Source organism: Balaenoptera borealis (genome assembly GCF_965194805.1).
Source record: "Balaenoptera borealis genome assembly, chromosome: 2".
NCBI classification, from domain to species: Eukaryota; Metazoa; Chordata; class Mammalia; order Artiodactyla; family Balaenopteridae; genus Balaenoptera; species Balaenoptera borealis.
The window spans coordinates 105,804,052-106,092,409 of record NC_138867.1 but is presented as its reverse complement, the minus strand read 5'-3'; the positions used below and the strand labels follow the sequence as shown (position 1 = coordinate 106,092,409).

Here is a 288,358-nt window from a genome sequence, read left to right as displayed (position 1 = left end):
GCTGATTTGTAAGGATATCCACATTACGTTGTTAAGTGAAGGAAGTAAGTTGCAAGATATGTATATACTTATTCTTCTATTCTGGTAAAAGAAACAAATGAATAAATTACATACATATGTGTGTATGTTTATATGTGTATGAGCCAGGGGAAGGGGTGAATAATACCCACCAGATGTCAATGTTGGTTACCCCAGTGGGAGTGGGATTAGAGGTTTGGCGCCTGTGCAGGGGGTGATGTGCATTGCCTTTTTACATCTTTCATTGTATTATTTGACTTGTTACAATAAGCATGTATTAATTTTACAATTTCAAAAACATCAAGAAATGGAAATATTTTATAAAGAAAAAAAATAGATCCAGCAGAGGGAAATATTCCCACCTAGCAAAAATAAATGAAAATCTCAAGAGCTGTGAAGAAGAAATAGAAGTCAAAGGGGAAGCAAGAAAGTTGAGTCTAGGGTATGAAGAAGTTGACAGATTACATGTAGTTCAACATCATCGGTCGTGTCACAACGTACCCCAGTGTCATCAGTCTCACCAGCATAAAACCAAAAGCCACATTGACGTAAATAACTCTTGTTCTTGCCACTTATCATTAATGCAACTTTTATGTCCCTTGCAAATACACTCAACTATTTCTGGGGACCCCACTTTTGGGTCATAGGAGCTCACAAACCCGTTGGCACTCAGTCCCCACAAAACACTCTCGTAGGAAAAACTCCTTCAGCCCTGCCCCTGCCTTTTCTCTCCACCAAATACAACAACACAAGTGAAGGCCCACAGTGCCCTCCCTCTCTTTGTGTCCTCTCCATGGTCCTCATATCAGGCCTTATGCCTCAGGAATAGGACAAAGTAAACATAAAAGAATTTTTTTAAGAAAGTCCCCATATAGGGCAACACATGTAAATAAATGCCCCTAAGCGATAACCAGTCACACCTTATGTATCAGCTAAGCTCTGCATGCAGGCCTGGGCTGGGGCAGGTTGCACCTCTGCTGAGATGTGTACAGGTGCTGCCGGTGGGAACCCCAAAGCCACTGGATGAAGTTGCTAATCTTCATCCTTACAATTTAGCCTGTGCCTGGTTAAAGCTATTTGTAGATTCTTTTCACCTTTATATTTTTCTAGTAATCATGCTTGCAGGCCACAGTGGCAGGCTAATTTAGAGTTTCCCTACCTGTCTTACCACTACATCATGAAGTCTGTGCATCTTCCTGGCCTTCTTTTATAAGTCCTTTAGAAACTGTGTCCTCAGCCTAATCTCTAGGCAATGCTGCTTCTTAATTTTTCTTATTCCCAAGCTGTCACATTTTAATTTTTTTGTTTATTAATTTATTTGTTTATGAGGTAAAGCTGTTCAAATGTTCCATTAGTTCTTATATTTCTGCTTTCCCCATTTGGGCTAGTATCGTCATAACACAGAGCCAAATAAAAGGTTCTTTTTTAACCCACCTCAGTCATTGCATCCACTTACAATTAGCCCAGGAGAGGTAAGGAAGAAAGGACAACATGGGTGCCCCTGTACAACCCTTACTCTGTGTGAGAACCTTAGGAGTCAAGTTCCACAGTGATTTTGCAATTGCCCATCAGCTCAGATATGCCCTCTCTGGATTGTGAGCTCTCTGAAGGCAGGGTTTGTGTGGGTCTCAGCAGTTCTGAACCTACAGTACCAGAGCAATGTGTGAAACAGTGGGCACACTGGATATAGGATTAACTCATTAAGTACCACTATGTCTTAAACATTGTGCAGCATTTTGAGGAAGTAAAGATGAATAAAACAGAGTAAGTAATCATAAGATGCTCACAATCTAGTAAAGAAAAAAGACAAGTAAACAGTTATAACTGAATGGGAAAAGTGCTATAATACAGACATATATAATTGCTAGGGGAGCAAATATGAGGGAATGATTAGCCAGAGACACTTCTAAATGCTTATAATACTGAATATTCACTATGTAACACTGAATCTTGGCCTCTTGTCTCTAGGTTAACACTCCTGCAAAGCTCTCAGTCCCTCTTTGAAAGAGGGCTGTATTTTGCCACAAATCTATAGAACTGATTGCCTGCCACAAACCTTACTGTTAAATAAATCGGTGTCTGTATGTGCCTCTCTTCAGTCTCTAGTTTGGCATATAGGCTCTGAATTATTCACTTGGTTCATGCTACAGCTTGATTCATTTCATTCTGCATATGCTTTGCAGAGGAAGACAAATGACATGGGGATCAGTGTGCACTTAAGAGCGGTCCCATTTTCACATCTGATCTCATTCAAGCTCATTCTTTCTGCCCTTTGCTTCTACTAAAATTATCTGGAAGAACAGCTCTTTAAAATCTTGCCATCCCAACTACTGAGGTAAAAAAGAAGGGTAGAAACCAGAGCTTGAGCTTCACAGAATGTTCTATTAATGGATTACAAAGCTTTGTTACCTCTTAGAAGACTTTAGCTATCCCATAACATGTGAAAAGAGTAACCACTAAGCATACATCTATTAGAAAGTGATATTGCTTGAAAGGAGGGTAAATGTTCATAATCCTTTTACTCTCTAAGTAGGAAGAGACATCTTTTCCATTCCTGACTATGCCAGTTCCTAAAGTGTGAGGGAAAAAAAACCCCACAATAAATTGCCAACTTAATCAATTATTAAGGCAGATTAACCCTGCATCACACAATGTTGTCAAAAAACCCAGCTGTGTCATATTTGAGTTGCATTTTCATTATGTGTACATACTTGGCTTTGAGCAGAACTACATGAGTTGGATTAATTTTTTACATGGCCCTCCAGCTGCTTTAAACAGAACTTTCATTCTCTTTAACTATCTTCAGGTTTTATTCTGTTCAGAGAGAAGAGCCACAAAATATTATGACCTCTAAGTACTGGGCTGTGAGACAGGGTCTCTCTCCAAAGCCAGCCCAAGGCTGTGCATTGATCGCACGTGTCCGTGGCCTGGTGTAAGCTGTGTGCGGGGCTAGTCACGCTCTGTTCTCTTTCATCTCACTGGGAGGATACTTACAGCGTGGTTTGCTTTTCTCTTGTGGTCTATAAGGAAGTGGAAGGATTCAGTTTTCAGCCCTGTTATTATGGTGATTTTTGCTAAGCTTGAAATTCACTTTTCAAAGAGGGTGGATTTTTATACTGGAAATGGTTCTTAGGAGATTTTCTGAGATTTAACTTCAACGATAACCCTTTATAGTAATATCAAGGCTTCCCTGTAAAGATTTCAGACACATCGGTGTGATTATTTGCTAACCACTCTTCAGGGGAGGGAAGTGGCAAATATCAATGACTTTCTATTTATAATGAAGGAGCTCAAGACTGGCAAGGTGGTAGAGTGCCAGCCAGCATTTGAACTTATGTGTTCTTCCTACTCAGAATCTTTCTCCCTTCATTGTCTGGCCCATCTGGTTTCCTTCATTTCTCTGGGCAGAGAAAACACTGAAAGAAACAATACAAAAGTTATCCCTCTGTGTGCATTGTAAGTACGTGCACTGTGACAGAAACCTGCATTCAGAGCATCACTGAGGTCAATTATCAGTTAACACAAGACTTTGAAATAACTTGGCACTAGTGGCATTTTATACGAGATAGAAGCAGAATTTGTGTCAAGTGAATGGAATTTTAATTCCAGTCAACATTCAGTTGTTTGAAAAATGGTATTATGAGTAAATGCATCCTTAAAATATAGTTGCCACTTAAAGTGCCTTATGGAAGGTAGGTGAATTCCATCAAAAGACAGCTTCCCTCATAATGAAGTAAAAGTACTATATGACTTAGTATTTTTATTTCACATCCCTGTTCAGCATATTAAGTGGCAGCTACTTCATAAAATACATTTAATCCCTTGATGGAATTTGAGGACAGGCTAGAAAGTTCTTTTCAATTTTTTTGATAAGTCCATATCTTGCTCAGGTTTAACATTTACTCATGATGGCATCTCATCCCTTGCCTTCCTATTTAAATGCCAGAGGTTAACATTTCTTATGGAAATTCTACTTAACAGAAAGCTTTATTTGCATAATTACAATCTGCCTCAACCTCAATTCATCTAACATCTATTATAACATTTAAAGATCTCAGAAATACCTCTGAGATGTTTTTTCCTCTTTTTTAACAAATGGAACGATTTTCATAAGTAGTATGGCCAAGTTCGTTTTCTCTCTCTCTCTTTCCCTCTCTCATTTCCTTTCTCTCTTTCTTTCTGTCTCTGTTCATAATGGCGGTGGGCAACTCTCCTCTGATTAGCTAGGTTCTTACCTACGATTTCCCTTCAGCCCTGACATGACCTAAGCCTCTTTCAAACTTACTGCCACAGTCAGGCATTTTGCTCAGAGCCCTTGGGCTGAAACCTGCATGTATTTCACGATCTACAATGTAGTAATTTATTAGTAGTAATTCTACTTCTCATCCCTATCCATTAAACAGCATGATGTCTAGTCACACAAATCAGTTAAATGAAAATTTCAACATTTATATAGTTACAGTTTATAGCAAAGATAATGTAACTGACATGTTTTGAATTATGGTTCTGGATGGTTATGTATTTTTTGTAATGTAGTTGCTCACTACCAGAGTAATCTTAGAAACTGGAAATATGAGAATGTCAATTAAAATGGAAAATAATAGTCAAGCAATTCTTTTTTCTCATATCTAGGTATTCAGGATAAATAATTTGATTAAACATAAATAATGTTAAGTTGTCTGAACTTAAGAATTATCTTGAAAGTTGCCACATCACTGAGATATGTTTGACACAAATAATTAAGTTGTTAGGGATTGTGACTTCTTTTATTAAAACATTTTATTTCCATTCCAACTTCTCTAAGGAAAAAATACTGCTCTCAGGAATTAAAAAAAAATCATTGCTATCCCATCAGTAACACAATTGGTACCTAAGAACATCAAATGGTAAATCCAGGCATATTAATTACATCATTAAAGTAGCATTTGGTGCACTGCTGAGATACATTACAATAACAATAACCTTTCTGTTAATAGGATTCACTACCAGCATGTAATGCAGAAGCTGCATACAATGAAGATATCTCATTCCACTACCTCATGGCATAAATCAATATAGTCAGAGCAACATAGAGTATTTCCATAAAAATGACATTAAACTATTTGTGTGTGTGTGCATGCATATGTGCGTGTGTGTCTGTGTGGAATGGTGCAATTTGAAGCCAGATAAACTGCTCGAGAGAGAGAAAGCAGAGTTGCTTGGTTACATCTGCTGAAAACAATCTGTGCTGTGCGTGAGAGCTCATGTCAGCCCCGTAATTACCACAACTGAGATAAAGCTTTGGCTAAATGTCACCTGCTGCTGACACGCACAGGAAGCCAAGCACCGCTAAATGAGTCAGTTACTCTGAGAGTGCTTTGCTCTGCTTGTGGGCTAAATGCATTTGTTGTGCATATAAAAGGAAATATAGATATGTTAAAGGAAAAAAGTTGGAGATACAGATAATGAAAACCTCACCCCAAATCCTCACTGCCACTCAGAAGTACATTAAGTAAGAAGGTTAAGAGATGCAATCAGCTTGAAGGAGAAAGATTAAAGCATTAATGAGCATTTCTGTGAGATGGGCAGAGCCTTCCACCTTCTACCACAAATTGGTCATTAGTCAGTGCAATGCAATTTCCCACAGTCTACAATGAGTCCCCAGAGACAGCTGAAGTTCATAATGACAACAGCCAGCCAATAACACACTGGGACAGTTTGCCTGTGTCTGTGTATAAAGCCCATGGACAAAATGTGTATTTTTAAAAAACCTTAAGTAGCAGGGGGTTTACTGGTGTTTTAATAAATATTTCTGACAAAAGCAGAATTAATAATGTTGGTACGAAGAAAATGCCCTCTGTTTCCTCTGTTTATTTTCTTTTGTCACTTCTTTAAAATATCATCCTTTCCAGTTATAGTATTAATTTAGCTCCTTCGTAATGTGATGCGATTACTAAAAGACTGTCCTTCCTGATCACCTAACACTTAAATGGAAACCTCAGTACCCAGGCAGAGGAACAGGAATGTGGTAAGCACCAACACCCAGAGGGAAGAGTATAGCTAGAACAGCTATTCAGCACCCACATGGATCTGATGATATCAGGATGATGATATGAACTGTGGAGGGGACCTTCATGACTGTCTCTCATTACCCTGGTGAATTTACCAAGTTTCAGGGTATGACCCTTGGTTTTTAGCCTCAGAAATCTTATTTTTAGAATACCACAAGTGGATTTAACTTTTGGGATACACTCTCATGAACTCAGCTTACAATGAACTGCAAAAGTGAATAATACATTAGTACTATGGAGCCTGAGATGATCTGAAAATAGATTACATGAGCAGCCTAATTGTTGTTGAAAGTTGTTTCCTGATGAGTATAGAACCAGAATCAGGGGAGTTAGATGAATTGAATGTTTAATTGCATCCTTCTCACCATTGGGGTGGTCTTGCCAACAGGATGGAAATATTAGAAATCTGCTTACTGTAGCTACCAGCGTCTATTTTCACATTAAGGATGAGGTTGCCCATGGAACCAGAGACTTCGAGCCTATTATTATTATTATTATTTTTTTTTAAATTAATTAATTTATTTATTTTTGGCTGTGTTGGGTCTTCGTTTCCGTGCGAGGGCTTTCTCTAGTTGTGGCAAGTGGGGGCCACTCTTCATCACGGTGCGCAGGCCTCTCACTATCGCGGCCTCTCTTGTTGCGGAGCACAAGCTCCAGACGCGCAGGCTCAGTTATTGTGGCTCACGGGCCCAGTTGCTCCGCGGAATGTAGGATCTTCCCAGACCAGGGCTCGAACCCGTGTCCCCTGCATTGGCAGGCAGACTCTCAACCACTGCGGCACCAGGGAAGCCCCCGAGCCTATTATTAATATGTCATTTATTGAACTCTTATTCTGTACCAGGCACCTGTCCTAAATGATTTCGATGCTCTGTCTTATTTATTTATCAAAAAGTTCTGCAGGGGGAAATACTGTAATTATCCTAATTTTATAAATAAACTTACCCAAGGTCACACAGTTCAAGCAGCATTTATTTTCATGTTTTACTAACCACTTGTTAATTGACCCACCAATAACCGCTAATTTTAGACAAGTTGAAAAATTATTATCATAATGTAATAAATGGAATTAAATCATAGTTTAAATATTAGTAACCATTTTCTATAATTTAGAATAAGAGTGAGCAAACTGTGGCCCAAGGCCAAATATAACCTGTAGCCTGCTTTTGTAAGACCGGTGAGCGAAGAATGGCTTTTACATTTTTAAATAGTTGCAAAAAAAATAAAAAGAATATGACTTCATGATACATGAAATTTATTGGAAATTCACATTTCAGTGTCTATAAATAAAGTTTTATTGAAACACAGCCACATACATTAATTTAGTTGTTGTACACGCTGCTTTTGTGCTACTATGACAGAATTGGGTAGGTGCGATAGAAACCACAAAACCTCAGTCAGAAAATACTTTTTGACCCACAATTTAGAGGGACAAAATATTCTAAAACTTTGATCAGAGTTTGTCTATTGGACCTGATGACAGTGAGCTTAAACTCTAGGTCACATTCCATATTTAGGATAATTTGTTTATTTTTTATTTCTACTAAATCAAGAAAGCCTAATTTGTAGGAGGTTGTTGAGATGGTAGCAAGTGTTTGAAAGTTAGAACAGATGGTTATGGATATTTGCATCAAATATGGACACAGGAATGGTAGAGTGAGTTCTTCCTGAAAAGTACCTCCTGAACTTTTTCAGATGCTCCCAGAAGGAGCCATGGACAAGAGTTGGAAGGTTGAGTATTTCTCTCTGGGCATCCAATGGGTGGACACCTACCCTCAGGTTTGGTTGCATTCAGTTCTGCAATGTATTTCATTACATTCTGTGTTATTATTTGGTTCTGGTTTTAAAACTGGTCCAAAATTCATCATAATTTTTTTTCTCCAATGAATGAAAAAATAATCAAATGGGAAAAGTCAGGATCTTGGGGATGAAGCCATTTGCAGCCCTGTTTGGTCTTGATAAAAAAAAAAAAAAATCCTGGCATCTTATCAAAATTCAAAATTATGCATTTTTTTTAGTCCTGAAATGTAGGTTCAGCCCCCGCAAGATACTTAACAGATTGCTGAGATCTGCTACTTGAGTAAGCTGCGTAACATAATAGAAATGGTCTTTATTGACTTTATCAATTACATGAAGAAATGTTATCACGTCCATTATTTCAAAAATTCATGTGAGAATCTTTCCCTTGCCTTTCAGGGAAAGTCTGCTCAATTTCATTGGGAAAAACAGTCTTGTATACATGACTCATTTCTTTACACGTCTAAAAGCATATGTACTTGATGACTGTACTGTCATTGTATTAATAAATTTTGCTGTTTCCTTTAACAATTAACAGGCAAATTGTTTCAAAATTTAATATAATTTTTAATTATATAGGTAATAGATGAATATATTATCATTTCAAAAATATCAAAACACAAGAAATAAATTTAATGTACCCCTTAACTACTGTATACAGTTCCATTCTCCTCTCTAGAAACAATCATTTCATCAACTCAACGTATAGTTTTCTCAACTTCTTATATGAATTAACATATAGAATTTTTTGTGTTAGGTATGATTTTAGCACAAGTATTGTAATCTATGTATTCTTTTGTAGCTTGCCTTTTTCACTCAATAGCTTATCTCTTACTGTTTAATGCTGTCAAATAAGTCCTGTAATACAGTATTTAGTCATTCTCCTATTGAAAAAACATTGAGATTGCTTTCTTTTTTTGCTGTTACAAACATTGCTGTAATAAATATCCTTGTTTATATCCCTCTTGCATATGAAGCAGTGTTTAACTAGAGCTGATACCAAAAAGCAGAATTTCTGGAGGTTCGCACATTTTAAATTTTAATAAATACTATCAAATTGGCCTTCAAAATCTTGTACACATTTACATTATTGTAAGAATAATGTGAGAGTCCCCATTCCCCAAAATCTTTGACAACATTTTAATTTTTGCAAAGTAGTAGGTGAAAAATTGTATCCTGTTCCTGTCTTATTTTGTTTTTAAGGATATTAAGCATAAAATGCTTTAGTAATATTTGAATTTTTTCTCTTCTCTGAATTGCCTGCTCCTTTATTTTTCCCACTGTCTGTTGGGCTCATTGTTCTTTACTTATGCACTTTATATATTTTCAATATTTTAAATTGAAAACATTGGTTTTCCAGGCAGCACTTCCCTTAACATGAGTAGTGTGTCTCATGTCAAACAGCAGTTTAAATTTTGTTGTCAAATGTATCATTCTTTTCACATTTGTTTTCACTCCACTTCTTGTTTAAGAACTTCCTTCAACATGTAAAAATACATTTTATTTTCCTGTATGATTTTTACATATTAATCTAACTCGATTTTATTTTTGTAAATGATAGAGATCTAACAATTTTTTCCAAATTGTTAGCAGATTGCTCCAATAAAATTTATCTAGTATTTATCCTTTCCCACTGATTTGAAGCAATACTCTTATTAGACCTTAAATTTCCATATACACATAAGAATTTCAAAACCTGTACTCTGTTCCATTCATTTTCTTGCTATTAACTTGATATTTTTGGTTAATACATCACCATTTTTATTTCTATACCTTTATAGTTACTTTTAGAATTTGATAGTGTGAGTCCCTTGCCATTATTTTATTTTTCAAAATAGCCTAGACTAGCTGTTCTTGCACACTCCCTCAATATAATTATAAAATCAGCTAACTAAAGTCAATGGAAAGAACTGAAAGTTTTATTGTGATTTACTTGGATTTAATCATAAAATTTAATAAGAGTTTAAGTATTTTTATACCAGTGATTTTCCCTTCTAAGAACATGGTATATCTCTGAACATTTATTCAGATCTTATTTTGTGTCATTCAGTAAAATTTTGTAGTTTTCCTCATACAAAATCTGTCATTTTGTATTTATTCAAACATATTTTAGTTTTTAACGTATACAGAGTAAGATATTTTCTACTATATTTTTTTTCTGCTTATTGCTCGTGTAAGTACAAATTTGGCTTTGCATGTTAAGACAATGTCCATATACCTTTGTATCTAAGGGATGATCAGTTTCAGCCTTAGCAGGAGACATGGATATAGGCTTGTCTAATTGCTTGTTTTTACCCAGGACTTTGACTCTTAAGGCAATGATCCAGTCATTTAAGGAAAGTCCAGGAGTTTGTAAAGGAAGCACCAGGTTCAAGCAACTATGGTGCTGCGTGTCAAGTGGGGTTCTGCTGAAACCCTTGGTGCGATTACTCTGTATGTTATCTTGACTGTGTTCCCCCATCTAGCTGCCCTTAGACACTACACAGCCTGCCATTTAAGCCTGTAATTCTCAGGCATCTCACTGATCCCATGAGCCACCTGCTATCCTTAAAACAAATTCCTTTCCTATTTAAATTTACCATAGTTTATTCTCTTTCTTGCAATCAAGAACACTGGATAGATAGATTTTGGCACAAAGGAATGGGTTTTAGGTGAAAGTCCCTCCGGAAAATGAGGCGATAGAAGATCTGGGATTGGTCTTCTGTTCTGGGTTGGGTCAGGGTCATGAAAACCCCATTAACATCCTGTGATGATACTGTGGAAGCCCTTCTTAGTAGTGGCCAGGAAGTTAATTAAATTATCTAAAAGCAGCCACCTTGAGTGAAGTGCTTATTGAGGTTAAGGTTTGGAGTGACCATGTTGCTGTTGCTATATAACACTATGAAAAGTATTAGCTCCTTCTAATAATGCTGCACAGCTTAAAGGAGAATAACCAAACTCAAATCCATAAATTCTTGTCACAGGGATGCACTGAAAACAAGAGACTTCCCATGACTCTGTCAATAGGAACTTCCTATCTGTTAGTTACAGGGCTAAGGTGACTAAACTAAATCAAACTAAAAATAGGATGCAGCATATTGCTGAAACACATTGTTATTTGAATTACAGCCTTACCAGGTCATTTTTGCGAATGTTAGGGTATTGATTAGGTAAGAATAGTCTTCCACAGTTTAGATGGGGATCAATTAGAGTAATTGAAGGACTCTCATCTGCCACTGGGCCTTTATTGATCATTTAAGCATATTTTCCCTTATTTGATGAGGATATCCTCCCTTGCCTGAAGATATTATATCTCCCTCATCTATGAGAGTTACATTGCAAAATGAGTACAATTCCCCAGATGCCTATTTCCCTCCAAACAACCAATCCTATAGATGGAGTCAGATCCCAACAGGACCCAGGGGACCAGCTGTAAAATCAAATCTGGGAAGAAGTGAGAAACTAACAAAAGAAAAGAATTGCACAACTTTGGTAATTTATAGGAAAAACATCTAAGGACTATAATGTGGGAACGATTTTTAAAGTTTCACATCCAAGAAGAGAGAAACATTTTCCATCGGGCTGAATTTAACTAGTACATACACATACTAGAGTACTGATTCACAGAGCGCTCTGCTTTGCTGGCTGATAGAACACTGGGCACAATGGTGCCCCATACTAAAGGGAATTATCAGAAATTAATTTTTGTAAAAATAAATTAAAAACTATGGATCATTTTATTTAGGCATGGTGAAAATTCTAACTGAAGTCTTTGACTATACACTTCAAGAATACTGAATGAAAAACATTTAGTGAAGTTATTGGCATGAGTGCTTTTGAGAAAGGAAAAGCTATTAGTTTTAGAGAAATTTAGAGATAATTTACCAAACATTCATTAAAAATTTAAATTAAATCCACACATTATTTTTTAGTCATCATGAAGATAAATTTCTATACTTGTTTACTAAAAGGAGCAAAATAATTTTTCTATAATATTTGGAAGTTGGTTTAATGGTTACTTTCCAAGGACTGCTAACTTACTAATTTATAAATAACTTATATTTCTTATAAAAACTACATATCTTAAAATTTACATCATAAAGAATTATGTTTTTTCACTCCTCTATCAGAATAGATTAAATTTGCTCATTACCTTTGTAAAAATTAACCCACTAAATATGACCTCCCTGACCGTGGTAATTAATTGAACTAGTATATACTAATAATGCATTCTTTATTCTTGAAAATAAAGTTGATACAAGACTAATAGTTTATAACACCACACAGAATTTTGTTCTTCTATTTTGATGTATTACAGAAGAGAGAATTACTGGGGTGGGTTTATCATGTACCACCTGCTCACCGCTGAGTAGATCTTGCAGCATTTCCTCCACCCAAGCCTATCTTGATACGTACAGAGATGGTGACAGCAAAGAGCTGTGTTGGCTCCTCTCTCTACTGTGTTAATGCTGATGGGAAACACTGCAATTTAAACGGGCTCCATGACTTTCATGGAAAGGCAATACCCAGAGGATGGCAAAGGCCGAGAAGCAGTTTAGTTAATAGCTAAGTTAATTAAAAGCAAAGAGGACCAGTTACCATAATAGACAGCAAAACCAGTCTGGTAAACTGAATAATCTAAACCACATGAATCTTTAGTAGTACTTAATTGTTTATGGGAAACCTAGATGAAAACAAGCAAGCAATAAAATAGCCACCATGGCCTAATATCAGACTTTCAGATATTCTGAGGCAGATTTTTGGCCTGAGACTACCACTAGTAGATCCAGCTGGACCCCAAACCCATCTTGTGGGTATTTCTCTAGTTTCTGAAGTCGGAGCTGGAATCATCTCTGATGCTTTTTGTGCCTTATGTTACCTTCTCTTGGTCCATCTTCTACTTCTTAAAATGCTATTTTTTTTTTCTTCTTTCTGTCTTTTCTCTTCTTAAGAGAATGGGTGAGATCTATTGTGACTGGTCAGTGGATGAGATATAGTGGTAATTGAAGGAGCTGGCCTTTTCTACAGCTTGTACAGTTAGAAAGAGAGATAGGAGGGTATTTGGACACAAATGCAGGGGGCAGAATAATGTGATGGAGGTGTCTTGTGGAAATTTACTTCTGATTGCTTCTCTTCTTTCATTGAAACAGGAAGCAAGTTGATGAGCTGAGAGAGAGGATGAGGGAGGAGAATTTAAAAATTTGAGTATAGGGGAGACTACATGGAATTATCTAGGTGAGTGGGAGAGTGAATTATCTGGGGGAATAGAGTAAAACTGCCAGGCAGCATTATGAGCCCATTTAAAGTGATCAGAAGTTAAAGTAAGTAAAGTAAGTAAAGTCAGCATTAAAATAAGTAAAGTAAGTAAAGTCAGCATGGTTACAATAGTGATGTGTGAGTGTGTGTGCGTACTCTGCACGTACGTGTGTATCTGTTTGTTTTCAATCTCATTCAACTACCTGGGTGCAAGTGTGAAGTAGGCAGAAAATTTAAACTTTCCTAAGGTTTTGGTTTAGCCAAGGGAATAAGATGAGAGAAACTAAAGAAATGAAGGTTTATGCAATGGAAGGATTTTAATGACTGGTTAGGGTAAACTGCTTGTGTTGAGAAATGAGGACATGCAGGAGTGAGGGAAAAGGAAAAGGTCACAGAAGCAGTGAATGGTAAGTAAGGATGGGGAGAAAGAATTGTTGGGGTTAGGGTAATAATGTGTGTGACTTGAAAAGATAGGAAAGTTCAGAGAGTGGGAAGACTGAAATTAAGGTTTTGGAAGAGGGGATTTCATGTTTGATTTAGGGTAGGGTCATGGGAATGAATAATCAGGGTGGGCTGTATGGCAATATCTTCAGATGAGAGGAGATAAGAGATTAGGAGGTCAGAGACCTAAAGGATCATTTGTTTGCCTGATGCAGACACCAGTAATTATGACCAAGGTGACTATACAATTTATTGACCAAATGGGAAGGAACACTTTTGAGAGTAAAATGTGGATCTATTCAAAATTACCGCACGACAAAAAGTGACATAGAAACCACAGTTATATATGAAGTAGTGCCCGTGAGCCTGTAGATAAAATCTTCATGTGATAAGAAGAGTGACCTTGGGATTATCAGAAGAATGAAGGACAGTGGATAATCTGATGGATGGGTTTTAAACTGGTGGGTTTTAGTTACTGACATGAACAGTGATAAAGTGTTTGATGAATATAATGGTGGAAAGGATTTGGTATGAGGTATGGAAGGAGTTTGGTCGGAACCTGGTGAATTGTGAGGCTCCTACTTGACTTTTGATCATGAAAGTGTGGAATTTGAGAAGATGCGGGGCACAATCTCTACCCTCTTGCCCTGTTGAGGGTATCTCTGTCCACTAACCATTATCATCTTTTCCTAGACTAGATGCTTCAAAGACTCACTGGAAACATATGCCCAAACATAAGGAGAAAGAGACAGGAAGAGGAGTTATCTACATAGAGACCTCACAGAAAGGAAATGAGAGTAATCTTTCTTGGGTCAAGGACCTGTCCTGTGGTTCTAACTTGTTATGGCTTAAGGGTTTTTAAAAATTTCTTCATAGTTCAGAGGTATTTCAAAAAAGATTAAAAGATACTCATTTAACTGCCTGAGTGGATTTTCAGGCAAGAATTAGAGAAAATATTGGAAATTCTTTTTTTTTTTTTAAATTTTTGGCTGCATCCGGTCTTAGTTGTGGCATGTGGGCTCTTCATTGCAGCACATGGGCTTCTCTCTAGTTACGGCATGTGGGCTCCAGAGCGTGTGGGCTCTGTAGTTGCAGCACGCAGCCTATCTAGTTGAGGCATGCAGGCTCAGTAGTTGTGGCATGTGGGCTTAGTTGCCCCACGGCACGTAGGATCTTAGTTCCCCAACCAGGATCAAACCCACGTACCCTGCATTGGAAGGCGGATTCTTAACCACTGGACCACCAGGGAAGTCCCTGGAAAATTCACTGAAAATGTGGTTTGTTAATAGCTCATCTTCAAGACTCAAATGAAGACATGAAAATGGGCAAAAATAATAGACAAAAGACATAGCTCACCAAGTTGGTTTTATTTAACTTGTTATAATAACCAGCTTTCAGGAACACAAAATAGCACATAGGGGCTTCCTTTGTCTCCTCCATCATGAACCAAGTACTGGGCCAGGTAAAATTTCCAGTTGTACCGTGGGAAGTACCTTTCTGTCTTGAACACCAGCTTGGCTGATGTTATTGTCTGACGCAGAAGGAGACCTCATTTTTTTGGGAGAAAAAAAAAAAAAAAAAGAAATTAGTGCTGATAATGTACCAGAAATCCTGAAGCAAAACTCTTTTCACTATGTAAATAAGTGAAAATCATTTGCTCTTTGACACCCTATTTCTCTCCATCTTTCATTTCACCCCATGAGGCTCCAGACATACATTTAGCTACAGAAATAACCTGAGCTACAAATAAGTGTACTTGAAAAAAACCTCTACATCTGTGAAAAACAGCTACAAATAGAATATTAATACATTTATTTAAATTTAAAATCCATTTCAGGTTCTGAAAAGCCTCCAGTTTAGTCACTTTTTGTTCTTTGACAGTGTCTTCATGTTCCAGTCAAATGAAGGAATTGTTCGCTTTGGTCTGTTTGTTTTGAAGAGTAAAGCAAGTAAAGAAATGAGGTTTGAGAAATGATGTGTAAGACATTTTTTGGAAGATATTTAACTGCTTATTAAGTGGTGTGATAAATACACATCAAAGGTCATTTTGAAATAGCACTGTCCCCGCTTTGCCTGGATAACTCCTAATTATTCTTCAAATCTCAGGTAGTTGTCATTTCTTCCAGAAGTCCTCTGGAAGTCCCAGGAATAGATGCTTTTCCTGTCACAGCCCTTCTTTTTTTCCTCTCTCACCACACTCATCATCACATTATATTAAAGTTAAGGTTTTTTACATACTTGATGCCATCAATTATACGTGGCCTATGAGGAATGCTCGATAAATGTTGGTTTAATTAAAATGTAGGGAAGGGTCCTTTCACTACTTCTCCTATTGTCTGCACGTAAGTCCTCTTTGTCTTATAGAAGCAGGTATATATTGCAATGGCATTTTTGTGTCTGAAAATCTCAAGGCATCTTCCAGAAGTGTTCTGCTTATAATCAGAAGGCAATTTAAGTGTGAAGAAAACAAAAAGAGTCCACAATATGCTTGTGCTAACATCCAAAGGCAGAGAGTTTTAAAAACCTTTTCTTTCAGCCTCGGAATCCTCTCCAGCAGTGCTTCCTTCTCCATCCTAAAGAACCGTTACGTCCATGTTGCTACCTAGCTTCTTTAGGAAAGTTATACTTCCAGAATGCACTTCTCTTCCTCCTCCATCAAAACTTGTTTCTACTGACAGAACGTTTGGAAAAGATGTAATAGAAAATTCTGTGTAAATTTACTGGGAATTCCCTGGCGGTCCAGTGGTTAGGACTCTGCACTTTCACTGCTGAGGGCACGGGTTCAGTCCCTGCTCGGGGAACAAAGATCCCGCAAGCTGTGCAGCACAAAAAAAAAAAAAAAAAAAAAAAAAAAGTCACTCACTTTTAACAGGTATGAGGTATGGCTCATCTGTCTTTTCATTAAGACTCTTAATAAAACTCTAGCCTTGGATGAACCACGCAGTCGTCTTTTTCTGTGTCTATACTTGAACAAGAAGGTGCGACTTGGGAACCACCAAAATAAAGCAGGTAGTTTTCTATTCTACATTCATCACCCCCAGCCTCAAATGGGTCTTCAGAGTGCCTGGTGGGTTTATTCAGGTTCTCCACAGCACAGAGCTTGAGGCAAGGATCAGTATGCTGTTCTTGACGAGGACGAAGGTGAAGGTGTGGAAAATGGGAAGTGAGGCATGAACAAATGTGACCCACCACCATGTGATGCTGCCTCCCTACTTCCTGTGGGCTGTAAAATGACATAGCGGGTCACTTAGCAGGCATGTTCTCCCATCAGGCAGGGAGAATTTGTATAGGTGGTCTTTAAGGATGATGTGTATTTCAGAGTAGCCCATGGAAGGGTGAAAAGAGGGGAGTGTAACATCTACTTCCTTCTTGTCTCCCATTTCTCATGTTTTTAGGGTGCATTTTCTTGCCCTTTGGTGGATGTGCAGGAAGCTCTATGGTATAGCATTTTACTCAGGGCCAGAGTGGAAGGGTGGCTTGGTATGGATAGGCTCAGTATGTGGGATGGGGAGCCCTATGGGCGCAGCACTCCAACTCAGAATCCACCCTGGGAAGCTTGCCAAAGACAACAGTGGTGGCTTTGGCATGATACAGGAGGGAGGCAGTCTTTTCTAAAAAAAGTAACAATCAAGGGAATTTAAGGAAGGTACGGTGGCATTGTAATGTGTTAACTTGGCTAGGTTGAATACGTTTCCCAGATTTCTTCTTCCTGTACATTTCCTTGTAGGTGGGCCACCAAGGACATTTTTACATGAGATATAAAAGACAAAAGTGAAATACCAGCTGTTTGATTTTTGACCTTCAGAAGGTTGATGCAGGAGCTTTTATAGCTCACATGTATTGGTGCTCATCTGCTGGCTTAACTCATTGCATGAAAGTGTCCTACTTTCCTATGGATTTTCCTTCACTTTCATTTCTGGGCTAAGTGTGTGTTTAGTTCCATGATGAAAGGTGCCAGCTTCCCCTCAAGGATACTTACTTCATCAAGGTTGGATTTTAGTTTGTCCTCATGGGTTCTAGTTTCTTATTGCTCTTCTCATTTTGCATCTATCTTCCTTCCCTCCCGCCTGCCCTCAAGTTCCAACGTCAGACAAGAAGACACCAGTGACTGTTGCACCACTGTCCACAACTACATAAGATCAAATACTACCTAGAAGTTATTTCTTTGTGAAACCCTGACTGATGCAGAGGGGAACAAGGTTTTTGTACACTATGGTCTACCACTTATACCTTCACGAGCCTCTTATGTCCTCCATTATATCCAGGTCCCTTAAATTTTTTATGTATGGGACTGGAGATGCCCTTGCTCCTCTCTGAAGAGTCCAATCAGCCACAGAGACCCTTTCAAGGCAGTGTTTAGTCTTTACCTCCTGGAGGACTAAGCAAAGAGTGTTAGTGAAACAAAGCTGTAGTCCTCACAATTGGCAAGAAGGGATGGTGGGTCCATGCTTTGAAAGAACATGCCTCATCATGCAAGGCACCTGCTTCAGGTTAGTTCATCATTTAGTTTCCAGGAAAGGAGCTGCTCTTTTTAACAAAGATGGTTCAGTATTATTTGGGCTTTCAAGGCTATTGTGTTCACCCACCAAAATATTTCCATCCAGGTGTCATTGTCCCACCTTCTTTCTCACTGCCTTAACTATAACATAAGACATCTGAAAGCTGCACACTTAGCCTCCGCTGAGGTTCTGTCACCCAAATAACTAGATCCTGGGCTTGATTTCCAGTGTAGTCTACTGCAGGTACAGAAGATAAGGGGCTCCTTTAAACCTGTCTCAGATACTTTGGCTTTCAAAACATGCTCTTTTTTTTTTTGGTTGGGAGTGATTGTACTGCACCTGCCGTTTTCTTCTTGCATGGTCTCTAGAGTTGTCTTAAGAAACCATCCTAATGCACATTTTTATATTAACATACTTTTTTGTACTAAGTGCCACAGCCACTGATTTCCCAGTGCCTTGCTTTCTACATACACTTCATTCCTATTAATCATAGGGGGAAACTTAAGTAACACCCCAGTTGCCACTAATAGGGTCTCTGCTGGCTTTACACAAATGAGCAATTCAACACCAAGTTCCTATCCAGAGCATCTATTTTCTTGAACCACTTCCTGCACCAATTGTTTCAGTCCAGGTCTTATAAAAAGCTGAAGCTAAGTAAAGGTAAAGGTGCAAATTTTTTAGTTTTATGCTACTCAAGTCAAGGTGGGAATGGTGAGTAAAGGAAATACACACAGAGCCATAAACTGCGATGTATCATTGCACTGACTACTGCTTCATGGTAAGTTTTGAGGAGACACGTCAGGACAGTTGGCAGGTATGTTTGCCTGACTTGTGCTACATATAAGAACTACATGTTGAGAGGTAGATGAAAGAGGGAAAGAAAGGGGATTCATCTGTCTTGTCCCATCCCATCTCTTGTTTCCCAGTGGTCAAGTTTCACTCCACAGCAGATACTTGTCATGAAATTTTTGGCTTATCCACCTGGCTCTTTGGTGGATGCTTTGGGAGACAGATCCTACCCCTGCAGTACATTATTTCACCCAAATCCAGAGTAGGAGGGGCAGCTGTGTGGATGACAGTGTGTGATGTATACCAGCTATGGAGTTGATCTTGGGTTCCATTGTAGGCTACAGCTGGCTTGCACGTCTCAGAAATGGTGACAGTGCCAGTAGAGCAGTGGTCTTGGAGGTGAGTGGTAAGTTCTGAAAGAAGAAAACAGTTGATGTAACCTGAGGAGGTGCCTTTGTGTCTAGTACATTGGTCACACTAATATGCTTCTCTGGCCAACTCAGTCTTCTATCCTCTACAACCATTATTTCAAACTTTATCTAGTCAACCTGGCAGCCATTTTATTCCCTCATACCCAACAGAAAATGTTGGCTCCTTATTTATAGAGAATATAGGAGTAATGAGAAAGATACTTTCTCATGTTGTAAACATCAAAGGTGCAAGCTCACCTCTGTCTGTATCCTTTCTGTATTTGTTTCCTCTTGTTTACAATAGAAGAGCTATCTTTTTTTTTTTTAATGAAGATCAGTTCTTCAGTTTGTAGATGGTGTCCCATCCCCTCTTACCGTCTCAGGAACCTGAGAACACTGGGTGACTTTTCCTTTTCTTTCTCTTACATTCAGACTTTCCCTCTTAGCTGATTATGTAGCAGGTTTTATCTATAGACTCATGTGTGTGTGGTGTAATACACATATTATTTGTTGTTTATACACATGTCTATGACTTTAATAGAACTTTACTTATTAAAGTGGGACATGCTCCTTGTTACAGGTTAAATATTATATATAGAAATATGCATAATCTTTATCTTCCTACCTCTCTACTACCTCTGCTCAAGAGCAACTATGTTAACAATCTGATGTGTTCATGCTAAGCTATACATATTGTGGAAGAGATTGTTAGCACTTACTGAGTATCCCTTGCACTTCCCAGCCCTACTTCCTTGCTGATAGTTTGGGTTCATGTGATGAGTGCTGACCAATGACCAACGAAATTTGAGTTGAGGTGAAATGTGTCATTTTGGTACTGAGGCCCTGCTGTGGCAACCTTAGAGGTTCTAAGTTCCAGGTGGCATAACTTCCAGATGGAGGTCGCCTCCAGCTTTGTGTGAGGAAGATGTAGTCCTTTATTGTGTTAATATACAAGCAGCTTGTGATATATTTACATTTATATATATTTCATTTAGACAATGGAAACAAACTAGATGTATTATTCTGCTAATTTTTTTGTTCATTTAGCGATATTACTAGGACTTAAGCATCCTTTCTGAAAGGTTAATTGTATTCTATAGTATGACTATCCTATAACCTATTTCACCATCTTCCTATTGTTGAATTTTCAGATTGCTTATGACTTTTGCTTTGGTACAGTTTGCCTCTACAAGCCATGTTGCCATAAATACCTTTACAACACAGACAGCTTTGCACACTGACACTTTTATTTTCGTAGTGCAATTTTCCCAAAATGGTATGCGTGGGTCAAATGAGTTATGTGTGTTTATTTAAGTACAGATTTCCAGACTATTTTATAAAAATATTTTAAGGCTTTCATATAAACATCAGAAATATATGAGTGCCTGTGTTTCTTTAATCTTAACAACACTGGATATTGCTTTTTACAGCTTTTGCTAATGTAATATGATCTGATCTGATCTAATACAATATAATATAGCAACATATAATAAAATCTATTATATCTTAAATCTGTTACATCTTAACTATTTTAAACTTGAGCATGTTTATTTGTTTATACATGTTTATTGGTGATTTAAATTTCAACTTCTATAATATTTTCTATCATATTTTATTACTATTTTTGTTTTTGCTTTTCATGTCTTTTTCTTATGGATACATAGGAACTCTGTTTATTGTGTACAGAGATTCTGTCTTATATGTTGGTAATATTTTCTCTTAGCTTATCATTTGAAATTTTAAGATTTAAATTTAGATTTAAGAAAAATTGCTTATATATTCAATGATTCAAGATTTAAAAGGTAAAGAAATGCATTTAGTAAGCAATCACTCTCTCATTCCTGTCATTGGCCATTCAAAGTCTCCTACCAAAGGTAGTTCATGTTATTAGTTTCTTATGTATATATAAGATTTTGTATAACCATGGAAATATATTGTGTGTATTTCATGAATATACAAGCAATATGTGTATACATGTAAGTGTATATATGTCTATATATATATTCTTTACTTTCCCACTATTTTATATACTCTTGTGTTTTTTGTTTGGAGTATTTTGGAGATTATTCTATATCAGCAGATAAAATGCCTTCTCATCCTTTCTTATGATTATATAGTGTTCCACTCTATGGCTTACTATAATTTACCGTATTTAATTGGTATTCCTTTAGATGGAAATTTAGGTAGTTTCCAATCTTTTGCTTCATTAATTAAGCAACTGCAATTAATAACATTATTTATGTCATTTCACACATATGTGAGAGCATCTGTAGAATAAAATTCCTAGAAGTTGACCTTCTGACTTAAAGGGTCTGTGCATTTGTGATTTTCATAGATATTACTAGATTACCTTCCATGGAGGTTACTCCAAACTCCACCATCAAAGTATGAGAGTACCTGTTTCCTCAGACCCTCTCTCTACAAAGTTTGTCAAACTTGCCAATCTTTTCAGAATGTGTTATTCAAACTGGATTGATAAAAATGGTAATATGTATCTTTTATTACATCAATAAATGAGATTGTTAATTTTTAAAAGTCATTTACATTTCCTTTTCTGTTGATTGTGTTCACCTTTTTTGCTTGCCTTTTGCCTTTCTAAATTAGATTGTTGGTCTTGTTTTCATTGCTATTAAGAGACTGAATACACAGAGAGATAATGACCAGACTGTATATTGTAGCCAGACTCTCATTCACAACCTGCAGCAACCAGTCCAGGAAGCCAAACAATAACCCCTGTAACAATCAGCCACAAATGGCCAGGACTTGATTAATAAATAACTGACAGCTTCCCTAATTTTTGCCCCTGCTTCCAATATAGGACCAAATGGAGAAAGCCAAAACGTACCCCTAAACAACCACATAGGCTACCCCACATCTAGTTAGCCTGCTTACAGCTTCCCCTTGCAACAGCGTCTAGTCTAGGCATACCAGAAGACTTCCCTTTTTTTCCCCACTCTAATAAAGTTTTCCCACTCCTGCAGGTCTTGAGTCTCTGCCAGAACACAGATGATGGAGGCTGACTCCCTTACTGAAGCAGACTCTGAATAAGCCTTTGCTTGTTCTCATTTGGGTGGTCTTGGTTTGTTAATATAATATTTTGCAGTTCTTCTATATTGGGGACATTAGCCCTTATCTATGATTTGATGTACAAGCATATCAGAGTATTTTTAAACATACATTTTCATCTGATGTATAAACTGCAAACAGAGAAGTGTACAAATCATGATTGTATCCCTCAATGACTTTTCATAAAGTAAGCACTCACATTTAACATGACCTAGGAATACAGTATTACCAAAACCCCATAAGTTCCTTTGTGCCCCCTTGCGATTACTAGCCAGCCCCACAAACTTCACCTCTCTCCTCTCAAGTGTAACCACGATCTTAACCTCTAAAACTGTAGCATAATTTGCTGCTCTTGAGCTATGAACAAAATCACACAGTATGTACTCCTTTGTTTCTGGCTTCTTGTATTCAGCTTTCTGTGGATGAGATTTATTCATGTTGTGGTACGTAGCTGAAGTTAATTTCTTCCCATTGCCTTAGTATAATATGTGATTATACTACAATGTATTTACCCAGTTTACTCCTAAACTAGAACTTAAGTTACCAGAGGAGATTGTCTTTTTCCTGTTGATATTTCCCTCTTTCTTTTCTTCTTCAGTTCCACAAAATATTTAACACAGTTTTGAGCAAAGTAGTTGTTTAATAAATGTTGAATGAATTATCTGCATTAGCAGTGCTGAGTGGTCACATGAATGATTCAGAAATTACTCAGTGAATAGCTTTCTCACACTTAAACACATCCAAAAACATCAGAATGATATTGGTCCTGTTATTGTTCGTCCTGGTTCTTACTCATTTCGAAACCTATTTGAATAGCAGAGCAAATTCTCCTGAAACTGGAAGGAAATGAGGAGAGGGGTTGATATGGGTTCTTTGGATTTCTGTGGTGAGAGGTTGCTGGAGAGAGTGTTTTCCCAAAGACTGGTTGAGAATCAGCATGTAGCTGTAAACTGATCATGGGGCCATGGGCTTCTGCACATTATGTTTTATATACAGTGCACCTCAGAGATTGTCGAACGTTGGTGAGATATTTCAGTATTGTGCTATGGGGAACACATAAGTGACATAACTTCCTATAATACAGACAAAACAGTTAGGATGCAGTATTATTTTTTGCCTCTCTTGTTGAACATTTTAAAATAGTATAATTTAATATGTGGCTTAGGGCAGTGGTTTCAAACCAGCATGTTATCCCCATCACTTGGAGGGCTGGTGAAAACACAGATTACTGGGCCACACAAGAATTTGCATTTCTAATAAGTTGCAATTTCATGTTGATCGCTGTTCCCAGAACTTCCTTGGAGAACTGGCCTAGACAGTAAAACAAATAATATCAGTAAAGCAAAGCTTAATAATGAGATTAGGAAGCTTATCTCTGAACTTATCACCCTGTGTGGGGCGTTCATGAGTTCTTTCTTTTTTTTCCCCTAGGGGCCATTTTCTGGTACATAATAATTTTACATGTCCTTTAAGGTAATTTAGGAAACTCCTGTGCATTATTTGCAGGAAAAAGCTTAAGAGTCATAGGATAAGAGCTCTATTGAAGAAAATCATGGCTTTCAAGAAGTATCTTTTTAAAAAAAATTAATTAATTAATTAATTAATTAATTTATTTTTATTTTTGGCTGTGTTTGGTCTTCGTTTCTGTGCGAGGGCTTTTCTCTAGTTGCGGCAAGCGGGGGCCACTCTTCATCGCGGTGCGTGGGCCTCTCACTGTCGCGGCCTCTCTTGTTGCGGAGCACAGACTCCAGACGCGCAGGCTCAGTAGTTGTGGCTCACCGGCCTAGTTGCTCTGCGGCATGTGAGATCTTCCCAGACCAGGGCTCGAACCCGTGTCTCCTGCATTGGCAGGCAGATTCTCAACCACTGCGCCTCCAGGGAAGCCCTAAAGAAGTATCTTAATACATAAAATTGATAAAACATAGTAACAGACTCTTTTAGTAGACATGGAATGCAGAGACATTGGGGGAATTTAGAATGTGCCTCTATTTTATCTCTATGTGCCCAATTTAGCACACAAGTATTTTCAATCAACTTTCAATTATATTTTACAGACTGTATCAATATTTTATTAGGTCTACTCATTGATTCTTTTGCCCTTTAAAATAATTAAAATAATATCATAAGCTTCCTTTTGGGAACTAGTTCTTGCCTGTTTCCTTTTTTTTTTTTCTTTAATAAATTTACTTATTTTTGGCTGCATTGGGTCTTCGTTGCTCCGTGTGGGCTTTCTCTAGTTGCGGCAGGCAGGGGCTACTCTTCATTGCAGTGTGCGGGCTTCTCATTGCGGTAGCTTGTCTTTGTTGCGGAGCACAGGCTCTAGGTGCATGGGCTTCAGTAGTTGTGGCACACGGGCTCAGTAGCTGTGGCTCGCGGGCTCTACAGCACAGGATGAGTAGTTGTGGCACACAGGCTTAGTTGCTCTGGGGCATGTGAGATCTTCCTAGACCAGGGCTCGAACCCATGCCCCTGCATTGGCAGGCAGATTCTTAACCCACTGCACCACCAGGGAAGTCCCTTACCTGTTTCCTTGTCACAAAACATTTAATATATACATTAACATAAGTGAAGTATTCATGGTTTTCCCAAGATACTAATGAGAAAGGTTTTGGGAATACAAATTAAATAAAGTAACATTATTATAGGAGTAACTTTGATTATACTCTAATATATTTTAAAAAAGTAAGCCAGTTTCAAGTTCTAAATCTATAATATATAATTATTATTAAACTAATTTTTAATAGTTATATAACAATATAGTTTTATTATGATATATAATGCATATAATACAATGATTAACAATTAACCATAATTATTACTTTGCCAAAAAACTTGTGCCAAGAAACTTGTTATATTCCTCATATATTTATAATACAGCAAATTTTATACCCCAAAGTGAGAATTATTACTTTGGGAGATATTTTGTGTTTGAACAGTGAATAGCCCAACCTACAGGTATTCCCTGGGTCTGTTATTGATGTTAATTACATATGCCTCCCTCACAATACACATAGACATAATTTCAAATGTATGGTAGCTTGTTGGCATTCTTTTTCTTATATTGCTTCCTTTCTTTCCTTCATATTAGATTCAAGTTTATTTTTTAACCTATTAATCCATCTGAAATGTAATATGTTTGTTTGATGGAAAAGAAATGAATAGCTTTCCTACTAGGCCTTTATACAGTGATCAGATTGTACTTTATACACTGTACATTTCACCTTTCCTCATCTTTTTTACAGGCAGATTAATTTTATGGCCTAATGGTTCTTTAATAGGCCATAAATACCTTATACATTTTCAAGTTCCCTGATAACAAAGCAAAAAGAGTCTGTCAGTTCTAAAAACCTCAAAACCAGACCTTTGGTTAAAGTTTTCAATAAAACAAACCAGTAAGTCATTAAAAAAAGTAGGGTTAAATTTTGTTGCTGTCACATTGAAATGTTATTTTTGGCTAATGTTTAAATGAAGATATAAGGGGTTTCTTTGATAATCACTGTGTGAAAACAAGACTTACTGGAAATTTTACCCAAATGGACCAGTGGGACTTTGCACACATTTTTAGGACAAAATTTTGCGTAGAGTTCTCTTTTCCTTCCTCTGGCTGACCACTGACTATGTCTTAAGAAACATCATCCTTATGGGACATTTTATCACACAATTGATTTTACCTATAGTTACCAGATCACCTTTTATACTTGCAAGGGACCTCTGATTCTATTTATTTATTTTAAATGGTAAAACATGAGCCAGCTGCAAAGAATGCTGAGGTTGAATTTCTCATAGTCCATTTAGAACCTCAGTTAATTCCCTGCTGTGTGTGGCAATATTAACAGTAGGTGCTTTACAAATAGAGTAAGATATGGGAGATACTGCTTACAACATCTTATTATTTGCTAGTGAGTTTTGGCCTCATTCTATTAGGAATTTGTTGGTTTACAATGTGTGTGTGTGTGTGTGTGTGTGAAACAAATCTATGAACTTCTTGGTTGATGGGGGTAGATGAGAGGTTGGTGGTTTAAATATCTTTGTGAAATAAATGCCATGTTTTTCTTTCTCTCAAGGTGAAAATTGTAGGAATGTGTTGTGTTGACTGGCAGCAAAATTTTTGGATGAACTGGTTCCACATTAATCTTATTTTACTGGAACATGTAAAGCATTTGTAGAGGACTAGGAGCAACTACACCTGTTCTGAAGTCCCACAAACCTGAATTTCTCCTGGAAGAATTAGAGCAGAAGCTTAGCATGCAGGCAGATTCCATGTTGTGACGAGTGCCTCTTTCCTGGGCAGCCAGCAGCCTGCTCCATGGTTGTCTGCGGGGGCTCCAGCCAACTGGAGCACAGCAACATAGCTCTGCTTGCTCTTCTGGCCAGTAGACCCAAAGCACCCACTTAACCCTTTTAAAAACATCATCGTACAAAGCAATATAATACTTGCTCAGTGCTCTCTGTCTCTTTCTCTGTCTCTCTCTCTCACTCCGCCTCTTCCTGTAAATGGCAAGTACGTTCCAAAATGATGTTGCTTCATTGAATGCTCTGGAAACGTAGTTTCATGGATTAGAACTAATTCGACATTTTAATTTTGTCCTGTTCTGTTGTTTAGAATTCAGTCAGCTGCAGGGACCTTGCAGAACGCACATATGGAACATTCATATGTGCTGCTTGATTCTGTATGCCACCCTCATATTTTGAGATTTGTCCATACAAGTCAGCTTGAATTTGATAATATCCTGTCGATTAAACTAAACCTTGTTTTCAAAGCCAAATAGCCCAAGTACCCCGGGCACCTGCAAAAAAACCCAGGCACACAGGCTCAAGTGGATAGTTAGGTGTGCAATTACTTGATCTATACACATGTGTGCTTCTGAAATTACAGCTGCAGGGTTTTGTGGTCTCTGTGGGGATGTGAACAGTTTTGCTGGCAAGTCTGGTGTGCCTTACTTTGGCAATTTGGCTCCCCACGTGAATTCCCCTCCCATCACTTATGGAGAACAAAGTCTATTTGTCACTTTTCCATTTGCCTTCCACAGTGATTCAGAAAGAAAACAGTTTTATTTTGCTGCTCTAATTGGGAATTGCTGATTCATCTCACAAGTGCAATCATCTTTGCTATTCGTTATACAAACACCGGCTTATGGTACTGTGGATGTGGTAGAAGTTGGCATGGGGAGGGCTTTCCAACCCCATTACTGACCCAAATACTTGTAAATTTGCTTGAGGAAACAGTTCTTTACACAAAACTCTACTACGTCAACTTAAGGTTTTGAAACTAAGGCATTCATTCAAAAGAAGTTTCTGTTATTCTTTTGGTTTTGCAGCTATTTAAAAACAATGCTTGCCTTGAAGTTCTATGTATAATTTTAACCTGTTGGCTTTGCTGTAGAAAAGCTTATTACTGCAAGCAGACTCAATCACTCATGATAGTACAACACTGTGGAGACCTTATCCTTGCACCGTCTAGTTGAGTAATTAAATGTAGGGTAGATTTACAGTTCAGTGGACTCACTCATGGTAGGATGGCAGCTATGTTCTCTCTCCCTTTTGAATTTTTCAACTTCACACTGCAGCTTTGTATCAGGATGACTGAAATCAAACGTGAAATCAAATATTAAGTAGCAAATATATACTATAAAAGGGGTGGCACATTGGGAAAAGAGGGATAAGGACACTGAAAGATTTTGCCGTCCAAGCAAAGGAAAATTATTCTAACTTGTGTAACTTTGCAGCTTTGCTAATACTAGAAGATGTAGCTATTATTAGATTGCCTGTTTTATTAGGAAATTAAACAAGGTCATTTCAGTAGCAGAGAACTCACACTTTCTGCAAAACCCCTATTTCCTCAAGGGGCTAATAGGAACTCAACATGGATAGAAAAACCACTGCTTTCATCTCTTCTCAGCATAGTTACCTAGAATCATAATGGCTGGAGATTGAAAAGCCCTATTCAGCTCTGGGCTGCAGCCTCCAGGGATCTGGGCAGCATTTTTCCTCATACTATAGTACATTTTTCCACTGTTTCGTATGGTTTTATTTTAATCGCATCAAAGCCTTCTCCACTTCTATGGAAAACTTGTTCCAGAGGCTAGCCAATCTCATCATGAAAATTACTTTCTTACCAGAAATTAAAAGATATCTCAATTTTAGAGGGTAAAAACTTACATTAGGCAAATAATGTACATAGGGATATTTAACGTCTTGACTAATTTAAACATTTTAGAATTAGCGAAAACTTCTGTTTTTATTTTGAAGTGATAAGAGTAAAGATTTTAAAAGGACTTTTTTATAATATGGAAATTTCAATACTGTATTTGGTGTATGTGGAATTGTGTTTTGAGCCAGTAAAACTGGAAACAAGCATAGGTATATCAAAGAAGAGAGTAAAGGCTCATTTGATGTCTTCACTCTTGAAATCAAAAAATCCTCTCGGTTTCTATTAACTAAAATATCCCCCAACTTCAGCACTGCCCACTTGTATGTTTTTTAAATATATTAAAAAATCAAACAAATTACTGGTCAGTTATTGCTTGAAGAAAGCCTTATTAGTCTGTTCCTTCTCCCCTTTTTTGGAAGGTTTACTCATATTTTATGAAAGGAATTAGCATTTTTTTTTTCCTTCATAAGAGACAGACAGAATACTCTGCACTCAGTTTATAAATAGCAGTATTATAAACATGTCAGCTACCTCATATCACTTTTTGGAAACAGGCAAATTATAAATACTACAGATGAATAAATACATGTGTGGAATATTTGTCATGGCTTCTTAACATGTTTGATTTGTCATTGCTATATAAACAATTATTTTTATCTTCTGAAAAATTTCCTAAATTTAAATATTGATTTCACTCACTTATTTATTCATTCATTCAAATAAAACTTGTTGAATACCTCCTAAGTGTCAAACACTGTTGTAGGCACTGGGGATTTAATGATGAATAAAACAAAGTTGTGTCCTTGTGGAACTTATGTTCTAATCGTGGGATATGAAATGTAAACAAACAAGTAAATACATAGTCTGTCAAATGGTGATATATGCTATGGAAAAAAATCAAGTAGGATAAAGAAGATAGGATCTCACTTATGAGTCTGTGTATGCATGCATGTGTGGATTCATGTGCCTGTGTGTGTGTGTGTGCATTTATGTTGGAGGGAGATGGTTGTTTCATGCAGGTGGTCAGAATGACAAGGTGACCATAAGAGAAGAGGACCCAAACAAAGACTGAGTCCAAACTCCATGTTGGGGAGATTGCTAAATAGAAAAGTATAAAATGCTGCTGTTATGGTTAAGTAATATGACAGTGGGCTACTGGACTCAGCAAAAAAGTGATCACTGGTGAGCTGGATAAGAACATTTTAGCTGAAGTGGTAGGTGCAGAAGTCTAAGGATTCTGAGGAAAATAAGGAAGAGAGAAATTGGAGATATTATATCAAATACCAGTCCTGAGAGTTTTCTCACAGGAGAAAGAATGAAATAGAACATTAGCTGGAAGGATTATGGGGTTATAGGATTTTCCTTTTTTCTTTTAACAGTGGAAGAAATAATAGGATGTTTGTACACTGTTGGGAAAAATTGATGTGTGTATGTGTGTGAGAGAGAGAGGGAAAGAGAAAAAAGAAAGGAAGGAAGGAAAGAAAGAAAAAAACAAAGAAAGAAAGGAAACAGGGAAAGAAAGAGAAAGGAAGGAAGGAAGGAAAGAAGGAAGAAAGGGAGGGAGGAAGGGAGGGAGAAAATGAATGATGGGGAGAGAGAGGCAAATTCCCAGAACAATGTCCTCATGTAGGGGAGCAGAAAAACAGGATGGAATCTGGAGGATAATGTGCAATTGAGAGATTTTAGAATGCCTGTATGCTGACAGTAGTGATCTAGTAGAGTGGGGAAAATCATGACAGAGAAGGAGAAAGGGCAATGAAGGAGCAATGTGCAATGTCTTAGAGTAGCTAGCAGGATTGGGATCCAGTGCATGAACGGAGAGACCAGCTTTAATTTGGACAGAGAGTGTCTATCTGTAGCGACAAGAAGGAAGGTCAAAGGTATGGGTACAGATATGTGTTAATGGGAGGTGGGGTTGCAGAGTCTGTGAAAGTTATCTTCTTATTTTTTCCTTTCCTCAGTGAAATGGGCAGAAGCTGAGGATAAGGATGAAGGAGGAAGAGTTGGAATTTGGAGAGTAGAGGCTCCACCAGGAGACAATAGTCTAGAAGAATGGGAGGGGGAATAGACCAGGGGAAGTGGAATAGGCTGTAGTTGGTAGTCATGATTATAAAATGAGTCCAGTCAATGTGGTTTTGCTGTTCATATATTCAGCTCATGGGTGCAAGACAAGCGTACGTGGATAGTTCAATTTAATTAGGCTTGGGATTTTTCCAGGGCCATATGATGAAATGGGTGGGCAGGTGGTACATAGGAATGATTATGTTGATTGACCATGGAATTTAAGCTGCGTTAAAGAGGGATGTGAGGACATGAAGGTATTGAGGAAAAGCTAAAAAAATATTTGGATCCATGTCCCAGTCGGGTAAAAAACTGTAAGAATTAAAGTCATGAGGGAGTGAGTTGGATACATAGGAGCAGTTGGTCAGAGATGGGGAACCTTGAAACATCATTCCAGATGAAGGACATTCTTAGAAGAAAAACTTAGTTTGTAAGAACAGATATTAATCGCACAACTTCTTGCCTCGTGATATGACATTTCCATCTTTATGCCTCTCCTCTGGTGAAATAAACACCCTAGATGAGACCTTGAGATTTAGTTTCCCTTCCATGTCCCACATATAATTATGACAGGTAGAATATTTATATTGGGCTCTAAGGTTAAAATTTTTTTTTGCATACAGTTTTTTATTTAGTTCTCATGAAAATGATGTACAGCCACATTTTACAGAAAGAGGAAATTAAATCTTAGAGAAGCTTAGAAACTCTGCAAAGCTCAGAGCATTATTTACTCCGATTCCAAATGCAGAGTTGATCCCACAGATAATTTAGTCACGATACACACACCACACACACCCCACATTTTCAGAAAAGAAAATTAGAAAATTTAAGCCTTCCTTTGCAACTGATTTTGGCATTTAATAACATTTCACTTGTCTCTCTGTGTCTACTCATCCCCTTCCTTGATCAATCCATTCTCCTCACTGCAGTCAGAATAATCTTTAGGACAAGCAAAGGTTACCATTTAGCCTGCCCATTCCAAAACTTTTAATAGCTCCCCTGTATTTTTAGGATTAGTAAAATTCCATAATCCACCCTATCATACTCTGTATGATTTTGTCTTAAACTAACTTTCATTTACCCAATATTGTATCGCTAGCAGCTAGCCCTGGAACCTGGTAGTAACAGCTGACCCTTAGCACACAGGCCAGTCTTCGTTCTAGGCACTGTATATCTGTAGGTGCCTTGTAATCTATTGTTCTTGTTCTCTCTCTCTCACTCTATCATCATTTAATCCTCACATCAACCCAGGAAGTAGGTACGGTTATCATCCTTCACAAACCAAGGAACTTAGGTACAGGATAATCAAGCAACTTGCTTAGAGTTTCATACCTCTCCTGTGTCAGAGGTAGGAGTTGGACCCACATAGGCAAGCTCCAGTGCCATGCCTTTCACAATTATGTACAGAGTCATTCACATAGTACATGGATAAATAAGTTAACAGATGAATGAAAGTATTGTCTTTCTTATGTCCATTCTACATGGATTATGCTGCAATTTCTCTTCTATTTTTCAGTGAGGGATACCTCATCCCTTGCTGCTCAAACTCATATTATTGAAGACGTTTACTAAAAGACACCTCCCCTTGTCTTTGCAAACTGGAAACCTCTTCTCCTGACCATTTTCTAATAAGCAGTCAATGCTGATAATAGAAACAAGAATTCAGCCTTTCACTATTGTGAAAGAAAAACACACAAGTACTTAGCACCCTACTTGTAGTAGAGAGGGGTAAATCAGGGCTAAAAAATAAACAAAATTATGGGCAGAGTTACTTTATATTATTAAGGTTGTCAACTAAAAGAAAATTGACCAGAGCATGAAGTGTTAAATTCAGTAGAAATCACCACTTTCCTGCGTACACGATCACCAACAGACCATTAAAAGAGTGTCTTTTTTTTTTCAAAGCGTCAATATTTTTATTGTAAAAAGAGAACTTGAGACATTTTGAGTCCCCCGGGGCCATAGGTGTCCTGTTCTAAAATGACTCATTCTTTGTAGGAGTTCCTCCTTGCATCGTGAGGTCTCCTCTGCTTGAATATCCTTTGTCATATAAATTCTAACTATTTTGAGGAAAATAAGACTCTAAGACTTTCATAATTTTCCATGTTGAATCAAAGGGTTATTGAGAAGTATTTTCTTTTAGACATTAATATTTTAGCTATCTCTGTATCATTGATTTATAATTGTATTCTTTATAGATAAAGGCTGTACAATATTGATTCTTAGGAATTTATTGAGACACTGTGGCCTTCTACAAGGTTAATTTCCTAATTTTGCTTGAAGCAAATTCAGAGTCTCTGTTGATATAAAGTTTATTACTTAGAGCTTTTTTGTAATGTATAAGAAATATATTTGCTTTTTTTTTTTGGTCTGTTTGATTTATTGGCAGTTTTTAGTTAATAATCTCCAATTACAATTGTTGATTTTTCCATGTTCCCTTGTAGTTCTGTGAGAAGTTATTATGTAGTATTTTCAGCTATACTGTTGTATGGAGATAGATTCATGTTGATTATATATATCCAATATAGTATCTCTTTTTTTCTAATGGTAATTTTTATTTTAAATTATTTTGTTTGATTCTGGCTTTCTCTTGGTCCCCATATGCGTGCAGTTCCTTTTTTCTGTCCCTCAGCTTTCAGACTTCATGTGTTTTCCTGTTTAATATTTCTGACTCTTAAAAAAAAAAATCCATCAGAGAGTCTTTTGATTAGTGATAACAGACATTTACATTTCTTTTAATTATTATTATACTGGGATTTACTTCTGACAATGTATTCTGTTTTTTCAATTTATTCAAAGTTTTTTTTTCTATTTTCTTAATATCCAATGAGTATAATGAATTTTCTTCTACTGATTTGAAAAATGGTTATCCTTTACTAAAACTTATGCTCAAATCTTTTTTTAATCAGTTTTTTAAGCTTATAAATATTCATAAATTCAATTTCAGTAGGTTAAACACTAACAAGCCCTCCATATGTACATCACCTAGAATTTTAATTTTTTAGTGTTAGGAATATTTTCTTCCATTTTAGATTTTTTTCTTATGGTCATTGCTGTTTTAGATAATAAAATATTTCCCTAAGTTATTTACTCACCCTTAGTTCCCATGTATTTGCAGCATCCTCTTGGGGGTAGTTCTTTACTTGCTGGAGAACATGTCAAAGGGGTTTTTGTGTGATAAACTTTTTGAAGCCCTTTGTGCCAATAATATTTTCATTTCACACTCACATTTAGAGAAAATATTTAACTGGATGTAGAATTTTGGTATAATGTACTTTTCTTTCAACACTTTGAAGTTATAACTTCATTGTCTTCTTCACTATAATGTTGTCATTGAGAATTTCAATGTCAGTCTGATTCTAACTCATATATGAGTGATTAGATTTTCCTCTCCAGAACCTAAAGAACCTTTTATTTTTACTTGATGTTCTTAATTTTCACTATAACATGTCTCAGTGCGGGTTTGTTCTAATTTATCCAGTGTGCCATATGTGTTCTTTCAATCAGAGGTCTTACATTTTTCTTAATTCATTATTTAAGTCATTATTTTTTTCTAAAATGTCTTGCGCTGTCTTTATTTTTCCTTGTAAATTCATGTATTAACTTATGTTGACATTTCTATCTCTATTCTCAATATTTTTTATAACTTATCTTTCATTCTTCCCATTTCTGTCTCTTCTGGATATTTTGGAGGATGTTTTTACAACCAGATTATGATAGATACTGTTGGTGGCCTACGCAATAGCCATTTCCATTTCTTTCTTGTTCACTTTATTTGTATGACAGTGTACTCAGACCCAGGGAATGCGTAATTATTGCTTTAAGGCAATCAAGAAAGTCCAGTTGACAGTGAGCATCTAGGAGGGATCTGATGACTCCAGGAATGAGCACCATGCTTAAGGCTTAGGGTGCTTTGCCATTTTCCTGGGACCAAAGAAAGCAAGGGAGAAGGAACCAACCTGACTGATAGTGACTTTTGCCAACACTGGCAAATGGAGTCTTGGCGTTTAGATTAGATATTTTTAGGAAAATTAAGAAATATAGTATTTTAGTATTGTGTTTGTCATTGAGCACTTCATTCCCACTCTTAACATATTTGAGGGCATTATTTACTTTACCTAATTCTGGCTAATGAGCTATGAGGAAATTATGTTGGGTACATTGGGAAATTTTTTCTTTACTACTACTGCTGATGATAATACTAATAATTGCTACTATTCACTATTACTATTATTACTGATGATTAGTATTGCTATTTTAAAGGAATGCAAAGGAAAAACTCTTGGCCCTAGGGCTCAGCTTTTTCATTGTCTCCTCTCCTATTCTAGTCTCTCATTTACGTTGCTGGAACACTTCATGATTCATCAGCCCCAGCACTAGATGTCACCAGCTGATGTCTAGATTCAGTCCAGGAGAACCCCTTAAATCTAAATACTGCCATTAGCCTGATGCCAAGTTTCACCACTGCCCACTGATTGCTGTTGAGATAACCCACCCTACTGAACTGAATTACTTGATTAGTCAATATTTTGGGGTATTGGCCCAGCCACTCTCTTGATATTGGCTATTTTTTGTCTTAACATCCCTTCTTTGTCATCCTGTTATTGTCATCCTAGGTGTTCCAAAGTTGAGAGTGCATGAACTAGAAATTCATGAACTAGAATATGTGCATGTTATGAACTAGAAATAGTGCATGTCCTCCAGAATATAATAATCTGGGGTAGAGACAGACAACTAAACAGATAGTTACAGTATAATCTCAAATATACTATAGTATATACTATACTATACTATACTATACTATACTATACTATACTATAGTAATGGCATTATATACTATAGTAATGATATTACTATACTATAGTAATGACATTAAAATACTATAGGAATATTTTCTTCCGTTTTAGATTTTTTTCTTATGGTCATTGCTGTTTTAGATAATAAAATATTTCCCTAAGTTATTTACTCACCCTTAGTTCCCATGTATTTGCAGCATCCTCTTGGGGGTAGTTCTTTACTTGCTGGAGAACATGTCAAAGGGGTTTTTGTGTGATAAACTATATACTATAGTATATAGTATACTATATACTATAGTAATGACAAAATACTATAGAAGTGAGGAGAGTAAGAGATTTCTTTACTTAGAGAAGTTGGGAATTAATTAATAGAAATGTTGACATATGAGCTGAGCCTTGAAAATTCAGCATTTTCATTCCAGAAGAGAAAATGTTACTTACAGATATGGAAATTGGATCATGAAAGAGCATAGTGTAATCGAAGGACTTAGATAGCACTTCATCTGCATGCTTTTTGAGAACTTGTGTTACGGGTATAACAAGGTGAGATATTGAGAATTCAAAAGTGTGGATGTACCACATCAACCCTGTTATTTATTTTCTGCTGCCTATTAAAGAATGGGCTTCATCCTTGGGGGGAGAGGCGACTGGTAGGTTGAGGGTCTGGAGTCTGACTTCATGAATCATTCAGTGCCGCTATATACCATTACACTCAACTGTTAAAGGAAGCAACCAAGAGAGAAATATTGGATCTTTTATCCAGTAGAAAGAGAGAACAGCTAGGGCCAATAACAAAATAATTCTCAATACAGAAGAAAGGAGGGGAACAATCAAATAATGTTGCAGGTTTTTTTTGCGAGGTAGGGAATGAAAACTCACTTGGATGTAACACCTTAAAGTAAGACATTTTTGAGTGGTAGAAACTGGCAACCAAGTTGGTTGTTCCCTGGGTCTCAACAAAGATCAGAGGAAGGGTAATAAAGAGTGGGGACCCAGCTCTGAGGGGAAGGGCTTCATTGGCATAGTGCAACACAATGAACTATGACATCAAGAATGACCACCCTGCTCTAGGGCTCAAGGTAAAGTGCTGTTTTCCTGGGACCAAATAAAGAGAGGGAGAGAGGCGCCAATATGGCTGCTAATGTCCTTCTTGCCAACAGTAGCAAATAAAGGTTTGGAGTCCGGTTAGATTTGATTTCAGAAAATGAAGAAATATAATTTTTTTGCATCTTGTGTTTCACTGAGCACTTTGTCCCCATTATCAACATATATGAGTGCATTATTTAATTTCACTTTATTTTTCTTTACAAAGCTTTGCCACCTTGAGAATAGTCATTGAATCTTAACTGCCTTTATAACTTCAGCAGCTCACATCATGCTGCATATAGAGCATGTTACCAGCAAATAAGTGCTGATTGAACATATGAAATAAGTATTAGGAATTCAGACAGGTTGATATCACTGTCTACTGTAGATCTTACCAGAGTAATTAGGTAAGTGTAACTTTCAGACCCACTTTTCACAGGACTGAAGATCTTTGTGCCTCAGATTCATTATGATTTAGACCATCCGAAGTGATGAAATAATGCACACTTAATTGTAATAACAATTTTCTTTAGTTTCTCTGATGCCAGGGTTACTGTCAACACAGAGAAAATATCATGGCCTTATTAAGAACATTAACATCATATACAATACACAGGGGAGGACTGTATTCCTTTATTGAAGCACCATCGTCATAAGTATAAGGAATACTTGTTAATACACATCTGTCGCTGTGTAAGTTTAAAGACTATGATCCCTGACCCTTGAGAAAGGTATTTTTCCCCCCTTTAACATTTCATCTCCTAATATTACTTCTAGATATGGCAGGGTTTTTTAGTTCACATTTTTCATATGTGTAGGTCATCAACATTTTATTATTGAATGTCACATGAAAGGTGCACATCATCCATTAATCATGTAACCTCAAATTATCATCCCTGGGGAGCAATTACATATTAGTATTCTAAACGCTTTTTAAGAATTGAAGCAATGTCTTTGGCAAGGTGAAATTGTAAGTAGAAAACAAAACAAAACAACAGCAACTGTGCTGCTTTTAGAGGTGTGGAAATCAAAATCAGTTGAGCAGGATTTAAGAACTGGTGGTACTTCTCACTAACTGGTTGACTCTGGACAGATTATCTGTTTCTTCATTTTTGACATGGGCATGATAACTGTGCTTATTTTACTGGGTTATTATTGGGTTAAAATGAAATAATATATGTGAAAGCACTTATTATTACTATTTTAAAGGTCTATCTGCCCCTCTTTCATCTAATACTGGAAATATGTTGATTTAAGTAATTCAATTTGTATGTCTGTGAGGGGGTAAGTAAAGGTATGGTCCATTCTAAAATACATCTTTCTTATGGTTTTCAGAGATTGGTTAGGTATAATAGCAATTTTTTAACAGTTTCTAAGGTATATAGCAACTGTATTGCATTTACGTTTACGTGTTGCCTAAAGGACCTCATACCATGGCCAAACAAGCAAGTTGCTTTCAATTAAGGGTATCAGCTCAGCGCTTGTTGTTTACACATGACTATTTATGTGTGAGTTGGGGATTCATACTTTCAAAATGTGTATTAGAAATAAGCAGCTTGATATTACATCAGATTTAGCCCTCTAAACTAATAAAAATACTGTGACTATTATATGACAGTATTGTAGATTTTTTTTAGTTAATTTTCTATTACTCATAATGTATGGATATTCCTAATGACTCCATTAGAGTTTAAATAACAGAATTCAGCACAAATGTATTTTTACTGAGCGGAAGAAACATAATTTCTCTGGAACTGCAGCTGCTGTAGTTGAAGATGAGGCTCTTCCTATCCCTTAGGGAGATTACTGTCTCTGCCAGCTGACTTAGTTTTTATACAGCCAGCGATTTATTAGATTGCTTTGCTCTTAAGTGTGATAATAGGCCTTATGCTTAGCAAGGTTTAGAGACTTCCAGTGCATTAATATTTTATGGCAATGACAGGCAAGACACATTTTGTTTACCTAACAAGACAAGCCAAGCCAGAGCTGCTGTGTATTGGAGATTAGCACTTTCAACTCAGAGGAACCCTGCCAGTTATATATTTAGGGCTTTGCAATGGCTCTTATAATTGTAATCTAATCAGTAGCTTATTTGGTACATTGCTATTATGTGCAAAGAAATCATCATAGCTTTACAGTCTGGTCTTAATAGGAAGTAACCTCACTATTAAGTGACTAATGTTAACCGTGTAACGGCAGTGAATTTTCTAGTGACTTCTAGTAACAGATTTTATTTCATTTGGAAATCACTCAGCCATGAGCCAAAGCTTAGGTAAATAAACATATAACCAATTTTATTTAGAAGGGCCACTCAATTGATTTGATTCACCTACTAAGGAAAGGTATGTTGTGTAACCCTTGATTTCTGAAATTTTGTTGTCATTGTTGCCGTCTTATTTTACAGGCTATGTAAAATAATGTAATTCTTGAGCCTCCTGCAGAACAGAAGTACAAATAACAATCACAAGATGAAATAGACCAAGCAAGTTACTACAGTACCATTTAAATTTTGTTACTTTTCTTTATAAAGGAAAGTTAACAGTTGCATCAGTTTCCTTACTGGACAAACATCATTAGCCCCAATGAGTAGTAAATGTTGGAATACTGATTCTCTCTAGTTTCAGATTCTCTTAGTATACCTAGCTCATATGTATATTTTAAACATAAAATTATATGTACAACTTTTCTTCAGTGTTCTTTAAGACTGTGACTGTTCCAACCAAATTATTAGGTACTTATTATTTGTAACATTACGCTGCAATTTGTAGGTTAATTAATATACCTTTAGTTTAGATCCAAGATATTATAACTATAATTTAAATATACAGTGGAATTTGAAATTTCTCAGTTTGTTGACATCACCTCAGTGTAACCCTAACCCTAGGCATCATCTGCCCTGAGAAGACAGGGACGTTTAGAAAGGGACTGGAAATCTTCTATGAAATTGGCTAGAGTATACTTTGTGGGAGAGAGAAGAGGGGAAGAACAGACACAGGGTAGGAGTATGGGGATTGGACAATTGAAAGGGAAAGAAGGCTGAACATGTTGAAAAGTGAGTCAATGTGTGTTCAAAGCCAAAAAATGTCAAGTACATGTAGATTTAGAAGACTCACACATACCCGCAGTGTTCCAATGAGTCATAAACACAAACCACGTCGTGCCCTGCAGGGTCCCTCTGTGTGTTCATTACTCTTAATGCCATTCTGTGCAAGCCTCAGAGGAACACAGCCAACTCCCACATCTTGGAGTTAGTGTATTCTTGCTGCGGCTGGCACTTTGCCTGTGCTTGACTAAGTCTGCTGATGTTTATGAGAGAGTGCAAAAAATGGAAAACATTTGGTTTGAGTTGACAGATTGCTTTCTTGTTTAAAATGGGGGGTCGAGTGGTTGAGGGGGGTGGGAATGAGTGTTATCACCTGGGCTAAAGTCTTGATAATTACAAATACATGATAAGATGAAATCGATCCTTTGTGCAAATCATCAGGGTTTTTGTTGTTTTTTGGAGGTGGGGACTTCATGTGAAACCAGTGACAATTCTGAAGAATGCTTGACCACGAGGGTGTTGAAGTTGTGACTCCTCGTTCAGGGCCTTTCTTCTTTCCCTGCAATTGCCTGAAGAGTGTTTATTGAAATGCTAGTTAATCAAATTTCTGTAAGGACCAATGCAGTCAGATTTATCTCGGTCACTTCATCTTCTGTTTCTAATTTAGCTTTTAAGGAGTACTTTCTGATTGCAGACCCCACAGAAGAAAAATCAGAGAGCTATGAGAGGAAGGCATAGAGATTATGTTAAGCTTCATCAACTGGGAAATAAAGTGAAAGTAAATTTTTCAAGTCCTGGAAAGGAGTAGAGACACATAGGCGTGCATTCTGTATCAAGTATGATAGTTTAACTCTGTTCCCCACTTTATTCATGGGTTCAAGTCACATTTTTTTCTCTGCCTCCCTCCCCTTCTCAGGGCAATACGGTTCTCAAACTCGAGAGAAGCTCAAAATGCAACACTGTTGGGAAAGCACTGATTGTGGCTTTCTTCAGGGAATTTAGAGGTCCCATGACTTGGAGCAAATCACATGGCTGGTGACTGGCTTTGTCTCTGTTTTTACAAGTGATTAAAAAGAAAACCACTTCAATAACCCTCAGACCTCTGCTCTCTGCTGGGATCTCTTCCAACCAGGCCTGCTCAGCGGAACCCCTGGGAGGTGGAAAGCACACAAGCTCCAGGCCAAAAAATTAGGAAAAGCAACAAAGACACTGGAACAAAAAGTTCAATGTGAGCCAGAATTCAAGGGCATATTAACCTTTTTTTTTCCTGGTTTGAGTCTCACTCCCATTTGTTTTTCAGATCACCTTCTCTCAGCTTTCAGGGGCTTCGCAAAACCTTAGATGATTATTTTATATGTGTTTGCTTTGAACACGTAGACAGTTTGGCTCTGAGTTGCCACAGGATGACAACGAGATAATTTAAGTAGCCTGCGATTTTCAAGAGCCATAATCTTGAGTTCTTGGGGGAGTGGACGTGGCTCTTTCCTGGGTGAGCACTCTGAGATGAAGGAATTTCAAAACAGATTTCCCAAGTGGATGAGTTTCTCGGTCCTCAAACAAATAATAAATAAAACCTACATTCATTTAGTATTCTCTATGTTGACTTTATATTATTTTTTAATTAAAATACCCACATAAACTTTAAAAAACTAATCTAAATCAATTGCCTGACCAGTGGGGAAGGCAGTGTGTTCCAGGTTCTGAAGTCTGAATGTCGAGGTTGGAATCCTAGCTCCACCACCTATTTTTTCTAAGACCTTAGGTGAACCACTGGCCTTTCTGGCCCCTCTTTCCTCATTTGTAAAATAGACATAATGATAAGGAAGGTGTCCTCCGGGGTTGCTTGGAGCCGTAAGGAAATAATATATATCACATATTTTACACAGTGCTTAATAAAAATGACTATATTATCTTTGGGACAGGAAGCTTGCTTTATGCTTTTCTGTCTTCCCATATTATTGAACTTTTTAGAGAAGACTGAATAAAAGATGATAGCTGTGGAATCTAGTGATTTATAGTCACTATAGATTTTCTTGAACTCCTTTTTCACCTTACAGGTAGATGATAAAATTACTGAGTCTCTTGTTTTATAAGGTGGTATTGGGAGAATATTTCTTTTAGACAATTACAGTGTGTTTTCCCTTCTGTAAATCCCTAAAGTACCACACAATTGTCCATCCTGGAATCACAGTGGGTTTAATGTGCTTGAGAAGTTGAATATTTTCTTGTACTTATGGTCATATAAATGCAAACAAAGATGGACTAAGGCTATATAAAGTAACATCTGTACTTAGAATTGCATTCATTTAATAATAATGTGTTATATCACTTTAAAAATACATTGACTTGCCATTTTTGTTTCACTCAGAAATATCCTGATGAAAAGAAAATCCAGGAATAATTATATGAATTCTGCACATAAGACTTGCTATTTTGTTTTATGCTGTTAGCTATTTAATACTACAAGTATTTGTACAATGGTCAAAACATAAGAAATAATTAGCCTAAATGTGTTTAAACCTCAACAGAAAACACTTGTGCTCTAAAAGATCTAAATATTTAATGAGATTTTTAAAAACCACAATTACAGCTTTTTATAGAAAAGGAACTTTACCTCTGAGACCTGAAAAAGATTGTTTATTATATAAAGAAAGAGACTTTTATATTTTTAACATATAATTTAATAAGAATTGTACCATTCCAATGTTAAAATCTACAGCTTGAGAAGAAAAACAGAAAAGTCATGTCAGAAAAATATTTTAGAAGGGTAGCACCTATGTATTTTTTAGGAAAATGTCCAACGTATACAGAAGGCAGAAATCTTACTCAGACTGTTTTAGCTTATTGAATTTTCTGTGCCTTGAAAATCATAGCACAATTCTCTGGAGACACTTCTAAGGATGTATTACATCATAAAGTACACCAAGGATAGTAACCCGTGTTATTAAACTGTCAACATATATTATACTACAATTTGTCCTCAATCCAATTCAACTAAAAAGCCACATTGTTGGCAGGAAGTTTAAAACATAAGACTGTTCTCTAATCATCTAAAGCCTAAGGTACTTTGGGGGGAAAATGCCGTAATAACCACTCTACTACTCCATAGCAGCATGTGTGAATTTCATTGGTTTTGTACAGCAAATGTTCAGCTATAACAAGAAAGGATTCACAAGGATTACCACTTAAAGGCTTTGACTAGTGATGCTGTAGATGTCTCATTTCACAGCATATTAATAGTGGTTTTGTATAATAGTAGTAGGGAGAAATAAATCGTAGAAACTAGAATTTAAATCATGTTTAATTTTCACACAAATGTTTAACATAAGATCTGACAATGTAAGACTGCTGATACCATCTAACCTCACAATTATAGAAAGTCAGAGTATCCTTTTAAACTCTGAAATTTAGTAATCCACAGAAATGGGGACAGACTAGGTGCTGGTCAATATTTTTCACAAAACTTTATTTGTGAAATAGACAAGGTGTTCACAAAAAGGGGAATTTGCCAATGGAGATAAAATTTCCTGTTCACAGATGGTTGGTGGTTCACTTTCAGGTGACATCCTGTGTTATGTCATGACCTTTTTCAGATGCTTACTTGCTAGGAGGATTTCAAAGTTAAGGGGGAAAAAGACATAAACCAAGTGGCACAAAATAATTTTTATTAAGATTTCATCTTGGGAATAAGCAGAAAGGATGGGGAAGCAGTGGAATGGGGGACTTATTTTCTTTAACCTAAAAGCATACCCACCAAAGAGATTGTAGGCATATCCCTGTGTACATGTAGTGTTCAATATATATGGAAATATCAACATCATTTATTTTATTAGAAGCTATGTGTATAGTGTTGTGCTGTCTAATAGCATCAGGAAAATTTATGGCATGTGAAATTCAGTTCTTTTTTGTTTCTGTAAATAAGTTCTTTGTTTTCCCTTGCATAATTCAGTTGAGTTGGCTTGAAAACTGGGGAAACCTGTTAGGGTGAAGGCAATAGCTTCCCATGTGTCTTCCCTACATCCATTCAAGTCTTTGCCTCCTCCACCTGGGTGATTTTGGTAAAAAACAAATCCAGTGAAGTAAGTCTCTGCCCATTGTTTTCAGTGTAAAAACGGAAATACCTAAGTGGCTTATAAGGCTTTGCGTGATCAGCCTTCTGTCAGATAATATAATTTCATTCACTTTAACATCACTGTATGTCTTATTTGCTATGTTCCAGTCATAGTCCAGAATTTGTCACTCACTCTGACAAATTCTTCCATTTTCATGTTGAAACCAACCACCTCAAGAAGTTCTTCCCTGACTTCCAGAGTACTGTGTTCTCATAGTTCTGTGTATTTTCTTTTCCATGACTTCTATTGGTTTGCTTTCTATATTTATGGGAATATTTGTTCAACTGTCTCCTTATTTAGGATATCAGTTCCATGAAGGGAAAGGTATTATTTTGGAGCTTTTGTTTGTTTTTAAATGTTATCTCTCTAGGACCAAGCACTGTCTGACTCATAGTTGACACTGGATAAACAGTTTTTAAATAAATGAAATGGTGAATAATTGCAGTGAGTTTAACTAAACACATGAATCAATTTTTCTAGCAGTGACTGGAAAGCAATTGTCAACTCTAACATGTGCTAGCATTTCTTCTGTAAAATTTGTGATAACTTGGTGTCCTGGAAACGTATAATGAAGACAGATTGATATTATGGTGGAATCTGAAGATTTTTGATATTTGCAGCATCATGGGAGTCCTGTTATGGATGAATGCTCCCTTCCTCAGAGGAATACATTTTGATTGCTATTTCACCGTTACAGTAAGTCCCCTACATACGAACCTTCAAGGTGTGAGCTTTCAAAGATGCAAATGTGCGTTTGCGTGTCCAATCACATAAATTAGTTCACGTGCCTGGCGTACGTTGTCACGTGCATGCATCCTCTACAAGTGGTTGTGCTTTTGTGTACTTTACTGTACAGTACCGTATATTGTACAGTAGTACAGTATCTTTGTTTCAAGCCTAGGATATGTGGAAGCAAGCACAAAAGCAGTGGTGATGTAGCTGGTACTACTAAGAAGCACAAGGCGATAACGATGGAAACAAAAGCGAAAATAATTGAGAGAGTGGAGTGAAGCGAAAAGATAGTAGATGTCACTTGTTCTTATAACATGAATCGTTTAACCATTGGCACAATTCTAAAGAACAAGGACAAGATCATGGGATATGTGAAGTCTGCTGTGCCGATCATATCGACAATAATATCGAAGAAGTGTGGAAAAGTGATGGAGGAGATGGAGAAACTTCTCAGTGTGTGGATGCAGGATCAGCATCAGCGTCGAGTCCCACTCAGCTTAATGCTGATTCGAGAGAAAGCTAAAAGCCTTTATGAAGACTTGAAGAAGAAACACGGTGAAGAATCAGAGGGCGCATCTTTTAGTGGTAGCCATGGCTAGTTTCATCGGTTCAAGGCTAGAGCTAACCTTCATGATGTAAAAGTAAGTGGCGAGGCAGCGAGTGCAGATATGTAGCTGCCCAGGAATTTCCTGAAACACTTCGGGAAATTAATGATGAAGGCGCGTATTTACCCGAGCAGACTTTTTTTTTTTTTTTTTTAAATCTTGTGTTGCTTTTTCTTTCAAATCTTATGTGGCCAATTTACTAGTTTTTATTTATTTATTTTTGGCTGTGTTGGGTCTTCGTCTCTGCGCAAGGGCTTTCTCCAGTTGTGGCAAGCGGGGGCCACTCTTCATCGCGGTGCGCGGGCCTCTCACTATCGCGGCCTCTCTTGTTGCGGAGCACAGGCTCCAGACGCGCAGGCTCAGCAATTGTGGCTCACGGGCTCAGTTGCTCCGCGGCATGTGGGATCTTCCCAGACCAGGGCTCGAACCCGTGTCCCCTGCATTGGCAGGCAGATTCTCAACCACTGCGCCACCAGGGAAGCCCCCGAGCAGACTTTTAATGTGGATGAGACAGGTCTGTACTAGAAGAGGGTGCCAGGAAAAGTTGATGCCAGGCTATAAAGCAGCGAAGGATAGACTAAATGTTGTTTGGTGGCAATGCTTCTGGTGATATGAAGCTGAAGCCTCTCTTAGTTTATCATTCAGAGAACCCAAGAGCCCTTAAAAACATAGCCAAGTGCTCTCTTCCTGTTGTGTGGAAGAGTAACCCCAAAGCCTGGGTTACACAGGCCATTTTCCAGAACTGGTTTTTCCACCACTTTATCTTGGAGGTAGAGAAATATTGCTTGGAGAAGGACGTCCCATTCAACATTCTTTTGCTGCTCTACAGTTCTCCCGGGCACCCCACATTTGTGGACAACTTTCATCCTAACGTCAAAGTAGTACATCTGCCACTGAATACTAACTCACTCATCCAACCTATGGACCAGGGAGTAACAGCGACTTTTAAGAAATATTATTTACGTCACACTTTTTGTCAGGCAGTAAAGGCAAGTGACGAATCAGGAACAACCTTGCGACAACTTTGGAAAGACTGTAACATTTACAAGGCCATAAAAAACATTGACTTTGCTTGGCATGAGGTTATGGCCGTCACCATGAATGCGGTTTGGAAGAACCTTTGCCTGGAGTTTGTTCACAATTTTTGTGGATTTGAGAAGGTGGATAAGGAGTCCAAAGAGGTTTTCAGCAACTTAGTGACTCTCAGAGAGAAGCTGGAGCTAGATCTGCGAGAGGATGACTTCATTGAACTCCTTGCTATGCAACATGAGGAGCTTACTAATGAAGACCTGATGGAATTGGAGGCCCAGAGAAAGGACAAAGAGACAAGAGGAAGAAGTAACTAAAGAACTGAAGAGATGCACAACGCAGGGAATTGCAAGGGAATTTTCTTTGTTTGAGGAGGCACTGTTAGTTTTTGAGGCACAGGACCGGAACGTAGAACAGTGCATGAAGATTGTAGCAGCTGTTCAGAATGCAATCCAGTGCTAGCATGTCATCTATGATGAGAAAAAAAGCTACTACCCAGACATCACTGGATTGTTTTTTCAAGAGTGTAGATAGAAATGAATCCAGCAAGGAACAAGAACCTGTGCCATGAACGTCAGGCATGAGTGAAATTGCAGCTTACCCTCCGTCTCCTATTACTGACGATCCTTCAGCTCTACCATCTCCCATCTCCTCTCCCTCCTCCAGTCAGTAACTCTTCTTGCCTGTTCACTCGATGCCAGCCCCTGTATGCCAGCTGTTGTACTGTACCACTGTACTTTTGAAGGTACTGTACTGTAAGATTAAATATGTTTTCTTTATTTTTTGTTTGTTTTTTAATGTATTATCTGTGTGAAAAGTATCATAAACCTATTACAGTACAGTACTATGTAGCCGATTGTGTTATCTGGGTACCTAGGCTAACTTTGTTGGACTTACGAACAAATTGGACATATGAATGTGCTCTTGGAACAGAACTGGTTCGTATGTAGGGGACTTACTGTATTTCTCAACTTCAGGATCTATCTGTCACCATGACACCACTGGGGAAAGAGTCAGCCTACCACTGTGATCTTTGTTTCTAATTTAGAGATGTTCATCTTCAGAGCTCTCTAGTCCCTTGTGGAAAAAAATCTCCTGCCCCATCAACATTAAAGTATCATGGTTTAACTCTACACCTTTGACAATGACAGTACCAATTGGGTCTCAAAAATGTGCAGTCATATATCTGAATTACTCAGATTCTACAAAACAGTTAAGGTCATGGTGAAATGTTTTATGACAAAAGGATACATAATGACCAATAACCCAGTATATGTCTGAGGAATATAGGATGACAAATACAGACTACACAGTACATTGCCTAATCCTTGAGAACAAGCAAGGAGAAATAGTGATGACAGCAACTTCATCTTCAGACCTTTGCTGCCACGTTAGTAGAAAATCCAGAAAAATGTCCCTCTTTCTGTTACAGCCATCCTCCATTCGATTTAGTTGAGCTTTTAATTCTTATGGGTTAAAATGCAAACATCACCAGATAGAGTAGATGATTCCTTAAGGGTATTGTAGAATATCTTTCAGGTATATTGACATATTTATAGCATAATTTATCTAACATTTAAAAATCTATCAGAATTCCTTTTGATCTATAAGAATGGTGTTTAACATTTGTCCTTTTGTGTGTGCTATATGTAATTTTACCATTTTTTTCCTGGAATGTTCCATTGACTACAGAACTCTGATCTTCCCAAACTCTTCTATAAGTTATTGCGCATGGAGTTTCCCACACTAAAATTTTCTAGTGATTCCACTTTTAGACTATCTCAGGACCTAGATGAAGGAGTCTCCTGAAGTTAGGTGTTTAAGTACTCATGATTTGAATTTTCCTGATAAGTTGAAAGTTTCTGTGGAAGAGACAGCTAGCTGTCTGCCAGAGATTCATGTGCTTCTTCCATGGTGTAGAATTGTTGAGTCCCTGAATTACCTCTGGCAGAGAGATACCCTTGAACAAGAAAAGTGTTTGGAATTTACAGGAGCAAAAAATAAACTTGTGTTCAGCCACTGAGATTTGTGTTAAGCTACTGAGATTTTAGGGTTTATCTGTTATAGTAGCTATTGTAACTTCACTAATACAATTCCTAACAATAAAAGTAATTGAGCTCAGTTGTAATACACAAATTTTTAAAATCAGAATGATTTCCTTAGCTGAAAAGTCGTAACTAGACTGTTTCTGACCACCCCTGGCTAATAATCCACTTCACACAGAAAAACACTCACCTACACTTATTTTCCTCTTAAATCTATCTCCAACTTCATAAAATATGTTTTCAGGGTCAAATTTTTTAAATTGAATGTACAGTTTTCATACTTTTTTCCTATGAGTAATTTTTACTGAAAATAGGGGAAATTCATAATAAGCAAATGTGTATTTTTCTGATTCAGCCAGTGCCTTGCAACATCCCATAATCTCTCTGTGATTCTGTAATTAAAGATCTAAGACAGAGGAGTAAAAAAGATGAAAAGAATTCATGAGACAATCACATCTTAAAATATTCAAAGTGGTAACTGCATGATCCACAAACAACCTAAGTCTGTAACTCTTGCACAATGTTTTTTTTTTTTTTGTATGTTTGTTTTCCATCTGGTAGCTATGAATGTCGGACAGTCAAATTAACATAGGATTGTGGACTCATGGTCTAAAAGAAATTAGGTTACTTCCTAAATTTTAGCTGCTGCCACAGTTTGTCAATTCAAATGAATGTGTGTGTGTGTATGTGTATTAACACTCTTGTTTCCTTCAGACTTTTTTTTCAATGTAGGGTTAGAGAAGATTATTTATAGACTAAGGTTTTAAAACCTGTATTACCAACTCTTATATGTAACCCACTGTGTTTCATTGTTAGACTCAATATTAGATGCTATATCTTCATTCCTATATTTACAACCATTCAACATATTAATAAATTTTGTACATTGCTTGGTTTCACAGAACTTTTTAATATGTTTGCCCTTTTTTTTTTGCAGTAAGCATCCTCTCTTTTCCCTATACAGACACATGCATGTGTTTACAGTTTCATATTTGTGCACAGATTGGAGGATACTCAGCTTTCGTGCTCTGTGATCTGGGAATAAGAACCAGGACAAAATTTACAAATTTATTTACCAGGATCATGTGTGAAGTAACATTTCCAGATGTGAATTTGAAAAGCAAAGAAGTAAGATGTTGTGTAGGTAGAGTGACCAACAACAGCTGGCTTTCCTTTAGTGTAGGGTGAGGCTGCTTTGATTGAGTTAAGCAAGTCATAGTAGTCACTAGTAAGTTAGATTTCATTTTAATTTTCTCTCTTTCAAATAAGAGGGTTATACTGGGTATACATCTTTGTGGTAACTGGTATTAATAATTTTTTTAAAAAATTTTATTCAAGTATAGTTGATTTACAGTGTTGTGTTAATTTCTGCTATACAGCAAATTGATTCAGTTATACATACATATATACATTCATTTTCATTTTCTTTTCCATTATGATTTATCATGGGATATTGAATATAGTTCCCTGTGCTATACAGTAAGACCTTGTTGTCTATCTATTCTATGTATACTACTTTGCATCTGCTAATCCCAAACTCCCAATCCATTCCTCCCCCCATACCCCTCCCCCTTGATGACCACAAGTATGTTCTCTATGTCTGTGAGACTCTGTTTCTGTTTTGTAGATAAGTTCATTTGTGTCATATTTTAGATTCCATATGTAAGTGATATAGTATGGTATTTGTCTTTCTCTTACGGACTTACTTCATTTAGTATGATAATCTCTAGGTCCATCTATGTTGCTGCCAATGGCATTATTTCATTCTCCTTTATGGCTGAGTAGTATTCCATTGTATATATGTACCACATCTTCTTTATCCATTCATCTGTCGATGGATATTTAGGTTACTTCCATGTCTTGGCTATTGTGAATACACAATAATTCATTTTAAATTATACTATCTTTGTTAAGGCTTGATTTTTTTTTTTTTAGGAAATAGATACACTTTAGCATGAGTTCATTTTCATACCTGCCTGCAGGCCATTTACTAAGAATTAGTGAAACATATCAATTCATTATTTTGTTTACATGATTATCTTATCATGATGCCAAGAGACTTTCTTAACAAATGCTTCTGGCAGCTTGATTGACTGGCTGAAGTGTATTTTGGGATAGGGCAGAAATAGCCACAGAGTAGCTACAACTGAGGTTTTGTTGTTTACTTAGTTTGTAACATTTAAAAAATCTTTTAAAAGTTGTGAAATACAACCCACTTATATAAAAGTTTATAAAATATAAATACATAGCAAGGTGGATAATTATAAAATGCAAACCCTTGTAAGCACTACCCAATCAAAGAAACAGAATATTGCTTATAGCCTTTATATTGCAATACATTTATGTATTTTTTCATAGATTCATATTTGGTTTTAGCTATCCTATTTTATGGTCTATCACTGATATGTGCACTTTTGAAAATAAATTATAAACGTTTTACCAATTATAGAGCAGAATTGTCTCTCTTCTCAGATAAAACAGAAGAGTTTTTAGTTCACTTTTGTCATCAAAGATATGTCAGTGATAAGTTTGTTGATTTTCTTATCCTTTTTCATTTCTAAGTATCTCATCTAAGTATTTCTAAAGATAGGTAATACACAAATCAGAAAAATAACAAGACATTCTACTCCACTCTAATTCAGGATTTGGATCACTATAGGAGATTGATGCTGTCTGTTCTCCTCTTTCTTTTTTTTTTTTTTTAACATCTTTATTGGAGCATAATTGCTTTTCAATGGTGTGTTAGTTTCTGCTTTATAACAAAGCAAATCAGCTATACATACACATATATCCCCATATCCCCTCCCTTTTGTGTCTCCCTCCCACCCTCCCTGTCCCAACCCTCTAGGTGGTCACAAAGCACCGAGCTGATCTCCCTGTGCTTCCCATTAGCTATCTACGTTACACTTGACAGTGTATATATGTCCATGCCACTCTCTCACTTCGTTCCAGCTTACCCTTCCCCCTCCCCGAGGCCTCAAGTCCATTCTCTACATATGCGTCTTTATTCCTGTACTGCTTTTAGGTTCTTCAGAACCTTTTTATTTTATTTTTTTTAGATTCCATATGTATGTGTTATTATACAGTGTTTTTCTCTTTCTGACATACTTCACTTTGTATGACAGTCTCTAGGTCCATCCACCTCACTACAAATAACTCAATTTCATTTTTTTTATGGCTGAGTAATATTCTGTTGTATATATGTGCCACATCTTCTTTATCTGTCAGTGGATACTTAGGTTACTTCTGTGTCCTGGCTATTGTAAATAGAGCTGCAGTGAACATTGTAGTATATGACTCTTTTTGAATTATGGTTTTCTCAGGGTATATGCCCAGTAGTGGGATTGCTGGGTATTATGGTAGTTCTATTTTTAGTTTTTTAAGGAACCTCCATACTGTTTTCCATAGGGGCTGTATCAATTTACATTTCCACCAACAGTGCAAAAGGATTCCCGTTTCTCTACATCCTGTCCAGCATTTATTGTTTGTAGATGTTTTGATGATGGCCATTCTTACTGGAGTGAGGTGGTACCTCATTGTAGTTTTGATTTGCATTTCTCTAATGCTTAGTGATGTTGAGCATCCTTTCATGTGTCTGTTGGCAATCTGTATATCTTCTTTGGAGAAATGTCTATTTAGGTCTTCTCCCCATTTTTGGATTGAGTTTTTTGTTTTTTGATATTGAGCTGCATGAGCTGCTTGTATATTTTGGAGATTAATCGTTTGTCCATTGCTTCATTTGCAAATATTTTCTCCCATTCTGAGGTTTGTCTTTTGTCTTGTTTATGGTTTCCTTTGCCGTGCAAAAGCTTTTAAGTTTCATTAGGTCCCATTTGTTCATTTTTGTTTTATTTCCATTTCTCTAGGAAGTGGGTCAAAAAGGATCTTGCTGTGTTTTATGTCATAGAGTGTTCTGCCTATGTTTTCCTCTAAGAGTTTGATAGTGTCTGGCCTTACATTTAGGTCTTTAATCCATTTTGAGTATATTTTTGTGTATGGTGTTAGGGAGTGTTCTAATTTTATTCTTTTACATGTAGCTGTCCAGTTTTCCCAGCACCACTTATTGAAGAGGCTGTCTTTTCTCCATTGTATATTCTTGCCTCCTTTATCAAAAATAAGGTGACCATATGTGTGTGGGTTTATCTCTGGGCTTTCTATACTATTCCATTGATCTGTATTTCTGTTTTTGTGCCAGTACCATAGTGTCTTGATTACAGTAGCTTTGTAGTATAGTCTGAAGTCAGGGAGCCAGATTCCTCCAGCTCCGTTTTTCTTTCCCAAGATTGCTTTGTCTATTCGGGATCTTTTGTGTTTCCATACAAATTGTGAAATTTCTTGTTCTAGTTCTGTGAAAAATGCCGTTGGTATTTTGATAGGGATTGCATTGAATCTGTAGATTGCTTTCGGTAGTATAGTCATTTTTACAATGCTGATTCTTCCAATCCAAGAACATTGTATGTCACTCCATCTGTTTGTATCATCCTTAGTTTCTTTCATCAGTGTCTTATAGCTTTCTGCATACAAGTCTTTTGTCTCCTTAGGTAGATTTATTCCTAGGTATTTTATTCTTCTTCTTGCAGTGGTAAATGTGAGTGTTTCCTTAATTTCTCTTTCAGAATTTCATCATTAGAGTATAGGAATGCAAGAGATTTCTGTGCATTAATTTTGTATCCTGCTACTAGACCAAATTCATTGATTAACTTTAACATTTTTCTGGTAGCATCTTTAGGATTCTCTATGTATAGTATCATGTCATCTGCAAACAGTGACAGTTTTACTTCTTCCTTTCCAATTTGGATTCCTTTTATTTCTTTTTCTTCTCTGATTTCTGTGGCTAAAACTTCCAAAACTATGTTGAAGAATAGTGGTGAGAGTGAGCAACCTTGTCTTGTTCCTGATCTTAGTGGAAATGGTTTCAGTTTATCACCACTGAGAACGATTTTGGCTGTGGGTTTGTCATATATGGCCTTTATTATGTTGAGGTAAGTTCCCTCTATGCCCACTTTCTGGAGGGTTTTTATCATAAATGGGTGTTGAATTTTGTTGAAAGCTTTATCTGCATCTATTGAGATGATCATATGGTTTTTATCCTTCCATTTGTTTATATGGTTTATAACATTGATTGAGTTGTGTATATTGAAGAATCCTTGCATTTTTGGGATGAACCCCACTTGATCATGGTGTATGATCCTTTTAATGTGCTACTGGGTTCTGTTTGCTAGTATTTTGTTGAGGAATTTTGTATCTATGCTCATCAGTGATATTGGCTTGTAGTTTACTTTTTTTGTGACATCTTTGTTTGGTTTTGGTATCAGGGTGATGGTGGCCTTGTAGAATGACTTTGGGATTGTTCCAACCTCTGCTATAGTTTGGAAGAATTTGAGAAGGATAGATGTTAGCTCTTCTCTAAATGTTTGATAGAACTCACCTGTGAAGCCATCTGGTCCTGGGCTTTTGTTTGTTGGAAGATTTAAAATCACAGTTTCAATTTCAGTGCTTGGATTGGTCTGTTTATATTTTCTATTTCTTCCTGGTTCAGTCTCAGAAGGTTGTGCTTTTCTAAGAATGTGTCCATTTCTTCCAGGTTGTCCATTTTATTGGCATATAGTTGCTTGTAGTAATCTCTCATGAACCTTTGTATTTCTGTAGTGTCAGTTGTTACTTCTCCTTTTTCATTTCTAATTCTGTTGCTTTGAGTCTTCTCTGATTTTTTCTTGATGAGTCTGGCTAATCGTTTATCAATTTTGTTTATCTTCTCAAAGAACCAGCTTTTAGTTTTGTTGATCTTTGCTATAGTCTTTCATTTCTTTTTCATGTATTTCTGATCTGATCTTTATGATTTCTTTCCTTCTGCTAACTTTGGGGTTTTTTTGTTTTTCTTTCTCTAAGTGCTTTAGGTGTAAGGTTAGGTTTTTTATTTGAGTTCTTTCTTGTTTCTTGAGGTAGGATTGTATTGCTATAAACTTCCCTCTTAGAATGGCTTTTGCTGCATCCCATAGGTTTTGGGTCACTGTGTTTTCATTGTCATTTGTTTCTAGGTGATTTTTTATTTCCTCAGAGATCTCTTGGTTATTTAGTAGTGTATTGTTTAGCCTCCATGTGTTTGTATTTTTTTGCAGATTTTTTCCTGTAGTTGATATCTAGTCTCATAGTGTTGTAGTCGGAAAAGATACTTGATACGATTTCAATTTTCTTAAATTTACCAAGGCTTGATTTGTGACCTAAGATATGATCTATACAGGAGAATGTTCCATGAACACTTGAGAAGAAAGTGTATTCTGTTGTTTTTGGATGGAATGTCCTATAAATATCAATTAAGTCCATCTTGTTTAATGTGTCATTTAAAGCTTGTGTTTCCTTATTTATTTTCATTTTGGATGATCTGTCCATTGGTGAAAGTGGGGTGTTAAAGTCCCCTCCTATGATTGTGTTACTGTCGATTTCCCCTTTTATGGCTCCTAGCATTTGCCTTATGTATTGAGGTTCTCTATGTTGGGTGCATAAATATTTACAATAGTTATATCTTCTTGGATTGATCCCTTGATCACTATGTAGTGTCCTTCTTTGTCTCTTGTAATAGTCTTTATTTTAAAGTCTATTTTGTCTGGTATGAGAATTGTTACTCCAGCTTTCTTTTGATTACCATTTGCATGGAATATATTTTTCCATCCCCTCAATTTCAGTCTGTATGTTTCCCTAGGTCTGAAGTGGGTCTCTTGTAGACAGCATATATACGGGTCTTGTTTTTGTATCCATTCAGCCAGTCTATGTCTTTTGGTTGGAGCCTTTAATCCATTTACATTTAAGGTAATTATCGATATGTATGTTCCTATTACCATTTTCTTAATTGTTTTGGGTTTGTTATTGTAGGTCTTTTCCTTGTCTTGTGTTTCCTGCCTAGAGAAGTTCCTTTAGCATTTGTTGTAAAGCTGGTTTGGTGGTGCTGAATTCTCTTAGCTTTTGCTTGTCTGTAAAGGTTTTCATTTCTCCATCAAATCTGAACGAGATCCTTGCTGGGTAGAGTAATCTTGGTTGTAGGTTTCTCCCTCTCATCACTTTAAATATGTCCTGCCACACCCTTCTGGCCTGCAGAGTTTCTGCTGAGAGATCAGCTGTTAACCTTATGGGGATTCCCTTGTATATTATTTGCTGCTTTTCCCTTGATGCTTTTACTATTTTTTCTTTTTATTTAATTTTTGATAGTTTAATTAATATCTGTCTTGGCATGTTTCTCCTTGGATTTATTCTGTATGGGACTCTCTGCGCTTCCTGGACATGATTAACTATTTCCTTTCCCATATTAGGGACGTTTTCAACTATAATCTCTTCAAATATTTTCTCAATCCCTTTCTTTTTCTCTTCTTCTTCTGGGACCCCTATAATTTGAATGTTGGTGCGTTTAATGTTGTCCCAGAGGTTCTGAGACTGTCCTCAATTCTTTTCATTCTTTTTTCTTTATTCTGCTCTGTGGTAGTTATTTCCACTATTTTATTTTCCAGGTCACTTATCCATTCTTCTGCCTCAGTCATTCTGCTATTGATTGCTTTTGAAGAATTTTTAATTTCATTTATTTTGTTGTTCATCACTGTTTGTTTGCTCTTCAGTTCTTCCAAGTCCTTGTTAAACATTTCTTATATTTTCTCCATTCTGTTTCCAAAAGTTTGGATCATCTTTACTATGATTACTCTGAATTCTTTTTCAGGTAGACTGACTATTTCCTCTTCATTTGTTTCGTCTCGTGGGTTTTTAATTTGCTCCTTTCATCTGCTGTGTATTTCTCTGTCTTGTCATTTTGCTTAACTTACTGCATTTGAGGTCTCCTTTTCGCAGGCTGCAGGTTCGTAGTTCCCGTTGTTTTTGGTGTTGGTTCAGTGGGTTGTGTAGGCTTCCTGGTGGAGGGGACTGGTGCCTGTGTTCTGGTGGATGAGGCTGGATCTTGTTTTTCTGGTGGGCAGAACCGTATCCGGTGGTGTGTTTTGGGGTGTCTGTGAACTTATTATGATTTTAGGTAGCCTCTCTGCTAATGGGTGGGTTGTATTCCTGTTTTGCTAGTTGTTTGGCATGGGGTGTCCAGCTCTGTAGCTTGCTGGTCATAGAGTGGAGCTGGGTCTTAGCATTGAGATGGAGATCTCTGGGAGAGCTTTCGCCATTTGATATTACGTGGGGCCTGGAGGTCTCTGGTGGGCCAATGTCCTGAACTCGGCTCTCCCAACTCAAAGGCTCAGGCCTGACACCTGACTGGAGCACCAAGACCCTGTCAGCCACACAGTTCAGAAGAAAAGGGAGAAAGAAAAGAAAGAAAGAAAGAAAAAAAAAAAAGTTATTATAATAAAAAATAAAAAATATTATTAAAAATAAAAATATAAATAAGTAATAAAAAAAAAAAAGAAGAGAACAACCAAACCAATAAACAAATCCACCAGTGATAACAAGCGCTAAAAACTACTAAAAATAAAAAAACCAAAAACAAACAAAAAAGCCAGACAGACTGAACCCTAGGACAAATGGTAAAGGCAAAGCTATACAGGCAAAATTACACAAAGAAGCATACACATACACACTCACAAAAAGGGAAAAAGGAAAAAATATATATACATATATATAAAACAAAAAGGAAGAGAGCAACCAAATCAATAAACAAATCTACCACTGATAATAAGCTCTAAATACTAAACTAAGATAAACATAAAACCAGAAACAAATTAGATGCAGAAAGCAAACCCCAAGTCTACAGTTGCTCCCAAAGTCCACTGCCTCAATTTTGGGATGATATGTTGTCTATTCAGGTATTCCACAGATGCAGGGGACATCAAATTAATTGTGGGGATTTAATCCACTGCTCCTGAGGCTGCTGGGAGAAATTTCCCTTTCTCTTCTTTGTTCGCACAGCTCCTGGGGTTCAGCTTTGGATTTGGCCCCGCCTCTGCGTGTAGGTCACCTGAGGGTGTCTGTTCCTGCTCAGACAGGACAGGATTAAAGGAGAAGCTGATTAGGGGCCTCTGACTCACTCAGGCTGGGGGGAGGGAGGGGTACAGAATGCAGGGCGAGCCTGCAGCAGCAGCTGCCAGCGTGACATTGCAACAGCCTGAGGTGCGCCGTATGTTCTCCTGGAGAAGTTGTCCCTGGATCACGGGACCCTTGCAGTGGCAGACTGCACAGGCTCCCGGGAGGGGAGGTGTGGATAGTGACCTGTGCTTGCACACAGGCTTCTTGGTGGCTGCAGCAGCAGCCTTAGCGTTTCATGCCCGTCTCTGGTGTCTGTGTTGATAGCCGTGGCTCATGCCCATCTCTGTAACTCGTTTAGGCAGTGCTCTGAATCCCCACTCCTCGTGTACTCTGAAACAATGGTCTCTTGCCTCTTAGGCAGCTCCAGACTTTTTCCCGGACTCCCTCCCAGCTAGCTGTGGAGCACTAGCCCCCTTCAGGCTGCGTTCATGTAGCCAACACCAGTCATCTCCCTGGGATCTGACCTCTGAAGCCCAAGCCTCAGCTCCCAGCCTCCACCCGCCCTGGTGGGTGAGCAGACAAGCCTCTCAGGCTGGTGAGTGCTGGTCAGAAGTGATCCTCTGTGCGGGAATCTCTCCGCTTTGCCCTCTGCACCCCTGTTGCTGTGCTCTCCTCCATGATTCTGAAGCTTCCCCCCCTGCCCATCCCCCATCTCCGCCAGTGAAGGGGCTTCCTAGTGTGTGGAAACTTTTCCTCCTTCACAGCTCCCTCCCAGAGGTACAGCTCTCTATTCTTTTGCCTCTGTTTTTCCTTTTTTCTTTTGCCCTACACAGGTACATGGGAAGTTTCTTGCCCTTTGGGAAGTCTGAGGTCTTCTGCCAGCGATCAGTAGTTGTTCTGTAGGAGTTGTTCCACATGTAGGTGTATTTTTGATGTATTTCTGGGGAGGAGGGTGATCTCCATGTCTTACTCCTCTGCCATCTTGAAGGTCCCCCCTCCTCCCAGCTCTTTCTTAACAGTATTCACAGCTGCTTAGAAGATGTGCCAATCTAATTGTTTTTGCTGCTTATTATGAACACGTCGCTTCTTTTCTCAAGGAACTATACTTGTTACCTGTTAGCATGAGGATTTGATTTAAGCTGTTCATTTTTTATACTCAAAATGAACTACTCAGTTGTCATTATTTAATCTCTTGCTGCCCTTAGAAGGGAATAAGAAGTTTTCGTCTGTTAATTATTCACATCACACTTTACTACAGCATTTCCTAACCATTGTCTTTTTGTTGTGCTATTTGGACTTTGCAAATGTGCTGCACAACTGTTTCTCAGTGGGCTTTTTCTCAACAGAGGGTAGAGTTGATTTCAGTTAAGCACATTGCATCAGTCATTAGAAAGTAGATTTCATTGTATTTTCTCTGTTTCAAATACAAGGGTTATATTCGTTGTACAATTTGTGATAAACTGGTGTTTGTATGTACATTTTCAGTTATATTTTCCTTGTCAAATCTTGATTTTTAGTAGATAGGTAAAGTTTTAGATGAGTTCATCTTCGTATTTACATCCTGGACACTTACTAAGAGTTAGTGAAATATATAAATTCATTATTTTATTTCACCTTTGCCATTATGTGAGCTTTTATAGAAAATATGCACAAACTATTTAAGAAGTATACAGAAAAAGTAAACAAAAGCTCTACTGCATTTAAGTGCAAAGTGGATGTGTTTGGTTTTGATATACAGTTTGAGATTTATAGCACAGAGGAAAAAAATTAGTTTGGAGCTCAGGATAAGGTTGGGACTAGAAACCCATGTTTAGGATTTGCCTATAAAAAATGAAAAGATGCTCAACATTGCTAATTATTAGAGTAATGTAAATCAGAACAACAATGAGGTATCACCTCACACCGGTCAGAATGGCCATCATCAAAAAGTCTACAAATAATAAATGCTGGGGAAGGTGTAGAGAAAAGGGAACCCCCCTACACTGTTGGTAGGAATGTAAATTGATGCAGCCACTGTGGAAAACAGTATGGAGGTTCCTAAAAAAACTAAAAATAATTACCATATGATCCAGCAATCCCACTCCTGGGCATATATCTGAAAAGATGAAAGCTCTAATTTGAAAAGATACACGTACCCCAATGTTCATAGCAGCACTATTTATAATAGCCAGGATATGGAAGCAACCTAAGTGTCCATCAACAGATGAATGGATAAAGAAGATGTGATATATATATATATGTATACACACACACACACTGGAATATTACTCAGCCATAAAAAAGAATGAAATAATGCCATTTTGCAGCAACACGGATGGACCTAGAGATTATCATACTAAGTGAAGTAAGTAGGACAAAGACAAATGTCATATGATATCACTTATATGTGGCATTTAAAAAATTATACAAATGAATTTATTTATAAAATAGAAATATACTCACAGACATAGAAAACAAACTTATGATTACCAAAGTAGAAAGGGAGGTGGGAATGAGGGATTAATTAGGAGTTTGGGATTAACAGGTACACATTACTATATATAAGATAAATAAACAACAAGGACCTACTGTATAGCACAGGGAACTATATTCAATATCTTGCAATAACCTATAATGGAAAAGAATCTGAAAAAGAACATATATGTATATGTAAATACATATATATCTGAATCACTTTGCTGTATACATGAAATTAACACAACAGTGTAAATCAACTGTAATTCAATAAAAAAATAGAATAATAATCAAAGCCATGATTTTGACTAATGTTTGTATCATGTTCATAGGTACAGAGCTTACCTTAGCCTCCAACCCCCAACAAATTATTCTAGGCATTAAAAATAAGAGGTGAAGTTCTAACAAAATAATAGATTTAATGTTATATTCCTATTGTCATAGGTCCTTGCTTTGGCCATAGCTGAAGGAATGAAATTGAATTATTTGGGACTTACTACAGTCAGGTGGCCCATGAAGTTTATCCTTGTTTCAGTTTATGGTAGTCATATAGATGTGACTTTGCTTAGTTTACAACATTCCACTTAGGTTTATACTATGTTGATTATTTAGAAATACATCTGTTGGATTCAGAATTCCAGAGAGCCAAAAGCACATCATGATCTTTGAAATATATATATTTTTCCTTCTATTCATCATCTTATTATTGTGATTTGAAAATCATCTGAGTTTTCTTATTTTATGTTCACAAATGCCCTGGGAGTGAAGTATTGTAGAATATATATTATTAAGCACTTTTGATGTATGCAGAAATAGACACTCAGAAACATAAAATGACATGGCAAGATGACCCAGTTTATAAGTGACAGAGTCAGAGCTTGAATTCAGGGATTCTGCACTCAGGATATATATTTATGCAAACAAGAGTTTATTATGCATCATACTGAGAGATGTAGTCAGTCATATTAGTTGACAATTGAAGGTTTTCATTAATATATATTTTTAAAAACATGTATTTCAAGATATCAATCTGTTTTATAGCTGAGAAAGTTATGGCAGAAAAAGTGTCTGAGTAGCTCAGGGTCAATGTATTCAGAGGGAGTAGTTGTCGGCACACTAAAATTTTTACTTTTAGGCCACAGAGAATGATGAAGATTGTGTTTTTGAACCTAGAAATATGCTATACATTGTAGTTCATTATAAAACGGATGTTAGCCCAAGTTGAAAGGGAAATTTATGTATGGAAGCATTCTTTTTATTTTTAAAAATGCTTATCAATCTTTTAATAAAACATAATAAGTAAAATTGTAATAGTGCAATTAGCTGTATTTTTATATCTTAAATGTTGCAAAAATAAAAATATCAAGTTGGTTAGGTTATCAAACATAACATTTTAAAAACATGTAATGCGATCCAAAGTCCCAAAGAGACTTTAAATTGGGGTTCATAGTAAAGTGTGCCATTTGGTTATAGAGAAATTAAACAAAGAAATCAATTGTCATTATTAGTGCAGGGCTTACTCTAAATTAATAGTGTATGCTGTTAATGAACTATTGCTGCAAAACTAATAGAGCCGGAGAAGGAAGTGCTATTTCCAGCACTGTACATATTCTCCTAACATAATCAAGTAGTCCGGTACCCAACTATGAAAGTTGTATTGATTTGGGCAGTTTTTAAAAACAGTTAGTAAAAAAGACAGTGTCTTCCATAGGGGAAAATGATGTGATTAACAAAAGACATTTTATTTTCAATTTTCAAAATATATATCTCAGCCTGCAGAGAGCATGAAAAATACATCTTAACATAACTGGCTCAGGAAAGCAGCCAAGGAAAAACTTTATATGCAGGTAGCAAAATAAACATGATAATTATTTGTTCTGTAGAATACATTCTTCAAAACTTCACTGGGATTTTAAAACTCTCAATTACCTTTATCTAATTTTGGTAAATGGCACACATTTGTCACTGAAATTGTTTTCAATATTTAATTATAAATGAAGATCATTCATGTTTTTAAAAGAATACTCCCTTTTTAACCAATGGCATGCATTTCAAGGGATAATATTCAGGAGAATGTTCTAGTATAAGTAGAAGCTGTGGCTTCCCTCATTTAATTAATAGTGGTTTTATCTACATCTTTTCTCTTTATGTTGGTAGGTAAAGCAGAGAGACCTTGTCTTTTCTCAAGTATGTTTGTACTTGGTTGTGGTGTTGGCAGTGGTGGTGGAGAGGGTCCTGGGTTTTTGACCCACGTGAAGAAGCTTGACGCTGCCTAAAGTAGGTAACCAAGTATAGCTTTTATGACGTTTGAAGTTGATCCAAGGTATCATCCTCTCTTCTTCCCCTGAAAAAAACCCCAACATCAAACCTTCCAGTCAGGAACACGACAAGCTGTTTTCACGCTGTTTTTTTTTTTTTTTTCACGCTGTTTTAACACAGAGGGAGTAACCGTAAATAATTTTCTAGGAAGGATTGAATTTTTAGAAGTATCTATTCATACCGACTCTAAAACTAAATTTTTCAGAAAGGAAAAAAATTGGAATTTCTGAGGGAAATTAACCCAGTGGGTCTTGATCTTACCAGACACAACACTCTGTTAAAAAAAAAAAAAAATTGAGGAATGCCTCTTTACTATCCTGCAGTGTAAAGCATACATAATATAAGCTACCCACACACCCCATTAAAATATTGATAAAACATCTTGATTACAATAGAAAGGAGAAATTGTGGAAAGCAATTTATAGTCAAATATTTTAATATATATGTAAATGCATATGTATCTTTATACCTGAAGATCTGTTGAAGTAGTGGGATCCTCACACCCACGTGTAGAATCACTATGACTATGTCAGCTGTGCACGTGGACTGCTATGGCAACACCAGTACCACAACACAATTTTCTGAATTGGTGGGCCATTCCTGGTAAACTTGCAGACGAAACAAAGTACAATTGTCCTTTACTTTACACGGGAGCTGTATTTTTGGAAAAATCATTGCATACTAAAACTCTGCATAAATAATTTGCTTTTATAGGTAAAACACGGTTGGTATCCAGGTTCAGAAAATTATAAACAAGGTTTTTACCTATGTGACGTTTCAAACTTGTATGGGGACATGGGACAAGACTTGATTATGCAATATTCTCCATAATGTTGCAGGATGTCAAGCTTCCCCAGCCCCTGGCTTCCAAAAAATTCTGGTACCATCTGCCATCATGGAGCAAACAAAAAGTGCCCTTACATGTTTGCTCAATTTGAGAGAACATTTTCTTTTTTGTTAAATTGTAGATTCTGATATGCCTTTTTCTATTAGTTATTAAGACATTGTTGTTGCTGGAACATTCATGGTATTTTGATCCAGACTTTACATGTAAGGAAAATTAAGGCCAGAGGGAGTAATTATGCATTTTCAAAATATTAAAACAGAACATTTAGCAAAATGATATCAAAGCACCAACCACATATCTACCAAAATAGCTATCTGGCAGAGTAAGTGAAGAATTATAAAGAAACAGATCAGGCAACACAACACTCCAGCAATAATTTTCACTTTTCAACCATGTGTTTTGGCAACATATGTTGGCCTAGTAATACGCCCAAAGCAGCACAGGGCTGGATCCAGTCCCAGCTCTGTCATAGATTAGTTATGGTACTTGGATAAGTCACTTACCCCGTCTGTGTACTTTTCTCCTCTACAAAATGGAATAATGCTCACTGCATCTACCTCACTATTAGGACACAGTAGTACCTCATGTGAAAATATAATATTTAGTACTGACAGTCCAGAATGCATCTTGTTAAGTCTCCATTTAGTATGTGATCTATTTATCTTTATTGCCATTCTGGTTTGCAATATGTATTGCAGGCTTTATACAGCTGAAAGAAATGAAACACTGAAGGATGTTTGAACTTATGCTATAAAATGATCTACCTACAGGTTAGTAAGTAGTTAATCTGAGAAGTCTATATACAGTATGTGGATATATATGTAAATATCTGTAAATATATTGGACACACAAAGTTTTTCAGCTCCTTGGTTTTCAAAGTACAGTTCGGGCACTCCTCTGGGTCCCTGTCACTCTTTCAAGATGTCTGCAAGGTCTAACGTTTCTCATAATAGTACTAAGTCCTGGTTTGCCTTTTCGCTCCTTCTCTGGGAGTGGACAATAGCATTTTCCAGACGCCTAATGACATTGTAGGGGTTTGGATGTAGAAGCAGATGGGAGGATCTACCTGTCTTCTGTTCAGCGCCATGAGCTGCAAAATGTAATGTCACTCTTCTCACTAAATTTATACATATATCTGAAAAAATATCTTACTTTAAATTTCTAATGCAATAAACATCAGTAAGTACAACCCCACATTCTTGGAGTCTTTTATCCTCTTAATTTTTAAGAGGTGAGGTGTTCCTGAGACTCAGAATTTGAGAACCACTAATATAGATTATACTCAAATTCTCTCGTCATGAAAGAACTGGCAGAACTGGATTGTCTACGGGAAGTGTCTATTTCCTGGTCCTGTTTGAAGGTTCATCATCATAGTCCTCATTCTGCAATCTCTTTAGGTTCTTTGTGAATCATTTTGATCTGTGTGGGAACAGATGCTTTTTTATAACAGAATTGTTATAGCAAATGCAAAAATACTCCAGCCCTCTATCTGTAAATGCTATCTTCTCAGGTGGCAATCTGCATTCCTCTGGTCTACATAATCTGCAAAATGCCCAAACTTGCCTCCTCTTCATCCACACTGATGTAACACACAGCTCATGCTGCCTCCTTAAGAGTTACAGTGAAGCATGGATGGATTTTATCATCATTGACTTTTTGGCAGAAAAAAAAATCACATCTATGAACTGCAGTAATGGCACCGCTCTGCAGAAATAATTGAGTTTGTGGGCTTCTTGTATGTGGGTCCCTGCCATATTCCTGGTTGCTGCAAACCAGCGACTGAGCATTTCACTCTGTGACCACGTTGCACAGTCTATAAAGTCTAGTATGAAATGTGTAAAGCACCTGATGAATACAAAGATAGCTTATAAATCAGGTTTCTTTTATTTTTCCTTTTTATTCAAATATTTTTCTTTTCTTTAAACAGGGTTAGTCTTGAAAGGTAGATTGCTTTGTTATGTTTTAATCAAGTCCCTAGGTAGCTGCTATATATTTGCAGTAATATTAATATGTACCTACTGCACAGCTGATAGTATTCTCTGCAATGGATCTAATCCTACTTTTAAGCAAACAGAACTGTATTGGCCAGATTGTGTAATAGTTTTTTCCCACATAATTTTTTTGTTTTTGTTTTTTTGGTACCGTCACGTTAGGAGGTGCTGACATTTTTTATAAATTATTTTGCCCAATAAAGGAGGATCTTGTCAGTTCCCAATTTATGAATGGTTTACATACACAAAGAGATAGCAGAGACCCCAAATGGAAGACCCGACCCAGGTCTCTGTGGAGGGGGCTCCTCGTGCCCCCGCTACCGCCAGCTAAGGATGCTTAAACAAGGAATAACCAGAACATTTCCTACTTGCTGTTTCAGAGAGACCTAGGGCCCTGTAGAGCCCTGATCAGAGGTTCTGAAATCTCATAAGTCAAGGGAACCCTGCACACTATGGTCCGCACTTAGAGATTCACAGAGGATGTCCCACATTAAAAATCCTAAAAATCCCAGAGGACAGAACCCTGCTTCACTATGTTTAATCCAACACTTCTTCAACTTCATCAGCCACAAAAAGCTTTTATGAAAGAACGTGTTTAAACAAATCCTAGGATACTTCTGTATGGCAGGACATCATTTGGAAAATAAGGACTAAGACAAAATCCAGCTCTTAAGTAGTTATGGAGAATTACCATATTTTTGTTGCCCATAAGTGTCCACCTTGCCTTCTTCTTCCTACCGGACTTGTTCCAGGTACCACCAAGCAGAGATTGATCTTGTAGCCATAGCCAGAGGATAGGGTGGATTTTCTGACAGGAGCTATGATATCCACATGTGTATGCCTGGCTGAACTAGTTAGCACAGTACTATACGGCAAATATGTGATGCATTTTATGGACTGCTACAGAAGAGCTTGTTCTGAATTGTAAATATCTACTTAATATTAAATGCCTAAAAGATAACTAGTTAGCATATTGGAAACTGGTGGTATTAAACTTTTACCTTAATGTTTGGAGAGTCAATATAACTTCAATGTGTTATTTAAGAGCAAAGGAAATATTTTAGCAAAAGAAAGGGGCAATTTAGGATGAGAAGAAAAATGAAGCTTTTTAGTCCAATGCACTATTGAATTTGGGTCACAAATGGCAAGCTTCCTTATATATGTCCTGCAGAGGGGCCAATCATCATCCACAAATATTTCTTAAAAAAATATCTGGCTATGTAACACTAAATTCATTTTTCAGAGGCAAGACTGTATGATGGAATATATCCATGTGAACGTATTGTACATAGCTTGTAGGACCTAGGAAAATATACATTCATCCATTGTTAGTTTTCTCTTCCAAATCTCCCACTACCAGAATTGTAACTTTAGAGCAGTTAAATGCCAAGAGAATAGATCTGTGAAAATGCTGACTCATTATAAAACTGATGTTACATCTTAAATATATCTGAGCTGCGAAACCTCCCCTGGAATTCAGCTAACATGTTAACTGAAAGAAAGGGTACTCCAAAATTAACTTCAAAAATATACTTAAAAAATCTTTTGGAGGCTTGTCTATCCAAGCAGCTCCAGGGAATTAACTTATCCCAAATAATTCAGCTATCTTAGTGATCTCTTCTTGAGCAGTCTTATCAATTATGTGAAACTGTAGTGTAATTTTTATATAATTTTTATATAAAACCAACTTCACAATTTTTCAAAGTTTGTTATCATTGGGCAAAAGTTCTAAGGATCTAAGGTCCCTGGGAGAGGAAAAAGAAAAAACCAACAACCTCAGTATAGTGAATTAAAAATATGAACCACCTAATCCTCATATTAGGGCAGGAAATTTAGCAGTTTGGAGTAGTTGAGATTGGTTACTTCTCTCCCTGGATGGGATTGGTGCTTTCCCTCTGTGTGCTCAACTTTAAAAGGGACATCCTAATTTTATTTTAGCCAATTGGAAAAATAATTAAGAAAAAAATGAATCACTTAGCAAAAAACAAAAAAAGGTAGTGTTTTATACTTTTTAATCCTCTTTTTTTCTCTCTTTCTTTTTCCATTCTTTTCTTTCTTTTCCTTAGTGGTAGGTTTAAAGATATTTACTCTGGGAATTCTGATAGCATTAATTTTCAGCACTATATAACCAACTGATTTATAATAAATATTTGCTAATGATAACATTTTAAAGTACTTTCTTTATTGAGAAAATTAGTACTGCCAGTACTAGGGAACTACTTTCAGCATACATTTCACAGTTGTTCATTTGTTTAATTTCTTTCACAAGTTGTAGTTCCCTGTTAATTGGATATAAGCACTTAATGGACATATAACCAGATTACCTGAACCAAATTCTTATTATCCAGTATTATCCAGGGAGCATCATAGAAATGCTGTTCCTGGCTCTGCAGTCTCACCACCTCAGAAATTCCATACATAAATGGTCTCCTGCTCTAACTCTTGATATAAGATAGGTTTGCAGTGAGCCTGTCTAAATGCTTATTTCACTTATATTTTCATTTTCAGAGGTACTACAAGGCTTTAATTCATTTATAATGGCTTAATCAGCTTCTTTTCAGGGAAAAATCCCCTTTTAGCTATGGAGTACCTGCATGAGTCCCACTGTTTTTTTTTTTTTTTTTAGTAGGAACTCATTAGATATTTGTTTGGAAAGATGACTGCAAGAAAACAAGTAACTTTGCTTCATGGAAACATCTTGAAATACTTTACAATGCTTTTGGGTCATGAAAACTCCAACCATATTTTGTCAAACACTCGTTCTTCAACTTTGAAACCGATGTGGATAACCAGGGAAAAGCAATCTGTATGTTTCTAATTAATTTACACTTAACTCATCAAAATGTTTTTTTCTAAGAGCTATTTGATGTGTAAGACCTCTTATGAGCCTTTCAAATATGGCTTCTAAGCATTTTTCCTTTGAACCAGAAAGTCACTTTTTTTTTTTCCCCCTGAAGCAAATGGAATTCAATTCTCAAAAGGCTTAGTTTGGTTCAAAAAATTGTCAGACTCACACAATCTGACAAAACATGTTCTCTCCCTTAAATGGATTAACTTATGCAGTAGGCGCTAGGAATTAAAGGGCATTTCATATCATTAGGCAAAGATTCACTTAAAATGACCACAGTGTTAATGAAATTTTTGTTTATTTAGCATTCCCTCAGATAAAATAACGTTAAATACACTCATGTGAATGGGCTTAGGTACTGCTGCAGGAAAATGCGAAGGAATTAAACATTTTTATCTTAAAAGTTCACACTGGTCTTTGCAGCGTATGTGCAAAGGGTTTTAGGTATTATCTCCCTGTTTTCTCCCCTAAACTCAATGTTGTACACAGGAGGCTCATAGATTGGCATCATCCAATATTAGTTCTCTCACCTTTTATATCAGGATCCTAAAAGCAGTGATTACTACAGTAAAATACAATGACAGATCTGGAGCACAACCTTTGACAAATGTCCCAGGTGTGTCACGTTTCATTATGTTTGCATAGTCCAAGTGTGTATGAGTATTATATTTTCATCTAAATTCCTTCCTTGATATTAGTCTTTCAAGTACATTTTTGCTTTCTAATAGCCACTTAGTTTGAAATATCCACATTGATTTTCAAATTCATTGTGTCATAATTGCCTGACTTACTTTTCACCTATTCATTGTAACAAAATTTTGTTAAAAGACCTCCTGTCAACCTACATATTACAGAAAAAACTCTTGGAGTTTCCTTTAACTATTTTCTCTGTCTCCAACATTGAAAAATCCTTAGATATGCCCTTGTGATTTCTTCTACTGTTTATACCCAAATTTCTCCTTCAATTCAGGCACACACTAATTCATCATCCCTTTCTAACTTCTGGTTAGTGATTACTTATTCAGATTTTTTAGCTTCTTGAAGGACAATTTTAGTTTGCAGATAAGAATTCATAGAGGATTTTGCATTATCACCACTGAATTTCTTGGGTAGTTATATACTCTTATGATACTATAGCCAAACAGTTGATCCTATTGAGTGCCTATAAACCATCTAAATACTACATATTTGTATTGTCAGGCAGCTTTCTTTTAGCTTTCTTCCAGAACTATTTTGGTTGGAAATAACATGAAAACCAAGGCAGTCTGAACATAATATAAAGACAAATTCAAATCTCATAGAATTGAAAATGCTTTGGTATAGAAGCAGGTATTGTATAACTTCTGAAGGTTTTCAATATACTAGTTATAAGAGAACTTATTTCATAAGCTAAATTCCAAAATATTTTCTTAGAGGTAACATCTCTGATTTCAGTATACACACAGATATTTTAAAATGAAAAATCCACTGAGTTCATGATTGTCATTTTCACTGAAGCACTGGATGCTTGTTGCATCCATGTATTTCTCTGTGGGCAGATTCAGAGAGTTTGTGCAATACGTGTGCCCTGACTTCAGTGAGTTTATAACTGGGTTATAACCCATTCTCCAGAATTGCTATAAAGGGCTATCAGGACATATTTTTCAATTTTATCCTTTACTGTTCATTGCTTGGCCTCTGAAATGAAGTTTAAAAAGTCATTGCAAAACCCCTCAAAATAAGTCTACTTCTTTGAGTTAAGGGTAACCTTAACATATCTCTCAATGAAAGAGCTCATTCCAAGAGAGAGGACTTTTAAAGACATTATGACCAGCCCCGCCCTGACTCCTGCCCCCTAGACTTTCATCTTTTGTTTTTAGGCAGCATCAAGACGAAGTGGCTCTGGAAGTTTTTGTAACAAGTCAGAAGGACATTTAAAAAGAGTACTACATGTATGTTTTGTAGCCTTGTTCTCTGATAAGCCATAACAAACTTAAAGCATACTTTCCACTGGTGGCAAATTGCTATTGGGAACCACTCTAGTTCATTGTGGCTTAAAAACACAGCAGTTGAATCAATTCGCATATAGGCTAAAATTCAAATGATTGTCAAAGAATAAGGAGGTACTAAGTGATTACCTTCCAGTAGATCCAGTGTGATTGCAGTTAGAATTCAGATGAATAGGATCTTTGGGAGGGCGGGGAGAAAGATAGAGAGAGGAAGAGGGAGGGAGGGGAAGGGAGAAGAGAGGAGGGGAAGGAAGGGAAGGGAAGGGGGAAAAAGGCAACTTCACAGCACTTGATAGTGAAGAGAAAACAATTTTTTTTTTTTTTTTTTAGCTTTCAAAATGGTTTCATAGATGTCTACCTATTTATCTGAGTTGGAATTATGTTTAAATGGGGTGAGAAAACTACCAAAATAAGATTTAAATTATTCATCCCTGATACAAATATCAACAGTCTCTTGTCTCTTAGTAACTACATTTAAACATACCAGAAATTGAATTATTTACTATGATATTAGAATCTCTTTCAACTGGTTAATAATCTTGCTTGTTAATAGAAGTAATTAATTCAGACCAGAATTATATATTCTAATTTTGCTGTAGGGAGTATAAGTAAGATTTCACAAGAACAAAACAATCACAAAAACCGATCTGAATGGTCTGAGGTCTGTGTTTGCCATATATACATTTAGTGTAGCAGGTATCAGGCTTCTGCTATGTTGTCCTTTCTTTGAACTCACGGGTAGGCTAGGGGAATGTTATTGGAACCGCATGCTTTCATTCAGGTCAGCAGTGTTCTTCAGAAGACATAGTAGGGTCTATATGATTTTTCTCAGGTTGCAAGACAGCTGCCCTATTGTGAAGAATCATCCATATGTTTCAGTGAGTTTATGCTTAAAAACCCTCTCAAGATATTCGGTTGTCATTGTTTTAGGTGTAAAAGCGTGATATCCCTAAACACAATTATGCTAAAGTTGAGTTTACAATGGAAATGTTTTCAAATACAACTAGGTTGTTGAATTTTCAGAGCATAATGCTTTTCATTGTTTTCATGGAAAAGGACAAATATTGAAAATATTCTGGTGTTTGTTTTTACCAAGGGAAAACTACTCTAAAAGTGAGAGGGCAGTTTGATGTCTAAAATTGAAAGGGTAAATTGCTGCTGCATCACATAAGTGGCTTTTGTAGGTTGGAAGTGAAAAATATTTTTAATTTAAAAGTGAATTTGGAGATCCGAGCATGCTCACTGTATAGCACTTTAAAATTATTAAAGTAGGTTGATTTAATAGAGTGAATCTTCTCAGGCTGAGGAGTACTTCATTTTGCACTGCATAAGCTCAGATGTTAGAACCCGATCACTTCCCAGCTGAAGAGCTTATAAAAAATGTGAAGTACTCTAATAATTTTAAATTACTCTATATTGCACATTTTCAGATCTCTGATCACCTCCAAATTCAAGTGCTTATAAAACTGCTCCCATAATTTTAAATTGCTATGTGCACAGTGATTTAAAATTGTGAGAGTGCTTCAAAGTTTTTTAATAAGTGCTTTAATTTAGAAGTGAGTTGAGCAATACTCCAGTAAAAGTTCAAGAAATTATTAAACTGATATAAAAATTTATCCTCTGGAAAGAAAATTACATTATGTCTAAAAGGGTGAGGCTGCAAATGAATATATATGAGGATGAAGGTATCAAATGCTCAGGAACAATCAGGAAATGAAATGAGATAATCAGGTCCTGGGTAGGGGTTTGTTTGGATAATTTTGCTCATTGCTTGCCTGAAGCTGCAGTTCTTGAAAATCTAACAGGTATTTCAATTCCTTTAAGGTGAAAAACTGCATATAGAGGATTTCATTTTTGATTCTCAGCATTTTCAAAGATGTCAGGAAATTTCTCCTGGAACTATGGGAAAATGGTATTGTTAGATGAAAGGAGTATATTTTAGAAAAAAGGGGAGCAGAAGAGAGAGAAAAAACAAGGGAGAGAGAGGAAGGGAAGAGGGGAAGAGAGAAGCTGGTGGGAGAGAGTTTATTGTTGAAGAGGTCTTTCCCCACTTGCCAGTAAGGTAGCTTCTGGACATTCCTGACTCTTTAATTTCTCATTTTTCAAAGGTAAACATGACATGTTTTAAATTGGACTCATGGGTGAATGAAACTGTTTTCATGATGAACAGAATTCTTTTCATAAACCAATGGTTCTGTTCACCCTAGAGAAGCACATAGATTTTGTTTTCTGACCACCATACACCATTATGGTTACAATGCACCAGGTGATTTGACATTAAACAGGCTACCATCCTACACAGATCTAGCATTGTCCCACATATTTGGGGGATAAAATATCTTGATATGTGCCAGCTGCCAACGGCTTGTTTTGCATGTCTTCTCCAGATTATTTTTGATGCTGTTCAGGGCAACATGGTGGTAAGTTTTGACTGAGTCACTTGGTTTGTCTGACTGAACTACCCGATGTATCTGAACTATCAAACGGTTTCACGGGAACACAAGGCCTCGCGTGTATTTAACTAGAATTTTACAAAGTCTTTGATTAATAACACTGAACTGAAACACATAAAAGATGAGGATGTTCTTTTGTCAAATTGTTGAAGTTTTGTGATTTACATTATACATGTATTGTGATTTTTTGTACTTTTCCAAGTTTTATGAAACCCTCACAGCCTTACTTCTAAGGAAAAAGAATTTATATTTTACTAAGTTGAAGATGAAATAAAGGTAAACTGCATGTTTCAGCAGTTCATGTTTCAGTATGGGAAATTATATATATCACTGGGTTCTAAAGTATAATAAATGGGTGAATGTTAGTTATTTCTCACATTGCTATAAATATTACTGTGCATCAAAACATTTGAAATTGTTTTCCTCATCTTTTTTCACTTATGTAAATAGTCTTGAAAATAACTGTATCTTCCTATATTTTTTAAAGATAGAAGATTAATCTCTATAACTGCAGCGAAACAAGACTTTCTGAAATGTAATACTATATACACATACAAAGTAAAGGACAGTAAGACTGTATGTGAGATCTTACAAAGAGATTGACTTTTTTTAGGACAATTTATCATTTGTCGTGTATCACCATTTTCTAGAACTTTTCTAGCATTGTTAACACAAATTGCATTCTGCGTCCCCAGTAGAACCCTTATTAGTGGCCTGGAAATAAGGGTTACTCTGATCATCAGGCCTCAGAGAAAGGAGTTGTCTGGTTCCAAGAAAGTCATTGGTTTGCTTTCACTGCCAGAGTCTGATATTTCAGTGTAGAATTACCTCATTGTTTTCTGCCTGACATTCTTTGTTTCAACTTCTCAAATCTCCACAGACACTCATTTAAAAAACCCTCCACAATGGTTTGTTCTCAGAAGGATTTTCTTTCTTTTTCTGAGTCAATTCTGAGCAGTGAATAAGATGTGTTTTTCTTACAGTTGTCAATGAAAGACTATCCCTTTAACTGCCCAGCTTATTAGTCATATGCATTGCCTTAAGATATTGCCCCAAAGATCAATATCCTGATATCCTTTCCATCTGCCTAGACCAAGATAATTAGGCTCTTTACTTTGTTTTGTGTGTAATGAAAGAGGCAACTATTGCTCGTAGGGAAAAAAGGCTACATCCCTGTGATAAACGTATTGACATTTACAGACACTGGCAGAGCACAACATGGGGAGAGTAATGAGAAATTTGACTGCTTTCCCCTCTCTCTCTCTGCTTCCTGTTTTAGAGCTGCTACATCCCACAGTGAATTACTAGCTACAAAGAGAAGGGACTGCTTAGGGACTGACAATTGAGAGCATTTACAATTAGCTGAATTGATTAACCTTTACAAATGCTGTTACTTTATGAGGTGTGTTTCTCAGCCCTGGTTGAACAGTATGCGTTATTGATTCAACATACTCCTTTACGGAAGCCCTGATTGGTCTGTGACGCCACCCGTCATAATGCCTGCCTTGGTAATCGTTTCTACATGTTCTTGGGAAAACTTGACACGGAAGACTGACTGGCATTATGTAAATGGGATCCACGTCTCCCTCTCGGAAGGCTATACAGCCGGCGGAATCCAGGGCATTGAACTGCATCCCTATCGCCAGGCGCATACACAAAGGATGCCAGCCTCCGTGCCAGCCTCTCACTGCAGCCCAGTTCACAGCCTCACTCCCAAAAAGCAGCCTGCAGGAGGGAACGCGCCCCAGACACTCCTCCGATATTTCCAAGCCCTCTGTATTCCCTGATGTTTTACGTGTGTGTGTGTGTGTGTGTGTGTGTGTGTGTGTGTGTAAGGGAAAGGGGTGGTGGGAAATTATCCAAAAAATTGAATTGTATTTAGTTTAATTTTTTTTTTTAAGTTTGCGGACTGACTTTGAGTGCCACTTCGGCTGGTGATTCCAAAATCTATAGTGGAAGGCATTTTCCTTTAATCAGTTTCATTCAAAGAAGCTCGGTGCTTAGAAATAATAAATAATACCTAGGAATGGCTGCCTTCCCTCCCTCATGCCCCATAGAACTATATGAATACAAAAAAAAATACTATTTGCTTTTCCCTCCCTTCTTGCTTCCCTCTCTCCCCACTTTCTTCCTTTTATCCTTCCTTTCCTTTTCATTTAAAGGTGTACATTTTTGTGATCGTAAAGATAAAAGGACTAAAAGCTTCAAATACATACTACAGAGTAAATCTATCAGCTGTTCCATCAGCATTCCTAAAATGCATGCTGCATCTAAGACCAGTTATATGATTTGCGGGGTGTAGTGCAAAATGAAGATGCAGGGCCCCTTGTTCATAAATTATTAAAAATTTCTAAACAGCAACAGCAGAGTATTAAACCCAACTCAGCTTTTCTAAGTATGAGACTTAAGTGACTGCACAGGTCACATGCCCAGGAAGTAGGCTCTGCCTTCATCTTTGACACTGTTATTTGTGAAAAGATTGAGGGAGGCATGGGCCTGGGATGGTGGTATTTGTTTTCTTTCCCATCTCAAACTTCCCTATTGTGAGACTGGTGTATTCCAGATCATGCTGAATTGCATATGCTTGTTTACCACTTGAACTGCTGCTTCATTGAGTCTGAACTGAGAGCACCACCCTTATGCCCATCTTCTGCATAGCGGATCCCAGCGACTTGAAGCACTTTTATCCATGCCAGAATTCTGAGATTGGAGCGTTTGTCACTTTGTGCATCCAGTAACGGCTGAAAAAAGTTTGTTTTGCTTTATGTGATTAAACTGAATACTTGGCTTGATGCACATGCAAATACATGTGCATTTATTCTAATATAATACATATATATATTCAAATGCACGGGATTTTTTCATACATGAATGTGCATAACAGAATTGAGTTTATGGCATTCCAAGAAACAGATGAACAATGATGGAAGACAGCCATTTTTTTTTTTTAAATGAAGAATTGATGCATTTTTAAAGAAAAAAAATCAGGAAGCTACTCTAACAAAGTCTGCAGCATTCACGGCATGACAAACAAATTAGAAAACAGCAGATGCAGCACAAATTAAGATGTATTTAGCACAGCAGCCCATCAGATGTGTGAACGTCTTTTGTAACTCAGCTCTGCAAGGTTGATGTATCGCACTTTAGACAGCTGATAATGAACCCTCCTAGCAATTAGAAGTGGAAATACCAAGGAGTCAAAATTGTGCTGTTCCCAGTGGGCCAAAAAAGAAAAAAAAAAAACAACAAAAAAAAACCCTGTGTGAAATTTACTTCTTTATGCGCTTGCAAAACAAAGAGAATGTTTCAATTTATGTACTGGTGTGTTTGAATTCTCTTGCCTTTTAAAAATTCCTACTTCATTTTAATTACCATCTGATTCTAAAGTGTCATTAAATAAGTATGAATTCTGTTGCAGTCACACACATTTTATGGCCAACACAATGTCTCTCCTTTATGGGATGCATTATTTAGTAATCTTACATTAAGACAATAACTTCAATCATTGTGCCTTCAAATGGCAATAAGCATGGTAATAGCTTTGCTGAGCTGCTTCCTGACTTTTCTATCATTGTGTTTTCCCTATAATATTAGAGCATTGTTTTTATTTCTATGCAGAGAGTGTGTTTTCCCCAATTTCTGTTTTCTGAGAGTGGAGGCACTTTTGCAGTAGGGAACAAAGCATCAAAGTCCATTTAATAGGCCAAATTCTATCCCAATCCAGTGTCAGGCTAAACATGCACTGCTAATGTTTGCTTTTTTTCCCCATCAGTATTTGATTTAAGCAAGCATATCATTTCCTAGGAGGAAGAGGTGCCTGGTAGTCACTCCTTAGTGCTAGCAACCAATAGTCCAGCATTTTGTCAAGTACGGATTTTGACAACCCTAGCTTGAAAGAAATCACTGGGGAATAAACCAAACAACACAAAGGTAACAAATAAGAAAAGGAGACCTAATTGGTGTACTCTGCCTAGGAAAGAGAGGTCTGATAGGTGATTTAAAAAGTAACCCTCTTATGTGAATAACCTCAGATGATTCTGGTGTTCATGATCTTAGCTAAATTAGCATCACAGTTACAATTTCCTTTTGAGTCTGTTTGCTGCTATTATGTTGTTGAAATCTGTATTCTTAATCTCTGACCTCCAAAGAGCAACCTCCCAGGGTCAATTCTAAGTTAAATTTAGAGGAATGTAAGGCTCAACTGAAACATACACTCACATTTCTGTAAGGCTAATACAAATATCCTAGTGCCTATGTGCTGATCGGTCATATTGTGAACACAAAGGATGGAATTTAGTTCTCAAGGTGGCAGCCTTTGAGCTACCCAGAGACGGGTCCAAATGGCATTGCCCTGGGTTCTGTTCATAACAGGGAAACATTCACAACGTCCAGAGCCCTTAATGTCCCGCAGATAAAGAAGGCTGTCCTCACAGTCCCTGCAGCAGGAACCCACTTGGGTGGCGCCAATCTTGACTTCCAAATGGAACAGTTCATTTACAAAAGGAAAAGTGATAGCATCTACATCATAAAGCTTCAGAGGACCTGGGAGAAGCTTTTGCCGCAGGCTGCTGCCATTATTGCTATTGAAAACCTGGCTGGGGTCATGCCATATCCTCCAGGAATTCAGCTGTGCTGAAGTCTGTGCTGCCTCTGGAGCTGCTCCTATTGCTGGCGCTCCCCGCCCAGAACCTTCACTAACCAGCTCCAGGCAGCCTCCCAGGGGCCCCGACCAACTTCCGGTGGTTACTGATCCCAGGGCCGACCACCAGCCCTTTCACAGGTTATGTTAACCTGCCTACCATCGCTTTGGGTAAAGCAGACTCTCCTCTGCGCGGTGTGGACACTGCCATCCCGCGCATGGAAAGAGACCTCCCTCAGCGGGTGTGACGTGCTGGAGGCCAGCTAGGCAGTTCGACGCCTGCGCGGCAGTTCGACGCCTTCGCGGCAGTTCGACGCCTGCGCGGCAGTTCGACGCCTGCGTGACTCCATCTCTCGTGAGCACCTGCGGGAGGTCGCAGCTGCTCTACGTCTACAGAGACCCTGAAGAGATGGAAAAGGACGAGCAGGGCACGCCTGAAAAGGTGTTGGCGCTGGAGGAAATTCAGGGCATATGAACTGCTGCCACTCTCGAATTTACGGCTCCTCAACCCGCGGTGGCAGACCGGTCTGAAGGCACAGGTGCCCTCGCAGCCTTTTCACCAGTTCCTGCTGAACAGGAGCCCAGCCCGCCTCGGAGAGGACTTGGGCAGTGGCTCCCACCGCTCAGGCCACTGAATAGGTAGGAATGACCGCTGAGTGGTCATAAGCTGTTCTTCCTTAGGCTCTTAAACAGAAAATGAAGCCAAGACTATTAGAAATCATGTGACAGAGTCCAGAGGTCATGAACTAGCAGGGTGGAGAAGGGAATAGGCCTGCAGCTATTTGATTGATTTGTTTGTGGATTTATTTTCCGTGTTTAAAAGTTAATGCAACAATTTTTTTTTTTTTTTTAGAATTTTGGTAGGAACTTTATTAATTAATTAATTTATTTTTGCTGTGTTGGGTCTTCGTTTCTGTGCGAGGGCTTTCTCTAGTTGTGGCGAGCGGGGGCCACTCTTCATCGCGGTGCGCGGGCCTCTCACTATCGCGGCCTCTGTTGTTGCGGAGCACAGGCTCCAGACGCGCAGGCTCAGTAGTTGTGGCTCAGGGGCCCAGTTGCTCCGCGGCATGTGGGATCTTCCCAGACCAGGGCTCGAACCCGTGTCCCCTGCATTGGCAGGCAGATTCTCAACCACTGCGCCACCAGGGAAGCCCAATGCAACAATTTTAAAATCAACAAATTTTCATGCAAAAATTTGGATTTTAGGTTTTTGTTACTTCAGCTAGCAAAGGGCTTGTATTCCCCACATAGTCACAATTGGGGACCCTCTGCCTTCGGATGGGCTGGCACTCTCCAAGTTTCCACGGTCCCCCACCTCCACTGCCTCTTCCACGGAGCCTGTGTGTTAGCTACCATTCATCGTGCTGCTTGCGCTGTTGTTTTCTCAGGCCCCAGAACTTTTCTTACTCAACTGATTTTCTTATTTATGTTACCTGTCCAGCCCTTATAGACATTTATGTTTATGGCCCCAACTGTTCTTAGTATCCTCATTTATGAAATCAGAGGGATGAATTAGGAGATAATAACTTTCAAATCTAACATCCTATGATTTTGTTTTCTATTAATATTTATACAAAACTTGAGGGGAAAATAGATTCATTAGAATAAGGAGGCATTTAGGGTAGTCATGAGAAAGAAGTGCTAGAAGAAAATGTGAAAGAAACATTGTATTTTTTTCCTGCTGGAGATTTTGAACTCTCTTTATCCTTAAAGAATGATAATCCCTTACATCTGTGCAATGCCATAGTACTTGTGAAAGTGCTGTCATATAAAAGAACCTCTTTGAGCTCATTTTATGAGGCTATTTTTTAGAAAGGACATGGATGAAAGGTGATAGATAATCCCATCTAGGATGAACTACTTTCTGGGTGTGGGGGGTAAATTAATTGCTTTATCATGGTTTCTTCTGGCTGTGTAGTTCCATTTTTCATCAAGGTTATGACCTTTCCTAAAAGAGAAGTTATTACACTGAGAAGGAGTGGAGCTATTAGAACCTGTTTGCTCCTTACAAAGATGGTTTAACCCAGGTTTCCCCTTTTATACTGATTTATGAGGCAGGTGCTAGTAAGCAGTCACCAAGCTTATTACAGCTATTTTCATTTCAGTATTGTGAATCTAAAACAAACAATGATGTTTAGAAATAGCTGGAGACACTTGGGTAATTTCTAAGTCAGTCTTCAGATATGCACTGTCATGTGTGTAGAAGTCATCGGCAGATTTCTCTTTTCTCCATTTCCACCTTAGCTGGGATTTGCATGGAGAACAATGTTGGGATGAGTATCCAAACCTGTAAGGATAGTGTGGTGCCTGAAAAAGACCTCTGGCCACAGATTTCAGCAGCCTGGGTCCTGGGCTTGCCACTTACCCTTTGTGTGAACTTGACTCATCTATGAAAGAGGAGTGTTACTTCAGCAAAGCCTGGCTTCCCCTCTGAGCCAGACACATGGACCCCTGAATGGCTTCCATTCCCCCTCCCACAACCTCCCACTACTCATTCTCAAAACTGGTGAAGACATATAAGTGTTGTAAAGCTTCCCTGAGGGAGAAGTGTTTTTGCTCACAATTACTAAAAACTTTTTCAGAGCCAATATTTAATCATATTTGAGGTTCAGGAAGTTGCTTATATCAGATGGTGGTGGGTACAGTTAGATTCAAGGGTAATCTGAACACAGCAATGAGGTAGTATATTTTCAGCTCCCTTTCCCCCTTCGCATCTTCCCCTCCAGTAGTGCTCATATCTGTAATAGTCCAAAGTTCTTTGGTTACCCAGATCTCACAACTATGCCTATTGAACTAGGATCTTCTCTTCCAGATTCTAGCCCATTTGCTCATTCCACCAAAATTGGGATGTCCTGGTTTAGTGAAACCTGGGTCCCTAAACCGGTACAGCAGTTTACATGTAGCTATTAAGGCAAACAGTAACTTAAGATCGTGTCCCTCTGTTCCCTTTGCATTGTAATCAGGGACATTCACAACCACAATCCACAAACACATTATTGTCATTAAGGGGAGAATTACAAATACCAAATGGTTGATTGGGGGCAGAGTCAGCAGTCTTTCCAACAATCAGCAAAAGGCTGATGAAAAGGGTAAGACTATAGGATAGCCCAGAACACTGTAGTATTAATGACATTCAAAAATTATCTTCTCACAGGTGCAATCTTCTGGAGAGGGACTTTTTCATAGGAAAACTCTAGGTTTCTTCTTTGATTGCACGTGCATAATACCAGCATTAGAAAATTTTATTATTAGTAAAAGTTTTGACCTCTTTTGGAAAATTCTCTACCTGATTTTTGGGGATGAAGGAGAAGGCAATCATTGCAGGACTGACTTTATAATGATAGACTGTAATGTACTGAGCCTCATGATGTTGAATGTTAGAAAAGAAACTCAGTGATTGATGCCGAAATTCAGCCTGTGTACACGAGTTCCAAATTGAATCTCGGAGACAGAGTTACGCGTAAAGTAGAAGAGAATAGCTTTACTCTTTATTCTGCTGCGGCAAAGGGGGCCACAGAAGGCTAGTGCCCTCAAAACTGTGTCCTGACCTGGAGGAGGTAGTGAGTTTTACCGTAATGGTTCAAAGAGGAGGGCATGATCAGCTCATGGACATTCTTCTGATTGGTTGGTGGTGAGGTAATTGGGAGTCAGCATCATCAACCTTCTGGTTCCAACCAGTCTGGGGTCTATGTACTTGTGGGTGGCATACAGTTAATTTCTTTCACCTGGTGGGGGTTTTAGTATCTGCAAAACAGCTCAAAGATATTGTTATATATATTCATTGAGGGGGAACCAGGACCCTGCCCTAAGGCTGCACTATTGTTTCTTGACTGCTCTTCCTTTGTCTCTGCATCCCCTCCCTTCCCTGATTAGCAACTGTTTGAACTGGTCCTTTGGAACTCAGGGAAGGTCATGGAGGCTGAATGAAGCCTATTTCCTACGAACAAGAAACAGGGGACAAAGAAAAGCTTTGTGCCCAGGAGCCCCACAGGGTCCTGCTCGGTTCCATGATGATGACAGGACAGTCACCATTACTAAATACTGGAAAAGAAAGTATGGCAGGTTGTGTGGTTTAGGAGCACATTTTTCGAGTAAATTTATTGTAAGATGAGCAAAATTTGCCCTGTTAAAAGCTGGTTATATTCTGAACCTTATTTAACATTCAAACTGTAGTATTTGACCTTCATTTTCACGATGTGTAATATTGGTAGTTATTAATGGTTATCATTTGATATGATAGTTCTAAAATTAGACCAGATAGCCCACCAAAGTACTCATCACCTTTAATAGGAAATGAGGAGGATTCTCTGGGCAACGAGGTACATTCTTAGGCCCCTAAAAACGGAATTAAAACAGTTGTTTTGTTGTTGCTTTGCTGTTGTTGTTTTGCTTACTTTTAGGTGTTTCCTTTCTACCCCCATCACCTCTGTGACTTATTGTCTACCAGTATGTAATGTCCAATAAAAGGAAACATAAAATACTGTTGCATTTTATTTAAGGAAAAAGACCCTTTAGACATGAAATCTTTTCCAGATAAAGGCCAAATATTACTGTTTCTTTGTTGAACTAGATTGTTTTCTGTTTCACGTTCAGTTCATTCTGCACTTTTATCTTTGTGTTCTCTACAGCCTCTTAGCTAACACAGGTTTTGATATGTATTGTATAAATATAAAAGTTCACTGCCAATTTGAATAGACAAACTGATAACCAAACAATGGCACTGATAGAGCAGACTTGCTGGTAACAATGCTGTAGCATGCCTGCTCTTAGAAAGTCTAGGTTAATTAAACATGGGGGTTTAGAACTTTATTTAGTCTTTTTGCATTATGTCCATTTTTTAAAAAAATGATTTTTTTTCTTGCATGTCTAAAGATGGATCGATTATAATAATAATTTCTAACATTTGCATAAGTTTTTAAAGCTTATAACATTTTTACATAAATTATTTCTTTTAGTCATCACCACAGTCCTATAAGTTGAATATTATTGTCCCCATTTTGTAGATGAAAATCTGAGACTCAGGAATATTATGTATTTTATTAACATCAAATATCCAGTAACTGATGAATCTAATACTTGAACATTGTCTTCTAACTCCTAGCTTGGCATACTGGGAGACTAATTTCTTGTAGTTCTTTCCATTACATGTCTGTTAGTGCTATTTTTCTTCTGTTGAAACCTTGGTTTTCTTATATTTGATTCTCTATTGCCTGAAAAGAATCCTGAAATATTGTGTGTTCTTTTTTTCCCATTTCCTCTTCCAAAATTACTCTTTCTGTGCTTGGCAAAAGAGACATAATTCCTATCCATCCTGAATCTTACTACTCTCTATTGCCATGGGGTGCAAGCCTTCCACCAGCCCCTAACAGATACTTCATAAATGCATTCTTTTGAGAAAAATATTTATAACAGCAAAACAAGGAGAGATCCTAATGGACTGTTGAAGGGGGCGGGACCTTATTTCATCCATATAATAAACTCAAGTCCGAGAACTAATCCTGACTCTATACCCTCTGAGGAGACATGTGGAAGAATTTCCATGTTGAGAATTTTTTCACATTGAAATGGGAAATCTGGGATGCCTATTCTCTGATATTTATCCCTTCCTGATTGAAAGGTGCTATTGAGGACCTTAAATCCCATGTACCACAGGCTGCTCAGCCCAGGACTGAGTAAGCTCCCATGGCAGTGAATGAAGCTTCCAGGCAGAGAATTTCAGAGACACACTGCTTCAGGGTGGAAGCTGTCTGTGTGCTGGGAGCTGTCTGATGTTGCTCCAGGTAAACTCAGAAGTGGGCTGAAGCGATGTGTAGTAGTGTATGTATGCACATGTGAGTGTGTGTGTTTGTTCATTCAGATTTGAGTGAGATTTTGATGGATGACGTTATATATTAAGATGACATTATGGAATAGAGACTAGATTCAGAAATTCCAAGATTCTGCCTTGGCCAATTTACCCTCATCGCAGAGTTTCCTGAAAGAGGTATAAACATAAGTAAGAGCTGTAAACGACGAACATAGTATTGGTTTATTATTAGATGAAAGCCTATTACCTCAGTGCAGAACTCTCTGGAAAATTGGGCTGGAGCTCATGACTTTAGCTTAAATTCTAAGTGGGGCCTCTTTCTTACCTTATACAAAAATTCTACTACTTTATGGTTATAGGACTTGAAAGGATGATTACGTATAATTGAGGATAATTATAGTACATATATATATACATAAATTTGTTGCAAGGAGTAGGTTTACATGATTAGGGGCTGCAATCATGTAAACCTACTCCTTGCAATAAATTTTTTTCTTATGTTCTGAGAAGAAAGTATTAGTGAAAGCCATATAGTTACACTTGACTTTTACTTGTACTCTAAGCCTATCCATCTGTAAGTGTAGTTCTATTGGTGGTATGGAATTGACCTGCTTAGACTGGCATTATTTCCTTTATGAAAGAACTGAGTTGTGGTGTACAGTTCTGATACCAATTCTGACTTGTGTGGTGGTTTTACTTCCTCACCAGCAAGCAATTCTCAGACACTATCTACCTGGAGACAGTGTCAAATCTTATAGGTTAGGGGTTCAGTCCTACAAGAGTGCCCCTCCCTGTGACTTCAGATGCCAATTGCAAATCCAGGTTGCTCCTGTGCTTCTGACCTACCGGCTATTGATTGGAGGCTCCAACAACCCCCTCCTTGGGTTTGATTAATCTGCTGGAGTAACTCACAAAAATCAGAGAAACATTTTACTTACCAGATTACTGGTTTACTATAAAAGGATATAACTCAGGAATAGCCAGATAGAAGAGATTCAGAGGACAAGATGAGACGAAAGGATGAGGAGCTTCCATGATGTCTGAGTTTACCACTCTTCCAGCACATCCACGTGTTCACCAGGCAGCTCTGCAATCCCCATCCTTTTGGGTTTTTATGGAGGTTTCATTACATAGGCATGACTGATATAACTCATTGGCCATCGGGTATTGATTCAACTTCTAGCCCCTTTCCCTCCCTGGAGGTCAGAGGTGGTGGCACTGAAAGTTCCATCCCTCAAGTCACATGTTTGGTTCTCCTGGGAACCAGCCCCCATCCTTAAATGCATCCTTAGGTGCCTTTCAAAAGTCACTTTATTAACACAACGAAAGATGCTTTATCTCTCTGATCATTTAGGATATTCCAAGGGTTTTAGGAGCTCTGTGCCAGGAGCTTGGACTAGGATGAAGATTCAATATATATTACTTATTACAAATTACAATATCACAGGTGGTTGGAAGAGTGTTTCCCTACTTGCCTTCCCCAGGGCTGTGTGTGTGAATGTGTGTATGTTTGTGTGTGTGTGTTTGTGTGTGTGTGTGTATTTTAAGCAGTTAGGCTGAAAAGTCAAACCCATTGGAAACTAGATATATATCTGGTCCCTCCTCTTCACAGTAGGGTATCAGAAAGTCCTTCATCTCCCTCTGTGTAATTGCTTCTTAAGATACATAGTTCTTACACCATTGTCTGGGATCAGTGATGAGTTGGGCAGTTCTGGCTTGCAAAGAATGTTTGTCTGCTATTGTAGAATAAAATCTCTAATGGGTCATATTAAGACATCCATTAAGTTAACTGCAAAGTTACATTAAATTTTGATTATTTTCTTTCTTTTTATTCTGCTTTACACCTAACTATGTCGTCTAACCTACTGTATTCAAACAGGTTATACAATGAACAATTCACAATTCTGCATTCCTCACTAATTGCATCAATTCAAAAAGGGCCCCAAATTTAAACAAGATGAATATATTTTCTATTAATAATTTTTCATAAAAATATTAAAGCCCACAAATTATATCATTCATCTTGTAGAAATTAACTGTTTAGTACAGTTCAAGTCTGAAAATATTTCCTACCAATAGAGGACACTCATACGTGTGCCTAATTCATGACTCAGTTCCTTCCTCAGCAGCTGTGTCCTGAGCTGTCCTCCTTCCACTGGATCTAGTATAGATATTTCATGATCTCCAAAATTGGATTCATCCATCATTGAGTCCATAGTTTCTACATTTTCAAAATCTAGGAAGATACATAATATCTTGTCAGTGGCCTCACATTCCTAAAGTTTACAACACACAAATCCTGAGCCATCATAGCAGTTACGTCAAATAAAAAATGATATTCTTAAAACTCAATGTGTTTTATAGACCCTCACTGTAATTTCCAACCATAAGCAATGAATGAGTCTAAGGGGTATTGTGAAATAGAGGAACTCTCTCATCGGGCATTTATGAAGAAACTGTGTTTCTCTGTTCCTGGTGGAGTGGGGCATGGGGGAGGGGAGGGGGATGCTCATCCATAAATACTATCTCTGCTTTTCTCAGAAAATAGTATTGAAAACACACTTCTCTACTTTTGGGTTTTTCCTGAGGATCTTTCCTATTCTTTAGTTGTCAACATTTTGAAAACCTCTTAAGAATATTTTTCCCTGAGTTCTTGGAACTTCAATCAAAAAATAAAAGGAGAGACTAAGGAAAAGGACTCAGTGCCAAGAAGTGGTAGAACAATAAAAAAGAATTATAAAGCTTGCAAGACTGACATAAGAGAGTAATTACTAAGAAGAAAACCAGACTTTTTGAAATTAAAAACAAATGAATAAATAATCCATAGGTCAAATAGGAATCATAATGGAAATAAAAAAATACATAAACCTGAATGACAATTAAATACCAAAAGTGGTATTTGAGAACAGTTTATATTCTTAACTGTTTATATTGGGAAAAAAAGGCTAAAAATTAATGAGGTTAGTACTTCAGAGGTCAGAAAATAACAAAGAATGAATTTCGAGAAAATAGAAGAGATAAGATAATGAACAAAAATCAAATATCAATAAAATAGAAAACAAAATTATAATAAAGAGGATCAAAAAACTGTAAGTGACTTCTTGAAGAACCCATTAAAGTGATAAATCTCTGACAGTGTTGATCAACTTAAGGGGAAAAAAATGAATGAATGAATGGATGGAATGAAAAAAACTATATATTTGAATGGATAGTAAAAATGTAGAGAATTCTACAAGCAATTCTACTCCAAATAATTTGAAACAAAATAAACAATAAAACGCTAGAAGAATACTACATCAAGATTGACTTGAGAAATAGCAAGAATAAACCTATAACTATTAGGGAAATTTAATCTGAAGGGCAAAGTCATAAGAATATAAAAGCAAGCTTTTTGGGTGCCTTCTACCAAACGAATATATTCAAGAGACATGATTAGCAATATTACTGAAAATCTTCTAGACTACAGATACAGAAAAAATAAACTTTAACTCATGCTATGAAGACAGTATACACTGTGATCAAACTAAAAATACCTATTTGAGAAAAATTAAAAGCCAAATTTAGCGATGAAGGTAGATGTAAATATCTGATAAAAGGAATAAATGTAACCAAATTGGTGAAATATTTGCACACTAAAAATTAGAAAACTTTGATGTAGGAATTTAAAAAGGACACAGACGAATGGAAAGACATCCTGTGTTCATGGATTGGAAGAATTATGAATGTTAAAAAGCTCATACTACCCAATGAGATCTACAGATTCGTCGTAACCTCTATCAAAACCCCAAAGGCATTCTTCCCAGAAATAGAAAAAAAAAATCCTAAAATTCAAATGAAACTGCAAAATGCCCTAAATAGTCAAGGCAATCTTGAACAAGAAGAACAAAACTGGAGGCATCACACTTCCTGATTTCAAACTACACTTCTAGAGTAATCAAAACAGTATGGCATTGACATAAAACCAGACATATAAATCAATGGAACAGAATAGAGAGCCCATAAATAATAAATGTGTGATCAACTGACCTTTGACAACAGTGCCACAATAGGTCCAAAAAAATGGTGTTGGGAAAACTGGATATCCACATGAAGAAGAATGACATTGGATCCTATCTCATACTGTATTAAAAAATCAATTCAAAATGGATTAAAGACTTAAACATGAGATAGAAACTGTAAAACTCCTAGAAGAAAACATAGGAAAAAGCTTCTTGACATTGGTCTGGACAGTGATTTTTTTTTTAATATCACAAAATCACAAGCAACAAAAGTAAAAATAGACTCACGGGATTGCATCAAACTAAAAATCTTCTGAAACAAACAACTGCAGAAGAAACAACAGAGTGAAAAGGCAACCTATGGAGTAGGAGAAAATATTTGCCAACCATGTATCTGATAAAGGGTTAATTATCCAACATACATAAGGAACTCATGAACTCAGTAGAAAAAAAAAAAAAAAACCCAGATGAAAAAGTAGACAAAACACCTTAATACACATTTCTCAAAAGAGGACATACAAAAATCAACAGATATATGAAAAGGTAATCAACATCGCTAATTATCAGGGGTATGCAAATCAAAACTACAATGAGATATAACCTCGAATCTGTTAGAGTGACTATTACCAAAAGACAAATGATAACAAGTATTGATGAGGCTGTGTAGAAAAAGGAATCCTGATACACTAATGGTGGGATTGTAAATTGGTATAGCTATTACAGAAAACAGTATGGAGGACTTTTTGAGGACAAAAAGTTAAAAATAGAACTACCATATGATCCAGCAATCCCACTTATGGGTATATATCCAAAGGAAATGAAAACAGGATATCAAAAAGATATCTGGACTCCCATGTTCATTGCAACATTATTTACAATAGCAAAGATGTGAAAACAACCTTAATATCTATTGATAGATGAATGGATCAAGAAAATGTGATACACACACACACACACACACACACACACAATGGAATATTATTCACCAGAACAAAATTCTGCTGTTTGTGGCAACATGCATGAACCTGGAGGACATTATCCTAGGTGAAATAAGCCAGACACAGAAAGTTAAGTAATACATGACCTCACTTATATGTGGAGTCACAGAAGTGCTTTCATAGACACACAGAGTAGGTTGCCAAGGGTTGAGGGGAAGGGAAAATGAGGAGATATTGACCCAAGGCTACAAAGTTTCGGTTATGTAAGATGAATAAGTTCTGGAGATCTAAAGTATAGCATGGTGACTATAGGTAACAATACTGTATTGTGTACTTGAAATTTGGTAAGAGGGTAGATCCTAAGTATTTGCCCCCCGCCCAAGCTGCCCCCCATAAATGGTAACTGTGTGACATGATGAATATATTAATTAGCTTGATTATGGTGATCCTTTCACAATGTATACTTACATTAAAACATCAAGTTGTATACCTTAAATATATACAATTTCTATTTGTCAATTATATCTCATAAAGCTGAAAAGAAAAAAAAATGTGTACATAATTTGGGCTATACTTTTCCGGGAAGTTCTTATATATTATTACATAATATTATGTCTGTTTACTCCACTAATCTGTGAGTGAACTTGTTGGCAAAGAATATAAACTACTCATCTTTGTATGAGTAAATTACTGCAGCATGTAGATGCTCAATAAATGTTTGGTTGAATTCATGTATGAATGCTGGGGTAAATTTGAGATTGCCAAATATGATTATTTTTAAGATTCCTAGACAATATAAATCACACATCCAAACTTTTATCATAAAAAGCCCAATAAGTTTACTCGGGGTTTCCATTTCCTAGCTACTGAAATGAAAAAGAATTTGCCCCTTGGAGAATAATAATGCATTGTCCAATTAGTGTAACTAATGAATGTTATATTGAAAAGTTAAGTCACAGAACGAAGCACTTAATGAGAATTTAGGTATTGGAACTAAGGAAAAGGAGAATTAGGCATAGTCAGTAAGAAAGAAATCATAAATCTCTTAGGATGAAACATTATAATTTATTATTTATGAACCATTCACTTGGGAAACAGGAACTAATAAGTGGTATGTATGTTATAAAGTGATTAGCATGCTGCTAGCTATGCCACTAGCAGACAGTAACTCATCAGTAATATGCATGTTATAAAGTGATTAGAATGCTGCTAGCTATGCCATTAGCAAGCTGCTTAGCATTGTGCCAATTATTTAATCTCTTTGGACCTTAGGTTCCACCTCTGAGCATTAAATATGTTGGCCCTACAACAGCTTAGGTCCCACCTGTTATTATATGCCATGGTTACTTTTGATATATTCTTTCCCCAAATATTAGAAAAACAGGTAGTCCACTCAGTTTCAATGACCCAGTAATCCAGAAAAACACCAGTTTTATATATATATGGGAAGTGACATCTGCAAATTGAATACACCCCAATAATTTAGGTATAAAATTTATGGAGATGAGATGTCTTTAAGGGTAATGATATTTAATAATAATTCCAGACAGTTTCGTGACAAGGACATTGAAACACAAATAATGTGAATGCACTACTTCCGATAGGAATTGCTTGTTTCCTGAATGTGCATTCCAGCACATGGAGAGATAAGGCAGAGGAGCACACTGGAGTTCAAAGAATTTTATTTATTTTTTATTTTTTTCATTCATTATAGGCTTTAAAATTTTTTTTTCTGTTTTCTTTTTAAAATTTTTATTTTATATTGGAATATAGTTGATCAACAATGTTGTGCTAGTTTCAGGTACAAGGCAAAGTGACTCAGCGATACATATACATGCATTTAAATTGCAGGGTTTGTGAAGATTATCTAAAGCTATCTATAAATCAAAAGTGCTCCCCCTAGGGCAGTGTGGTACAGTAGATAGGTCTGAATTCAGAATCAAATGGAAATGGAATTAAAATTCATCTCTGCCATCAGCAGCTAAATTTATAGAATTAATTTCCCTGTATCTTAATTTCTTCATCTATAAAATGGGGATCATGATACCTACATTACATGGTTTTATAATAATAAATAAAACACCTTAAGGAAAGTGTTTGGTACATAGTACGTACTTTAAAAGGGTGTTTCATCTTCAGTTTTATTTTTTTTTCATTGACCTTAAAATCTACCTTGAAATCCACAGCACTGACAAGTGAAAACACATGAAATAACTCAAGAAATATTTACTCAGAGTCCTTTTTGCATCAGATAATTTTTTTTGAATTTTATTTTATTTTTTATACAGCAGGTTCTTATTAGTTATCCATTTTATACATATTAGTGTATATATGTCAGTCCCAATCTCCCAATTCATCACACCCCCCCCCCCCACTTTCCCCTCTTGGTGTCCATATGTTTGTTCTCTACATCTGTGTCTCTATTTCTGCTTTGCGAACCAGATGATTTTTTTTAAATGCTAGAGATACAGTGGCATCTCTAGACAGACATGATTCTTTCCTTCATGGAGTTTATTCTAGTAGGGGAGAAAGACAAAAAAAATAGAACAAAATATCATTAGAAGTTGTGATAACTGCTCTGAAGGAAACAAATCGGAATTATGGGAAAATAGTGAAATATTGGGTAGTAGGGATCAGAAGAGAAATCTACTGTATTAAAAAAGGAAAATGTATCAGTTTAAGTTAAAAGTAATAAATTATTACAGTAAATTCAGGAGGATATGCATGGGTCAGCAAGATATTGTAGAGAAGCAGAATAACTCAAGCAAATGAAGTCAATAGTGATTTTTATCAGAAGTTGAGCAACTGTGATCTAAGTAGTTTCACTTTGGAAGAAGTCTCGGGCTGGATTTGGGAAAGAATTTAAGATCATCATGGTTGTAGTCTGGATTATAGGTAAAAAAGGTCTGTAGCAAGCCTGACCACTCCAGAACTTCTTGGATACTGAAGTTCTGCTGTACCTTTCATGACTTGGTCAGGGTGAATAAGTAAGTTCTTTGTGAATCATGTTGCTTCTGCTGTTATGTCTAATACTACTATTCTGCTAGGAAAATTTAGAGGGAGCAAGACAGTTACTTAAAAGTAAAACATGAGGTATAAGGAAGAATTAGTATGTGAGGAGTAAATGGGACTTCGAGGTAACTGTGGGCAAGGTAATTTACCAACCACGATTTCATTGAGAATAATCAAAAATTTTGGATAAAATCTTAAACAATATCTCCTTGAAAGCAGCAGAGAGCTACAAGGAAATGAAAAATTAAAGGAATAAGATCTTGGAAAAGAAAGAAACTGCAAGAGATGAGCCCAGTGTTTGACTTCTAAGACAAATTTAGAATGATAAAGGCAACATGTATATGTATGTCATTGAAGTATTGCCTATATTACCGTGAGAGTCCAATGTCCTATCTTAAAGGACGATCAGTGATTGAATGGACAGACAAAATTCATAGTCATATGATAGAATACTGTACAAAACATACATAGAATTAAGTTAAACAGAACTACATTTATCAGCATGGGTGGATTTGCAAAATCCAACATTGAATGAAAGTAGGAAGTCCAGTGAAATGCGTAGATGTATTTATTTTACAAGCATGCACAAGTAATTGTATATATTTTTATGCATATACAAATGCTTAAGAAAAGTATAAAATAGTTGTTAATGCTTTGGAGTTATCTGGTAAGATCCTTTGTTAAATCATTGCTGGAGCTAAAAACATACTAGACAGAGTTACAGACTAAAGAAGAAAAAAAAGCCCACAAACTAAGAGCATACATAATACTACTCAAACTAGTAAGTTTTTTACCTCTTAATGAACTAAGATCTCATTTGGAAATAATAGCTTACAAAAAAACCTGTCTTTTCATCTGGATACAGATTCTTTACCCAAATATAATTTAATATATTTTGATGAATATGTAAGAGTAAAATAATGGAAGGAAGTTTAAAAGGGTACACTTTAATACATGGTGGGGATAGGGATGGGACAGATAACTTATCTGTTATCTTTTATAACAGATAAAAGAAATGCACACCCAAAAAATCTGAGATTATATCTGCTCTGATAATGATATTATGTCATCAACTGGAGGGTATTTTTGATTGAAATCTGCATGTTTAGGGTCCATGTATACCTATAGGAAGAAGAACACACTTTTCAATTCAGAATGTTGTTTAAAGTCTTAGGGAAATGAAGAATAGAGTTTTCAAAGGGGAAGAAATAATCTACTCTGTCAAATCGGTTTTTCAAGGGAAATAAGTGAACTGAGTGTGAATAAGCAAGACAAGTCTTGGGCCTCTTTGCGATCTTCGGTTCTGGTGAAGTTCCTAAAACAATAATTTCAAGTATTTGTTACCTGGACACCTGTTAGTAAACAAAATTATGTATTAAAATGTTTATAGGATTAATTGATCAATAATCAGTACAACTTTTAACTCTTAGAAATGTGTTGTAGTGCACACCTTAAGCAATGATTTAATCAGAGCTCCCAACGATGGGAAATATCACATACTCTCATATTTAGTCAAGGTGGTTTGTGTAATAGACAAGCTGTCTCCGGTAGTGGATAGATTGAAATTTTCATCCAGAGAGTATTTAATGTTTTCATTTAGTGTGCTTGCTTATCACCAGTGGTCTGCCCTGTAGTGCACTTGTGTTCTTCTATGATCACAACAACTTGCATTTGTTTGTCTTACTCTATTGTGCTCTTTGATTGCCAAAGCCTTTCTGCTTCTTCTTTTCTCAACTCATATTCATTGTCATGTAGTATATTATAGTACATGTGGTCATTCCTTTAGTGTCATATCAGCATTTCTTCTTTTTCTCAGAGTTATTTATTATGGTGCCATTTTGTTCACTTCTTAAAATCTCTGATCATGTAAATAAATGCTCAGATGTGCATTGTGTTTCTAGGTTAATATAAGCTCTCAGTATCATGTAGAATAGAGTTACATCTTTTGCTCACTACATATATGCACTCAAAAGGAGAGTTGCTCACTTTACGGGAGACACTCAAGAACTGAGGCCAACTGAGGAAACAGCAGAGTCATGTTTCCTATCTAATGTTCACGCCTGGGTATGTGTCAGTGAGTAGAATGGTTGGGAATCAAACACACTATTTAATTGTCTTTTTTGTTTCTCTCTGTCTCATTAATTTGCGTTTCTGTCCTCCCTATCTCCTGGATGCATAAAAAAATGCACATATAATGTCTACATAGGGTGATTTACTGAAACAAAGTTATGAATTATTTTATGCATTGAGTTAATTGTGACACAGCTAGATTTTAACTGTGAGATATAGAAATTTCAAGCTCATGCTTATATGGATGAAATGATAAAGCTCAGAGACATTGTAATTCTCAGTCATCTCTGCCTGTCAGCATTTATACATGAGTGTGTATACTTTTCATGTAATTTTCAGGGTCTGACATTCACTATTTGATGTGATCATGTAGAAATGACTTCCAAATGAGTCTTGGAAAAACATAGATGAATGTTTTTTTTCTGTAGGAGTGTGTAGAATTGATGTTATTTCTTTTTAAATATTTTGTAGAATTTGCCAGTAAAACAATATGGACCTGAAACTTTCTTTTCTTTTCTTTTTTTTGGAGTTTTTAAAAAAACTTTATTGACTTTTTCTTTTGGTAAGAACCATTAACATGAGATCTACATTCTTAATAAAGTTTAAGGATATGATACAGTATTGTTGGCTATAGGTACAAAGTTGTAGAGTAGATCTCCAGAACTTACTCATCTTGCTTAACTGAAACTTTGTCAATTAGTTAGTAACTCTCATTCCTCCCTCTCCCCATCCCCTAGAAACGACCATTCCACTCTTTGATTCTATTAATCTGACTGTTTTCGATACCTCATATATGTGGAATCACGTAGTTTTGTTTTTCTTTGACTGGTTTACTTTCTTTTTTTTTTTTTTAACATCTTTATAGGAGTATAATTTCTTTAAAATGTTGTGTTAGTTGCTGCTGTATAACAAAGTGAAACTGCTATACATATACATATATTTCCATATCCCCTCCCTGTTGCATCTCCCTCCCACCCACCCTATCCCACTCCTCTAGGGGGACACAAAGCACCGAGCTGATCTCCCTGTGCGATGCAGCTGTATCCCACTAGCTATCTATTTTACATTTGGTAGTGTATATGTATCAGTGCCACTCTCTCACTTTGTCCCAGCTTACCCTTCCCCTCCCTGTGTCCTCAAGTCCATTATCTATGTCTGTGTTGTTATTCCTGTCCTGCCCCTAGGATCAGCAGAACCTTTTTTTTTTTTTTAGATTCCATATATATGTGTTAGCATTACAGTATTTGTTTTACTCTTTCTGACTTACTTCACTTTGTACGACAGACTCTAGATCCGTCCATCTCACTACAAATAACTCAATTTTCTTTTTTTTATGGCTGAGTAATATTCCATTGTATATATGTGCCACATCTTCTTTATCCATTCATCTGTCGATGGACACTTAGGTTGCTTCCGTGTCCTGGCTATTGTAAATAGTACTGCAATAAACATTGTGGTACATGTCTCTTTTTGAATTATGGTTTCATCAGGGTATATGCCCAGTAGTGGGATTGCTGGGTCATATGGTTGTTCTATTTTTAGTTTTTTAAGGAACCTCCATACTGTTCTCCATAGTAGCTGTATCAATTTACATTCCATCAACAGTGCAAGAGGGTTCCCTTTTCTCCACACCCTCTCCAGCATTTATTGTTTGTAGATTTTTTGATGATGGCCATTCTTACTGGTGTGAAGTAATACCTCATTGTAGTTTTGATTTGCATTTCTCTAATGATTAGTGTTGTTGAGCATCCTTTCATGTGTTTGTTGGCGATCTGTATATCTTCTTTGGAGAAATGTTTGTTTAGGTCTTATGCCCTTTTTTGGATTGGATTGTTTGTTTTTTTGATGTTGTGGTGCATGAGCTGCTTGCATATTTTGGAGATTAATCCTTTGTCAGTTGCTTCATTTGCAAATATTTTCTCCCATTTTGAGGGTGGTCTTTTTGTCTTGTTTATGGTTTCCTTTGCTGAGCAGAAGCTTTTAAGTTTCATTAGGTCCCATTTGTTTATTTTTGTTTTGAATCTCTGTTACTCTAGAAGGTGGGTCAAAAAAGATCTTGCTGTGATTTATGTCAGAGAGTGTTCTTCCTATGTTTTCCTCTAAGAGTTTTACAGTGTCTGGTCTTACATTTAGGTCTTTAATCCATTTTGAGTTTATTTTTGTGTATGGTGTAAGGGAGTGTTCTAAATTCATTCTTTTACATGTAGCTGTCCAGTTTTCCCAGCACACTTATTGAAGAGGCTGTCTTTTCTCCATTGTATATTCTTGCCTTCTTTATCAAAAATAAGGTGACCATAGGTGCATGGGTTTATCTGTGGGCTTTCTGTCCTGTTCCATTGATCTATATTTGTGTTTTTCAGCCCATACCATATTGTCTTGATTACTGTAGCTTTGTAGTATAGTCTGAAGTCAGGGAGCCTGATTCCTCCAGCTACGTTTTTCTTTCCCAAGATTGCTTTGGCTATTCGGGGTCTTTTGTGTTTCCATACAAATTGTGAAATTTTTTGTTCTAGTTCTGTGAAAATGCCATTGGTAGTTTGATAGGGATTGCATTGAATCTGTAGATTGCTTTGGGTAGTATAGTCATTTTCACAATGTTGAATCTTCCAATCCAAAAACATGGTATATCTCTCCATCTGTTTGTATCATCTTTAATTTCTTTCATCAGTGTCTTATAGTTTTTTGTATACAGGTCTTTTGTCTCCTTAAGTAGGTTTATTCCTAGGTATTTGACTCTTTATGTTGCAGTGGTAAATGGGAGTGTTTCCTTAATTTCTCTTTCAGATTTTTCATCATTAGTGTATAGTAATGCACAAGATTTCTGTGCATTAATTTTGTATCCTGCTACTTTACCAAATTCATTGATTAGCTCTAGTAGTTTTCTGGTAGTATCTTTAGGATTCTCTATGTATAGTATCATGTCATCTGCAAACAGTGACAGTTTTACTTCTTCTTTTCCGATCTGGATTCCTTTTATTTCTTTTTCTTCTCTGATTGCTGTGGCTAAAACTTCCAAAACTATGTTGAATAATAGTGGTGAAATTGGGCAACCTTATCTTGTTCCTGATCTTAGAGGAAATGCTTTCAGTTTTTTACCATTGAGAACAATGTTGGCTGTGGGTTTGTCATATATGGCCTTTATTATGTTGAGGTAGGTTCCCTCTATGCCCACTTTCTGGAGGGTTTTTATCATAAATGGGTGTTGAATTTTGTTAAAAGCTTTTTCTGCATCTATTGAGATTATCATATGGTTTTTATCCTTCAATTTGTTAATATGGTGTATCACATTGATTGATTTGCGTATATTGAAGAATCCTTGCATTCCTGGGATAAACCCCACTTGATCATGGTGTATGATCCTTTTAATGTGTTGTTGGATTCTGGTTGCTAGTATTTTGTTGAGGATTTTTGCATCTATGTTCATCAGTGTTAATGGCATGCACCTTTCTTTTTTTGTGACATCTTTGTCTGGTTTTGGTATCAGGAAGATGGTGGCCTCATAGAATGAGTTTGGGAGTGTTCCAACCTCTGCTATATTTTGGAAGCGTTTGAGAAGGATAGGTGTTAGCTCTTGTCTAAATGTTTGATAGAATTCACCTGTGAAGCCATCTGGTCCTGGGCTTTTGTTTGTTGGAAGATTTTTAATCAGAGTTTCAATTTTAGTGCTTGTGATTAGTCTGTTTATATTTTCTATTTCTTCCTGGTTCAGTCTCAGAAGGTTGTACTTTTCTAAGAATGTGTCCATTTCTTCCAGGTTGTCCATTTTATTGGCATATAGTTGCCTGCAGTAATCTCTCATGATCCTTTGTATTTCTGCAGTGTCAGTTGTTTCTTCTCCTTTTTCATTTCTAATTCTGTTGATTTGAGTCTTCTCCCTTCTTTTCTTGATGAGTCTGGCTAATGGTTTATCAATTTTGTTTATCTTCTCAAGGAACCAGGTTTTAGTTTTTTGATCTTTCGTATTGTTTCCTTCATTTCTATTTCATTTATTTCTGATCTGATCTTTATGATATCTTTCCTTCTGCTAACTTTGGGTATTTTTTGTTCCTCTTTCTCTAATTGCTTTAGGTGTAGGATTAGGTTGGTTATTTGAGAGATTTTTCTTGTTTCTTGAGGTAGGATTGTATTGCTATAAAATTCCCTCTTAGAACTGCTTTTGCTGTATCCCATAGATTTTGAGTTGTCAAGTTTTCACTGTCATTTGTTTCTAGGTATTTTGTGATTTCCTCTTTGATTTCTTCAGTGATATCTTGGTTATTTAGTAGTGTATTGTTTACCCTCCATGTGTTTGTATTGTTTACAGATTTTTTCTGTAACTGGTATCCTGTCTCATAGCGTTCTGGTTGGAAAAGATACTTGATGCGATTTCAATTTCCTTAAATTTACCAGGGCTTGATTTGTGACCCAAGATATGATGTATCCTGAAGAATGTTCCATGAGCACTTGAGAAGAAAGTGTATTCTGTTGTTTTTGGATGGAATGTCCTATAAATATCAATTAAGTCCATCTTGTTTAATGTGTCATTTAAAGCTTGTGTTTCCTTATTTATTTTCATTTTGGATGATCTGTCCATTGGTGAAAGTGAGGTGTTAAAGTCCCCTACTATGATTGTATTACTGTCGACTTCCCCTTTTATGAATGTTAGCATTTGCCTTATGTATTGAGGTGTTCCTGTGTTGGGTGCATAAATATTTACAATGTTACGTCTTCTTCTTGGTTTGGTTCCTTGATCGTTATGTAGCATCCTTCTTTGTCTCTTGTAATAGTCTTTATTTTAAAGTCTATTTTGTCTGTTATTGGAATTGCTACTCAGCTTTCTTCTGATTTCCATTTGCATGGAATATCTTTTTCTATTCCCTCACTTTCAGTTTGTATGTGTCCCTAGGTCTGAAGTAGGTCTCTTGTAGACACCATATATACAGGTCTTGTTTTTGTATCCATTCAGCCAGTCTATGTCTTTTGGTTGGAGCATTTAATCCATTTACATTTAAGGTAATTATCAGTATGTATGCTCCTATTACCATTTTCTTAATTGTTTTGGGTTTGTTATTGTAGGTCTTTTCCTTCTCTTGTGTTTCCTGCCTAAAGTAGTTCTTTTAGTATTTGTTGTAAACCTGGTTTGGTGGTGCTGAATTCTCTTAACTTCTGCTTGTCTGTAAAGGTTTTAATTTCTCTGTCGAATCTGAATGAGATCCTTGCTGGGTAGAGTAATCTTGGTTTTAGGTTTTTCACTTTCATCACTATAAATATGTCCTGCCACACCATTCTGGCTTAGAGAGTTTCTGCTTAAAGATCAGCTGTTCACCTCATGAGGTTTCCCTTATATGTTATTTGTTGTTTTTCCTTTGCTGCTTTTAATATTTTTTCTTTGTGTTTAACATTTTTTAGTTTGAATAATATGTGTCTTGGCATGTTTCTCCTTGGATTTATCTTGTATGCGACTCTCTGTGCTTCCTGGACATGATTGACTTTCTTTTCCCATGTTAGGGAAGTTTTCAACTGTAATCTCTTCAAATATTTTCTCAGTCCCTTTCTTTTTCTCTTCTTCTTCTGGGACCCCTATAATTCAAATGTTGGTGTGTTTAATGTTGTCCCAGAGGTCTCTGAGACTGTCCTCAATTGTTTTCATTCTTTTTTCTTTATTCTGCTCTGCGGTAGTTATTTCCACTATTTTATCTTCCCCATCACTTATCTATTCTTCTGCCTCAGTTGGTCTGCTATTGATTCCTTCTAGAGAATTTTAAATTTCATTTATTTGTGTTGTTCATCATTGTTTGTTCACTCTTTAGTTCTTCTAGGTCCTTCTTAAAAGTTTCTTTTATTTTCTCCATTCTATTTCCAAGATTTTGGGTCATCTTTACTAACATTACTCTGAATTCTTTTTCAGGTCCTATTCCCTCTTCATTTGTTAAGTCTGGTGGGTTTTTACCTTGCTCCTTCATGTGCTGCATATTTCTCTGTCTTCTTATTTTGTTTAACTTACTCTCCTTTTCACAGACTGCAGGTTCAGAGTTCCCTTTGTTTTTGGCGCCTGCCCCCAGTGGGTGAGGTTGGTTCAGTGGCTTGTGTAGGCTTCCTGGTGGAGGGGACTGGTGCCTGTGTCTGGTGGGTGGGGCTGGATCTTGTCTTTCTGGTGGGCAGGCCTGTGTCCGGTGGTGTGTTTTGGGGTGTCGGTGAACTTAGTATGATTTAGGCAGCCTCTCTGCTAATGGGTGGGGTTGGTTCCTGTTTTGCTAGTTGTTTGGCATGGGGCGTCCAGCACTGTAGTTTGCTGGCCGTTGGGTGGAGCTGGGCCTTAGCATTGAGATGGAGATTTCTGGGAGAGCTCTTGCCAATTGATATTATGTGGGGCCGGGAGGTCTTTGGTGGTCCAGTGTCCTGAACTTGGCTCTCCCTCCTCAGAAGCTCAGGTCTGACACCAGACCTGAGCATGAAGGCTGTGTCAGCCAGATGACTCAGAAGAAAAGGGAGAAAAAAGATAGAGAAAATAACAGTAATAAATAAAAAAATAAAAGGAACAGAAGAGGAGAGCAACCAAACCAATAAACAAATCCACCAATGATAACAAGCACTAAAAACTGTACTACGATAAACATACAAATCAGAAACAAATCAGTCGCAGACAGCAAACACTGAGTCTACTGTTGCTCCCAAAGTTCAGTGCCTCAATTTTGAGATGATTCATTGTTTATTTAGGTATTCCTTAGATGCAGGCTACATCAAGTTGATTGTGGGGATTTAATCCGCTGCTCCTGAGGCTGCTGGGAGAAATTTCCCTTTCTCTTTTTTGTTTGCACAGCTCCTGGGGTTCAGCTTTGGATTTGGCCCCACCTCTGCGTGTAAGTCGCTCTCAGGCGTCTGTTCCCACCCAGAGAGGACAGGGTTAAAGCAGCAGCTGATTAGGGGGCTCTTGCTCATTCAGGACGGGAGGAGGGAGAGGTACAGTTGTCATAATTGGAATGTGGGGCGAGCCTGCAGTGGCAGAGTCCAGCATGACGTTGCAACAGCCTGAAGCATGCTGTGTGTTCTCCCGGGGAAGTTGTCCCTGCATCATGGGACCCTGGCAGTGGTGTGCTGTACAGGCTCCCGGATGGGCGTGGACTGAGGCCCGTGCTTGCACACAGAATTCTTCATGGCTGCAGCAGCAGTGTTAGCGTTTCACGTCCATCTCTGGGGTCTGAGCTGATAGCCGTGTCTCATGCCCATCTCTGGAGCTTGTTTAGGTGGTGCTCTGTCTTCTGTGGGCATCAGGGAAGGAATCCCCTCTCCTCATGTACCTCGAAACAATGGTCTTTTGCCTCCTAGGCAGGTCCAGACTTTTTCCGGACTCCCTCCTGGCTACCTGTGGTGCACTAGCCCCCTTCAGGCTGTGTTCACACAGCCAACCCTAGTCCTCTCCCTGGGATCTGACCTCCAAAGCCCAAGCCTCAGCCCCCAGCCCCCACCCGCCCCGGCAGTTGAGCAGACAAGCCTCTCAGGATGGTGAGTGCTTGTTGACACTGATCCTTTGTGCAGGAATCTCTCTGCTTTTCCTTCTGTACCCCTGTTGTTGCGCTCTCCTCCCTGTCTCCGAAGATTCCCCCCTGTCCACCCCCCCGTCTCCTCCAGTGAAGGGGCTCCCTAATGTGTGGAAACTTTTCCTCCTTCACAGCTCCCTCCCAGAGGTGCAGGTCCTGTCCCTATTCTTTTATCTCTGTTTTTTCTTTTCTCTTTTGCACTACCCAGGTATGTGGCTATTTTCTTGCCTTTTGGGAAGTCTGAGGTCTTCTGCCAGCATTCAGTAGGTGTTCTATAGGAGATGCTCCATATGTAGATGTATTTTTGATGTATTTGTGGGTAGGAAGGTGATCTCCATGTCTTACTCCTCTGCCATCTTGAAGGTCCCTGAAAATTTCTTTTTTGGAAGGTTTTAAACTATGAATTCAATTTCTTTAATAGTTATAGGATTATTAGGTTATCTAGTTCATTGTGGGTGAATTCGAATAGTTTGTGGGTTTTGAAGAATTGGACCATTATAAAAGTTGTCAGATTTATGTGCCTAGGGTTAGTTGTTCATAGTATTCATTTATTATCCTCTTAATGTCTGTGAGGTTTTCAATGATATTCCCTATTTTATTTCTGAAATTATTAATTTTTGCCTTCTCTCTCCTATTCTTTGTATGTCTTGCTAGAGGTTTATCAATTTTATTGTTCTTTTTAAAGAACCAATTTTTGGTTTCACTGATTTTCACTACTGTTTTTATGTTTCCAAATCATTGATTGCTACTCTTATTTTTATTATTTCTTCTCTTCTGCTTGATTTGTGTTTATTTTGATCTTGTTTTTCTAGTTTCTCGAAGCAGGAGTCTAGATTATGAGTTGAGACCTTTCTTCTACTCTAATATTAGTATTAAATGTTATAAACTTTCTACAAGCACTGCTTTTATTGTGTCTCACAAATTTTGATATGTTGTATTTTTATTTTCCCGCAGTTCAAAATATTTTCTAATTTACCTTAAGGCTTGTTCTTTGACCATGTTTGAGTATTTTCTCTTGTTTTTCTGTTATTGATTTCTAGCTTAACTCCATTTCAGTCAGAGAACATACTTTGCATGATTGCAATTCTTTTAAATTGGTAACGTTTGTTTCAAGACAACATGCCAGACGTTTGTTTCATGATTTATCTGGTTAAATTTTCAATGTTCACTTGAAAAAAATATATGTTTTGCTTTGGTTGGGTGCAGTATTCTATAGATGGCAATTAGATATAGTTGTTAGATAGTATTTTCTTAGTTCGTCTATATGTTTATTGATTTATTTTTCACTAGTTATATCTATTATTGAGAGTATTGATGCGTACAACTATGCTTGTGGGTTTAGCTATTTCTCCCTTCAGTTCTGTCAGATTTTGCTTCTTATTTTTTGAAATGCTTTTGTTAAATGCATGAACATCTGTTTTTGAGAAATAGGATTTGCGTTACATGAACAAGACTATTAGAAAAAGAGGATAAGATGTAAGGGATTTGTATTTTATTTCACAACAATATATCATATATAGGACTTACTAGAGATGAAAAGCTTACAGTTTTTGGAAATACAGTTACAGAAATAACCAAATTGTAATTTGTGAAACAATTCAAATCTGAGCAAAGTGTGATCTCTTTTTAGTATATCATAATGAGGATTCATATAACATTTTCCAAGAGTTATAAAGAAACAGACAACTGATTTTGCCACCTGGAGAAGATAATTACAGTTTTAAAAAATGATTTTTTGCAAACTAAGTTGTAAATGAGAATGTCATGAACTTAGCACCAAGTAGCTTGCTTTGCAAGACTGTTCAAAGTAGAAGAGAAGAGATGTATTTTTCCATTAAAAAATGAATATTCTGGGTGAACTCCTGTTCTGTGTGTGAGGAGCTTAGAAGTCAACACTCCATCCAAATAACATGTAAAAAGGTGAGTGGACTGAAAAATCAACTCTTCTTGGATCTGAAAGCGAGGGGAGGACACAGAGTAAACAGCTGCCCCCAAGACTGGAGAGGCAAGCAAGTGAATACAGGGAGTCACACCATACCGGAGAGGAGACACATGAGTGGAAACCAGTGCCAAGGTAGGAAAAACTGAAAAACTGAATTGTAATTGGTAAATTGCTGGAGCTCAGTGAGGACAACTGTGAGAGTTATAAACTCCAGAGGGACCCAGTCATGGGTGGCAGGGGGCCGGGGGTGTGCTTCAACATATTGTAAGATTTACCTCCGTGAGCTCAATCAGTTTCCTACAGTAAATATCAGAGGAGAATCTCCTCTTGTTTCTGGCAAGGGGAGGGGTAATGGAACCATTTTGAAATCCTTCAGAGCTCTGTTCTTAACAAGGCCTGCCTTCAGGAGAAACTAGTTAACCAGAGTCTAACCTACTGGGATATTATCATTTCCCAGATGACCTGGGGCAAGGGAAATAACCATCTCCAGCCCACAATAACCATCCAGTCCCATTTAATGGGGGAGGAAAAAATGCTGAGAAACACTTGTGAAGTTCACAGTCCAGAAGCCTAGGCTCACTAAAACACTGAGACCTAATCATAGGGCTATAGAACATTTCCTCTCCCGCCACAGCTCACCACCACATTACTGAAGTCCTATTTACAGCATTTCCTTTTATTCAAGACATTATATTTGGTTATCAAAAGTTATAAGGCACACCAAAAGGTAAAAAACACAATTTTAAGAGACAGAGCAAGCATCAGAACTAGGTATGGCAGGGGTGTTGGAATTATCATACTGGGAATCTTAAACAATGATAATTAATATACTAAGAGTTCTAGTGGATAAAGTAGACACATGAAAGAACAGATGGGCAATGTAAACAGAGGCATGAAAATCCTAAGAAAGAACCAAAAAGAAATGATAGAGATCTAAAGAATTATAACAGAAATGAAGATTATCTTTGATTAGCTTATTTGTAGATAGAACATGGCTGAGGAAAGAATCTGTTAGCAACAGGATATATCAACAGAATGTTCAAAAACTGAAAAGCAAAGAGAAAAATACTAAAAACCAGAGCAGAATATACAAAGACTGTGGGACAATTACAAAAATTAAAACACACATGTAATGGATAACCAGAAGGAAAGGAAAGGGAACAAGGAACAGAAGAAATATTTGAAACAATGCTGACTGAGAATTTTCTTAAATTAATGTCAGACACCAAACCACAGATCCAGGAAATTCAGAGAATAAGCAGGATAAATGCCAAACAAACAAACAAACAAAAAACTCCACAAAAACTACATGTAGGCATATCATTTTCACAATACAGAAAATCAAAGATAAAGAAAAAACCCTGAAAGAAGCCAGAGGATGAAAATACCTTACTTGTAGAGGAAGAAAGATAAGAATTACAGCTGACTTCTCAGAAACCATGCAGCAAGAAAACAGTGGATTGAATATTTAAAGTGCTGGTAGGAAAACCCACCAACCTAGAATTCTGTACCTTGCAAAATTTTCTTTCAAAACTGAAGGAGAAATAGACTTTGTCAGACAAACAATGCGGGAATTTGTTATCAGAAGCCCTCCTTTGAAAGAAATGTGAAAAGAAATTAGTTAGAGAGAAGGAAAATAATATAGGTCAGAAAACTCAGATCTACATAAACTAAGGAAGAGCATAAAAGAAAGAATAAATGAAGGTAAAAAAATAACTTTTATTTTCTTATTCTTTAATTGACCTAACAGATAACAGTTTGTTCAAAATAATAATACTGACAATATATTTGATTATGTATGTGTATATATATCATATGTGTATGTATTTAAATATATGCTTATGTATCCTTGTATATAAGTAAAAGCAATGATAATAATAAAGGGATGTAAGGAACTAAAAATATTTTGGTATTATAAGGTACTCACACTACCCATGAATTGGTATACTGTTATTAGAAAGTGGACTTAGGTTAGCTGTAAATGTATATTGAAAACTCTAGGGCAACTACTGAAAGAAAGTGAAAAAAAAAGTATAACTGATATGCTAAGAAAGGGGAGAAAATGGAATCGCATAAAATGATCAATTAAAATCACATAAGGCAAAAAAAGAGTGAAAAACAAAAACAGGAACAAAGAACAGGACAACAAATTGAAAACAAAAATGAATATTGTAGATATTAATCCAACTATATTAATAATCACTTAGAACCTCAGTGGTCTAAATGCACCAATTAAAACACAGAGATTGTCAGAGTGGATCTAACACAAGACCCAACTATATATTGTCTACAAGAAATCCAGTTTAAATATAAAGACTCATCAAGAAAAGAAGGGAGAAGACACCAATCAGCAGAATTAGAAATGAAAAAGGAGAAGAAACAACTGACACTGCAGAAATACAAAGGATCATGAGAGATTACTGCAGGCAACTATATGCCAATAAAATGGACAACCTGGAAGAAATGGACACATTCTTAGAAAAGCACAACCTTCTGAGACTGAACCAGGAAGAAATAGAAAATATAAACAGACGAATCACAAGCACTAAAATTGAAACTGTGATTAAAAATCTTCCAACAAACAAAAGCCCAGGACCAGATGGCTTCACAGGTGAATTCTATCAAACATTTAGACAAGAGCTAACACCTATCCTTCTCAAACTCTTCTAAAATGTAGCCGAGGGAAGAACACTCCCAAACTCAGTCTACAAGGCTACCATCACCCTGATACCAAAACCAGACAAAGATGTCACAAAAAAAGAAAAGTACAGGCCATTAACACTGATGAACATAGATGCAAAAATGCTCAACAAAATCCTAGCAAACAGAATCCAATAGCACATTAAAAGGATCATACACTATGATCAAGTGGGGTTTATCCCAGGAATGCAAGAATTCTTCAATATATGCAAATCAATCAATGTGATATACCATTTTAACAAATTGAAGGATAAAAACTATATGATAATCTCAATAGATGCAGAAAAAGCTTTTGACAAAATTCAACACCCATTTATGATAAAAACCCTCCAGAAAGTGGGCATAGAGGGAACCTACCTCAACATAATAATATGTGGGCCATACATGACAAACCCACAGCCAACATTGCTCTCAGTGGTGAAACACTGAAGCCATTTCCTCTACGCAACAAGACAAGGGTGCTCACTCTCACCATTATTATTCAACATAGTTTTGGAAGTTTTAGACACAGCAGTCAGAGAAGAAAAAGAAATAAAAGAAATCCAAATTGGAAAAGAAGAAGTAAAGCTGTCACTGTTTGCAGATGACATGATTCTATACACAGAGACTCCTAAAGATGCTACCAGTAAACTACTAGAGCTAATCAATGAATTTGGTAAAGTAGCAGCATACAAAATTAATGCACAGAAATTTCTTGCATTCCTATACACTAATGATGAAAAATCTGAAAGACAATTAAGGAAACACTCCCATTTACCATTGCAACAAAAAGAATCAAATACCTAAGAATAAACCTACTTAAAGAGAAAAAAGACCTGTATGCAAAAAACTATAAGACACTGATGAAAGAAATTAAAGATGATACAAACAGATGGAGAGATATACCATGTTTTTAGATTGGAAGAATCAACATTGTGAAAATGACTATACTACCCAAAGCAATCTACAGATTCAATGCAATCCCTATCAAACTACCAATGGCATTTTCACAGAACTAGAACAAAAAATTTCACAATTTGTATGGAAACACAAAAGACCCCGAATAGCCAAAGCAATCTTGGGAAAGAAAAACGTAGCTGGAGGAATCAGGCTCCCTGACTTCAGACTATGCTATAAAGCTACAGTAATCAAGACAGTATGGTACTGGCACTAAAACAAGAATATAGATCAATGGAACAGGATAGAAAGCCCAGAGATAAAGCCCTGCACATATGGTCACCTTATCTTTGATAAATGAAGCAAGAATATACAATGGAGAAAAGACAGCCTCTTCAGTAAGTGGTGTTGGGAAAACTGGACAGCTACATGTAAAAGAATGAAATTAGAACACTCCCTAACACCATACACAAAAATAAACTCAAAATGGATTAAAGACCTATAAAACTCAGCTATATATATACATATATCCCCATATCCCCTATAAAACTCTTAGAGGGAAACATAGGCAGAACACTCTATGACATAAATCACAGCAAGATCCTTTTTGACCCACCTCCTAGAGAAATGGAAATAAAAACAAAAATAAACAAATGGGAGCTAATGAAACTTAAAAGTTTTTGCACAGCAAAGGAAACCATAAACAAGATGAAAAGACAACCCTTAGAATGGGAGAAAATATTTGCAAACGAACCAACTGACAAAGGATTAACCTCCAAAATATACAAGCAGCTCAATTTCAAAAAAACAAACAGCCCAATCCAAAAATGGGCACAAAACCTAAATAGACATTTCTCCACAGAAGATATACAGATTGCCAACAAAGACGTGAAAGGATGCTCAACATCACTAATCATTAGAGAAATGCAAATCAAAACTACAATGAGGTATCACCTCACACCAGTCAGAATGGCCATCATCAAAACATCTACAAACTATAAGTGCTGGAGAGGGTGTGGAGAAAAGGCAACCCTGTTGCACTGTTGGTGGGAATATAAATTGATATAGCCACTATGGAGAACAGTATGGAGGTTCCTTAGAAAACTAAGAATAGAACTACGATTTGAGCCAGCAATCCCACTACTGAGCATATACCCTGAGAAAACCATAATTTGAAACGGGACATGTACCACTGTGTTCATTGCAGCACTATTTACAGTAGCCAGGACATGGAAGCAACCTAAGTGTCAGTTGACAGATGAATGGATAAAGAAGATATGGCACATATATACAATAGAATATTACTCAGCCATAAAAAGAAATGAAATTGAGTTATTTGTAGTGAGGTGGATGGACCTAGAGACCGTCATACACAGTGAAGTAAGTCAGAAAGAGAAAAACAAATACCGTATGCTAACACATATATACGGAATAAAAAAAAAAAGTGGTTCTGACGAACCTAGGGGCAGGACAGGAATAAAGACGCACATGTAGAGAATGGACTTGAGGACTTGGGGAGGGAGAAGGGTAAGCCAGGACAATGTGAGATAGTAGCATTGATGTATATACACTACCAAATGTAAAATAGATAGCTAGTGGGAGGCAACCATATAGCACAGGGAGATCAGCTCGGTGCTTTGTGACCACCTAGAGGGGTGGGATAGGGAGGGTCAGAGGGAGACGCAAGAGGGAGGGGATATGGGGATATATGTATATGTATAGCTGATTCACTTTGTTATACAGCAGAAACTAACACAACATTGTAAAGCAACTCTACTGCAGTAAAGATGTTAAAAAAAAAAATCTGGCTAGCACTTATTGTCTTTATTTTCATTATGCTATATACTTTTTTTTAACCATAAAATTCAACTTACCGATAATTTGTTTTGACATTGTCCAGATGTCCAAACTTGGTAAAGTTTTAGTTTTATTTTCTAACTGTTAAGTAGTGAATAGTTTTGCTGCTCTAGATTTGAATAATTCCTTCTGTATATCAAGACTAATCATGTGGATTTAGGATTTAGATATCGCTTTTACTTATGATGTGTACATGGAGGTGCATAAGACACTTATCAATCAATATTGAATTTATAAAAAAAAGTTTGCTGATTTGCTTTAGAAATGTAATAGTGGAGCATAAATGCTGTATTTAACATTCTGTGGTGATTATAAATAAAAATTAGCATATCTGAAATACCACAACCTTATACATCTTTCAAAGCTCAGCACAAATCAGTTTGCTATGAAATTTCTCTGATCTGCTATTATGGGTATCAGTTAAAGCAAACAGAACACACATGCACACACTCAGGGAAATAAGTAAAAAAATAAACCAAGTAATCCAATACTAAAAGTGTGTAATAAAGGAATAAAATAGTCACTTATTTTTACAAAACTGTCTGGTACAATCCTGCACTAAATTGCTCTCAATTATTGGAATTACATTCAAAAACCAGGCGGAAAGAGAAACACAAAAGAAAAAAAACTCACCAAATCATAGCATACATATCTTCAAAGCACTAAGTGTTCTACCCTTTTCTTTATTATTATTATTATTATTATTTTATTATTATTATTATTATTATTTTATTTTTAACATCTTTATTGTAGTATAATTGCTTTACAATGGTGTGCTAGTTTCTGCCTTATACCAAAGTGAATCAGCTATACATATACATATATCTTCATATCTCCTCCCTCTTGCATCTCCCTCCGACCCTCCCTATCCACCCCTCTAGGAGGTCACAAAGCACCGAGCTGATCTCCCTGTGCTATGCGGCTGCTTCCCACTTCTTAACTCCATTAGATTTCATTTGGAAATTATATAACGGCTTGCATAATAATTTTTCTTTTCATTTGGGTATAAATTAGTTCCCGAACATACTATTTACTTTTTAATCACAGTATTATTTCTAAATCTTTTTGGTATTTTCCAGAGTGTATTAGTGTTCTGTGTAATAACAAATATTGTTTTTAGTTAAGTAGAGAATAATTAGTTTTCTCAATAATTTCTTCAGAAGCCTAAAAATAAAGTGACATCACATTTAAGATAATGTTTACTTGAGATATTGAGAGAGAACATGAGGTTAAACATCAGACTTTTAGGGAATATGTATTTGGTAAGATAAAATATATTTTTTTAGATAAGTTGATCAACTTTTCTAAGAGTTTGGATATAGGGATATATTAATACAAATTAAAGCGTGAAATTAAATTTTTTGATCAAATCTCCACAAATATCTTGACAGCTAAAATAATCTTGAATTACCAACTTTCACTTAACATGAATAAATACTTGTCGTTATGAAATTTGTCTAATTTAAGAGGTTAAAATCAGTTAATCAGATTAAAGAATTCCTCTGGTCTTCTAATACTTTTTTTAAGGCATTAATTTAATGACTTTTTTCTGAAAGTTTTCATAGTATACATTACTAGTGTACATTATGATACATTACTAATATACATAGTATACATTAATACCATTTATCACTGCAAAATTAAGCTAGCTTAGTCTTTTCATTGAGGAAAAAGCTAAATATGTTGTTATCTTGTTTTGTATTTTCATCCACATATCTAGCATATATATCAACTCTGATTGTATCCATATATTTAATCCTAGAAAAATAAAATTGGCCAAAAGTTGAATCATAGTTTATTGGCTTATTCAGTGTTATTTCTGGGTTTTTGCTTGGTCACCATCATTGAGTACACAGAAATGCAAAAACTCAGTTTGAGAATCACTCTGATGCAAGTTAAATAAAAATAGCAAACTTCTGACCAACTTGTCAGTAATAAGCTGCTTTTCTTTGTCTTAAAACATAGATTTTTAAAACTAAAATTTATCAGTTACTTTAGTTAATTGATTTCTTTAATATATGTGTTGAAGTCAGATCACAAAACTTTAGAATTATATGACAATTTCAAAATTTATAGGAAAATGTTTTCAGTAGGTTGAAAGGGTTATTATTATTTGGACAAACCTCATTTACAATTTGAAAACTAGTGTCTCAGTATGTGAATAGAGGATATGCTATGTGTGTCACAAATAGATATAGCATAAATTTTATCTATTTACTGATGAACTATTTATTTTTATGCAAAGATAATCAATGTATTTTCTGCCACCTAATTTATAGAAAAAAGTCATGCTATGACAGAAACAGATCTTCCCAAAGATAGTGATATTTATGTTAAATTCCATAAACTTATGTAAACATTATTCTTACCTTGCTTCCTCAAAGAGAAGTGTATCTACACAATGTCCAAATATCTAGATGAAAACAAATAAATTCAATTCATTATAAATTCACTCTAGCCATGGAGGTGGCAGACATCTGGATATGGCAATAACTAAAAGTTTAACACTAAGACCTTTCCCATTGCTCGTATGGTTGTTTCAATAAAGATAAATCCCAAAAGAATCAGTTAGGAAATATGCTTAAGAGAGAGGGAGAGAGAGAGAGAGCCAAGTTAGAAAAATAAAACCAAATATTCATGAATAGTGGTCCATGTCAGTGAAATCTGAAAGAACAAGCAAGAATTGGAATACGTCTCATATGTTGTGAAAGAGATCATGATGTTAGCTGTTATGCCAGTTTAACAGTACTAAATGGTGAGCAGTAGGTGATTATCCCTTTCCTGAATTGAAGGCTGGATCAATATTGTAGAAAGTCTGTGCATTTCTATTTTCAATTCAGAAAAATCAGGTTTTTTTTTGGAGGGAGAGTGGTTATACCCCCACTGGTTGCTGAGATGGCTAATATAATCTAGATTTCCTTTATTAGTTTTGGTCTTACCTGGCAGGTAAGGGAGGAAGTAGCCTTTAATTTGGAGCCAATTTTGCTTTTCATTACAAGCTCTTGATTCTTATCTTCTTCCAAATTCTGGGTTCCCAAACATTAGCATTGACTTTTTGGTCTTGATTTTTTTCCTTTTCTTAATTTGCTTTCAGAAAGTTTGCAAAGTTCTAGGACCTCTGGGAAAGTGTGGCATTAAGATTACTTTAAAACACACACACACACACACACACACACACAGAAAGAAGTAGATGGAAGTGTGATTTATACTCGAAGCTTTATAAACCAGTGTTGGACAGAAGGCAGTAGCTAAGGTAATTCAATGATTGTGTAGTTAAAAGCGTGGACTATATAGTGAGACCCCTCAGGTGGGATGGATAAAGTAACTCAAGGGTGCCCAAACATAAAAACTTGGAAAGAGAGGGAGAGTAAAAGCCTTATGAAGGAGGAATAAACAGAATACTGTGTAGAGACCACCATTTAAGCAAATTAAGCTCCCATCCCTGTTATGAAATCTGTGTGCATCTAGCAAGCTGGGATTCATGGGGCGCAACAGGAAAGTCCGCCTGCAACACTTGTGGTGCAAGAACTTCTTGAAGTTGGCAGAGATGGCAGTACATTGAGGTGGTTTGGGGCAGTTTGCTTGCTTGCTCTGGTATTTGGTGTCTATAAGGGCTGATTCTACAGAAAATTAAATTTCCCATTTTAGATGCTTTTAGCATGAAGTTTAGATAAAGCCAAAGTCTCCACCTTCAGTGGCATTATCCGGGTGCTTGGAGTCAAGCCCCTATAACAGTGCTAAATGGTGAACATCAGCTGATCAGCCCTTTCCTGAACTGAAGGCTAGATCACCATCATAGAAGTCTGTATATTTCTTAGATCGTTATGTTGCATGCACTTCAAGTTTCCCATATATGGAGGAGAAGAAAGACAAATTCTGGGGCAAGGTGAAGAAAATTTGGTTGCCCAAGAATTTTTAGTATACATATATCTATATGTATAATACTTGATAAACTATATTCTAAGATACACATTTGTTTCACATTTTAACCTTTGGAATTGTAATGTGTCGTATTATTAATGTGCATCTTTAATGTAGTGGTGTTTTTGTTTTTCTCAGAAAAACTGCTATCTTGGAATCACACAGGTAGAGAGTGTGCATGACCAGACATACGGAAGTGCATTCCTACTCCCATCCCTTTGTTGTTGAAGGTGAACAAAAAGAAACTTCTGCTGTTCCTCATAATGACTAGTGTGTAGATTTTGCTAAACTCAGGCAGTGAATGATTGCTCTTCTCGTACTCTTTCTTAGAAAAAAATATACTTCTTTGAGATTATAGGAAAAGGCAGAGAAGTTAGGGAAGAAAGAGAGATTGGTTCATGGAGTCAGGTGATTGATTGTCATTAGAAGGACAGTCCTACTCCTAACTGGGTCCTTCATTCCCCTTAATTATGTTATTGTAGACTGATTTCCTCTGATTTGGATATGAACTATTTGGGACCACTGTGTGTTGTAGATTACTGGGGTGGGGTTGGTTTGTTGCAGGGGAAAGGAAGGGACTTCCATGGATAGGGAGTTATGAATGGATGTTGGTCCCTAGGTGGAGTTGTGGCTTGTGCAATTGATATTTGAAGGAGGAACTGTTGAGTTGGGAATAAGAACAAGGACAAGGAAACTAGTCTAGGACTGTATGCATCCTTAAGGGAACCCCTGTGAAGGATTTAACATTTTAATGCTTTCTTCTCTATTTATGGAGATAATTTTTTAATTTGCTACATTTATATTTCACTTTAATTGCATCTTTTCAGCAAAGTCTCACACACGTACTGTAGTGTTGGGAAGAATCAAAAAACAATGTAGGGCAGGCAGACGTGTCCTGTCCCAAGTTTACCAAACCTTTCAACATTGAGTCTGGAATTGCAATAGCAAAGCCCTATTTAGCCTACTTTAGGACCCCAAGTTGACATTGGCCCACAGTGAATTTGAGAACCTTCAAAAGATGAGATTTCAGGAAGGAGAATGAAGAGACCAGTTTCAGACAGAGGCATCAGCCAGTCCTATCTGGAAGTCCACTGATAAATATCATTTTGGCTTAGGCCCTTTACACCTGTTTTCTTCTTCCTTTCAGAACCCAGAGATTTTTATGAAAGCTCCAAATGGTTTCTATAAAGACTTATGTAGTGCTGCCAACTTTGGATTCAGGGGTGGGAGATGGAGATCAGGGAACAGCAGGAGAAAGAGGGAAAGGGGAAAGCAGCAAGGTGGTTTGTGGTTGGAGTGATTCTCATGGAAGACCATATTAGGCCCTCCTAGCCAGAAAGGTCTTCAGAAAATAGCACTTCACTGACAGGTTAGGCAAATGAGATTCAAAGAAATTGAGACATACTTGAAAGTATCACTATTTAGTGAAGTACTCAAGTTTCTGACTCTTAGAAACTTTGGTGTTTTGTTGGCTATTCTCTCACTGCCAATATTTAGCCTGGTCTATTCCTCAATCAGGTTTGATAGATTTCCTCATGTACCTGATATTTTAAAATATTACTTAAAATCCCTCAAACTTGGTTATCTCCATTTAGGTTTATGTGTTATTCTACTAATAATGCCAAAAGACATAGTCTATCAAATTCCATACCAATTTGGAGACTCAAGATGTCAAAACTCTGTTCTATAAGTATATGGGATCTCACCCCTGGCCAATTTAATTAAAAACCCCCCAAATCCTAGTATGAGATTCATGTATCTGTTATGAAAAATCTTCCTACATGGTTCTGAGGCACAATCAAGGAAGAGAATGGTTGATTTACTAAATTATGTTGAACAAATTAAAGACATTCTAACCAAAAGACAAGTTACCTCCCAACAGTTAGACTATACAATATTTTACACTAACACTTTATATTAGAGAAAAACATATCTACTTAGAAAAAGTAAAATGTCCTGATATTTTGGTCCTTTAAATCATTATAATCTGAGAAGTTTAAAGTTTTTAATCTTCACAGTTCTATGTGCAAGAAAGATATAATCAGAAAGATAGGTCAAGTCAATTACTTGAAATCTCTGTGAGCCACAGGCTTGAGGGTTTTCTGCTTCCAAATTCAGTGCTTTGTCTAGTACTTGTTTTTGATGATGTTGTTACTAGGGGGTGTGTGTGTGTGTGTGTGTGTGTGTGTGTGTGTGTGGTTCATCTGCTGTTAGTTTATTTGGAATGACTGAAAATCATTCAACTTCTAGGAAATTCTGAGCTCTCTTAAAATTTTAAAACCATAGGTTGCAGAACAGAGAGACTCATAGACCAAATTAACACACTCGAATCAAATAGTTTATTTAATCAATTTCCAAAATGTTGCAAGTAGTAAAGGCAAAGTATTTGTGTAGGTTAACACACTTCCAATAGTAGGATGCATCTGGAGTAGAGGGAAAACAGAAACTGAAGCCTGAGTTACGCAGTGTTCAATGCCCATCGCTCTCTCTTTCTCTCTCTCCCTCGGCCTCATCAGCCTTCTCTGCTGACAGCTGTAGTTACAAGAACCGGAGCTGAGGTTTAGAAAGGGTGTTCAGCAGATATAAGGTCCTCTGACCCATCACTTGCTTGTTCGATTAGAGAGACACAGGGGCAAGCATGCCTGGCCAATAGCTGTAGATCACTGATGACTTGCTGAACAGCTATGGATTTTATCTGCATGTCTCTGTCAGAGGTCACATGGGACCCAAATGGGTGTCATCAATGGGTGACAGTGTCACAATAGTGATCACATTACTGACAACTGGGAATAATATGATCCATGATTTATGAATATTTAAGATTTAATTGGTCCTTCCATCCTTGTATATCTACAAGTTAGCTCTCATTTGTTCCATCATTTTTTATGTGTTCAGATAAAAAATGTATTTATTCTATGTCTAACATATCTTACAGGTTAGCAACCTAGTGATTATGGTTAGTAGACCTTATACATTTCATCCATGTCATTTGTTTATCTTGTTCTCCATAGAAGAGTTGATTTTCTCTAAATAATAAACACACTTGATAGCCTGCCTAGGGTCTTGTGTTATATTTTCAGGATTTAGAAACATTGTGTCTTTATTTCTAGAAAAAGCAACCAAAAAGGGAAAGACAAAGCAGTCTGCTGTTTTCAACAATTATTTTAGAATAAAAACATGGGTGGATGGGTTGGAGAAGGCTAACAAAAACAAAACAAAACAAAAACAAACTATCTAGACATGATCTGTGTATAATTACCTTCCTTTCTCCTTCCCTCCCTTCCTCCCTCCCTCCTTCCTACCCTCCTACCCTTCCTCCTTCCCTTTCTTCCTTCTTTCCTTGCAATATGTTCAATAATGATTTATTTATGATGTGTTAAATTATACAATTTATACTTGCTTTCGAATCCAGAATATGGTCTTTTCGGGTGAATTTACCATGTATACTAAAAATGAAGGTGTATTCTGAAGTAAATGGGAATAGTGTTCTCAAAATGGCAATTAGGTCAAGTGGTTGATAGTATTTTTTTCAGGTAATCTATGTCTTTACTGATCTTTTGATCTGATAAAAGGGTGTTAAGATGTAATTGTGATTTTTCTCTCTCCTTTTAATTCTTTCTCTTCAGCTCTGAAGTTCTGTTTTAAGGTGCAGTTATATTTATGATTGTTATATTATTCCTGCTGTACTGATATTTTATTACTTTTAAATTTCCCTTATTATCTCTAGTAATACATTTTTTCCCTTGAGGTCTATTTTAGCTGATAATAAAATAGCTACTTCAGGCTTCTTATGCTGACTATCTATGGAAAATATTATTTTCATCTATTTACTTTCAATCTATCTGTGTCTTTATATTTAAATGTCAAACTTTTTTGAAGGAATGTAGTTTGGTTTTGTTCTCTTATTCATTCTGACAAACTTTTGTCCTTTAATTGAAGTGTTTAATACATTAATACATTTATTACATTGACATTTAACAAAATTACTGATGATTGAATGAGTCTACTTTATTGTCTGTTTTTGATTTGTTACCTCTGTTTTTTTTTGTTTGTTTGTTGTGTTGTTGTCATTTCTCTGTTCTTCCTTTCTTGCCTTTATTTGAATTATTTGAATATTTCTGTGATATATATCTTACTTTACCTATTGGATTTTTACCTTTACTATTTGCATTAGTGTTTTAGTGGTTACTCTAGCAATTAGAATATAAATATTTAACTTTTCTTTCTACTTAAAGTTACTGTTCTACCACTTCATATAAAATGTAGAAACTTGTATTTGTAGTGAGGTGGATGGACCTAGAGTCTGTCATACAGAGTGAAGTAAGTCAAAAAGAGAGAAACAAATATCATATGCTAACACATATATATGGAATCTAAAAAAAAAAAAAAAAGGTTCTGAAGAACCTAGGGGCAGGACAGGAATAAAGATGCAGACGTAGAGAATGGACTTGAGGACATGGGGAGGGGGAAGGGTAAGCTGAGATGAAGTGAGAGAGTGGCATTGACATATATACACTACCAAATGTAAAATAGATAAGCTAGTGGGAAGCAGCCACATAGCACAGGGAGATCAGCTCGGTGCTTTGTGACCACATAGAGGGGTGGGATAGGGAGAGTGGGAGGGAGATGCAAGAGGGAGGGGATATGGGGATATATGTATACGTATAGCTGATTCACTTCCTTATACAGCAGCAACTAACACAACAATGTAAAGCAATTATACTCCAATAAAGATGTTAAAAATAAATAAATAAAACTACAACACTCCAGAGATTTTAGAAAAATGTCAAGAAATGTACAGAGTCTGTTAAAAAAGGGGGGGGGGCAAAAATTTTAGTTGGAACCTAAAACTAATGTCATCTCACTTTGTCAAGTCCTCCCCTAAATGTTATGACCTCATGCATTAATGTTTTACCAATCCAATTTTATGACAGGGTATACAAGGAAGAATTCTTAAGTTTATTCATGTTGCTTTAAGAATATAAAATATGTCAATTTCTCAAAAAAAATATAGAAACTTTCATCCATATAGTTCCCTTTACTCCCTATTCTTATTCTACAGAAGTTATATACATCCGCATACATATAAAACCCACAAGACAATGCTATAGTTTTTGCTTTAAGCATTCATGTGCATTTTTTAATTAAGAGGAAAAAGAATGTTTTCTATTTAGTTGAATATTTTTTGTTTCTGATGCTGTTCATCCCTTCCTTATGATTGGAGTTTCCTTCTGGTATAGTTTTACTTTCACTTGAATAACTTTCTTTAGTGTTTCACATAGTATAAGTCTTCTGACAAACAAGCTCAGTTTTTTAATTCTGAAATGTCTTTATTTGTTCTTCATTCTTGAAGAATTATTTCACTTGAAATAGAAATCTGAAATGATAGTTCTGTCTTTTGGCATTTTGTAGGTATTTTCCCACTGTCATATGGCCTCATTTTTTTTTTTTTTTTTTTGATGAGTTCAGTGGTTTTTGAATCATTGTTCCCTGTAGGTAAAGTGTTGTTTTCCTTTGAATGATTACCAGATTTTGCCTTTATCTTTGGTTTTAGCAGTTTGACTGTGATGCACCTAGACATGGTTTTCTTTGTGTTTATTCTGCTTGGAGTTTGCTGAGCATCTTGCATTTATATATGTATCTTTCTCCAAATTGGGGGGAAAATTAGCCAAACTGTTTTTTAAAGGTTTTTTTTTTTTCCTCTCGTCTTCTCTTGTGACTCCAGTTACATTTATGATCAACTTCTGAAATTGTCCTACAGGTTCTTGAGGTTCTTCTTATTTTTTAACACCTTTTCCTTCTCTGTGTTCTTCAGACTGGATAATTTCTACTGATTTATAATTAAGTTGAGTGACTCTTTGCTGTGTTATTGTATTTTTCAGTTACATAATTTCCATTTAGATGTTACTATAGTTTCTATTTCTCTGCTGTGATTTCACATCTTTTCATTAATTGCAAACATATTTTCTTTTACAATTATTGAGCATAGTTATAAATAGCTGGTTTCAATCCTTGTCTGCCTCTTCCAATATCTCAGTCATCTTTGGATGGGTTTTAATTGATTGTCCTTTTATTAAGAATTGGTCCTATGTTCTTCTTTTTTGGTATATTTTTATCCTGGACATTTAAAATTTTATGCTGTGGAGGTTCTACATTCTTTTATATCCTTCTGAAGAATGTTGGATTTTAGTTAGTTTGTTTTAGCAGGTAATTTTCTTGGTCAAACAAAAACTGTAAATTGTTTCTCTTGGGCTGTAGCTAAAATTTTAGTTGAGTTCTTTTATCTTTAGCTACATGACTTTGTGTCTGCCACAGGCCTGTGTAGATCATGAATCAGTCAGAGATTTGGGCAGAGTTTATACAAAAATAAAATTAAGGCTCTTTTCCTATGAGATCCTTTCTCCTCATATTCCAGAGACTGTAGTTGCCTCACATTCTATTCTCTGAAAGACTGCATGTTTTCTGTTGGCATTTTATCTACCATAAAATGTATATTGCCATCAGGGTAAAAGTCTTAAAAACAGGAAACTCACACCATGCTTTCCTTTTTTCCAAGTTTTGACTTCCTTCTAGATTTGTCTGCCTTTTTTCAGTCTCTAATGCCTTCAGGTAGGTGTTTATTGATGTTTTCTAGAATTTAAATTGGTTATCTCTGTGAGAGTAAGTTTGATAGAATCTTACTCAAACATACTTGAAGTAATATTTGAGATTTTACACTTTGTTCTTATGAATAGTTTCTCAAGGTAAATAACTACTGAAAACTCATATATTTTTGTTAATTATAGATTCTAAAGTATAAAGCTATACATGTTATAAATATATTATTCTTTCATTATTACTGAATGAAAGCAAGTGTATTCAAATGTGTATCTATTAAAGTAATGATACAATCAATATAAATTTTGAAAAAGAATGGGAGGTGTAAAGATATGGAGGTTCTGTAGAAACATAATATTTTCATATTATAAAAATAAACAACTACAAAGGGACATTCAGTCAATCTAAAGAAGAAATCAGAGGGGGATCAAGATGGTGGAGTAAGAAGACATGGAGCTCACCCTCCCCCCACAAACTCATCAAAAATATATCTACATATAGAACAATTCTCATGGAAATCTAACTAAAAACTGGCAGAACTACTCCTATGCAATCAAGGCTGCAAGAAAGATTCCCATGTAACTGGGTAGGATGGGAGAAGAAAAGCATTGGGTCAGGACCTGTGGCCCTGGGAGGGATCTAAGAGGAAAAGAAAGTCTGCATGGGCAGACCCTAACCCTAGAGAGTGAGCAGGCTGAGGCACAGACTGGTTATTGCTGGCCTGGGGTCCTCTGCAGAGGAGACAAGGCCCCTTGGCTGCTGGGAGAACTGCTAGGACAGATAAAAGGGCTGGAGAAGCCCAGACTCCATTCATGAGGAGTGCATGTTTACTGGCTTGCCAACACACAGGGCCGAGAGAGCTCTGCACTGGTGACTGTTGTCTTGTTGTACATTCCAATCTGGACTGTGCAAGCACCCCAGCCTGGCTCACTGCATACCACAGTTTGGCATGGGATCTGGGCCAGCCAGGTCTTGGGAGAACACTTGATATAGGGACACAGGAGTGGCCTGGAGGCCTGGGGTATGATCTGGGCGGGGCGGCAGTTGAATTGTTGGCACTTGCTCAGGCAGTGCCACAGAAGCAGTACAGATCTCTGATGGCAGTGCAGCCACTTGAACCACCATGACCAACACACTGAGATCTCCACTTCCAGCCTAGCAAACACTCCAGTTCCACCCACTCCATGCCACAGCTTGGCACTGGATCTGGGGCAGACAGGTCCTGGTAGAAGGTTCGATCTAGGGATGGAGGCTCTGGGGCCTGGGGTGTGGTCAGATGAGACAGCAGCATCCAGTGTTGGTGCTTGCTCAAACAGCAAGCCAGAAGAAGCCCAGACCTCTGACTTCAGTGCAGCTGTTTCAGTTCCTGCAACCACAACATCCCAAACCCCCGTCCCAGCCTAGCAAATGCTCCAGCCTCACCCACTCCATGCTACAACCTTGTACTAGATCTGGGACAACCACAACAGGGAAAAGGAGGTGCACATGGGCTATATCTGAGTGGAGCTGCAGTTGCCTACACAGGCAATGCATCAGACCTCTGTGAGCACACTAGCTTCACTTACTTCTGCCCTTCCCTCCTTTGGGGCAAAGTCTCCAGTGTGGGGAGAAGGAAAAGCACACACTTAAGGGGAACAGAGCCTGCTCGAGCCTAACACTAAGGCCTTCTGCTCCAGCAACTGGGGAGCAGACCCCACCTCTGACAGGGCAGCAACATCCACAGAGCAGAAAGGAAATCCCACCTCAAACCCTGTGCAAACTTAGCTCCTCCAACCCCTATCATCAAGGTGATAGTGGCCAGCACACCCTGAGGAAAGTCGTGGCTGGCATCCACATCAAATCCAGCCCTCGCACCAAAGACGCTGGCCACAGACAGTCTACATAGGGACACTCCCACATAAAAACACCCCTTCAAGACTACAATAGATAACTGTTTTCTTCTAAATTTGTAGAGACAGAGGAAGTTAAGTAAAATGAAAAGGCAAGGGAACTGCTCCCAATTGAAAAAGCAAGAGAAAACCCCTGAAAAAAAAAAATAATGAAACAATTAATTAGTTTACTAGATACTGAGTTCAAAAGTTGGCAATAGAAATGCAAGCTGAATTAAGAAAGATTATAAATGTAAACAGACAATTTTAATAAGGAACTAGAAACTATAAAGATGACCCACTCAAAAATAGATAATTCAATTTCTGAGATAAAAAGTAATCTAGAAGCAACAAATGGCCAACTAAATGACACAGAAGAATGCGTAAGTGATCTGGAAGATAGAATAATGGAAATCATCCAATCAGAACAGCAGACAGAATGACAAATGAAGGAAAATGAAAGCAACATATGAGATCTATGGGTGAATATAAAATGTTCCAATGTAGTCATGATAGGGATTCCAAAAGGAGAAGAGAGAGAGAAGGGGATTAAAAATGTATTTGAAGAAATTATGGCTGCAAATTTCCCAAAGCTAAAGAAGGAAACAGATACCAGGTACAGAGGGTTACAAACAAGATGAAGCCAAGCAGACCCACACCAAGACATACAATGAAAATGGCAAAAGTTAAAAATAAAGAAATAATTATAAAGGCAACAAGGGAAAAACAAAGTCATCTACAGAGGAACCTCCATAGGGCTATCAGCTGATTTCTCTGCTGGAACTTTGCAGGCCAGAAGGGAGTGGCATGATATATTCAAAATCCTGAAAGGGGAAAACCTATGACCTAGGATACTCTACCCAGCAAGCAAAACCTAAAAGAATTCATTAATACCAAACTTACCCTCAAAGAAATGTTAAAGGGTCTTTTTTAAATAGAAAAGAAACAAAAACAAATAGGAAAGGCAAATATATAGTAAGAACTGAAGATCACTTAAGCCAGTGTATTGATTAAAAACAACAAAATTGTAGGAGCAATGATAACTATAAAAAATAGAAAAGGGATAAACATGAAGATGAAAATATCACATCAAAAACACAAAATATGGGGGAGGGGAATAAAAAAATGTAGATCTCTTGAAATGTGTATGAACTGAAATTATTATCAGTTTAAAGCAGGTAGATATAATTCTGGGTCAACATATATGAGTCCTATTGAAACCACAAATCAAAAACCTACAAGAGATACACAAATGCCAAAAAGAAAGGAGCTTAAGAATATGACAAAAGAAAATCATCAAACCACAATGGAAAATAAAAAAAGTGAAAAAAGAACTACAAAAACAACTGGAAAACAAGGAATTAAATGGTAATAAGTATATACCTATCAATAATTACTTTAATTGTCATTGGACTAAATGCTCCAATCAAAAGACATAGGATAGCTAACTGGATTTAAAAGCAAGATCATTCACTATACTGCCTACAAGAGACTCAGTTCAGGGCAAAAGATAGATTGAAAGTGAGGGATGCAATAAGATATTTTGTTCAAACGAAAATGCCAAGAAAGCAAGGTTAGCCATAGTCATATCTGACAAAATAGACATTAAAACAGACTATAATGAAAGACAAAGAAGGGCATTACATAATGATAAAGAGATCACTACAAGAAGAGGATATTAAACTCATTAACATATACACACCCAATACAGGAGTACCTAAATATATAAAGCAAATACTAACAGACATAAAGAGAGAAATTGATAATAATACAATAATAGTAGGAGACTTAATACCCCACTGATATCAATGGACAGGTCATGGCAGACAGAAAATCAATAAGCCAACAGAGGTACTAAATGACACAACTGACCAGTTGAACTTAATTGATATCTACAGGACACTGCATTCAAAAAATGGAGAATACACATCCTTTTTAGGTGCACGTGGATTGTTCTCCAGGGCAGACCACATACTAGGTTACAACACAAGCCTCAACAAATTTAAGAGTATAGAAATTATGTCACACATCTTTTCTGAACACAGTGGTATGAAACTAGAAATCAACTACAGAAAGAAAATGGGAAAAGAACAAACAATTGGAGACTAAACAACATGCTACTAAAAAAACCCCAATGGGTCAATGAAGAAGTTAGAAGAAATCAGAAAATACCTCGAGACAAATGAAAATGAAAACACAACTTTACAAAATCTATGGGATGCAGCAAAGCAGTTCTAAGAGGGAAGTTCATAGTGATACATGAACTCTTCCTCAAGAAAAGAGAAAAATTTCAAATAACCTAACCTACCACATAAAAAAATTGTAAAAATAGGAACAACTAAAACCCAAAGTTAGCAGAAGGAAAGAAATAATAAAGATCAGAGAGGAAAACCCCAAAGCTAGCAGAAGGAAAGAAATCATAAAGATCAGATCAGAAATAAATGAAAAAGAAATGAAGGAAACAATAGCAAAAATCAATGAAACTAAAAGCTGGTTCTTCGAGAAGATAAACAAAATTGATAAACCATTAGCCAGACTCATCAAGAGAAAAAGGGAGAAGACTCAAATCAATAGAATTAGAAATGAAAAAGGAGAAGTAACCACTGACACTGCAGAAATACAAAAGATAATGAGAGATTACTACAAGCAACTCTATGCCAATAAAATGGACAACCTGGAAGAAATGGACAGATTCTTAGAAATGCACAACCTACTGAGACTGAACCAGGAAGAAATAGAAAATATGAACAGACCAATCACAAGCACTGAAATTGAAACTGTGATTAAAAATCTTCCAACAAACAAAAGCCCAGGACCAGATGGCTTCACAGGCGAATTCTATCAAACATTTAGAGAAGAGCTAACACCTATCCTTCTCAAACTCTTCCAAAATATTGCAGAGGGAGGAACACTCCCCAACTCATTCTACGAGGCCACCATCACCCTGATACCAAAACCAGACAAAGATGTCACAAAGAAAGAAAACTACAGGCCAATATCACTGATGAACATAGATGCAAAAATCCTCAACAAAATACTAGCAAACAGAATCCAACAGCACATTAAAAGGATTATACACCATGATCAAGTGGGGTTTATTCCAGGAATGCAAGGATTCTTCAATATATGCAAATCAATCAACGTGATACATCACATTAACAAATTGAAGGAGAAAAACCATATGATCATCTCAATAGATGCAGAGAAAGCTTTTGACAAAATTCAACACCCATTTATGATAAAAGCCCTGCAGAAAGTAGGCATAGAGGGAACTTTCCTCAACATAATAAAGGCCATATATGATAAACCCACAGCCAGCACCATCCTCAATGGTGAAAAACTGAAACCATTTCCACTAAGATCAGGAAAAAGACAAGGTTGCCCACTCTCACCACTATTATTCAACATAGTTTTGGAAGTGTTAGCCACAGCAATCAGAGAAGACAAAGAAATAAAAGGAATCCAAATCGGAAAAGAAGAAGTAAAGCTGTCACTGTTTGCAGATGACATGATACTATACATAGAGAATCCTAAAGATGCTACCAGAAAACTCCTAGAGCTAATCAATGAATTTGGTAAAGTAGCAGGATACGAAATTAATGCACAGAAATCTCTTGCATTCCTATATACTAATGATGAAAAATCTGAAAGTGAAATTAAGAAAACACTCCCGTTTACCATTGCAACAAAAAGAATAAAATATCTAGGAATAAACCTACCTAAGGAGACAAAAGACCTGTATGCAGAAAACTATAAGACACTGATGAAAGAAATTAAAGATGATACAAATAGATGGAGAGATATACCATGTTCTTGGATAGGAAGAATCAACATTGTGAAAATGACTCTACTACCCAAAGCAATCTACAGATTCAATGCAATCCCTATCAAACTACCACAGGCATTTTTCACAGAACTAGAACAAAAAATTTCACAATTTGTATGGAGACACAAAAGACCCCGAATAGCCAAAGCAATCTTGAGAACGAAAAATGGAGCTGGGGGAATCAGGCTCCCTGACTTCAGACTATATTACAAAGCTACAGTAATCAAGACAGTTTGGTACTGGCACAAAAACAGAAATATAGATCAATGGAACAGGATAGAAAGCCCAGCGATAAACCCACGCACATATGGTCACCTTATCTTTGATAAAGGAGGCAAGCATATACAGTGGAGAAAAGACAGCCTCTTCAGTAAGTGGTGCTGGGAAAATTGGACAGGTACATGTAAAAGTATGAAATTAGAACACTCCCTGACACCATACACAAAAATAAACTCAAAATGGATTAAAGACCTAAGTGTAAAGCCAGACACTATCAAACTCTTAGAGGAAAACATAGGCAGAACACTCTATGACATAAATCACAGCAAGATCCTTTTTGACCCACCTCCTAGAGAAATGGAAATAAAAACACAAATAAACAAATGGGACCTAATGAAACTTAAAAGCTTTTGCACAGCAAAGGAAACCATAAACAAGACCAAAAGACCACCCTCAGAATGGGAGAAAATATTTGCAAATGAAGCAACTGACAAAGGATTAATCTCCAAGATTTATAAGCAGCTCATGCAGCTCAATAACAAAAAAACAAACAACCCAATCCAAAAATGGGCAGAAGACCTAAATAGACATTTCTCCAAAGAAGAGATACAGATGGCCAACAGACACATGAAAGAATGCTCAACATCATTAATCATTAGAGAAATGCAAATCAAAACTACAATGAGGTATCATCTCACACCGGTCAGAATGGCCATCATCAAAAAATCTACAAACAATAAATGCTGGAGAGGATGTGGAGAAAAGGGAACACTCTTGCACTGTTGGTGGGAATGTAAATTGATACAGCCACTACGGAGAACAGTATGGAGGTTCCTTAAAAAACTAAAAATAGAACTACCATACGACCCAGCAATCCCACTACTGGGCATATACCCTGAGAAAACCATAATTCAAAAAGAGTCATGTATCAAAATGTTCATTGCAGCTCTATTTACAATAGCCAGGACATGGAAGCAACCTAAGTGTCCATCATCGGATGAATGGATAAAGAAGATGTGGCACATATATACGATGGAATATTACTCAGCCATAAAAAGAAATGAAATGGAGGTATTTGTAATGAGGTGGATGGAGTTAGAGTCTGTCATACAGAGTGAAGTAAGTCAGAAAGAGAAAAACAAATACAGTATGCTAACACATATATATGGAATCTAAGGGAAAAAAAAAAGGGCATGAAGAGCCTAGTGGCAAGATGGGAATAAAGACACAGACCTACTAAAGAATGGACTTGAGGATATGGGGAGGGGGAGGGTTGAGATGTGACAGGGTGAGAGAGTGTCATGGACATATATACAATACCAAATGTAAAATAGATAGCTAGTGGGAAGCAGCCACATAGCACAGGGAGATCAGCTTGGTGCTTTGTGACTGCCTGGGGGGTGGGATGGGGAGGGTGGGAGGGAGGGAGATGCGGGAGGGAGGAGATATGGGAACGTGTGTATATGTGTAGCTGATTTACTTTGTTATAAAGCAGAAACTAACACACCATTGTAAAGCAATTATACTTCAAAAAAGATGTTTAAAAAAAAATAAAAAAATAAAATTTCTCTCTTGAAAAAAAAAAAAAAAAGATCAGAGAGGGTATAGATAAAATAGAGATTAAAAAAAAAACAATTGAAGATATCATTCAAAGCAAGACCTGTTTTTTTTTTAAAAGATAAACAAAACTGCTAAACTTTTCAACATGCTCACCAAGAAGAAAAGAGAGGGAACCCAAATAAAATAAGAAATGAAAGAGGAGAAATAATAACCAATATCACAGAGATACAAAAAACTCATAAGAGAATGCTATGAACAGTTATATTCCAACAAATTGTGTAACCTAGAAGAAATGAACAAATTTCTGGAAACACACAGCCTGCCAAGACTGAGTCAAGAAGAAACGGACAATTTGAACAGACTGATCACTAGTTGTGAAGTATAATCTCCCTTCAAACAGAAGTTCAGGACTGGATGGCTTCACTGGGGAATTCTACCAAACATAAAAAGAAGAACTAGCATCTATACTTCCCAAAGTACTATAAAAAATTGAAGAGGAGAACACTTCCAAATTCATTCTATGAGGATACTGTTACCTGATACTAAAACCAGACAAAGACACTAAAAAAAAAAAAAGGAAAAGAAAAGGAAAATTACACACCAATATCACTCATGAATATAGATGCAAAAATACTCAACAAAATATTAGTAAGTCAAATTCAACAATACATAAAAAAGATCATACACAATTATCAATTAGGTTTATTCTGGATTACAAGGATAGTTTACCATATGCAAATTAGTCAATGTGACACACCCCATTAACAAAGGATAGACAAAAACCATGTGATCATCTCACTAGATGTAGAAAAAGCATTCAACAAAATTCAACATCCATTCATGATAGAAAAAAAAACTCTCATCAGGGTGGGTATAGAGGGAACATATCCCAACATAATAAAGGTCATTTACAACAAACTAACAGCCAACATCATACTCAATGATGAAAAGCTGAAATCTTTCCTCTAAGTTCAGAAACAAGACAGGGATGCCCACTCTCACCACTTCTATTTGACATAGTACTAGAAGTCCTAGCTACACCAATCAGACAAGAAAAAGAAATTAAAGTTATCCAACGTGGAAGGGAAGAGGTAAAACTGTCACTATTTGCAGATAACATAATACTGTATATAGAGAACTCTAATGTCTTTACTCCAAAACTATTAGAACTAATAAATGAATTCAGCAAGGTTGCAGGATACAAGAGTAATGTAAAGAAATCTGTAGCATTTCTATACACTAATAATGAAATACCTAATCCTATTTAAAATTACATCAAAAAAATACCAAGAAATAAACTTAACCAAGGAAGTGAAAGGCATATGTACTGAAAACTATCAAACATTGATGCAGGAAATTGAAGATGATTCAAAGAAATGGAAAGATATCCTATGATCTTGGATGGAAGAATTAATATTGTTAAAATGGATGTACTACTGAAAGCAATCTATAGATTTAATGCAATCCCTATCAAAATACCCATGATGTTTTTCACAGAACTACGACAAATAATCCTGAAATATATATATATAGAACAACAAAAGACCCTGAATTGCCAAAAGAATCCTTAGAAAAAAGAACAAAGCTGGAGGTATAACCCTTCCAGACTTCAGACTATACAACACTGCAGTAATCAAAACAGTGTGGTCTTGTCACAAAAACAGGCACCTGGATCAATGGAACAGAATAGAGAGCCTAGATATAAACCCACACACCTACAACCAATTAATCTATGACAAAGGAGGCAAGAATATACAATGGAGAAAAGACAGTCTCTTCAACAAGTGGTGCTGGGAATGCTGGACAGCCACATGTAAAACAATGAAATTAGAACATTCCCTCACATCATCTACAAAAATAGACTCAAAATGGTTTAAAGACTAAACATAAGACATGAAATCATAAAACTCCTAGAAGAGAACATAGGCAGAACACTCTTTGATATAAATTGTAGCAATAGTTTCTTGAATCAGACTCCCAAGGTAGAAGAAATAAAAGCAAAAATAAGCAAATGGGACCTAAAAAAGTAAAAGCTTTTGCACAGCAAAGGAGACCATCAACAAAACCAAAAGACAACCTATGGAATAGGAAAATATATTTGCAGATGATGCAACTGACAAGGGGTTAATATCCAAAATATACAAACAGCTCATACAACTCAATATCAAAAAAACAAACAATCCAATAAAAAAATGGGCAGACTTGAATAGATATTTTTCCGAAGAAGGCATACAGAGGGCTAACAGACACATGGAAGGATGCTCAACATTGCTAATTATTAGAGAGATGAAAATCAAAACCACAATGAGGTATCACCTCACACCTGTCAGAATAGCTATCATCAAAATTCTACAAATAACGTCTGAATTGCTTTGCTGTACATCTGAAAATAACACAACATTGTGAATCAACTATACTCCAATATTAAAAAAAGTCTACAAGTAGCAAATGTTGGAGAGGATGTGGAGAAAAGGGAATCCTGACGCACTGTTCTTGGGAATGTAAATTGGTGTAGCCACTGTGGAAAATAGTATGGAGGTTTTGTAAAATACTAAAAATATAGCTACCATATAATTCAGCAATTCCCCTCCTGGGTATATATCCAGAAAAATCGAAAACACTAATTTGAAAAGATACATGCACCCAATGTCCATAGCATTATTTCCAATAGCCAATACATGGAAGCAACCCAAGTGCCCATCAGCAGACAATTGTATTAAGAAGATATGGTTCAGGGCTTCCCTGGTGGCGCAGTGGTTGGGGGTCTGCCTGCCAGTGCAGGGGACACGGGTTTGAGCCCTGGTCTGGGAAGATCCCACATGCCGCGGAGCAGCTGGGCCCGTGAGCCACAAATACTGAGCCTGCGCATCTGGAGCCTGTGCTCTGCAACAGGAGAGGCCACAATAGTGAGAGGCCGGCGCACCGCGATGAAGAGTGGCCCCCGCTTGCCGCAACTGGAGAAAGCCCTCACACGGAAACGAAGACCCAACACAGCCAAAAATAAATAAATAAATAAATAAAAAATAAAAATAAATGAATTCCTTTAAAAAAAAAGTAAAATAAATATCCTTTAAAAAAAAAAAAAAGAAGGTATGGTTCATATATATAATAGAATATTACTCAGCCATAAAAAAGAATGTAATACTGCCATTTGCAGCAATGTGGATGGACCTAGAGAATATTATGCTTAGTGAAATAAGTCAAATAGAGAAGGACAAATACTGTATATTACTTATATGTAGAATCTAAAAAGTAATAAAAATGAATGCATATACAAAACAGAAAGATTCACAGACATAGAAAACAAACTTGTGGTTACAAAAGGGTAGAAGGAAGGGGTGAGGGACAAATTAAGCGTATGGGATTAACAGATACTATTATATATAAAATAGGTAAAAAAAAAAGGATCTACTGTACAGCACCAGGAATTATACCCATTATCTTATAATAACCTGTAAAGGAATATAATGTGCAAAAAATACTAAATCACTATGCTGTACACCTGAAACTAACACAGTAACACAATATTGTAAATCAACTATACGTTAATAAAAAGAAGAAGAAATCAGTTGTTTTCAATTAGATTGCATTCTATTTGAATGGAATGAATTCCATAAAATTAGGATGCTGAATTATGTTAATGATAAATTTAAAAAAAAAAAAAAGATTTTTCTTTATCATCTCAACAAGAAAAAAGAAATGCAATAATTAAAATCCATGGAGAGAAACTCATCTAATCTTATTTTTATATGAAGCTCCTTAAATTATGGTTTAATTTTGAGAAATTTATGAAATATAAGAAACATCAATTGCATTTTATCTGTATATTAGGAATAATTTTATTTGAGTAGAACAAGTGTTAGGATATTCAAGCCAGATAAATTAATTGCTAGGTTATTATCTGATTTTTTGTGTATGATATTTATATAATCCTAGTAATATAAGCACTGGGTGTTTTCAGCATTCAGAATCAAACTTAACTTTTAATAATGGAATTATTATTTATGGTTATAAAAATGTTTTTAATTTTTGCAATATACTAATAGAAGTAATAGCTGAAAGACGATGCAGTGAGGAAGAGAAAAGGAGAGGTGGAAGGCAAGATAATGTTTGTAGCTTCATATAATATCATGAGGATTAACAGATAGAGAACTTTCAAAAGTTGATGTAATGTTAAACTTGGATTAATATATTTATATTCCCAAAATAATCACTAGAAGGACAAAATAATAACTCATAAAAATTGGGAAGAAGAAACATGGAATTTGATAATCTAATACTCATCTTTCAAAACAGAGATTTAGTATATAATTTCTCAAATATATATGTTAGATAATAATGTCATAACAATACTTTTTAGAGTCATAAATTTATCCAGTAGCACCTAAAAATCTGAAAATGGTAAAAGTAGTGATTTTCAGAAAGTAGAACTGGGGCATTGAAGGGTAATGCTTGGTTTTGCTCCTTTACATTATGAGGACTTAAGTTTTATTTTTTAAAAATCTGTTAAGGAATCATGTGATTTAAAACTATGTAAGGAAATGGTAATGTAAACATGACTGCATATACCCTTCTTAGTTTGCAGTAGTTGACAAGGACTTGCCACAGAGTTCCCCATGTAACTACCATGTCTTTTTTTTCCCCAGGAAGTTTCTAGCACAAATCCTGTATAGATACTGCTTTGGGGATAATCATAACTCAGGAAGTACCAAAAGGGGATTTAAATCACATAACCTAAAATTTTTTCTTTTCTCCTTGTGCTTAGTGTCTATTAATTATATTTCCATACCTAGTAAAAGTTAGTGGGGTTTTGGAATCAGGCAAACTGTTTTGTATTCTTGGTTCAACCAATTATTAGTTGTGTTTTTTAGAAAAATTTTCTGATTCTCAATATTCCCATTATCAAAAGGGACCTCTATTATGAACTTCATAGAAATTTTATCAGTATTAACTAAAATAACATATGCAAAGTGTTTGGCAGAGTGTAGATCCACATATAATTTTACCCTTTATCCTATACCTCTCTAATTCTTTTCTTCTAAACATTTTATCTAAGAAGCACAGATTAGTTTTATTTAACACAGTGTTTTTGTCATAGAAAATAGTTTAATATTGCTGAAATTTCTAGGCTTAGTTGAAGTCAATTCACATTTCTGACCTAAAAGTAGATGATTTAAAGAAATGAATTATCCAAAGCAAAGCAAATCATTATGTCAAGTTATACTTTAGCTTCTTACAGTGTCAATTACTAATTTGTGCTTTAATGAGATTACTTTGTCTTAATGCTTTAGTCATCCTCAGTAATTAAGTTTCAAGTTTTTAATAAAAATAATTTTGTATTTGGCAGCAAGTGAAATAATAAAACAGTTTTATGCTTAAATATAAGCATAAAAATTATAAGAAAAATATGTTGGAATTTCTACCACGGTATTTTATTGTGTCTTTTCTGATCTAGTAAGTTTTTAAAGGGATTCTTCTAAATATTATTTCTAATTTCCTCAGTAATATTAGTAGTTGGGATAACACAGCTATTTTACTAACAGTAAGGGTTTTTTAAAGAACTTGGTTCACTTGATCCGGTTTCCTTTTTTCCGATTTTCATTTCTCTCGTAAATCACCTTAGAGTAAGCATGACAGCCATGTCAAGTTCTTTGATCTCAGATTTGGTTTGGGCCGGCTGAAGAAAAATATTTTCTACTCGGCTCTCCCAAGAAGCTCTACACTTCTTGCCCAGTTAGGAGGCACACAAAGAATAGGGAACTGTTAGATCCAATGCAGAGATTTATCTTTTAGAGTTAACCATGTATTGGCTTATTATTTAAATATAATAAGACCATTGGTGGCCATATATATTAATAATTAAAAACATTACTTAGTAGCATGAAACTCCAGCTTGAATCACGTAGAAAGAAAGAAAAAAAAATATAAGTATCTTATTTATATCGGTAATAGGTAACTGTGCTTCATAAAATAATAAAAATGTAAACACGCAATCCAAACTTTGTTTATAATTTCTTTCCTCTTTGGGAGCCTGACAACCTTCTGATTAAATGGATACTTGTCTAGTCAAGGTAGGATAAATCCTAGTCACTAAAATTGTGGTGAATCAGAGGCAGCTAGCAAACTCAAGGCTTAAAGTGACATTGATCTCTGCTCACTCTTTTGTCTATTTGACCATGAAATTGGAAGTGGTCAACTCTTTTCGCTATGAGCCCTGGCATAGAAACACTTTTTTTTTTTTTTTTTTAAGAACTAAGGAGCAATTTAAATATTATATTTCCAGTTCAAGTCAAGGAACTCTTTCCCTTGTGGGATCGCTCATAGCTGTAAAATAACACTTAAACTGAGTTGAAAGCAATCTGGGAAAACTCAATTTTCACTAGATTAATCTGAATTTTCAGTTATGATGAAAATTACCTTTGGAAAGAAAATATACACATAATCAAATCTTGACTTTTTTGTGTGTTATATAACACACATTTGTAGCCTGATTAAACCATTTCTATAAAGCTAATTATAGTCCCAAAACATGCATACTTTGAATAAAGTAATATTATGTGTTCCAAAGCAATAAAGGGGAGATTCTGTTGAACAACAGCAAAGTAATTGTAAGCAATTTTTAATAATTTAACGTTGAGTTGAATTCACTAGCTCCCTATTCCTAGAGAAGTTCACTACTAGTTCCTTGTTGCATTAATTCACAGAAGGAAAATAAAGATTGCCGGGAGATAAAGAATTCTCCTCTCTGGAGAATTTGAAAAGTAGAGGCTTGGGGCTCGGAGATGTTAGGAGTGGCAGGAGGTGTGAGTCAGGTACAGGAATAAGGAGGAGGATTAATTGCAAGTTCTGTATGTACAACCACCACACTCCAGCAACCCCATTTCTGCCTCACGCATGGACAGAACCAGCACCATTCTATCTATTGAGCAAGATATTGGAAATTTTTCCTCTTAAAAAAACCCCAAAACAAACAAATAAACAAAAAAACAGAAAACATCTCTTTGTATTGACATTTTGGGGTCTGAAAATAAAAATATGTAACTTCTACCTACTTATTTTAAAGGTTAAAAATATAAATTGGGTAAAAGGAAACCTGGAAAATACAAACACGAAAAACACAGAATGATGAATATTAATATCAGATAAAGTATACTTTAAAATTAAAAGCATTAAATAAGGTAAATATAGTCTGTGATATTCATAAATCTGTGTGTAACAACTAACAAAGCAATTAAACACGTAAAACTTCAGCCTCCCCTCCCACCCCAAAGTATTGCCAGCAGCACTGCATCTACTGAGTAAACTGTATTTTCCACTTTCCCTTGAAGGCATTGGTAAGATGTAAGCAGAAATAGTCAGGTGGAGTTGCAGGGAAAATTCTTTGAAGTGGGCCTACTCAGTTTGTTTGTACCTTATAAATTCATCTTCTTAATCCTTCTTCTGACTAGAATGTGGGTGAGATGGCTAGACATCCAGCAGTTGTCTTGTGAAAATTGAGGTGACTCTGAGGTGACCCTGACATGACAAGATGACTGTGACTGTGTTCTGACTCAAGAGGAAAGCCAACTCCTAAAGATCGCATACTAGAAAGATTGAAGGTACCATGTTTCCCACTGACACATGGAACTGCTGTGCTTGTCTTAGATTGCAGGGGTCTGAGAAAAAAATAAATCACTATCTTGTTCAAGACTGTTATTTTAGTTATTTGTTATTAGAAGCTTCATGTAATTTCAACTGATAAGGAAAACTTGTTAAAAATACAACTGTAGTGGAAGATTTTAAAAGCTCTCCCAAATATGAACAGGTAGAGTTCAAACACACAAAATTAAATAATTATATAGAGATTTTGAATAAAACTAATTTCATTTGGTATATATATATATATACTTATGTTTCGGAATATATATACTGTACAGTAAATGTGTATGTATTGTCAATGAATAGAGCTTGAGCAACAGGGTTTTATTTTTAATTGCACTCTTAAATTATGAAATTTATTTGTCACTATGCCATTTTGAAATATTTGTGTATATAGGCCATATGACCTATATGGAAGACACAAACAAGATTTTTTATTTTAATTTAAATTTGTAGGACACTGTGTGTTGTTTGCTTGCTAGTAAAAGTTTTACTAAGTCTAACTTATAACTGGTCCTGACTTTACAGTTGTAGGTCATGATATCTTTCAAGTGGTATTATATCAACCATTTCCAATAAAACACAGTACCCCCCAAATCACATCTCAAACTGTCATAGTTTATGTTTAAGCAACTTCTCTTGGGTTTCAGTAATGGTAATACTATTCGAGAGGCTTTTGTGTGATATATCTGAAGACTGTTATATTATGTGCTGTTAGGTAGAGGACATCTGCAAAAAAGGTGGTACATAAGTTAGTTTTAGCATTTATGATCTTAGGTGAACTACACAGAAGATGCATTTTTTTCTTTGTCCTCTTGGTTGGTCTTTTTAATCTGATTTTCATATAGATTTGGATCTCATTGTATTCTAAATATAATGTAATTCAAAAGATGTCTAGTGGTTGATACCTAGGCATACATTAAAAGATGGGAAGTATTAAGCAGTGTGAATGTACATATTCATAATAGCTGTCTAACTAATATTTTTTTCCCTTCAGTAGACTGTCATACTGTATATTTTCCATCCAACCGAAATATTATAAATCACTTTTTAATATCGTTTTATCTGAGCAAGAAAAAAATCATTTGTATTACAGACATGTAAATTTAACTTAAAACTACAAAACCTAGTTTGAGGCTTGATACTGTGGCCATAAATCATATACAATAACATTGTAAATGAGATAACTGTAACATTATATTCTCTGGACAAGGTTAATAGATTCAGTTCAAGTCTAGCAAGAAATTGTAGCTGACATTTTCCCATTTCTTTCAGAAAAGCCTTTATAAATCCTCAACTTCTAAATTAGACTGGATTAGGTCCCAGTGGAGAAAATCCTAGATTTAGTGTTTTTAATTTCCTAAGTTACTGAGTGGGAACCAACTTTATAACTGTAGTCAAATATGGCTTGGGGACTTTAACAGTCAGGTTATTTTTGTTATTCCCATCTAATTCCAATAATAAAATTAATTACATTAATAATAACAAAGGAAAAATGGTGGTATAAAGTAATAGTAGTCTAAATTTTTAAAACGCCTGTCAATTTGGTTAACCCAGGTCAATGGTGGAAAGAAATAGAAATAAGAGTTTTATTCAAGCCTTCCCTGGTTGACTAAACAAAACACAGCAGGTCTGCTGCTTTCATTTTCAACTCACAGCTCTTTGCCCTGGTAACAGAATATTTACATTCTACTATTCCCTGTTTCTTGCTGCTGTCAGACTCTCCTCTGGGAACTGGCACAATGGGCGATCTTAATCTCTTCCTACTGTGGGGAAGAAGAGTGTCTGCACCATGATACCCAGAGGCCCAGAAAGCTCAGCTGCCTAATCTAGCCTGTGCAGGGAGAATTTTTCCAAATGCCATGTTGACATTGGGCATCAGTTGTAAGATCTTCAAGACGCTGCTTCCTGATAGAGGTAGAAACTGAATGATCTGCAAGGTGGGGAGATTGTTTTGCAGGGGAATTCCCCACAATGTGGCATTTCCTCTCCTTTCCATTTGTCAGAACCCTGATTCTCATCCCCAAATATCAAGATTAATTAAATGGTCTCTTTCCTGCTAAAAGTTTCTGTGGATTACATTTTACCCTGTATATCCTTGCTAGATTATTCTTCTGGGAATTCCATTTCATTGCTTCATTCTGATGCCCAAGTTCTGTCAGGCATCCTTGTCCTTCTGGGATAGAAACATGCTTTTCTCACTGTCCTTTTAGATCTTCTCACAATGGGCCCAATATATCTATCTGAATTTTTGCTTTCTTTCTGTTTTGTATTTATACTTGACTCATTTCCTGTCTTTATGCCTGCTGTTCTCCTTAACTTGGATATCCACCAAATCCAAGTAAAACTACCTGCTATGTCATGGGGAGGACATATGATTAACACACGGCTCAAAATCCAGGTGAAAAGTCATCTGATTCCCTGAAACTTGCCGTGGCTAATTCCACTCTACATTGTCTTTCTTATATTTAAATTTACTATAGATTTACTACAATACTACTTATCACATTTAATTTCCTTTAAGTAGCATTATGGATATTCCTTGAGGATTATTCATATTTCCTCAACTAGACCCCAAGTTACTTCAGGTCAATAATAATACCTTTTACCTCTTTTACATTCCTTGTACATTCAGTGAAGTTCTAGGTGTATAGTAAATGATAGTTGAATTTAAGTTAATTTTTTAGCAGGTTATAAGCCTTTTTCTTAAGGGCTTGGCCGTCCTGAACATATTTCAACTAGAATGTTTTCTCCTTGTCTGCTGTAACCAGGTTGTGTGTTAACATAATAAATCTTTCACTTGTTATTTCACTGATTGAATTACTGTTAAAACTGCTTAAAACACTATTGTATTACTCTTTCAGGGTGATTTGGGAATCAGAGTTGTGCTATCTTTGAACATCTTGCCTCCTTAACAAGCAATAATCGTCTCTCTGAAATGTACCTCCAGTTCTGTGCTTAAGGAATATGCATCCTCTAAGTCTTTTGTACTGTTTATAGTATTGTTTCTTCTGTTTGGCAGCTCAAATACTTCCCGGTTTAAATTCACAACTCCTAAAGGGTAGAGATTATTTAGTCGTAACTTTTTCTATCTTAGCAATGCAAACAGCACATATAATAAATGTGGATATTTAATGTTTAAATCTCTGATGCAGGGATTCCTATATTGTAATTAGGTGCAACATGATGCCCTGAGGCTCCTGGCTCTTACTTTCATAAAAAGATTGGCTAAGAATGAAGGATGATATTAGCATCTGCCTTATGGAATAAAATATTATCATCCATCTTTCAAATATCAGCCTCATAAAGTAAGGAGGATCATATCTCTCCTAACACAAATTACACCTCACTCTGGAGAATTATAACTGTTTTTGGCTTATAATTTCTCAATTCTTATCATAGATACAATGACTTGTCAAATGATAAGCATATCCTACGTGATTGGCAAAAACATCTCCTAGGTTCTGTTTTTCAATTTCATTGTTTGTTAAAATTAGTTCCATGAAAGGATAGGCTTTCTATAAATCTTTTGTGACTGTGTCTATATGGCATCAAGTCACTGGTCAGTCATTTTAAAAGCTTCAATTAGTAACTTTCATTATGATTTCAAATGAGTAATTAAAAGATTATTTATTTGGTCATTTTCAATAATTTGTTGTCATTAACATGAATTTAATCCCTCTATTAATAGCTACTCATTTTTGATTCTGTGTAAAATGCTTTTCTGGATACTTTGTGGAGTACAAAGTATAACACACAATCCTATCAGCATATTGAAAATACAGAGTACGCACACATGCACGCACACACACAAACACATACATACACGCAAGTGAAAGGCTAAATAACGAGAAAAGAGATTAACATGTACTTCTATGAAACAATATTACTGAATGAGTAGTATGAGTAAATGAGTAATATGAGTAAACATTATGCATTGAAAGAAGATTACTATTGGGTACGAGTTGTCAGGAGAAAAAAATTTCAAATGAGAGCTCTACTATATAGTATACCCTTGAAATTCATTATTTTATCATTTTCAGTTTCTACCCTTTTCAGATAAGTCCCCAAAGGTCCACTTTATGTGGATTTGTACTTTTGCTGAGGGAAGATTCTGTATTATTTAGCTTATGAAGTTGATGTAGGGAGTGAGAGTAGCTGAAATGCCCCTAGCATCCGTCTTCATTTAATTTTAGCTTTCTGATTCTGTATGGTGGTATTTGTCAATTTGGGATTCAAGAAGACCTTGGATGAGTTATTACAGTTGAATAGTAAATCTTCTCTATTGTATGCCTCATGATTGACTAAGCTTTACATATTCTCATAACCTATCACCTGCAATGACTGGCGGTACTCAGTCAGGTACTCAGTATTACATTGAATATATCTGTGGATAATGGATAGATGCATGTGGCTCAGTATGGCAGTGAGAAATGGCAGAGGGAAGTAAAGTTGAAAAATCAAGGAGGTCATAATGGAGAGGGCCTTGGGTTCTGAAAACAGCTTGTTCCCCCTCTATGCTATAGGCACTTATTTTATTTTACGTGTTTTTCCTCAGGTTTATTAAGATATAATTGACATACAACACTGTATAAGTTCACGGTGTACAGCATAATAATTTGACTTACAAACTTTGTGAAATGATTATCTCAAGTTTAGTGAGCATCCATCATCTCATATAGATACAAAATTAGAGAAGTAGATAAAAATTTTTTCCTTGAGATGGGAACTCTTAGGATTTATTCTCAACAACTTTCATACAACAGTGTTAATTATCATACAGCAGTGTTAAATTATCATGTCATACATTATATCTCTAGTACTTATTTATCTTATAACTGGAATTTTTTACCTTTTGACTGCCTTCATCCAATTCCCTGTTTCCCCAACCCCCTCTCTTGTAACCACAAATCTTAACTCTTTTTCTATGAGTTTTTTTGTTTGTTAAAGTATAGGTGTTAAAGTATAACTAACCTACAAGACTATGTTAGTTCCTATTATGCAACATAGTGATTCAATATTTCTATATATTTCAAAATTTTCACCATAATAAATCTGGTTATGATATGTCACCATCCAAAGATATTACATAGTTATTGGTTATATTCCCCATGCCCATACATTTCATACCAGTGACTCATTTATTTTGCAACCAGAAATTTGTACCTCTTAATCTAACTCACCTATTTCTTTCCTCCCTCACTACCCTCCCCTCTGGCAACCATCTGTTTGTTCTCTATATTTATACCACTGTTTCGGTTTTGTTATTTGTTCATTTGTTTTGTTTTTTTATATCCCACATACTGTAAGTGAAATCATACAGTACTTGTCTTCCTCTGCCTTAATTATTTCACTTAGCATAATACTCTCTAGATTCATCCATGTTGTTGCAAATGGCAAGATTTCACTCTTTCTTATAGGTATTATTCTATTGCATATATATATATACATATATATATATACCATATCTTCTTTATTCATTCTTCTAGAGATGAGCACTTAGGTTTCTTCCATATCTTGGCTATTGTAAATAATGCTGCAGTGAACATAGGGGTCCATATCTGTTCTAATTAGTTTCCTTCAGATAAATACTCAGGAGTGGAATTGCTGGATTGTAAGTAGTTCTATTTTTTATATTTTTGAGGAATCTTCACAGTGTTTTCCATAGTGGCTGCACCATTTTCAATTCCCACCAACAGTGCATGAGGGTTCCCTTTTCCCCACATCCTTGCCAAAACTTGTTATTTGTTGTCTTTTTGATAATAGCCAATTTGACAGGTGTGAGGTTATAGCTCATTGTGGTCTTGATTTGCATTTCCCTGATGATGAGTAATGTTGAGCATTTTTTCATGTGCCTGTTGACCATCTGTATGTCTTCTTTGACAAAATGTCTATTCAGATCATCTTCCCATTTTTTAATCAGGTAGTTTGCTTTTTGATGTTGAGTTGTATAAGTTCTTAGTATATTTTGGATATTAACCCTTTATCAGATGTATTGTTTGTAAATATCTTCTTCCATTCAGTAAATGACCTTTTCATTTTGTTGATAATTTTCTTTGCTGTGCAAAAGCTTCTTAGTTTGATGTAGTCCCATTTGTTTATTTTTGCTTTTATTTCTCTTGCCTGAGGAGACATGTCTATAAAAATATTTCCGAGACTGATGTCAAAGAGCTTACTGCCTGAGTTTTCTTCTACAAGTTTTATGGTTTTAGGTCTTACATTTAAATCTTTAATCTATTTTGCATTTATTTTTGTGTATCATGTGAAAGAGAAGTCCAGTTTGATTCTTTTGCATGTAGCTGTCTGGTTTTCCAACACCATTTATTGAAGAGGCTGTCTTTTCCTCATTGTGTATACTTGCCTCCTTTGTCATAGATTAATTGCCCATATAAGTATGGGTTCATTTCTGGGCTCTCTATTCTGTTGCATTGTTCTATGTGTCTGTTTTTGTACCAGTGTCATACTGTCTTGATGACTGTAGCTTTGTAGTATAGTTTGAAATGAGAGCATGTGATACCTCCAACTTTGGTCTTTTTTCTCAGTATTGTTTTGGCTCTTCAGGGTCTTTTGTGTTTCCATAAAATTTTAAAATTATTTGTTCTGTTTCTGTGAAAAATACTGTTAGTGTTTTGATAGGGATTGTGTTGAATCTGTAGATTGCCTTAGGGAGTATGGTGATTTTAACAACATTAATTCTTCCAGTCCATAAACACAGTATATCTTTCCATCTGTTTGGGTTGTCTTGAACTTCTTTCATCAGCGTCTTATCATTTTTCGAGTACAGGTCTTTTACCTCCATGTATTTATCTCAGGTATTTTATACTTTTTGATAATCTATTTGAATATTTGATATGATAAATGGGAATATTTTCTTAATTTCTCTTTCTGATAGTTCGTTGTTAGTGTATAGAAATGCTACAGACTTCTGTATATTAGTTTTGTATCTTGCAACTTTACCAAATTTCCTGATGAGTTCTAATAGTTTTCTGGTGGCATCCTTAGAATTTTCTATGTATAATATCATGTCATCTGCACACAGTAAGTTTTTCTTCATTTCCCATTTAGAGTTCTTTTATTTCTTTTTCTTGTCTAAATTGCTGTGGCTAGGACTTCCAATACTATGTTGAATAAAAGTGGTGATATTGAGCATACTTGTTTTGTTCCTAATCTTAGAGAAAATGCTTTCAGCTTTTCACCATTAAGTATAATGTCAGCTATGGGCTTGTCATACATGCCCTTTATTATTTTGAGGTATGTTCCTTCTATACCGACTTTGTTGAGAGTTTTTATCATAAGTGGAGGTTGAATTTTGTCAAAAACTTTTTCTGCATCTGTCGAGATGATCATAAGATTTTTACTTGTCCATTTGTTAGTGTGGTGTACCATATTGATCAATTTGTAGATATTGAACCACCCTTGCGTCCCTGGGATAAATCCCACTTGATCATGGTGTATGATCCTTTGTACATTGTTGAAGTCAGTTTGCTATATTTTGTTGAGGATTTTTGCATCTATATTCATCAGTGATAATGGCCTGTAATTTTCTTTTCTTGTTATATTTTTGTCTGGTTTTGGTATCAGGGAGATGCTGGACTCATAGGAAGGACTTTTTCTTCTTCAATTTTTTGGAATAGTTTGAGAAGAATAGGTATTAACTCTTCTCTAGATGAGAAAAGTTAACACCTATTCATGGGTGAGAAGAGTTAATACCTATTCACCTATTGGTAGAATTCAACTATGAAGCCATCTGGTCCTGAAATTTTGTTGGGAGTTTTCTTTATTACTGATTCAGTTTCAAATTGTTCTGTTCACATTTTCTATTTCTTCCTGGTTTAGTCTTGGGAGATTGTATATTTCTAGGAATTTGTACATTTCTTCTAGGTTGTCCATTTTATTGATGTACAGCTGTTCATGGTAATCTCATATGGTCCTTTGCATTTCTGTGGTGTAGGTTGTAACTTTCCCTTTTTCATTTCTGATTTTATTGATTTGAGCCCTCTTTCTTTTTTTCTTGATGAGTCTGGATAAAGGTTTATCAATCTTCTTTATCTCTTCAAAAAAATTCAGCTCTTAGGTTCATTGATTTTTTTTCTATTGGTTTTGTTAATCTATTTATTTCTGCTCTGATCTTTATGATTTCTTACCTTCTACTAACTTCAGGTTTTGTTTGTTTTTCTTTTTCTAGTTCCTTTAGGTATACTGTTAGGTTGTTTATTTGCGATTTTTCTTGTTTCCCAAGGTAGGCTAGTATCACTATAAACATCCCTCTTAGAACTATTTTTGCTTTGTTTCACAGATTTTGGATCATTGTGTAGTTTTCCATTTCTTCTTTGATTTTTTTCAGTGATCCATTGGTTGTTTAGTAGCATATTTTTTTTAATAAATTTATTTATTTATTTATTTATTTATTTATTTATTTGTGGCTGTGTTGGGTCTTCGTGCTGCATGCGTGCTTTCTCTAGTTGCAGCAAGCAAGGGCTACTCTTCGTTGTGGTGCGCGGCCTTCTCATTGCGGTGGCTTCTCTTGCTGTAGAGCATGGGCTCTAGGCATGCGGGCTTGCTTCAGTAGTTTTGGCTCGTGGGCCCTAGAGTGCAGGCTCAGTAGTTGTGGTGCACGGGCTTAGTTGTTCCGTGGCATGTGGGATCTTCCCGGACTAGGGCTCGAACCCGTGTCACCTGCATTGGCAGGCGGATTCTTAACCGCTGCATCACCAGAGAAACCTGTAGCATATTCTTTAGCCTCGATTTGTTTCTGTTTGCTGTTTTTTCTTGTAGTTTATTTCTAGTCTCATAGCATTGTGGTTAGAAAAGATGCTTGGTATTATTACTGAGACTTTTTTGAGGCCTTGCATGTTATCTATCCTGGAGAATATTTCATGTTCCCTTGAAAAGAATGTGTTGCTTTTGGATGGAATGTTCTATATAACTATATATCTATATCTATATCTATATCTATATCTATATCTATATCTATGTCCAAAGTCCACCTGGTCTGATGTGTCATGTAAGGCCAGTGTTTCCTTATCGATTTCCTGTCTGAATGATGTATCTGTTGATGTAAGTGGGGTGTTAAATTCCCCTATTATTGTTGTGTTATTCTCAGTCTCTCCCTTTATGTCTGTTAATATTTACTTTATGTATTTTGGTACTCCATATATATTTACAGTTGTTATATCTTTTTGTTGAATTGATTCCTAGATCACTGTCTTATTTATCCCTAGTTACAATCTTTGTTTTAAAGTGTATTTTGTCTGATATAAGTATTGCTACCCTAACTTTCTTTTAATTTTCTGTTTGCATGGAATACTATTTCTATCCCCTCACCTTCAGTCTGTGTGTGTCTGTAGATATGAAGTGAGTTTCCTGTGGACATTTTATATATGGGTCTGGTTTTTGTATCTATGCAGCCACTCCGTGTCTTTTGATTGGAGCATTATTCCATTTATGTTTAAAGTAATTATTGATAGGTTTGTACTTAGTGCCATTTTGTCAGTTGTTTCTGGGTTGTTTTTGTAGTTCTTTTTTGTTCCTTTCTTCTTTTGCTCACTCCCCTTGTGATTTTTTGACTATATTTAGTGTTATGTTTAGATTCTCTTCTCTTTTTTGTGTTTGTATCTATTGTAGATTTTTGGTTTGTAACTATAGTGAGATTTATATATACCATCTAAATATATATACATGATTATTTTAACTTGTTGATCTCTTAAGTTCAAATGCATTTTAACAATTCTGCATTTTTACTCCTCTTCCCCACTTAACTGTTTTTGAATCATGTTTTACATCTTTTTGTTTTGTGTATCCCTCAGCTACTTTTGTGGATATAGATAATTTTACAACATTTGTCTTTTAACCTTTCTACTAGCTTTATACATGGTTTATTTACTACCGTTACTGTATATTTGACTTTGCCAATGAGATTTTTCCTTTTATACTTTTCATATTTCCTGTTGTGGTTTTTTCTTTTCTGTTTAGAGAGATCCCTTTAACATTTCTTGTAAAGCTGGTTTGGTGGTGCTTAACTCTTTTAGCTTTTACTTGTCTATAAAACTTTTGATCTCTTTATTTCCCACAATCCTCTGGTTCCCCTGAAAGTAAGCCAGGCTGGCCTTCAAAACCAAACATTCTGGGGATTCATCTTCCTGGTACAGGACCCCTCAGCTGGGGGGCCCAATGTAGTGCTTGGAGCCCTCACTCCTTGGGGAGAACTTCTGTGATTATAATTATTCTCTTGTTTGTGAGTCACCCACCTGGGGTATGGGTCTTGACTATACTGCATCTCTGCCCCTCTTACTCATCTCATTGTGGTTCCTTCTTTATATCTCCATTGTAGAAGGTCTTTTCTGCTAGTCTTCCATTCTTTCTCATCAATAGATGCTCTGTAACTAGCTGTAATTTTGGGGTGGCCTTGGGAGGAGGTAAACTCAGGGCCTTCTTACTCCACTATCTTGGCCACTCCCATAGGCAATTATTTTAAATGAAGCATTCATAATAAAAAAATCATGATAAGGGAATAATCTACATTATTTTATAACCAATTATATGAGGGAATTTTCAAAACAGGAAATTAATATTACATTTGATTGTCTTAAAAGGTATAGACTCTTTACATGAAAATACAGAAACCAGGAAACACATTGTAGCAAGGATATGGGATGGTCATAATGGGAGATACCTTGCTAACTTTGTTTACTAGGCAAAGTAAATAAAAGTAGTATTGAGACATTTTTGAAAAATAATACTGAAGAACTTATGTTGATAAAATACCAGTGCCCATCCCTTCCACCCTCTACCTGTATTCTCACTCCTCAGAAAAAGTTTCTGTTTACTGTTTGTTTTTAGTTCTTTTTATGTTACCTTCATAATTTTATATATGTTTATAGATTTATTGATTATTTTATAAATAATAGATAATGTCTTTTGACTGCATGCTGTTACAAAGAGCAGTATATTTTACTTACATGATGACTCTCCCAATTTTATATATGTATTTTGTTAATTTAATTTTTCTGTTGTTTACTTCTATTATTATAAATGTCTAAAATTCTAATTCTTGACTTCCTCCTATTAACACCCCTATTTTTCTCTCAACTTCTGTCTACTTTATTCCATCCAACATTATCAAAGCTGAAAACATTGAATTTTGCTCTTTAATCAAATTTAGGTCTCTCTTATTGAATATTACAAGCAGTCTAAAGCTTAAAACAAACTTGTAAAATTTAAATTATTACTGTGCAAATATCACCACTGATGAAGTTGTTATGTTTGGTTTGTTCTGTTTCTTGGATCTGTGGGTTTATTATTTACCAAATTTGGAAAAATTTTAGTCATTATTTTTCTAGTTGCACATATATTAGAACCCCTGATGTTATCTCAAAGCTCATTATACTCTGTTCATTTTTTTCATTTTTTTTTTCCCTCTGTGTTTTATTTTGGATGCTTCCTGTTATTCTATCTTCGAGATCACTAATCTTTTCTTTTGCAATGATTAATCTGCTGTTAATCCCATTCAGTGACATCTCAGGTATTTTTAAAGGTATCATGCATGTCTCTTCTTAACATGCTAATGCTTTTCTCTGTTTTCTTTATCATAGGAAATATATTTGTAATAGTTGCTTATAATCCTAACTCTATTATATCTGTCATTTCTGAGTCTCTATTGAATGATTTTCTCCTAGTTACGAGTGGCATTTTCATGCTTCTTTGCATGCCTGGTATTTTTTATTTGATAAAATCATTGTTTTATGAAGTTGGTGCTGGCTCTTTTTGTATTTCTTGATATATATGTTTGTGCTTTGTTCAGAGATGCAGTGTAATTACTTGGAAACATTTTGATCTTTTAAAATATTACCTTTAAGCTTTGTTAGGTAGAACTAGAGCAACATTTTTATAGGGGTAATTTGACTCCACTACTGAGGAATACCTTCTGAGTACTCAGTCCTATATATTATAAAGTTTCTCCACTCTGGCTGCTGGGAACATTAACTCTTTTCAGTCCCACATAATTTCCAGAAATTGTACTGCTTCTTCATTGCTGGTGGTTCTTTTCTCGGTTACAACATACTATAGTATGTGTATAGCTTAATACATATTATGTTATATTATATTAATGTTATATGCTAGTATTATATATTTTTATATTTTACTATACTAATTTATATTGTGTTATGCTAATTTTATTTATATAATAGTATTACACTCATTCATTACTTTATTTTTTCTCCTGTAAAATGAGCTGTATGTGTACAGGGACTTTGTGTCTTTATTCATTGCTGTAGCCTCATGCCTATAGCAGTACCTAGTCAATAGTAGGCACTCAAATATGTACTTTCTGAGTCATTTAATGAGTGTCCTAAACTAATTTTTGATACATTGAATTTGTGCTTCTCAAATAAAAGTGTGTTAGCAGTTGTTCTAGAAGATAAAAGGGTTTCAACTGGAAGATATTATGGAAAGAGATACAGTGATAGAATTTAAGGGGATGAACACATTTTCAATTTGGTGGCTAAAGTAGATCTCTCTAAGAAGACAGAATTTAAACTTAAAGCTAAAGGAAGAAATAGGAACCCATGCAGTTGTTGAAAACTAGACTTATGTGTGTGTGCATGTAGGATTGTGTGTCTGCAGACAATGCAGTATACCTAGTCAGTTCAGAGACAAATTATTTATGCTGCTCTTATGTAGCATTAATGAATAAATTAGTGATTTTACTTTATCTAGTTGTAGTGTCATGTAATTATAATCTATGTGTTCATTTTTAGTGTATTCATATAGCTAATGTGGCATACTGGCTTACTATGAGAAAATGTCATGATAATATCCTCATCTTAGAAAGTTGGATTAAAAAATAGCTGATCTCTTTCTTACCAGGATGTTTTAATGATTGATGTATTCATCTCTATAGTACTTGAGCTTCACTAAAAATTTTATTGTATAAGGTTTGTATAGGATTATGAAGAGAAAGTACCTGGATTTGAATCCCAGCTTTCCCCTTAAATAGGAGATAAATTGGGCAAATCATGTAATGTATTTTCTCTAAGATTAGTAACAATATCAAATCTTACCATTGTTGCAAGAATTAAGTGAGATAATGTTATCAAATTGAAAACTTTTCTACTTTTTATTCCTCTTTCCTACAATTTTATTCTTATTCACCTATATTTTATTTCCTTTCTTTTCAAAATAATTGTTCTTCTACTGTCTAAGGCTAGTTCCTCCACTTACACTTTAAATATTTCTTCAGAATCATTTAGCATTGAGTATTCCTCAATTTTCAAATGATTTTAATTTCACCTCTCTAATAAGTGAATTTCTTCTTATCAGCACATAAACATTATCAAATCTTTCTCATTCTTAAATCCATATTGCCCTACAGTTTATTCTCTCACCCTTTTTTTCATCTCTTTGCATCCCAGCTTCTTGAAACAGATGAAGAATTTACTTCCTACTCGCTCTTTGAAATAGTGTTATTATTTATTATCTCCTGACTCTACACTACAGTGGTTCAGATACTCATGTGGTTTATAATTTTTAGAGGATACTCTTCTTCAGTGAAGGATGTTTTCACTATAAGTGCACTGAGTTATAGAAGCATCTTTAGAGGATAGATTTACCTTTGCCTCTCCTGGGAAACTATGAGCTGAGAAACATGACCTGCTTTCACACTGATTCCTCACTTTGGGTTTCAGGAATTATCTGATAGTTTGTATGTGGAGTTCTCACTTGCATACACTGCAGGTTTGGGATTATAATTATTTATGAGTCAGTTTTAAGAAATTCACTGACTAGTAAAGGTTTACTGCTCCTGGCTTTTGCGATGGGTGGTAATGGATTTATGCAGAAAGTTCTGTACATAATAAATAACTTCATTTTGCCTGGGCCTAAAGCCTTCTCTCATATTCTCCAGCAGGCATTAAAGTGCCAGGCTATAGTTTGCATCTTGGTCTCTAATATCCCTTGGACCACTTGCATTTAGTTCCCACTCTTCTCTCTGGCTTTGAGTTTCCTCTTCAATCTTGGCATATAAATTTTTTTTTCATGAAAATTTGGCTATATATTTAAATTTCTTATTGTAGAGGAGGAAAAATAATTACTCCTTTTACCTTTCTGAGTTTTCAGGTGAGAACTCCTGTGATAAAAGACATGTTAACAAGAGAAAAACAGATAGAGAAGTTTATTAACATGTGTGCCTCATGAATACATGGAAGATACCCATGGAAAAATGAGTAACTCTCCAGGTAGCTTAAAATTCAGGCTTAAATACTACCTTAATAGGGAAAGGGAAAGAGGGATATAGGCTTCTTAGGGGAAAGTAAGTGGTCTTAGGAAAGATGAATGAGCCCTTAGAAGAACAGAGGGGAAGTATGATGATTTGTGGGAAAATTTGGGAGTGATGTCAACTTCTCCCCTCCCCTCCTGTGATAAGAATCAATCTTCCCTGTTTGATGAAACTTCCATGGAGGGGATTTATGACAATTGAGTTCCTTTTGGAGGATCTGTCTTTAGGTAGATAAGGGGAGTTCAGAGAAAGCCTCTCCCTACATTTGCTGCTTTCCAAGTACCTACATCTCAAAATAATCAATATGCCAAAGTGGTATATTTTGGGGTGGCATGTTCTGAACTCCTATAGTTATATTTTGGAGTGGTATATTTTGCTACTCTTCAGTATTCAATTATTTTATTCTGTATTGTTATTTATTTCAAACAGGAAGAAGAAATTTCTGTATTAGCTCTATATGACATACTGAATTTTCAAGTCCCTGCAGTATTGTGGTAATCAGAACCCGTCCATGAATTCTGTTTTTATTAAAGTCATGAAATATACCTAAAGACCAAGAGCAGATGCCTTATTTTCCCAGAGTTGGTAGCTAACTCCTTTTTGGCTTCTTGGATATTAGTTCTTACTGACTTTCTACAATTAGGTGCATTTTCCTGTTCAATCTCATCACTGGCCCCTCCTCCTAAGACTACCAATTAATTTTCTAAGGTCTATCCTTTACTATCATTTCTGCTGTCTATACGTAATTCCATAGCTCAGGCTGTAATCTGATGATTTAAAAATCTGTTACCAGAGATTTCTCTCCTAAGTTTCAGAATGAGTTTATCTAACATCTGGATGTCTACTAGGTATCTCCACTTAAACTAACATGTTAAAAATCAAATTTATCACCTTGTCTGCATGGACGCTCCCTGAAAACCCCTGCTGCCCACTCCTTCCCCAATAACTACACACGATTCTCCTTGACTTTTTAATTCCAGTGAATGGCAAGCCACTCATCTACTTACTCAAGCCACTTCTTTGGAAATCCTCCTCCTCATTTCTTTCCCTCTCTGCCAGCACATTCAAGAAATAAATACATCATGTCAATTTTCCCCCCTTGAAGTTCTGTAATTCATCCATTTCTCTTCTTGTCCTTTTCACACTACTTAAGAACAGGCCATCTTCCTTCTCACCTTGGTCTATGGTAAGATATTTATTACCTCTCTCCAGACCTCCAATTTTGCTACTTTACAATAAAATAAACTGCTTTTTTTAAAAAATAAAGGGAATATCTTCTCCTTAAAGGTTTTTGTGCATCCTACTGCCTCAGCCTGGGATGTCTTTTCTGTCCCTGCCTCTTTAGCTGAAGAACTCCCATTTTTACCATTCATTACTTGTATTACTAGTCATCCAGGAGGCCTTCTCAGACTCCCAATGCTGATTGTTCTTCCTTGTGCATGTTCTTGTCACAGCACTTATCATATCATGTTTTACCTGCAGATAGCCTAACTAGATAGAAAGCTCTTTGAAAGCATGCCTGTATATCCAGTGCTCTGTACAGGGTCTTGCACATAGTAGCCACTTAGTAAATATTTGTTATATTTTTAAAGAAGAGTAATATTCTCAGTGTCTATGTCATTGTATCCAAAGCCAATGAAATGTTGTTTTGGCAAATAATATCCCCCATCCCAAATATTGTTAAAAACAGAATAGATTCTCTTTGAATATTGATTGTAGTTTAGCACAGCTGTATCTTGAAAGTAATAATGAAAGCTACATTAAATATTTTATTTGATATTTGCTGTGGAGTTTATTACAGTTTCTATTCAAGGACTTGACCAGTTGGTTGATTATCTGGAAACAAAATCTGCTAAATGGTCTTTATGTATTTAAAATTTTTACCAAAATAGTCATTGTGCTGAGTTTATTATTAAATACTAATATTTAAAGTTATATGCTTTACTATGTAATGCTCCTACATAGTTCAAGGAATTATTATGAATTTGAATGTAAAAATGCCATTAACTTTTATTTCTGACCATTTTAGGGGTGTATATTAGATTTTATTTTCATGAATACTGTAACTGATTTCAGAGAGTAATGCTTCAACAGAGAGAAATATTTAAAATGATCTTCAGAAAGAGTAGCATTGACATATATATACTACCAAATGTAAAATAGGTAGCTAGTGGGAAGCAGCCGCACAGCACAGGGAGATCAGCTCGGTGCTTTGTGATCACATAGAGGGGTGGGACAGGGAGGGTGGGAGGGAGGCGCAGGAGGGAGGGGATATGGGGATATATGTATACATATAGCTGATTCACTTTGTTATATGGCAGAGACTAACACAACATTGTAAGGCGATCGTACTCCAATAAAGATGTAAAAAAAATAAAAAATAATAAAAAATAAAAATAAAAGTGTCATTATCAACCGCCCCCCCCCCAAAAAATGATCTTCAGAGATATTTCACATGGAAAGGATAATTATTTACATATATCACTATGGCAACCATGTATCAAAGTTTGATAAGTATGGACTGTACAATTCTTTCCTTTAGATTCCCAAATTAATGTACTGATCAAGTGTTTGAAGGCAGCTTCATATCAAGAATACCAGAACAAAAGTGAGCAAAATATTTTGCTTAAGCTCTGTTAAAATATTTTCCTTAAAAATTTATTCTGTAAGGCATTGTAGTAGCTATACTGGATATATTAATACTAGAAAAAAGATTTTGAGACAAGAAATATTATGTGAAACAAAGAAAGTCATTTCACAATGATAAGAGGGTCAACATATTAGGAAGATATAACAATTGTAAATGTGTACTGTATACACCTAGAACCAGAGCCCCACAATACATGAAGCAAAAAGTGAAAGAATTGAAAGGAGAAATAGAGTATTCAACAGCATAAGAGATTTCGATACCTATTCTCAGTCATGGAAAGAACAGCTAGACAGAAAATCAGCAGGGATATAGAAGTCTTGAAGAACACTATCAACCAACTTGACCTATTTGACATCTACAGACTGGTTCACTCCAACAGCAGCAGAATACGTATCTGCTGTTGTGCACACAAAACATTCTCTTGACTATATGCTATGCCAGAATATAAGCCCCAGCAACTTTAAAAAGATTGAAACAAATAAAACATCATCCAAGACACAACAATAAAAACCAAAAGAAGAACAACAAAACAAAAATTCCCTCTCAAAATGAATCTGTAAGTCAAAACTCCAAAATCCATCAAATCATGTAATGCTAAGAAAGAAAGAAAAAAATAACAATTAGGGCATAAGTTCACTCCAGGTAAAGTTATTGATAAAGAAGAGTCAGACCAAGATCTAAAATATTTTTATTTAGAATATTCAAAGGTTAAACGAAGTAATAACAGTATTCAAAAATAAAAACATAGAGCAAAAATTCTAGAACAGGTGGAAATAAAAAATAAATGGTGTAAATTATTGAAGAAAAATCATAACCATTGAAATATAAAATAAGATATTGTTAAAGGGAATTGATAAATAGTAGAGTAATTCACCTAAAACAGTTATGTTTTCCTTTGCCGTTCATTCTTCTGTGTTGATTGAGAGTGTCCAGAAATATTGCCAGTTTTGTTTTGCTTCTTGCTCATTCATTCATCCTCTACCTCAAAGGATATTGATAAGCATCTCCTGTGGCAGTGTTTTAGATGCTCTCATGGAGCTTACATTCTAGTAGGAAGAGACACACATTAGTTAAAAATTAAGATAATTTCATTGTGTAACAAATGATGTTAAAGAAATAGCATTTCCCTCTCTGAATTTAGTATGGCTTATGACTACAGAGAAAGCATTCTTAGAAGCTCATCTAGGTCAGCAAGTCAGGATTTGTCTAAAGTTATTCAGCAGGTTAAACAGCCCCTGATAGTGAGTGTAGTCCAAGGTGCTGGCTAAGGGGTGAATCACTATGGTAGTTAAAATGTCATTGCACCAATAAGTGTTTCTACTTTAGAAGTAATTAACTAGACTTACAGACATCAAAACCAGTAAAAGAAATATAAAAAAATAGGACCTAACAGCTGTTTAACACTGTATCAATAAAATATTTCCTTAATACCAAGGGCAGATGGAGAATTAATTGAGGAGGCAAGAAAACCCAAAGAGGAGGCATGGAAGCAGAACAGAGAGAATATTTGATTAGGTTGCTTTCCTTTTCTCTTCATTTTCCTCATCTTATTTAAACTGGTAATCTAAGGTCATAGATTTCAAGATTGACTGTTCTATATCCAAGTTTATTGTACTGTATTTTATATATGAATAACTATTTTCTTATTTTGTACTATGTCTAATTCATAAGCCACACATTCCAACAAGGCTATTATTGCCCTTGTAAGCCATAAAGTTTACTCACCTTTTATTTCTTAAAATTCATTAGCTGTATTTCCAACCAAGCTGCACAAAATGATGATTTTTAAAAGGTTATTTAAAATGGCTTGTATCCCAATTTTCTAGCCCAAATTTATTTGTCTGAATTAAATTTAAAACTTCCCAAGATTCAGGTCTAAGTCCAACCCGAAGTAAATATTATTGTCTAACTTAATCCTGGAAACAGTGAATTATCCACATTTGCTATAGAACATGTTAATTATCTCAATAAATACAGTAATAGTAGACAGTTATAGACATTTTAGAAGAATAGAATCATTGAGGAAAAATCACCCCATCTGCTGAATGGGTGAGACTTTCATACCACCCCCAAGTGACAAATCAGGAGCATATTTTTTCCTTTGAGAGATGTTTGATTGGCCTTGGGAGGAGCCAGGGAAAACACCTAAACACAATAACTAATGCTTAACGCAGAGCCCAGTCAGATTTATTCAATGATCTTTATTGGTCCCTTAGGGAAACTGAATTTGTTGAAAATCATTGCAAAGAAATAATTCCCCAGAAAGGACATCATTCAAATGGCTTCTCCATCTTACAAATCTTATAAACACGGGACTAGGAGGGTATAGCTTAATGGTCAAAGTCAGAAACTTAAAGGAATGACACTAATTTTAGTCCTATACGGAAAGGCTGCATTTCAAGCTCAGAGCAACCGGGAAAGAGAAGAGGGAGCAGAGAGAAAGGGTAGGTCTATGTACTTCGTCGACTGTTCATATGATATTATCGGAAGGAATCTAATTCAGCTACTTACATATCATCCAATGAGAAAACACGAAATTAGAGTTAAAAGACTTAAGTTCTTTGTATGATTCTCTTATTGTGTGACTTCAGAGATGCACTTAACATCTCAGCTCCAGCGTACCAAGCAGAGTAAATTGGAGGCTATAGCACCTTCCCTTCTGAACTTACATTGCTAGAAGATAAAGTGATGGGGATAAAACCCACGATAAAATTAAAACTTCTACAGAAATGTAATCAACTACCCAAACAAGTGAGCTCAGTAAGGTTTTACAGAAATCAGTAAAGAATCTTTCCCAAGATTCTTTATTGATTTACTGTCTGTAAATGCATAATGTTTGCAAGTCTCTTTCCTGTTACATCATTAGCAATCAGTATAGCTCTAAGAAAGAATTGTCTCAAATAAGAAGTAAATTAGCTCATCTCAGGGAAAAGAACAGCTATTAGTACATACAAACTTTGAGTGATATCTACTCTAGCATAAGAAATTCAGCACGTAGAGATGTGGGTGAGTTCCTGCCATGAATTCATCCTATTCTCAAGATCTTTCAAATGGGGACTGCATACCTGAATGTCCTTAGCAGTGCCATCTCCAGATCCCATCCCGAGCTGCTCCCACCCCTGCTAACCTGTGTGCCCCAGGTGTGCCTGCTCTGTTTTTTAATAGGAAAGAATCACGAATAAGTTCTTGCCAGTTTGTCAGGTAGAAGAGGTGACAGTGGAATCATTTTAAGGAAACAGTCAGGGTCTGCAGGGCCTAGCACTTGGCCAAGCATCTTAATTTTCAAGGCTGTCATTTCCCCCTCATCTTCCATTGTTAACTTTCAACTTACAGTAATGAATTCCTATAAGAATGATAAGTTCATGGAAGGTGCACTTGATGAGTTAGATCCCTGAGTCTTCTAACAAAATTACAAACAAGTTATTAGCACAGGAAAATCTTTTGCCAGGAAACTCTTTTGTGTGTAGTTTTTTTTTGGCTAGGTAATATTTCAATAATAGATTAGAAATTAAGGTTACTCATTTTAAAGACTACTCTGTAAAAAGCATCAGTGATACCCTCTGAGAATGGTTTACTGATTCTTCAGAGAAACTGCTTCCAAGTCAGGAGAAAGAATACAAACTTTAATTTTAATCCACACGCAAGCAGAAGGAGAGCATACTTTCTTAAGTCTTAGCCATGTTATTTTTATTTTCCTAAGTTAAAAAAAGTTGCATTGACCTCTATTCATATCCTTGCTTGGAAATCAAGCAATTCTCCTGCCCAATAACCTGCTACCCTCCCAGTGCCTTGTGCAATAAGGTTCAAACTGTTAAGAGTAAATACGTAAGTACCTCTTGATTTAGCCCAAGCTATTTTCCTGGCCTTAGACTTCCTGTTCTCCATCCCTCCTCTGCCTTCCACAGCACACTGCACTGAGTTACTCCGAATTTCATTAAAATACTCCTACTTCAACATATCCAACTATAGATTTGCTCACATAGTTTTATATGATGTATTCTCCATTCTTGCCACTTATTAAAATCCTCCACCTGCTCAAAGCTCAGCTGGAGGTGATCTTATCTCTGAAACCTATTCCAGCTTCCATAGTTAAAATTTAATCTCACCTTCCTCTCTGCTCTCATGTTTTTGTGTACTTCTTCCATGTCCCTGCTTTGTTTTTTGGATATTTATGTACCCGACAGTCCAGCCCAGTAGGTTGCATGATCCTTAAAGCAAGACAGCCTGATTTGTTCATCTCTGTTCCACTGATAACACCTAACAGAGCCTTGAATATTTATACACAGACATTGCCAAGAGGAGACCTTTTCATAGATAAAGAATGAGTTCAAGAGAGAGGTTCACAAAAGAGAGAATACCAAGAATGATCATTCTGGGATTATCTGATGACCAACAGAACATTTTGCTCTGTCTCATCCATTCACACTCCCACTTTCTGGTTAACTAATAGTAGTAAAGTAAGAAAACCTGTGAAGCACAGACAGCCAGAGAAGTATATGTATGTGGTCAAAGATGACTCTAAGTAACTTTTTGGCCAGAGTTATTGGAGGTTATTTGTTCAAGAATGTATCCTCAAGGTCATTGTCTCCTACTAGATGGCATTTTTTGTGCATCTCTGCAATCAGTTGCCTTTGGTAGTTTCAGCCTGCAGTTCTCTTGCCTTTATTCTCCTGTTTGTAAACTGGTACTTGAAGTTCAGCTCAGAACAAAAATTTGAGAGCACACAAAGTGAACTATGGTCAGAACGGCTGAGCAAGGATATTTCTACCAAGATCACCTCTGTCACCATTGCTTTAAGGTTAATTTTGAGTGATTACCTCTCAGCAGTAGAGCTGCTTTCACTTCTAAGATGCTTTGAGGAGATGCTTGGGGAAAACAGTGAGAAGCCATCAGAAAAAGAACAGATGGGGAGGGCTCCACAGGAATTTCTTTCCACTATTTCTTTCTCTTTGCTCCATCAGAGGAATGCAAGCCTAAACAGGGAGAATAGTTTGAGATTATTAGTACAGTTTGTTTGCATCTTGTTTTTGTGCACATGACATTCTCCCTGTCAGCCAGAGTTATTGATTAATCTTGATTGATAACTTGAAGGTAGGGTGGAAGTGGTAGATTAGATTTGTTACAGGTGAAACGCAGAGAGAAAGAAAGATAATATTTTGCTTCAGACATTCAGCATAAGATTTACAGGACAGTAGTAGTCTGGTAAGCCAGCCTTTTCAGAAAGTTTTTTCCCCTTAAATCCCTGTATCTCCTCCATTAGCATGTCAGTTACCATGCCAGGCAAACAGTAAGTTGTATGTAAGGTAGGTCCTGATCAGGCTGGAAAAAAAAGAGTGGAAATCTCATGCTTTGGTCCTGAGATACTTGGGTAATATTGGGAGATGGAAGCAGAAGATGAAGAATACGTGTTACATGTGTACCATCTGCCCAATCGGAGATGGGAATATTGGAGGGAATGCCTAGAGAAAGAGGGTTTGTTTCATGCTTAGGAATATGGAAGGAACACTCTCTCAGGCTGACCCTCACCTTTGCCTATCTGGGAAGTGACACTGTCAAGTGTAGTCAGTGGCATAGAATGGTAGCATGGCAGAAGGAGGGCCAGAGTTTAGTGTTCTGTGTAGCCCTTAGGTCCTGTGCATCATGGCAAGGACTCAGGGACTTCCTCTTAAATCCTCTAGTGCAGCTGGAAGTAAGCCACATTGTAGACTACTTGGTGAGAGGAGAGCTGATCTGACAACAGAGCTAGGAGTGGATCCCCAGGCCTTGAGCTCCATGGAAGACATGTTACCTGTAAGAGCCAGGATGATGCCAAGTTAACCAGAGAGTACTCCCTGGCCAAAGAGAGAGAGAGAGAGAGAAGGAGAAGATGAAGATGAAGATGAGGAGGAGGGAGAGTAGGGAGGAGGGAAGGGGGAAGGGAAGTTACATCATGTTTAAATGCCAGCAGGTCAAACAGCAACTAGGTGGGCAAGGGTCATTGTCACAGAGTATAGGAACCCATGGCAGTACAGGGATGCCATTTGTATAAGGATCTCCTCCTGACACTGCCATAAAGTCACACTAGACCTCACCCAATCCTGACAGCCACATAACATCCAGAAAGGAAACATGCGAGTGATGTAAATCTTAAATATTAACTTTTTAAAAACCTAAACTAACTGAATATTATTTGTAATGACTAAATTATTATATTGGATAAGGGTTATTTTAGCATTATAATATTTAAATTACAGATTTCGACTAAAAGCTTTTCCTCTATCTAGAGGATTGGGATTCATCGCGATAATCGTCATTGAAGAGATTATAAAGAGTTTCCATTTTCTGGACTCATCTGAAAGTAGTCTGGGTAAATCTGATATCCCTGCACATGGAGGAGTACCCCAGCTTTGGCACGTATTGTTCTACTGCTTATTAGGATTGACTGGTCTGAATGGCTAGATGGGTGCCCCAATTTTCTGATATCTCCAATACCCTGAAGCTGGGCAATGGGTCAAAGAAGACAGAATTCTCAGACCCCATGAAGCTGTTCATCTATGCACAGGATGCTTTTCTTCTGGAACTCTGAGTGAATTTCTAAGAATTATTAGTAGGAGAGTATTGGGTAATTTCTCTGAACGGAAAGAAATCTCTACCCTGTTTATTTAAAATTTACACGCCTTTTAAAAAATTTCTCTCTTTTATCATTTATTTTCTCCTTTTACTATATCTGTCATGGTTCTTTCCTCTTTTCTTGGAGAAATTTTATGCTATTACAGCTTTCATTTCAAAAGTCTGCTATTCAGTAATAAACTTTCAAAAAGCAATACTTTTTAAAAAAATCACCAATGCTGTACTTCCTGCCATATTTTCACACGTGAAAACAAAGACACATACAAAATCAGAATCTGTATGATGCAAATATAATTTAAATATGTAATTTACTTGCACCTGAGAATAGTCATTTCACTGAGATATTAACTCATGCAATAACAGCATTTCTAGTAAAGCTTCATAAATGCATTTGTCCCATGTAGTTACTGGCTAAAGTTCTTTTATATCTAAGCTACCTTAAGAAGGCTTCATTTTTTAAAGTTTAAATATTGGAGGAAAAACCCCTGTAATTTATGGAAAATGTTAACAGATGACTGAAATAAAACATAATGTTCATTTTGTCATGTATGATTTATCATGTGCAACTATGACTTTGCCTTACAGACCTTTAAGACAGGCCCTCCAGAAGCACGTTTGATCTGTAGCACATTCTATGTGTATGAAAAGAATCTGGGCTGTCAACAAAGGAGCTGTAGCTGTCATCTGAGCTTGATTGAACATTATAGAAGTAAAAGTCCCAACAGGCCAAATGTTTTCTCTCTTTTCTTCTGGAATCTTTTCAAATGACGTTCTGTCTGGAAGTGGTCCCAATACTTTTCTCTTCCTTTCTCCCTTCCCTTCCCTTCCTTTCTCCATTCCCTTCCCTTCCCCTTTTTCTTCCCCTTCCCCTTTCCCTCTCCTCCCCTCCCCTCCCCTCCCCTCCCTTCCCTTCCCTTCCCTTCATTTGAAAGTACACTAAAAATCACAGTGGTTGTCATTGGGTGGTAGGAGAGCAGTATATATATATATATTTTTTTTACTGGAAGCTTATTATGAAGTTTTATTAATTACATCTCTTCTTTATTGAGTATAGTTGATTTAACAATATTATTTTTCATGCATACAGCATAGTGATTCAATACATTTATAGGTTATATTCCATTTAAAGTTATTGCAAATTAATGGCTATATTTCCCTGTGCTGTACAATATATCATTGTTGTTTATTTATTTTATACATAGTAGTTTGTGTCTCTCAATCCCTTACCCCTACCTCACCCCTCCCTCTTCCCTCTCCCCACTGGTCACGACTAGTTTGTTCTCTATATCTGTGAGTCTGTTTCTGTTTTGTTATACATTCGTTTTATTTTTTTAGATTCCACATATAAGTGATAAAGTATTTGTCTTTCTCTGTCTGACTTATTTCACTAAGTATAATACTCTCTAGGTCCATCCACATTGTTGCAATGGCAGAATTTCATTCTTTATATGGCTGAGTAATATTCCATATATATACCATCTCTTCTTTATCCATTCATTTGTTGATGGGCACTTAGGTTGCTGCTTACGTATCTCGGTTTATTGTAAATAATGCTACTCTGAACATTGGGGTTCATGTATCTCTTCAAATTAGTGTTTTCATTTTCAGATATATACCTGGGAGTGGAATTACTGGATTATATGGTAGTTCTATTTGAGTTTTTTAAGGCACCTCCATACCGTTTTCCAAAGTGGCTGCACAAATTTACAATCCCGCCAACAGTGTACTAGGGTTCCCTTTTCTGCACATCTGCGCTAACATTTGTTATTTTTTAATTTTTTGATGATAGCCATTTGACAGGTGTGAGGTAATATCTCATTGTGGTTTTGATCTGCATTTCTCTGATTAGTGATGTTGAGCATCTTTTCATGCTGTTGGCCATCTGTGTATCTTCTTTGGAGAAATGTCTGTCCAGGTCTTCTGCCCGTTTTTTAATTGGGTTGGCTTTTTGGCCATCTGTGTATCTTCTTTGGAGAAATGTCTGTCCAGGTCTTATACCCATTTTTTAATTGTTTTTTTGGGTTTTTTTTGATATTGAGTTGTATGAGCTGTTTATATATTTTGGATGTTAACCCCCTATAGGTCATATATTTTGCAAATATTTTCTCCTATTCAGCAGGTTGTCTTTTGGTTTCGTCCATGATTTCCTTCACTGTGCAAAACCTTTTATGTTTAATTAAATCCTGTTTGTTTATTTTTGCTTTCATTTCCTTTGCCTTAGGAGACTGATCCAAAAAAAAAAAAAAAAGCATTGCTGTGATTTATATCAAAGAGTATTCTGCCTATGTTCTCTTCTAGGAGTTTTACGGTTTCAGATCTTACATTTAGGTCTTTAATCCATTTTGAGTTTATTTTTATATATGGTGTAAGGATCTGGAGAGTGAGGTGCCTGATATGGAACTCAAATGCCCTTTGCTTCAGGAAAAATAACTACCTTTGTGATCCTTCCTGATTTTGGATTCCTGCGGCTAATGTGTGTTTTTTGCTTAGAGAGATCATCTCTATTTTCCCTACCTATCTTGATGTTGTCCTTTTCCCCTTTGTTGTGGAGATTTTGATCATCCAGTTTTCATGTTCCTTTCAGAAGGAATTATTCCATATGTAGTTGTTGATTTGTTGTGTCTGTAGGTGGAGGTGAGTTTGGGATCTTCCTACACCACCATCTTGAAACTTCCCTGTCATACTTTTATTTTTGTTCATTTTTATCAACATTTAAATATTTTTGCTCTCTGTACATTTCATTTTTAATATTTTTGTCTCTGACTCACGGGTTTATGTTATGTACACCCTATCCGTTGTGTATATATATACATTCTTGAAAGATAGAATAAAATTAATATAAAACAAAAATTTTATGCCCATAATATCATTCAAGATAACCATAAGGGAAAAAGAAAAACTAAGTATGTAATAGACATTATAGACATTCCAGTAATACACTATTTTACAAGTATAAAATAAAGTTATCAAAAGCAATGACCAACATAATCCAAAAATTGTTAAGAAAACACACATGTACCACAATGTTCATTGTAGCTCTATTTACAGTAGCCAGGGCATGGAAGCAACCTAAGTGTCCAATGACAGATGAATGGATAAAGAAGATGTGGCACATATATACAATGGAATATTACTCAGCCATAAAAAGAAACAAAACTGAGTTATTTGTAGTGAGGTGGATGGACCTAGAGTCTGTCATACAGAGTGAAGTAAGTCAGAAAGAGAAAAACAAATATCGTATGTTAACACATATATATGGAATCTAAAAAAAAAAAAGGTTATGAAGAACCTTGGGGCAGGACAGGAATAAAGAAACAGACGTAGAGAATGGACTTGAGGACACGGGGAGGGGGAAGGGTAAGCTGGGACGAAGTGAGAGAGGGGCGTGGACTTATATATACTACCAAATGTAAAATAGATAGCTAGTGGGAAGCAGCCTCATAGCACAGGGAGATCAGCTCAGTGCTTTGTGACCACCTAGAGGGGTGGGATAGGGAGGGTGGGAGGGAGATGCAAGAGGGAGGAGATATGGGAATATATGTATATGTATAGCTGATTCACTTTGTTGTAAAGCAGAAACTAACACACTATTGTAAAGCAATTGTACTCCAATAAAGATGTTAAAAAAAAAAAAAGAAAAAACACACAGGATCTGAATTAATCCCTTTACTTAGGATACAGCGTGTGATGAATGTTGACCTGCAGGTCCCTAATTATAAATTCTGAACTTCTGTACTGACCAAGTTTCTATAAATTCATGAATCCTTCACAATAATTTCTAAATCTCTTGGACAAAGATTATGAAAGTCAGTTCAAATGCAACTCTGGTGACTACGTACCCTCACATACCAGTCAGGATGATTCCATAGTTATAATCTTTGACTAGGGAAGTGTCTGATATAAGCAAACAAAAAGAAAAAGGTAAGGTGCCTAACCTAAAGAAATTGGTATTTTTTCATACCAACTTCTCATTTGAGTTCAGCTTTGAAAAATAGACGAAGTTCCCTGTAATTATCAAATAGTTCTTCTGGAAATATTCTGGAATTTGTACCATTTTTTCCCCCATCTCTCTAGATAACCTGTAGTCACTGTTTATATTCTAAAGTCCAGGTAAATGTTTGACTAGTCCCATAAGAATGTTGCTGAAGTTTGCCCCTTATTTTATCTTTATCCAAATGCCCTATCCTACTCTTCCATCTTCAAGTTTACTAACTTTCACACAGATGTGTATCTACTTGATATATAACCAACCTTGCTTATGTCACCTACAGGTTTGATCTTTTGATAAGTATGCCCAAATCAAACAGTTGTTTACAGGCAGTATCCTGGCCAACTAGGAGCAAAACACAGCAATCAACTGAGACACTAATGCTCAGAGAATCCACTTCACAGGGAGAAAGAAGTTAAATTAATTGGTAAACACTTTTAACTTAAAAAATACCATATAATTTGAGCTGGCATAATGCTTATAAAAACTGAATCTTGTAGTCCATTTAGGATTGCCTGTCTGTGTTCATTAGCATAAAAAAGCAATTCCATTAGGAGAAAAAGTTCCACTTCCAAATTATCCCCAAAATTGTTTACAACATTTCTTTACATAAGGATACCTAATATTTATAAAACTATCTACTTGTTTTCAAATCACTTTAATGTAGATGATTTGCCAAACATCCCCTGAGTAGAATAAGAACAAGTTCTTTTTATATGCATGACAAGAAGCACAATGGAGAGAATGTCACATTTCTGTGACTGGTAGAGTTATGATTTACTCAAAAGATTTTTGACCCTGTCAAAAATCCATGGGATTAATGGATTAATGGCTTAATCCCATGGGATTAATCTTTTTATGTCATGATATGTAAATTTGTTTACCAAGGTCTGTCTCTGTAATTCAAATGTCTTTTTTCTTCCTGATTTTCTCTGTAGGACCACTTGTTAAGTGAACATTAGATGCACAGCCACTATATGTAAGCACAGATTCTCCCTAAATTATGGACATGTCAATATGCATACAGCAGGGTTGTCCACCTGTTTTCAGTGTCTTTCCCTCTGTTCAGTGTCCACATTAGAATTGAAAATGATTATCGCTGAATCCTTTTGCTCTTCCAGCTAACACTTCCAGACTCTAGTCTCCTTATACATTTTACTATAATTTCCTCTTTGCAATTCTCTTAGAGCCATTCACATGTAGTATACGAGTGTTCCCTAAAAAGCGGTTTAGGAACTACTAGTATCCTGTAAAATGTTAGTGAATATTTCAAAAATTTTCAAAACAGAATTTTGTGGGTAAATCAGTTTGGGAAGTTTGGGTTAACAAAGCTAAACGGAATTCTTGGTTCAGTACTACTTGAAACATTTAATAGGTTAATGTGCTATGTGATTCTTCAAAGAGGTAGCTCACTTATACAGTTTTCCCAAAATTATTTGATTTAATGATTTGTTTTTCAAGGAATATTTAATGACCCTAGAATTCTTCAGTGCATATTTTGATGAAAGCACTGTTCCACTTATTAGTTTGACAGTTCTCCTCTTCAGGGAACAACTGTTGTTTTAACAGTGTTACATCCTGAAAACACTTTATGATTTCTGTGGACATAATGTTAATTTAAACTCAATCTTGGAGCTCTTAGTAGGTTCCTTCTCTATGTCCTTTAAACATAAAAATATATTTATATTTAGCAGGAAAATATTTTATATCGATTCAGGGAATATACCAGAATTTTATTGATATACTAATATTAAAAGCTTATGGAACAATCTGTTAGAATGGTTTAATGTTTCAGGGGATGGATTTTGGAGTCAGGGAAGGCTTGAATTTGACTCTCACATCTACCACTTAATAGATAAATGATTTTTATAAGTCTCCATTTCTTCATCTGTAAAACGGGCATGATCTCTCTTTCATTAAATTTTTGTGAGAGTTAAGGGAAACAATGTATATAAATTGTGTAGCCTAGTACATGCCTCTGAGTTAGCAAATGTGATTGAAAACAGTCTATTTTTTACAACTTTCTTATTATCCAAATGCAGTAAATTCTTTCTGTCTCCCTTTGTCCATCAATTTTATTTCTTTTTCTAAGATGCCATCCAAGATAGGATCCAGGCCTAGAATATCTTATGCACTTTTGTAGTAGTTGTTCCTGGGGCCACTTATACATCCACACCCTCCTCCACAATTGCCCTTGGTTGACAGGGCTACTTTGAGATGGCTGAGAGGTTATTCAGGCCTTCTTCCCCAAGAACAGACCATGGAAAACCCTTGAATTATGTGAGACATGAGTACCACTCGCCTTGACCCTGGTGAGACAACCTCAGTGCTAGAATTTACACTCCAAAGCTCCCCATGGAAATAAGCTAAGGATAGAGTTCTCTTGAAACCACAGCTTTGCCTGCCTTTTTCTTTGCCCTGTTCTGCTTCTCTGATCCCCCTATAAGATTCTCCTGAGAGTACATCTCTCATCTCAGGCTCTTCCTTCACTCAAACAGATCCTGAAATTGCATCTTCTCTTCTCCAACTGATTGTCATCATTAGTTTTATTCAAAACAAGTAATTATTTAGTAGCTCACTATGCCCTAGACTTCATTTCAAATTTTAGAATTCCTAAAAATCAGGAAACTCCATTTCTGCTCTGAAAATCATGACAACTGCCTTCCTTATTTTTAATGTCAGAACAAATCCATGCTTTTCTCTTGCTCATTAAAAACTCTTGGTTTATTAAAAAATGCAAATTCTTGTTTTCTTATTATTCTAAAATTAGGTAATATATATAGGGCCAGGTTAACCATCAGACAGCTCAATTCCGGAGTGACTCTGGCTTGGGCTACTTGTTGTAGGGTTTGCTCAGACAAATTTTATTCACTAGAATAGATGCCAAATTATTCTTAGTTTTAGTGGCCTCTGAAAAGTTAAAATAAAAAGCCGTTTATTTGCTACTAACAAATGCAAATCTTCCTTATCATGGAATGTAGGATTTATTAACATCTTCTGAAATAATTCTCAAGGTAGGATACTCAAACATTAAAGAGAAGAATACTGAATCCCTTCTTTTCTAAATGTGCTTTGCGTCTACTCCGTTGAGTATTGCCACGCAAAGTTATAGGATATGGTGAAAATGACATACTACAAATTCACTCATTCATTCAGTAATATGTTTTTTGAGTATATATTATGTATTAAGTATGATTTTAGGTGTTTATAAGAGGAATCTTAATTTTAATTGGGGATAAATTAGATGTATCCCTATTCAACTTCCCCTTAGTCAGATTCCAATACTGTCAGAGCCACTGCAAAGGCATCCAACATAAGGGAAAGTGTGGGGGAGAGGAGAGTGGAAAAAGCCAGGTGTCTTATCCCTTGGAGAGGCCTGGGCAGGTAAGAGGTCTTGAAGCTCAAGCCCGTTTGTGTTGTGGTCAATGCACCACTGGTCTCACTCCTGTGAGAGGAGTTGTCTCTCAGCAAGTTGAAGTCAGGTTTTAGGTCCTGCAGTGCTCCTGGGTTTTACTAGGGGCCTCAGCATTTCAGCTGCCACAAACTGGCCAAAGGACAACTTTCAGGGCCAGGTATTTGAACCCTGGATTGAGAATCCTTTGTTTCCGTTGCGTCCCCTCAATATATTTCCAGATATACTCCAACTCTCGCTTGAGGAACACATCCTCAAAATCCTCATTTTGCTACTTTCATATGACCTATTACACAGAACTTTTATGACTCATCAGAAACAGCCTCTGAGTTTTTGCAGCACTTTTTTACCCTTCCTTGAGAAGAATGAAGGTCTAGTGATTAAAAACTCTCCATTGGGAAAAAACAGATATTTCACTCTTGTTTGCTGCATTACCTTCTCTCAGAACAGCGGAGTTTCTGGCCAAAGAGCAGCCATAAATGAATAAATGAATGAGTAGATAAATAAATAAATAGATAAATACATAAGAAAGAAACGTTAGGAAATGAGACAAGTAGTCTGCCTTGGCTGATCACTTCACCAGCCCTTTCTTTGGTGGGATACCCAATGACAGCAAGAATGATTCTTTATATGTACACAGGATATTAGCTTTCATCTCAATTCAACAACTCTGTTAGATCTGTATAAAATAAAAATTTTTGTCAGTGAGTCACAGGTACATTAAAGCAATCGTCTAAACCCACACAGCTAGTAAGACAAGCAAGACTCTCCATCAAAGACTCTCTGTCTTTGGGCTCTTGGCCTAGTGCTTTGTGTAGGACACCTGCACCACCTGTGGTATCAGTTTTCCTCTGTATGAACTCATATACTTCTTTGTGCCTCTCTTATGCTAATACTCTCAAATCAGTAAACAGTAGTAAGGTTTATCTTGCTTTCCTATTAAAGTGTATGTTCCTTAACTCCTCAGAGAAAGGACTGAATTATCATTTTTTAAAAAATTGTCTATAATACACAAGGCAGAACTTAATAATTGTTTGCTGAGCATTTTGAATGAATAAATCCCAGGTGATCTGGACTGCATTTATTTATTTTAGAACAAATCCTGCACTGGGATGTCTTCTGACTAGCTTAATTGTCAGATATAGGAATCTTAAACCCTAAATTGGACTAGGTAACGGTTTGACCTAGGCTCTCTCTCCTTCAACATATTTATTCCAATTAGCTGATAAACTCACAGAGGTCAGGTTTAGAGCACAGCTAGACTGTTCACTGAAGAAACTAGAAATGTTCATAGTAAGTTCTTACTAAATTCTTCTTCTTGTTGGTGATGATAATAGAGAGTTTATCATTTACAGGTACTTCTTGCAAGATGAGTTGTCTCATTAGGACAAAACTTGCAATAATATTAGGGACTAGTGCTTCCTGTCTCCACTAATCACTATGATGACTAGACACAAGGCTATGACAGTGGCTTGCAGGCAGAAATTAGCATGAGAACAGTCCTTTTGTGAACATGCAGAGAGGTCAATAAGTACATGATTATAAATTAGCTTGGTGGACTGGTATGGTCATTAGCTCGGTCGAGTGTTCCTATTTCATATAATTGTTTGCTGCACCTGAATTAATTTGAGTGTTTAAATCCTGCATATTAATTCTGTGCTGCAGGATGTAAAGCTTTGGACTAATCCCTATAATACTCTTTAGTATAAACACCTTAATCAAGCAACAGCTTTATAATTAGTTCTACTTACAGGCTGGATATAATTTACTAGTTTTACAGCTCATAAGTTACCGCAACTTTTTAATCATAGTAATTATGCTTCAGAATGTAAGTATAAATGGACTTTTCTAGTTTATTCCAAGAATGAAACCAAGGCAGTCAAAATCAGGAGATTAATAAAATCCAATATATGGATACACTTTGTATTTTTATGGCAGCTCAAGATCACTCATCCTTGGAATTTAATCACCAGATTACAGTAGGCTATTGAGCTGAGAAAGTGATTTTTTTTCTTTAAAAGGAAGTACAGTTCTCTATTTATTACATATTTCTTTTGTTGGTTGTGAAAAATGCTGACGTGATTTAATTTTATCACAGCAGTGAACCCTTTGACGTTATCCCTCTCGTGTACTAAACCTAGTACGTAAATAATGGTTTAGCTACTAAGCATGTGTTGGTTCATTTTTCTTTTTATCTGTTTTTTCGCTAAGGATTTGAAAGTACAAATCATTTCTGGCTTTGAGAACATTTGTATGGTCAGGCTACACAGTTTCGAGAACAGCACTTTAAATTAAGGCTTAAATAGGCATTTAAATTAAATTTATTAAGAGAGTTATTTATATTAATTAAAATTATTTAAAACACTTCACTGAGGTTTAGGAATATTATAAAAGATAAGGATCTCTTACATTATTGCTAAACTTCAGTGAATATACCTTATTGGTTGAGTCACTTTAAGTGTATAATCACTGTCTTCATATACCTTGCTGAAATATTTATTTGAGATTTTGATACAAGTTCAATATATAGATAATTTTTCTGAGAAAACTTCATGAAAATAGTTAAAACCTTTAGGGTTTCAATCCTAAAATCTGTAATTATACAAAATAGTATTTATATATGTATATGTATAGTTATAAATACAATTTTGGGAAAATGTATATGTTTATATTTATATAAATGTAAACAGACTTTGTTATAATGAAATATAGACAGTGGTTAAATACTTTATTTTGGTCATTCTAAAAAATTGTTTTGATTACCTTGTCACTAATTTGGTCATAGTAAATTGTATTGATTATAAAGATAGTCAAAATAATTGACAATGTTGTAGGCCAGGTCACAGGATACATATAAACATGGTTAATTTGAGGGTGCTTTAAGACTATTTACAGTGATTAAATAGAGTATCTCTTGCTTAGAATAATGATGTTTTCAGATAGTTTGTAATTGATTGGTATTATGGACAGTGGTTTACTAAACAATTATTCTTTTGTAACTCAGAACTCTTTCAGTTGGATACAAATATTTGAGGAAATTTTCGGAAATGAAGACAAATCCCTTAGGACAGGGAACAGACTGAAATGTTACCAAATTCTAGAATAAGCCTCCTGGACAGAGACAAGCTGAAGCTAGCTGGAATCTTAGATATTTCAGAAGGAAGATGTGACTTGTAAGAACAGAGACATATCCAACTCGTCAAAGGAACTTTAGGTGAACAGTCCCTGGCTATGGGAAGTGGGGTCTCCGAAGAATCCTTAAAGTCACCCATGAAAGCCTTAAACCTGTGACAGGCTCAGAAAGCACTAAGCCAGCATACTAACCCTGGAGGTATCAATATAATTGTTATCCAATGGGATAAGTAGTAAGCTAGAAAGAGGAAAACACCAGGCCCTTTGCCTTACCATTTTCACCCTATGGCAGGCCATAGTCAGGGGATGGTGACAAACCTCACCTTTGAATGAAGATTGAAAAGGTGATTATCATATGGATCATAAAATAAAATACATGCAGCACTTCTCCAAGTGAGGTCTGCAGACTCCTGGGGGTCCCTGGAGAGACCCTTCCAGGGGATTTGAGAGATCAAAGTTTTTTTTCATAATAATACTAAACCATTATTTATCTTTTTCACTATGTTGACATTTGCAGTAATGTTACAAAGGTAAGAGTAGGTAAACTGCTGACTCATTAGCCTGAATCAAGGCAGTAGTGCCAAACTGTAGTAGTAGTCATTGTATTCTTCATCATCACCCACTGGCACCTAATCAAAAAAATGCTAGTGCCATGTCATCTTTCCTCCCATTGCTATTATAGCTAATGTATTTCTTACAGTCAGATTTAGCATTTCTTTATTCTTGTCTTTCAATACTTCTTTTCTCTTCTTCCCCATGACCTAGGCTGTCTCTATTACAAACGTTCCTTGCTGTTGCTCTAGCCGTTCCTGTGACTTCCCTCTTGCCTCCAGTTGCCCTCTATCTCTTCCTGAGAGATTTTACCAAGTCTTGACTTGACCTCATAGGACACATGTCTTGGACTTTGGGCCACTCTCCTGCTCCTCTCAAATTAACCTTCTCTAATTAACAACCAGTTGCTTCTGGATGCTGTTTCCTGATTTCTGAAGTGACAGCTAAGTATTTTGATAAGATTATCCTTAAAATATTAGAGGTTGCAAAATATTTCTATGATTCCCTTCCCCCTACTACATGTCCCCTTCCTTATTAGATGGAAGGCACCTCAGTTCCTCAAAGAATTCTTAGGGCAGGATGTGGCTAAATTACATTTTCATGGGTTTTGAGGCATTATGGGTAAAAGAATGATATCCAGGATAAAAGTGGTTATGGGCCTGATGCATTCTGCTCTTCACAGACAACATCCAGGGCTTCAAAATGGGGAATCATCTAAAATTATATTATCAGGGAAACAGAGGTGCTTAGCCCAGCAAAAGAAGACACAGTGAGGTTCTATTAGCGGAGTGCAGAGTTGAAGGGCAGTCTTGTGATGCCTGGCCTCTAGTGGGTGCTCAAATAATGCTTCAACAGGTGGGTGGGCAAATACCACACATGCCTGCATATCTATACACAATGACTGACCATACCCACCACTGAGTGGGTGAAGTTTCTCTCTTCCCACTGACTGCTCAGATCTGAGGTTTTCAACTGGAGTATTCAATCCTATTTTAACACAAAATGCTAAATCTGTAAATATTTTTGTATTTAGCAGATTGAAATGGAATCCTAAAACTAAAGAAGCGTAACATGAATTTATTGTGGGCTTTGTTAGAATCTAAGGCGAGGAGTAAAGTAAGGGAAGCTTGTTTAACTTAGTCTAACCGTTAGTTTTAATACACAGACTTCATCCTTTTGTACATTTTGTAAATTAAACTTTTGAATGTTACATTTTTCTGCTATTGTCTCTTTTTGTTCCCAACTATGTAGGAACTATGAATGGGAAATGAAGTAAAAGGGAAAAACTCCTAAAATTCCACTTTTATCTCTTTTGATTTCCTTATTGGCAAAGCATTATCTAGTCAAGAAAGACATCCTCCAGCAGCCTTTTGGGTGGTGTTCTTTGTTACAGGAAATCTTTTATTTCATTCCAGCAAAGAAATGAACCAATTTGATATGATCCTTTTATCCCAGAGAAAGGGCACAACTTCTTTATTTTCAAGGTTGTGCATTTTTTTCAACTGTAAAACATACTCCACAATTGAAACCATAATTATATGCACTTGTCAATCAATCTTAACCTACTACACTATGGTTATGGCATTTTATCTAAAAAGAGAAGGATTAAAGGCTTTGCATGAAATGAAAGGTACACACAGTCAGGGAAGTATAATGCATGTCATTAGCTATCTGGGAAGAGAGAAATGGACAGAGACAGATTACCAATATTTGATTTCTCGTAGGCCTTAAAGAAGTATTTAAGGCTACCTACAAAATAATGTTAGGGAATTTGACACTTTGATTCCTATTTTGTTCTCTTAGCAATTATTTAAAAGAGCTTCTTCATTCAGCAGCTACATAAATCAAATTTGAGAAGGATAACATTTTAACGGGAGATTAAGAAAGGAAAAAAAAATCCTATTTTAACTTAAGTGCCACAACTTCAGGGGAAGACTTTAAATGTTATTTTCTTCAAATATACTTTATTTGTTTGGATACAGTTTTTAGGGTGGGTAGGGTATCTGGAATTATTTTAAAATACATTTGCTGCCCTTTGAGTCTCTGAGAGGCACCGTAGCAGTTGGGAAAGAAAAGCATCTTATAGAAAGACAGCAGAAAGGAAGCCAAGACTGAAGTGGTGAATTTATTTTCTCAGAAAGATTGGTATTATGAGAAGTGTCAGCTATGTTATTCATAAAGAATATTGGAAAAACACTAGTCACAAGGACTCAGGAAGCAAAACTGTATCTGATGACCTCAAGGATTGCTTTTTTGAAGTGAGCCTTGCTGATTTGCAGAAGAATGGAATTGCATTTAGAAAATTGAAAATTATTAATAAAAATGTTCTGAGCAAAACACTGCCTGTGTAATTCCCATGAAATGAATGTTGTTGTTGAAAGAAAATATTCCAGACTGAAAAAAATTGAAGACCATACTTGAATCTTCTATTGTCAAAACTACTCATGATTACTTGGTTTGTCTCTTCTGTGTGGGCTTTTAATCAAAAACTTTAACAACCCGATCCAGAAACTAGTTATGCTTGGCTCCAAGAGTTCTGCAAAATCCAGAAAAAGATGATAGAAATCATGACCTGAAAAGGCAGACAAATGACTTGAAGAAGTGGTCAATAAGCTGATTCCAAACAACACTGGGGACAGCATAGAAAAGGCTGGTAATCTATTTACCTGCTCCATGACGTGTTGATTAGAAAAGTAAACTGTGAAATGGTAAAACTTGAGAAACTTCATGATGAAGGTCTTAGTTTTGTTACTGACTCAGGTTCTTGGACTCTTAATGAATAGAAATTGAAAAAAAGCCAGACAAGGAATTCAGGCAAGGCTTTATTGGGACTTGTGCTGCAGTAGGATGGAGTGAAAACAAGTAACAGTTTCCCTTGCTCACTCCCTGCTCCCAGAGGAGAGCAGGCTGGTTCCTTAAAAGGGGTGAGGGTAGGGGCATATTGGTATATTGGTTGGAGGAGTGGCTTAGGTGGTCTGTCCACCTGCTTGGTGGTGCTGTGTATGGGGTTCATGCACAGTACCCTGCTTTTGTTCCTGGCACCTCAGAAGTTGGCCTTATTATCTTATTGTTCATAATTTGCCCCAACTGTGCATTCATGCAGGTATTTTTTAGTCCCTTATAGTTTCTGTGTATTCTGTTGCTCGAAGAGACATTTGTCCCGGTGCAAGCACTACAGTAAAAGGCTTCCAGGTCCCAGGTCCCAGCCTGTCTCAGTTTCGGAAAACCTTTGTGGATAAGACAAATGCTCACATTGAGTCCTGTGGATATGAGTCCCAGAATGTATTTAAAACTTAGAACTTTTAGACTAGGAACCAAGATGGCGGAGTAGAAGGACATGCTCTCACTCCCTCTTGGGGGGACACCAGAATCACAACTAGCTGATGGACAGTCATCGACAGGAAGACACTGGAACTTACCAAAAAAGATACCCCACATCCAAAGACAAAGGAGAAGCCACAATGAGATGGTAGGAGGGACGCAATCACAGTAAAATAAAATCCCATAACTGCTGGGTGGGTGACTCACAGACTGGAGAATGCTTATACCACAGAAGTCAAACCACTGGAGTGAAGGTTCTGAGCCCCACGTCAGGCTTCCCAACCTGGGGGTCCAGCAATGGGAGGAGGAATTCCTAGAGAATTAGACTTTGAAGTCTAGTGGGATTTGATTGCAGGACTTTGACAGGACTGGGGGAAACAGAGACCCCACTCTTGGAGGGCACACACAAAGTAGTGTGCGCATCAAGACCCAGGGGAAGGAGCAGTGACCCCAGGAAAGACTGAACCAGATCTACCTGCTAGTGTTTGAGGGTCTCCTGCAGAGGCGGGGGGTGGCTGTGTCTCACTGTGAGGACAAGGACACTGGAAGCAGAAGTTTTGGGAAGTACTCCTTGGTGTGAGCCCTCCCAGAGTCCACCATTAGCCCCACAAAAGAGCCCAGGTAGCCTCCAGTGTTGGGTTGCCTCAGGTCAAACAACCAACAGGGAGGGAACCCAGCCCCACCCATCTACAGTCAAGTGGATTAAAGTTTTACTGAGCTCTGCCCACCAGAGCAACAGTCAGCTCTACCCACCACCAGTCCCTCCCATCAGGAAACTTGCACAAGCCTCTTAGATAGCCTCATCCACCAGAGGGCAGACAGCAGAATCAAGGAGAACAACAATCCTGCAGCCTGTGGAACAAAAACCACATTCACAGAAAGATAGACAAGATGAAAAGGCAGAGGGCTATGTACCAGAAGAAGGAACAAGATAAAACCCCAGAAAAACAACTAAATGAAGTGGAGATAGGCAACCTTCCAGAAGAGGAATTCAGGAATAATGATAGTGAAGATGATACAGGACCTCAGAAAAAGAATGGAGGCAAAGATCGAGAAGATGCAAGAAATGTTTAACAAAGACCTAGAAGAATTAAAGAACAAACAGACAGAGATGAACAATACAATAAGTGAAATGAAAACTACACTAGAAGGAATCAATAGCAGAAAAACTGAGGCAGAAGAACGGATAAGTGAGATGGAAGACAGAATGGTGGAATTCACTGCTGTGGAACAGAATAAAGAAAAACGAATGAAAAGAAATGAAGACAGCCTAACAGACCTCTGGGACAACATCAAATGCAACAACATTCACATTATAGGGGTCCCAGAAGGAGAAGAGAGAGAGAAAGGACCAGAGAAAATATTTGAAGAGATTATAGTCAAAAACTTCCCTAACATGGGAAAGGAAATAGCCACCCAAGTCCAGGAAACGCAGTGAGTCCCATACAGGATAAACCCAAGGAGAAACATGCTGAGACACAGTAATCAAATTGGCAAAAATTAAAGACAAAGAAAAATCATTGAAAGCAGCAAGGGAAAAATGACAAATAACATACAGGGGAACTCCAATAAGGTTAACAGCTGATTTCTCAGCAGAAACTCTACAAGCCAGAAGGGAGTGTCATGATATACTTAAAGTGATGAAAAGGAAGAACCTACAACCAAGATTACTCTACCCGGCAAGGATCTCATTCAGATTCGATGAAGAAATAAAAAGCTTTACAAACAACCAAAAGCTAAGAGAATTCAGCACCACCAAACCAGCTCTACAACAAATGCGAAAGGAACTTCACTAAGTGGGAAACACAAGAGAAGAAAAGGACCTACAAAAACAAACCCAAAACAATTAAGAAAATGCTCATAGGAACATACATATCAATAATTACCTTAAACGTGAATGGATTAAATGCTCCAACCAAAAGACACAGGCTTGCTGAATGGATACAAAAAGAAGACCCATATATATGCTGTCTACAAGAGACCCACTTCAGACCTAGGGACACATACAGACTGAAAGTGAGGGGATGGAAAAGGATATTCCATGCAAATGGAAATCAAAAGAAAGCTGGAGTAACTATACTCATATCAGATAAAATAGACTTTAAAATAAAGAATGTTACAAGAGACAAGGAAGGACACTACATAATGATCAAGGGATTAATCCAAGGGGAAGATATAACAATTATAAATATATATGCACCCAACATACGAGCACCTCAATACATAAGGCAACTGCTGACAGCTATAAAAGAGGAAATCGACAGTAACACAATAATAGTGGGGGACTTTAGCACCTCACTTACAGCAATGGACAGATCTTCCAAAATGAAAATAAATAAGGAAACCAGAAGCTTTAAATGACACAACAGACCAGATAGATTTAATTGATATTTATAGGACATTCCATCCAAAATCAGCAGATTACACTTTCTTCTCAAGTGCGCACGGAACATTCTCCAGGATAGAGCACATCTTGGGTCACAAATCAAGCCTCAGTAAATTTAAGAAAATTGAAATCATATCAAGCATCTTTTCTGACCACAACACTATGAGATTAGAAATGAATTACAGGGAAAAAAACGTAAAAAACACAAACATATGGGGGCTAAGCAATACGTTACTAAATAACCAAGAGATCACTGAAGAAATCAAAGAGGAAATCAAAAAATACCTAGAGACAAATGACAATGAAAACACGACAATCCAAAACCTATGGGATACAGCGAAAGCCGTTCTAAGAGGGAAGTTTATAGCTATACAAGCCTGCCTCAAGAAACAAGAAAAATCTCAAGTAAACAATCTAACCTTACACCTAAAGGAACTAGAGAAAGAAGAACAAACAAAACCCAAAGTTAGCAGAAAGAAAGAAATCATAAAGATCACAGCAGAAGTAAATGAAATAGAAACAAAGAAACAATAGCAAAGATCAATCAAACTAAAAGCTGGTTCTTTGAGAAGATAAACAAAATTGATAAACCATTAGCCAGACTCATCAAGAAAAACAGGGAGAGGACTCAAATCAATAAAATTAGAAATGAAAAAGGAGAAGTTACAACAGACACCGCAGAAATGCAAAGGATCATGAGAGATTACTACAAGCAACTCTATGCCAATAAAATGGACAACCTGGAAGAAATGGACAGATTCTTAGAAAAGCACAACGTTCCGAGATAGAACCAGGAAGAAATAGAAAATATGAACAGACCAATCACAAGCACTGAAATTGAAACTGTGATTAAAAACCTTCCAACAAACAAAAGCCCAGGACCAGATGGCTTCACAGGTGAATTCTATCAAACATTTAGACAAGAGCTAACACCTATCCTTCTCAAACTCTTCCAAAATATTGCAGAGGGAGGAACACTCCCCAACTCATTCTACGAGGCCACCATCACCCTGATACCAAAACCAGACAAAGATGTCACAAAGAAAGAAAACTACAGGCCAATATCACTGATGAACATAGATGCAAAAATCCTCAACAAAATACTAGCAAACAGACTCCAACAACACATTAAAAGGATCATACACCATGATCAAGTGGGATTTATCCCAGGGATGCAAGGATTCTTCAATCTATGTAAATTAGTCAATGTGATAAACCATATTAGCAAATTGAAGAATAAAAACTGTATGATCATCTCAATAGATGCAGAAAAACCTTTTGACAAAATTCAACACCCATTTATGATAAAAACTCTCCAGAAAGTGGGCATAAAGGGAACCTACCTCAACATAATAAAGGCCATATATGACAAACCCACAGCAAACATCATTCTTAATGGTGAAAAAATGAAACTATTTCCTCTAAGATCAGGAACAAGACAGGGATGTCCACTCTCACCACTATTATTCAACATAGTTTTGGAAGTCCTAGCCATGGCAATCAGAGAAGAAAAAGAAATAAAAGCAATACAAATTGGAAAAGAAGAAGTAAAACTGTTTGCAGATGACATGATACTATACATAGAGAATCCTAAAGATGCCACCAGAAAACTACTAGAGCTAATCAATGAATTTGGTAAAGTTGCAGGATACAAAATCAATGCACAGAAATCTCTTGCATTCCTATACAGTAATGATGAAAAATCTGAAAGAGAAATTAAGGAATCCCTCCCATTTACCACTGCAACAAAAAGAAGAAAATACCTAGGAATAAACCTACCTAGGGAGACAAAAGACCTGTATGCAGAAAACTATAAGACACTGATGAAAGAAATTAAAGATGATACCAACAGATGGAGTGATGTACCATGTTCTTGGATTGGAAGAATCAATATTGTGAAAATGACTATACTGCCCAAAGTAATCTACAGATTCAATGCAATCCCTATCAAATTACCAATTTGAGCAAAAAATCTTAAAATTGGTATGGAGACACAAAAGACCCTGAATAGCCAAAGCAGTCTTGAGGGAAAAAAATGGACCTGGAGGAATCAGACTCCCTGACTTCAGACTATACTACAAAGCTACAGTAATGAAGACAATATGGTACTGGCACAAAAACAGAAACAGAGATCAATGGAACAAGATAGAAAGCCCAGAAATAAACCCACGCACCTATGGTCAACTAATCTATGATGAAGGAGGCAGGGATATACAATGGAGAAAAGCCAGTCTCTTCAATAAGTGGTGCTGGGAAAACTGGACAGCTACATGTAAAAGAATGAAATTAGAACGCTCCCTAACACCATACACAAAAATAAACTCAAAATGGATTAGAGACCTACATGTAAGACCGGACACTATGAAACTCTTAGAGGAAAACATAGGAAGAACACTCTTTGACATAAATCACAGCAAGGTCTTTTTTGATCCACCTCTTAGAGTAATGGAAATAAAAACAAAAATAAACAAATGGGGCCTAATGAAACTTAAAAGCTTTTGCGCAGCAAAGGAAACCATAAACAAGACGAAAAGACAACCCTCAGAGTGGGAGAAAATATTTGCAAATGAATCAACGGACAAAGGATTAATCTCCAAAATATATAAACAGCTCATGCAGCTCAATATTAAAGAAACAAACAACCCAGTCCAAAAATGGGCAGAAGACCTAAATAGACATTTCTCCAAAGAAGACATACAGATGGCCAAGAAGCACATGAAAAGCTGCTCAACATCACTAATTGTTAGAGAACTGCAAATCAAAACTACAATGAGGTATCACCTCACATCAGTTAGAATGGGCATCATCAGAAAATCTACAAACATCAAATGCTGGAGAGGGTGTGGAGAAAAGGGAACCCTCTTGCACTGTTGGTGGGAATGTAAATTGATACAGCCACTATGGAGAACAATATGAAGGTTCCTTAAAAAACTAAAAATAGAATTACCATATGATCCAGCAATCCCACTACTGGGCATATACCCAGAGAAAACCATAATTCAAAAAGACACATGTATCCCATGTTTGCAGGGCAGAAATTGAGACACAGATGTAGAGAACAAATGTATGGACACCAAGGGGGGAAAGTGGCGGAGGGGTGGTGGTGGTGGTGTGATGAATTGGGCGATTGGGATTGACATGTATACACTGATGTGTATAAAATTGATGACTAATAAGGACCTGCTGTATAAAAAAATAAAATAAAATTCAAAAATTCAAAAATAAATAAAATTAGAACTTTTAAATCATAAAAAAATTCTTATCAGTAAAAATGATATAGTAATAATCAGTAGACTGGCTCCTATGCAAATATCCTGCTAGAATTTTGATTGGAATTGAATTTAATCTATAGATCAGTTTGAGGAGACATCTTGACAATATTGAATCTTCCGACCAAATAGTAAATTTCTCCATTTTTTACCTCTTCTTTAATCCTTCTTACTAATTTTCTGCAGTTTTCAATGAAAATCTCTTATACATTTTTTGTTAAAATTGATTCCTGAAGAGTTTATAATTTCAGTGCTATCATGAATAGAATTTTAAAAGTTTTCATTTTCCAATTATTTGCTTATAGTATGTAAAAATGTATGTAAAAATGCTTTTTGTATGTAAAAATGTAAACAAAAGGGTTTTATATCCCTTTACCTCCTGTGACATTACTAATTTCTCATATTAGTTCGTATAGTTGCTTTTTATATACCTAAGGTTTTTTTACTTAACCATCAAATTACCTTTAAATAAAAACTGTTTTTCTCTATCCTTTCCGACCTTTAAGGATTTTGTTATTTACCTTATTTCAATGGTTAGAACCATTAATAACTGTTAAATAGTAGTGGTGAGAGTGGGCATTCTTGCCTGGTTACTTATCAATGGAGGAAAGTATTCAACATTTCTCCATTAGGTTTAATGCTAGCCATAGGTTTTAGTAGGTGCCTTTTATCTATTTCTAGTTTGCAGAGGGTTTTTTTTTTAAACCATAAATGAATGCTGAATTCTGCCAAATGCTTTTTCTGCATTTTCTCCACATAGCATGTAAACTCTTTATATAAATATTTTAACAGGTTGCCAATTTCTATAAAAAATTCTGTTGAAATTTTTATTGTGATTGCACTTGATGAATAAGTCAATTTGTAGAGAATTGACATCTTAACAATATTAAGTATTCCATTTTATGAATATATTATATATTTCCATGGCAGGAGGAGCTTCCTTAATTCTTTTCTCTAATGTTATGTAATACATATATATTTGCTAAAACTTATCAAACTTAGAATTGGTTAATTTTATGTGTGTAAATTATACCTGTATTTAAATAATGAAAGAAATATTATTTTATTTATTTTTGGTTAGGAAATGGAAGCTCAGGAGTATGATAAACCTAATATCTAACTCAAAGGTTTTTTATTTTTTTTTAATTATAGTTCCCAAGACAAACTAAAAATGCAGTTAAGTCATATAGCTCCAATTAATAGTTACATACTTTCTAGTACCGTCTCAGTTATTTCTGAATGTTATATATACTGGCATAATAAGCATGGTGTAAGGTAATCATCAAACATTTTGAAAATAAACACAAACATGTGGGATGATGACACCTCAGGGATTTTTCCAAGATGAAAAAAAAAAAATCACTTTGCAAATTCTTATTCCCTTTATTGCAATTTTTGTAGGGCTTTTAGAAATACATTAATCAATACTTAGTGCATATCCTTATCCCATTAGCAAACTAATCATACAGTATTTTTAATGTAGCATGTTAATTTTATCATAGTGATATAAGAGCATGTTATAGGAACAATAAAACATAAACATAAACAATTTGAAAATTAAACTCTGATTTATGTGTACTGGCAATGTTTTGTTGAATATTATACCTTAGAGAAATCTGTAAATATTTGTTGAATGAAATAAATCTAATGGAAGAGTTAAAATACTTTCATTTTAACCACAAATTTTATGTTATTGTCTGGGGTTAAAAGTGGGAAGCAGCAACCAGAATATTGTATCTAAAATATTAACTTTAGCTTTGTAAAGGGGTAAATATTAGCTATATATATATTTTGTAAAGAAATCATATCCAGAACATAAAAGGAACTTGTATGACTTACTAATAAGTAAAAAGTTAAAAATTGGCAAAATGTTTGAGCAGATCCTTCACCATAGTGGATATGCAAATGGCCAATTCACAGAAGAAAAGATGTTCAAATCAGTCACCAGGAAAAAACAAATTAAAATCACAATTAGATATCAGTATACACCTACTAGAATGGTTAAAATTTTAAAAACTGACCATATCAAGCAAGTATTTGTGAAGATGTGGTGCAATTAGAACTCTTATACATTACTAATAGGAGTAAAAATGCTACAGTCACTTTATAAAACTGTTTTGCAATTTCTTAATAAGTTAACATACACCTAGCATGGGTCCCAGTCTTTAAGCCCCTAGGTATTTACTAAATTCCACAAAAACACTTGTGCACAGATGTTTATAACACCTTTATTTATGGAAGCCTCAAAGTTCAAACAACTCAAATATCCATCAACAGGTGAATGGTTAACCAAAATGTGGCATATTCATATGATAGAATACTACTGAGTAATAAAAAGAAATGAACTACTGATGCATCTAATAACGTGGATTTATCTCAAAATCAGTATGCTGAGTGACCCCAGTTTGGTCTTTTTGGTCCTTGTAAATTACTTTTCATCTTACAAACATATAAATATATATATGTTTGTAAGATGAAAAAATATATGTATATATGAAATAATACATCATTTCTACCTAGAGAATCACCAGTTTTGTTGTATTTTTTCAAATCACCAAGTTTTCACTTTGTTGATTTTCCTCTATTTTTGTTATGTTTTGTATTCTATTGATTCTGAATTTTAAAAATTGTTTTATTATATTGCTTGTTATTTATTTTCTTTTACTTTTCTTTTGCTAGCTTCTTATGAAGGTAGCTTTATTGTTTTTTAAAACAAACATTTAAAGATATAAATTTCCTTCTTATAACTGCTTTCACAACATTCCCTGAAATTTGAAAAATGATGTTTCATTAACATTCACTTAGAAATATTACATAACTTTCTTTTAACTTGTTGCTTTACTGATGGGTTTCCAAATATTTGGGGATTATCTAGTTAACTAATTGTTGATTTATAACTGAATTCCATTATGGTAAGAGAATATCCTCTGTGTGATTGCAATCCTTTGAAACTTATTTTACAGGCCAGTGCATAGTCTCTCCTGGTGGATGTTACATGTGTACTTGTAAAAAAATGTGAATTAAGAAATTTTTGTATGAGTGTTCTGTAAATGTAATTTAGTTCAAGTTTATTGATAGTCTTGTTCAAATCTTTGATATTTCAGCTTAATTTTTTCTCACTTGTTCTATCAGTCACTGGATAGAAGGATGTTGAAATCTCCTACAATGATTGTGGGTTTCTCTATTTCCATTTAGTATTGTTATTATTTTCTTGATAAATTGACAAGTTAATATTATAAAGTAAACCTTTTTATCTGTGGTAATACTCTTTGTGTTGAAGTGTACTTTTGGTAGATTAATAGAACCATGAGTTTACTTATGTTTACTGTTTGCATGATATATCTTTTCCCACAGTTTACTTTCAATCTATGTGCTTCTATTAAAAGTCATCTTTTGAAAACAATATTATTTGGCTAATGATTTTTAAATCAATTTTGCCTTTTAATTGGAGTGTTTATTCCATTCATATAAATAAATAAAAATTTTATATAATTGGCTTTATCCGTAATCTTAATATTTGTTTTCTATTTGTGTCTTCATCCCTTGCTCTTCTTTCTTTTCTCCTGCCATCTTATACATAAATACACACATATATTTATACACACACACATTTTAGTATTTCATTCTTTCTTCTCTAAGGGCTTTTTAAACTGTACCTCTTCGTATTCTCTTATATGTTTGCTGTAGTAATTATAATTTATCTTTAATTTTTCAGTCTTTGAATTAATGTTTTACCTCTTCACATGTGATGTAAGGATATTAAAATAGAATAGTTTCATTTACTTCCACTTGTCCCTTGAGATATTGTTGTCATGTATTTTCTTTACACATATGCTGTGAACTCTATAATATACTGTTATTGTTGTTTAAATAGTCAATAATCTTTAAAAAATAAGAAAAGGAAGAAAAGTAGTCTTTTAAGTTTACCCATATATCTACTGTTTCCAGTGCTTTTCATTCCTTCTTGTTGAGATGAATTCTCATCTGATATTATTTCCCTTCAACATGACACATTTTCTTTAGCATCTCTTATGAGTCTGCTGGTGAGTTATCTTAGCTTTCTGTTATCTGAAAAGGGACTTTGCTTTTTTTGTTGTTGTTGTTAAAGATATTTTCACTGGATGTTGAATTACTGTTGACAGTTTTATTTTTCTTTCAGCATTGAAAAGATGTCATTCTATTTTTCACTGGTTTCTGTTGTTTCTTACTGTATTTCTCTTGAATATAATGTTTCTCTTTTCTAGGGCTTTTGTTTTTCTTTTTCTTTTTCTTTTTTCTTCAGTTTAAGCAGTTTGACTGTGAAGAGCTTAGTTGTGGCTTTCTTTGTGTTTATATTTTTTGGTTTTGCTGAGCTCCTCCAAATTTGTGAGCTGCTGTTTTGATCATACATGGAAAAATCTTGGCCAATATTTCTTCAAATTTTTTTTTCTGTTTCATTCTCTTTTTACTCTTTCTAAGACTTCAGTTATACATATGGTAGATCATTCAATACTATCCCTAAGTCTTTGGTGCCAATTTATTTCTTTTCAGTCCTTTTTCTTCTCTCTGCTTCAGTTTGCGTAACTTCTATTATCCTATCTTTAGATTCATTGATTCTTTTCCCTCTTGTATCCAATCTACTGTTGATCACATCTAGCAAATTTATTTCACAAGTTATATTTTTCAGTTCAAGGATTTCCATCAAATTGTCTTTTCCTTACATTTTTAATAGATGTCCTAAATTTTCTTGTCTCTTTATTCATTATATCTAAATAGTCCTATGCCTTCTTTAGCATATGTATCATAGTTGTTTTAACATTCTTGCCTATTAATTTCAAAATATGGGTTATCTTTAGATCTTTTTCCATTAGATATTTCTTGTTTAACTATTGGCAATATTTTCTTGTTTCTTTGCATGTCCAGTAATAGTTGATTAATAGACATTGTAGATAATGCATTGTACAGACCAGTTACTTTTCTCCTTCTCTGAAGAACATTGCATTGTATGTTGGCAGGAAGTTAAATTACTGGGAGATCACATGATCAAAAAGAGACTTGGTTTTAGGCTTTGTTGTATGGGTTTATTTCAGTTTTGCCCTTAGTACTAGGATATATCCCTTAGTTCTGGGATGTGATCTTTACTCCTAAGTTGCGGTCTTAATAGGATTTCAATGTATAACTCAACGTATTTATCAAGTCTCTATCACTCTGGCTGATTGGATTCCTAACTCTGTGTTCCAAGTGGCAGGCAGCTTCTGAAATCACCGATCAGCTTCTTTAAATTTACAGCTCTTGTTTTCCCTGAACCTTTTAGATTTCTCTCTAGGCCAATGCATTTCAAGAGTCAGCTAAGTACTCAGATTTTGGATCTTCTTATTTGTGGGTCCCTTCTTTATAGGATTTCCCCTTTAATTTTATACTGTTCCAGAAGCCTTCAATTCCAACCTCTGACCACTCATCCCAACAAAACTACTGTGTTCTATGAAGCTCTATCCTCTAGCTCAGCAGATCTAGAGACTCTCCTCCAGGGTAAAAGAAAAAAACAACAACCATAAAACAAATGGATCTCATTCTACATAGTTACTTTTTTTCAAGTGTCCTAACTCTGCTAGATACTACCTAGTCTCCAGCACTTTGAAACAGTGGTTTTATAATATTTTGTCTAGCATTTTAAATTGTTATTGGTAGGAGAGTTTTCTGATGTAAGTTACTTCACCATTACCTGAAACCAAAATAATTTTAATATTTTGTTTTTACAGAGTTTTGAATGGACTTTTTGGTGTTGTCTCAGAATTGTGGTTAACGTCTGAGGACAGTATGTCTCAGATTATGCTAAATAATCTCCATTTGTTCACTGGACCCTAAGCAGAACTCCTAAATCAAGGGAAAAAATTTCAAGAGAACCACTCAGAGACTGGAAATGACTATAAGCAGGAAAAACTGGTAAGTCATTTCTTGGTTGGATATCTTCTTAAGAGATACAATTGCTGATATATCTCTGAGCTGTTTGTATGTAGAAAGGAACAGGATTGAGAAAGTAGTGATTGAATTAAAATATAACAATTCCAAATTTGTGTCCTGCTGAGTTCAGACTATTTAATGTATTGGGTGTATCATATTCATTGAATCATGAGGATCTAAGATAATATACATGAAAATGAATATGCAGTGGTCTCAGACAGGAGTGAGCTTTGTTGAAACACAATTCTAGAATGGGTACCACTATTACTTTACTGTTACTCTGAGCCTATTGAACTGTTACTCTTTTAACAGTTGATTTTTATAGACAGTGTTGCTTCCTTCCAATTTTCTCTCAAAATAATAGCTGCCTACTCAATATAGAATAATCTAATTCTTTGACTCTTTTCTTTCCTTTGGTCTTTTCTTTACTCACCCCTTATAGGGAGGGAGTCTTTAAATCTAATCACACACTGAAGTTATGCTGAAACAGGGATCAGTATAAGCAAAAGAGCAGTGCTACATTCTAAAAAAACCCATGAGAACACTGGGAAAACAATTTTCTTGTCTTTCATTACAAGGGCATCATGAATCTCTCCAGCCCTCAAAACAATGAGTAGTAGCAGATTAAACCAAGGCCCTGGCCTTGGATAGGAAGACTAGAAGGCAGCCAAAATTGAAACACTTCGGGGACACTGACCTTGGATAGACTTTGTACAAACTGAAAGGTGAACGAACAGAACAATAAAGACATATTAAATGCAATTATCTGAATTCAAGTAAGTTAGTGAATAACAAAGGGGTCTCTTCAGGAACTGACTGAACATCTTTCTAGACTCTGGGGCATAAAAATTATTCACATGAAGAGCATCACAGTCAAGTTCAGAGACTTTATATCAGGTAGTAGTGTGTTCAAATTTAAGCTCTGTCATGGACTAGCTATGTGAAATTAGAAATTCATTCTAAATTTTTTCACATCTGTGAATGGAATTTATCACTATATTTGGGTCATAAAGATGTTATCAAGAGTAAATTAGATAAAACATGTAAAAATTTTAGCCCAATGCATAATTGAGTAGCAAATGATCAATAACTTGAGATCTTTAGTTATCATCACTGTTATAATCCACATGACTTTCTCCCTCACTTTTTTCATGTCTTCATTTAAATATATTTATTTCAAATGAGACCTTCTTCTACCTGCCTATTTAAAATCGAATACTTCTTAGTCTTCTGTTTCCCTTCCTTGCTTGTTTTATTCATAATATTTAACATTATTTTACTACATTTCACTTACTTATATTGCTTAATTTTTGTCTCCTATCAAAAGGGTATAAGCTCTGTTAGGGCAGGGATTATTTTGCCTATTTTACTTTTTGCCTATTTATTATTTTGCCTATTTCATACATTGCTGTATCCCCAGAGGCTGTAACCTGGTACAGAATAGGCACTCAGGTGCTCACTAAGTATTTGTTATATGAATGATAACAAAATTTGGTGTGTGATAAGATGATGTAGCTCTCACTCTCTCTAATCTGAACATATTCTTTGTTCTCATTGGCATCTGAGTTCTCTTCAGTTTTCTTGTATTATGACAGTTGGAGAGGAGCTTTAATTTCCTTTTAACAGCAAATTCCTTACATTATATTGGGATAATATTTTTGAAATAATAACTAGTGGCTTTTTCTTTTGTATTTCCTGTAAACCTGACCTATTTCCCATTTGGTCAGGAGTCAGAACTTGCCACATATATGCCTTAGGAAAAGATTGTTACAATGAAAAGCAGAGTAATGGTTTAGATTTCAAAATCATAAGACCCAAGGGAACTCAAGCTATGAAAACATGTGGCAACTCAAAGCAAAGTTTCCTTTCCCTGTAATTAGAAAAGATTCCCTGAACTATGGGAAGTTGGAGAGTCAGAGGTGGAATCAACAATGAATGGTGAAAAGCATTCTTGAAAAGGAAGCCCTGTGTTCAGACATTTATCTAGGTTCTATCTTGGCATTGGAGTTAACAGAAATTCCAGACAGATCTGATGATTCAAGTACAGAGAGTATTTTGTTCTCTGGGTAGTGATTGAGGAAGCAGAAAGGCTCTAGACTAGAAACAGCCACATGGTAGATCTAGGAAGATGAACCTGAAACAACCTGACCCATTTTACCTGCCAATAAATCCAATGATACTTTGAAGATAGGCTGGAGGCATAGACTGATAGATAATTCTCTGTTGTGGATAGGTTTTAACAGTGCATACCATGACTTTGATCTTGGCAAACTTTGTTCTCCACCTCCCATACACTCTCAGTGGCTGCTTTCAGGATGCCACCACTCTACTTTGGCATGAGCATGCTTTCCTGGGCTGCTGCTGTTTTGTGGGCTGCTGCTCTTGCTGACTCATGGCTGCCTGGAGATGGCCCCTCTCTCTATGGGAAAGGAAAATGGCCCTAATGTCCTTAAATGTACAAATCACAATCATTGACACCAAAACTTATTTCCTGAAGGCACTTCCATTTTATGAAACTCTCTCACTAAAGTCTGTTTGGTCTTTAGCTTTTACTCCTGTTCACTTGTTCCTTCTTAACAAGAAAAGTAGAGAACAGCATTTAAACATAGTTGGGATTTTTACTCTACCATACTCACTAGTCCTGAGCTTTTGTGCAAGTCCCCATCTTCTGACACACCATAGGTAGTATGAACCGGTGAGTTTTCTGTATGTATTTCACATTCTATCTTCTGGGAACTTACTTTCAACCAGAACTCTTTGGAGTGAAAATCAACTCTTTGGAGTGAAAATCTTTTTTTTTTTTTTTCCTTCACTGTTAAAACCTGTCCTCAACAGAGAATTATCTAGCAGTCTATGCCCCAGCCTATCTCCAAAGCCTCATTGGGTTTATTGGCAGATAAAATGGGTTGCAGAAGGCTTCCCTAGTGGTGCAGTGGATAAGAATCTGCCTGCCAATGCAGGGGACACGGGTTCGATCCCTGGTCCGGGAAGATCCCATATGCCCTGGAGCAGCTAAGCCTGTGCACCACAACTACTGAGCCTGTGCTCTAGAGCCCGTGAGCCACAACTACTGAAGCCCACACGCCTAGAGCCCGTGCTCTGCAACAAGAGAAGACACTGCAATGAGAAGCCCGCACACCACAACGAAGAGCAGCCCCCGCTCGCCGCAACTAGAGAAAGCCCGCACGCTACAATGAAGACCCAACGCAGCCAAAAATAAAAATTAATTAATTAATTAAAATTTTTTTAAAAAATGGGTTGCAGATCTTAGGATGTGGAAGAAGTGGCTGATTTCTCTATCAGCTGTGTCAGCGTGTCCTTTCTTCATTTTCTGGTTCATTGCCAACTCCCTGCCTTGTTGCCTTCCAGTTGGGCTCAGGAGTATCAAGACAACCAGTTATTTCAGTGGTTTACTATGATTGGATATGCCACATTTCTACCAAAATGCTGTATACCATCTATGTTTCTTGCCATCACATCTCTGGTTGGGGGTTGATTTCCACTAGCTGGCTAACTGTGCTTACTGAGAAGCACAAAATGTTTCACGTTCAAACTTCCCTGAGCGGTAACGTTAAAACTTCCCAGCTGCCGAAATGGCTGCATCAAAGGAACCAGGCTCAAAACATCTGCTTCACAATAATCTGATTCCATGGCAATAACCCAGGCAGATGTGAATCAAAGATTTCCGAAAAACAATGGCAGTGTGAATTGAGTAGGGAGCACGTAAATACAAAGAATATTAGAAGATAAAATCAAAAGGATTTTCTCAAAAAGTTGAGATATGAGGTTGAGTTAAAAATGTTTTTGTATTTACTATTTTAGCCTCAGTAATGAGGTGTAAATTAGTGTTATTATCAAAGAAATGGAATGCAAGGATTGAATAGGTATGTGTCAAGCTAGAGAAAAATGCAGTATTTTTGTTCTGGACCATAGTCATGTGTACATAGCAGTAATAGTCAAATTAGAATGCTTCTGTATCCATAGGTTGTCTAAATAACTGATTAGAATTATTACTGAGAGCATAGATGTTTGGAAATTGTTTTAAATGTACCTGAAAACAGATTAATTGACTCAGCAATGGTGGGGTCAGGTGTCACATATAAGCACACGTGTTGTGACATTTTATTAGGCAGAGTAATTTAGATGTAGTTGAATTGGCCTCTAAACATCCCTGGTGCTCTCTCAGCCTTTACACTATCAATGTAATATGAAGAAGATTAACAGCTTTAAAAAAATCTCCTTGCCATGAACATATGAAATCAGTAGACCAAGACAAGTGAATAGTTTCTTCTTTGATTTGGGCTTTAAGTTCACATTTCCTCTTTTGAAATTCTATAGAGCTGCTTAGCTAGATCCCAGCACAAAGAACTACATTTTTTAATTATCAAGACGTCCAAAGCATCCACCTTCCTTGCGCAAAATTTTCAGTGACCTTTCAGATGTTAACATTTGTTTATGTGCCAGAGTGACATGGTTGTGCCTATGTCTGCTTACCTTTCTCTAAGTCTCTCTTTACAGATCCTTTTACCTATTGGTAGATATGTATTTATTTGTGTCCATTCATTATGATTCATATGTGAAGAAAGATTAACATATCAGCAAGTCAGACAAAGTCGATTAGAGGAGTAGTGAGCATTCTCTTAACCCTGCTGCTTTTGTGCAGCTTCCATAAATATCACAAAAGTCAGAAGCCTCCTTTAAAACTTCCCCCTCCATTCTCTAAAAATATTAAAAGAAGGCTCTTATCCATTTTGCATTATTGAATTTTAAAATTCAAATGGGAAACTAGATGATGTAATGTGACAAAATCATAAAATTCTGTGTCATTTAATAATAGAAGTAAAAGACAGGGCAGAAGTCAGCCAGTAGAATACATTCAACCCAATTACTCAACAAATATTTATAGAGCAGCTACTCTCTGCAAGCACTATTCTAATTGTTTGGGATAGCTTAGTGAACAAAACATACAAAGATCTCTGACCTCATGGAGTTTACGTTCTAGTGAAGGGCACCTATAGTAAAACATGAACATAAATGCCAAGTTAGAGAATAGTCCGCAAGACCACCCTCACCTCTGATACCAATTGCAAGTTTGGGGACCCAAGACACTCTTCGATTTGATAATTCAGTAGAAAGACTCACAGAACTCACTGAGAGCTGTTATACTCACAGTTATGGTTCACTGCAGTGCAAGGATACAAATTAAAATCAGCAAAGGAAAGAGAAGGATGAGGCAGAGTCCAGGAGGGTTCTAAACATGGACCTTCCAGCTGTCCACTCCTGCTGGCATCAGGGACACGGTTAACTCCTCCCGGCAGTGATGTGTCATAATAAGCACAGAGTATTGCCAAGTAGCAAAGCTCATTTGAGACTTAATGTCCAGAATCTTTATTGGGGTTCAATCACATAGATGGAAGGGGTCAACAGCCCACATGGCTCACCTCAGTCTCCAGCTCCTGTGGGGTTGAGCTGATACTGTGTGACTCAAAGTCCCCACCATAAATCACATTGTTAGACTTTCCTGCATGGCTCAGTGCCCCCAGGTAAACAAAGACACTTTCATTAGTCAGAGTATGCCAAGGGTTTAGAGATTACCTCTCAGGAGCTGAGGGTAAAGACCAGATCTGTTTGAGCAAGGATAAATTCTTTTTTTTTTTTTTTTGATGTGGACCATTCTTAAAGTCTTTATTGGATTTCTTACAATATTGCTTTATGTTTTATGTTTTGGTTTTTTGGCCCCGAGGCATGTGGGATCTTAACTCCCCGACCAGGGATCAAACCTGCACCCTCTGCACTGGAAGGTGAAGTCTTAACCACCAGACCGCCAGGGAAGTCCCAAGGATAAATTCTTTACTACACAATAATATATACATAAGTAACTTATATGGCATATTGAGTGTTAGAAGATTATAAGTGCTAGGGAAATTTTTTGTAAAAAAATAGAGTAGGATAAAGGGAATTGGGGTTGTGTGTGTGGGTGATGGGGAGAAAGGGCAATTTGCCTTACTGAATGCAGTGTTCAGGATAAGTCTGTGTAAAAGGTGACATTTGAGCAAAGAGTTGAAGCAGATGATTTTTAAATAATGAAACCAAGGTACAGAAAGGGAAGTGACTTGTCCAAGGCCAACTGAGATCTGGTGCCTGTTACATGGAGCTGAGCAAAGGCATTGTCTAGCAGAGTGCTATACCACTTTCCAGTTGGGACGGTAATGGGTTGATTTTTATCTAATCAAGATCATTTTGCCATAGTAGGATCACAGAGATATCAATCATGAAATTTGTCACAGAGAGTCAGAAGCTAGTACAGGAAAAATTAAAGTTCTGAAAGCTAGAGGAAAGCAAGGCAAGAAGCAGAAGGAGCAGATAAGCGTCAAACACAGAAGTACAACCTGGGCTAGTTCAAAAAATTTCAGACAATGTTGTGCCATTTGTGTTGGGATGTGTCCACATATCTACTTAGCCTCCTATGGCTACCTATGTGAGGATAACCCTAAATGTCGTTAACCCTTTCCTAGAATGTTCTACTTTACCCCTTTCTTTTGGTAAATTCGCATTTTTCTAACAAGACCCATTTCACATATCTTCTCTGATTATTCCCTCCTTCATTCTTCCTCAGCTCCTTGAACTCACTTCTGTGGCACTTAAACCATTGAATTATGGTTTTGCAGGCTGTTCCAATGGCTAAACTGTGAGATTATAATCAGTAAGAACTGTATTTTATTCATATTTGTGTCCCTAGCACCTGTTACTCAGGAAGTGTTCAGTAAGTATGTGTATGGAGTAAGTAAATAAGTGAATTCTTAAATCCATGAAAGACCTCAAAGTGATTGTTATTTGTTATATACTTCAGATACAATCTCAGAAAACAAAATTCAGTGATATGAACAGTGCTTGGTGTATGAGAATATGTAATCAGAATGGAAATGACATAAACCTGGCAAGAAAAGAGTAGAGATGGATAAACCTGGCAAGTCAGCAAGCACTGTGGTCTCTATTCTGTGGTTAATTTCTTATTAACAGTTCTAGAAATAATTTTGGATTGGATTTTTTCTAAGTCCTCCTTTTCAGTCTTCTAAATGAAGCAGTTATTTTTTGATGCAGTAATTCATCTATTCATATAGGTATTCTTTTCTGTAAATCAAGCATTCTGTTAGGTGCTGGGGATACAAAAATGAACAAGACGCAATCCAAGTCATCTTAAAGAGCATTAACAATTTAGTCATAGATTTTAAGGGGGCGCTTGACATGAAGTCAGTCACAATGTAGTTTCATATGTACAAAATGAGGCAGGACCACAGCAGTAAATAAGTGTAATTTCACTCTCTTTTTACAGTAATGCCTATTGAACAGTCACATCCAGTCTCATATAAAAACAATGGCTCTGAGAACATAGAGAAAAATTATTCTAACTTTTCTAATCTGGCTCTTTTCATCCAATTAAATTCAACTAAACTGAATTTTAGCTTCTCTGTACCAGTTCTGTGATTGTGAACAAGTGTTCTGAGCCTTGGCTTCCCCATTTATGAAATAAAGATAGTAATGTCTACTTTAGAAAACTTCGGGAAGAGTAATTTTGAAAACATATAGGTAGAGCTCCTAGAGTATATCTAACAGATTCCAAACTAGGTTATGTTTATTATATTTCATGTTATCTTTAATATCAGAATGTTAAAATTTAGAAATTGTAGACCACAGGTGATTATAAAAAAATGTATTTCATTTTTGTAATGCCCAAATCGCTCAAATTTCTACTGTACAAGAAAAGTTGACATTCTTTAACTAGGAAGATTAGGGTTTTGTGTTGAAAGTAAATGCAGTTCTGTAATCCTATGCCTGGCAGAATCCCTTTCTATTATTGTATGCCATGGTTCTGACAATATGGAAAATATCATTTTGGCTTTTCTATCATCAGAGTACATTGTACAAGAAGATCTTACTAATAATGTTCTATACATTTCAGAGGTCAGATCTCTTTACGGATTTGTCATATTTTACATGTTCTTTCAGTTAGGGTACACAGGCCTTGCTGTATAACTGAATTTATTTTAAAAAGTGGTCCTGTTTCATTCATGAACTAAAAGAAAACAGATATGTAGGACATAATAAAAAGTCAATTTTCTAGAGGTCAGGGAGAAAGAAAAATGTCACATTAATGATAGTTCAGGGAAAATGTATTTTTAACCCTCCATGTCATGCATTTTAGTGCTGGTATAATTTATTCAAGTAATGTATCCTTAAAGGGAGCTGAATCATACATCCTATGTTAAAACATTCAACAAGGCTGATTTTATGAAAAGCTTCTGTCACTGGCTTTAACCCAGTAAAATCCCAACAATATTAGTTTCTCCAAGCCAAAGTTCACCATGTTTGAACAATTGTTATATACTTATCCATATTTATATATCCTTTTTTTATGAGTAGATAATATAATTTATATTTCAAATCAAATTAAAAGACTGCCTTAAAAGATATTGCATTCTCTGTATAAAAGCCAAAAATAAAACATTGAATTTCTGTTTCAGGCATTGTTCAAGCATTGTTTCAGGACAAGATATAGCTATTTGGAAACTTTTCATATAAACTTACTACTTTTGTTAAAACGCTCCAGCTGTACTTTTTATGAGTGCTAGACATACCTTTCTGATGTTCAGTGGGCTTAGCGGCACATGTCGTGACTAGTACTGTTGTTCAATGTCCGTTGCATTACAAAAAGCTCCAGTTGATCCTTGTGTGCAATGTAGTTTGTCTCTTTTGAGCTCCCAGGCAACAATAACCTCTCATCATGATTACAGAGGCTTTTGCGGGAAGATGGGCCTAATCCCGGTGCTCCATCAACTCAGTAATCTATTCCAATCAGTATTTGATGGATTTGACAGGCCATCTCTAGCCAAGTGAGACAGACTCAGGCAGGTCAAGCAACTTAGGTCTGCTGCAAAATACTGGGGAAAATCTTTGTGCTACATCAAAAATTACATACACTAAAATTGCTTCTGGTCTTCTTTTGACAGAGAATGGATATAAAAAATTTCCAATCCACAGTTCAAAATACCCTCATTATTTTAGTCATTGGACACACTCATTCATCATTAAAAATTAAAGATAAATAACCTGGTATTATATTTAAACAACAGCAACAATTCAAGGTTATTACAAAAGCTAATTGTTTCAATGCATGAAATTTGCTTAATATTTTTATTTGTCCTATGTAGATATGAACAAACGCCTGACTTCTGAAAGTCATGAATCGACTCTCACAATTCAGTTTTGAAAGGCATAAATCAATCAATAAATATTTTTAAAGATACAATTAATCTAAGATAGTAAGTGCCATCTCCCTTTATATATTAAATGTAGTGACAAGAAAGGGAGTTGTTTAGAAAAGAAATTGTGGTATACTTCAAATCTAGCTCTTTCACTAAGTCTTCTCCAATTCTGAAGGTTGGGAAACATGGGAAGAAGCCCTTCTATGTTATATGTCACACTTGAGCATTCCATTTTAACTAGGGAAGATTCGTTTCTCTTATGTGTTTTCTCCTTTTTATATTAGCACTTACAAGACAAGAATAGAATTTAGAACCTGTAATTTCTCAATACACATTTATTGCTATAGCTGCTGCTGCTGCTGATAATAATAATAAAGTGCTAATTTTCTTCTAGAAGAGACAAAATCAAAACTTAAAATCCACAAGTAATAAACAGTGTTTCATGTTTTCACCCTAGGGACAAAAGTGAGCCATGAATTTAAAGGGTTTCTTAAGATAAAATAGAAGCAATGTATAAAAGATATTACTTACCCTGTTTCAGAAGTCTTTATTTTTTTAAAAAATAGACACCTAGCCAACTTATATTAAGTATGTTTGACTCAACTGCCATTCGAAAGAGTTCTATATATTCCAAATAGTAGAATGAAAACAACTTACTAATGTATTCCACTTTTAATGTCTGATAAAAGCAGGTTTAGGTAAATTTATGAAGGGATATCAATTTAAAATGATTACTTCTCGTGCTCCCAAGAGCTCAGCTGGCTCCCATGATTTAACAGTGAGATTTAAACGAAAAAGAAATCCTGATCTTTCCATCCTTCTTTGCCTTAGGGCTAGACTGTACACAGTAGCTGTTAATCTAAAAGTTTTATTGAAGATTTCAAAAAGCAGCTCCGCATGTGATGTAAAAATAGCATAACCCCAAAGCACTAAAAGGGATTTCCATTTCCTCTATGAGAATGTAACTTGCAGAAGTAGAATTCTTATATAAATATATCTTGAGTCTTCAGTGGCCACATAAGTGTAAATGCCTGCATCTTAACACAAGCCTCTGTTCCTTTTCTGCACACTGGCACTGAGGTGGCCGGGGTGGGGGTGGGGGGGCTTGCCTGAAGTAGCTGGAGGGTGGTGAGAAGGTGTTTGGTTAAAAATACATTGGAAACAATCTTTTGTAGTAGTACTGAAATAGACCTTCTGTTTGTGCTATACCTTCATAATCTTTTCATATGCTAAAGTCCTTTATTATTGGAGTTCTGCCCAGGAATCATTCTCAACCAGTGGTGGTTGGAGACTATTCTTTGGGTTGGATGGGATTTGGCAATTTAATCACTGGCATGAATAACCAAATTCCCTACTGCTCATAATAAAGGAACTAACTGGTTTTAAATAAAAGGGCCCTTCATATGGTGAAGGTAAAACTTAGGAAGACACAGTAATAGGTCTAGTTTGGTGAACAAGAAATAGATTTCTTCTATGATTGGGAAAGTAGGAATATGTTATCCCAGAAAAGAAGAGAAAATGGCTTAAAAAAAGTTTTGTTTTTTTTTTTTTTTTAAACTAACTGACAAAAACATAAGCAACTTCTTCTTCCCTGGACATTTTACCTATCATTCTTGTGTTCATTAATTTTCATCACGTTTCACAGATGCAAGCTGTAGAATGGTTATTGGAGCACTTACATTGGGCTAAGGTTAGATATAGCTCCTCACTTAAAATTAACCACTTAACAGATTACTTCCACTAAAAGACTGAGAAGACACCATAGGAGGACAACAGCAACACAGAAGCTGGCTAAGTTCTCTGAGCTGTGTAATTCCGCCCTTGACCACTCAGGTCATTGCAGCCCCACGGAATGGTGAACTGTGCCTCCCAGGAATCTGCATTAAGGTGCTGCACTGGCTTCCACTGCTTTTCAAAAGGCTCTGCGGGGGAGCAAAATTGAAATTAATATGCGTTGAAAAATAAAATGCCCTTACCACATTTTTGTCTGACCTTTGCACAGTTAAGTGAAAATATTTCCTCACTGGGAGTTTTTGGCTTCAAGTCAGGTTTGCAGAGGAGAAAAAGAAAGAAAAGTCCTTGCAGCATAAGGAGGAAGGGATGCTCATAAGTGAACCTTGACAGATATTAGTAAAGAGGTGATTCCAGGCAGACTTCTTTCCCCTTCCTCTCCTTTGGACTTGGTATTCTACCCTGGGGCAGAATAACTGATAGAAAATTACATCTACAGGAGAGTTGCCAATGGGACAAGCTTGGGAGCAGACAACAGAGGCTTTATTTCATTTCATTTTATTTTGCTTTGGAATACTTTATATGCCAAAACTCCGTGGCAGAGCAGAGTGAGTGGGAGGAAACCAGACTTGTAAAAAGTTAACCTTGAACAAAGAAAACACCAAGCTTCATGTTCTCTGCTACACTGAAAGCTTTTTCAGGAACAAAACCGAATCAATTGCCATGAAGCCTGTGGATAACGCAAACGCAAAAGGCTTTCCTCACTTCCTCCCCTCCACAGAGGTTCTTCATAGTCTTTCTTCTTTTTTTTTTTTTTTTGCCAAAGTGCCCGAGGGAAGCAATGCCTGCTAGTACCAGGAGACTTGCATTCCCTTTGCCCTGTGAATACTGCACTGGCTTGAAGGGCTAAGCTGCATCTACTCCAGCGGCCTTTTCTACTGTCTAATCTTTCACTCGTGGAACTTGGGGGGACTGTATTGTCACTTTCTTCTGAGGGTGGGTTTAGAAAAGAATAAGCAATGAATGAAGGTCACCGTGTGTGGAAGCCTTGAGGAGGGGGTTAAGATATAAAAAAAATTTAAAATCCTGGAAATAAATTATGTTGATCTGAAAGAATTTAGCCCTGAGAAGGGCCAGATAGGATGGGCTGAGGTTGAATAAAGCAATAGGGAATCCCATTGTGTGGCTGGGGTAGGAGTTGAGCTTCTGTCCAGCCTGCTGGCCTAACCTTGGATTTGTGTATGTCAAAATGCCTGAGCAAGCAGAAGCTGGGAGGTGGCCCACAGTCAATGCCCTATAAAGAGCTGGGGAAATAAAAGAGCAAGAAGTCCCTCTGTGTTAGGAGCAAAAGCAATCTCATTTTGAATAGAAAAGCTTTCAACTTGTTTTGGCTGTTAGAAGAAAGCCAAATGAGGAAAATAAATTTTAGTCCAGCTTTCTCTCTGTTTATTTCTTTCCTGTTTTTTTTTTTTTTTAAAGTAATAGAACAAGGTAGAGAGGAAAGTTGAATATATTTGACCCTCAGAAATATAGCTCATTGTCCAGTTCTAATGGGAACTTATTTTTTCAAAACATGGAAGTTTTGTTGATCTAATTTAGTTGGTTTTTTGATGTTTATATGTGTGTGTGTGTCTTCGTCTCCCCAATCAAAGTCATCACAAGATGCTTCAGTTGAAAATTCGTTTCTGTTGTAAAACAACTCTGGGTCCATTTGGTGAGACCTCAGAAATAAAAGGTAATGTGATGAGATAAGCACTTCCCTGGCAGTGACTTACATAAACAGTTGAATTTGCTATCCCACCAGGAGAAAAATGGAAGTGTAACCACAAAACATTATTCCAGCAGCAAACTGAAGTGTCCTTTGATATATTAAGATTGTTAATAATAAGATGCCCAGTGTTGTTGTTTGGGTTGTTAGGTAATGTGAGGATTATTTGATGTGATAAAACCTATTTGCTGTGGATGGTTGTTTACTAAATTAAAAATGGTTTGCTTTGTGAAAGTATTCCTCATCATCATTAAAATAATTCACATTGCCAACAAACCTTTAAAAGATTAAATTGAACATACTTTGGGCTAATTATTAAGGAGGAATTACTTCATAGACTAGAAAGAAAGATTCTGCTATTTTCTCTTTTCAAACCTGAGTATCTTCTGGAAAGGAATGATTCTGCCAGCTTGGGTCAGCATGCTCTCCTTATTTTTTCCCTATGAGGAAACATTAGTCAGATTCTGATTACTGTCTTCAGCTTGTCAGAAGGTGAATGGAAATTTCAAGAAAAGTCTAAGGGAATTTGTAATCTCTAGCTCAGGGAATTGAGTAAACACATAAATGTGGAAAGTTAGTCACCAGGGTAATTGGTTAGAAGGGCATTTAACTACATCCTGCTAAAAATAACGCTTTTTTAGGAGCTCAAAGACACATGGTAGTGCTTTAGCCGAACTATCTACGTTTCTCTTTTCCTTAAAAATCTGGGCTTTTAGTGTATATGGGGACTATCAGCTTTACATAAAGTTCAGAGAAAAACAAAGGTTTATGTAATAAAATACAATCTTTAAAAGTAATAAATTATTCAGAGGGATGAAATTGTCTTCAAACTTTCACTGCTATATCTATTTCTGCTCTGTGATGTATAGCTTGAGTCAGTCCCAAATCCAGATGTTGTTTTTTTCTTAAGTTATTTCTCTTATGTTAGAAAATTATAATTCATTTTTATAGGTCTTTGATAATGTCAGCAAATGCATCATGACTCTGTAAGGTGGTTCTGCATATTTTCACATTAAACATTAACCTGAAATTATGGAGAGATTTCTCACGGAAGATACGAAGTCATTGCACATACCACATTAAAAATATGGACGGATAAAATGTTATTAACTTGAGAAGTAGAAGCAAATGGATCCTCAATTTACTCCTCAGTTATAGGCAACTTAGAAGTATATTCCTTTATGTGCTGAAGTAGTTTGTATATTGCCCTAAACTGTTGTTGATTTCTTTCACTAATAAGTATAGAAAATCACTAATATCAGGAGTCAGACCCTAGATGATTGAAGCATTTGCATCACAACTCAATTTTCTTTAGAAATCTTATTATATTGCATATCAAATTAAAAGTTTTCCTATTTTAGCCCTTAAATTATAAGTTGAAATTATTTAAGATGTTGCTATATTGCTGAGGCATATCACTTGAGCAAGCCAACTGAATTATGGAAATCATACTTACTAGAATGATCACCATCATGAATAAATATTTTCATCATTTGCTACTCATTTCACAAACTCTTGAGTGTACCATTCTACTTAGCTGCTTCATATTTCAGGGTTGATTCATCATCTATGTTGTTATTTGTTGTTTTGCACAGTTCCTGAAAAGTATATACTTAATGGCTTTGGTTTTATCCTCTTCTTAATTTTACCATTTGTTCAATACTAAACTAAGATCAGAAGGCATATATTGTTGACTAAAACAGCAAAGCAGCATAAGGACTGACATTCTGACATAATCCTTTATTATTCATTGGACAACACCTGGCTTTGTTAGCACATAACTGATTTATCAGTATTGATTTCAGTGCACATTTCATAGTCTGTATCATGACTCATAATATAGTTGCTAGCTTAAAAAAAAAAATCTTCTTCCATAAGTTGGGCTTTTAGAAGTATCTAAAAAATGTTTGTCAAGTACTTCTTCCCCATATGTACCACACCTATACCAAGAGCTATTGTATAATATTAACATTAGTGGTTCTATCCAAACATAAAGTGAGATATCTAGTAGTATGATTTTCAACATTCAAAAACAGTGATATGATGTGACATTCCACAATCATGTAACATAGGAGTCTTGCCAATATTCCAATCTGCTTTCTCTCAGAGGAGAATATTTTTCATTTAATTAGTGGTTGCCTTTGCTTTTTTATATTCTTATGAACGGCGCAACTTTGGATGATGCCCTATAGTTTTGATTTTTTTCTCTGCCTCTAGTGACAAAAGTCGTAAATTTCACATTAGAAAGCTATATTTAGGATTTGTTACGTAAAAATTGAGTTGTTTGCTAGAAATTTCACTGTGTTCTGCTGGGAAAATTTGGAAGAAAGCCTACATGATTTCATTCTTTCAAATGGGTCTTAAGATGCTAAGCACTAATAGCTTATAAGATCAGTGAGTGATATAGATATGGTCCCTGTCCTTGAAGAAGATATATATAATACTGCATCTTTAGTAATGAACCCTTTGCTGAAAATTAAAATAATCGGGAGGTGCAGGCCTTGTTACCATTTTCCTTTGCAGCTACTCGCACACTGCAGTTTTCTTAGGTTCTTCTGAGTAAGACTATCTACAGTAACATGACCTAGTTTTTCCCAGAATGATTGAGGGGAGTTTCCCAAGTCTCTGTCTTAATTAAAATGAAACAGCAGTATTTCTGTTCTAACTTGGCCCTGAAGGAGTTCAGAACATGCCACTTCAAAATATGCCACTCTGGCATACTGACTATATTGAGATAAAGGCACTTGAAAAACAGCAATAAAATAAAAATACTCTGACCTTCCTTTTTTTTTTTTTTTTCTTAAAAGCATGAGATGAGATTCCCATATGAAAGATGTCTTCTTTATACCAGAAAGCATGTAACAATCTTATCATCAAGGATGAGAAAATGAGAGAATTCTATACAAACAGATTTTGTTAAAATAATTCTCATCTTTCTTTAGCTTCTCCACAAAGTGTTTTGTCACTTTTTCACAATTGCCCCTCTTTGTTCAGTCTAATATCGAAGCAAGTAGGTTTTGTCATTTATGTGGGTCTTCTTTCTTATGAAGACTCCTATGTCAAGTAGAACTTGTATTAAATAAATTTGCATGCTTTTCTCCTTTTGATCTGTCTTAGGTCAATTTACTTTTCAAGACAAAAAAGACCCTGACAGAGTAAAGGTAGAAGTTTGCCTTCCCTGCAGCCCCAGCTCTATTGGGGGAAGGTTGAGTACAAAATGTCGTAAGCCTGGATTGAGTACCTTAGTTAGTTCAAAACGTAGTTTGATCACTTACCAGCTGTGAACTTTGTCTTTAGAATTAGTACAATCAGGGAATTCCCTGGCAGTTGAGTGGATAGGACTCTGCATTTTCACTGCCGAGGGCAGGGGTTCGATCCCTGGTCAAGGAACTAAGATACCACAAGCCGTGCCAAACAACAACAACAAATAGAATTAGTTCAATCATACTTACCTTGGAGGGTAGTTGTAAGTATCAACTACTGAAGAGTATAAATTTCACCCCATTCCAGCCATACATGTAATCCAAGAGGCTTGACTTGCTGAAAGAGCTAAGCTGATAGGAATTGTAATTCATCCTGTGAATATATTTGTTTGTCTTTATTTTACAGAGTTCCATGAGAAAGCTGCAAAAATAAATATCGCATGACATTTAATTTAGGTTTGTGACAATAATGTTACCAATGAAAAAATGTGATTGCTTAAATAAATGGAAGTTAGAGTAAAAACAAAACTGTCAGCTGACAGGAATATTGATTTAAGAAGGCGGCATGTTTTTAGCTGGATAAGACATTTAGAAAGAATTCACAAATAAGGACCCTGAGGCCAGAGATGTTTATTCACTCGAAGTCTCTCTTGGGGGCCAGTTTAACTCAGTGTTCTCCAGTCATAGCCATTAGGGAAGGCCTATCTAGGGAAAAAGTTAAAAAGATGTTGTAATTTGTACTCTATTCAAAATATTAGAGAACTCAAATTTGCCAAGTGAACTCCTGAAAAACACTTCTGAATGTAGTAAAACATTTATTAGGTTTCATTTAGTTATCACTTTTTGTGGGAGAGACATTTAGTCCTTATCACATATCCACGTGCTGCCCCACACTTTCCAGCCCTCTTGCAGATGGGAAGGACCAAATGATTCATTTGGCCAATGGATTAAGAGTAGAAGGGACATGTATCTCCTCTAGGTTGAGGCAGTAAAAGCCACAGAGGGCCCTCCTGGCTTACTTCCCCTTGATGGAGATCTAGAAGGCACATGGAACTTCATGCTGTAAACAGACTCTTATCACTGCTTGGCACGTGCTTCCCTGGAGAGCCTCCTGCAGAAGTGAGAATTAAGCCAGTGAGATTTCAGGGTTTGAATATTACTGCTACAATCCCTAGCCTAACCTGACCTATGTAATTTTATTTTTTTCTTATTATGAAAGTTAAATTAATCCACTGAAGGAAAATCCAGGAATAAACAAAGTAACTATCCACACCCCACCACTAAGAAACCATCACTTGAAAAATTTTGATGAATGTTTGGTCAGAAACATATATTTAATATAATATATACATATTATATGCATATAATATAAAACAGATAATATAAAATGTGACATGAAATATGCATGTTGCATAATAAGAATTATGATAATAATTAACATTTATTGAACATTTACTATATTCATGCATTGTGCTAAAAGCCTATGTGATTGTCTCATTGAAATCTTAACAAAAGCCTTGCAAATTTGGAAGTTTCTTAAGCCCATTTTATAGTGAGTGAACTGAGTTTCAGAAAGGTTAAAGTAACATTCGAAGGGTTATACAAACAGTAAATGATACAGCCCAAACTGGAGTTCATTTATCCGACTCTAAACTGGGGTTTTAGTTACAAAACTATATTGCCTCCAAATTGGGATCATATTATACATACAAGTTCAATCTTCTTCTTTATTAAGATACTATGTAGCATAAATATTTCCAATGGCATTATTTATTCTCCTACAACATATTTTAATGTCTGTAATGCTATACTATTAAATAACTAATTGGGCGATATTCTATTATTGGATTCTTGGGTTGTTTCATATTTTTGTGTCATCATGAACAGTAAAGCTAAGGATATATTTGAAGCTAAATCTTTGCATACATACATGATTTTATTTCTTAGGAGTGCATGTTTCTCCAAAACCTTACGAACACATTGGCTCTTTTATTTAAATTTACATTTCTTTTTTTAGTATGTGAAGTTAAACATTTTTCTAATGCTAATAAGTTATTTGTATTCCTTTTTAATTAATTGCTTATATATATTCTTTATCCACTTTTTAGTTTAGAGATTAAGATATATTTTGAAAATAATTATTCAGATATCATACTGCTATGGCAAGCTCTTCTAGGAAAAAGTAGATTTTGAAGCTATAGTAGGGATCAAGTTTTTTATGGTTATATAAACCATTTAGTTTTTGAGTTTGCAGAATTATGATCTTTTAATTTATATTTGTGGAAATTGAAAAAATATTGTTTTATAGGGCTTGTGCTGTGGAACACTCTCTAGCCATATGACTTTGATCAAAATATGGGTCTGTTCTAATTCACCATTTTCTCCAGTTATAAAACCACAGATGATATCTTTGTGAAGTACCTTGAAGGGCTATTTAGAGCTACACTAGAGATAGTACCTCTAAAAGCAGTTTTACAGTTTTAAATTACTATAAATTTTAAAATACTATAAATTTTAAGCTATGCTTCCCATGTAGTATATTTCTCTTAATTATGAAAAAGCCTAAATGATTTAGTGCAATTGGGCAATTTGGGGTGGATGAAGGATAAAAACAAACATCAAACTTTTGGGGGGATATTGGGTAGCCAGGTAACAAATATTCATGCAGTATTTACCTTTCCATCAATTGTATTATCATTCTTATTGCAGTCCTCCATGTTATGCATGTCTGTATATTTCCACACATGTACACACACGAAGAACACCTGTAATTAATTTAATAGTACCAAGAATGACCTCTCTTTATTTGGCAAAATGAAAAACTTTTTTTTTTTGCTATGATTGTGCTAAAGGACTAGAACTTTAAAATTAAATATGTCATTAAAATTCACTGTAAATATGTAAAAAATGTAGGCAGCTAGACATAATTTTGGAAATGATGACAACTTACACTGATTAACTATAGACCTCAGGTATTGACATGGCCTCACATAAAGAACAAGATGCGTACTTGGCTTTTAGAACACATTCATCTGAACAAAATGCATTTTATTTTAGTATCTCAAGGGAAAATTCCATTATTCTCTTTTATCCAGCTTTTTTGAGATAGAATTGACACATAACATCGTGTAAGTTCAAGGTGTACAAGGTGATGATTTGAGACACTTATATATCGTGAAATGATTACTATGCTAGGGTTAGTTAACCCCTCCATCACCTCGTATAATTACCATTTCTTATGTGAAGTGAGAAAATGTAAGACTACTCTTAGCAACTTTCAAGTATTTAATGTAGTATTGTTAACCATAGTCACTATGTTGTAGATTTGATCACTAGAACTTATTAATCTTATAACTGGAAGTTTGTACCCTTTGACCAGCACCTCTCCATTTCCTTCCTTCTCTGTTTCTATGAGTTCAGCTTTTTTTTAGATCCCACACTTATGTTATATTATAGAGTATTTTTCTTTCTAGGACTGACTTAGCATGATACCTTTGAGGTCCATCCATGTTGTTGCAAATGGCATGATTTTATTCTTTCTAATGACTGAATAATATTCCACTGTGTGTGTGTGTCTGTGTGTGTGCATGCACCATTCTTCTTTATCCATTTATCTGTAGGTGGACACCAAGGCTGTTTCCATATCTTGGCTATAGTGAATAATGCTGCAGTGAACACGGGAGTACAGATGTCTCTTTGAGATCCTGATTTCATTTCCTTTGGGTATATACCAAGAAATGGAATTACTGGATCATATGCAGGTCTATTTTTAATTTTTTGAGGAAGCACTATTGTGTTTTCAATAGTGTCTATTGAAAACCACCAACAATGTAAAAGGGTTCCCTTTTTCCAAATCCTCACCAACACTTATTATTTCCTGTCTTTTTCATCATAGCCATTCTAGCAGATGTGAGGTGATATCTTACTGTGGTTTTTGATTTGCATTTCTCTAATAAGTGATGTTAAACATCTCTTTTTGAACCTGTTAACCATTTCTATATCTTCTTTGGAAAAAAAAAGCTCATTCAGTTTCTCTGCCCATTTTTTAATTGGATTGTTTGTTTCTTTGCTGTAGGGTTTTATGAATTCCTTATATATGTATTTCAAATATTAACCCCTTATTAGAGATGTAATATATAAAATTTTCTCCCATTCCATAGGTTGCCTTTTCATTGTATTGATATTTCTTTTGTTGTTTAGAAGTTTTTCATTTGATGTGGTACCACTTAGTTATTTTTGCTTTTGTTGCTTGTGCTTTTGGTGTCATCTAAAAAACAATTTGCCAAGATCAATGTCCAGGAGATTTACCCTAGGTTTTTCTTCTAGGAGTTTTATGATTTCAGGTCTTATGTTTAAGTTTTTAATATACTTCAAGTAAATTTTTGTGAATGGTGTAAGACAAGGATCCAGTTTCATTCTTTGGCATGTAATTATTCAGTTTTCCCAGCACTATTCATTGAAGAGACTATTCTTTCCCCACAGTGTATTCTAGACTCCCTTGTCAAATATTTGTTGACTGCATACATGATAGTTTATTTCTGGGGCTCTTGATTCTGTTCTATTCATCTATGTATCTATTTTTATACCAGTACTCTTCTGTTTTTATTAATATTTATACCTTTGTAGTATGTTTCAAAATAAGGAAATGTGATACCTCTGGCTTTGTTCTTTCTCAGGATTGCTTTGGCTATTTGGGCTCTTTTGTGGTTCTATACAGATTTCAGGGTAGTATTTTCTATTTCTGTGAAAAGTGACAGTGGAATTTTGATAGGGATTGCATAGAATCTATGGATGGCTTTGAATAGTATGGACATTTTAACAATATTAAGTCTTCCAATCCATGAACACAATGTCTCTCCATTTGCGTGTGTCTTCTTCCATTTCTTTCATCCAAGTCTTGTAGTTTTCAGCGTGCACATCCTTCACTTCTCGGTTAAATTTATTCCTCAGTAGTAGCAGCCACCTCCTCCAATATTTGCTAATTGACTTCGGGGGAGACGTACATTTCATGAGTCCTGCTAGGGATACTGAGGCTTTCTCAGATCTTTTATGCCTGCTCCACACTTCCTACTCCTGTCTGTGGTAGAATTCTTAAGATTGTATGCCTACTCTCAGTTCTGCAACATACCAGGCTGGGTGCTGAGAGCCTCCTTTTTGCTTTTCCAAGGGTAGAGCTAAAGCCCAAGTTTGTGGTCTCTCCCTGGCTCACATATTTGGTCCAGCTTTCTGTATGTATCCACTAGCCATCTACCTGCTAAAGACTGCTTTTGCTGCCATCAGGAGTGCACACAGTGAGCCAGCCACAGGGTTGGGGTGTTTGTGCCTGAGATACGCAGATGCTTGGGTGCCCGTGGACAAATTGGGGGGATCTGCATGCACGGTGTCCACAGTGACTTGTGAGTGGGCTTCTTGAAGGAGTCCTCAATACAGTTAGTAGGATCTGCATTCCTTTAATGTGCTTCAAGAGCCCTATCTGCAGCTTTCCCAGGCTTTTCCTGCTCCCCAGTCATGCATGACTCAATACTCTGGATGGGTGAGAGAGAAATAGGTCTCTTTGGCAATGTCCTGCGAAGCCAGAGAAGCTAGGCATTCACTCACGTGTTCTCACTTTCCCCCATGGGAGAAATCACAGGCTGAGAAAATCTCTCTTGGCACTGAACTATGTTGTCTTGAGTGGGGCTGACATCTCCAATGCATCCAAATTTACATTCTTTTACTCCAATTTTGTGCTGGAACTTCTCCATTGGAAACTTGGACTTCCCTAAATCTTCACTTGTCTGTGGGTGATTGTTTAAAACGGTGTTCTCCAGGGACTCCCAGACCATTGCCAAAAGGGGCTGGAGCTGGTTCATAGGTCACTGCAGTGTCTGTCACCAGGACCAAGGTCTGTATGCCTACTATCCTACACATGGGTGAGCAAGACACCAGGCCTTTTGATGTATGGTGCTGTATCCTGTAGCTCCCACAAATGCACTTTTGTTTGTGGATGGATGCCAAATTATTATTGTTGAGCGGTGGATACAAATGAGGGATTTGTTATTCAGTCATGTTGCTGAGGTCACTCTGAAAAGTTGTTCTTGATTACAATCTCAGTTGAAACTCAGTGGTCCTGAATTTAATTTTATAAGGAAAAAATATTTCAGTGTCAGTTTATAAAGCTCAAAATTCAGTTTGGTTGAACACATCACTGGTATGTTTGCAACAATATTTGGAATTTCTCCTGGTATATTTTAAACCTCATCAACTTAAAGACCCTCTGATTAATTTTGATTCCAAAGGAAAAAAAAATGGTGATCTTTTGAGATTATAATTTACAAAAACTTTGAAATTATACTAGCCATCTAGTATATGACATTTATAAATGTTATTTATTATCTTTGCCCTAAAGCAATGTCCTTTTTAAAAACAAAAACACAAAAAATAATTTCTATACACAGGAAAAGGCTTCCATGATACCCCAGTCTATGAAAGGTCTACGTTAAATTTGTAACTGTTAGTTCCATGTTTTGTGGTATATTTTCACTTAGAATTAACCTTGTTTGTGAGTATGAGGAATACTTTTTAAATGGTTCTGGCCAGCAGCAAACACTCTTCTTTCTAAATAGTTACCATAGATTTAGATATAACCTCTCAAAGGGAAAGAAATATAAGAATGTTAGGCCTTAGTTACGTCTCATGCTTTAAGAGAAATCAATGTTGTAATTTCCCAACAATATATCAATTCAGTGTAACATGTCATAGGGCATTTAAATTAGTAACTTCTTGAGAGACATGTAGTGAGCTGTATTTGAGATGAATGCTATCTCCAAGACAACCAGGTTGTGCTACTGATGTACTGATGTTTTGAATAGCTAAGAGCCTGTAATTAGTAACACTCGGGTTCAGTAAGGAATGTCAAAATCAGAACTCACAGAAAGGAGAAGTAGAGATTTCCATAATGCATATATTTAGGTAAATTACCTATTGGAAAAACCTGAAAAACAAGGATAGCTAAGAAAAATAGGAAAAGCAAAGATGGAGAGAAAAGAGTCCAGTATACACATCTCAACATGATGATTCAGTGAAGATACTAAGAGGGAATGAGGGTAGAGATCAAGGAACATGAACCAAGCTGACTGTTTAGAAGCTATTTTGATTACTTTTTATAGAGTGCTGAATATGCATCAGGTGAGGGGACCTGTGCAGCAGATAGCGTATCACATGTTTTCTTCTTAGAGAATCTCATAATCTAGTGAGTAAGACAAATAAATAAAATTCAGAGCAATAAGAGCTATTGTAGAAAGTTTATCCTGAAGGTAGTAGAAAGACTTGGAATGATTTAAGAGAACGATGTGATCTGATTTATACTTTGGAATAAGCACTTTTGTGGCAGTTTAGGAAGTAGACTGAGAAGAGAGGAAAGGAAGAACAGGAGAAGGAAAGATAAATCGGGAATCCAGGTAAGAAAAGATGAGGGTTTAACATAGGGCAGGGATAGCAGAGAAGGAAAATACACTGTTAAGTATATCAAAGGTAGATTTGACAAAATGTTGAATTGGAGTAAATGTAGGAGAATGTGAGAAATCTAAAATGACCTTTAAACCTCTTGAGAAAATGGCAATATGATGGGGTAAATCTCCAAGATAGAGAATTAAGATTTGTAAGTTATGGGGGAGGGTCATATAATGTTGTTCTGGCCAAGTTATGTTTGACATGTTGTCCAAGTAGTCTTTAGGGAGTGATTATATGGGCCAACAGCTTGAATAAAATGCTGAGCTGGAGACATAGAGGATTATCATGGGTATGTGTCAGACCAAGTGTGCTTCTATTGAATGAAAGAAAACTGAAGGTAGAATAATTACTATGCAGAAACAGGTAGATGGAAGGGATCTCATGGGTTTCACTGAGTACCTGGAGAGGTAGGAGGAGGATGAGAGGTGATGCTGTTAGACGCTTAGAGAGGAGAATTCCAGGAGAGGATGATCAACATTTTTTAAATATTGCAAATAAATCTGAAAAGTGTTTATTGGTCTTTACAAATAAGAGGTCATTGCTGACCAGGGGAAGAACAATTTTAATGGAGAGGTGCAGTCAGTAACAAGGTTTTGTACTTAGTAAAAGAATACGAGTGAGAAAATAGGAACAGCAAGGTTGATTACATTCAAGACTCTTGGATGTGAATGGAGGAGACCAGAGGAAGCCTTGGGGTTGAAGGAGGATTTTTTTTTTTCTTAAGATAATATACACTGAAACACGTTTATAGATTGATGGGCATAAAAGGCAATTTAGAGAAAGAAAAAATGAAGGGGAAAAGATAAAGGAAGGCATGAGATAATTATATAAATGGGATAAAGTGGGATTCATAGGAGAGTCTGTGAAAGTAACTATGGACCAGCAGGAGGGAGATGCCTCTTCTCTGAGGTGGGCAAGAATGAATTTGAATGCAGTTATCTTAATACTCCCAGTTATGGGGCTACGGGAAATGGTAGGAGGCTGAAGTAGTTCTCTGTTCAGGTGATTGATAAAATACAGTTTCAAGTTGTGGTCAAAGAGAAGCACTGTCAAGGGCAGAAAAAGACACTATTTCTGAATGAGAAGATGAAAAAGAGAGGAACTTAACCTAGTCCTTAGAAATAGAGAGAACCAATGGGAGTAGTTTCCCCCAAGATTGGAGACTAGAGGCTGGCCTGAAAATTCAAAATGGAAGTAACCAAGAAAATAAATATAATAGATGCCACTTATGGAGCACTCCTATGTGTCAGCCACTCGATTAAATAATTAAAAAAAAAAAGGGTTTTGTTTTAATCCTCTTAACAACCCTAGTTAATTGGTATTATTATCTATGTTTTCCTGATGAGAAAATTGAGGCCTCATTAAAGTTAAATGACTTGTCCAAATTCACACATCTACAGAGTATCAAAATCAATATTCTGAACAGCATGTCTCTAAAGCATACACTTCTGAACAGTATTCTGTTTTACATGCAAAGGACTGCCAAGTACTCTAAACTTTAGCTGAGCTCATTGGGTAACATGATAGGATCTATTTTAACTTGAAATTCATATAATTCTATTTTCTATGAATTTTTCATACTTCAGTAATCTTTACCTCTGACCTTGAGTATGGTAAACTGATTGAAGGAATAGGATTCAATGGAGGAAAAAATAATGTGAGAGAAAGTCACAAACCCAAGAATCCACACTTTAATAGAGAAACCTCTCCTTTTTTAAAAGCTGAGGAAAGTCAATGGAATAAATGCTGAGCCCAGATGGCTTTCTGTGTAGCCATTGCCCTTGCAGTTGGCTCCAGTTTCTTGATGGATCTCTTTACTTGGAAATATCACAATTCTGAGTTCTTTCCCCAGCAATCTTCTCCTTATAATCCCCAAATTCCTTCATTTAATTCAACATGTAGCTATAATTTTTCCATTCTGATTTTCTTTGCAAGTTTTAAACTTTTGAACAAAATAGGTATCTGACAATAATTCCCCTTAAGAAATTTAGCCTCAAGAACAAAATTCAACCACAAATTATTTTTAAAGGTAAAACACATTAGATGGTTGAATCAATATCAGAACATACAGAGCCTGTAATTTTTCTCCCTTTTCATGACACAACAGCAAATAGGGTCATGTCCCAGTATCTTACCTTCCAATCCAGAAGCTTCATAGACAACACAGTTATTCTAATCATGGTTTTAAGAACCACAATCAAAATGACAAATCCTCATACTATTTGACCATGTTTGCAAGTGATTCAGACATTCCTTGTTAATGGAATGGGAGGCCACCATGTGTTCTGGACACTGTGAATCTGTCCACCTGATTAGTTTGTGTTCTCTCTAATAACCCTGATAACACTGAACATATGTTGTGGGCAAAAGCTGTCAAGGAAAAAAATAGAGTTAATCCCATCTATCTCTGTCACACTTAATACACACTCTTATTCGGTTGCTGAATTAAGGCGGTGAAGGATTTGGGTTATTATACTTTTAGTATTTTCACATGTAATAAAAATAGTCTGATGAATTTGAAATGACTAGAAGGAAATCATAAAAAATGACCACTCATTTTACTCAATTTAAATTCATAGCCTCGAACACTATGGCTAATAATTAGCTGTAGCTAATGAAACAAGGCATATGTAATTGACAAGGCTGTACCAGAGAGGCACACTTTATCATTTTCAGATACAGTACAATGTGTATGCCAGAGTTTTATAAAAAGGAGAAAGCTTGAACAAAGCAAGATCTACACAAGGAAGGGGAAAATTTTTTCTTCCTTTTTAGAAACACACAGTAGCTTTATAAATTCTTTATATGATTTTTAAAAGTGCCTGACATTTTTATTAATGTGTTTTAATAAATGTTTACCTAAGCAAGATCATTCTCCAGTCCTTTGTGCTAAAAGTTCCCCATTAACCACATGTTTCATCTTTGGATTTAACAATCTGACAGTAAAAAAATCCAGAATAGTGTGTTTTGCACCCAGGTTTATTCAAGCACAACAACAGGTCAAGCACCTGAGGCTGCTGAGTTCTCAGTACAGCTGGCTTGTCGTAAGTCAATTATAGTCATTTCCTAAGGATCGTGAATCACACTTGAAGAATGTGCTCTTATGTGTCTTAATTTGACTTTGGTAAACCTCTGCTGGATTATAGAGACAATGTAGGGTTTTATTATGATCCTGAGGTGCACCTTATTAAAGGGCTAAGATATTTATTATTCATGTCACATCCACACTTCATGAGAAGCTGTATTATGAATAACTTACTCATAGTCAACACTGATTTTATAACAGTTGAAACCAAACATCAGTACCAAGCACAATATGGAAGAAATAAATTTGTTAATTCTTAGGTCACCCTGCAGAGACAAAACTATGTGAAAAGTAGCTAAATTATTTAAAAAGTGAGCTTGGATAATAATGCTACAACACTCACCCTCCCGCTATATTAATCATGTCGATTTCCTTAAAAACATATTTTAAAATACCAAAGGTGTCTTGGATATGGTACACTAAGAAAATATTAGGATGTTGATAAACTGTGGCTCTTAATATTTTGCAAAGTATGAAAATGATAACACAGGTATTTTTCCCCCAACCTATAATGTAACACTGTGAGAGAAAATGACAAACTAAAAATGAATAGATTGCAAAGAAGTACTGGCACAGTATTCAGTATGTACAAAAGAACATAGAAACTTATGTTCAGAGCAACCCTGGAGAACCTTTTGATTTTACAACCTGACAAGGCTATAAGAGGCAGAGTATTGAACAAGGAAATTACAAAGTACTCAGGGTGAGTAGTCATATGCTTCACAGAGTTAAGCACCAATATTTACAAAGAATCTTTGTTCCCCTTCTTTTCTTTCATCCATTGTCTTTTCGTAGCACGGAATATCTGAAAAGGATGCTGGCAAAAGCAAATGGAATGCTCTTCTAGCTAGCGTTCTTGACCTGAATTTCTTATCAAACCATCTTTATAAAGATGTTGTTACTGTTTAGCGGTAATTTTAATTGCACATTTTATTCCAGTGCAAGATACAGGTAAAATAATTCTTTTAGGCTTTATCAGGATGCCTTTAATTTAATTTAATTTAATTTAATTAATTAATTTTTTTATTAGTTAATTTATTTTTGGCTACATTGGGTCTTCATTGCTGCTCATGGGCTTTCTCCAGTTGCGGCGAGCGGGGGCTACTCTTTGTTGCGGTGAGCGGGAGCTACTCTTCGTTGCGGTGTGTGGGCTTCTCGTTGCTGTGGCTTCTCTTGTTGCGGAGCACAGGCTCTAGGCCCACGGGCCTCAGTAGTTGTGGCACACAGGCTAACTAGTTGTGGCTCGCGGGCTCTAGAGCGCAGGCTCAGTAGTTGTGGCTCACGGGCTTAGTTGCTCCGTGGCATGTGGGATATTCCCGGAATAGGGCTTGAACCCGTGTCCCCTGCATTAGCAGGTGGATTCTTAACCGCTTCGCCACCAGGGAAGTCCCAGGATGCCTTTTAAAAATAACTGCAGAAATGGGTTATTTACTATAGACTTAATGTTTACAGTTAATGAACATCACCACATGCCAAGAGAATTTTATAGGTCAACACATCTAAGGAGTCATTTTGACATTATTACATTTATAAACATAAAAATAAATGCTCTGCAATTAGATTTTTATTCTAAGCATGAAAATAATATATATAAGTCCAATGTTGCATTTTAAATGACTTTAAAATTATAGACTCTGTAGATACATTTATGTTCTCTTTTATCTAAGCTAAACTCTGTTCATATTCTGAATATATTTTAAACTTAACAATGAACAAGTAATAATGACCTCAAGAGTCTGTTCAATTTCCTTTGACCCAAGGATAAAGGGCTTGAGAAACTTGAATTCATGATTTTTCATGATCCATGGGAAGCCAAGGATAGCAGCTGAGCAATTTCATCATCTTTAAAAGGAAGATATATCCATGGAAGCTATTCTCTAAGAGTAATTTAGGAACTTTTGTTAGGTCCATTTATTCTTTTGGGTTATTAAGATATCAATTGGTAAGTAGCCACTGTAGTATAATAAAATTTTCTTTTATAGTATTTTGTTAAATGTCAACATTTATATTAGTGTTTATCATCATGATCTTTCTCTTTCAGTATAAAACTGTCAGAGAATTAATTATCGTAGAGCTCCATTTCACTCTTGGACCATAAATTCAAGAAAACAGTGACACAGTGACAACAGGAATATTTAAAAATAGGATATTTTCTAGGTGTTTTAGTAATGCTGTTTAAATCTTGGCCCCAAATCTTTAGTGTTCTACGGTCTTATATATTAAAGACTGAAATAAACTTATACTAAATATCAAGGGATTACATGGAATATTATAATGAGGAAATTTTATCTTTTCACAATCAAGATTAAATTTGTGCATATGGAATTAGAGCTATTAATGTATGTAGATTTGATAAACAATATTGAATTTGTGTTTACTGTTACCTATAATTCCTCGACTGGGAGTAATGCCCTGTAGTTAGCATCAGGACATAAATCTTTCCATAACTCTTGATTCCTCATCCCCAGATCCACAATTCTTTTCCCCTTCGTAAGAGCAGTAACTTCTATTTCTGGATTTTAGTCTTCAATTATATTTTAATATTTATTGCTGATTTTTTTTCTTTTATGATTTTCTCTGTTGACTTTATAAATCATGCTCATTGTTTTTAGGCCATTATTTCATCACTTTCGATCAGAACTTGTCTTAAGTTGTCTGTCTAGTTTGGCCTGCTCTTTGTTTTACTTTTGTTATCTGTGAAGATAACACCATCTAACTCCACCAAGCTCTTTTGTTTGCTTGTTGTTCTATGTGTGTTTTTGTTCTGCTTCTTGTTCTTTGAAAGTCTGGGTGCTTTTCTTTGTCATTTTTTCTTCAAGTATTGCACTCGGGTGCTGAGCTACTAAGACTTCACCTCTCTTTTGCATTTCAGTTTACTTGTACAACCAAATGCATAAAAAAATCAGGAATAAACCTCACTAGCATGCAGAAAGGAAAGATATATGAGCTGCAAAGGCCCTCTTCAAATAAAATACATGGCTTAAAATGCATTCATTCAATGATATTTATCATTAAATATTTTTAACCATGTCTCCATAAATTACCATGTGATTTTAAAAAATATTTTGAAATATGATGAACACAGGAGAAATGTAAAGAGCCATTTGCATAATAGTTATCAGTTTCAGAAACAGTGTTTCTGAGGAATGAGTTTTAGGCATACTGAAAAAGTTGGCTACTTAGGGATATTTTCCATGCACTTATATTTATTGTACTGCGTATTTATGGCAAAATTGATGGGGATATCTTGAGTCTGTTCCATTACTGTTCATGTAAAGCAGAGCTGGAGTTTTTCCTTCTCCAAAATATGTACTTCATTGATTTTTTTTTTAAATTGGAGTATAGTTGTTTTGCATTGTTGTGTTAGTTTCTACTGTACAGCAGAATAGAGTTCCCTGTGCTATACAGCAAGTTCTCATTAGTTATCTATTTTATACATATTACTTAGTGTATATATATCAATCCCAATCTCCCAATTCATCCCATTCCCCCTTTCCCCCCTTGGTGTCCATATGTTTGTTCTCTATATCTGTGTATCTATTTCTGCCTTGCAGACAGGTTCATCTGTACCATTTTTCTAGATTCCACGTATATGCGTTAATATATGATACTGTTTTTTGCTTTCTGACTTACTTCACTTTGTATGACAGTCTCTAGGTCCATCCACATCTCTACAAATGACCCAATTTTGTTCCTTTTGATGGCTGAGTAATATTCCATTGTGTATATGTACCATATCTTCTTTATCCATTCATCTATCAATGGGCATTTAGATTGCTTCCATGACCTGGCTATTGTAAACAGAGCTGCAATGAACATTGGGGATGCATGTGTCTTTCTGAGTTATCGTTTTCTCTGGGTATATGACCAGTAGTGGGATTGCTTGGTCATATGGTAATTCTATTTTTAGTTTTTTAAGGAACCTCCATACTGTTCTCCATAGTGGCTGTATCAATTTACATTCCCACCAACTGTGCAAGAGGGCTCCCTTTTCTCCACACCCTCTCCAGCACTTATTGTTTGTAGATTTTTTGATGATGGCCATTCTGACCAGTGTGAGGTGATACCTCATGTGGTTTTGATTTGCATTTCTCTAAAAATTAGTGATGCTGAGCATCTTTTCATGTGCCTCTTGGCCATCTGTAAGTCTTCTTTTGAGAAATGTCTACTTAGGTCTTCCGTCCATTTTTGGATTGGGTTGTTTTTTTTTTTTGATATTGAGCTGCATGAACTGTTTGTATATTTTGGAGATTAATCCTTTGTCCGTTGATTCGTTTGTAATTATTTTCTCCCATTCTGAGGGTTGTCTTTTCGTCTTGTTTAAGGTTTCCTTTGCTGTACAGAAGCTTTTAAGCTTCATTAGGTCCCATTTGTTTATTTTTGTTTTTATCTCCTTTACTCTAGAAGGTGGGTCAAAAAAAATCTTGCTATGATTTATGTCAGAGAGTGTTCTTCCTATGGTTTCCTCTAAGAGTTTTACAGTGTCTGGTCTTTAATCCATTTTGAGTTTATTTTTGTGTATGGTGTTAGGGAGTGTTCTAATTTCATTCTTTTACACGTAGCTGTCCAGTTTTCCCAGTAACACTTAATGAAGAGACTCTCTTTTCTCCATTGTATATTCTTGCCTCCTTTGTCATAGGTTAGTTGACCGTAGGTGCATGGGTTTATCTCTGGGTTTTCTATCCTGTTCCATTGATCTATATTTCTGTTTTTGTGCCAGTACCATACTGTATTGATTACTGTAGCTTTGTAGTATAGTCTGAATTCAGGGAGTCTGATTCCTCCACCTCCATTTTTTTTTCTCAAGATTGCTTTGGCTATTCAGGGTCTTTTGGGTCTCCATAAAAATTTTAAGATGTTTTGTTCTAGTTCTGTGAAAAATGCCACTGGTAATTTGATAGGAATTGCATTGAATCTGCAGATTGCTTTGTGTAGTATAGTCATTTTTACAAGTTGATTCTTCCAGTCTAAGAACATGGTATGTCTCTCCATCTGTTTCTATCATCTTTAATTTCTTTCATCAGTGTTATATAGTTTTCTGAGTACAGGTCTTTTACCTTCTTAGGTAGGTTTATTCCTAGGTATTTTATTCTTTTTGTTGCAATGGTAAATGGGATTGTTTCCTTAATTTCTCTTTCTGATCTTTCACTGTTAGTGTATAGGAGTACAAGAGATTTCTGTGCATTAATTTTGTATCCTGCAACTTTACCAAATTCAATGATTAGCTCTAGTAGTTTTCTGGTGGCATCTTTAGGATTCTCTATGTATAGTATCATGTCATCTGCAAACAGTGACAGTTTTACTTCTTCTTTTCTGATTTGGATTCCTTTTATTCCTTTTCTTCTCTGATTGCTGTGGCTAAAACTTCCAAAACTATGTTGAATAATAGTGGTGAGAGTGGGCAACCTTGTCTTGTTCCTGATCTTAGTGGAAATGCTTTCAGTTTTTCACCATTGAGAACAATGTTGGCTGCAGGTTTGTCATATTCAGCCTTTATTATGTTGAGGTAAGTTCCCTCTATGCTTACTTTCTGGAGGGTTTTTATCCTAAATGGGTGTTGAATTTTGTCGAAAACTTCTTCTGCATCTATTGAGATTATCATATGGTTTTTATCTTTCAATTTGTTAATATGGTATATCACATTGATTGATTTGCATATATGGAAGAATCCTTGCATTCCTGGGATAAACCCCACTGGATCATGATGTATGATCCTCTTAATGTCTGTTGGGTTCTGTTTGCTAGTATTTTGTTGAGGATTTTTGCATCTATGTTCATCAGTGATATTGGCCTGAAGTTTTCTTTTCTGTGACATCTTTGTCTGGTTTTGGTATCGGGTGATGGTGGCCTTGTAGAATGACTTTGGGAGTGTTCCTCCCTCTGTTATATTTTGCAAGAGTTTGAAAAGGATAGGTGTTAGCTCTTCTCTAAATGTTTGATAGAATTTGCCTGTGAAGCCATCTGGTCCTGGGCTTTTGTTTGTTGAAAGATTTTAAATTACAGTTTCAATTTCAGTGCTTGTGATTGGTCTGCTTATATTTTCTATTTCTTCCTGGTTAAGTCATGGAAGGTTGTGCTTTTCTAAGAATTTGTCCATTTCTTCCAGGTTGTACATTTTTTTGGCATAGAGTTGCTTGTAGTAATCTCTCATGATCCTTTGTATTTCTGCAGTGTCAGTTGTTACTTCTCCTTTTTCATTTCTAATTCTGTTGAATTGAGTCTTCTGCCTTTTTTTCTTGATGAAGTCTGGCTAATGTTTTATGAATTTTGTTTTTCTTCTCGAAGAACCAGCTTTTAGTTACATTGATCTTTGCTACTGTTTCCTTTCATTTCATTTTCATTTATTTCTGATCTGATTTTTATGATTTCTTTCCTTCTGCTAACTTTGGGGTTTTTTGGTTTTTCTTCCTCTAATTGCTTTGGGTGTAAGGTTAGGTTGTTTATTTGAGATTTTTCTTGCTTCTTGAGGTAGGATTGTATTGCTATAAACTTCCCTCTTAGACCTGCTTTTGCTGCATCCCATAGGTTTTGGGTCATTGTGTTTTCATTGTCATTTGTTTCTAGGTATTTTTTGATTTCCTCTTTGATTTCTTCAGGGATCTCTTGGTTATTTAGTAGTGTATTTTTTAGCCTCCATGTGTTTATATTTTTTACAGAATTTTTCCTGTAATTGATACCTAGTCTCATAGTGTTGTGGTTGAAAAAGATACTTGATACGATTTCAATTTCCTTAAATTTTTCAAGACTTGTTTTGTGGCCCAAGCTATGATCTATCCTGGAGAATGTTCCATGAGCACTTGAGAAGAAAGTGTATTCTGTTGTTTTTGGATGGAATGTCCTATAAATATCAATTAAGTCCATTTTGTTTAATGTGTCATTTAAAGCTTGTATTTCCTTATTTATTTTCATTTTGGATGAACTGTCCATTGGTGAAAGTGAGGTGTTAAAGTCCCCTCCTATTATTGTGTTACTGTCGATTTCCCCTTTTATGGCTGTTAACAATGGCCTTATGTATTGAGGTGCTCCTATGTTGGGTGCATAAATATTTACAATTATTATATCTTCTTCTTGGATTGATCCCTTGATCATTATGTAGTGTCCTTCTTTGTCTCTCGTAATAGTCTTTATTTTAAAGTCAATTTGTCTGATATGAGAATTGCTACTCCAGCTTTCTTTTGATTTTCATTTGCATGGAATATCTTTTTCCATCCCCTCACTTTCAGTCTGTATGTGTCCCTAGGTCTGAAGTGGGTCTCTTGTAGACAGCATATATATGGGTCTTGTTTTTGTATCCATTCAACCAGTCTATGTCTTTTGGTTGGAGCATTTAATCTTTTTACTTCTAAGGTAATTATTGGTATGTATGTTCCTATTACCATTTTCTTAATTATTTTGGGTTTGTTATTGTAGGGCTTTTCCTTCTCTTGTGTTTCTTGCCTAGCGAAGTTCCTTTAGCATTTGATGTAAAGCTGGTTTGGAGGTGCTGAATTCTCCTCACTTTTGCCTCTCTGTAAATGTTTTAATTTCTCTGTCGAATCTGAATGATATCCTTGCTGGGTAGAGTAATCTTGGTTGTAGGTTTTTCCCTTTTATCACTTTAAATATGTCCTGCCACTCCCTTCCAGCTTGCAGAGTTTCTGTTGAAATATCAGCTGTTAACCTTATGGGGATTCCCTTGTATGTTATTTGTTGCTTTTCCCTTGCTGCTTTCAATATTTTTTCTTTGTATTTAATTTTTTTTTTTAAATATTGGAGACATTCATTTGGATTTTCCTACAGGATGGTAGTTTTTATTAGTAGCTCACAGTTATTATTTTTTTAAAATTAATTAATTAATTAATTTATTTTTGCTGTGTTGGGTCTTCGTTTCTGTGTGAGGGCTTTCTCTAGTTGCAGCGAGCGGGGGCCACTCTTCATCGCGGTGCACGGGCCTCTCACTATCGCAGCCTCTCTTGCTGCGGAGCACAGGCTTCAGACGCGCAGGCTCAGTAGTTGTGGCTCACGGGCCTAGTTGCTCCACGGCATGTGGGATCTTCCCAGACCAGGGCTCGAACCCGTGTCCCCTGCATTAGCAGGCAGATTCTCAACCACTGTGTCACCAGGGAAGCCCTGTATTTAATTTTTGATAGTTTGAATAATATGTGTCTTGGTGTGTTTTTCTTTGGATTTATGTTGTATGGGACTCTCTGTGCTTCCTGGACTTGATTGACTATTTTATTTCTCATATTAGGGAAGTTTTCAACTATAATGTCTTCAAATATTGTCTCAGTCCCTTTCTTTTTGTCTTCTTCTTCTGGGACCCCTATAATTCGAATGTTGGTGCATTTAATGTTGTCCCAGAAGTCTCTGACACTGTCCTCAATTCTTTTCATTCTTTTTTCTTTATTTTGCTGTGTGGTAGTTATTTCCACTATTTTATCTTCCAGGTCACTTATCCCTTCTTCTGCCTCAGTTACTCTGCTATTGATTCCTTCTAGAGAATTTTTAATTTCATTTATTGTGTTGTTCATCATTGTTTGTTTGCTCTTTAGTTCTTCTTGGTACTTGTTAAATGCTTCTTGTATTTTCTCCATTGTATTTCCAAGATTTTGGATCATCTTTACTATCATTTCTCTTAATCCTTTTTCAGGTAGACTCCCTATTTCCTCTTCATTGGCCTGGTGGGTTTTTACTTTGCTCTTTCATCTCCTGCATATTTCTGTTTTTTCATTTTGCTTAACTTACTATGTTTTGGGTCTGATTTTTGTAGGCTGCAGGTTCGTAGTTCCCATTGTTTTTGGTGTCTGCCCCAGTTGGGTAAGGTTGGTTCAGTGGGTTATGTAGGCTTTCTGGTGGAGGGGTCTGGTGCCTGTGTTGTGGTGGATGAGGCTGGATCTTGTATTTCTGGTGGGCAGAACCACGTCTGCTGGTGTATTTTGAGGTGTCTGTGAACTTATTATGATTTTAAGCAGCCTCTCTGCTAATGGGTGAGGTTGTATTCCTGTCTTGCTAGTTTTTTGGCATGGGGTGTTCAGCACTGGAGCTTGTTGGTCATTGAGTGGAGCTCGGTCTTAGCACTGAGATGGAGATCTCTAGGAGAGCTCTCACCGATTGATATTACATGGGGCCGGGAGGTCTCTGGTGGTCCAATGTCCTGAACTTGGCTCTCCCCCCTCAGAGGCTCAGGTCTGGCACCCGGCTGGAGCACCAAGACCCTGTCTACCACATGGCTTACATGTAAATGGGTTAAATTTTCCAATCCAAAGACACAGGGTGGCTGGCCTTCTGCACACTGCTCTGTCCTCCAGCCAGATGTTGTCCTCTGGGCCTGGTCGATATGGAGAGCCTGCTTTGGATCCAGGTCCAGCTGCATTCCCTAGCATATAGAAGAAGCCACCGCCGCCCCCATCCTCCCCTATCCCCGCCGCAACTTGTCACGATCCTGGAGTGCCCGAGGCTCTGCCTCTCATGCTCTAATTGGTGTTTTTATTCCTAATACTGTCACTTTTAATTGTTTTATTGAGATATGATGTACATACATAAAGTTCATCTGTTTTAAGTATACAATGCAATTACTTTTAGTATATTTACAGAGATGTACAACAATCATCATAATCTAATTTTAGAATATTTTCGTCATTCCTTATAACTATTAGCAGTCACTCTTCATCCACAACCTGCCCTGGCACTTGCCCTAGGCAACCAATAATCTACTTTGTATTTCCATAGATTTGCCTATCCTGCACATATCATAAAAGAGATCATACAATTTATAGTCTTTTTGTAACCAGCTTCTTTCATTTATCATCATGTTTTTGAGATTCATCCATGTTGTAGCATGTGTTAGTACTTTATTGTTGTATAATATTCTGTTGTATGGATATACCATATTTTGTTTACCTTTTTATCAATGGATAGGCATTTTGGTTGTTTCCATGTTTTGACTAGAAGGAATAATACTACTATGAACATGTGTGAATAAAGTTTGCATGGATATATGTTTTCACTTCTCTCCAGTATTTATCCAGGATTACATTGCTGCATCATATGGTATCTGTATGTTTAACTTTTTGAGGAACTTCAAACTGTTTTCTAACAAGGATCCACCATTTTATATATCTCTAGCAATGTACAAAGGTTCATCTTTTTCCACATCCTTGCCAACACTGGTTATTCTCTGTCTTTTTGATTATAGCCATTCTAGTTAGTGTGAACTGGTACTTTATGTGGTTTTGCTTTTCATTTCCTTAATGACTAATGATGTTGAGTATCTTTTTTTGCGTTTAATAGTCATTTATATATCTTCTTGGAGAAATGTCTGTTCAAATCCTTTGCCCATTTTTTATTGGATTATTTGTGTTATTATTATTGAATTATTTATTATTGAGTTACAAGAACTTTTTATAAATTGTAGAGTCAAGTCCCTCACCAGATATGATTTGCAAATATTTTCTCCCATTCTGTGCATTGTCTTTTCATTTTCTTAATGATGTTCTTTGACAAAAGTTTTTTATTTTAATGAAGTCCAATTTTTCAGTCTTCTTTTTTGTCACTTGTGCTTTTCGTGTTGTATCTAAGAAATTATCATGTAACTGAAGGTCACAAAAATTCACTCCTATTTTTTATCTAAAAGTTTTACAGTTTTTTGTTGTGGTAAAATGCACATAATGTAAAATTGACCATTTTAATCATCTTAAAGTGTGTAATTCAGTGGCATTAATTACATTCACAGTGTGTACTACTGTCACCACTAACTCGTTCATTCTAGAAGTATTTCATCATCCCAGATGAGTACCCCATACAAATTAGACAGTAACTCCCCTATTTCCTTCTCCCCCCGTGAACCACAAGTACACTTTCCTTCTCTGTGGTTTGTCAGTCTGGAGATTTATATAATTGGAATCATATTATATGAAGCATTTTTGTCTAGTTTCTTTCACATAGAATAATGTTTTTAAGGTTCAGCCATGTTGAAGCATATATCATTACCTCATTCCTTTTTATGGGTGAATAATATTCCATTGTATGGTATTAATGTAAATATGCAAACATATCCTCTAGGAAATGGCCCCTAGATTTTTTATTTCTTTATTGCAGGCTGAGATCTGGTAGCTCAGAAGATCTGGTAGCCTACCAGAACCAAACTCAATGTTTTACACATCTGATCACTTAAAAAATAGCCCAAACAAGCAGATTTTTAGCCATGTAGAGCCTGCTTGTTTTGCATACTCCACAAAACCTCACTGAAAGCTGTTACTCACTGATAAGATAGCACCTTATAGTTATAAGACCCCAAGCTGCTACCCACTTCATATTTCTCTGACCCAGAGACTTCTTATTGCTCCTGAGTGACATCACCTACATAGGTAGGTCCTCTCTCTAATCCCTCTCTCCTTTGGGAGTTTCCTTGCCTTCCTCCCCTTATCAATAACTACCCACATACTGTAGCCTCTGGACAGACTTCTGCTGTCAGGGACTTCTCCCACATGCAAACCTGTCAAAACATCACCCAGTAAAGCTTGTGTGTGCTACTGCCAACTTGTGGTCAGGTTTTTTTGCTATATCAGCCCCCAGCTTGAACCCTTATACCTAGATATTACCACGTTTTGTTTATCAATTCATTCATTGTTGTACATTTGGTTTATTTCTACTTTGGGCTATTGTGAATAGTGCTGCTGTGACATTTTTGTGAAAGATTTTGTTTGAACATCTGTTTTCAGTTCTTTTTGGTATATATCTAGAAGTGGGATTAGTGGGTCATGTGGTAATTGTATGTTTAATTTTTTTGAGGACACATCAAAATGTTTTCCACAGTGGTTTTATCATTTTACATTCCTACCAGCAGTGTATGAGGGTTCTAATCTCCAAATTCTTAACAATACTTGTTATTTTCCAGTTTTTAAAAAATTATTAAGTCCATTTTAGTGAATGTGAAATGATATCTCACTGTGGTTTTGATTTTCCTGTGCTTATTGGCCATTTGTATATCTTATTTGTAGAAAGGTCTATTCAAGCCCTTTGACCATTTTTGATTGGTTGGTTGGTTTGGTTGGTTGGGTTTTGCTGTTGTTGTTATTTTTGTTGAGCTAGTCTGTAGTTTTATTTTTAGGTTTGTGATCCACATTGAATTAATTTTTCTATATTGTGTGAGGTGGGAGTAGATATTCATTCTTTTGCATGTAGATATCTAGCACCATTTGTTTAAAAGACTATTCTTTCCCCCATTGAATTGTTTTGGCATCCTACTTGAAAATCAGTGATCATACACATTAAGGTTTATTTCTGCAGTTTTAATTATCTTCCATTGAGCTATATGTCTATTCATATGCCACTACCACATTGTCTTGATTACTGTAGTTTTGCAGTTACATTTTGAAACCAGGAAGAGTGAACACAAACCTTCTTTTTCTTTTTCAAAATTATCCTGAGTCCCTTGCATTTCCAAATGGATTTTAAGATCAGTCTGTAAATTTATTTATTTAACCATGAAATTCTATACTATTTTATTTTATTATTTCTTTCACTTTGTTTCTCTTTCTAGAACTTCTGTTAAGTAGATTCTGAATTTCCAACTCATTAGGGTTAGATGGGTCTACCCTCCACATCTACTGACTTTTCCCCCTTATACTGTTTATTCTTTTGCCGTTTTTGTGTGTTCTGAGAGAATCTCTCCTCTTATTATTCCAGGTATATTATTCACCCTTCAGCTATTTTTAATACACTATTAAATACTATTTTAAAAATACTGCCGTAAATTTTTAATTTCCCAAATTTATGATGGGCTCTCTTGCCTCTCACATATAGATTTCATATCCTCTCTTATTTGTGTCTTCACCTGGGAATTCCTTCATTAGTTTAAATTAGTGCCTTTATTTCATGGTGTTTTTTAAATGTTTTCTCTGAAACTTTGGTGATTCTTGTTTTGGGGGTGTGTGTGGGAAAGCTCATGTTTTCAGAACTCCTATACTATTCTTTTGAGGACAGGATCTACCCTCTATTAATTTTGGTGGAAAAGTACATTGGTTGTACGTGACATTGTTTTCTTCTTGGTTTTGGTCTTCTTGTATATCCTATATCAATAACTCCATGGGGAAATGCTCAACCAGTCAAGGTTTCCTAGCTTGCATAGTTAGCCTCTTGGTAATTTACACTGTGGTCTACTCCACAGCTCAAGTAGAACAGGGGAGGGGAGAACAATCCAGTGGCTCTGCTATGGGTTCTCTATCAGTTGTTCATTATTTTCCTCAGTAACCATTTCTGTTTATTTTATTCATTACCTATGATCTTGGATAGCTTTCCTTGCTGTAGCACTCTTTTGTAGTCATACCAATTTGATGGTGTCTACTTTCTAGTTTTTAGGAATTTCTCATCATTTCATCACTTGTGTCTTTTTCTTTTGTCTGCTCCTTTATGTCTTAACTCTCTTAAAAGACTTTTATTAGATTATAGTTGAAGAGTTATTTAATAGGATGTATGTCTTCTCAGTTCACTATTTTGGTACAAATTTGCCTCATAAGCACTTTTAAACACCTTAGAGCTTAATTGTTTTCTAATAGGAAACTATTATATGTATATCTATGGACTTGTATGAAGATTGTATTTTCTCTGTATATAAATCCCTTTATCCTACTATGGGAATGTATATTGTATGTGTGCTTAAATGTGTATTTATGTGTTTATGCCTCTGTGTGTGTGTGTGTGTATGTGTGTGAGAGAGAGAGACAGAGAGAGAGAGGGAGAGAGAGAGCGAGTTCATTATATACTTTGATGGTCATAATTAACCTATCATCCCTGGCTGAACTATTTATTTAGGATATTTATATTTAAAGATTTTAATTCAAAGTATTTATATTTAAGCTCTAGAAAATAAGAAAAACAACAAAATTAAAGGAAAAAATAAGAGCAAAAAGGAATCTTCCCAAGATACATGTACACTTTATAATAGAAGAGAAGAGGTTAAGCTAATGAAAAAATTATAGAAGTAGTGCTTCCTGGCTCCCATCCATTTCAGACACTATTCAGGTTAAATATGAATGTCTGTTTGGTTATGACAATGTTTTCATATTTTTCATGTGTGCAGATGATTCCCTTGCTGTCTCTCTCTATGTGACTGTATAAATTTGTACTTTTTGTTATGTGTTTTCAATCCAAGTTATAAATTTTAAAAACTTGTGTTCTCTTTCTCAGAATTATCTTCATCTTCAATTTTCTGGAGCCCTTTCCATGGAAAGATAACCCTGTCTAATAAAGTTGTTTTATTCTTGTATGATAAATAACATATAATTATATTTTAAAAACTAATATTGAAGTTTGTTTAAAATATCTTTAAAATATTGAAGGAGAAAGAATTTTTTAAGACATCTTTTGTAGAAGACGTAGTTACAAACAAAAACTTCTGTAAGGCTCATCCCAGCAAGGTTATTCCTATCTAAATAATATAGTGATTGAAGGAGAAAATATAAGGTAGAGTGAAATGATATTAAGTACAGTTGCCACAAGAATCATTTTTTTATTGGATAGATATTATTGTTGGACTTGATAAAAATTTCATTGATCACCCTCTGGCACATTTTGTCCTTTATTTCCCATGAAAGGAAGAACAAATGAGAAAAACTAAAGAGCATTTCAGAAGTAAGTCACACAATTCTTAGAAATCCACATATCAAGAACATCAGTTTATTCCCTGGAGACAAATGGTTAGAAGGTTCAGCAACAACTGTGAGCTACATCAACAGAGTTGTCCAGAGATAAGCCCTGATTTTATAAATATAAGACTAAAAATCAACATTTTGATTCTATTGTACAAGCTCTAAGAATCCAGAATATACCATGGATCTATGGTTTAAGAAGCAGGAACAGAGCTGGACTCTGAAGCTTAAAGGATAGAAATCTAAAGAGCTCACACCATAACAAAATATAAATAGACTAAAATAAGTAAAGCTTAATGTGAATTTATTATTCTAATTATATAGATCTTTACATTTATTTTACTCTTGCTCTGTATTTTAGTGCATACATTATATCTGTTGATTGAGATTAATTGAAGTTTATACCATTCACATTTAGTAAGTGTTACTATAATAAGCAGGTACTATAATAAATGTGGAGAACAGATATTGTTACTGCATTTATCAAATAACAGTCCATAGGGACCAGGGTATTAAAAAATCTGTTAAAAATTAGGCTGATAAGTGTGACAGTAAGGAAAGCACAAGGTACTATATGAATAGATATAGATAGCAGGGGTACCTCACTGAGTCTGGGAGTGGGTTGAGGTTTAAGGAAAAATTTCTTAGAGGAAATGGTTAGTGGATAAGTGAATGAAGATAAAGACCTAGATAGAGGGCTTCCCTGGTGGTGCAGTGGTTGAGAATCTGCCTGCCAATGCAGGGGACACGGGTTCGAGCCCTGGTCTGGGAAGATCCCACATGCCGCGGAGCAACTAGGCCTGTGAGCCACAATTACTGAGCCTGTGCGTCTGGAGCCTGTGCTCCGCAACAAGAGAGGCCGAGATAGTGAGAGGCCCGCGTACTGCGATGAAGAGTGGCCCCCACTTGCCGCAACTAGAGAAAGCCCTCGCACAGAAACGAAGACCCAACACAGCCATAAATAAATAAATAAATAAATAAATAAATTAAAAAAAAAAAAAAAAAAAAGACCTAGATAGAAAAGTCAGGAGAAGTAGAAAGAGAAGGAACAGTATTTCAAATAAAGGAAACAGACTGTGCAGAGTCTGTAAAAGAAAGTATTACACATTCAAAAGGTGGAAAGGAGTTAGCTATGGCTGGATGAAAGGGTGTGAGGCCAGAAAGAACGGGAGCAAAAGCTTTAGCTGTTCAAGGCCAGATAATGAAGGGATTCATGACTGTCCTAAGGTATTTATGCAATCCTAAGGGAACTACAAAGCCACTCAACAGTCTTAATTAGAAGACTTTCTTCACTAGGTTTGCATTTCAGAAAGATCACGCTGATTGCTACATGGAAAATGTGCTTTGAAGAAGTAACCTGCAGGAAATGAGAGCAGTTAACAAGCTTTCGTTGTAATCCATGTAAGACGATGATATGATGGTGTCTGAGACTGGCATGGTAGCAATATGGGTGGAATTATTTGAACAGATTGGGATACAGAATGTAAAACTTCAGAGGATTTGATAATTAACTGTATAAGGGAGAGCCAAACAAAGAAAAATCAGTCAGTCTTGGCAACTAGATTCTTTACTAGGACAACTAGGGAAATGATGGTACATTCCACTAAGTTTGGACCCATTAAGTACCATCAGATCAACTTTACAGTTCAGAGTTATCATAGATTGGTTTATTCCCTTTATTCCAGAAAGAAGGACACTGAGCCTTAGAGAGTTTGGATGACTTATGTGATATCCCTAGTTACTTAGTGGCATGTTAAACCTCACTCAATTTAATGTTCGGGTGTTTAGTAGTTATGACTTTTTACTTTCCATTATTTGGATCTCAAATTATCCTAATTATTTCATTCAATTGTCAATATTTATTCAGTTGCATTTAAAATGGATAAACATTGAGAATTAAAGTCAACAAATTGTAGTTCCTGTCCTTAAGGAGCTTGCAGTCTACATTCCTGATTTGCAGCAAGTAGTGACTAGGGAGAAATACACTAGTTGAGACTTGCCTTACAACTACATTCATATGAATACATTCACATGGCAAATAATGCATTGTCTGAGAAGCAGTGTTAAATTTCACAGTCTTGACATGTTTTTTCCTTTTCCATTTTATTGGGAATTTTTTTCTAAAACAGGAAAAATTGGTACTGTAGTAGAATGAGTTTGCTGCCTTTCACTATCCATTCTTCTCCCCACTGGAATGCCAATATTTAGCTATAGGCAAATTGACACACTTTTTTTTTCTTTTTTGGCCACGCAGCGTGGCTTGTGTGACCTTAGTTCCCTGGCCAGGGTTTGAACCCAGGCCCTTGGCAGTGAAAGCACGGAGTCCTAACCATTGGACTGCCAAGGAATTCCCAACACACCATTTTAAAAGTACATTTGCTAGCCCAACTTGCACCTAGATACAGTCATGTGATAACTCTAAACAATGAGAAACAATGAGACCTATCCTGTGGGACTCCTAAGATGTTCCCTTAAAGAGAGGATGTATATATTTCTCCACTTTTTCCTATCCTGCTGTCTGGAGTGCAGATGTAGCAGCTGGAGCTCAAGCAGCCATTTTGGATTGTGTAGATAAGGGTGACACGCCAGTGGTGGCAAAGCAGTAAACTGAAGGCACCTTGAGGCATGATGACATCACAGAGCCCTCATAGAAGTCTGGGATCAGAAACATCAGACTTCTTTTGTGTGAAAAAGAAATATATTTGGTTTAACCACGTATAATTTTTTTATAAGTAGCCAAACCTATTCCTAATTTATACTTCCTCAAGCAACAAACCAGAGTCTGCAATTGTTTGGTCAGGAGCTCTTTTTGGCTCAACTAAACCCTAGCTAAAGGATTGTCCCTGCACTTATTAAAAGGACAAGCACAGAAAATTGTATTTTTGTTATGTAAGTGGAGAACCAGGAGCAGGAAATTACTTCCCCATCAAAATATTCAGACTGTGGGGAAAGATTGCATGATTTTGTCTCCCACTATACTTAGAGATGATACACTCATATGTTCATACTCTGAGGAAAACAGCAGCCAGTGATGTGCCCCAAGGACACTAAATCCCAGGATACACATATGATAGAAAAACATAATCTTCTTCACAGGTCTCTTCCTTTCAGTTAAAGATAACATCTCTCTTAGTCCAAGGCTAGGAATTGATCACCTAGCTTCACTAACCCAAATATTGATTTGTATACCTTGTCCTACCTGTCCCTTTATCAGCTGATCTCCATAGGATGAATTAGTAAATTTGCCATACAAGTATTTCTGGTCTTGGTTTGTCATCTTGAGTACTATTGTGTTGAGAACCCATCTCTCTTTCTTCATAAGAAAAGTGTATCTAAGGGAAAGCCTTAATAATTATTTCAAAAGGTTAATAAGTAAGTATTCATTTTAATAAGGTTGATTTAAAGTTTCAAAAGTGCTATGAATTTATTTAAACAAAACTTCTGTCCTATACAGAATGAGAGAAAAAGCAGAAGCATAGTCTTTTCACCAAATCCTGCCATATTTTAATATACCAAATTCAGTAACAAAACATGGCAATATATCTATATTTTTGTACTGAAAATATATAACAAATAATGTTTTCTACTCCATTATGTATCTTAGAAGATGAGTGAGTACAAAAATTGATTTATGATTATTATCATAAATCACTTGCCAATTATGATTTTATATATGGCATGAGAATTAACTTTATTACTGAGGAGACAAGAAGTTGTTGATAAAACAGGTAATCACTCAATACTCAGGATATCCAACAGATAATTGATCTGCACCTATATCGTCTTCATTCTTAGAAGATAATTGTCCAGAAGTGACAAACGTTGCCAACCATTTTTTTCCTAGACAATATAATTGTCAAATAGTCAATTAGACTTGGAGTTTCAGATCAATATTTTGATAGCTCTTCAAGATAAAGCATTCTTTTGATAGTGTCCAAAATTAAAGGCTACATTAAGAGGAATATTTTCAATAAGTGATTTAGCACTGCGTCTGGCATATTATAATTAATGATATGTCTATAACATTGCCAGAGCATTAAGTGGAAATTACTAACAAATGCTGTTGCATTTTCACTTCTGCTTTGATGATTTGTTTTACATTAAAATAAATGAGGTAAAATTAACGCCAGCTCATAATATAGCAACCCATTTAATTTGGTTGAATAGTTTTCAACCTCTTTCAAGTACACATTTCATTTCAATGATAATAAAATGAGACCATTTATTGTTTTAAATTTTAGAACAAATAATTTTGTGTATACTTTTAAGTTTCTTATCGATGCCTGCCATTCTCTCAGACTCAAGACAAAACGTCTTAAAATACTATAAAAATCAGGTGTTAGTCAAAACTTTTTTCTTATACAATAAAAGAAAGAAATCCTGAGGAAAATACCATTTATTTTCTGGAAATAAAAAGTGCCCCATTTCCATTTTAACTAAGAATATTTCACTGTATTTATCATTAAGCATTTCTACTTGCTTTTCATCAGAAAAGTATTTTTTGTTCATTTTCCCTTTCATGTGCTTACTGAGAGAAGAATATATTTACTTTAAATGGAACCACTTACTAAACATTAGGAGTCCCTTGAAAGGAAGAAAAAAAACATCTTTCTAAAAGCTTCTTACTTTGAGAGGGTTAGCACAAAATATAAAACCAAAATGAAAACAAACCCCAAAATCTCTGAGGTAGCTATTTTAAAGCAATGTAACACAAAGTAGAAAACATATAGCTAAAATGATAAGCAAAAAAGAATATGTGGTATTATCACTTAAAGGAATGATAAGTGTGGATAAAGATAGGCGAAGTTCTGAGGAAGAGGCGTACATGGCAACGATGAACACGTGTTCTGAGCCTAGTCACAGCAGGAGGTAAAGGGTCATAGCAGGACGAAAAGCTCGTGGCAGATCATTCCTGTGCTTAATTGTCAATGTGTTTTTAAATTAAAAAAAAAAAAAAGTCCATACGTTGCATTTCTTTTGGGGAGGTAGAATTGGGCAGTTTGAAACAATGAGACATGAAAGTGTAGGGGAGTATACTCTTTTTTGTCTACACTTCACTGTTTGCATTTCTACAGCACCTGATGTCTAAATAGTCAGTAAAAATGAATGCACATTGATTTTGACCCACAACTTTGGAAAGAAGTAGGAAGGGAAAATCCTCAGTACCAGGCTGAGGGGGGAGGCAGGCAATCTCCTTGGAGGCACCTATTTGCAATGCTCCATTTTTCTGGTATAAGGACCAGGTGAAGGTAAAAAGTTCTTTGTGTTTGGGTTGAAGGTATGCCTTAAACAACAAAGAACTAAGCAGGCTGACATCCTGTCAGGATGGGAGGAGAATGTGTGACATGGATAACAGGCATATTCCAAGTGGAGTTTACACTCTGCTCTCTTAGCTTATGAATTTGCCGCTTGGAGGCATTCTGAGCTCATTCCTTGTGCTGTGTCGACAGGTGAGTGCACTGTGCCCTGATTTTGTTGACTTTTAAGGGAGAAGCAAGGGCAGTCTCAGAGGAGAGGAACAGAAACTGACTGGGAGGGGACCTCTTTGTTTTTCTCTGATTTGACTCTGGAGCCTATAACGTTTGGCTGCAGCTCTAAGACTGATCTAGCCCTGCCTTCACCATGTTGGGTTGCTGGCAGTGAGGCACTTTGCTTTACGTAATCCACAAACAGTATTTATGGTTCCAGTGTTCTCAACTGTGTGTAATCTTAAAGATGTGTTATAATATTTTTAACAGTTCCTTGTGGAATGTTGAGATCCATATTTTGAATTTTTGTTTGGTTGCCTTAAATGGAAGGATTAAACCACTTTTCATAGATGGAAATTTAGAACTTTCCAGCTGAACCCTCTTATATGTGGAGGCGATTACATACAAGATAATTTAAAAATCCCTGGCTGTTTTTCAAAGCCATAGTAGCAAAACAAACAAACAAAAATAGACAAAACCAAAAATGCTTCTTGATATAAAAGTTGTCATGGATTAAAAAAGTATAACACATTTCTCACAAAAGGGTTAAACTGCTTCTCTCTATTATTCACTATTTCTATGACCATTAAGAGAATATTATTATACACATGGAAACTGCCTGGCAGGTGAGCAACTCCTGGCCCCCTGAATGCTGCCTAGTCTCTGGGCTTCACATTTGTCTTTTACCCTCTCTGCTCTGGGACAGTGACCCCAGCTGTTGCTCCAGGGCTTCTATTCTTATTTCAGGGAGTGAGGTAAACAGCTGATATTATATAATCATGTTGGTGTTAGGATGATAAGGACATAATCTATGGTACTGCGGGTAGAAATGAAGGGAGGATTTAAAAGGCTTTTCCGTAAAAAAGGAAACTGACAAACCCTGATAATCCTCTGTGCAGGGAGAGGATGACTTAAATCTTTCAAGCATGGTTCCCTTAGAAAAAAATAACTGGTAACATTAAGGAAGTCAAAGGGGAGCCGGTTAGAAGACGAAAATAATGAGTTTTTCATGTTTGTTTGTTTTTAACATGGTCAAAGTCGTGTTGAAATAGAAAAGTCAGCATTTCTTGAAGATAGTTGGGGTTGTGGCTTAAGTTAGGAGCTATAGAAAAATTATCTGGGAAGTGGCTACAAGGGCACCAATGTGAATGTCATGAGAATTCACTGAGGATAGAGATGGGGAGACAAAAGCAGGAGTCTGGAATCTGACCCTTGGGAAGTGTACACATTTGCAGGGCAAGGAGAGGAATTGGAGAAGGTGGTGAAAGAGCAAGAGTCGTGTGAGAGACGGGGAGAGAGCCACATGATTTCCCCTTGTCCCCTGAAAGATGGTGACAAATTAAAGTGTAAGCATAAAATGTATCTTTTTTTCCCTGGATTTTCATGTCTTATCTATAAGACGTATTTTTTTAAAAAAAATTTATTTATTTATTTATGGCTGCATTGGGTCTTCGTTTCTGTGCGAGGGCTTTCTCTCGTTGAAGCAAGCGGGGGCCACTCCTCATCGCGGTGAGCGGGCCTCTCACAATCGCGGCCTCTCTTGTTGCGGAGCACAGGCTCCAGACGCGCAGGCTCAGTAATTGTGGCTCACGGGCCCAGTTGCTCCGCGGCATGTGGGATCTTCCCAGACCAGGGCTCGAACCCGTGTTCCCTGCATTGGCAGGCAGATTCTCAACCACTGCGCCACCAGGGAAGCCCTATAAGACGTTTTTATGAATGTTGTTTCTCTTCAGAATGTAACTCAGCATGACGAAGTAATGCTGAGGAGGAAAATTTATTTGATTGAAATGATTTTTTATGAGTTTATCATATGCTACTGTGTCCATATATTGTGGCAGCCATGGAAATATGCTCCTCAAATCTCCAAGAGAAACTACTTCGAGGAGCAGATTGACTGATAGTCCCAGCTGTCGCTTCTGGATCGACCACTGCTTTAGAGCAGTCTTCCTCGGGCCGTTCTCAGTCAGTGACAAGTACAGTGTGGGTAATATTGCACACCATTCCTGACCAACACTGTCTGCTAGGCAACTTTGGCTTGGCCTGGTGGAACTTTCCACAGAACTGCGCTGCTGTCTGAGGCTCTCCCCACTCCATCCCTCCATCCTATTCCTTTTATGTGTGTCAAGCCTCCTCCTTGTCATTGTGCCTCGACCCTTCACAGGTGTTTCTCCCAAGACATCTGTTGGTATCTGCTTCTCAGGTCCCAAACTGACACAATATATCAGACACAACCAAAGTTTAATAAGTGACCTCAGTGGTTTTGATAACCCTGATCCCTCAGAAGCAAGAGCCAACCTCCCTGAAAAGTTTATTTGAAATTAATTTGTTTCCCCCGATATTGTAGGGCTTAATCATATTCTATTTGGAGTAAGATCTTTGGGAAAGAACCTAGACTAAACTACATAGGATCCTGCATGGTCTTGACTCTGCTATATTTAGCTTAATTGTGTTATCAATTTCATCTCATAAGCCATGCCCATTTGGAAAGAATGTCAGACCCACATATTTTAAATTAGCTTCTGTCCTTTTAAGAATTTATTTTTTTTTAATTGAGGTAACATTGGTTTATAGCCTTATATAAGTTTCATATGTACAACATTATAATTCAGTTTCTGTATACATGACAGCATGTTCACTGCCAAAAGTATAGTTTCCATCCCTCACCATACTGCTAATCCCCTTTACCCATTTCATCCTTCCCCAACCCCCTCTCCCCCTCTGGTAACCACCAATCTGTTCTCTGTATCTATGTGTTTGTTTTAGTTTAGTTTTGTTTGTTTATTTTGTTTTTCTAAATATTACACATATGAGAGAAATCATATGGTATTTGTCTTTCACCCTCTGACTCATTGCACTTAGCATAATACCCTCAAAGTCCGTTATATTGTTGCAAATGGCAAGATTTCATCTTTTTATGACTGAGTAGCATTCCAGTGTGTGTGTGTGTGTCTGTGTGTGTGTGTGTGTATACACATATATATTACATCTTCTTTATCCGTTCATCTATTGATGGGCACTTAGGCTGATTCCATGTCTTGGCTATTATAAATAATACTGCAGTGAATGTAAGGGTGCATATAACTTTTTGAAATAGTATGTTCACATTCTATGGATATTCCATTTGAAAAACAGAATAGCTGGATCAGACGGTAATTCTGTTTTCTATTTTTTAAGGAATATCTATACTGTTTTCCATAGCAGCTGCACCAATTTACATTCCCACCAACAGTGTATAAAGGTTCCCTTTCCTCCACATTCTCTTCAATTTTTTGTTTCTTTTTTTTAAATAACCATTCTAACAGGTGTGAGGTGATAACTCTTTACAGTTTTTATTTGCATTTTCCTAGTAATCAGTGATGTTGAACTATTGTGCTATTGGCTATCTGTATGTCTTCTTGGAAAAATTTCTGTTCAGATCCTCTGCCTATTTTTTAATCAAGTTGTTTTTTCTTATTGAATATTATGAATTCTTCATATATTTTGGACATTAACCCCTTTTCAGATGTATGATTTACAAATATCTTGATGTTTTCCCAGCACCACATGTTGAAGAAACTGTCTTTTCTCTATTGTATAGTCTTGCCTCCTTTGTCATAGATTAATTAACCATAAGTGTCTGGGGTTATCCCTGGGCTCACTATTCTGTTCCATTGATGTGTGTCTGTTTTTGTGCCAGTACCATACTATTTTGATTACTGTAGCATTGTAGTATAATTTGAAATCAGGAAGTGGGATACCTTCAGCTTTGCTCTTCTTTCTCAGATTGTTTTAGCTATTTGGGATCTTTTGTGTTTCCATACAAATATTAGAATTATTTCTTCTAATTCTGTGAAACATGCCATTGGCATTTTGATAGGGATTGCACTGAATCTGTAGCTTGCTTCGGGTACTAGGGACATTTTTTTTAAATTAATTAATTAATTAATTAATTAATTAATTTTTATTTTTGGCTGTGTTGGTTCTTCGTCTCTGTGCGAGGGCTTTCTCTAGTTGCGGCAAGCGGGGGCCACTCTTCATCGCAGTGCGTGGGTGTCTCACTATCGCGGCCTCTCTTGTCGCGGAGCACAGGCTCCAGACGCGCAGGCTCAGTAGTTGTGGCTCACGGGCCTAGTAGCTCCGTGGTATGTGGGATCTTCCCAGACCAGGGCTTGAACCCGTGTCCCCTGCATTGGCAGGCAGATTCTCAACCACTGCACCACCAGGGAAGCCCCCCTAGGGACATTTTAACAATATTAATTCTTTTAATCCATGAGAACAAAATATCTTTCTATATTTTTGTCTTTTCAATTTTTTTCATCAGTGTCTTAACAGTTTTCAGTGTACAGGTCTTTCACCTCTTTGGTCACATTTATTCCTAGGTATTTTTTGATACAATTGTAATGGGATTATTTTCTTAATTTCTCTTTCTCCTAGTTTGCAACAGATATTAGTATATTGATTTTGTATTCTGCAACTTTACTGTATTCATTTATTATTTCTAATAGTTTTTTGGTGGTGTCTTTAGGGGTTTTATTTGTATGGTATTATGTCATCTGCAAATAGTGACACTTTTACTTCTTCCTTTCCAATTTGGCTGACTTTTACTTCCTTAATTGCCTAATTTCTCAGGCTAGGACATCCAATACTATGTTGAATAAGAGTGGCAAGAGTGGACATCATTGTCTTGTTCTTGATATTAGAGGGATAGCTTTCAGTTTTTCACCATTGAGTGTGATGTTAGCTGTGGATTTGTCATATATGGCCTTTGTTATGTTGAGGTATGTTACTTCTATACCCATTTAATTGAGATTTTTAGCATAAACAGATGTTGAATCTTATCAAATGCCTTTTTTTTTTTACATCTATTGAGATGATCATATGATTTTTATCCTTCATTTTGTTAACATGCTATATCATATTGATTGATTTACATATGTTGAACTATCATAACATCGCTGAAATAAATCTCACTTGATCATGGGGTATGATCCATTTAATATGTTGCTGTATTGCTAGTGTTTTGTTGAAGATTTTTATGTCTAGGTTTATCAGAGATATTGGCCTGTGATGTCCTTTTTTCATATTGTCTTTGTCTGTTTTTTTGATTTTAGGGTAGTGTTGGCCTCTTAGAATGTGTTAGGAAGCAGTCCATCCTCGTCAATATTTTGAAAGAGTTTGGTAAGAATAGGTATTAAATTTTATTTGAATATTTGGTAGAATTCACCTGTGAAGATGTATGGTACCAGACTTTTGCTTTGGGGAGGTTTTTGATTAATGTTGCAGTCTCCTTACTAGTTATTGTATCAGTCTATTCAGATTTTCTATTTCGTCATTATTCGGTTTTGAAAGGTTGTATGATTCTAAGATGTATCTGTTTCTTCTAGGTTGTCCAGTTTGTTGGCATACAACTGTTTGTAATAGTCTCTTATAATCCTTTGTATTTCTGTAATATCTGTTGGTTATAACTTCTCCTCTTTCATTTCTCATTTCTTTTCCATTATGGTTTATCATAGGATATTGAATATAGTTCTCTGTGCTATACAGTGGGACCTTGTTGTTTATCCATTCTATATATTAAAGCTTACATGTGCTAACCCCAACCTCCCACTCCATCCCTCCTCCAACCTCTCCCCCTTGGCAACCACCAGTCTGTTCTCTATGTCTGTGATTCTATTTCTGTTTCATAGATAGTTCATTAGTGTCATATTTTAGATTCCACATATAAATGATATCATATGGTATTTGTCTTTCTCTTTTTGACTTACTACACTTAGTATGATAGTCTCTAGTTGCATCCATATTGCTGCAAATGGCATTATTTCATTCTTTTTTATAGCTGAGTAGTATTCCATTGTATATATGTACCACATCTTCTTTATCCATTCATCTGTCAATGGACATTTAAGTTGTTTCCATGTTTCGGCTATTGTGAATAGTGCTGCTGTGAACATAGGGGTGTGTGTATCTTTTTGAATTATACTTTTGTCTGGATATATGCCCAGGAGTGGGATTTCTGGATCATATGATAATTCTATTTTTAGTTTTCTGAGGAACCTCCATAGTGTTTTCCACAGTGGCTGCACCAACTTACATTTCCACCAACAGTGTAGTGGGGTTGCCTTTTCTCCACACCCTCTCCAGCATTTGTTATTTGTAGACTTTTTAATGATGACCATTCTGACTGGTGTGAGGTGGTACCTCATTGTAGTTTTGATTTGCATTTCTCTAATAATTAGTGATGTTGAACATCTTTTCATATGCCTATTGGCCATCTGTATATCTTCTCTGGAGAAATGTCTATTTAGGTTTTCTGCCCATTTTTGGATTAGGTTATTTGTTTTGTTGTTGTTGAGTTTCCATTTCTCATTTTATTTATTTGAGCCTTCTCTCTTTTTTTCTTAGTATGTCTACCTAAAAGTTTTCAATTTTGTTTATCTTTTTCAAAGAACCAGCTCTCAGTTTCTTTAATCTTTTCTATTTTCTTTTAGTCTCTATTTCATTTATTTCTGCTCTGATTTTTACTATTTCCTTCCTTTTGCTTATGTTGGGATTTGTTTGTTTTTCTTTTTCTTGTTCCTTTAGGTATTAGGTTAGATTGTTTATTTGAGATTTTTCTTGTTTCTTGAACTAGGTCTGTATTGCTATAAAATCCCCTCTTAATACTGCCTTTGCTGCATCTTATTGGTTTTGATATGTCATTTTTATTTTCATTTGTCTTCAGGTATTTTTTAATTCTTCCTTTTAGTTTTTCATTGATGAAATAGTTGTTCAGTAGCATGTTATTTAGTCTCTGCATATTTATGATTTTTCCAGCCTTCTTCTTGTAGTTGATTTCTAACTTCATACCACTGTGGTCAGAAAAGATGCTTGATGTGATTTCAGTCTTCTTAAATTTATTGTTTAGTGCCAAATATATGGTTGATCCTTGAGAATGTTCCATTTGCACCAAGGATAATGTGTATTCTGCTGCTTTTGTATGGAGTGTTCTGTGTATATCTGCTATCCCTCTGATCTAATGTTTCATTTAAGGCTATTGTTTCCTTGTTGGTCTGGATGGTTGGTCTGTCCATTGATGTAAGTGAAGTGTTAAAGTCCCCTACAGTTATTGTGTTGCTTGGCACTTTACCACAAGTTTTTTTGCTTCTCTTACCTGAGCTGCCTTTAACTATATTTGAGAATCGACACTTTCTACCCTCCACTGCCTCTTCCAGAAGTGTCACTTGTTCCCCTGTTGTTGCTGCTTGTGCCTCTGGTGTCACTGGTGCCTTGCTGCTACCAGTATTGCTGCTGTTGCTGGATTCGTCACTGGGGGCACCAGGAGAGTGGTGTCTCCACTGTGCCTGGGGTCACCTGGGTCATGAACACTGCTGCCATGGTGATGGAAGGGGAATAGTTGGAGGAAACCTGGGCTTGAGGGTGCCTTTGCCATGTCTAGGGTTGTTAGCTTTGCAGGTGCTGCCACCAGGGCAGGGGGCTCAGAGTTGTGGGTTCCACTGCAGCTAGAGGGACTGGGGTGTCAGGTTCCATCTCTGCTGCTGCTTGATTCCCCATGGACTGTGAATACTGCTGCAGCTGGGAAGCCAAAATTGTTTGTGCTGCCTTTGCTGCTGATACTGGATTCTCTGGGACTGCAGGCTCAGTTGCCATGGTCAAGATTATAGATACCACCTGCACTTTTCCCCCAGTTCTACCTGCTGTATGTGATCTAATCCACTCACCTTCAGATGGACAGATGTGTGGATCTCTCCAGCATCCTGGTATGTTGGGTAGAAGAACTTTTGTTGAGTTATGGGTGTTTTACTAGTTGGAGATTGAAGGGAAGAGAGAAAGGGAGCATCTTACACCACCATAATGCTGACATCACTCCAAGAATTCATTTTTTAACTGAATTTGTAGCAGTAGTTCTGAAGAACCACTGATGTTTTTCAAATGATTAATAAATGGAAAACTTTATATCATTAAGAGATACTTATAAAATTTAACAAAAAAGTAAGTTAACAGTGTCTTAAATTATGAAAAGTATAGGGGTATTTCACATGACTGATGAACAAAACTGAATTACTCAAAGTGAATATGTTCTTAAGGAATAACTAGGTTCTGGGAATGGGCTAGGCAATTTAAAGTTGTTTGATCAGATAGTTTTTCAAATGCATGAATAGATGAATGAATTATTTATGCAAAATTGAAAGAAAAGCTTTACAGTCAGTGAATAGTTTTGGCATGAAGATAAAGATTTTCAAATAAATTGCTATCTCAGAATGTTAAATCACAACATAACTATGTGGGTTTATACAAGTTGTCAATATATATCACATGCTTTATGTGAAAGGGCTAATTAGTTAGAATTTAGGAAATCAGGCTTTAACTCCCAGCTGGTTAGGTAACATTGGACTTCCTTTAACCTCTCTGTTCCTCAGATTTCTCAGCTGATATTTGAGTCCCTCAACATTTTAAAATCTATAATTTTATTCAGTTTATTTACAGGATATTATACACTAAAAAAACTGGCTCTATTTTTGTAACAGTTTGATGGACGTAAATTCATCATTAAATGGATACAAAAGCAATACTGCAATGGCTGCAAATTGTATACACCTACCTATATGTTTATTTAAAGCCATTTCTCATCTGCTTTGCTCATAATATAGAATTCCTTTGAAGACAATGGTCCTTTCATACTAGTATTTTATTTCCTATAATGTATAGTATAGTAGATGTTAAATAAACATTGTAGGATTGGATTGAATATTTTGTATCAGTAGAAGGATTGTGAGGGGTTTCATGTCATGGTTGCTTGTGAAATACTTTTATAGCAGATATTAAATATTCAAATATTTGGGTAGTTGGATTGAATATTCTTTATCACTAGAAGGATTATGATAGATTTCAAGGCATGGTTACTTGTGAAAACACTTATTGAAGGTAGGATTTCTGTGGTTCTAGAGGTATATGAACTCAGTCTTGTAAAAATCATAAGTTATTTTCACTCTCTAAAGCAGTTATGAAACATGAAAAATTCATTTGAGTGTATGTTTCAATAATAAATATAAACAATATCACATATAACTGCCCAACAGTTATTTCCAACAGTGATTTAAATGGTATTCTTAGCTTATGAAGAAAGGAGGAAAATGACAGTGGTATTTAATTTTGTCTATTATGTATCTGACACTTTATTAGGAACTTTATAACATCATTTCATTTACTTCTCACAATGGTACTGTGTTTTATCCACTTCAGTTTCCATTGAGGAAACTCAGAGGAGTTAAATTGCCCAAATCGTACTGATGTTAAGAAGAAGAATCAGGATTTAATTCAGTGGATCTGTCTCCAAATCTCAAAGATTTTCTACCAAAATAGAGAACCATATGCTTATGGTAGCTTAAAAGTCACTGGATAAATCCCCAAATGTGGTTTCTTCCATTCTCCATTTAGTGAGAGACTCTGTCCTTGGTGCTGGATTGTAAAAGTTAAGAAAGACAAGGTCCCTGTTCTCATGAAGCTTATTGTCAAATGGGGTGGGTGGGTGAGGAGAGTCAATAAATAAATGAGATAATTTCAGATCCTTTCTTTTATTTCATACAAACAAACGAAAACCCCTAAGTGATATCTAGATTATTTCCTTGGCTCCCAGTAACTAAAAATAGAAAGCACATTTCTGTTAACTTAATGAAATTGATACCATAAAAGTCTACAGAAAACATCACATATAATGGTAAAATATTGAAAGGATTTCCACTGAATATTAGAAAAAGACAAATATGAAAGAAGACCTGAATAAATAAAAACACACATTATATTTTTAGTTAGGAAAAATATATTGTAAAGATGCCAGTCATCTATAATTTAATCCATACATTTTATGGACAGTCAGTGAAAACCCTAATGAAAGGTTATGAAAGTTGGCATCTGAAAAAATAAAAAAACATAAAGAATAACTAATTAAATTTTGAAAAACAAAAAAATTATATTTGACAGGTCTTGCCATACCAGATATGGGCATACCTCATTTTATTGTGCTTCACTTTATTGCATTTCTCAGATATTGCTTTTTTTTTTTTTTTTTTTTTTTTACAAATTGAAGGTTTGTGGCAACCCAGTATCAAGCAAGCCTGTCACATCATTTTTCCAACAGTGTTTGCTCACTTTGTATTTCTTTGTCATATTTTGGTAATTCTCATGATATTTCAAACTTTTTCATTATTATAGTATTGTTATGTGATCTGTGATCAGTGATCTTTGATGTTACTATTGCAAAAAGATTACAACTTGTTGAAGGCTCAGATTATGATTAGCATTTTTTAGCAATAAAGTATTTTTAAATTAAGTATGTAATTTTTTAGACATAAAGCTGTTGACACTTAATAGACTAAAGTATAGTGTAAACATAACTTTTTTTATCCTCAGGGAAACCAAAAAATTTGTGTGATTCATTTCATTGCAGTATTTTCTTTATTGTGGTATGGAATTAAACCTGCAATATCTCCAGTGTATGCCTGCATAAAATAAACTACAAAACTATAGAACTTAAAAAAATGTAATATTGTTGGAAAAGTAGGTTATTGGAACAGAAGAAAAACCCAAGAAAATAGGGCCGTATGTGAGCAGCAATTACCTTTGCAATAAAGATGGCATCTACAATCAATGAAGCATGATACACTGCTTAAACAGATGATATTGAGACAATTGAAAATGTAGTAGGAGAAAAATAGGTTAGATATAGATTTTATCCCATGTACACACACACATACACACAAACACAAACTTCAGATTGTTTTAAGAACTAAACAAGCAAATATATTTATAAAGATTATATAAGGAAATATGAGGGAGCAGTTTAATAATCTTGCTGTTTTATAATCTTAACCTGAAATGTGTATGCATGTATGTGTGTGTACATAGGATGAAATCTATATTCTAAGTCTAACTGTTATAGTGAAAGACCTAGAGGTTTGACTATGGAGAAATTTAAATCTTTCACAGGACAGAAAATAAAATCACCATCAGTACAATTAAAAGACTTAGAACTGACAAATATGATATATTTGCATCTTCTATATGAAACAAAGGTTAAGCTTCTAAAAAATATGCAAATCAACTTTTTAAATGATAAGCCTTTGGGAAAAAGAGCAAAAACCATGAAGAAATGATTCACAGGAATAAAAGAAGTTATAAAAATATATTCAACATTGCTAGTTGTTAGGGAAATATAAATGAAAATGAAATGCCTTTTTTTGGTCACACATTAATAAAAGATTTTAAAATTCATAATCTAAGATTTTGGCACAGGAGAAAGAAAATATATTCTCATAAACTTCATGAGAGTGTAATTTGGTAAAAACTTTTTGTTGGAATACTTGTTAATATCTATCAAAACTTAAAATATTCCTACTATTAGAGTTAATGATTCTACTTTTATTAGTTTTACTGTAAACATTTCTGGGTTCTTTCGTGGTCAATGCAGTTAAGTGTCATTATTCAATTTGCCTGTAAGGCACTAGGAGTAAGCCTTTGTAATATTTCCTAAATAGGAACTCCCGAACCAGGAAGACCAGCCTTGGGTTAATCCCAGAGGATCTCACTTATCTGATAATAATTATCTAATAAATATCCACTTTAACTTAACCCATTTTAAATGGAGACCAAATTTCATAGAAAATGGTAAAATGCAATATAATTAGAATTTTTGAGAAATAAAATATTATACAAATAAGTTTACGTGGTAAAGTTTAGATTATAATTGCTTCTGTGGGGTATTTCTTAGCACAAAATGCAGATCAAGATTTGACATTTTGGGTGTAGCATTTCTAATAAATTTTATAATAGCATGATATTGAATCCCCTTTTATGACTTTTACAACAAAACCGCTGGCAGAACCTCAATTATTCCAAAAGCTTCTCTTTTTACTTTAATAATGAAATAATTATTTTGAAACATCTATCATGTAACCGTAGGTGTCAGTTTCTTCTTCTGCTTATGTTAACTGGTTTAACTATGCCATATCTCCATTGTAATCATTTTTGTGATTTTAGCATTTCTCCAGTTTCACTGCATGAAACACATTTCCTTGTGTGACGTTTGTGATATCATGTTAAAAATCAGTTTACATTAATATTGCATACTATTCCAAAACAACAGATTCAAATGCAGCATTCAGTAATGAACAAGAGACAGATGATGAAGAGTGGGGGGGTGGAAGGGAAAGATGTCAGTACTTCACAGTGAGGAAAATCTGAGAGAGGACTGCTTTTAGGAGTATTATTTCATTACTTAATATTTTTGTATCTCAAATTCTCCTTCTATACACAATAAAATTGCAGAATTGTAGATATTAAAATTATTCTTTCATACATGTGCATTACTATATAGATTGTAACAGTGCAAAATTTTGATCTATCTCAATGTCCCTTGATAAAGAAAGGATTAAATACATTATGGTATATGGCATTGAATATTCTTCATTTGCTAATTTATTCATACATTTGACAAGCATTTATTGAGTTCTTATTAGGTACCATACCCAAAAGAGACTAATTCCCAGAATCATCAATCAACTGGATCTAGCTGACATTTACAGAATAATTCAATCAGCAAGAGCAAAATGCACATTCTACTCAAGCTCACATGGAGCATTCACTAAGACAGACTACATTCTGCTCCACAAAATATATATCAACAAACTTAAAAGAATAGAAATCATACACAGTATGTTCTCAGACCACAGTAAAATTGGAAATCATTAACAGAAAAATAATTAGAAATTTTCAAAATATTTGGAGATTAAATAACACACTTCTAAAACTACATGTGTCTAAGAACAAGTCTGAAGAGAAAGTAAAAATATTTTTAACTAAATGAAAACAAGAATACAACTTAACAAAATTTGTGAGATGCATTGAAAGCAGTGTTGAGAGAGAATTTTATAGCACTGAATACATATATTGGAAAATAAGAAAGATCTAAAATCAGTCTTCTAAGTTTCCACCTTAGTAAACCAGAAAAAGATAAGCAAATTAAATGCAAAGTAAGCTGAAGAAAATAAATAATAATAAGAATTAGAGCAGAAGTCAATGAAGTTGAACACAGGAAACAATGGAGAAAATCAGTGAAACCAAAAGCTAGTTATTTGAAAAGAACAATAAAACCAATAAATCTCTAGTAAGGCAATCCAAGAAAAAAAGAAGAGACAGATTATTAATATTAGAAATAAAAGAGGAAACATCACTACTGATTCCATGGACATTAAAAAAAAATAAGGAACAATGAATAACTCTGTGCCCATAAATTTGATAACTTAAGTGCAATGGACCAATTTCCCTGAAAGACACAAGGTACTAAAACTCACACAAGTATAAACAAATAACATGAATAGGTCCATATCTATTAAAAAAATTCAATTAATAATTGGTAACCTTCCAAAATAAAAAGCACCAGGTACAGATTATTTCACTAATGAATTGTCCCAAACATTTAAAGAAGAAATGATACCAATTGTCTACTATATGTGCCAAAGAAGAGAAGCAGAGAGAATACTATCTAAACTCATTCTATTAGACCAGCATTACTCTAGTCCCCAAACCAGATAAAGTCATCAGAAGAAAGGAAAACTATAGACCATGGACATAGATACCAAAATCCTCAACAAAATATTAGTGTATCAAATCTAACAATATATAGAGATAATTGTACACCACTACCAAATGGGATTTATCACAGGTATGCAAAGCTAGGCTGGGTCAACATTTGAATATCAACTAATGTAATCCATCTCTTGATCAAGAGGCTAAAGAAGAAAAATCATATGATCATATCAGTAAATGTAGAAAAATAATTTGGCAAAGTCCATCACCCACTCATGATTTAAAACTGTCAGCAAATTAGGAATAGAGGGGAACATTCTCAATCTGATAAAGAACATCTACAGAAAACCTGCAGTTAATATCAGACTTAATGGTAAAAAACTAGATGCTTTACCCCTAAGGTCAGAAACAAGGCAAGGATTTCCCCTCTCCTGACTTCTGTTCAACATCATACTTGAAGTCCTAGCTAATGCAATAAGAAAAGAAAAAAGAAATAACAGATATACAGATTGAGAAGGAAAAAACAAAACTCTTTATTTGTTCACTAACAGATGACATGATTGTCCTTATAGAAAAAATCAACAACAACAAAAAAATCCTGGAACTAATAGATTATATCAAGGTTACAGGATACCAAGTTAATATAAAAAGTCAGTTGTTTTCCTGTACACCATAAATGAACTATTGGAATTTAAAATTAGAGACATAATATCATTTATATTAGCACCAAAAAGTGACATACTTAGGCCTAAATCTAAAAAAAATTGTACAAGATCTATATGAGAAAAACTATAAAACTCTTTTTAAAAAAAATCAAAGTTGATCTAAATAATTGTACAGCTATTTCATGTTCATGGATAGGAAAACTCAATTATTTATTAAGATGGCAATTCTTTCCTACTTGATCATACATTCAATGTAAAGTCAATCAAAATCCCAGCAAGTTATTTATTTTTTGGATATCAACAAACCAATTTTAAAGTTTATGTGGAAAAGCAAAAAAACCCACTTAGACATGATACCAAAGAGGAAAAACAAAGTCAGAAGACTGATATTAGCTGACTTCAAGAATTGCTATAAACTGCAATAATCAAGATGGTATGGTACTGACAAAATAATAGGTGAATAGATCAATGGAACAGAATAGAATGCCCTGAAAAAGACCCACAAAAGTATAGTCAATTGATCTTGGACAAAAGAGCAAAGGAAATTCCTTGGAGAAAGGATAGTCTTCAATAAATGGTTCTGGAACAAATGAATATCCATATGAAATAAAAAATAATAATGTAGACAATGACTTTACACTGTTCACAAAAATTAACTCAAAATGGGCCATGAAGCTAAATGGACCTAAATGGACCATAGACCTAAATGTAAAATGCAACATCAATATTGATTCATCAATTGTAAGAAATGTACTACACTAACTCGTGTTGTTAATAGTAGGGGAAACTATTCTGGAAAGGATAGGGCATATGGAAGCTCTCTATATTATCTGCTCAATTTTCTGTAAACCTAAAACTGCTCTAAAATAATAAAGTGTATTAATAAAAAATAAACACAAATAAAAATACATAAAACAAATGCATACCTTAATGAAATATTATAAGCAAAACACCCTTGAAACAATCACCCAGACTGAGGAGTGGAACTTTGTCAACCACCATAGAAGCCCTGCCATGTATGCCTCCCATTCCATGAAAGTAATCACTATCTTTTGGTTTTTTTAAAGCTTTTATTTATTTATTTTGGCATACGGGATCTTAGCGTCCTGTTCCCCAACCCCCCCAACCCCCGCCCCACCTCACCCCCGCCCCAGGGATTGAACCTGTGCCCTTTGCAGGGGAAACACAGAGTCTTAACCACTGGACTGCCGGGGAAGTCCCAGTAATCACTATCTTGACTTTAATAGTAATCACTTTCTTGTGTTTTTTATGGCTTCTCATAAGCATCATAGTTTAGTTTTTCCAGTCTAAAAATTTGATATATTTAAGTTTACAAAAATTTATAGCTGGCAATATTTTAAAAATATCACTATGTCTGGTGGAAAATAGATTATTTGCAGTGCAAAGATGGAAACAGGAGGAATCAGTAGGAGACCATTAAAATGGCAACTTGGACAAGAGTGACAGAGAGGACAGATAGAAGGGATCCGTTTCCATTTAGAAGATGGAGCCCAAAAGATTTGTTGATGCAGCTGGAGTATAAGAGAAAGAGAGAATTGAAAATGACTGGAAGAAAAACGTTGCCATTTGCAGAAAGGGGGAAAGTCTGGAACAATTATTATTATTTTAAAAATCATAGGCAGAGTCATATTGGTTTTGAGGATATATGTTATATTATTAATTTAAACAGCCAATTTTTTTATTGAAGTATAATGACATATTGAATAATATGAGAGTGTGTTCTCTTTTTTATCTTACAAAAATATATGTATATTTGTTTTACATGTTTTTATAATAGGAAAAATATGGAAAATAATACAAAAGATATACATAATTGACTACATGAGAAAAGGTGCTTTGCAGTGAGATGTGAGAGACTGTAAATTTTATTTTAGAACCTTCTGTATTCTTTGGTTGTTAATATGAATTAATTATTTCTGTAATTCAAGTAACTGAAATTATGCATATGTGTATGTGCATGTGGATATAGATTTAGTTTTGAACATACCAGTCTTTCCTCATAATTAGCACATGGTTTGTAAATTTTTGATTATAAAATAGTTTTAATATCATGACTTTACATTGTAGGCGGTCAAGTGTGAAAAAATGATTCAGTAGGGGCCTAAGCACAGCCTCATGGAGTCCAAGTGAGGATGTGATCTTTGTGCAAGAGAGAGTTCTACAGTCCCATACTTTCTACTTCTGTAGAAAGAATGTGTAAGTGCTCAGAGGAATGGTGGGTTGCTTGGAGTAGGACAAAGAGGATGACTGGTGACACTAGCCAATATAGAACAGGGCAGGACTGTAGACCTCTGTCATTATTGCTGGCTTATCACAAAGAGGCCCAGACAGGATGAAATATATCATGGGGAAACTAGGATAAACTTGATCTCTTCTCCCAAAATAACAATAATGGCAAGCCTTTCAAATCTTAATAGATCTACTCCAGGAAGAATGGCCGAAGAGATAGGGGTAGGGGAGGAGATAATTTGGAATTGATTCATTTTAAATCCAGAATTAAACACATGTAGATCAGGAAGGGTTTTGGAAAAAGAACGTGCACATGCATGTATAAATACACACACATACACACAGCTTGACGGAGGGAATGAGAAAGAGGCAGACAAAAACAGAGTGAGAAAGAGAGGGAGACACTCTGAGTGATGGCAAAAAATAATTTTTGCGTGAGCATTTATTTAAGTGACCACTAAACAATAGCAATTTAAATTCCTTTATTCCAAATACGTATTTAAGAGTTTCATATTTACAGTTTGATATTAATTTTTTGCACTTTCAATATGATTATATTCCAAAGGTTTGTATCAGTTTTATTTGAGTAAATAAATAAATAAGAATTCACTGTGATTTCAAAGGAATTAATGTTACATGAAATGTCCTGGTTAACTGGAAACTATTATTGATTTTAAGCTCATTAAATTGTGATATGTTTATATTTCAATGTAAAAGCAGTCTGCTTAAAATACACATGAAGAAAATCTCACAAATCTCTTTTCTTTGTATATATCAAAACACCAATGGTATTCTTCAATGTTTTCTGGTTACTGGGCATTATACAGATAAAGGCACTCCTATAATGAAAAAAAGCCGTTTGTTATATAAACAAGGTGATAAACTCAAAGGGAAATGATGAAAATACATTGAAAAACATGCTCTAAGCTATGTTTGCTTTGCAGTCTTTGCAGATTGACATTTCAAATTGTGACTAGAGAAAATAGGAAATAATTGCATTCAGCCTTTTACAGCTATATGTGCTGGTGTTCCATAGAATGACAGGTTGGACGATACATTAGTATGTATCCATTTGGATGGATTCTTCTTTCCCTTTTTAATGGCATCAGTCAGTGGCAATTTCAGATCTATTGTCTACAGCCCAAGCCCAGGGCAAGATCCTACTGTGGCGGAATGACCTTTTTTATTTCTTTCCTTACATTTCCATTAGTCTTTTAAATTGGTCTAATGTGACAAGTTTATGTCAGCTAGCATTGTCTTAAACTAACATTGCTTTGCCAGAATTTTCCAAACAGTTTAACAATTTGCCAGCTGTTGCTTTTCATAAAAAATAAAAGGTTATATGTATTATTCAGTTGACTGTGGTTTAGGGGGAAAAAAAAAGAAAAATATGCAATGGAAATTGTAACTTTCTGGTACCCTAGTAATTTTAACCTTGCCTACATTTTCAGGATGCTGATATAGGGTGAACTAATTAAAGTGAAACTGGAGAGCTAGAAATTGGTACTTCGTGGGTATTTCCTGAGGTTATTTAGCAATCATTTTCCTTTTGGAATACTTTATATTCTATTACTTGAAATCAATTTCTTTTATATGAGAAATTAATTCCTGCACACTTGTCACTCATAAACATAATATACATACATGCATGTGTGTGCACACACACATTTGTCCCAATTGAAGCTTTTCTTCTTTCCTTGTTCTCTGCAGATCCCAGATGCTCATACTCTCCCAAGTACAGGATTAGGAACAATTCAGTTATCATGGTGCTTCGTGGTAATTAATAGCTGTGCTGAATAATGAGAATAATCTATTTACGCAAACAACGGCTGACCCTATATTGGCTAATTCTGATGGAGTCACACAATTATATTCTAATAGAATATAGGATAGATAAGATGACGCCCCAAATTCTACAAACTTAATTTACATGGAGGTAGAATGTTACTATCTATACAACTATTTAGATGTGTGCTTTGGGGAAAAGTAGCAAAATGTCTGTCTTGAATAGACAGCTACTTTTCATCAATTTGAAGCTTTTGTGGCCGACACATATTGTACTGTCATCACTAGACAGATGCTAAATGTTCACATAAAGAGAGTATCTGTTCTGAGAAACAATATGGCCAATCTGTATTCATATATGGAAAGCCAAGATGGAACACTTATAAAATACTAAGAACTGAAGTTCAAATAGGAATCTATCAGATAAATGCAAGGTTCAAAATCTCTTGAAAGGCAAAGGGATAGAGGTTGTACAGATGGAGAAAGGAGATTATACATTTTTATCAAGTTGTAAGTAGAATCTTGTTTATAGATTACTAAATCAGGTAAGTAGTGTTGGGTTGGCCAAAAAATTCATTCAGGTCTTATGGAAAAACCTGAACAAAATTTTTGGCCAACCCAATACTTCATAGAGGTCTATGAAAATTGGAGTTTTATTATCACTGAGTCAAAAGAAAAAAAGTAAATTTGGAGGATTTTCAAAAGGAAAGGTGATAGATCTTTGACATTCTACAAGTTTATCTATTCATGAAAGGATATAGTTTTTTAAAAATTTCTAATCTTGAACTCTCCGTTTTAGCTATGTTGATCCAATGATTGACTCTATTGTTCCTAGGATTTATATATGTCACAGCAGGAAAGGGATGAGAAGGTTCACTATCTGATACAGCAGTTTCTTTGCTTTCAAAGTTTTCTTGTTTCTGACTCCTTGTGCCTGGACTTCTGACTCCCATCCTTGCTTGGGCTTAGGAATTCTGCTATTTCAGGGTCCTCATTACTGATGTGGTTTCTCACACCAGGCTACATTTGTGTGCTTTCTGCATGCTTCCTGGGTTTTATTTACTTCCTTACCCTTTCTCCCAGTCTCAGCCTCACCTGATCTTGGCATTCTTTTTGTCTGAATGACTTTGAGAGATATTTTTAAAAGTAAAAATATTAGAATGATAATGAATTGGGGGAAGGAGACATCTTGTTCTTAGCTGTTTACAGACAGCTAGAATGATTGTGTGATATTTAGAGTAATGACCCATGAATATACCCTTATCTTAATCCTTGGAACCTCTGGCACCTGTGAATGTGTTCTTTTATGGCAAAGGGACTTTATAGATATGGTTAAGTATCTTGAGATGGCAGGATTATCCTGTGGACCCTAAATGTAATCACAAGTACTCTTGTAAGAATGATACACAGGGAGATTTGACTATAGTAAAGGAGAAGGCATTTGTAACTAAGGAGCAGAGAGATTGGAGTTATATGGCTAGGAGCCAAAGAATGCTGTTACCCTCTCTAAGTGGAAGAAGCAAGGAATAGATTCTCTCCTGAAGCCTCCAGAAGGAACCAGCCTCTGGTTTTTGCCCCATAAGACTAATTTTGGACTTCTGACCTGCAGAACTGTAAGAGAATAAAATTCTGTTGTTTTAAGCCACTAATCTTGTGGTAATTTGTTACAGTAGCAACAGGAAACTAATATAGGTTTTGGTACCTAAAAGTAAGATGCTGCTGTAACAAATACCTAAACATGTGAAAGTGACTTTGGAATAGGGTATTGCATATAGAGCATGCAAGAATTATAAGGAAAATTATAGGGAAAAAAACCTAGATTTCCTTGAACAGACTGTTAGTGGAAATATAGCATTTAAAAACTCTGCCAGAGAGGGCTCAGAAGAAATGATAAACATGTTGTTAGAAACTGGAGGAAAGGGGAACCTTGTTACATAGGGACAGAAAGCTTAGCTGAATTGGTTATATTGAAAGCAGAACTTGTAAGTAATGAATTTGGATATTTAGCTGAGGATAATTCTAAGCAAAGTGTTGAGGGTGCTTATTTGTTTCTTCTTGCTGTTCAAAGTAAAACGTGAGAGGAAGAGATAAATTGAGGGAAGAACTGTTAAGCAAATGGGACCTAAGACTTGACAGTTAGGGGAATTTTTATTCTATTTATATTGTGAAAGATGCTAAAATTAGAAGATTCACTGTCAGGAATGTATGCTCTGGAGAGAAGACCAAGTGTGTGGTTGGACAACTTTTTGCTGAAAGGATTAGGTGCATGACTTATTGATCCCCTTAGCATCGACTCAGCAGAAGCCAGGAATAGAGATGAGATTATCCAGGAAAGATCTGTGGAGGAGCCTCTTGTCTAATGGAGTGACTCTCTCGGATATATACAGGAGACCCACATGTTTTTTGAGAATGTTTTATCTGCAGAAATACTACCCACTTTGACTAAAAGGAGCAGAGACAGGGCAAAATGAAAGAAAACGGTTAGATTACCAAAATTCTATAGGCATTGAAACAGGCTGATAAACTACTCAGCTGAGAATATGTACTACTCTACAAGGGAAAGGAAGAATGACTCCAAGGGCAGAGCTTTGGTAAGATGAAAGAGCCTTGAACCACAGATTATTCCCAGGCCTGGAAACCTGTTGGAGTTTGCCCAGATGGATTTTGAAATTGTTTGGGACCAGTGACTCCTTTCTTCCTTCCATTTTCTCCATCTTGGAATGAGATTATCTATAATCATTACCCTATGCCTGCCTCACCATTATATTTGGGGACAAGATCATTTGTTGTCTAGTTTCACAGGTCCACATATGGAGTAGAATTTTCCCCAGGAATCTATCATAATGCGAGTCTCAACCATACTTGATTTAGATGATGAGATCTCAGAGATTTGAGCTGGTGATATTTGGATAGTTTAGGTGATTTGGGCCTTGAGTTGATACAAAGGACCTTATAAGAGGGAGGCAGAGAGAGACTTGCCTACAGTAGAGGAGAAGATGATGTGACCTTGGAAGCAGAGCTGGGAGTGATGCGACCAGGAGCCTAGGAATGTGAACAGCCTCTAAAAGTAGAAAAGGCAAGGAACATATTTTCCTCTGGATCCTCCAGAAGAAACCAGCCTGCTGACTTCTTGATTTTCATCCCTTAAGACTCATTTTGGACTTATGATCTGTAGACCTGTAAGAGAATAAATTTCTATTGTTTTAAGCCATTAAGTTTGTGGTAATTTTAGTGGCAACAGGAGACTAATAAACTTGGTCTATATAAGCATTCAGTAAGTATATGATGAGTGAATAAATGATGAGTGAAAAAAATATTTGCCTTTATAAGCCTATGTAAATTCCAGAGTTATAGGATTTGAAATGGGAGGCTAGTTTTATTAGAAAAAATTATACATTAATAAAAATCTATTTCGGTAAAGAAAATTCATTCACAAAATTGATGTAAAGATAGACTTGATGTTGGAAACTTAACTAGAATATTTTGGCATCTTTAACACTAATTTTCATTGATATGACTGTTAGTTACTTATTACCACATTTTCCCTCAATTAATTATGATGCTTAGTTTTTAATATTATCAATCAGCTTTGGTGTTATAGAATTTAATTTTGATATTTTATATAAATGTAGACTTCCAACAGATGCAATGAATAGCTATAATTTAACCACAGATAGTAGGGGACTCCTGTCCTCACTGCTGAATGGTAGGTAGTAAGCAATAAATCTTAGCAATGCCTTGTTATTTGTTCCTTGGGCTTTCGTAGTATGAAACCCCTATGTGTCAATGCCAGTAAAATTAAAAAGACACACATCTGAACATGGTTCTAGTGGATATTCTAGGACCAACCATAGAATTTTGAAAATCAGAAACAATGCTAGTTTCTTATGACTCTATCAGCAGTCTTCTTCAAGATCTTTAATATGGACTGAATAATGAAGAAGCTGTCAGAAGAAAGAAAATAACATCAAAGGAGTAGGGTTTTTCTTAGCAGGATACATACTGTCTTGCTCCCTACTATTAAGCTAGTGAAATTAGGCTAATCCTAGTTTCTCTAAAATGACTTATGGCTTTAAATCTTATTTTTATTTTTGTGCATATAACCCAGAATTTCTTACCACTAGGCCTAAATAGATAACTTCAAGCAGCTGGGAAGAAATTTCACTCACTAAAGGGTGCTGAATCTTTCTGTAATACCTATTATTTTATAAACCTGTTATAAACCTTGATCATGTTATTTGGCCATGGTACTTTTCTAAAATTGTTGCTATGGCTATAGTAACTTATTGTGTATGAAGATATGAGCAGTAATTACATCTTGAAAACCTTTTAAGAAAGTTATCTGCCTTTGGACTTCTCTGCTCAAGGCAGAAATTGTGAGATCATGATGATATTAAATCACAATTCTTCTACTAACTTAGAAAGAGAGTCCTGGTCTTTACAAAATGTAGAAAGCAAGTGATCATGAGTTATAAAGGGAAAGAGATTTAAAAGTAAATGTTTTGCAGATGTAATGTTGTATTAACTTTTATTGAAAGAGTGCAAAATTCCTGGCACAACTTGCTATAGAATATTGGTCATGGCTTATTAAAAACTTCTGTTTCTGTGAGAACAATGTATTGTTATAACATGGGACCTAAGTCTCAGGCTTCCCCCACAAATAGTTTTTGTCCAAGAGTCTCCGATAACAGCCTGCAAATAGGACCATACATACACACACACACACACACACACACACACACATATATATACATATTATTAAACTACTTTCAGACTTTACCTCTATTACCAGAAAGTCAAGGCAGAGGAAATGCAAGGATAAGGCAAGGAAGGGAAAGAAGTATATTTTTTATAGTGGTAGCAGTGTTGATTAGTTGATTTACTTTTTTTTTCCCTCCATTTACCTCATGGTCATTTATACTCACAAAGTGATGCAGATTTCTTATGGACTTATAGATATAAACATGAGTTGGACATGGTAAACTGTTATTTGTAAATGAGAAATATACGCGTGTTGATTTCAAAATGTTCTAATGTCAGTTTGAAGGATTCTAAATATTCCAGAGGAAGAGATTGATCCTAGTGGACAACCATAACCAAAGCACACAATACAAGGAGTATATGTATGAACATTATTTCTCTATACTGTCAATAATTATTGCTAGATTAGTCTTTTTTGATTCCTCAGTTTAGATAGAAAATGTTTTCTCTTTTGATGGTGCCATGAAACTCCTCAAGCAGAAGTTTAATAAATGTTGCATCTTTGTAAATTAATTAAATATTTATTTTAAAAGGTTTGATGATAATTTTTACATTTTTCTATACCTTCATTTCTTTGAATTCCTGCCTTTGCCCAAGCTATTATTACTTGCCCTAATTCTTACCTCCTGAGATTATTTTTACAAATGACTGCTAAGCTTATATGTAAACAGAATCTTTCTCATTTGGTTTGAGCTCTGTCATTTGAAGCTGTCATCACAAGTTTTATTTGGCAGAGAATTAACTGATTTTATTTCATAGCTGCAGGCTAAAAACTAGCCTCAGTTAGCATTTTACAGATGATTAAGTGGGGAATGAGCAAAAATTCATAGAAATTCCTACCAATATTGGAAAAAATGATAGCTCCTATTGTTTGAGCATCTATTATGGGCCAGGTACTGTCGTAGGCATCTTACATATACTATATATTCTTTTCCAGGTAGAGATTACTCATATTTTATACGTCAGCCTCGGAGAGGTTAGGTCATTTTCTTAAAGGCATACATATGTTCAGTAGGCAAGCCTCCAAATCCTGTGATTTTTTTTTTTTGGCCACACCCTGTGACTTGTGGGATCTTAGTTTCCCGACCAGGGATTGAACTCGTGCCCTCTGCAGTGGAAACGTGGAGTCCTAACCACTGGACCACCAGGGAATTTCCAATCCTATGATCTTTATATCAAGCCAAGCTGCAAAAAAAAAAAACAAGCTGCAAATATCAATGCTCATAGAACAATATTGTTGAATCATCATCAGCATTTTCATATGTGAGATTGTACATGCTGCAGATATATGTTTAAATAAATGGTTGTTGAAAAAATAAATAACAAAATTATTGAAATAGTGTAAATGTAGCTTTGATCCCTGGTCTTTTACCCTTCAGAACCAGTCCTGAAATGAAAGGGGGCAAAATAATAGTGAATGATTAGTTCAACATATGTTTATGTTGTATTTTATATGTGAAAAGTCAATAAATTAATAAAACGAGGGTATGGTCCTTGTCCTAACACAAGGCATAAGGACACAAAACAAATATATAATGATACAAGCCATAGTTTTATGTCAAAATAAGTGATAAATATAAATGCACAGAAGAGTGGACAAAGTAAAAACAAAGTGGAATGAAACCATTAGGAAAAGACTTATGGAATTGCTTGATTTGAGTTGATTCTTGAGAGGTGGGAGAATTTGGCAATAAAGGGATTAGCACATCCATTCCAAACAACTGGAAAGACATAAAAAAGTACTGAAATACTGATTGATTGATTATGGCTGTGATATATTTTATGTTTGTTGGGAAATATTCCTCTTCCTTCATCTTGTGGTAGAGTTGTATTTCTCTGCCCTGCTGATATTAGGCTTGGCTATAATTTATTTTGGCCAGTGGAATATGACATATGTGGTATTAGTCCCACCTGAGCAAAATTTTTGAATGTGACTGCTTTAGTTCAACTTCTGGCTTTTCTTTGAAAGAATAAGTAAATTGCATATCTGACTCCTGGCCTAGAGCAAAGCCACAGTCAGGCTGCAGTTTATATGGAACTCAAGGAAGAAATAAACATTTGTTGTTTTAAGTTAGTGAGATTTTGCAGTGATTCCTTATGCAGCATAGCCTCTTGAAAGCTGACAAATACAATGGCACTTGAGGGTGGCCTATGAGGACTAATGACCAGAGAAGGTTTATACTAGATTCTAAAGTTAAGTAAGATAATGAAGTCATAAGTTAATGATTTGTGCTTTATTTTGTAGTACCTAGAATTGGTTGTCAATCTTGATATCTACTGTTATGATTTAAAAAGAAGTGTTGGTTCCATGTGTTAGCATTAATATTTGTCAACAGGAGTCATTATTTTTTCTCTTACAGTGATCAAAAGTGAATGCTTCTCAAATAGTTTTGTTATGGCTAGAAATTAATGGTTTAGTGAATAGATCCTTTGACTTTACTTTTACTTTCTTTCACAACATCTACCCTCCCTCATTAACCACTTCTTATGTGGGCTGTCACTGTGGATTGCATGGGATCCAGAATTCTCCTTTAAGGTAAGAGTGAATTGGACTGGCATGTTATTAGACTGGGATTTTCCTGGTTTTTGTATGCTTCCCTATTAAATGACTGCCAACAATTGCAAGACATTTAATTTTTAGGGTTTCTCTTTTTGATCTAGATATTGTTTCTTTCAAAAGCTCTTCAAAATCTTTAGGTAGCGTAGTGAACGAATGACAAAAATCTATATATAATCTTGTTAATTAACTTAATATACCCCTATAATAATGAGGTGAGCATGTAATTTGTTGTCCAAATAGGGACGCTTTTGAGAATAAAATGGAACACTACTAATAATTGTGTTGAGATAGGAGACACTAACTGAAACTATTTGGGAAAACCTAGATCAATGATTATCCAGTATATGAAAGAGTCAAGCTATCACATTCATCACTGTTCTGTCTCTATTTCCTGGAAACAATAAAAGGAGGAAGGACGTTACCAGTGACACTGCCCCTTTTCTATCAGTCATCTATCGTGCACACAGGTGCCATCTCTTTGTCTCCCTCACTTCCCACTCATTCAACCAGCCCTTAAAAGAAGTGAGAGAAGGCTCAGCTACTTCTGCGCTCTGAATCCAGTAGTTAAAAACTCCTATTCAGAGCAGAACTTCAGTGAACACATTAAAATCTTAAATTTCTTCACTATGAAAAGAAGAATGATGATGAATTTTCATTGCATCTGTTTTCTAGAAAGCATGGGAAATACAGGTTTTTGATTTTAAAGAATTTGTTTTTTTGGCCAATATTTTCTCCCCACTCTCTAATGTGAAATGTAACCAAAGCAATGTTGTTAGCAGTGCTAAGAAAACTGTCATTGTAAAATGTTTTAACTGCCTTTAGTTTGTCATACACTTCAAAATGGGATATCTGCAATGGAGTTAAAATTAATTCGGAAATTCTACTTGATATGAGCTTTTCAAGGTCAGTGACCATGTAACTTTTTATCTTGTCATCCCCAAGTCTTAGCATAATTCTGAGCACAGATTAAAGGTTCAAAAGTATTTGTTAAATCAATGAAGAAATTAAAGAATAAATCTAACTCTGTGTGAAATATATCAATATTGATTGAAAATCAAGACTATTTTCAGGTCTATACAGAGAAATAATGGAAACCTTTCTGGTAATAGAGATACGGCTATGACTGAAAATTTGGAACAATGTTAATACATATAGAAAGTTGAAAAAGGTGTGGAAATAGTGAATAAATACTGAGAAGTCAAAAAAGAACATTTCACTGCACACTGAAGAAGTTATTTAAGGTAAATTTTTTTTCAGGAATGGTAATTTTGGAAATTCCATAAATGTAATTATCCACATGTCAGAAAAAGAAAAATAGTTATATTTGTATATTCTTGAGTTCAAATTATTGTCAGTAATTTCTACTTAAATACTTTTGGAATCTACTTAAATTATACAATTCCTTTTTTCCTTTTTTTATAAAAAAAAGAATTACATTTGCTTAGTCTAGGAGAAGATGTCAGACTCATGAAAAAATACTGATTCTAGTTTTATCTTTTAAATAACAAAAATATACAAAGATACCATAGGAAAAGAGTGTCATATAGCATGGACTGTTTTTGAATCCAATAAAAAGAGAAGTATATGAGTATATATATGTTGGCAGTTCTAAGATCAAAACTACTTTCTATATCAATTAAGTATAAATGAGCTAAATACCTCTATTAAAAGAAAAATTGGTTGAAAAACTAAGATATACATACATACATGTACACATATACATATATATACAGATACATACATATATACACATGCACACAAATAAGTGACTCATCCCAAACAAAGTAACTCAGAAATATAAAAGTAAAAATATGTACAAAGATATCCTAGGAATATTTACATTAAAAAAAACTGGAATCAAGTTCAAAATAGAAAACAAATTTGAAAAGTTAGAGCAAATAACATTAAACTAGAAAAAGAAGACTTTATAATAATAAAAGGAAAGACAAAGTAAGGCTTTTTTCACTTATAAATATCTTTGCACCAAATAACAGTTCATGAAAATTTGTAAATTGAAAGCAACAAAAATAGAAACCCATAATGAGTAGCCTATTTTAATTTATCCCCTTCAATCCAATAAACTAAGCGGATTAAAAGATATGTAAACATAGAAAAAACCTTAATAATATGAATATAGTACATCTAACTGACATGCACTGAACCCTGAATCTTAAAAATATTCTTTTCAAATGTTCATAAAACATTTTTAAAATGACTATTTTGTTCTGTGCATTTATCAAGAAACAAAACAGCAGTATATTTCCATAAGTAGACAATACAGGGAGCATCTGTTAATTAAAATGAAATAAAACAGTAAATTGAAAATTGTATTAGTTATATATTGCTGCATAACAATATTCCCAGAAACTTACTTACTTAAAGAGCACAAATTTATTATCTTATAGTTTCAACCGAATCCTCTGCTGTGTTGGAATATCAGCCAAGGTTCAGTCAGAGAAACAATGACTTCTAAGCTTATATGATTGTTGGAGGAATTCAGTTCCTTATGACATGTTGCTACACATCAAAACCTGAAGCAATTCTGTGGAGTTTTTTATTTTGGGCATTAATAAACAATATAGCAAAGTGGCTGGCTACAAGATAGATATGCAAAACCCAATATTTACTTTTTATTTTTACAGTTAGTCAACAGAAATATTAATTTTAAATGTTTTATATGTAGTAATATTATAATATGCAATTGTGATGAATTTGATAAGAGGATCATGGGGCCTTTATGATTAAAACTATGACGTGTGTTGAAGAACATAAAACAAGATCTGAACAAATGAAAATTCATAACCCATTTTTTGATGGAAAGACACAATGTAAGATTTAACTCCCCCAAATTTAACATGTAAATTTAAAGTAATTCTTACTAGCATTTCAGATTTTTTGTAACTATATACAATTATAATACGTATTTGAAATAATGTATACCCAAGAAAAGCCAAATGCTTGAAAAGAACAGGAGGGACTTGCGTTACTAGGAATTAGAATGTGGTCTAAGGTCCCTGATATTAACATAAATCTGATATAGAAAAATGAATAGATAATTCAGCTAAACAAAATTGACAATTAAGGCACAGGTCCCAATATAAGTGAATTAATGTATTACAAAGTTGTAATACAATTGTTTTAGTATGTAAAAATATATGAACTCACATGTTCGTGCCACCATTATTTATAAAGGTAAAAATCTGGAAATGAAGTAAATCTTCAACAGTAGAGGAATGACTGAATGACTTATATCTTATGTAGCAAATGAAAAATATAAATTAAAGCTAAGCCAATTATCTTAGAGTTATAATTATGTATGAAAAGGAAAACATTGACAGGAAAAATAAGACGATCACACTTTTGTAAAATAAAAATGATAAAAATATATATATATGTAGGCACATGTTTAGGTGTGTATATTCTGTATAAGATTATATGAGGATGATGAAGAATAAGAAAGGACATATAACTGGTTGGCAGGGCCTCTTTGAGGCTGAGGTGGGCCTGGCTCATATAAGTGAAGGGTAAAAGAAGCGGGCGCTGGAAGCAATATTTTCTTTTTTCTATATTGAAAAGAAAAAATGAAATCTGAGTTAAAACTAAAAAGATACTTTTTTTACCTTTTAGATTAACAAAGGTGAGGTTATTTGAAAATATATCTGTTAGCGTTTTGGGGAAATAAGCATTCACATATGCTAATATTGTGTGCGAGTCAAATTTGACACATCCTCTATGGTTCTATGGAAAGCATTTCACAATACCTATAAAAATTTGTAATGAATATACTCTTTTACCCAGTAGTTTCACTTGTAGGAGTTTATTTTACAAATTTACTCATACGTATGTGAAACATAAAAGAATATTAATGTCAAAAATGATAATACTAGCAAATGATTAGAAATAATCTACATGAACAACAATGGAGGACTAACTATATGAGTCATGACACACTCATGCAATACAATACTTTGCAGCTATTCAGCAGAATAAGGTACTTCCATTTGTTCTGGAGTAATTGTCAAAATGTATTACTGAATAGAAAATGTAAGGTACAGAAAAATGTATATAGACTTCTACTATTTATGTTTTTAAAAAAGTGTATGTGTGTGTGTGTGTTTAGTTTATATACACAGATCACCTCTGGATACTCTATGAGACATTGGAGGTAGTGGGTTGTCTCTAAGTAGGGATATCAAATGGCTGAGAGGTTGAGTTAACTGATTCCCTTTTGTTTGTTTTGAATTTTGTATCTTGTGCCTGAATTATTTACTTAAAACTAAAATATTTTAAAATTATTCTTATTGATTTACTCAGAAAGAACAAATATAATGTAATCAAACACACTAGCTAAGGATCAGAGAGGCTCTATTACATTAGTTATAAAATTTACATGACTTTCTAATATGCCCAAGTAATTTATATTTATAAAACTTATTCTTCACTGCAAAACTTGGAACATTTTATGAAAAAATGTTCCTTTATTTCAAAAAATATCTTGGAAACCATTTGAAGTTAAAAGCATTCTTTGAGTTAGAACTGAAACAGAAAATACTACCAGTATATTGAAATGATTAAAAGAAGTGTGATAATGGATTTCCTGGAGTTCACAGGAGTATGTGCTTGGTTTGACGATTTTAGCTGAGACTGAAGTAGGAACAACATAATTCTAAAAGCTGATGTTCATTCTCAGCTTTTTCTCACCAAGCCAGAAAACCCATGGGATTAACCCCTTGATATCCCCAAATAGGGAAAGGCAAAGCAAACTTATACTTGGTAAAGATTTTAGTTAAAAAAATTCTCAATTGTTTTCTAGAATGTAAAGGTTTTTGTTATAAAATTCTGAATTGCTTTCTAAAGTGCAACTTGATGTCTAAAATTTCATACATTCTCTAATTAGTACTCTCTGTTTTATTTTTCTTTAGGTTGTGCTTAGATTCAAGACAGCTATAGTTTCTATATGTTCATTTTCTGATAAGATGGTAAATATGCCAATTTAATACTACATACTGGAATAAATGATATGAAAATAAAATTAGCTCTCAGGACTATTTATATTATTTTTATTTATTAATGTGATATTTAATCAATGCATCACCAAAAACCCTTTGAAATGCCAATTAAATTTAAAGGTTTTTCATTTCTAAATCCTTAATGATAAAAACTACATTAATACTTCCAAAGTAAATAAACTATATTATTCTTAAAACATTACTGTGCTTCATAAACTTCTTATTAGAAAATATAGTTTAAAATAGAAGACATATCTGATTTTAAAATTTCTTCTCTTGAAAGTTACCCAATAGCAACAAGTAGTGCACAAAACAGAAACCTGAACTCCATTTTCAGTGAGGTTAGATGATCTGAGTAACCCCAAACCACAACATATGATAAAGAGTCATCAAATGAAGTAAAGATTAAATACAGGTTAGGGCATACTAAACCAAGATATCCACTCTCTGCTGTAGAATTTAGACAAAACCTATAGTAAGTGGCACTATGGTGAGAAGTCACTCTTCTCTTATTTAAACCAATGGGGGTGTTTGTATGGTCTGATGGTTGAAGTTTTTTCCAACCAGGTTTGTCACAAAATCCTTAGAAACAGAGAAAGAGGTAGTAAAGGGAGAAACACAATTGCATCCATATTTACAGAAGTAAACTGCCGTTGAAGGAGTGCAGAGACAGAAGAGAAAGCAATTTTCTATACAAAACAAGACTTCAAGGCACAAAAACAACATTCAAGAATGAAAATGGTATCTCATTGTAGTTTTGATTTGCATTTCTCTAATGATTAATGATGTTGAGCATTCTTTCATGTGTTTGTTGGCTATCCGTATATCTTCTTTGGAGAAATGTCTATTTAGGTCTTCTGCCCATTTTTGGATTGGGTTGTTCGTTTTTTTGTTATTGAGCTGCATGAGCTGCTTGTAAATCTTGGAGATTAATCCTTTGTCAGTTGCTTCATTTGCAAATATTTTCTCCCATTCTGAGGGTTGTCTTTTGGTCTTGTTTATGGTTTCCTTTGCTGTGCAAAAGCTTTTAAGTTTCATTAGGTCCCATTTGTTTATTTGTGTTTTTATTTCCATTTCTCTAGGAGCTGGGTCAAAAAGGATCTTGCTGTGATTTGTCATACAGTGTTCTGCCTATGTTTTCCTCTAAGAGTTTTATAGTGTCTGGCCTTACATTTAGGTCTCTAATCCATTTTGAGTTTATTTTTGTGCATGGTATTAGGGAGTGTTCTAATTTCATACCGGTCAGAATGGCCATCATCAGAAAATCTAGAAACAATAAATGCTGGAGAGGGTGAACACTCTTGCACTGTTGGTGGGAATGTAAATTAATACAGCCACTATGGAGAACAGTATGGAGGTTCCTTAAAAAGCTAAAAATAGAACTACCATATGACCCAGCAATCCCACTACTGGGCGTATACCCTGAGAAAACCATAATTCAGAGTCATGTACCAAAATGTTCATTGCAGCTGTATTTACAATAGCCAGGACATGGAAGCAACCTAAATGTCCATCATCAGATGAATGGATAAAGAAGATGTGGAACATATATACAATGGAATATTACTCAGCCATAAAAAGAAACAAAATGGAGTTATTTGTAGTGAGGTGGATGGAGTTAGAGTTTGCAGTACAGAGAGAAGTAAGTCAGAAAGAGAAAAACAAATACAGTATGCTAACACATATATATGGAATCTAAAAAAAAAAAAAAAAATGGTTCTGAAGAACCTAAAGGCAGGACAGGAATAAAGAAACAGATGTAGAGAATGGACTTGAGGACATGGGGAGGGGGAAGGGTAAGCTGGGATGAAGTGAGAGAGTGGCATGGACATATATAAACTACCCAATGTAAAATAGATAGCTAGTGGGAAGCAGCCAGATAGCACAGGGAGATCAGCTCGGTGCTTTGTGACCACCTAGAGGGGGTGGGATAGGGAGGGTGAGAGGGAGGGAGATGCAAGAGGGAAGAGATATGGGGATATATGTATATGTATAACTGATTCACTTTGTTATAAAGCAGAAACTAACACACCATTGTAAAGCAGTTATACTCCAATAAAGATGTTAAAAAAATAAAATAAAATAAAATAAAAAATAAAAGAATGAAAATGGGAAGACAATGAAAAGAAATGAAATCCAAGTTTATAGAAAACAGATTTTTAAAATGGAAGAAAAAAATGCAGACGTGACGGCTGCAGTTTGAAAGTTGCTGAAAGGAGGTGGACTACTGAGATCAGATGGAGACCTGGGGGCCAGTGTAGAAAAAATGTAAGGAAAAAATTTTTTAAAGGATCAAATGGTTTTTACATAGTCACAAGTCATGTCACTTCTCTTATTCCTGATATTGGTAGTGTCTTTTCTCCTTATTTTTTTTCTAAGAGATTTATCAGTTTGTTTTCTCAATGAATCAACTTTGGGTTTCATTGATTTTTTTCTAATTGTATTTTTGTTTTCTATTTCATTGATCTGATCTTTATTTTATTTCTTCTACTTATTTTGAGGCTCATTTTCTTTTTTAAAGTTTCTTAATGTTGAAGCTGAGGTCATTGATATGAAAACTTTCTCTTTATCCTAATGTAGATGGTTAGGGCTGTACATTTACCCCTAAGTGTTGCTTTAGCACCATCCCACAGATTTTGATATTTTGTATTATTATATTTATTTCCGTATATTTATTCACTTCAAAATATTTCTTTATTTCCCTATTGATTCCTTCTTTGACCCATGGATGAAGAATGGTAATGATAAGGATGAATTCCAAATTTGGGGGAATTTTCCAGAGATATTTATGTTACTGATTTTTAATTTAATTCAATATAGTCAGAGAACATAGACTGTATGACTTCAATCATTTTAAGTTTATTGAGACTCGCTTTCTGGTCCACAGTGTGATCTATCTTAGTAAGTGTTATGATGCACTTGAATAGAATGTACATTTGGCTGTTGTTGGATGGAGTGCTCTGTAAATGTCAGTCAGGTCAAATTGGTGGATTTTATGTCTTCTCGATCAGAAAATCTTACTGATTTTCTGTCTACTTGTTTCGTCAGTTATTGAAAGATGAGTATTTAAATCTCCAGCTATAATTACGGATTTGTCTATTGCAAAATTCATTCTTGTAGGAAAAAAAGGTTGAAAGACAAGATAATGTTGATGGCATCAGTAATGTATACAAAATAATATCCATAATTATTTCTTTATAAATCCACTTTGTCTTCTCTAAATATATATATGTATATATATATATATATTTTTTTTTACTTTTTATCCTTGTAATTTTACAGATGACATTTCAAAGGAATGTGTCAGTTCCTATTTTCACACTGAGGTAAAAATGCATTTAATTCAAATTGGCTAAAAAATATCCAACAGTCTCTGAATCCATATCAGTTACACTTGGCAACCTGGTTGCCATGCAAACCATTTGTTTTATCTGGTCAAGAGGCAGTATGAAAGCTGGTTGACATGGTGATAATATTTCTGTTATACAGTTGACATGTCTAAAAATAGAATTGCAATGAATAAAGCTCTTTTAAATCATCTTTCTAATACTCTTTTCACTGAAAAATCACTTATATAGTTGTGTCTGCCTATTTCACATACTATTTAGTAATATTAGTGTTGAACAAATCAATAGAGCCTTTTTGTCTCTTCCAGATAAAGATACTCTGTTTATATGATTACCGTTCTAACCATTGAGGTGAACTATGTTGCTGACCAAAAGACTCTCTTTTTTCATTAAAGTAACATGGTTTTATTTGTTAAATAAAATATTTATACATGAAAACAAAGAAGTAGATTTATAAATGAAGATGAGATATGCTTTTAACCTGTGATGCTGCTAAAGACTTGTAGGATTAACTGTAGATATTCAGGTCAAAAGAGCAGAGATTTACCGAAGAACTTTTGGCAGAAGCAATGATATACTGAGTTAGACTTGAACTTTCTAAATTATAATTACCAGCAAGGGGATTATATTGCAACTATGAAACATAGATTTTCAGTAAATGAAGTTAAAAGTAAAATAACTTCTTCTTACCTATAAATTTATGTAACAGTCTTCATGACAGTTACATATAGTAAGTAATGAAATGATAGATTATACAATAGTCTTTAGTTAAAAGAACTTTTGTATTTTTATTTTGATATAAATAAGTAAAATAAATCACTATGTGTGGGAATAAAACTCTAAAGTAAATATCTAAAACTCCAAAAGAAAAGATTTTTTAAAAGCCTTCCATGAAGATAAATTTATTCTCAATTCATTTTATGGGGTTATAGAGACTTATTTGGCTAAAGTTTAGCATACGTTAGTATAACAAACATTTTGGATAAAGCCTTATTTTATGACCATACTGTGGAAAGATAGTAGGAACAAAAATGACCAAATGTTTCCATTTGCTACACATCAATATTGGAGTGGGATAGCCACCTCACAGTGGAGTTCTTCATCCATCTAGTAGCATAGGGTGTGGAGATATTTTACATAAATAGTGTGTCTTATCCATGCAGTGTTCCTACATGTCAAGTTTCCAATATTCTGTGGAATTTCTCCCAAAACCACACATGCATTTCTGCTTTCCTGAACTCAATGTGGTCATTTAGAAGTTCATGCTCAATACCTGACTTTGCATTCACAAAATCTCTGTAAATATTCCAGCAAACAAATCTGATAAAGGAAACTGAAGGTATAATTAATTTTACCAAATTACATAATTAATATGAAATTTACCAAATTATGTAATGAATTTTACCAAAGAATTACTTTAAAAAATGGTGTGCAACCTTATTACACTTTAAATATTAGGTAAGTCAAATCACAAAGTATAAATTTAACTAACTTTGCTAGAAAGGTACTTATTACTTAAACAAGATGCAGTTCATAATGATCATCACATGCTTCTAAGTGAATCTTGAAATAAAATGAACAGATGTTTGTTTGGATCTCAGGGTACCAGTGTTCCTCTGCAGGGCCTTGAACATTTGAAGAAATAAAGCAAAGGTATGCCATGGGGCCAGAATATTGCTTATATCACTGGGAGTGGCCCAGTGGAGGACATGGCTCCAAGTTAGCCACGTGGGGTTATCAGCAGTGCTCTTCAGAGTTGGGCCATCTAACCCACACAGTCACACCAGCTCTGAACTGGGACAGGTGTTTCCACCACTAGCACTGCCCAACTGCTGCCTATCAGCAGAGGCCCAGAAAAAGCAGAAACTTGCACTCGCTCTGACAACTCTCAAGAGGAAGAAAGAAAGTTGAGCCCATCCTGCCAAAGTTTTATTCCCCAATACACCAATCAGATAAGGCATTCCACCCCTAAAATGGGAGTGTGCTGAGAGGAAATCGTTCCTTGTGGAAATTAGGAGTGCACCCTGTAAGGATATTATTTTTAAACTTTCTGAAAGGACATAAGAGCAGATAAGTAATATGTACAAAAGAGCTGTCCAAAAGGAGACTGATAAAAGTTATTTCTTCTTATCTTCTGGTGGGTAGCTTTACAGATTAAATGACCAAGTTTCTTCGATATACACATGTAAGAAAAAAGCAACGGACTGAAGATAAAACTATACATTAAAAAACTTAAATTATATCAACTAAAAAGAAGAAATGGGCAGAATTAAACTTTAGTATTTGAGGTGCACACTTGGATGATACAATTATAAAGAAAAGCAAGGACATGATTACTGTTCCTTTTGGTAAGTGGTTTTGCTTTTGTGGAGAGAGATGCGTTTTTGACTCTACTGTATATATGGCAGTTCTTCTGAGATGGCTGGAAAAGCTCTTTCTTTCACTCCTTACAAAGCTGAGTCCTTATCAGCTTTTAAGTTCAGCCTGTCACATTCTCAGGGAGATCCACCACAACCATCCTATTTAAAATAGGTATTTGTTGTTAATTTCTATCTCAGCCCTTTCTTTTCATCATAACACCCTTTATAACTGACAGTTCTTTTTTTACATGTCTGTCTATTTTGTGTTTCATTTTTTGTCACTCTCATTCTCTACAATGTATGCTCCATGATGACAAAAATTTTTATTGTATCACTAATGTCTGTCACAGAATTGGATTTATAATTGAAACTTGGTAATTATTGATTGAATGAGTGATTGACATTCAGAACACTAAGATTTTATGACTCTAAAATCTTTGCTTTTAACCACTATATTGTACTTCTATCTTCAGCCTCATCTATTTTCACTTCTTGTCTCACTCCCTGGACTCATAATTCTAACATACATACCTTTCTATTTTTATTGATCTGTTTGCTTTTCTTTTCTTTATATCCTCATATTATCTCCTTCTTTCAATTGGCAAACCCTAATCATTGTTCAAGATTCAGCTCAGGTGTAATTTTATCCAGAAAACCTTCCTTGATATTTCCTCTTCCTCCATGCTAGATTAGGTAGTACCTGTCTTTAATGTTCTCAGAATATCCTGGGCATAATTTCTGTCACTGCACTTGTCACAATTTCATGTGTTTACCTCTCTCACTATTCACTGAGTAAATGTTTGCAGAACGTACATATGGAGAAATATTGCTCAGGACCAACCTATTAATAGAGTTATATGAAATTATCCTAATACTTGAAATCATTTCAGAGATAAAAACAGGTTTCTTAAAAATATTTAACTATGGATCAAGTATATAAATCAGGATTACTATCATTTCTCTGAGCTAAAATGGGTTCAGTTATTTATAATTAGGTTCAGTAGCCATTTTAATTCCATGATAATACAGTTACAGACTATAGTCTCCTCACATCAAAGAATAAATGAAAGTATGAAAAATAATTAATCTTCAATTAATTTCTAATCATGACTGATAGCATCAGTTAGGATACTTTTTGGCTGCAACATAGAAAGAACTGCATCTCAAAATGGCTTAAAATTGGATATTTGTCTTAAATAAAATAGCCCAAAGATAAGGTGATCTCCAGGCTTATCTGAAGACAATTTCACAACGTAATCAAGTTCTTTCATCTCTCAGCTCTGCATCCTTTCCAACTCGGCTAGTCTGACTTCCCCCAGGGTGTGAAGATGGCTCTAGAAGTTCCTGAATAACTAGATAAAATTTAGAGAAGGAAGAATGGCTTTCTTTCTTCTGAGTCTTCTTTTTAAGAAGAAAGATTCTTTTTCCAAAAGCCCCTAAGAGACTTCCTCTCATGTATCATTGACCAGAACTGGGTGACTTGCCTATTTCTAAACTATTCACTGACAAAGGTAATAGGATACCAACATTTGGGCTACACTAATTTTTAGGGATGAAAAGAATTAGAGGAATTAAACACTGTGCTCAGTATATACCTACAAACCTTGTTGTGTTGAAATAATTAGGAAACAGTAAATTAGTAAAATAAATCAAAATGCAGTTGCTGGCTATTTTGCATGTTGTAAAATCCATAAAAGTCAAAGTTGAGAAGAGAGGTGTGACTATTGCCAACACCACTGTACTTCTTAGATTTCACAAACATTAAACATACCTGCAGATAAAAATAGGGATCAAAATGAGGAAAACATATTGAGTATATATCCAGCTCCCTGGTCCTAGGTCACTGTACATCCCCCAAATGTAATTAGCTCACTTTCCTACTAATTAGTTTTCATTTATTTTCCCTATTAACCTCAATTCTAGAGCATTTGTACAGCCAAGATAAAAAATAAAGTCTCTCTATACTTATAAGGTTTTTCATTTAAGACTGTGGGTGAAAGATACATTATGTATAGTATTGATTTTTTTGACCTCAGTCAAGTGACATGGAAGCTTAAGATTCATCTTCTCCTCACATTTGTCATAAATCTCTGACATGTCAATATTCTATATTTGAATGCTTTGTGCACATTAGCAATATTGTAAAATCATATTGTATTGTGACAAGGCACTAAATTTATTTCAGAGAAGGTCCATTTTAACACTCTATGCACTATGAATAATAAAGCAGGTATTGATTCTAATGACAGATTATTATGACATTAATAATTTAATTGAAGCAAGACCTTTTTTCATTTGAAATTGGAGGGAGTTGCTAAAGAAAAAAAAGGCAGCACCCCAGTTAGTTTTCCTTGTATTATAATAATGTTGTTCATCATAATTATATGGTGTCAGTACATATATATACATATATATATATATATATATATGTATATATATGTCATATTGAGTTCAGAAATATAGGGATACAGTCTGTACTTTAGTCATGGCTATTTGGATTTTTAATTCTCCTTAATGATAATAGGAGCAAAGCTTATAAATTGTCTCTCTATGCTCATATAAAAATGGTTGTGTATTCCTTCTCACCCCTGGCAAGACTTTCTATCAAAAATGATAACAATGATATCACAGTAAAAACAAAATCAGGAGAATTGTCTAAAGAATTAGATTTATTTAAATAGAATAGAAATGTAGTTTAAGGCAGCTGCTTATCCTTAATTGAATTTATTTGAAGTCCTAAGTAGCTGTGAAATTTTTGGCTGTAGGACTGCATATATGAGTAGCTGAGTCACTAAATGATTTTTGGAGTATTAGAATATAATATATGGCATATATCCCTATTTAGAATTGAACTGAAATTCCATACATTAAAGAATTAGTCTATTCTCCATGTTGAGCTGTTTGTCATTATTTTTTCAAATTAGACCAAGATTTGTCTTCAAACTCAAATACACAATGCCCCTTTTAAAATTTACAATGTGATGTATCTGTAAGTACCTTGATGAATATGCCCACTACCAGAGAGATAGATGACTCTTCCATTTTTGCTCTCAATGTAGTAGGTCCCAGTTAAGAAAATAAAGGTCCCAGGGCTTTCAGTATAAGATGGGGGTAAAATTATCTTTGATCCAATCACCCTTATTTCTGAAGCCAAGCCCAATTATAAGAAATAGAAAAATAGAAAAAGTCAATCAGTCTCCCAAGTAAGTAGGAAACACCTATAACCCAAACAACAATATATGAAGAGAATGCTTTAGCAGTGGAAAATGGAGTAGTGGAAATCTTTGACCCTGAAAAGAGAAAAGAATAAAAAGAAATGAGGACAGTTTAAGAGACCTTTGGGAAAACATCAAGCATACTAACATTCACATTTATAGAGGTCCCTGAAGGAGAAGTGAGAAAGAGGCAGAGAACATATTTGAAGACATAATAGCTGAAACTTCCCTAACCTGGGAAAAGAAACAGACATCCAAGTCCAAGAAGCACAAAGTCCCAAACAGGATCAACCCAAAGAGGACCACACCAAGTCACATTGTAATGAAAATGGCATAAATTAAAGATACAGAGAGAAAATTAAAAGCAGCAAGGGAAAAGCAACAAGTTATGTATAAGGAACCTCCCATAAGTCTATCAGCTGACTTTTCAGCAAGAACACCATGACCAAGTGGGATTTATTCCCTGGATGCAAGGATGGTTCAATATTCACAAATCAATCAAGTTGATACACCACATTAACAAACTGAAGAATAAAAGCCATATGTTTATCTCAATAGATGCAGAAAAAGCTTTGGACAAAATTTAACATCCATTTATGATTTAAAAAAACTCCAGAAAATAGGTATAGAGGGAATATACCTCACCATAATAAAGGCCATATACGATAAGCTGAAAAATAACATTATACTCAATGGTGAAAAGCTGTAAGCATTTCCTCTAAAATCAGAAACAAAACAAGGTTTCCCACTCTGTTTAGAAACCTTAAAAAATCAATAGACAAATTCAAATAATAATTTTGTATTATAGACGTCATTGAATGTGCTTATTTCCTTAATATAAGAATAAGAACTAACCAAGTCATTTAAAAGTTGACAAAGGATATAAAAGGGCAATTTATAGGAAAAAACATATTCTTTTTAAGTATATGAAAAAACATTTGCTTTTACTCATAATTAAATAAAAATTTAAAACAAAGTAATATTTTCTAACCTGTCAAATTTGCAAAAATCAAAATGTTTGATGATGGTCTTCCCTCACTTTGAAGATGCTGTCCTACAAAGTCCTCTCTGATTGGCTACTGTCTGCCTCTGGGAAACAGTTTCTTCTACCGTCTGCTCCCCTCCTCTGCTCTAGACTGGCTGGTATTCCTGCTGTACCTTGAACACATCCAGCAAGGAACCTCCAGACCTTTCTACGTGTTTTCCTTCTTTTAGCTGGCCCTTCTGAATCTTTGCGTCTCCTCATCTCATTTAGCCTCAGCTCCAGTGTCACCTTCTCCAAAGGTCTTCCTTGACCACCCTCTTAGGTTCTCCTACCCCATCACTCTATCCTCTTTGTCAACTTTATTTTTATTGTACTTTTTACTACCTGAAAATATTTTATCAATGTAATTGTTGACTTGTTTTTTTTCATATAATATGAAGAATGTATGAACTCCAGAGTATCAGGGACATTGTCTCTATCATTCCTCTTAATAGCTCCAGCACCTGGCACAGAGCAGGTGCTCTATATCCCTGAATAAATTCATAATAGCAGCACAGCTTTGGAGAACAGTTTACAAACTGGTTGTCTCATTCACTGTTGGAAGGAGTATAAACTGGTGCAACCTAAATAGATAGTAAACTGTTAATATGTGCTTGAAATTCCCTCATCAGTATGGAGATTTTCAATTTTTATAAAAATAAGTAATGTCCATAAACTTTTGATGCTGCACTTCCACATCTAGGACAGAACTTATTTCTACGTGTGGATTTGACATAGTTACTCGGATTTATTGCAGTAACTGTTTATAAGAACAACACATTGAAAACAACTTAAATGCCTGTCAGCAGAAGACTGGCTAAATAGTGGTACACTCCCAGAGGGGATATTATTCAGCTATTAAAAAATGATGTGTGTGTGTCTGTCTGCATGCATATATGTGCAGGCTACTCTAGAACAATCTCCTAGATATAATGTTCAGTAAAAAAATAAAAGTCTAAAAAGCTGCTTATTATTTTTTAACTTGGAAAAGATACACAAGCACATGTTTATATATATATATATAACATATTTATAAACATAAAAACAACTCATGAGACTAGCTAATTGTAGTGAGAAAGACAGGGTACCTAGGGGACAGGGTGCCTGTGGGAAAGAGAATTAACTCTCGCTGTAAGCCCTTTTGTGCTGTACTTTTTTTTTTTTTTTCCTATATTGATACAACTTATTTGGTGAATTCTAAAAATTACGTTAATAAACAAAATCACTTTGCCTTCTTTCTTACATATGTTAAATGATATTTTTATGTTTTTCTTGTATGCCCAAATGCAATTTTGGCTTCTTTAACTGTATTTTTCTTATAAATTTTCCCTATTATTAAAGTGGATCAGCATTATTTTATCTGATTTATTAGAGCTATTTTTGGGGGGGAATATTTATCATAAGTTATAAGTTTTCACAAAGAAGCAATGTTGAAAAAAAACCATGTACCTTAACATAATATAATGCATTTTCCTTTCTATACAGTAAAATCATGTAGAAACAGTGTAAAATGGCTTTACACTTATCGCATTGATGATAATGGAAACGGATGCTTTTTAAACCGTGAAACAGTCTTTACAGTGCTTTGAAATAGCCAATTAACTTACACTCCATTTTGGCTTAAGTGATTTGATAAAACATAGAATCACTCCATCAATCCTTAGTCATGAACCCTTGCTCCCTAAAGGTTAATGCTCCATCCTACTTCATTGAATTCAATGTTTCATCTGTTTATATATTAAAGCAAGTATATATTTTAACTAGCATTTTATTTAGCTCTCATTTATGTAAAATGCAATGAGAACAAGGTTGTTATGAAAATAAAATGATGTAATAAATAGTTTCATTATGGGATTATTCTGCCCTTTCTCCCTAAAATGATAAGACAGTAGTCTATGAAAGGAAATTGCAGATATAAAATACAGCATTCTGTTTCCATTACTTTATTCCTAATGTTCAGCAAGATTTAATATGCAATATTTTTAAGCTCTCAGCCCAAGCTTTGTAAGTTACAAAACACCACAGGGAAGCGATGTCATGAGCATTATTTTTTTTCTTTTGGCTATTGTAATGGAGCTCTTATATGGCAACAGAATCTATTCCTTATTTTTTAATGTTATTTCAACATGGACTAGAATTTCCCCCTTTAGTATGTTTACCAGAATTAGTTTTTCAATGAGTAGAAGTAATAGTCTTAGAGAGAGATTTTATGCTCATGAATTCCGTCTATAAAGCCTGTCCTGCTCAGCCACTGCTGTTCACATGGTGATTGGACAAGTGCCCAAGGGCATAGGCACCATGCAGGGATGCTTTCACCATGACGGTTTGCTCAACACAGCCACTGTCATCTCATTAACAGGCATAAGCATTTTTGCCACACACTGATTAATACAGTTGTACCTGGCTCTCACCATGTCATCCTAAGGATTGGAGTTGGACTTATTTTATATTCCTCCAGGCTTCTGGCCATTTAATCCATGACATAATTTGACAACAAAGTCTTCTCAAGAGGTCACCTGGTTCAGGCTCCTGCTTCCAGGCATATCAATAGTTAAAGACTGAAGATGAATGGATTTCTGTTACATTTAAAAATAGCTAACGGGGTGGTGGTTCCACAATGTGTAACTAGCTTCAGTATTTAATCAGTATTTAGTGGAGTGAGATAACTGTTAAAGGAATATATATATATATATATATATATATATATATATATATATATATACTAGGACTTGCTAGTCTTGTCTACTCCATCCTTAGATACAACCACAGACAGCCTTAGAGGACCTCCCAGTACCAAGAAGAGTAATTTGAATGGTCCCTTTACTTGTATAAATATAAGGCACCAACTGTCCTGGAGCCTTTACACCTATTGCGCAGGATATTGGGAGGGAATGAGAAAATGTGTGTAGCGAGCCCAGAAGCCACCCATTGAAAGGAAGCCACGTGCTGCCTCACTTTACTTTTTTTTGTAGTGATTGGAAATTCATGATGAATTCAAATCTTCCCAAGTGAGATCAGATGGTAGAAATAAACGGCCCTTTCACACCACAAAGTACTTACCATGGACAGAAAGGGAGCCTATTATGGGCTGAGTTGTGCCCCTCCCCCTCAATTCATATGTTGAAGTCCTAATCCCTAGTACTTCAGAGTGTAACCATATTTGAGATAGGGTCTTTAAAGAGGTAATCAAGTTAGAATGAGGTCATTAGGTTAGGTCCTAATGCAAAGTGACTGGTGTCCTTATAGGAAGAAGAAATTTGAATATAGACTGGTACAGAGAGAAGACCATGTGAACATGCCATCACCTTATTCTTGGACTTCTAGCCCCCAGAACTGTGAGAAAATACATTTCTGCTGTTTAAGCCCCCCAGTCTGTGGCACTGTGTTATGGCAGCCCTAGCAAATGAATCGTTTGCTAACAGTCTGGAGTCATTGCGACTAGCCTGACTTGATTCTGGGGTGTTTAAAGACACATCATGTGGCTGACGTTGGAGGGCTCCTTGGACTCAGTCATGCCAGCACAGTGGGTACTTTGGAAGGACTCATTGTACTTGAGAATGAAGATAGGGTCTACATTGGCCTTAGGTAGCTGTAACTGAGCATGGTATTGGGGAGAGGAGTTCTCTCCCTCTCCTACCTTATCAAGAGAAACTATTTCTAGACCAGCAGTAGAGGTGTAGCTCTGCCTCTGAGGGAGGGCATCAGCTTGGGCAGGACTCCCTGCCTTGACAGGAGCATGAAGGTGAAGGCAACAGGGCATTCTTCAGTCTTCCTCCACCTAAAGAACTAACATTCAGTGAATACTTACTTTCCGCCAACACTAATCTAAGCACCATGTGTACATTTCATGTTCATAAAGTAAAATAGGAAATAAAAACTGTTTCTGTATGAAGAAATTAGGCACAGAGAGCACACTCAAATTGGAATTATTTGAGTTTGTTATTGTTGTCATTCATTCTTTCTTTCCTTTTATTTTAAATACAAAATATTTACAAAGGTGTGAAAGGAGAGTTGGGGAGGCACCAAGGATAGGGCAGTAACCTAATGCTGAAATAACTGAGGAGGAGCTATTACCAAACAAAGAAACAGAGAGAAGGTGTCTTGAGAATAATTTCATGATTTCAGTAGGGACAGCCAGCTAAGACAACACGTACCGTAGTGATGGGAGGTAGAAGGAGAATAAATACCCTGACTCTACTCTCTGCCTACCCTCTGCAGTCCTCCTGAGGTTCTCCATTGGCTGAACCCAGTGCCAAAATCCAAGCACACATCGTGCATAAAGTTAAGTTTCTTAGGGGAAAGGAGAATGGGGAGAAGGGTAAAGAGTGGAAAAAGAGTGGAATTGGAGGGTCAAAGAGAATGGTTAAGACAGTTGCCCAGGGTCACACAGCTAATAAGAGGAAGAGGTGGAACTTGAACCCAGCAGTGAGGCTGTGAAGCCCATGTTCTGATTTTGCCACCAGTTGCTGAGACCCAAGAGTGGCCATCCTCCTGCAGACAGTATGGTACTCCGGCTGCAACGCAATCAGCTCTTGAGGTCTATGAGGAACCCTGATTTTCAGGCTTTTGACTGGAACTCCAGCTGTAATCAGGTCTTCCTCATGCCGTAAATGGTCTGTTTGGAACTCTGTATTGTAGAATAGGAGATCCTAGAAGAGAAGAGAAAATCACATATCATGATAGTCTCGATGGATAGAATCTGCTTCATATCTGTACATAATGTGTAATTATATTTATATGAAGTTTAATAATAGGCAAAATAATCTATGGTACTAGAAATGATTACCTTTGGGGGGACTGTCTAGCAAAAGGCACGAGGAAAACTTCTTTGAAGAGGCGTTTCTTTTGTCATTAGCCAGGCTCTCACTTCCTGCTGTTCAAGCCAGTTTTGCCTTGACAGGTGCTCTGAAGAGACCAGCACCTGCCACTTAATAAAGGTTCTGTGTCTGAAGTCACTCACTAAGCCATTACATAGCTGACTTTCCCCTGGATATTCAACTTCACCTCCTCTGAATGTTTTCAATATTTAAGCATTCTGGTTTCCTTCTCTGGACTCTCCAGGTTTTCCAAATCCTTTTAGACATAGATAAATTAAATCCTGATGTAATCAATTAATCCTGAGCCATGATCTATAAATTAGTGTAAGTTGTTACTTCCCAGTTTTAAGATTTTCATTTCTGTTAACATCACCCAATATCATTAAATATAATATGTAACTTCCTTTTGTTTACTTTTACTTTTCAATTGACTTCAAACATCAGGGTCTCTTCTGCCACATTTGCCTAATAATTAATTTTACTTTGTGTATAATTCTAATTATTTTCTTACAACTTGTTTAACCTAAGGACTGTAAAGTAACAATATTTGCACTTTAGTGTATTATAGTACTCAATTATTTTCTTATCAGGAACTTATGATTGAAGACTGTGCTAGGTGCTCAAGAAACAACTAAATAGGAATAGCAACTGTAAACATGTAATTAATTTGAACACTAAAATGACAAAAACAGTAATCACTTCAGGCAAACCATTCATTATTTTCTCTTCCATGTATATGGCATTGTTCTGAGAGAGGGATATGGTTCTGGCCCTCTCAGCTTTATTCCATATCTATGAAAGAAAGGACTTTTTTTTTTTAAAGATTGATTGATTGATTGATTGCTATGTTGGGTCTTCGTTTCTGTGCTAGGGCTTTCTCTAGTTGTGGCAAGTGGGGGCCACTCTTTATCGCGGTGCGCGGGCCTCTCACTACCGTGGCCTCTCTTGTTGCGGAGCACAGGCTCCAGACGTGCAGGCTCAGTAGTTGTGGCTCACGGGCCCAGTTGCTCCGCGGCATGTGGGATCTTCCCAGACCAGGGCTCGAACCCGCGTCCCCTGCATTAGCAGGCAGACTCTCAACCACCGCGCCACCAGGGAAGCCCCTAAAGAAAGGACTTTAATGAAAGGAAGGCCATTTTTACCTACTAATGACCTAAGGAGACTGTGGTAGAGAAGATGGATCCATTTTTAAATCCTTGCACAACAACTTTCTAACAATGTAACTTTGGGCAAGATCCTCAGCTTCTCTGAAACTCTGTTTATTCAGTAGTAAAATGTAAATACTCATTCCTATTTGCATGACTGTTGTGAGAATTGAGAAAGTATATGTACGTCAGATGCTTGCATGTGTTGTGCCCCCAAATGGGCAGTTATTACCCAGAGATTCTATCTCTGAACAAATGTTAGTGTTATATATTTTAAATCATTAATGATTCTAAATTGAAAGTTAGGTTCTGAACTCTTAAGTCAAAAATGCTATTTTATGAGTTTTTTATACCATGTGTTACTCTTCCCTTTGCACCATTTGCAGCTTTCTTCCACCTAAGCTAAAGAAAGAAGGAATGGTACATGTCTGTCATCAGATAATGTAAAATAGTGGCTCAAGATTTTCCACACTGGGAACTAAAGAATGCAAGAGAGATTTCTTACTCAGACACTCACATATCAATAGTTTTCTCCAAGGAGACCAATATACTTTTCCAAATACTATTTTAGAAAACAGAAAAAGAAGGCTTACTTGAAGATAATTCTACTTAACTCTGTGAGATACACCTGAAATAATTAAAGCCATATTTAGAAGATAAAGAATATGCAGTCAGCACCCTTTATATTGTATCCCCCTTGTTAAAAGGGAAACTAAAATCCAAAGCACTTTTCATTCCATAAGCATTGAACAACTAGGGTATATTAGGCAGTGTGACTACTTGATAAACAATATAAAAAATCCAATTTAAACAGTGCTCTCATGAATTTGACATGGGTATCCTCAGCTATGTGACATAAGATGTTAAGTAACTGTCAGGACTCTTAACAGCAAGCAACAGAATCCAACTTTTAAACAGAAAAAATTTTCTTAAAGGATATTATGGAACCATAGAAATCTTGATGGGACTGAAGAACCAGAATGGAAGTTAAATATCTGGAAACAATGCCCTGAACACCACAGAAGTGCCTGTAGTGTGAATCAGCGCCCTGAAACAGGATTGGATGCTTCATTTAATAGGTCGTCCTGTGACCCAGGAACCCCTCACTGTGACACTGCTGCAGTTACCACTACCAGAGAGAGGTAGCCCTGTGGGAGCTTGCAGGTCCAAGTGTGTGCCTATCATGCTTGGATCCTGGGCTACTTGTCAGAACTGCACAGGAGGCTGGGAAGGTGGGTTTCCAAAACTTTGGGTTCTCTATGGGTGGCAGTCACCACCAAGTTTCATAAGAAAAGGAATTCCTCAAACATTGAAATGAATAGATGAGTTCATAATCCAGAAATTTGTCTAAATATCTAGATAATTGTCTAAAATAATGACAAATATCCACTACACTATGTAAAAAAAAAATACATAGTAAAATGTAAAAGGTTTGTGAAGGGTACCTGGGGGCCACACTGAGGTGGTTCCTATAAAGTTAAGGTTTTAGCTTAAATTTCCTCCAAGAGGGTTTTGTGACCACTCTCCCTAGAGAGGATCTATCCTCATTCTTTATACCAGCACCCTGTTTATTTTTTCCATACCATAGATTACAACCTAGTATCTGCTTTTGTGAGTTTATGTTTTCATGTGTCTTCTCACTTAGAATACTTAATCCATGAGTACAATGACTTGCCTGTCTTGAATTCCCAGCACAATTCCTCCCACATAGCAATTTGCCTAGTGAGATTTCCATTATAAATCCCCACAGAACACATGAGATCAAAGATGAGCAAAATCACTGTAAAATGAATGGTCTCCTGACCTATAAAATGCTGGTGATGTTAGCAAACCACAGAAAGAAAATATGAATTACAAGTATTCCAGGAATCATAGAAAAAAGGCGTACTTTAGAAATTAGGTGCTTTTGATGACAAGAAACAGAAATCTCAACTTGAAAGATCAGTTTCCCCGGGAGCCTAGGAAGGCCCACGTGTAGATTGACCTCAGCCTGGATTATTGAATTTATCACTGAAGAGGGAGATGGCAGGACTACCATCCTGGTGTGGGGCAGGACCCAGACCCCCAAACAAAATCAGTAAAGAGAAAAGGAAAAATAAATGCTAGCTGGAAAGCCAACAGTGCTTCCTGTATTGACAGCTGTTGCACTCTTTGAAACACTGGGTGAAGGAAAAGATAGCGTACTCCAAGAATTTCACTTGATTGGTCCCGCCAGCAAGTATGTCATTTGAATATATACAGTGAGCATGATAATTTGATGCCTTAAACTCTGGAATCCTGTTTCTTATTTCACTTGCTATGTGTTCAAGCTCACTGTACAATTTAGTGATTATGATTAGGCTTTCCAAGTGGTGTGATTACTCAAAGAGAATGTGCTCACCAGACGACAAAAGTTTGTGATTCTGTCAGCAGTTTTAGTTATTAGTGTAATTTATGAATGATCATTTTTGGCTTTATACATCAGTCTCTTGTATTGCTTTTTAAAACTGTGAGTCAGCATCTCTGAGTCTGAATACATAAAGACTCTGAAAGAGTGGTTTCTGAGCCTGAAACGATAAGAGCTGTATCAGTTTGCTAGGACTGCCATAACAAAATACCACAGACTGGATGGTTTAAAAAATAGAAATTTATTGTCTTACAATTTTAGATGCTAGATGTTTAAAACAAGGTGTTACAAAAATAAACTCAAAATGGATTAAAGACCTAAATGTAAGGCCAGACACGATAAAACGCTTAGAGGAAAACATAGGCAGAACACTCTACGGCATAAATCACAGCAAGATCCTTTTTGACCCACCTCCTAGAGAAATGGAAATAAAAACAAAAATAAACAAATGGGACCTAATGAAACTTAAAAGCTTTGCACAGCAAAGGAAAACATAAACAAGATGAAAAGACAACCCTCAGAATGGGAGAAAATATTTGCAAATGAAGCAACTGACAAAGGATTAATCTCCAAAATTTACAAGCAGCTCATGCAGCTCAATATCAAAAAAACAAACAACCCAATCCAAAAATGAGCAGAAGACCTAAATAGACATTTCTCCAAAGAAGATATACAGATTGCCAACAAACACATGAAAGGATGCTCAACATCACTAATCATTGGAGAAATGCAAATCAAAACTACAATGAGGTATCACCTCACACCAGTCAGAATGGACATCATCAAAAAATCTACAAACAGTAAGTGCTGGAGAGGGTTTGGAGAAAAGGGAACCCTCTTGCACTGTTGGTGGGAATGTAAATTGATATAGCCACTATGGAGAACAGTATGGAGGTTCCTTAAAAAACTAAAAATAGAACTACCATACAACCCAGCAATCCCACTACTGGGCATATACCCTGAGAAAACCATAATTCAAAAAGAGTCATGTACCACAATGTTCATTGCAGCTCTATTTACAATAGCCAGGACATGGAAGCAACCTAAGTGTTCATCGACAGATGAATGGATAAAGAAGTTGTGGTACATATATACAATGGAATATTACTCAGCCATAAAAAGAAATGAAATTGAGTTATTTGTAGTGAGGTGGATGGACCTAGAGTGTGTCATACAGAGTGAAGTAAGTCAGAAAGAGAAAAACAAATACTAGTTAGTATTTGTTAGTGTATGCTAACACATATAAATAGAATATAAAAAAAAAAAAGGTTCTGACAAACCTAGGGGCAGGACAGGAATAAAGACGCAGCTGTAGAGAATGGACGAATGGACTTGAGGACATGGGGAGTGGGAAGGGTAAGCTGGGACAAAGTGAGAGAGTGGCATGGACATATATACACTACCAAATGTAAAATAGATAGCTAGTGGGAAGCAGCCGCATAGCACAGGGAGATCAGCTCGGTGCTTTGTGACCACCTAGAGGGGTGGGATAGGGAGGGTGGGATGGAGATGCAAGAGTGAGGGGATACGGGGATATATGTATATGTATAGTTGATTCACTTTGTTATACAGCAGAAACTAACACAACATTGTAAAGCAACTATACTCCAATAAAGATGTTTAAAAAATAAAAAAAAGCAAAGCAAACGCAAAAAACAAAAAACAAAAAACAAGGTGTTAGCCACGTTGGTTCCTTTTAAGGGGTATATAAGAAGAATCTGTTCCAGGACTCTCTCCTTGACCTGTAGATAACTGTCTTTTCCTTGTGTTTTTCACGTCATCTGTCTGTCTCTGTGTCTAAATTCTTCCTTTTTATAAAGACACCAGTCATAATGGATTTGGACCCACCCTAATGACCTCAGCTTAACTAAATTATATCTGCAAAGATCCTATTTCCAAATAAGGTTACATTCTGAGCAACTGGAGGTAAGAACTTCAAAATATGAATGGGAGTGGGCACAGCTCAACCCATAATAAAGACTAAGCCCTAGATGTGGGCAGTGCCTATCAGGGAAGCTCTTTTCAAGCAATTAGCCTGAGGGGGCTTCCATTCAACTCCCCACAAGTTCCAGAAGAGAAGTAAAGGGTTTCTGAGGGCATGCAAGAGAACAACTGGTTACTTCTAGGTAGAAGGAAGCCTTTGGGAAGGAGGTAGTATCTGTGTTTGACCTGCAAGGTAGGTCAGATTTAGCTACCTAAAGATGATGGAGGTATTTAGGAAATGACTGTTAGAAGAGAGAAGTGAAGCAGAGGAAACAAGGAGCTGTTGCAGTAGCTGTGTAAGACTGTGATAAGTTCTGGTTGAGAGGGGTTGTCATGGCATGGAAAGAAAAGGATGCTTTGAGAGAGCCTCTGCCATGGAGATGCACAGGGCCTGGCCATGTATGATTAAGGAGTGAAATGGGGAATGTGGTGAGGCATTTGGGAAGAGATTCTCTCCTTTCAGAGTTCCCCTTCACCTCCCACCCTCAAATATGCATAATATTATGAACTGCTCCATCACTCTTTCAGGGACACTGTGGGAATATTCGTTGTTAATATGGATCATTATATGGGCAAAGGAGATAAAGTAGGAAGTTCTCTCTAGTGATTAGAACACATGTACGTTAAGAAAAACATAGTTATGTCTGAAATATTTAAGCTAGACAGCTAGGTCGTCATTAGTTAAATGTGTTTGAGTTTTAAATATAAATTGGAGACTGAGATGGTACCCAGAGACAATCCAAGGCAAGGAAATCAAAGAAAAGAGAAAACAGGTGGGAGGGAGCTCAGTAGATATATATGGAATAAGACCTACAGCCTGGGCAGAGAGAGTCTGACATCTGGGACCAATAGTGTAAGATTCTGGTCATCTTGCCCCATGAACCTCCTAATTAAATGAATAAATGCTTTGTGTGAAATTATCTTTGAATTGTGAGCCCAACATTTCTTGGACATGCCCCTCCTTCTGCAAAGGACTCATTCCTTGACAAGCATCAAGTAAGCACCAAGAGAACCAGAAACTATCATTTTGTTTCTTGAATACCCTTACTATTTTCATATCTGGTTCCGAGGGATGGAAAGAGGAGAGAGAAACAATATCTCATAGCCATCCACTATACATCGTCTTTAGTTACTCTTTGTTTAATCCATATCTTGCCCTTAGGATAAAAATAAACTGCTAAGAAATGTTAGGAAACTTTGATTAGTGAATTGAAGTTTAGGTTCTACGCTTGTGTCCCTGGAAGAATAATTTCAATGCTACTAAGAAAAATGTGGATACTTGCTCTTATATGGAAGGAAGAGTTGAAGAGATGTTGTGGTATAGATAAAGGATGATTGAATCCAGTGTGTGAGAATGGGATTGTATCATGACTGCCGCTTACTGTCACCAGGAATTTGGAGACACCACCTCACCTCTAGCATCAGTTTATGTGTATGTGGCATGAAAAGCAGGACTAGGTTGATGGTTTTTAAACTCTTTTTTAAAACAGAAAGCCAATTTATCAAATATAGTCCTACACAAATTCGAATATATATTTAAATATACTCTTCAGTTTAAGTGGAGTAGGAAAATCAAGGACTTTTAGCCCCCTTAATTTTGACTTCTTATTCCCCAAAGCAGTCCTTCATTGGAAGCCAGTTATATTATTTTTAATATGCTATCTAGTTCTATAATTACATGATAGTCCTAGTAAGACTTTTGAATCAGTATTTCTCTTTGGAAAGCACTTTGAGAATTTTGGTGGTGGTGGTGGTAGTGTTGGCAATTATTCATGGTAGTGACGGAAATGATTGCACAATGTTTTATTTTTTTATTTTTAATGTCTTTTATTTATTTATTTATTTATTTATTTATTTATTTATTTATTTATTTATTTATAGCTGCGCTGGGTCTTCGTTGCTGTGCACGGGCTTTCTCTAGTTGCGACGAGCAGGGGTTACTCTTCGTTGTAGCACCCAGACTTCTCATTGCGGTGGCTTGTTGAGGAACACGGGCTTTAGCAGTTGCGGCATGCGGGCTCAGTATTTGTGGCTCGCGGGCTCTAGAGCACAGGCTCAGTAGTTGTGGCGCACGGGCTTAGTTGCTCCGCGGCATGTGGGATCTTCCTGGACCAGGGCTCGAACCCGTGTCCCCTGCATTGACAGGCAGATTCTTAACCACTGCACCACCAAGGCAGTCCTTGCACAATGTTTTAAAATGTATCATATGGATACATGGCAATGTACATATTAATATACATAATGCAAGCAAATCTTGACTAGAACCCTTTGATGATCTAAAGACCCAACAGCTCCACTGACTCACCCTTTCCTCTCCTCCCTTGCTCTAAGAGGAGGAGGTGTGTGGCACCCTTATTGCTTTCCTAGCCAGGTTTCCTCATGAGGAATTTCTGCTGAATTAAATTCATTCCCTTTGAACACTGTTCACTTCTGACCATTCGTCCTTATGATTAATACATTATTTTATTCAATAAGTCGCTGTCGTTATTAAAGTTATACTCAAGTGTATCTTTAGGGCGACTCTGATTATCTTCTCTCTGATTTATTCTTGATAGTGTATAATATAACTGTCAGAGGGCAGACTTATTTAATTCTTAAAATAACATTCATTTATTTTTTCAACTATTTTGTGATAGACACATTGCATACACCATGTCAATTTTTACAACCTGGTAGCAAATATAGGTAAGTATCTCAATTATCCTTAAGTGTGAAGAAACAGTTCTGGGAAGTTAGTTAACTTGCCAAAGGGGACAGGATTGGGGATTCTACCATATCCTGTATCCTCTGCATTCTTGAGGGCCAGGAGTGAGTGGGTCTGGGGTGGGTAGAGAGCAGTGAAGAGGACCCCTCAGTGTGTCTCTTCACTGAGGTCCATGTTATTATTAAAATGTCAGGTGTATTCTGTGTCAGTCCTCACCAAATTCACTATTTCTCTCTTTACAGAATATAGATTTTAGTTACATGAAGACAGGTAAACAAGATTACATATTTTTTCCCTCCAGTTCAGATTTTACGATCTCTTTGACCGAAGCTATTTTTAAGATGCAGGTATTATGTAGCTATCATTTGCAAACAGAGTTGATGGTTTTTTAGTACATGTATCTCCAGGCTACTCCTCAAGAATCCAGCTTGCTTGGGCTTAGAGAACAAGGGCAAGGAGACAGTGACATTGGTCACAGGAAAAAAAAAACAGTAACAAAAACCAGCCAAGTTCTCCATTTACTCTGGAAAGCATGTTCTTATTGCCATCTAAATGCATAATTTTGAACTAAAATTGTGGGCACAGCACCTCATTGTAGCTACTTCTCACGTACTTGACTCTGCAGTTTTTCAAAATCCTGTGAAATGCTTTCTTTCATATGTGTTTAATCAAATACAAAGTAGTACATGTATACCCATATGTTATGTCCAGACAACAAATGATTTTGTCCATTTCCTCTTAAAGGAGATGTTTAAAATTCAACATGGAAGGAAACTTTTTTTAACCTAAAGTTCCAATCGCCTTTTGAAATTAAGATAAATGACTTTAAAGAGACCATAAGTCTTCTGGCATGTCAAGATTTTTGTTTACAAAGCACTGTCCTAATAAGGTTAACATAAATGAATTTGGAGCAAATGGACTGAATAGCTTTGAAATACACAACTTAAAACATAATGGAAAAAGTGTTTAGTAAAATATGTTTTAGATTTCACTGAATCCCAAATATTTAGATCATAATGGTGAATATCCAACACCAGTTTCACATATACTCTTTCACTCTAAATCGAAATTATTGATACAACATGTATAATAAGTGTGCCTTTTAGTGTTCTGAAAATATGTTATAATATTCTCTGTTATATTCTATGACCAAGCATATTTAAAGTAAAAAAAAAAAAAAAAGACTTAAATAAATAAAATGTTTCTTAATTCCCTCAGCATGTATAATGTGAACCTCATTGTTCCAATGAGAACCCACACTATTTATAGTGAGCTTGGTGCTTGGGTTTGACAGGCAGCCATCTGGGGCACTGCAAGAGGCCATTTTGAAAATTCAAACCTTCAATAAGATCAAAGTGTGTACAGAAGTATTAAATTATACCCAGATAGAAAAATATGTGTCCTCAGTCTTTTATGTGAAATTTAGCATTGATACATGCTCTGTGAGTTGCCTTCCATGCATACACATGAAATTCATGCCACTGAAATGCTGTGAGATGGCTGGGAAAAAAAAAGAATCTAAACTGGGATCACATGTCCTTTCTGGCCTCTAACTGTGGCATTCATCTGACATAATAGAGACTCAGAAACACAGTGCGCCTTCACTCTGCAGGGGTTACAAAGCTGTTCAGTGTAGGAAATCAGCACGTGAATATCTCTTCCCCTAGCTAGAAAATGAAAAACACCTGACACTTGAGAACTGTTAGTACATGATTTGAATGCCATTAGGGGCTGCTCCTACACATTTCGTATTACAGCTGTGGAGTGTGTAACCCATGAATAGCACTTGTGTTATGTTTGCTTTAGAAAACTGTGTTGATCCCTCCAGGCGCTCTATTTGCAAGTACTCCCACGTGAGGCATAGAGCAGTGGGGAGCTGAAGCAAACAGATCTGTCTTACAGAGAGACTGTTCTATAAGGAAATATTTTTAGAGGCTGGAGAAATGGGTAACGTACCTCCCAGTCTGGTTGTAACTTTGAAAGACGATGGCCAAGGAGATCTTTTATTGACATGACAAAAATGCTTTGTTCAATGTGCAGAGCTTAAGTTCTATGCAACCATCTCCTTGTGGCTCAGAGTTTTAATACAGTTTGACCCAGCCTCCTTGGATTTAGTTTGTGGAAGGAGGGTTATAACATGAAAGTTTTCCTTTGGAAAAAGTTGCTCTTTAGTGTTTTTTGAACTACTTCTCAAGCTGTGAAAATCAGATCAAGGATGATCTTTGGATACATTATGAGGTTTATATTTCTCTTGAATTCCTTTCAGGATAGGCTTGTTTTAGCACTTCAGGATTGGAATGAAATCTCTTAATTTCTTTTCTCCATATACAATTCAGTCTAGACCAAAGTGGTATATTTTAGGAATATGTAAGCTGATGACTAAACTTGCTTTTGAATAAATGCGTGCATCATGAAAATGATAGCTTGATTTCAGCTGTAATTTTCTGTTCACACCACAAATTATACATCTTAGTTCTATTGATAAATTTTGCTTATTTTAGGAATTTTTTGTTTTTGTTTTTAGGTGACTATCAGGATTGCACAGGTATCTGTAAAGGAACTGTGCTTGGAGTATGGTTGAGTGGGAAAGAAATCTGTCAATTACTGAGCAAAAGCTATTTGATGGTGATTTACATACTTGACTCCATTTAACACACATAACCTCACAGACACTCCACAAGGTAGATATTATTATATCCATTTTTACAGATGTGGACACTTTGTCAAATTACAGAGGTAGTACATTGCAGAGATAAAACTCAAAGTTAAGTTGTTCTAATTCCAGAGTTCATGCTCTTAAACATTATCCTTTATTGCTTCTACAAATCGCTGTGAAAATTCCTCAGCATTCCCCTCTTTAAAAGATCTTTTCAAGTCTTGACATGACTCTTGCTTACTGAATAGCCCTGTCTTCTTCTTTGCCTTCCTAACAAATACCTAAAGAATGGTCTAGTAAACTTGACAGAGTCCCATGCCTGTGTATAGTGGTTTGCAAACTTGAACGTCTTTAGCATCACCTGGAAAGATGTTAAAAAATACCAGTGGCTGATCCTACATTAGACCATTTACGTCAGAATCTCTGGAGGTTGAGCCAGGACATGGGCATTTTAAAAGATTTCTTGATGATTCTAATATGTAGCCAGGGTTCAAAACTTGTGCTATATATTGACATAAATGCATAAATTTTAGTTCTCCACATTTCCTTCTCAGCTATCCTAAAAATTCTAAAGATTTTCTGTCTTCTTGAAAAAGCAAAGCGATGGCATCTTTATATATTTCCACATGGGCTGATCAGCATACCATTCTTCCTAATTGGTACGCTCTGAGGATGTGTCAGATCTGTCTGCATTTCCCCTGTTAAGCAACGTAGAAGGCAACTGGGGATAAAAGAAAGCAAGGTTAATACCACTTGGTCTTAAAATTTTCTGTCTTTTCTTCCCAACAGTTTGAAGGACTTTTCTTTCATTCAAAGGGCTTCATCTAACTGCCCCTAGCGTTTGTAACCACTTTTTACTGGGGGAGGGGTTAAGGTATGTAAATCTGTGCAAGGAATCTTTGATATTTATTCATTTCTGCAGCAACATCCTGGCACTGAATCCCTTCCAACCACTGTTACCTCTATGTACTCTTGAGTTAGTTTTTGACTGACTAGGCGCCCCAGCTTGGCTTATGCCTTTAAGCCTACTGGACCAGTTCATCCAGTCAAATCTACACAGATCCAGCTTTTCTGTTGGGTGTTGACAAACTGCTTTTCCTCTGTTATTGGCAAAGATGAGGAATCAGTGGCACATTTGCCTTTCTTTAGTAATATTTATTGGCAAAACATCACTCCCTATCACTAAAAATGGCAACATCCTCAAGTGTCAAATGAACCTAGAAAACTGAGGTTTGTCTCAAGAAGTAGTGCTGTAAAATCAAGGTTGATGTTACCTGAAAGGAAACATGTTGTTCTCAAGAAATATATGTTGGAGACCGATGTGACATCAAATTTGCACACCGAGTGAATGACTGACACTGAGCTTTGGGAACTGGACAGCAGGTCAAGGGAATACTCTGTCTTTTGTTAATTGAGGTACAGCTAAGATTTTCAAGCTGTGCATATCACCTGGTTGCCCCTCCTGCTCTACTTTCTGCCGTTTTCCCACCCTATTTTTTGCCCTAAAAGGCTGAGCTACATAGACTGTCTCAGCAGCCTCCCTTGTATTCTGGCTATAAAGTAGGCTGTACGATTATTGGCTGGTGATTGGTTTGTGGGATGAGGATAAAGTAAGGGTATTTATCCTGATTCCTCCTTGCTGAGTCACTGGAAGTTGGCAGCATTCCTTAACTAAAGGCCATGGCTTTCATAAGGGGGCCTCACTTTAGGGTATTCATCCCAGGTCTGTTTATCTGTTCCCTCCTCTTTTTTTATTGAAGTACAGTTGATTTACAGTGTGGTGTTAGTTTCAGGTGTATTGCATAGTGATTCAGTATTTTTGCAGGTTAGACTTCATTATAAGTTATTATAAGATAAAGCGTATAATTTCCTGTGCTATGCAGTATATACTTGCTGTTTATCTGTTTTACATATTGTAATTTGTATCTGTTAATCCCATACCTTTAATTTATCCCTCCCTCCTTCCCTTTCCCCTTTGGTAACCACAAGTTTGTTTTCAATATCTGTGAGTCTGTTTCTCTTTTGAATATACATTCACTTGCATTATTTTTTAGATTCCACATATGAGTGACATCATACAGTATTTGTCTTTCTTTCTTTGATTTATTTCACTAAGCATAACATTCTCTAGGTCCATCCATGTTGCTGCAAATGGCAGTATTTCATTCTTTTTCTCTCTGAGTAATATTCCATTATATGTATATCTTCTTTTCCAGTTGTCTGTTGATGGGAACTTGGGTAGCTTCCATGTCTTGGTTATTGTAAATTGTGCTGCTGTGAACATTGTGGTGCATGTATCTTTTCAAATTAGTGTTTTCATTTTTTCTGGATATATACCCAAGAGTGGAATTGCTGGGTCATATGGTAGTTCTATTTTTAGTTTTTTGAGGAACATCCATACTCTTTTCCACAGTGGGTACACCAATTTACATTCCCACAAATAATGTACGAGGGTTCTCTTTTTTCCACATCCTTGCCAACATTTGTTATTTGTAGACTTTTTGATGATAGTCATTCTGACAGGTGTGAGGTGATATCACATTGTGGTTAGCTGTTCCCTCTTTTTGTCCATTCATGCCTAGGGGAGTTAAATGATGTCCCACTATTGCAGGCCTCAGGGTTCTGCATTATTCTTTATTTTCTCTTAAACCTGACTATATCTTTGTTAATAGTTCCTTTATTAAACTATCTGAAACTATCCAGTTTGAGTGTGCCATCTCCAAGAGATAATCTTAGAAAGAACATGGAGCTCTAATTTCCTTAGAAGCAATCCTAAATATCATGGCATCATTAAATTTGGTTGTCTCTGACAATTTTCCTGGGAAGCAGTCATCTTAAAATCTAGGTAGGGGGCTTCCCTGGTGGCACAGTGGTTGAGAATCTGCCTGCCAATGCAGGGGACACGGGTTTGAGCCCTGGTCTGGGAAGATCCCACATGCCGCAGAGCAGCTAGGCCCATGAGCCACAGTTACTGAGCCTGCGCGTCTGGAGCCTGTGCTCTGCAACAAGAGAGGCCGCGACAGTGAGAGGCCAGCACACCGCGATGAAGAGTGGACCCCGCTTGCCACAACTAGAGAAAGCCCTCGCACAGACATGAAGACCCAACACAGCCATAAATAAATAAATAAATAAATAAATAAATAAATAAATAAATAAATAAATAAAATTT

General features: G+C 35.9%; 2 long non-coding RNA genes and 1 pseudogene across 3 annotated transcripts; 1 reads left to right on the top strand and 2 right to left on the bottom strand.

Moving 5' to 3' along the window:
- The first annotated feature begins 41,051 nt into the window (after positions 1 to 41,051).
- Positions 41,052 to 50,775, top strand: LOC309623543 (tigger transposable element-derived protein 1 pseudogene; annotated as a pseudogene). The gene is made up of 2 exons (XR_014249934.1): positions 41,052 to 45,006; positions 45,365 to 50,775. The product of XR_014249934.1 is annotated as a tigger transposable element-derived protein 1 pseudogene (transcript).
- Positions 50,776 to 93,485: 42,710 nt separating this feature from the next.
- Positions 93,486 to 213,621, bottom strand: LOC309623679. The gene is made up of 2 exons (XR_014241458.1): positions 213,453 to 213,621; positions 93,486 to 94,499 (listed from the first exon to the last, which is right to left on the bottom strand). It is a non-coding gene; the product is annotated as an uncharacterized lncRNA (long non-coding RNA).
- Positions 213,622 to 220,614: 6,993 nt separating this feature from the next.
- Positions 220,615 to 244,265, bottom strand: LOC309623675. The gene is made up of 2 exons (XR_014241454.1): positions 224,506 to 244,265; positions 220,615 to 224,180 (listed from the first exon to the last, which is right to left on the bottom strand). It is a non-coding gene; the product is annotated as an uncharacterized lncRNA (long non-coding RNA).
- Positions 244,266 to 288,358: the final 44,093 nt, after the last annotated feature.